Source organism: Patella vulgata, chromosome 6, assembly GCF_932274485.2.
Source record: "Patella vulgata chromosome 6, xgPatVulg1.2, whole genome shotgun sequence".
NCBI classification, from domain to species: domain Eukaryota; kingdom Metazoa; phylum Mollusca; class Gastropoda; family Patellidae; genus Patella; species Patella vulgata.
In genome coordinates, this window is record NC_065884.2 from 32,755,684 (window position 1) to 33,021,035 (window position 265,352).

The window sequence follows — 265,352 nt, forward strand, 5'->3', positions numbered from 1 at the left end:
AGAAATTCATATCCAGATTACACAGTTGTTCCTGATTTTGGTTGATGCTTTGGGACACGATAACTTTAGTTCTAATTAAGTGAGAGTGATGAAACTTGGTGTATAGTTTCATTACATCAATACCTTGACTTAAGTTCGATAATGAGCATTTTCTGCTCAGGGTAAGCAGAGAGATAAGCAATTTGATTGGTCGAGACTTTGGAACACAATAACTCATTCTAATTGAGTTAGAATGTTCACACTTGGCATAGGTGTCTATTAGGTGAATGCCTTGAAGGAGTTCGAAGATGAGAATTTTCTGCTCAGGTTAAGCAGAGATAAGCAGTTTGATTGGTTGATGCTTTGGGACACGATAACACTAGTTCTAATTAAGTGAGAGTGAGGACAATTGGTGTATAGCTTTATTACATCAACTAAGTTCGATAATGAACATTTTTTGCTGAGGGTAATCGGCAGTGATGGGATTTCAAAATTTTAGTTGTCAGACATTTTCTTCCCGAAAATAAAGGGACATAACTCTCATCGTTATTTAAGCAGGCGTTTTCAAACCACAATTAAGAATCACGTGTCAACAAAATATTCAAATTTATACCTAATAAAAAAAATAGGTGCACCTCATTATTTTTCATAATTAATTCCCGTACGGTATTCAAATTTATGTCAATAATATTCCTACAAAATTACATGACATCGTAATACCATAGAATGAAAGTGTGCCGACTACTGCCCCATCCGTACCGGTTTCAAATTCCCCCAAAATTACCGTATTTTTGGGGTCATACTTATGATTATTACTGACCATTTATAGGAATACCGACGTACGGTACAAATACTGACGGGTTTAAGCGACTACTGACAACACGTATATTTCTCACGAATTTCCATGAATAGTAACCACAATGAACCCTTTCTACTTCATATATAGATATATTCTAACTCATAGGCCAGTTAGTCAATACTTAGACATAGGTTCTACACACTATGCATGTTACCGTGACAGCATACAGGTCACTCCGATTTTTTGGGGAAAATGGAGATGATGAAGTTAGTTTATCAACCAAGGCAAATACATCGTCAGTCGTGTGGAATTACCTTTGGGTCAAAACTAACGATGAAAGGAACATGTCATGTTGCCGACTTTGTCATAAAGATGTTTGGACTCCGGGTGGTAATACATCCAATATGTGGCACCACTTGCGTGATAATCACCCAATGACTCATGTAGAAGCCAAAAAATTAAACCCCAAACAATTGTTAACACAGCTGCTTAGGGGTTTTTTTTGGCAATAGAAAACTGAATAGATTTATATAAACATGTACACCAAACATACAGTAATACTTAGAAAGAGTTACTGTAACATTTTGTTTATAAAAACTACTACTATAACTACTTATTTGGAATTGTTCAAAATTAAAGGTGAAAACAAATTGTGACTTTTATTTATTCATTTGTATTGAATGATTTTCTTCAACTTTTAGAATTAGAGAAATCACCTGCAAGCTGAAGAGAAATTACAGACGGTTACCAGTAATATGCATGACTGGACCTTAGATAACAAACCTTAATCTCTCAACCCTCCGTGTTTCGAGATAAGACATAATAATAATAATATCGTCATTTATAAAGCGCGTTAATACTGAGAAAAACAGTTTCTAAGGCGCTGTTGGTTTTTATATTCACTGATTATTTACAGATCAGGGTTTTGAAATAACGTTTTGAGTTGAGATTTGAAATGGCCCACAGAATGTGATTGTTTTATTGATTGTGGTAGTCTATTCCATAGAAAAGGACCAGCATAGGAAAAGGCACGTTTTCCAAGTTGTAAGTTAATGGCTGCGGATTTTAGAAGATGTTTTTTCTGAGAACGGAGATTTCTGCTGGTAGTATAGGGTTCGACAAGACTTTTTATATAAGATGGAGCTTCAAGACGAGTAACTTGAATTTAATTCTTTGCTGAATTGGGAGCCAATGTAAAGATAGCAATACAGTGAAGATGTGTTGACGTTTTCTAGTTTTAGTGAGGAGTCGAGCTGCTGAATTTTGAACATGTTGTAGTTTGTTAATCTGATAGTCTGGTAAGCCATATAGTAAACCATTGTGGTAATCTAGTTTGGTTGAGATAAATGCGTGAATGAGTTTTTCTTTATTTTCATAATTGAGATAGCGTTGGATCTTTCCAATTTGATGTATATGATAGAAGGCAGTGGAGCAAATACTTTGTATGTGATCTTTAAACGATAGGTTCGAGTCTAATATACCACCAATATTTCAAGCTTTATGGGTTGCTGAAATTATTTCTTTATCAAAATTAACTAACATTTGATCAATTTTTCAGAGTTGTTGCTTGGTTCCAATTACTAGCAGTTCTGTTTTATTTGGATTTAATTTCAAGAAATGTTCTGTCATCCACGCAAGAATTTCTGTTAGACACAGTTCTATATTTTGTAGTATCGTAGAATGTTGAGAGTTCCTATCAAATTCAATATAAAGTTGGGTGTCATCTGCGAACAAATGAATATTTAGCCCATAGCCTTCCGCAATCTTAGTGATAGGCTTTGTGAAAATAATAAAAAGTACAGGCCCGAGTACTGAACCCTGCGGTACCCCACAGAGCATTGTATCATCGTCGGATGTTAAATCTGTAATTCTGACGGCTTGGGTGCGATTGGTTAGATATGACTTAAACCAGCTAAAGACAGAACCACCCAAGCCAATTTCACACCATAATGCATCAAGTAGGTCCTCGGTATCGAGCGTATCAAATGCGGCTGATAGATCTAACATTACCAAGATAACGCATTTCTGTTGATCTATAGCTCGGTAGATATCATTGGTGATTTTGAGTAAAGCAGTCTCTGTGCTGTGGTATTGTTTGTAGGCAGATTGTAATGGATTCTCAAGGTTATTGGAATAGATATGATCATTTAATTGATGTAGAACACACTTTACCTTCAATGTAGCACATGCGGGAGCGATTCGCACCCGTCATTTGTAAACAAAATTGACAATATTTTTAATAAAAACAACGGTTGATTATTGTTATTTATAATATTTCTGCCAGACCCAACTACAATTAAGCATATAATCCTACCTGAAACGGGTACAAATTGTCGTTTTTAAAATCGAGGCATTAAGCCATTACTAAGACCGCCATCTTTTTAAACGACAGCTGTCTTCATGAAGGCGGGGCTAAATATATAACAGCCAATCAATAGGGCAATCTAAAGCTCTGTAACTATGAATGTATTTCGATGGCGGTGAATTCAGACAAAAACAACGCTTCATTAATTTAAATGCGAATATTTGGAGTTAGGCGACAGTTGTGCCACTACATTGGCCACTGTATGTTTAATTAAACTCATCTTATTTTAAAGATGTTACATGCATTAATAAAGAAATTGAGTTTGCCACTTGGAACTAAAGGCATCCAATCGTAGCTAAAAACAAACACACCAGTATATCTCAACGTTTTTAGCTACGTTCTCGTAGCTAGCCTAGACCTTAGCCCCCTAGTTCTGACTTCAGTAATAAGATACAATATATGTGCAACTAACCATTTTTTATTATGGTGTATTATCAGGAGCATTCCATCATCACGATTATTATATAAATTAAATTATCACGATAAAAGAGGATTATCGCGATAAAAGAGAATTATCGCGATAAAAGAGAATTATCATGATAAAATACATAATCGCAATACTGCTATTTATCGCGATAGTTCCAAAAGCTGGTATCGTGATTAATTGTAATAAAACAATTTGATATCGTTGCAACCTTAATTACATCAATACCTTGATTAAGTTTGATAATGAGCATTTTCTGCTCAAACTTGGTGTTGGTGTTTATTAGGTCAATGCCTTGATGGAGATCGATGATAAACATTGTATGCTTACACAAGCAGAGATAAGCAATCTGATTGGTTGATGCTTTGGTTATAATTAAGTGAGAGTGATGAAACTCAGAGCATAGATTCATTATATCATTACCGTGACAAAGTTTGATGATGAGAATTTTCTGCTTAGGCTAAAGAGTGATAAGCAATTTGATTGGTCAAGACTTTGGAACATAACAACTCTGCTTTTAATTGAGGTAGAATGTTTAAACTTGATGTAGATATTCATGACTGAGTTCAATGATTAATATTTTGAGCTAAAGCTAAGCAGAGGTAAGCAATTTCATTGGTTGATGCTTTGGGACAAGATAACTTTGATTCTATCTGGTAGAGAGTGATGAAACTTTGTGTATAGTTGATAATCAGTTTGATTGCTTGATACTTTTGAAAAAAAAACTAAATGTGCGATTAATTAATATGTGTCTTCTATTTATTTTGGGATTTCGACGGGGGACATCAGCATCACTGTTCGCTTGGGGTTTTTTTTGGTTTGGTTCTGTTTTCTTCTAGAAGAGTTGTTATAATCAGTAAAATTTCATTTCTCAAAAAAAAAGAGCAAATCACAGGCCTTCACGTAAAAGGAGCGCGATCGCTCTCGCTCTCCTGGACGCGCCTGGATGTCAGTCTAATTTGACTCCCCTCAAAGAAAATAATCAGGAAAAATATACTGGTAACGAAAATTACTGTCAATATCATATCGACAATCAACTTGCTTGTCGGCTACAATAAGTCATACCTTAGTGAGAATCGGCCATCCGGTTCATAATCCGAGTAATTAGTACATTTAACGGTAATTTTGATAATTCAGCAAAAAAAAACCCAAGCTTGCTGGTTATTCATCACAGGTCCAGTAAGTTTCCTTTGTAATAATAAACCATGTGGCGAAGGAAGACATCTCGCTCCGCATGGATTGTGAATCTCGTGCTTCGCGCCCCGTCTTCGACTCTCGATCCGTACAAATAATAATTGGATAATGCATTTTATGGTTTCACTGACCCGTTGTTAGTTAAATTTAAATATTCATTGAATAATCCCTGATAGAACACCGGATATCCTGAGAAACAGATGTTAGTAATATATTTTTCCGTCAAGATCTTCAATGCTTTCAGATTTCCGATAACTCGATAACTCGTGACATGCATTGGTTGGAATTAGGTCAATAAACCAGCATTGCTAGATTTAGTTTTAAATAGTGTTTTACTTTTATTAATTTTTATTTTATACACCTGCTGACAGGGACTTAATCTTAAAAATACTGCCCTTTTTATTTAAGGCCATGGCATAGTCGTACGGAATTTTATTTTATATAAAGCAGTTTCAATTATGGGAGTCACATGATCATTGTCGCTTGTCTTTCATCCCCGAATGAATAAAAACTTTGTAAGTTACGTGATAGACAAAAACATTAATTTGTGTTTTAAATATGAAGAAATGCCATGGTGTCGTATCAGCTTATTTTCGCCGTAGTAGATAAATCCTAATTTCGATCGACTGATGATATCCGTTTATCCATCAAATAAACGAAGACAGTAATCTATCGAATTACCCTATTTCTTACCGGGACCTCATTTGACCCAATTATGGCCGGTAGGTTTCAAAATGGATTAAAATCTCTGGACTTTATCACAAATGCTAACAAAGCTCTCCTCAAGAGAATCAGGAGAGCTTTCTCAGGAGAGCGATTTCCCCTTTTTCCAATTTCAGGAGAGCTTTTTTTGACTCCCCAGCAATTTATTCATGTGAAGGCCTGAAATCAGAACAGGCCTGACATATAGTTTGATTCTGTGGTTATATTATTTTTTTTAGCAACAAAAGGTTTTGTACCAAATTCTGTGTTATGACCATACTATAAAATAAGTACACCAATAGACAACAGTAGTGATAATATACTAGATGATACAGTAACAGAGGATAATACTATGTATTATCAGGTAGTAGTGATCTAGTTGATAGTGCCAATAGCTATGAATTTCATGAAGATTTAGGTAACTTATTTGAAGAAGATACTTCAGCAGATTTTGCAAAAATGCTTGTTATTGTAAAAAAATTTGTTAAAAAACTACTTTTAAATTTCAACAATTTCTGACAATTGTTATTGTAGAGTTATTGCCCTTGATTATGTCCTTGCATAAGGTTTTGCCTTGTGGACTACTCGGACACACTTAGCTTCTATGGGCATACATTATTTTTATACGCCCACATGGAAATGTGGACGTATATTGCCGTCACCCCTGTCCGTCCGTCTGTCGTCCACAATTTATTGTGAACACTCTAACTCCAAAAGTTATTATCCAATTGGTTTAAAATTGATATACATGTATGTGGTTTACATTAGTGAGATGAAGAAGCATGTTTAATTTCAATAATTTCTGTTCATTATGTCTAGAATTATGGCCCGTGTTTCACTTTGTTGAACCTTGTGAACGCTATTACGCCAAAAGTTATCATCCAATCTTTGTGAAATTTATATGCATTATTTAAATTAGTGAAACAAAGAAGCCTATTGAGTTTCAGCAATTTCCGTTAATTACGTCTAGATAGTTATGCCTTTTTTTACTTTATTGAACCATGTGAACGCCAAAAGTTATCATCTGATCTTTCTGAATTTTATATGCATTATTGTCCCCCGCCTTTCGAAGAAAGCAGGGGACTATTGAAATGGGTTCGTCTGTCTGTCCGTCCGTCCGTCCGTCCGTCCGTCACACTTTTTGGGACACAATAACTCTCCTTCTAATTGACCTAGAATCCTAGAATGTTCAAACTTGGTGTAGGTGTTTATTAGGTCAATGCCTTGATGGAGTTCGAAGATGAGCATTTTCCGCTTAGGGTAAGCAGAGATAAGCAATTTGATTGGTTGATGCTTTGGGACACGATAACTTTAGTTCTAATTAAGTGAGAGAGATGAAACTTGGTGTATAGTTTCATTACATCAATACCTTGACTTAAGTTCAATAATGAGCATTTTCTGCTCAGGGTAAGCAGAGCAATAAGCAATTTGATTGGTTGAGACTTTGGAACACAATAACTGTCCTTCTAATTGAGCTAAAATGTTCAAACTTGGTGTAGGTGTTTATTAGGTCAATGCCTTGATGGAATGTGAAGATGGGCATTTTCTGCTTAGGGTAAGCAGAGATAAGCAATTTGATTGGTTGATGCTTTGGGCACACGATAACTTTAGTTCCATTTAAGTGAGAGTGATGAAACTTGGTGTATAGTTTCATTACATCAATACCTTGACTAAGTTCGATATTGAGCGTTTTCTGCTAAGGGTAAGCAGAGCGATAAGCAATTTGATTGGCCGAGACTTTGGAACACAATAACTCTCCTTCTAATTGAGCTAGAATGTTCAAACTTGGTGTAGGTCTTTATGAGGTCAGTGCCTCTATAGAGTGCGAAGATGAGCATTTTCTGCTTATGTTAAGTAGAGATAAGCAATTTGATTGGTTGATTCTTTGGGACACGATAACTTTAGTTCTAATTAAGTGAGAGTGATGAAACTTGGTGTATAGTTTCATTACATCAATACCTTGACTAAGTTCGATGATGAGAATTGTCTGCTTAGGCTAAGGAGCAATAAGCATTTTGATTGGTCAAGACCTTGGAACATAATAACTCTGCTTCTAATTGAGGTAGACTGTTTAAACTTGATGTAGATGTTCGTCTTGACTTGAGTTCAATGATTAACATATCGAGCTAAAGCTAAGCAGAGATAAGCAATTTCTTTGGTCGATGCTTTGGGACAAGATAACTTTGATTCTATCTGATAGAGAGTGATGAAACTTAGTGTACAGTTGATAATCAGTTTGATTGCTCGATACTTTTGAAAAAAATAGATGTGCGATTAATTAATATGTGTCATCTATTTATTTGGGGATTTCGGCGGGGGACATCAGCCTCACTGTTGGCTTGTTTAAATTTGTGAAACGAAGAAGCCTATTGAATTTCAGCAATTTCCGTTTTTTTCCTGTAGAGTTATGGTCCTTGTTTCACTTTATTGAACCTTGTGAATGCTCTAAAGCCAAAAGTTACCACACGATCTTTGTGAAATTTATTTGCATGATTTAAATTGGTGAAACGAAGAACCCTATTGAATTTCAGCAATTTCCGTCAATTACTTCTTGTTTCACTTTGTTGCACCTTGGGAACGCTCTAACATCAAAAGTTATCTGCCGATCTCTATGAAATTTACATGCGTCATTTAAATTAGTAAAGAGAAGAATCCCATTGAATTTCAGCAATTTCCATTTATTACGTTTAGAATTATGGCTTGTTTCACTTTATTGAACCTTGTGAATGCTTTAACGTCAAATGTTATCATCCGATGTTTGTGAAATTTATATGCAATTTTTAAATTAGTGAAACCAAGATTAAGCCTATTGATTACTTTTAGCAATTTACAATAATTACTTTTAGAGTTCTGGCCCTTGTTTCACTTTGTTCAACCTTGTTAATGCTCGATTGATGAAAGTTATCATCTGATATGTATTAAATTTCATATGCATCATTTAAATTTCTGAAACAGAGGTCTATTGAATTTCAGCAATTTCCGTCGATGATTTCTAGAGTTATGGTCCTTGTTTTACTTTGTGAACATGGTGAACGTTTGAATGACAAAAGTGATCATACGATCCGTATGAAATTGATATGCATTATTTAAAATAGTAAAACGAAAAAGCCTGTCAAATTTCAACAATTTCTGTAGAGTACTTCCAGAGTTGAGGCCCTTGTTTCAGTTTGTAGAACCTTGTGAACCCTCAAACAGCAAAAATTATAATCTGGTCTGTATGGAACTGTCTTGTAAAGGCCCCCAATTACCTACAAAGGAATAAATATGAGACATCTCTTGTCGACTGCTCAGATGATTTAGCTGCTGTGAGCGTATGTTTCGTTGTCTGGCAAGGTATCTTTTTGGTTTGATTCTGTTTTCTTCTAGACGAGCTGTTATAATCAGTAGCATTTCATTCCTCAAAAAGAGAGCAAATCAAAGAAGGCCCAACATGTAGTTTGATTCTGTGGTTGTATTTTTTTTTTTTTTAGCAACAAAAGGTTTTGTACCAAATTTGGTGTTGCGACCATACTATAAAATAAGTACACCAATAGACAACAGTAGTGATAATATACTAGATGATACAGTAACAGAGGATAATACTAGTGTATTATCAGGTAGTAGTGATCTAGTTGATAGTGCCAATAGCTATGAATTTCAACAAGATTTAGGTGACTTATTTGAAGAAGATATTTCAGCAGATTGTGCAGAGAAAGAAATTTTTGAGGTAAATTCTTTGTTTTCTGAATTCTTATTTAGAAATTTGGGTTCTTTGATTGGGGTATTGTATGATGTCTTATACGCCCACATTTTCATGTGCACATATATTGTTGTCGACCCTGTCCGTCCGTCCACAATTGTTTGTGGACACTCTACAGGTCACAATTCTTATCCGATTTTGACAAAACTTGTAATATAGGTTTATCTCCAAAAGATCTTGGTTGCTTTCGATATTGGCATGTATCGGATCGAAACTTCATGGATTAAGGCACCTGTTTGTACGAAAAATCACGTTTTTAGCTTGTGGACCCTATAGAGGTCACAATTTTAATTCTATTTTGATGAAACTTGAAATGTAAGTTTATAACCCAGAGATCTCGGTTCCTTTCGATATTCGCACATATCGGACCGTAACTTTCTGAATTATGGCCCCTGATTGTACGGAAAATATGGTATATCAAGGTTGTTGACCCTATAGAGGTCATAATTTTAATCCTATTTTGATGAAACTTGAAATGTAATTTTATAATCCAAAGATCTTGGTTCCTTTCGATATTAGTGCATATCAGACCGTAACGTCCTGAATTATGGCCCCTGATTGTACGTAAAATCGCGTTTACAGCTTGTGGACCATATAGAGGTCATAATTTTTATTCGATTTGTAAAACCATATTGTTATATCACTGTTACACCAAGGACGGCTGAGTTCGAATTTCGTGAAAATCGGCACGAAACTGACAGATAAAATGGCCGCCCCTCGTTCTCATATAGCGTAAAAATGTGGTATATCAAGGTTGTGGACCCTATACAGGTCACAATTTTTATCCGATTTTGTTGAAACTTGACATGTAAATTTATAATCCAAAGATCTTGGTTCCTTTAGATATTCATGCATATCGGTCCTTAACTTCCTGAATTATGGCCCCTGATTTTACGAAAAAATCGCATTTTTAGCTTGTTTACCCTATAGAGGTCATAATTTTTATTTGATTTGTAAAACCATATTATTATATCACTGTTACACCCTAAGGACGGCTGAGTTCGAATTTCGTGAAAATCGGCCCGAAACTGAGAGATAAAATGGCCACCCCTCGTTCTCAAATAGCGTAAAAATGTGGTATATCAAGGTTGTGGACCCTATAGAGGTCACAATTATTATCCGATTTTGTTGAAACTTGAAATGTAAGTTTATAACCCAAAGATCTTGGTTCCTCTTGATATTAGTGCATATCGGACCGTAATGTCCTGAATTATGGCCCCTGATTGTACAAAAAATCGCGTTTTTAGCTTGAGGTCCCTCTAGAGGTCACAATTATTATCCAATTTAAAAAAATGTTCAAATATATCAGTGTTACACCGTAAGTTTGGTTGAGTTTGAATTTTGTGAAAATCGGACAAAATGGCCGCCTCTCATACACAATTAGCGTTAAATATGGTATATCAATGTTGTGCACCCTCTAGAGGTCACAATTTTCTTCTGATTTCGATGAAACTTGAAATGTAAGTTTATAACCCAAAGATCTTGTTTCCTTTCGATATCTGCGCATATCGGATCGTAACCTCCTGAATTATGGCCCTTGATTTCAGACCATAACTTTCTGGATTATTGCCCCTAATTGTACAAAAAATCCTGTTTGTTTTTAGCTTGTTCTCTATCCATCTCTTGCAAGATTTGGGCGTATCCTGCCTGGCAGCCGCTGGTCCCGCCGGTTGTCACAGAAATTGTGTTAACTTTTAAATCTGAAAAAATTTGATATCTATGCTTTTTATACCCCCGTCCATCCATTCCTTGTTTCTTTGTGAAAATCTACAGGCCTTTTCGTACTTTCGATTCACATTAAATTTATACACAGTGTCTATGGTCATGAGAAAAAGAAGTCTATTGATTTTCAGCAATTTTCCGATAATTACTGCCAGAGTTATGGCCCTTGATCACTTCAAAACATCTTGTGGACGCTCTAGAAGCTAAAGTTAATATCCAATTGACTTTAAATTTATACACGGTGTTTAAGGTCATGAGATGAAGAACCCTAAAATCTTGTGGACGCTCTAGTGGCCAAAGTTAATATCTGATTGACTTTAAATTTATACACAGTGTTTAAGGTCATGAGACGAAGAAGCCTGTTCAGTGATTTCCTATAATTACTGCCAGAATTATGGCCCTTGATCAATTTAAAATATCTTGTGGACGCTCTAGAGGCCAAAGTTAATATTCGATCGACGTTAAATTTATACACAGTATTTAAGGTTTTGAGACGAAGAATCCTATTGATTTTCAGCGATTTCTGAGAATTACTGCCAGAGTTATGGCCCTCGATCACTTCAAAAAATCTTGTGGATTCTCTAGAGGTCAAAGTTAATATTCGATTGACGTTAAATTTATACACAGTGTTTAAGGTCATGAGACTAAGAATCCTAGTGAGGTTGGATGGCCGAATGGTTAGCACGTGCTCGAGCTGTATCATATGGTCTGTCATTGAGTCAACTGGCGGGGTTTCGATTCCCCAGTTGTACGTGACAAGGAGTAGGGTCGCCTGTCCAGCCTTGGGGTTTTTTTCCGGGTCCTCTGGTTTCCTCCCACTGCTAAAGACCCCTACGTGCAAGCGAATTACTGAAATAAAAAAATTAATTAAACCATATATTAGTCCCGAAATGACCTAGTTTGTGTTGAGTGGCCGTTAAACCCCATTTCTCTCTCGAAGAAGAATCCTATTGATTTTCAGCGATTTCCGATAATTACTGCCAGATTTCTGGCCCTTGATTACTTCAAATATCTTGTGGACGCTCTAGAGGCCAAAGTTAATATCCGATTGACGTTAAATTTATACACAGTGTTTAAGGTCATGAAACGAAGAATCCTATTGATTTTCAGCGATTTCCGATAATTACTGCCAGAGTTATGGCCCTTGATCACTTCAAATATCTTGTGGACGCTCTAGAGGCCAAAGTTAATATCGGATTGACTTTAAATGTATACAGTGATTTTCAGTGATTTCGAATAATTACTGCCAGAGTTATGGCTCTTGATCATTTTAAAAAATCTTGTGGATGCTTTAGAGATCATAGTTTTCATCTGATTGATATTATATTTATACACCGTGTTCACGCCTATAATATATAATCGTTTCGATTGATACACAGAGTTTAAGGTCTTGAAACAAAGAAGTATGTTGATTTTCAATAATTTTTGATAACTTGAACAGTAAAATCCAAGATATTAAAAGTTTTGTATACTAAACTTTAGCATGGGCCAAACAAATTCTAATGATTTTCTGATAATTACTTAAAGTGCACATAAGATGGTCCCAGACGATTTGAGATACGTGTAGCCAATGGTTACTATATCCACTTTACGGCAAGTTCACGCCAATTTGGTTGAAATTAATTCAGTTATCGTCATTCAAAGTCGTAAAAATAGACCTTCCGTAAAAACGGCTTTGCCAATTATCGAAAACACTCAGACGCCAGTGACGTCACAGTGACCAAATGCATATTCGGAATGTTTATTCCTTAATTACCTATATACAGCCGGCGTGTGTATTCTTTAACGCCTGAAGGATTCCTTAATCCCCCTAATTAAATAAAACAATTGAATAGGAATAATTTGTTTTGTAATTCATTTTAATTTAAGATCCAATTTAGAGTGCCTACAACTTTTAAACTTTGAAGTCCTGAACTCTTAATTAATTTTTTACAATATGGAACTTATTGGACGAACACTTTTAATATGTAAAAAATATACGGGTCCAGTTATGTGGTTTTTACTGCGAGCACTTTGCTTTTCCACATAAAGTGTAGTGTCGTTAATATCTGTCATTAATTAATCAATCCGACTATAAAAGTTATACAGGCATGGGTCATAAATTAATTTCAAGTTGGTGTTAGCAGTGAGTGTTAGTTGGATTAAGAATGTTGATTAGGTAATTATCTTTTTTTACGCCGGCCAGATCAAAGACATCACTCTCAGTGGAACGTGTGCGTAATACCTCACGAACGAACTAATGGTAGAATCATACACACACATTAATTGTACAAAATAAATTAAGTTTTACTAATAAGTTGTTTAAAATTACTATATACCCAATAATTATTGCTCACCGGTGTTTTTGTAATCAAGTAGCCTCGTATTGTTTGTTGATTAGGGTTTAAACAACATTTAATTGATGGATGGATTAACGTTTTTGATACGATTAGGTTATAATGTCTAACATCGGTTATCTTCTTTATAATAAAAGTATTTTACAATTGCGTCTCCTATTTTAACTTTCATTATGACAAAGTGAGAAGATGACCCGCCCTCTCTTCCCACGACAACGATTTTCAAGCCATTTTTAAAACCGTGTTTTAAAGTGATTTTTAGATATACAAGAACTTTTAATTATTTTAAATCTGTTTTAAAGTGACGTTTAGATATACAAGAACTTTTTATTATTTAGTGTTTTTACCTAACTTCTATTTTTTATTTAAGTAAATAACTTAATCAAATCAACCTGTCCATAATATCATGCATTATGTATTGGACGTTAAATTTGTAATAAACAACAACAACAACAGCATTGACAGTTTAATCACTCACCAAACGGCACCAGGAACTCCACGAATGATCCCGTGCAATTTTCGCGGCGAAGTTTAACCTCATTTACTACACCCATAGTACATGGAACGGTACATGATAATAAGATACCAAGCGTTGATTGGCAGAGAAGTGAGTGCGATCTATTGTACACGTTATGCATAGTCATCGAAAAATTCCATATTCACTGTAGTTGTTCTTTATGTATAGAAATGGTTATTATTATTATATATAGCTAATAATGAATATATCGACAAATGACTGGCACCATTTGTATTTCTGTACTTAAGTTTGGGATATCAAGTATTACGGGGTTATCCAAATTACCGGTAAATGCGCTAATTTCTTGAGTCATCTTCATTTGACACGTGGCCTATTTAAACAAAGGCAGCTTAAATTGATCTACGGCATGATGTGGCATTTTAAATTCACTCTAAAATATTCCAATCACAAATGTCTAATCTATACCAATGAAAGACGATAATTCGGTGATTATGATTAGGACAGTCACATGGTAATTGGACCGTCAATAGACGCTTGCCCAGTTGCCGTGTGTATTGATAGTGCTATATTGTACATACGGTGAGATATTGTATAGATAATGTATATCCTATGTGTAGTGCCTGTGACGTCACCAGCTAATCAACCGGATTAAGGTCGTAATTGAAAAATCGAAAAGCGTTTTGGCGTGTCGGATACTTAAACGTTAACAGCGGACTTAATTTTAATCAGATTGGTGTGAACTTGCCGTAAAGTTGATATAGTAACCATGGGCTATACATACATGAAATTAAGATTTTTGATCTTAAGTGGTCTTGAATGAGTTGTTACTCTTAGCGTATTAAAAATGTTTTATTTACAAAATTAGAAATATGCGACAACTCTTGTTGACGGCTCGGATGATTTACCTGCTGTGGGTGTATGTTTCAGTCCTTTTTTTTATTTTTATCCTATTCCAATTATTTCAAGGTCTTATTGGAGAGCGTCATGCAGAAGACTACTGAAGGGCCCTCTCCTCTCACTACAGATTTTATTAGCCTTGTGATTGTCTATGATTGTATCTGGTTATATTTCTATTTCTCTTCTTTTGGCTAGGAATCACGTTGTGTATTTATTTTTATCTCAGCCGCTAAGACGTTTGTCTACCAGAAACAACAATGCAACAGTTTGTTTTAACATTTTATATCAAGCACTGGATACTTAGGTTACAAGCATAGATTACAATAAGTCGCCAAGTCATAACCATGTTTAGTTTCTATCTCTCTAATTTCAGTATTATAATTCAGAGTACAGTTTTCATTCACGAGGACCACATGAAGTATCGTTATATGAAGGTCAAGTTGTAGAAGTATTAGCTAAGCATGATCGAGATGGTAATACAGAATGGTGGTATGTAGACGCAGATGGCAACAAGGGTTATGCACCCAGTAATTACTTGAGACCTGTGTAATTTTTAAGTGGAGACGAATTTGTTATTAAAATCAATCGAGAAGCTTTTGAAATTTGAACTACTGTATTGTTCTTGTAGCATCTAGTAAACAGAACTTGAAGAACAAAATAGTGGCTTGAACAGTAATATTTTCTGGATGTCTTTTGTGCATTGTAATGTTGTGGCAATCATTTTGACCATCAGCAATCATTCTCACATGCCATGGTAGTCATCGTCCCTTGCTATAGCAATCATTCTCATTTGCTGTAACAATGATGTTATATGCTACATAAATAGTTTACTATAGCACTTATATTCTCCCCTGCTATATAGGAATAATTCTTACATGCTATGACAATCATTCTTATTTGCTATAGCTGTCATTTCTCTGTTTTGTAACCATCAAATGAACATTTATTTTAGTGTTATAAAGTATAATTTTGTCATTAACTAACTTATAATTACATTTATTAAAAAACAAATTTATAGTATTATTTTTTGTTGCATGAAATCATTTATCCACTGAACAGAACATGTATGTATATGCTGAGGTTTTCTATAAATCGATAATTGCACTTGTAGCCTACATTTTACAAAATATTTATTATATGCCCACACATAGTTTTATATACAGTATTACAGTTATAAATAGAATACAAACTGGCCTCCAAACCCATTAAATCGATTTGATATTTGTTGTTTATTTCTTGCAATGTATCTATAGTAAGTTTGTCTTGTCCCCAGGTTTGTCTTATCAGTTTTTTTTACAATTAGTGCATTCTCCTGCACTTACTAAGATACACAGGCATAGCATGAAAGGTTAGCTTATATAAATTTCACTAACATTTCAGTTACCTGTGTGAGTTTTTGTCCCAATTTCATGAAACTTGTCTGAAAAATATGTGAATGTGATAGAGGCTACAGATTTGTACAGATTCATTTCAAACTTGTGTGAGGAGTATTGTGGTCATGAGAGGGGGGTGAACCCTGTCAAGACCCCCCCCCCTCAAATACCACAGCACTTTTGATACGCCCATGGAGTGGCATTTAATATCTGGCTGTCCTTGTTTAGGAGACTGTCATGCTTTGCATATTGAAATACCGGAAGAGGAACCTCTGGCATATACTTATGTTCGAGGAAGTGTTCACTTAAGATCCTGACCCACCTTCCTATGTTCTTAGTTTTGGGATCCCATTTTTGTAATGAAGTTTTGACCTATATATGTGATCTTCTCCTTCAGTAGATTTCAATATGGAATGTATGTTGTCTCCTGATTTTCAACTTCCAAATGTTTCTATACACTGATCGGCTTCTAAATACAGATGGGAATAAGCACGGTCTAATTCCTAAAATAATTTTGACAAACACAACCTTTTTAGCACGTTCAAGTAACCAACCATGGAAGAAAAGGTGATAATCAGCTGTCATTTAAAGATAGTCGACAGTGGAGCGATGCACCCGTCGAACAATGCCATACTTAACATCTCTATATATGTGTACATATGCAATTCTAACATTCCATCTATTGTTAATTTGAAAGATATAATGGTAATCAGTTTTAGCATGTGTAGTTATGCTGATCATGTGTTTTTGGCTCAATGCCACTCGATCATCTACAATCCCCCGTCCTTAAAACCTGTTACACGTGCAAACATGTACATCCCTCAGAAACACTTCAATTTCTCCAACCCAGTGATTGGTTGTCCAGTTCTCAACGGAAAATTTTCAGCCAGGAGAACGTACTGGAGATGCTGCTACGAACCCCCTGCAGCTATTGACAACGTAGTGACCTTTAACCCGAGAGCTGAAATGTTTCATTTGATTACGATATCATATTCATATAAAATTGATTCTGTGTAAATATCATTGGACATTCGAAACTTGTCCCATGGTCAAGTCAAAAGCAGTCTAACACATGTGCTTTAGATCATAAGATATGTCATAGAGTTAAGTGGCATGGTTTCCATTACAAGCTTGTAGGTAACATGATCTAGTGTTGTCTGTCCAATCTCATGGATTCTCTGCTTTCACGCACGCAAATTACCTAGTTTGTGTTGAGTTTACCTTAATCCTCATTTCTCTCTCAAGTCAAAATCATCCTTGATGTCAACTGAATGGAATATATATAAACTTAGTAAAGATGACCAAACAAATGCATCCCCATATGTTCGTCCCAAAATGACCTAGTTTGCGTCCAATGGACGTTAAACCCATTTTTATACGCCCACATTTTCATGTGGACGTATTATTCCATCGCCTCTGTTTGTTCGTCCGTCCGTCCGTCCACAATTTGTGGACACTCTACAGGTCACTATGTTTATACACCCACATTTTCACGTGGACGTATATTGTCGTCGCCCCGGTCCGTCAGGACGTCTGTCCACAATTGTTTCTGGACACTCTACAGGTCACAATTCAACGAAACTTGAAATATGGCTTTATCTACCTAAGATCTCGATTCCTTTCGATATTGGCATGTATTGGACCGTAACTTTATGGATTATGGCCCCTGATTGTACGTAAAATCGTGTTTTTAGCTTAAGTGGACCCTCTAGAGGTCACAATTTTTATCCGATTTTGTTGAAACTTGAAATGTAAGTTTATAACCCAAAGATCTTGGTCCCTTTTGATATTCGTGCATATCGGATCGTAAATTCCTGAATTATGGCCCCTGTTACATAATGACAGATGTTATAGACGCTTCTACCATCTTGACACGTGAAAGGCATTTTAAACCTGTCTACTATCGACGCCCCTGGAGGTCTTGGTAGCATTCCTTATGTCATTATGTAACCTTAACTTGTTGTTGGCATGTTTTATTTAAACTTTCTTTGTCGGATAAGGATGTATTTGAATGTTAGACCTGATATGATACATACGCCAGGTGTCTAATAAGATCCTAAGCCTTGAAGGGTTTATAAACCCAGAATGGAAACGGCATAATTAGTGAGGTCCAGACGAGGTCAGAGCGGAGGCCATGGGCGCCTAGGCACGGGACGAGACGGAACGAGGGAGTTGGCACATTTGTGCCAAGCTAGGACATGGCTCCCTCAATACGAGTTAGTTCTGGGTGTCTTTAACATTACGATGTTTGTAACTGATATGTTAGAAGCAGAGAATAAAAGTATTATAAGATATTAAACTAGTCTTGTCATCTGAACCTGATATAAAGACCCAATACTGTAACACCCCTCGTTTTTAGCTTGTGGTCCTTGTAGAAGTCACAATTTTTATCCGATTTAAATGAAAAAACATGTGAATATATATCACCATTACACACTAACATCTTGGTTTCTTTTGATAATCACGCATATCTGAACGTAGCTTCCTGAATTATGGCTCCTGATTGTTCGAAAAATCACATATTTAGCTTGCACAATTTTTTTTTCCGATTTTAAAAAACGTTTAAATATATCACCATTCCACCATAAGGAAGGTTGACCTGGAATTTCGGGAAAATCGAAATGAAACTGACGCTCTTTGTACGCAAATTGTGTAAAAGTATGCAATATGAAGGTTGTGGACCCTCTAGAGGTCACAATTTTTATTATACGCCCACATTGTGGACGCTCTAGAGGCTAAAGTTAATATCCGATTGACTTTAAATTTATATACAGTGTTTAAGCTATTGATTTTCAGCAATTTCTGATAATTACTGCCAGAGTTATGGCCCTTGATCACTTCAAAAAATCTTGTGGCCACTCTAGAGGCCAAAGTTAATATCCGATTGACTTTCAATTTACACACAGTGTTTAAGGTCATGAGATGAAGAAGCCTATTGATTTTCAGCGATTTCTGATAATTACTGTCAGAGTTATGGCCCTTGATCACTTTGAAAAATCTTGTGGACGCTCTATAGAGGCTAAAGTTAATATCCGATTGACTTTAAATTTATACACAGCGTTTAAGGTCATGAGACAAAGAAGCCTATTGATTTTCAGCGATTTCTGATAATTACTGTCAGAGTTATGGCCCTTGATCACTTAAATCGGATAAAAATTATGACTTCTATAGGGTCCACAAGCTAAAAACGCGATTTTTTGTATAATCAGGGGCCATAATTCAGGAATTTATGGTTCGATATGCGCGAATATCGAAAGGAATCGAGGTCTTTGGGTTATAAACTTACATTTCAAGTTTCAACAAAATGGGATAAAAATTGTGACCTCTATAGGTTCCACAAGCTAAAAACGTGATTTTTCATACAAACAGGGACCATAATCCATGAAGTCTCCATCCGATACATGCCAATATCGAAAGCGCCTTAGAAACTGTTTTCTTCAGTATTAACGCGCTTTATAAATGACGATATTATTATTATTACGGACGGGCGGGTGGGCGACGACAATATACGACCACATTTCAATGTGGGCGTATAAAAATCGAGACCTCTATAGGGTCCACAACCTTGATATACCATATTTTTACACAATTTGAGAAAGAAGGGCAGCCATTTTGTCCGTCAGTGTTGGACCGATATTCACGAAATTTGAACTCAGCCGTCCTTTGGGTGTATTGGTGATATAACAATACGGTTTTTCAAATCGGATAAAAATAGTGACCTCTATAGGGTCCACAAGCTAAAAATGCGATTTTTCGCACAATCAGGGGCCATAATTCAGAAAGTTACGGTCCGATATGCGTGAATATCAAAAGGAACCAAGATCTTTGGGTTATAAACTTACATTTCAAGTTTCATCAAAAAAGGATTAAAATTGTGACCTCTATAGGGTCCACAAGCTAAAACCCTGATTTTTCGTACAATCAGGGGCCATAATTCAGGAAGTTACCTTCCGATATGTGCGAATATCGAAAGGAACCAAGATCTTTGGGTTATAAAGAGAGAGAGAGAAATGAGGTTTAACGTCCACTCGAGAAAACTAGGTCATTTAGGGACTAACATGGTTTAATTTTATTTCAATAATTCGCTTGCACATAGGGGTCTTTAGCAGTGGGAGGAAACCGGAGGACCCGGAGAAAACCCACGAGGTTGGACATGTGACCCTACTCCTTATCACGTACAACCGGGGATTCGAAACCATGCCAGTCAACTCAATGACAGACTTTATGATACAGCGCGCGCACGCTAACCATTCAGCCATCCAACCCCCACTTTGGGTTATAAACTTACATTTCAAGTTTCAACAAAATTGGATAACCACACATGGATAGAGAACAAGCTAACAAGAAAGTGATTTTTCCTACAATCAAGGGCCATAATTCAGGAAATTACAATTCGATATGCGTGAATATCGACAGAAACCGAGATCCTTAGGGTGTAACGGTGATATAATAAAACGTTTTTTTAAATCTGATAAAAATCATAACCTCTATAGGGTCCACAAGCTAAAAACGCGATTTTTCTTACAATCAGAGGCCATAATTCAGGAAGTTAAGGTCCAGTATGCGCGAATATTGAAAGGAACCAAAATCTTTGGGTTATAAACTTACATTTCAAGTTTCAACAAAATCGGATAAAAATTGTGACCTCTATAGGGTCCACAACCTTGATATACCATATTTTTATGCTATTTGAGAACGAACGGTGGCCATTTTGTCTGTCAATTTTGGGCCGATTTTCACGAAATTCGAACTCAGCCGTCCTTAGGGTGTAACGGTGATATAATAATACGTTTTTTTAAATCGGATAAAAATTATAACCTCTATAGGGTCCACAAGCTAAAAACGCGATTTTTCGTACAATCAAGGGCCATAATTGAGAACGAACGGTGGCCATTTTGTCTGTCAATTTTGGGCCGATTTTCACGAAATTCGAACTCAGCCGTCCTTAGGGTGTAACGGTGATATAATAATACGTTTTTTTAAATCGGATAAAAATTATAACCTCTATAGGGTCCACAAGCTAAAAACGCGATTTATCGTACAATCAAGGGCCATAATTCAGGAAGTTACGGTCCGATATGCGCAAATATTGAAAGGAACCAAGATCTTTGGGTTATAAACTTACATTTCAAGTTTCAACAAAATCGGATAAAAATTGTAACCTCTATAGTGTCCACAACCTTGATATACCATACTTTTACGCTATTTGAGAACAAACGGCGGCCATTTTGTCAATTTTGGGCCGATTTTCACGAAATTCGAACTCAGCCAGCCTTAGGGTGTAACGGTGATATAATAATTTACGTTTTTTTAAATCTGATAAAAATTATGACCTCTATAGGGTCCACAAGCTAAAAACGCGATTTTTGGTACAATCAGGGGCCATAATTCAGGAAGTTACGGTCCGATATGCGCGAATATCTAAAGGAACCGAGATCTTTGGATCATCAACATAGATTTCAAGTTTCAAGAAAATCGGATAAAAATTGTGACCTCTATAGTGTCCACAACCTTGATATACCATATTTTTACGCTATTTGAGAACGAATGGCGGCCATTTTGTCTGTCAATTTCAGGCCGATTTCCACAAAATGCAAACTCAGACGTCCTTGGGGAGTAACGGTGATATAATTGAACGTTTTTTTAAATCGGATAAAAATTATGACCTCTATCTAAAAACACGATTTTTGGTACAATCAGGGTCCATAATTCAGGAAGTTACGGTCCGATATGCACGAATATCGAAAGGAACCAAGATCTTTGGATTATCAACTTAGATTTCAAGATTCAACAAAATCGGATAAAAATTGTGACCTCTATAGTGTCCACAACATTGATATACCATATTTTTACGCTATTTGAGAATGAACGGCGGCCATTTTGTCTGTCAATTTCGGGCCGATTTTCACGAAATTCGAACTCAACCATCCTTAGGGAGTAACGGTGACATAATAGAACGGTTTTTTAAATCGGATAAAAATTATGACCTCTATAGGGTCTACAAGCTAAAAACACGATTTTTGGTACAATCAGGGGCCATAATTCAGGAAGTTACGTTCCGATATGCGCGAATATTGAAAGGAACCAAGATCTTTGGGTTATAAGCATACATTTCAAGTTTAAACCAAATCGGATAAAAATTGTGATCTCTACAGTGTTCACAAGCTAAAAACGTGATTTTTCGTACAATCAGGGGCCATAATCCATGAAGTTACAGTCCGATACATGCCAACATCGAAAGGAACCGAGATCTTAGGGCGATAAACCTATATTTTAAGTTTCATTGCAATCGGATAAAAATTGTAGGAGATAAACCTATATTTCAAGTTTCGTTGAAATCAGATAAAAATTGTCCGGACATCTAGACGGACAGGGGTGACAACAATATACATCTAGGCGTATAAAAATGTGGACGTATAAAAATGGATAATCGAGACTTTATTATCATAGCAATGGTACTTGACAATCAAGACTGTTTCAAAAATTCAAACACACATAGCTTTGCTCAGAATAAAGTAATTTTACTGAGATTTGCAATTTATCACCCAATAATACATTCTACAGTAGATATCACTTTTGTGATAAATTTCATAATCTACTGAGATATCCCTTTACATGAATTTGATTGTTCAATCAAAAAGGAACTACTTTTTTTTATTTTCAAAAAACAGTTCATTTTTTATTAAAAGTAACTATTTTTATTTAATTGGCCTTGATGGAGACACTGGGTCAATATAAAGGACTTTGCAATGGTTGAATTGCTGTCAAAAAATGATGTATCACTATGCCATAATGTAATCAGGTTCAGTAAAAGTGAAATCTATAGCAAAGAATTATATTTATTTATTTGTGCATATAAGAAGGCATTGGGTGATAAATAAAATAAATTTTTTTTTTTACTTTATCGACTTGTGTTGATATTTTTTGATATCAAAAAAAGACTCGTAGGAGATTCTCTATATATTGATTTTTCATTATCTAATTTTAAACTAATATAGCAAGAACGGTCAGCTCTTAATCTAAATCTTACATAATGACATAATCAAATAGTTATTCGAAAGAAATATCGCCACCGTAGATGGCCATTATCAACATAATGCTGAATCCAGAGAGCAGTCCTACATTTTGCAGTAGAAATATTTGAAAGGTTCCGTATCGTTGAGCTTCCTCCGACTCAGCTGCACTGTTCATTTCTGGCATCTAGGAAGAAAATAAGTATAAGATAGCCATACAAAGCGTGAATACGTCCCAAACAGCAGCTTAGTCTCAAACTGCAGCTTATCCGACAGGAAAACTTGGATGTTGAGCAAATTTGATAAGAATTTAGGATCTCTAGAGTTCATCCTCTTATGTCCCCATTGCTTCCAACCAAGTTTTAATTTAAACAAGCCAACAGTGAGGCTGATGTCCCCCGCCGAAATCCCCAAATAAATAGATGACACAAATTAATTAATCGCACATCTATTTTTTTCCAAAGTATCAAGCAATCAAACTGATTATCAACTATTTTTCCTGATAATTTTCTTTGAGGGGAGTCAAATTAGACATTGAGGAGAGCTATAAAAAGCGCACCTCGACTGACATCCAGGCGTGTCCAGGAGAGCGATCGCATTTCTTTTACGTGAAGGCCTGTGATTTGCTCTTTTTTTTTGAGAAATGAAATTTTACTGATTATAACAACTCTTCTAGAAGAAAACAGAACCAAACCAAAAATAACCCAAGCGAACAGTGATGCTGATGTCCCCGTCGAAATCCCAAAATAAATAGAAGACACATATTAATTAATCACACATTTAGGTTTTTTTTCAAAAGTATCAAGCAATCAAACTGATTATCAACTATACACAAAGTTTCATCACTCTCTGTCAGATAGAATCAAAGTTATCTTGTTCCAAAGCAGGAAATTGCTTATCTCTGCTTAGCTTTAGCTCAATATGTTAATCATTGAACTCAGTCAAGACGAACATCTACATCAAGTTTAAACATTCTACCTCAATTAGAAGCAGAGTTGTTATGTTCCAAAGTCTTGACCAATCAAAATGCTTATTGCTCGTTAGCCTAAGCAGAAAATTCTCATCATCGAACTTAGTCAAGGTATTGATGTAATGAAACTATACACCAAGTTTCATCACTCTCACTTAATTAGAACTAAAGTTATCGTGTTCCAAAGCATCAACCAATCAAATTACTTATCTCTGCTTACCCTAAGCAGAAAATGCTGATCTTCGCACTCCATCAAGGCATTGACCTAATAAACCCCTACACCAAGTTTGAACATTCAAGCTTAATTAAAAGGATAGTTATTGTGTTCCAAAGTCTCAGCCAATCAAATTGCTTATCGCTCTGCTTAGCCTGAGCAGAAAATGCTCATCATCGAACTTAGTCAAGGTATTGATGTAATGAAACTATACACCAAGTTTCATCTCTCTCACTTAATTAGAACTAATGTTATCATGTCCCAAAGCATCAACCGATCAAATTGCTTATCTCTGCTTACCCTAAGCCGAAAACGCTCATCTTCGAACTCCATCAAGGCATTGACCTAATAAACACCTACACCAAGTTTGAACATTCTAGGTCAATTAGAAGGAGAGTTATTGTGTCCCAAAAAGTGTGACGGACAGACAGACGGACGAACCCATTTTAATAGTCCCCTGCTTTCTTCGAAAGGCGGGGGACAAAAAAAAAATGTTAAAATCTATAGCCTATAATCGGGTTCACCGTTTCCGGCAAAGGAGGGATAACTTAGGAAAGGCAGGCTGTGGATTATGAATATGGATAGGGATCGATGACCCCAATGCTTCAAGCTAAATATGAAAAAGATCCATTACAAACTTTAGCCTTTATAGTCAAATTGATTTTTCGTACAATCAGGGGCCATAATTCAGGAAGTAACGGTCCGATATGCGCAAAGATAGAAAGGAACCGAGATCTTTGGGTTATAAACTTACATTTCAAGTTTCAACAAAATCGGATAAAAATTGTGACCTCTATAGGGTCCACAACCTTGATATACCATATTTTTAAGCTATACTATTCAAAATAGGTAGGGGATATTTGATTTTTAAGTGTTATTAAAGTCACCTAATGAAACTGACGAAGAAACAAATGACAAAATGAAATGAAGTTCACATTCATCGATTTATTCCAAATGATCGTTAGACTAAGTAAGGCACAGACTGACCATTATAAGGGTAAAATGATACACGGGGTGAAACAGCAAAGTTACCACAGCATCACAACCAAGTCAGTAACGGGTAAATCCTCCTCTGTTTGCCAAACAAGCATTGATCCGACGTGGCATACTCCTAATGAGACGTCTAAGGTCATTTTGGTCCAGATTGTCCCATTCCTGTTGCAACGCAGCAGCAAGTTCTTGGACATTGGCAGGACGTTGTTGACGTTGACGTAACCTCTGTCCAAGCATGTCCCAGACATGCTCGATGGGGGAGAGGTCGGGACTCAGTGCTGGCCAAGGTAATGTGGTGATGTTCTGTTGTTGGAGGTAACCTGTAACGATCCTGGCCATGTGACATCTTGCGTTGTCATCCTGGAAGATGAAACGGCGGCCATGACGTCGTGCGAACGGCACAACATGGACTGCCAAGATGTTGTCCCGGTAGTACTGGCCTGTAACACGCCCTGCAACAACATGTAAAGCCGTTCTTCCAGCAACAGTGATGCCTCCCCACACCATAACAGAACCACCCCCAAATCGATCATGTCTGATGACATTAACGTCTTGGAAGCGCTCGTTTCGACGACGCCACACCCTCCTACGTCTGTCCAAAAAATCAACAGTGAACCTTGACTCATCTGAAAACATCACATTGCTCCAGCGTCGATTATCCCAGTGTTGACGATCCCTACACCAATGACATCTTGCCTGAATGTGATGATCTCTCAAACAAGGGATCACGCGAGGACGCCGGGCGCGAAGGTGACCCCTATGCAGTCGATTCCGAATCGTCTGGCCACTCACTCTCACGCCAGTGTCTGTTTGAAGACGAGCGCTGATCTGATTTGCTGTGATGACACGATTTCTCAAGGCCAAGGTACGGATAAATCGATCCTGGGCTTGAGTTGTCGCCCTTGGTCGACCTGAGCGTGGTCTGTCCTGTACAGATTGTGTATCACGGTATCTGGACCATAGCCTGCTTATGACAGACTGAGAAACATTCATCGTCCGCGCCACAACCGCCTGTGTTGTGCCGATCTGTAGCATGCCAAGGGCACGTAACCTTTCATTTTGGGTAAGCCGACGCATATCAAAATTTGTTTTCTGGTCACTAAAACAATTAAACTGATGTTTCCACCCTGGAATTCAATGCCACAATGACTGTAACATTCAAAGTCAGAGTCGTGCAAATCTTGGGTTGGACCCCCATGATGATCCCAAGCATCACCTGCATTCCATGCGGTAGCTATTGGTGCGTTTGGGCGTCACATGTAACTGGAAATGTTTCTTCTGTTAGGTTCTATAGTGACTTTTTTCGTAGTCATTTGCATATTTTAGTATTATGCCCCCAAAATCAAATATCCCCTACTTTTTTTGAATAGTATATTTAAGAACGAAGGGCGGCCATTTTGTCTGTCAGTTTTGGGCAGATTTTCACGAAATTCGAACTCAGCCGTCCTTAGGGTGTAACGGTGATAAAATAATATGTTTTTTTTAAATCGGATAAAAATCATGACCTCTATGGGGCCCACAAGCTAAAATCGCAATTTTTTGTACAATCAGGGGCCATAACTCAGAAAGTTACGTTCCAATATGCGTGAATATCAGAAGGAACCAGGATCTTACATTTCAAGTTTCAACAAAATCAGATAACAAGCGGCTGCCATGCAAGATACGCCCACATTTTGCAAGAGATGGACAGAGAACAAGCTCAAAAAAAGAAGTGATTTTTCGTACAATCAAGGGCCATAATTCAGGAAGTTACAATCCGATATGCATGAATATTGAAAGGAGCCACCAAGATCTTAGGGTTATAAACATGTATTTCAAGTTTCATCAAAATCGGATCAAAATTGTGTGCTCTCTCTAGAGGGTCCAAAACCTTGATATACCAAATATTTACAATATTTGCGTACGAGGGGCAGCCATTTTGTCCGGCAGTTTTGGTCCGATTTGGACGAAATTCTGACTCAACCATCATAAGGGTATAATAGTGATATATTCAAACATTTTTTTAAATCGGATAAAAATTATGACCTCTATAGGGTCCACAAGCTAAAAATGCGATTTTTTGTACAATCAGGGGCCATAATTCAGGAAGTTACGGTCCGATATGTGTGAATATCGAAAGGAACCAAGATCTTTGGGTTATAAACTTACATTTCAAGTTTCAACAAAATCGGATAAAAATTGTGACCTCTATAAGGTCCACAACTTTGATATACCATATTTTTACGCTATTTGAGAACGAACGGCGGCCATTTTGTCTGTCAATTTTGGGCCGATTTTCACGAAATTCGAACTCAGTCGTCCTTAGGGTGTAACGGTGATATAATAATACGGTTTTTTAAATCGAATAAAAATTATAATACGGTTTTTTAAATCAGATAAAAATTATGACCTCTATAGGGTCCACAAGCTAAAAACGCGATTTTTCGTACAATCAGGGGCCATAATTCAGGAAGTTACAGTCCGATATGCGCGAATATCGAAAGGAAATGAGATCTTTGGGTTATAAACTTACATTTCAAGTTTCAACAAAATCGGATAAAAATTGTGACCTCTATAGGGTCGACAAGCTAAAAGCATGATTTTTTGTACAAACAGGGGCCATAATCCATGAAGTTTCGATCCGATACATGCCAATATTGACAGCAGCCGAGATCTTTTGGGGATAAACCTATATTTCAAGTTTCATCAAAATCGGACAAGAATTGTGACCTGTAGAGAGTCCACAAACAAATTGTGGACGGACGGACAGGGGCGACGACAATATACGTCCACATGAAAATGTGGGCATATAAAAAGCGAGTCTGAGATTTTGTGCGCCTTTTGTTGGGGCATTTATCTTGATCTATCATATTTGCAAAAATTAACATTTGCTAGTGAAAAGACGTTCCGACTCGACAAAATTGGAGTTTTTGGCAAAATTGCGTCACATCCGGTGCCGATAGAAAATTTTACCGGTAATAAAAAAGATAGGTTGCCAGGCAACAAAACATATACGCCCACAGCAGCTAAATCGTCCGAGCGGTCGACAAGAGTTGTCGTATATTTATTCTTTTGTAGGTAATTAGGGGGCATTTAATAGACATTTTCATACAGATGACATTATAATTTTCGTCGTTTGACGGTTCACAAGGTTCTAAAAACTAAAACATGGGCTGTAACTCTGGAAGTAATCTACAGAAATCGTTTTACTAATTCAAATAATGCAATTTCATACAGATGGGATGATCAGTTTTGTCGTTCGAACGTTCACAAGCTTCAACTAAGTAAAGCAAGGGCCATAACTCTAGAAGTAATTGACAGAAATTGCTGACATTCAATAGGCTTCTTCATTTCACTAATTTAAATGATGCATATGAATTTCATACAGATCGGGTGATAACTTTTGTCGTTCAAGCGTTAACAAGATTCAACAATGTGAAACAAGGGCCATAACTCTAGATGTAATTAATGGAAATTTACTGAAACTCAATAGGCTTGTTCGTTTTACTAATTTAATCAATACCTACAAATTTCATACAGATCGGATAATAACTTTTGTCGTTAAAGTATTCACAAGGTACAACAAAATGAAACAAGGGCCATAACTCACGGTGTAATTAACGGAAATTGCTGAAATTGAATAGGCATCTTCGTTGCACTAATTTAAATGATCCATATCAATTTCAAACAGATCCGATGATAACTGTTGTCATTAGAGCGTTCACAAGATTCAACAAAGTGAAACAAGGGCCATAACTCTAGATGTAATTAACAGAAATTGCTGAAATTCAATAAGCCTATTTGTTTTACTAATCTAAATGATGCATATAAATTTCATACAGATCGGATAATAACTTTTGTCGTTAGAGCATTCACAATGTACAACAAAGTGAAACAAGGGCCATAACCCATGGAGTAATTAATGGAAATTGTTGAAATTCAAGAGGCTTCTTCGTTTAAATAATTTAAATGATGCATATCAATTTCAAACAGATCGGATGATAACTGTTGTCATTAGAGCGTTCACAAGATTCAACAAAGTGAAACAAGGGCCATAACTCTAGATGTAATTAACGGAAATTGCTGAAATTCAACAGGCTTCTTCGTTTCACTAATTTAAATGATGCATATAAATTTCATACAGATCAGTTGATAACTGTTGTCATTAGAGCGTTCACAACGTGCAACAAAGAGAACCAAGGGCTATAACTCCAGAAGACATTAAAGGAAGTTATTGAAATTAAATAGGCTTCTTCGTCTCACTAATGCAAACAACAATCAGATGATAAATGTAGGCTGTAGAGTGTTCACAAGAAAATTGTGGACGACGGACGGACCGACAGACGGACGGGCGGGGGCGACGGCAATATACGACCACATTTCCATGTGGGCGTATAAAAATTGAGAATTTGCACCATGGAGCATATGAACTTTGTTTTATAAAAATCGGACAATAAATAATTAATCTAGAACCGATTAACTGAATTGGCCAATAGCGGCCAAGAAAAATTATCGAGACAAAAGATGTTCACATTTTTGATCAAATCAGATGACCCCTTAACACTGGTTAAAATGCCATAAAAAATTAATATTATTCATTAATAAAAAAAGTTTTTTGTCAAAATTTGGCACCTAATATCTCCGAAGATTCGTCGAAAATCAAAAATCTAAACTACCGTAGATATGTGCCCTGTCGCAAGCTATGTCAAAATGTATCCAATGTTAAAATCTGACGATTATTGTTAATATTACTGCAATATTTCAAAAAACGACAACTTTGGCGTATCGGACATTTCGCATAGTCACAGAACGTTCAAAATAGCTTTAATCTCTAAGTCACACCCACTTTCCCAGTAAAACCGAAGACATCGAAATGATCCGACAAGTAGTTTCTGAGATATGCTCAAGTGGAAAAAAAAATAATAATAAGAAGAATAATAATTTTAACAAAAACAATAGTGTTTCACGCAAGCTACGCAGAGTGAAACCCTAATAATTTTAACAAAAACAATAGTGTTTCACACAAGCTACGCAGTGTGAAATTCTAATAATAATCTTAACAGAAAAAATAGTGTTTCACACAAGCTACGCAGTGTGAAACCCTAATAATAATTTTAACGTGATACCTCCCGCAATTTGCGGGAGTCTCCCGATTTCACCCCTGATCTCCCGAGCGGCAGAAAAATACTCCCGCTTTTTCAATTCTTGCAATTTTATTTTTTGGGAGTCAAAATTGTAATCAAATAGCATCGAAATAAAACGAGACAGACTTTTTTTTTTGTTAATGACAACCGACAATCTCGTGTTGAATGTTGTTACTATAATTAGTAACACGACCTGAATACATTTCCGATGTTTTCGTATTTCGAACAATACCATTTAAATATATTGTTTTTATACAAAATTAATAAAGTTTAGCAATCAGTTGATTTTAATTAAGTTTTTATTGCTCATTTCAAATTATTTATAAGAATGAGAGGTCTTGAGTAGCGTGGGTCAGAGGTCATTTAAAGAATTAAAGATGGCGGTTGAGTCCAAAAAAGAAACCGTTAATCTCGTCGTCCAACTGTTTAATTGACAAGGTTAGCACAACAGTTGTTTGTCATTGGATTATAATGAGTAGGAAATAGGGATTAATGATATATATAAGATGCGATTACCGACGATTTACAAAGAAAATTTATGATCATGTTTGTCCCAGAAAAGTTATTATTAGGCCTAAAACAAGTGTCAAGATGTTGAAAAAGTTATAAAGACAGATTGATGGAGGACAAATAGTGTGTTTGTTTATGTAACTAGTGTGTTTGTTTATGTAACAAGTGTGTTTGTATATGTAAGAAGTGTGCTTTCAGTAAATATTTGAAAATTAATATAGAGACATGAGTATGACCAGTGCTTTATTGTGTGTTTTCATGTGTTTTGTTAAGTTTCTGTAATTAAAACAATCAAATGATATTAAAATATATAAAATATGTAAATTAATTTGTATTTTATTCATGGTTGGTGGGTAATTTCTCAACTGGCAATAGTGAATTATAGGATTATTCTTTAACAAGGTAGGACTGTTTATAGATACCATCTTTTTTAAGGCTTTATTTTAATGCATTTTAAAAATATAACTTAAAAATATGAAATTGCAACATTAACGCGAGATAAAGTCTCCCTCTTTTGACCTTAATTCTACTGACATTTTTACAAAAATCTCTTGACATTTTTACAAAAATCTCTTGACATTTTTATAAAAATCTCTTGACATTTTTACAAAAATCGCCTGACATTTTACTTGTGGCCAATCACACGTATGCAAAAACAATAGTGTTTCACACAAGCTACGCAGTGTGAAACCCTAACTAGATTTGCGACTGTCCCATGCAGATATGAAAGCTTTCATATTCATTGTCACGTGACATGGATTATATCAAGTATCTTAAAAGAAAAAAGAACAACAAAAAATAATTATCAAAATCGGTGAAAAAGTCGCGAAGTTACAAGTCTAAATATAGTGAGAAACATTGCACCCAGGCAACAAAATAATCTGAAAACTAAAGGGAAATAACTGAGACTTGGATTGCTGTAATCGGAATGACTTTCCATTCCATAAGTTTCAGAAAAATGGATCAAACCTTTTAAAAACGGGACAGATGAGATCATGAAACGAAAATTGGCGGGAAAGAACTAAAAAGGGGCAGGAAAATATCAAAAAAATAAATGAAATAACTTTGAACGGAATTACGGAACTAATATTTTTTGAATCAGATTGACTTTAGCTGTTCAAATATTTAGGTTAAATTTGTAAAATTTGAAAATTAAAGGCATAAATTGTCCTGCAAACAACTTTGTCGGCACGTAAAAGGTCAAAGGCGAAATATGCAATTCTGAAAACTTTCAAACATCAAAAAATCGATCTTGATCCCGAGCTATCCTGAAATGCATTAAATAAGAGACGCATTGAACATATTACGGCCTATTGTGTTTATTTTCACGTCTCTTCAAGTGGATTTTTCACTGTTCTTCATATTCAATTCCAAATAGAGACCATCAGTTGAGCGAAATCAAAATTCTGTTCTCAACGTTTTTTAGGCATTCCTTCAAGGATTTCAGTAAGTATCGCAAAATTTTTCTCCTTTAATATGTGATAGATATTATCGCGGGCGCAGGGGCATCCAACCGCTGGAAATTCCAGAGATTTTGACCACCGGAAGGATGCCTCAGCAGTCAAAAAAAGTCAAAATAGGCGATTTCAGTTTTTATACGACCACATTTCAATGTGGTCGTATATTGTTGTCACCTCCTTCTGTCCGTCCGGCGTCCACAATTGCTTGTGAACGCTCTAGAGGCTAAAGTTAATATCCGATTGACTTTAAATTTATATACAGTGTTTAAGGCCATGAGACGAAGAAGCCTACTGATTTTCAGCAATTTCCGATAATTACTGCCAAAGTTATGGCTCTTGATCACTTCGAAAAATCTTGTGGACGCTCTAGATGGTAAAGGTAATTTCGGATTGACTATAAATTTATACACAGTGTTTAAGGTCATGAGACAAAGAATCCTAATGATTTTCAGCGATTTCCGATAATTTTTGCCAGAGTTATGGCAATTGATCACTTTGAAAAATCTTGTGGACGCTCTAGAGGCTAAAGTTAATATCCGATTGACTTTAAATTTATACACAGTGTTTAAGGTCTTGAGACGAACAAGTATATTGATTTTCAATGAATCTTTATGACTTGAACAGCTAAATCCATGATGTTAAAAGTTTCGTATACTAAACGTTAGCATGGGACAGAACTTTATAAAAACCGAACAAATTCTAATGGTTTTCTGATAATTACTTAATTAGTTGTTACTCTTAATCAGATTTTAATGTATTATAAATGTATTATAAATGTAAAAATATGCGACAACTCTTGTTGACTGCCCGGACGATATAGCTGCTGTGGGGGTATGTTTCGTTGTGGTCATTTTAAAAAATTGTGTCAAGATCAAACGACCTGAATGACTGCAGGTATTGCCTTGAAATTTTCAGGGCACCTAGGTACCAACGTCAAAAGTTCCTAGCCGGAATTTGGTTCCAGCGTGGCGCATGCGCAAAGTCAAAAGAAGTTGCAGTGGATTTTGGGTGAATTTCGGAGTGGTTGGGTGGATCCGTGAGGTCGGGTGGACCTAAGATGGCGGCCATAATACATGAACAAGCGTTCATGAATTTTTGCGACCGGGGTTGATTTTCAATGCACAGGCATTGTTCCAGTGGTCCAATTACCTTCAAATTTGCACAGAATGTACCTTGGGATTCTAGCTATCACATATTAAAAATAGAAGAGGGTGGAATTCCGAGAACGTTGAAAATAAATTCGAAGCCCACCCCCACCCATCAATGGGTTTTTTTGCTTAAAAAATTGGCGTATTTTTGATTTCTTATTGTTCTTGATATCTGAGCATTTTATCCTTTTAATATGTGATAAATATCATCGCGGCACCACCAACCGCTAGAAATTCCAGAGATTTTGACCACTGGAAGGATGCCTCAGCAGTCAAAAAAGGACAAAATAGGCGATTTCGGATTTTAGTGTCGCAAACATCGTTGCGGTCATTTTAAAAAATTGTCTTTTAAGGATAATATGTGTAGTACTAATACCTATCACATACGAAAGAGGCGATAAAATCCCTTTGCATTTCCAATTTCAAAATTAATTAAAACTAATATTAAATTCCGAAAAATCATTTTTTTTTTTTGATAAAACTCTTTTTTTTTTTAATCAGATCAAAATGGGAGTAAAGTACAGAATCCGGGGTGGTAATAGGCGTCTTGTGTCCAAATTTCACGGTTGTCGGACAATCCGTTCTGGTGTCGTGGTGAAATCCCCCCTTTTTCCCCTTACGGAAGCCGTATCTGCACATAGAAAAAATGAGAACGGCAACTGAACTGAAGCCGTGCCAAGAACAAAGGACTTGAAGGAATGCAGGTATAGCCTTGAAATTTTCAGGGCACCTAGGTACTAACGTGAAAAGTTCCTAGCCGGAATTTGGTAGTCATGGTACCTTTGGTTCCAGGGTTGCGCATGCGTGAAGTCAAAAGAAGCTAAATATGTTGTTAAGAAGGGATTTTTTTACAAAATGAACCTATCTCTTCGAAACTTCTGCTACCCCCCCCCCCATTTCCGACCTCGGCGCATCCAAAAATTGTCTCCAAATTAAAATCGAACACCTAGTTCCATCTCTTTTTTTTTTTTTTTTTACTTTATGTACCCCCGGGAAAATGGCCCTAAAATTTCTTGTTTGGAATTGTGCTTAGGACCATAAGCCAGATACCCGGTGAGTTTCAAGTTGATGTGCACGATAATAGGGTTGTGAGGCGCATGCGCGGGCCTACACTCGAAAACAACCTTGTCGGCACAGAAAACATCAAAGGCGAAATTCAAATTTTTGAAATATTCAAATACCAAACATTCGACCATGAGCCAGGCTATCCTGAAATGTATTATTTTCGGTTATAGGAGACAGATTCTATAAGCCACGACCAATTGTGTATGTTTTCAAGCCCATTAATGTGGATTTTTCACTATTTATCATTTTCAATTCAAAATGGCGTCCATCATTTGCCAGAAATCAAAATTCTAATTCCTACAATTTATGGGCTTTCCTTCAAGGATTCGGAAAATATAATTCCCTTGTCTGTAAGTAAAATATCAAAAAAGCCTTAGCGATATTTCACGTTTCAAGATGGTGGCACTTCCGGAATGGGCTACTAACTCCATTTTCTGTGAACGAATCAGAAGTGTCGTAGCTAGTACAGAAAAAATGTTCAAGGCAATCTGACCTATATTTAGTCGATTTTTTGGAAAAATTTAATCCTTAATTTCTCCAAGGGGAGAAAAGTTAGGGCATCATTAATGGTATCGTTGAAGTTGGGTCAATGAGATCTACATATATTCCAAATTTCATGAAAATCGTACCAATATTAAAGAAGTTGTCAATTCTGTTTCGAAATTCGAAAATCAGAAATTGCGCATTTGAAGTAAATATTTCAAGGTACTCAAAGAAAAAGGAATTAGTAAAATAGGTCACAGAGTTATTGGTATGTAGGTCAATTTCTTCGTTCGAAAAATTCGGTGATTTCCGATTCGTAAAACGTTTTGAAAATATATTTAATCAAAAGCTGCCACCCATTTTTGGGGGTATAGGTCAAAGTTTCAGAAAGATCCTATGGTTAGATTCTGAGAAATCTCATAAAAAAATAATAATAATAATAATCTTAACAAAAACAATAAGCTTTTCATATGAAATCTTAATAAGAATAATAATTTGAACAAAAACAAGTGTTTCACACGAGCTACGCAGTGTGAAACCCTAATAATCTGAACAAAGATAGGTTGCCAGGCAACGAAACATACGCTCACAGCAGCTAAATCGTCCGAGCGGTCGTCAAGGGTTGTCGCATATTTATTCCTTTGTAGGTAATTGGGGGCCTTTACAAGACAGTTCCATACAAATAAGATTATAAATTTTGTCGTTTGAGGGTTTACAAGGTTCTACAAACTGAAACAAGGATCTCAACTCTGGAAGTAATCTACAGAAATTGTTGAAATTTGACAGGCTTTTTCGTTTTACTAATTTAAATAATGCTTATAAATTTCATACAGATCACATGATCACTTTTGTCATTCAAACGTTCACAATCGCCATAGAAATTATTGACAGAAATTGCTGAAATTCAATAGACCTGTTTCACAAATTTAAATGATGCATATAAATTTCATACATATCGGATGATAACTATCATCAATCGAGCATTAACAAGGTTTAACAAAGTGAAACAAGGGCAATAACTCTAGAAGTAATTATTGTAAATTGCTGAAATTCAATAGGCTTTTTCGTTTCACTAATTTAAATCATGCATATAAATTTCACAAAGATCGGGTGATAACTTTTTGCGTTAGAGCATTCACAAGGATCAATAAAGTGAAACAAGGGCCATAACTCTAGACGTAATAAACGGAAATTGCTGAAATTCAATAGGATTCTTCGTCTCACTAATTTAAATAATGCATACAATTTTCAGAAAGATCAAATGATAACTTTTGACGTTAGAGCGTTCACAAGGATCAATAAAGTGAAACAAGGGCCATAACTCTAGACGTAATAAACGGAAATTGACGAAAATCAATAGGATTCTTCGTTTCAGTAATTTAAATAATGCATGTAAATTTCAGAAAGATTGGATGATAACTTTTGGCGTTAGAGCGTTCACAAGATTCAATAACAAGGGCCATAACTCTAGACGTAATAAACAGAAATTGCTGAAATTCATTAGGCTTCTTCGTTTCACTAATTTAAATAATGCGTGTAAATTTCAGAACGATCGGATGATAACTTTTGAAGTTAGAGCGTTCACAAGGTTCAATAAAGTGAAACAAGGGCCACAACTCTAGACGTAATTAGCAGAATTTGCTGAAATTCAATAGGCTTCTTCGTTTCACTAACTTAAATATTGCATATAAATTTCACAAAGATCGTATGTTAACTATTGGCATTAGAGCGTTCACAAGGTTCAACAAAGTGAAACAAGGGCCATAACTCTAGACGTAATAAACGGAAATTATTGAAATTAAATAGGCTTCTTATATATATCAATTTTAAAACAACTGGATGATAACTTTTGGCGTTAGAACGTTCACAAGAAATTGTGGACGATGGACGGACGGACGGACGGGGGCGACGGCAATATACGTCCACATTTCAATGTGGGCGTATAAAAACAATAGTGTTTCACACAAGCTACACAGTGTGAAACCCTAATAATTCTGGTATTAAAAATAGACAAGGTTATCTATTGAAGCAAACAAGACGAGGATATCAACAAGGAGAACTTGTAATTAAAGCATAATGCTCCTGATAGGAGATTATGCATTGTGACTGTGATTAAAGAATATTTTAAAAGAACTGAGGAAGTTCATTCAGAGAAAAACTTTTCAAAGCTATTTTTAAGTTATGTTAAACCTTATAATCAAGTTCAATCTGGTTAAAACACAGATCCTATTTCGTTTTACTTGTCTTTACTACACTTGCATCTGGAAGAGTTGTTATTTAACTCGTGTTCTGAATGGTGTCAGGGATAAGCCAATGAAACAGTCTGTTACGGCGAGCTTTAGGCGTGTTTTTCACGGAACTGTGGGTAATCCACTAGTAACTTCAATGCTGATTGGTTAATCAAATGTCTGACGTCATAGAGTCGTAAGTCGGTCTTTTGACCCCTGACGTGACATATCGCTATAGCTTGTCAGATCTTCATGTAGTGTAGGCCATCGAAAGTATAAAAAAAACGAAACGAAATATAGATCTGTATTTTAATCAGATTGAATCAAGTTTAACAGGACGCAATCTCTAGGTGGCTGAAATATGTTCTTAAAATGTCCAGAATTGATATGAGCATTTTTTACCTGGCAGTAGCCAGTAAAGAGAAGGTTCCTAGTATTAGAATAATTTTAGATACAGCAGGTTGGTCAAATGAGTCAACATTTAGACAGTATTATGATAAACCTTTAATGGATGAGGGTGTGTTCTCAGAAACTATTTTGAACAGAGTTACTATTTAAGTGTTTAATTTGAACTAAACTGTATGTTATTGGATTTTCTTCGAAAAAATAGTAATTACTTGTCATTAAGCTTTCATATTTCATATGCAATGTTACTCACTATATACATGTATACGCATAAATATCAGCATTTTCCAGCGTCGTTTCCCCTTTCCAGTGGATGGACCGATCAACTGAGGACCCGTCTATAAATTGGGGTCCATGTTAAAGATCCCTTGGCAGTTGGAATTCGATATAAGAGTAGGCCAAAGTGCCGCTACCTGGGCAAAATATAACTCATAGCAACCTGTATAGCATATGCCTGTCTTAATTAGCACAGTAGAAGCAGGACGTTAAAGCCCATTTCATTTCATATTAATAACCGTCGCATTTAGGGTTGTATAATTCTCCAAATGATCATCCTACGACACAATGTACTTGTACGACATTTTCCACCATTTTTGAGTTATTTCCCGCCATTTTCATTTCCTTTTCTCATCTGTCCGGTTTTTCAACATCTAGATCCGTATTTTAAACTTCTCGAACGGGGAGTCAATTTCATTACAGCAATACAAGTCTCAGTTATTTCCCTTTATTTTCCAGTTTTGTTTTTTTTACCCTTGTGCAATGTTACTCACTATATATACGTATATAACTTCGAGTTTTGATTTTAATAACTTCTGTTCCTTGTTGAGATTCTTTATATAACCCATGATACACGACAGAAACTGACTGTGAATATGAAAGCTTTCATAACTGCCTAGCAGATCTAATTATAATTGTTGTTATTCATGGTTACAACTTTAAAAATCTTGGTTGGTCTCTAAGACCACATCATACAGCATGGTAGAATTTATAAATTAAACGAGACTTACTTGTAAGGTGAAGTTGGATTGTAATTCTACCATTGCTGTTGACGTATCCCTTCCCTTACTAAAGGACTGTTAATTTGGGTTGTGTTTTGGTACATTGACATGCATGTTTTTGTAACCATTCACACTTTGAAATATGACATCATCTGGTCTAAGAATGCACATCTCACTTGATCTCTATGATACGTCAAATGGGCACCAAATGCTGGGAAAATTTGGGCACACAATTGTACTTTGTAAAAGTTGTATAAAAAAATATTGTGTTCTTGAATGCGTCCAATTTAACAGCGAATTTAAATTCAGAGTGTCTTTAGTTAGGCAATTAAATAGAAATCTTAAGACTCGAACCCTCTATTGTTTGGAGTACAGTAAGCCACGAGTTACAGTTACATAAACAACTGTTTTTAGTTGTGTATATTACAAGTAAATAAAATTAAGTTCTCTTTTATTGATGATTTAGAAATTAAGAACTTATTCATCGCAAAAGAGATATTATGATTATTATGTAACATACTAAGAACCTAACTACATTTTTGGGGCACCAACCACCACCGCCCTCCCAGTCAAAATTTCCCCGTACGCCTATGCATATAGAATTACAATTTTTCGTTCAGTCCGGGGCCACATTCCAGGAAGTTACGGTCCGACATGCACGAATATTTAAAGGAACATAGATCTTTGGGATAAAACATGTATGTTAAGTTTCATTAAAAGCGGAAAAAATTGTTACCTCTAGAGGGTCCACAACCTTGGTAATTACATACTTTTACACTATTTGCATATGTTGGGCAGTTTAGGTCCGATTTCCACGACATTCAAACTCAACCGTCATTATGGTGTAACGGTGATATATTTGAATGGTTTTTAAAATCGAATACATCTTGTGACCTGTAAAGGGTCAATATGGTATAATATTGATATATTTAAAGCTTTTTTAAATCGAATAAAAATTGTGACCTCTAGAATGGCCACAATCTAAAAACAGGATTTTTCGTACAATCAGGGGTCATAATCCAGAAAGTTAAGGTCTGATATGTGCAAATATTGAAATGAATCGAGATCTTTAATATATAAACATAGGTTTTAAGTTTCATCAAAATTGGATAAAAAATGTGACCTCTAGAGTCTACAACCTTGGTATTAGTATTACATACTTTTACACTATTTGCGTATGGGGAGCAGTCATTTTGTCAAGCATTTTCAGTTTAAATTTCACGAAATTCAAACTCAACCGTCATTTAAAATCAAATAAAAATTGTAACATCTAAGGCGTTCATAAGCTAGAATCACCTTACTCCAGCTAGTGGCCATACTCCAGGAAGTTACGATCTGATATGAGAGAATATCTAACGGAACCTAGATCTTTGTGATATAAACACACCTTTTAAGTTTCATCAAAATCAGACTGTCAACTGTCAAATGTCCTTAACAGGAACCTGGCAAACCCCCTCCTGCAAATATTCCTGGATCCACCCCTGCACGAACCCAATGCTTCAAACCAAATTTGAAAAAAAAATTCACATGATTTTCGGCTAAATGGGGATAAGTCCAGAAAGGAAAGATGTAGAAAGCTGAAAATTGATATTCGTCGAAACTATAGCCTCTTTCGCATAAATAAGGTTTTCGGCAAAAGGGGGATAACTCCGGAACAGAAAGTAGTAGAACGCTGTATACCGATAGCGTTCGTCCTCTCATGACCTCCATGCTTCACACCAAATTCGAAAAGAATCCATCGAAAAATTCAGCCCCTATCGTATTCACAAGGTTTTCGGAAGGACGTTGATTATTCACATCAAATTTGAAAAGAATCCGCCAAAAACGGACAGGGTGACAACATAATACGCCCGTATTACAATGAAGGCGTATAAAATTAATATGTATTTGAGCTTCCGTACATGTATCATTAACAACATTATTTCCCTAGTTACATTTTAAAGTCTTAGCCAACATAAATCACATCAAATCCGAATATTTAAGACAATTCAAGTAAATTCTACCACTTTAACAGTTTATTTAATGTTATAATTCAACTACTTACCATGTCTACTAAAGAAATATAGAGAAACATTCCACCAGCTATAGCAAATACCCATTCATGTGCTGTAGTATTCTCCCCTAATAATACTCCAACAATTAAACCCAAATAACACATACAAGCTGATAGAAAGTTATATAGTAACGCTTTTCTTAAACTCATGCCAGAATTCAATAAAATAGCAAAGTCACCTGAAAGATAATAGTTTGAAACGAGAATTAAAATTTTCAAATGAGCGTGATATAGTGATGACTTTTAAAGAAGCACTTGAGATGTTTATGTTGCAGTTCCCAACCCCAACCCCACCATGCAAATCACAAGCTTTTCGGGACACACTATATATCTCTGGAACAGTAAGTCCTAGATTGCTGAAAATCAACCGAGTACATCCTTTCCGATTGCAATGGTTCACTCCAAATTGGTCAGGCAATAGGGTTAAGGAACCCACAATCCTAATAATTCACACTAAATTTGAGAAATAATCTGTTCAAAACTTTAGTTCACGTTCGCAAGATTTTCAGAACGAAGGAGGGGATAAGTCTGAAATACCAATATGATTGGTCCTTTCGTAACCCCAATACTTCACAACAAATTTGAAATAAATCTGCAAAAACAGAAAGGAAAAGCTATTGACGCAACAGTGGCTACGGTTTTTAAAAGATTTTTTGCAAATTTACTGTGGACCAGGGATCTTAATCGGCTGTTTTTTATCGGCTTTAGCCGCTTGAAGTTCAATCAAGCCAATTGGTAAAACAATAAACCGGCCACTATGCTATCATAAATCAATCTACTTTCGGCTAAATTACAACGGGTTAATTATTACTTGTTAATTAAGTAGTCCATCAACTTGCTTGTCGGCTACAACAACAGTCATACCATAATGAAAATCAGTCACGTAGTTCATAATCCCAGTAATTAGCATAAATAACCGTAATTTTGATAATCGGCATGTAAAAAGATAGGTTGGCAGGCAATAAAACATACGCCCACAGCAGCTGAATCGTCCGAGCAGTCAACAAGTGTTGTCGCATATTTTTACTTTTTACGGAAATGAAACATTTATAATACACTAAAATCTGATTAAGAGTAACAACTCATCAAGTAATTATCAGAAAACCATTAGAATTTGTTTGGTTTTTATAAAGTTCTGCCCCATGCCAACGCTTAGTATACAAAACTTTTAAATCATGGATTTAGCTGTTCAAGTCATAAAAATTTACTTGTTCGTATCAAGATCTTAAACTCTGTGTATCAATCTGAAGTCAATTGGATGATAACTTTAGCCTCTAGAGCGTCACGAGATTTTTCAAAGTGATCAAGGGCCATAACTCTGGCAGTAATTATAGGCTTCTTCGTCTCATGACCTTTAACACTGTGTATGAATTTAACTTTGGCCTCTAGAGCGTCCACAAGCACTTGTGAACGCCGGACGGACGGGGGCGACGACAATATACGACCACATATCAATGTGGGCGTATAAAAATTATGACCTCGAATGAAATTCGAACTCAGCCGTCCTTAGGGTGTAATGGTGATATAATAATACGTTTTTTTAAATTGGATAAAAATTATGACCTCTATAGGGTCCACAAGCTAAAAATGAGATTTTTCGTACAATCAGGGGCCATAATTCAGGAAGTTACAGTCTGATATGCGCGAATATCGAAAGGAACCGAGATCTTTGGGTTTTAAACTTACATTTCAAGTTTCAACAAAATCGGATTAAAATTGTGACCTCTATAGGGTCCACAACCTTGATATACCATATTTTTACGCTATTTGAAAACGAAGGGTGGCCATTTTGTCTGTCAGTTTTGGGCCGATTTTCACGAAATTCGAACTCGGCCGTCCTTAGGGTGTAACGGTGATATAATAATACGATTTTTTAAATTGGATAAAAATTATGACCTCCATAGGGTCCACAAGCTAAAAACGTGATTTTTTGTACAATCAGGGGCCATAATTCAGGAAGTTACGGTCCAATATGCGCAAATATCGAAACGAACCGAGATCTTTGGTTTATAAGCATACATTTCAAGTTTAAACCAAATCGGATAAAAATTGTGACCTCTACATTGTTCACACGCTAAAAACGTGATTTTTCTTACAATCAAGGGCCATAATCCATGAAGTTACAGTCCGATACATGCCAATATCGAAAGGAACCGAGATCTTTGGGTGATAAACCTATATTTTAAGTTTCATTGAAATCGGATAAAAATTGTGACCTGTAGACCGTTCACAAACAATTGTGGACGGACGGACGGACGGACAGGGGCGACGACAATATTAGTCCACATGAAAATGTGGGCGTATAAAAATGGAATTTTCTACTGTACACCTTCTTAAATACTATTATTAGCTTCTATTGCATTCACAAGTTTTTGGAAATGGGGGAATAACTCGAGAATGGAAAGTCGACAAATGCTGAATATTGATAGGAAATGAAATGAAATGACCAGAATGCTTTAAAATTATCTGTTAAAAAACAAAAGATTGGTTGCCAGGCAACGAAACATACGCCCACACCAGCTATATCGTCCGGGCAGTCAACAAGAGTTGCCCACAAGATTTTTTGAAGTGATCAAGGACCATAACTCTGGCAGTAATTATCTGAAATTGCTGAAAATCACTAGGCTTCTTTGTCTCATGGCCTTAAACACTGTGTATAAATGTTAAGTCAATCGGATATTAACTTTGGCCTCTAGAACGTCCACAAGATTTTTCAAAGTGATCAAGGGCCATAACCAGGGTTGTAAAAATCCACTAGCCCAACGCCCGGGCTACCAAAAATGACTTACGGGCTAGTGATCTATTTAGCGGTACTAGTCCTGGACTAGTGCCCTTTCACTGGTTTGTGAATTAAACTAGTGACGATATAGATAAATAAACTGTAAAATATCCCACATTTATTTCTCAAATTCCAAGGAAAACTCAATCCTAACAATAGATTTTCTGTAGTAAACATTAGAGCCGTATGGACATTTTTTGTATCCCTTCTATTCATTCATTCTTAACATTTCTTTTCTCCATCTTGCACGCTTTAACAGGTCAGGTATAAAACAGTTGAAATCACGTTGATTTAAAAACAAAAGACTCACTTATACTTTATATTAAATTAGTTCTGACATAAATATTTGAAAGCATACAAGATAATTTTGATTATTTATAATGTCGGGTATTTCCAAAAATTTACTACACGTGTTCATTACACACGCCACAATGAACGGTTCCAGAGGCCCGTGTGTCGGCAAACAGCATGGCACTTGAGTGATAATATAAACAATTTTACTATCCTGTCTATTTTAATATTATATCAGCATATCAAAGTGATGTGTTTCATTTTGAGACTCTTTATAGAGTGACCAGGTAAATAAATACGGTAAAACAATTGTCAATCAGTCAATGCTATCTCGTGCTTTGTAGTAAGTGCTAATAATAACTAACGTATACAAATCTTCCAGCGAGAATTAAAGGATGTTAATTTACTGTGATATATTACAAATGACATGTGCTATATATAGTATTTATATGGTCTTTAGTGAAAGAAAACATTGTTGTGGCTTCCATTCCTAGTTTTGAAGGTCAGATATGGTATGAAAACGAATATCGGTTTCTAGTTTTTTTAACCGTTTCACCAGTGCAACCGAACCGTGACCGATTAACCTTATACATCCTTAATTATTAGGCAATCAAGTCTACGATCTTTATTAAAAACGATAGGTTGGAAGGCAACAAAACATATGCCCAAATATTGAAGATTAAATCTTGTACCTTGTCTAACTATGGACTAGTGGATATTAATGCCAGGCCAGTGCCTGACAGTAGACTACTAGCCCTGGGCTAGTGAATTCAAAATTTTTTTTACACCCCTGTGTATAAATTTAAAGTCAATTGGGTATTAACTTTAGCCTCTAGAGTGTCCACAAGATTTTTCAAAGTGATCAAGGGCCATAAATAACTCTGGCAGTAATTCATGGCCTTAAACACTGTGTATAAATTTAAAGTCAATCGGATATTAAATTTAGCGGCTCTAGAGCGTCCACAAGATTTTAGCCTCTAGTCCACAAGATTTTTCAAAGTGATCAAGGGCTGTTACTCTGTCAGTAATTATCGGAAATCGCTGAAAATCAATAGGCTTCTACGCCTCATGACCCTAAACACTGTGTACAAATTTAAAGTCAATCGGATATTAATTAATTTTTAGCCTCTAGAGCGCCCACAAGATTTTTTGAAGTGATCAAGGGCCATAACTCTGGCAGTAATTATCGGAAATTGTTGAAAATCAATAGGCCTCTTCATCTCATGACTTTAAACACTGTGTATAAATTTAAAGTCAATCCGATATTAAGTTTAGCCTCTAGAGCGTCCACAAGATTTTTGAAGTGATCAAGGGTCATAACTCTGGCAGTAATTATAGGAAATCGCTGAAAATAAATAGGCGTCTTCGTCTCACGGCCTTAAACACTGTATATAAATTTAAAATTTAAAGTCAATTGTGGACGGACGGGGCGACGACAATATACAACCACATTTCAATGTGGGCGGATTAAAATGGTTCTACTACAAATAAATTCTGTCTTTGACTCCAGCCACAGAAGTGCGTGGTTCTAAGGCCTTCCTTTGAGCAGCTTTTGTAAACATTTGATTACACAAAAGTTAATGGTTCATACTTTACTGTTTGTGATAAAAGCATTTATTTCAATACAAATTATGACAATATGTGTTGAAAATTGTTTGTTTTAAGCTATTTTTACTTGCGCAAAGCACCCGTGAATATATCAATTGTAGCAGAGACATCAAAGTTACAATACTGCAGCTAACTCCACTAATAACAAAGTATCAAATGAATGAAAACAGTTCTAGATGTATTAATGATGCAAGTTTGATAGCCACGCAAAGGGTGAAGTAGGTACATGCAGCAGCTTTGTCTGAACAAAAGGAAAACTTGGATGTTGAACAAATTTGATAAAGATCTAGGGTCCTTGAAGAAATCTAATCTCTAGATTGCATCCTCTTATGACCCCATTGCTTCTTACCAAATTTGAAAAAAAATATGTTAAAACCTATTTAACATCTATCCCATTCACACTGTTTTCGGATATGGGGGAGGGGGGGAAAACTCAGGAACGGAATGGTTGAGGATTATGAATATCAATAGGGACTCCAATAATTCAAGTTAAATGTGAAAAAGATCCATTAATCAGCGGCTACCAGGCAGGATATGCCCACATTTTGCAAGAGATCGATAGAGAACAAGCTGAAAACAAACAGGAGTTTTTGTACAATCAGGGGCAATAATCCAAAAGTTATGGTCTGAAATGCGCAAATATCAAAGGAGACTTAGATCTTTGGGATATAAAGATATGTTTTAAGTTTCATCAGAATATGATGAAAATTGTGACCTCTAGAGGGTCCACAACCTTCATATTGCATACTTTTACACAATTTGCATACAAAGAGCGGCCATTTTGTCGGGCAATTTCATTTCGATTTTCCCGAATTTCGAATTTAACCTTTGGAAAAAAATTTGTGACCTCTAGAGAATCCACAAGCTAAAAATGCGATTTTTCGAACAATCAGGAGCCATAATCCAGGAAGTTACTTTCGGATATACGCGATTATCAAAAGGAACCAAGATCTTAGATTTTAATGGTGATATATTCACATGTTTTTTTTAAATTGGATAAAAGTTGTGACCTCTACATGGACGGCAGGCTAAAAACATGATTTTTTGTACGTTCAAGGGCCATAATTCAGGAAGTTACGATCTGATACGCCCGAATATCGAAAGGAATCAAGTTCTTTGGGTTATAAGCATGTATTTCAACTCTCACCAAAATCAGGTCAAAATTGTGACCTCTACAGGGTCCACAAGCTTGATATACAAGATGCTATACACTATTTGCGTACAGGGGGCGACCATTTTGTCCGGCAGTTTTGGCCCGATTTTCACAAAATTTAAACTCAACCAAAATAACAGTTTTACAGTGATATATTTGAACGTTTTTTTAAATCGGATAATAATTCTGACAACTAGGGGGACCTCAAGCTAAAAACACAATCAGGGGCCATAATTCAGGAAGTTACTATCCAATATGCGCGAATATCTAAAGGAACCAAGATCTATGGGTTATAAACTTACATTTCAAGTTTCATCAAAATCAGAAGAAAATTGTGACCTCTAGATTGAGTGGCCCACAGCTTCAATTATCTGTACTATATAAACTGACCTGTTTTAACAGCATATTGTCACGCGGATCAAAACTTCGTTTATGAGCAGCAGCAAACAGTTGCCCAAAATAGACATTCACGTGACAATATTCATTCACTTTTTTATCAATGAAGCCATGTAAAAAATTATTCTTTACTTGTTGGACTAGTTACGAACTAGATTAAAATTTTGGCTAAAAGTCGGCGATTTAATTTCTAAGTAAGTTGACATTAACCAATGACGTATTGTAACGGTTCTCGGTCAACTCATGTAGTTTCGCCCTTTTTCTATCTTTTAAATCCACTCTTGTGGCAACATACCGAAACTGCAAGACTGTGAAAGTTACTTTTATTTAACCGTAAAACTCTGTTGTTAGTGGGCGCTTTAGTTACTTTAGAAGTTACATTGTTGCTAGCTATAAATAAGCAGAAAAAATTTGAGACTGGAAATTAATTGAACAAAATTATTTTCCCTAGTCTCGATTACTCGATTAACCAGACGTGGATGATTAAAACAAGCCAACAGTGAGGCTGATGTCCCCTGCCGAAATCCCAAAATAAATAGATGACACACATTAATTAATCGCACATTTATTTTTTTTTCAAAAGTATCAAGCAATCAAACTATACACTAAGTTTCATCACTCTCTATCAGATAGAATCAAGATTATCTTGTCCCAAAGCATTGACCAATGAAATTGATTAGCTCTGCTTAGCTTCAGCTCGAAATGTTAATCATTGAACTCAGTCAAGACATTCACCTAATGAACATCTACATCAAGTCGAAACATTCTATCTCAATTAAAAGCAGAGTTGTTATGTTCCAAAGTCTTGACCAATCAAATTGCTTATCGCTCATTAGCCTAAGCAGAAAATTCTCACCATCAAAATTAGTCAAAGTACAATGTAATGATATAATGAATCTATATTTGGAGTTCCATCGCTCTCACTTCATTATAACCAAAGTAATCGTGCCTCAAAGCATCAACCAATCAGATTGCATATTTTCTGCTTACCTCAAGCAGACAATGGTCATCATAGAACTCCATCAAGGCATTCACCTAATGAACGCCTGCACCAAGTTTAAACATTCTACCTCAATTAGAAGGAGAGTTATTGTGTTCCAAGATCTCGACCAATCAAATTGCTTATGGCTCTGTTTACCCTAAGCAGAAAATGCTCATTATCGAACTTAGTCAAGGTATTGATGTAATGAAACTATACACCAAGTTTCATCACTCTCACTTAATTAGAACTAAAGCTATTGTGTCCAAAAGCATCAACCAATCAAATTGCTTATCTCTGCTTACCCTAAGCCGAAAATGCTCATCTTCGAATTCCATCAAGGCATTGACCTAATAAACACCAACACCAAGTTTGAACATTGTAGCTCAATTAGAAAGAGAGTTATTGTGTCCCCAAAAAGTGTGAAGGACTGACAGACGGACGAACCCATTTCAATAGTCCCCTGCTTTCTTCCAAAGGCGGGGGACAATAAAATCATAATTCCGGTCACAAGACTCGGATTCTAATCATTTTAGGGCGCTGCGAATTTGGCCTCCAGTTTTGTGTCAAATTTAATAGGAGGATGTGCCATTATGGCTATGCCATTATTCGTGTTTAGTATCCTTATGCTTTCGTGAGTAAAAACTGCATTTGCAATTTCTAACATGGTGGTTACAAAACGTTTCAGTTATTATAAATCCAGCAACAACCCATTTTTCTAGAACTGAAATCTAACTAAAAAGACACGCATTGACTGTTTCATAATTATTAAAAAATATCAAAACGCGACACGATGCGTAAATTGTGCGTCTTACTTTCAAGAACAATAGCTATAGAACAGAAATTTCCAGATTGATACATAATACGACACAACCAACCATAAGTGGTAATTCAAACACAAAGGATATATCTAAACTTAAATTTCTCTAACATTTCACTAAAAGATCCCTATTGTAGACCTTCCAACTTATTATGAAGTCATTGCCATGCCGGTTGTTTTTAATAACAGAATTTTCTCGCCATATAACAGATCGACTTCTATTTTTAGATTATCTGGCGCCAGAAATAGCCCAACCATATCAAAAAGCATGCAGTTCCACCTTGAAATGAGTTCAATTGATTTACAGTTTATTCGCAATGTGTAGGAGTCGCATTTTTGACTTCTAAATAGATTCTTATATGGAATTCCGGATGCAATGCTAGACATTTGGACCACAGCTGCCGAACCGATTAGAAAATGCTTAAGGTTTTTATATGCCCACATTTTGATGTGCGCGTATATTGTCGTCGCCCCTGTCCGGCCCTCCGTCCGTCCATCAACAATTGTTTGTGAACAGTCTATCCGATTTCAATGAAAGTTGAAATATAGGTTTATCACCCTAAGATCTCGGTTCCTTTCGATATTGGCATTTATTGGACTGTAACATCATGGATTATGGCCCCTGATTGTACGAAAAATTACGTTTTTTAGCTTGTGAACACTGTTGAGGTCACAATTTTTATCCGATTTGGTTTAAACTTGAAATGTATGCTTATGACCCAAAGATCTCGGTTCGTTACGATATTCGGAACAAAGCTGACAGACAAAATGGCCGCCCCTCGTACTCAAATAGCGTAAAAATATGGTATATCAATGTTGTTGACCCTCTAGAGGTCACAATTTTCTTCTGATTTTGATGAAACTTGAAATGTAAGTTTATAACCCATAGATCTTGGTTCCTTTCGATATTTATCCGATTTTAGTATATCACCGTTACGCCCTAAGGATGGATGAGTTCTAGACCAAAAATCAACAAAAATGGGCATGCAAAAGGGATGAAAAGAGACACAGAGAATTGCTATAAACAGACGAACTACAATTTGTGGGTACTGAGATGGTGAAATTTAATGGTGGTCTGCCTCCAAGTCACAGAAGGGTTTCTGAAAATGGGGCATAACTCTAGTATGAAAGGTCACAGAATGTTAAATATTGATAGTGTTCGACCTCTAATGACTAAAATGTTTCATATCAAAATTGAAAAGAATTCGTTGAAAACTACAGCCTCTATCGTGTTCACAAGGTTTTTGGAAAAGGGGGCATAACTTTGGCATGAAAAGTTGTGGAATTCTGAAAATTGACAGGATTCGTCCTTGCATGTCCACAATGCTTCACACTAAATTGAAAAGAATCCTTTAAAAACTCTAGCCTCTAACTCGTTCATAAGCCACTTGCTGACGGACAGACAAGTTGACGACATAATACGCCAACACTGAAATGTGGACAAATTAACATTTAATCTGATAAATTTTTACTTAGCAAAAGGCGCAGGTAACAATAAAAGGACGGACAAACAGAGCCTTTTTCAATATCCCGCCCTAACTGCTTTGCCGCCGGATAAAGGATATTAACTTTAGCCTTTAGAGCGTCCAGAAGATTTTTCAAAGTGATCAGAGGCCATAACTCGGGCAAAAATTATCGAAAATCGCTGAAAATCAATAGGCTTCTTCGTCTCATGACCTTAAACACTGTGTATAAATTTAAAGTCAATCGGATATTAACTTTAGCCTCTAGAACGTCCACAAGATTTTTTAAAGTGATCAAGGGCCATAACTTTGGCAGTATTTATCGCTAATCGCTGAAAATCAATAGGCTTCTTCGTCTCACGACCTTTAACACTGTGTATAAATTTAAAGTCAATCAGATATTAACTTTGGCCTCTAGAGCGTCCACAAGATTTTTTGAAGTGATCAAGGGCCATAACTCTGGCAGTAATTATCAGAAATTGCTGAAAATCAATAGGCTTCTTCGTCTCATGGCCTTAAACACTGTATATAAATTTAAAGTCAATCAGATATTAACTTTAGCCTCTACAGCTAAAGTTGCTTGTGGACGGACCGAACGGGGGCGACGACAATATACGACCACATTTCAATGTGGGCGTATAAAAATCAAAATAATGCTGAACTGTGGAATGTTTACTCAAATTTTGTATGGACAGTCTAATTATTATTTCATACTGAAAAAAAGAATCCACGTTTAAAAAATTCAGTCTCAAAATATACAAAATATTTTTGACTGACAAAATATCTATATAAATTATTAGCTAACCTAATTCATGGGGTAATTCTTCACATATACAAGCCATGGATACACTGACGCCGGACAATATACTATTTGTGAATGCAGCTCCTATAGACAACCCATCTATAAAATTATGTAAACCATCTCCAAATATAATCATGTAGGCAACAGTTGCTATGGGATGTTTATAGTCACCACGGTGATGTCGGTGTGTACCATTTGATTTACTCTGAAAAAGAAAATAACCAAAGATAGGTTGTCAGACAATGATGCATACGGCTACAGCAGATAAGCCGCCCCAAGGATTGTCACATATTTATTGTTTTGCAAGTAAAAACTGATTAACAGTAAGAACTTATTATAGATTGGAGATTTAAGTCCATAATTTTTTCTGATATTCCTATACCTATGCTAGAACAAAGGTTATTTGGTATAAGGCTAATAGCCAAGGCCCCAAAGGTTGCTTAAATGTCGAGATACCCCTAATGGAGGTAGAACAAAACATTTTGGCCATTTTCCAGGCTCGTAGCTGTACCCCTGGAAAAATTTGCCCTCCCCAATGGGTGTCAAAGGCGTCCTTTTCTCATTGGGGGGAAAATCGGCTCCCCTTTTGCCCATTGGGAAAAAATCGGCTCCCCGAATGGGCGCCAAATGCGGCCTGCCCTTTCCATTGGATGCAATACAAAGCCAACGACCAACGTGCCCATATCAGTATGGGCGCAACATAAAGCGGCTTGACATTGGCTGGACGCCCAAGACGAGATTGGCGAAGCGCCCATAAAACCAAGTGACATTGGTTGGCCGTTATGTATAAGGTGTCTCACCACATGATTAACACCACAACTTGATTGATGGGGTGCCCAAAACAGCTTGATTGTTGGGCTGCACATAATGCAATATGGGTGCCCATCCGGGAAGAGACAACGAGATCATGGGCACCCATAATATAATTGTTCGGGTGCCCACAATGCCGAGTGAGATTGGTTAGCCCCCATGAATGAATTGGGCATCCAATACAGTGTGATAATCTTCAAAATTCAAACAAATCGCACTCGAACCCGATTCTGAACTTTTAGTTTTTCTCATTAATTATTATTATAGGTACATTAAAGTCATATTCCTGACTTCAAATTTTTATAATGTTCATAAAAAAAATCAAAATATGCCAATAACGCAAATTTAGCCTCAAAATTTAATTTTCCGTCAGTTTCAGGTGCAAACCCTATTTTCATAGTTCATCTCCTCAGGTGCAAACCCTATTTTCACAAATTTTCTGGAGGGGAGCACCCTAGACCCGTCTCCGAAGGGAGGCGTGTCCATGGTACTGTTTGCTATCTATTACTTCATAAAATGTCCCTGGTGCACCCGGCCTAACATTGTTCTGTACATTGAAACTCGGCATAAAGACATTGACAGTATGCAGCTGAGTCGCACCACGTTCTGTGTATCTGTACAAAACAAGTGAGTCATTTCCGTAACTTCTGTTAACGCAGTTTCTTTCTCAAATAAAAGAGATATTACTGCTCAAATATCAATATTTAGATATTGTCTCTAGTGTTATCTTATTGTATTGTGCATCACTATATATAGACCTATTATGGTGGCTGAATTTGGGATCAATATTGCCTCAAAACTAACTTAAATTGAGCTTTTATGTGAGAACATCCTGTCATGAATGTACAATGACTAATCCTATACATGAAAATCAACCAGCTATTGACCCTGTTGTCTTGCAGGCCACCGTAGCTGCAGTAATGTCTGCCCTGAATTTAACCACCAATAATCCAGCTGAAAACAATAAGGACTGCCAACAAGACAAAACACCTCCGTGAAAGCCCCTGGTTACCTTGATGATTTCAGACTTGGTTATAACAATGGCAAAACTATGAAGTTGCTACTGGTCTCGATAATTACCCTCGATAGCTATGGAAACATGTCGTGCATCTGAAGTAACTAATTCCAAATCTGAAATGACCCACGAGGAAGGCATAGGTTTAGGAAAATATAAGCTGCTAAATCACATGAGCGCGTCCACAAGGTTCTTGTAATCAATCTAAGCATAGATTATTGAACAGACCATCACAGTAAAATGAATGTAATTTTTGTGGCTATAGACAGGTATTAGTTAAATCAAGGTGTCCTGCATGGGGAAAACATGTTCTGTCGGTAATGAAAAGAATAATTTTCGATCAAAATGTCAACAAACCCAAGTATATAAATGTGAAGAATCTCCTGATGATGATGACTCAGATTACATTTGGTATTCTATATATTAACTCTGTTGATAATAAGGTGACGAAAAACATACACGCCCACATGGAAGTTAGTAATAACCCATTCAAATTCAAAATTGATTATGGCGCGAGCGTAAATCTCCTACCATTAGGGCATACGTCTGGAGATCAACTGAAACCTACAAAGAATCAACTAATTATTGTTATGTCAGTGTGGGAAATACTTCACATGAGCCGTTTTCGTACTTCACTTCGTATCTCAAACTGATTCGTACCTTTTCCTATATTGTTGAAATCAGTTGAAAGAAACTGAAAATACCGAAGCTAATTCTCGTTCCGCAGCCATTTTTATAGATTTAGCACAGCCATTGTATTAGATCAAATTGTTCAATGTTTCACCTTTATTTCGATTTCTTTCAACTTATTTCAACCACATCACATGCATATTCTAATTCTGGTTCGGCAGTCATTTTTATAAATTTAGCATAGCTGTCAAACTTTCTAGGCCGAATTAGCTCTTTGAAATTAATGTCTCAGTTAGAAATTTTGGCAATAATTTTACAGATATATAAGGATATAGAATGGTTGACGCGTCACACAAAGGTATGTACGTGTGAATATCGGTGTCTATTCCGTGTTGATATTTGTTTATTAAATGGACACATATTTATTTTAAACATTACATCATAAAAACAGATGGACATCAAAAGGTAAGGCATATATAAATTCTTTTCCAATATATACTGAGCATCACTTTTTTTTCCCAAATATTTTATTACTAGGTGGTTTTGTATGTATAATATTATGCAATACTTTGAACTGTTGTTTCACACAATGCTCCCAAACACAAAAAATATCGGCCCATGTGCAAAAAAAAAAATTGCACGAGATGCACATGAAAAACCCAATATTCACGTGCAGCATTGTGTGTGAGCCCTTTAAAAGCATGTTTTCAACTTAATGTGCAGTACATGAACTGTGAAACGTCAATCTGTCGTAATTTGTTGTTGGACGTGTGAAGGAATCGAGCTAGAGATGCCGAGACTTACTGAAAATCAACGGAATGAAGCCATGGGAATGTCCAGGGCTGGCACGTCTACACGTGCTATTGCCAGACACTTCAATTGTCATCAGTCCACTATTGAAAGGTTGGTGGAATGTGTTCGAGTTACTGGATCAACACATGACCGTCAACGTCCTGGTCCACAACGTGTTACAACCCAGGCTCAAGATCGCTACATCCGGGTCACTCATCTCCATGACAGATTTCGCCCAGCGACTCGAACAGGAGCAGCAGTCGTCGGAAGACAAGGACCAGTAAGTGCCAACACCGGAGGACGTCGTCTAAGAGAAGTAGGACTCAGTGCACAACGACCTTATGTTGAAGCTATCCTCAGGGCTCATCATCGTCAGCGGCGTTTGATATTGGCTCAAGGACACCAGACATGGAGAAGAGTAGACTGGCAAAGTGTGCTCTTCAGTGATGGGAGTCGTTTTCATCTTTATCACGCCGATGGCCGTCAACGTGTGTGGAGACGTCTTGGGGAACATCTTGCAGACTGCTGCATCCTCGAAACGGATCGATGGGGTGGGGGAAGTGTAATGGTGTGGTGAGGCTTCACATTTCATCACCGGACCGCCCTACACATTTGCATGGGTCGCGTTAATGCTGTAGCCTACCGTGATGATGGCCCGTGGAGGACACACGGGCTACTGACATCTGTGTCGTACTTTTGGTTTTGACCCCTCTGACTTTGTACTCTTGATTACAGATTAAACATCCATACGTGTACAAATGTGTTGTTATTGATGTGTTCCCATTTGAATATTGTTCACAATAAGAAGCAAAATAAATAAGATATGTTTACAGGATCATTTTGTTATACGAAAAACTAAATGATGCGTTTTCAATGGCGCTCAGTATAAATATTACAAATATATATCATATGACATTAAATAGACGAATACTACAATGTAGCCTACATTGGAACAAACAGTATTTAACAAATTTCAAAACATGCATAACGTATTTCTTTTTTCTTAAATCTAGTGAATTTACGATTATCAGTTTCGCTTATCGGTAGGAATTGCAGACATGTGTTCAAAAATAGTCGACAAACCTTTAAAATATTATTCGACTTGTGAACAAAACATTCTGTCTTCTTTTGTACCAGGTCCCTTTTTTCTTTTGAAGTCTAAATAATGGAATGTTGATTGACAGTTTGGGATTTAAGCCAGACGCCCTGGCCCCATATTGTAAAATCAGCAAGTTCTATCTTCGTTTCTGAATTATTTTGCGTTGAAAGTTGAGTGTGTGTATGTGAATACTGGCTCCTATTCAATGTTGAACTTTTTAATAGCAATGCCAATTTATACATTGATGGTTTTAACCAATAGTATTTTTCGATATACTTTTCTCTGATATACTTATAAGATTGACAAACTAACTGAGCATGAAACTTGTCTTCAATTTCATCATAGTTACAAAATTTACATATTCTGTTACTTCTCCATTTGTGAATCGTGAGCACAAATTCTGTATTTACATATCAATGTTTTAGCGGCAAAATATGATATCGAAGTCTGTCGACATTGAGGGGGTTAGGCTGCATACAACTAAATATTTTGTTAAATTGTTTGCGTTTTTCTTTTTGCAATTCATGAAATAATGACTATATGAATATATGATGTACATTTTCTAATAACATACTGTCATCTTTTAATAGAATGTTAGTGTTAACAAAATGGGACGAGTATTATCAGGTTTTAAGCACAGTACAGTTTGTTGATCACAGCCAATAAAACACTGGCCTAGATATTACGTGGCGGTCTTGATTGGGCAATAAAACTTAATACAAGCGACATGTAATAGTTCAAGCAGAAAATAACTAAGAATGTTTTACAGTCAACAATGTTGATTGTTAGTTAGCCATTTTCTAACATTTCTATATGCTTCATTTTTACACATACAGACCATTGCATGACGCCTCAACTATTCTATATCCTTATGTTTTTGTAAAATTATTGTCACAGGAAAATGCCAAAATTTCTAACCAAGACATTAATTCCATAGAGCTATTTTGGCCTAGACTAGAAAGTCTGACAGTACGAACTCAGTAAAACTTAATGATTAGCGTCACCTTTCAGTTGTAGCTATTTCTGCCTAGAAAGTCATGACAGCACGAACTCTGTAAGAACAGTTCCTTTCGACTTATACATTCCACCTTACTTGTGGTTCTGTAACCTCTAATCTAAAATGCTCTTTCGATCTCATCTAATATAGTACATACCACAAAAACATCGAATTAACTTACTTATGATATCCCCATGCTTTATAAAAATTAAACTTAATATATACTATTCAAAAAAAGTAGGGGATATTTGATTTTTGGGGCATAATACTAAAATATGCAAATGACTACGAAAAAAGTCACTATAGAACCTAACAGAAGAAACATTTCCAGTTACATGTGATGCCCAAACGCACCAATAGCTACCGCATGGAATGCAGGTGATGCTTGGGATCATCATGGGGGTCCAACCCAAGATTTGCACGACTCTGACTTTGAATGTTATAGTCATTGTGGCATTGAATTCCAGGGTGGAAACATCAGTTTAATTGTTTTAGTGACCAGAAAACAAATTTTGATATGCGTCGGCTTACCCAAAATGAAAGGTTACGTGCCCTTGGCATGCTACAGATCGGCACAACACAGGCGGTTGTGGCGCGGACGATGAATGTTTCTCAGTCTGTCATAAGCAGGCTATGGTCCAGATACCGTGATACACAATCTGTACAGGACAGACCACGCTCAGGTCGACCAAGGGCGACAACTCAAGCCCAGGATCGATTTATCCGTACCTTGGCCTTGAGAAATCGTGTCATCACAGCAAATCAGATCAGCGCTCGTCTTCAAACAGACACTGGTGTGAGAGTGAGTGGCCAGACAATTCGGAATCGACTGCATAGGGGTCACCTTCGCGCCCGACGTCCTCGCGTGATCCCTTGTTTGAGAGATCATCACATTCAGGCAAGACGTCGTTGGTGTAGGGATCGTCAACACTGGGATAATCGACGCTGGAGCAATGTGATGTTTTCAGATGAGTCAAGGTTCACTGTTGATTTTTTGGACAGACGTAGGAGGGTGTGGCGTCGTCGAAACGAGCGCTTCCAAGACGTTAACGTCATCAGACATGATCGATTTGGGGGTGGTTCTGTTATGGTGTGGGGAGGCATCACTGTTGCTGGAAGAACGGCTTTACATGTTGTTGCAGGCCGTGTTACAGGCCAGTACTACCGGGACAACATCTTGGCAGTCCATGTTGTGCCGTTCGCACGACGTCATGGCCGCCGTTTCATCTTCCAGGATGACAACGCAAGATGTCACATGGCCAGGATCGTTACAGGTTACCTCCAACAACAGAACATCACCACATTACCTTGGCCAGCACTGAGTCCCGACCTCTCCCCCATCGAGCATGTCTGGGACATGCTTGGACAGAGGTTACGTCAACGTCAACAACGTCCTGCCAATGTCCAAGAACTTGCTGCTGCGTTGCAACAGGACCTTAGACGTCTCATTAGGAGTATGCCACGTCGGATCAATGCTTGTTTGGCAAACAGAGGAGGATTTACCCGTTACTGACTTGGTTGTGATGCTGTGGTAACTTTGCTGTTTAACCCCGGGTATCATTTTACCCTTATAATGGTCAGTCTGTGCCTTACTTAGTCTAACGATCATTTGGAATAAATCGATGAATGTGAACTTCATTTCATTTTGTCATTTGTTTCTTCGTCAGTTTCATTAGGTGACTTTAATAACACTTAAAAATCAACAAGCCAACAGTGAGGCTGATGTCCCCCGCCGAAATAGGAAAATAATTAGAGGACACATATAAAAATCAAATTGCGTATCGCTCTGCTTACCCTGAGCAGAAAATGCTCATTATCAAACTTAGTCAAGGTATTACTGTAATGAAACTATACACCAAGTTTCATCAATCTCACTTAATTAGAACTAAAGTTATCGTGTCCCAAAGCATCAACCAATCAAATTGCTTATCTCTGCTTACCCTAAGCGGAAAATGCTCATCTTCGAACTCCATCAAGGCATTGACCTAATCAACACATACACCAAGTTTGAACATTCTAGCTCAATTAGGAAGAGAGTTATCGTGCCCCAAAGTATCAACCAATCAAATTGCTTATCTCTGCTTACCCTAAGCGGAAAATGCTCATCTTCGAACTCCATCAAGGCATTGACCTAATAAACACATACACCAAGTTTGAACATTCTAGCTCAATTAAAAGTTATCGTGTCCCAAAGCATCAACCAATCAAATTGCTTATCTCTGCTTACCCTAAGCGGAAAATGCTCATCTTCGAACTCCATCAAGGCATTGACCTAATCAACACATACACCAAGTTTGAACATTCTAGCCCAATTAGGAAGAGAGTTATCGTGTCCCAAAGCATCAACCAATCAAATTGCTTATCTCTGCTTACCCTAAGCGGAAAATGCTCATCTTCGAACTCCATCAAGGCATTGACCTAATAAACACATACACCAAGTTTGAACATTCTAGCTCAATTAGGAAGAGAGTTATTGTGTCCCAAAAAGTGTGACGGACAGACAGACGGACGGACAGACGGACAGACAGACGGACGAACCCATTTTAATAGTCCCCTGCTTTCTTCGAAAGGCGGGGGACAAATATCCCCTACTTTTTTTGAATAGTATATGATCCAATTCCTTTTTGAATTGGTTTTCTCTGAAATAAAGTTTATTTAGTAGGTTTTATTTAGTTTTCAGCAAAAAAAGGGCTGTGCTATAATATTAAAAAGAAATAAAGAGATAGAATGATTAGTTTATTTTCACGTTTTGTCTTACACAATAGACATATATAGCTTCTGACACATGTGTATCAATTCTACAAGCGTTCTGTGTTTATTGCCCAAGATAATCGCACTACCCTTCAACCCAAAATGCTTTCTATAGATCCCGTATCACGTAATATATGACTGAGGCAATATTAGTACATCATCCAATTTTGCCGCCCAAAATTGCCGCCCACTTGGAAATATGCAAAATATGTGAACATTTTATACAATTGTAAACGGCAGAAATGGAATCTGCACCCCGAAAACATATATCCTGATGCCATAGACGACTACTTAATCAATATCAGCACACCATCCCATTTTCCTGCTAAAAATTGCTGCCAAATTGTTGTAACTGGCAGAAATGGAATCTGTGCCCCTGAAAACATATATGTGACTGGTCACAGCTAAATGAGTCGAAATGCGCACAGATCAATAATGAGATAACGACAAAATAAGTGAAAATATTGATTTGGATCAAAATTGAGATTTTCACAAAAATGAGTCTATAAATATACTATCTATCAACACGAAAAGATCAAAATAGCAATAAAACATTTTAAAACACCTGCATTTGAACATTTTGTAAGAGTACCGCATTCTTAAATCTGTCCTACTTCTTAATATTCTCGGCGAAATTAGTTATTTTTCTTCGCTCGCAGCAGGACGGTCATTCCTCTTGCATAATAACTGGCATCGTTGTAAAGTGGAGCATCTCTAGTTAACAAATATGATCAAAATATTGTCGATGAATTGATTTTGAACGGATACAATCGAGTTTTAAAACCCGTGAAAAATATAAACAAGCCAACAGTGAGGCTGATGTCCCCCACCGAAATCCCAAAATAAATAGATGACACACATTAATTAATCGCACATTTATATTTTTTTTCAAAAGTATCAAGCAATCAAACTATACACTAAGTTTCATCACTCTCTATCAGATAGTATCAAGATTATCTTGTCCCAAAGCATTGACCAATGAAATTGATTAGCTCTGCTTAGCTTCAGCTCAAAATGTTAATCATTGAACTCAGTCAAGACATTCACCTAATGAACATCTACATCAAGTCTAAACATTCTATTTCAATTAAAAGCAGAGTTGTTATGTTCCAAAGTCTTGAGCAATCAAATTGCTTATCGCTCATTAGCCTAAGCAGAAAATTCTCACCATCGAAATTAGTCAAAGTACAATGTAATGATATAATGAATCTATATTTGGAGTTCCATCGCTCTCACTTCATCACATATGCGTTGAAGTTCCGATAGGGTTAAAAAAAAGTTCCCCACTCGATTTCATTTTTATCGGAGACTTGGCAATTTATCTACCACCAAAATAGAAAAAATAAAATTTTTCATCGAGCCCTTTCTATAAAAACAGTAAATATTCATTTTTTCAATGTGACTTATCGAATCAATCCAATATTTCAGATATAACAATCCTTAGAGCAAGTCCTGTCAGTTCACAGTTTATGTATGCCTTGAACAATATGTTACAACACATTTTAACAGTTTTTTTTAGCGTATTCCGGATGTCTCATGTCGCGCTTATACCCCCCACTTTCCCACAATTTACTGAAATCGGAGTGAACAGACTCCGATGCCTGCTGACTATAAAATCCGAGCCTGCGATTGAAGGATTGCCTCTCCATAGCTAGTAATCGACTCTGGTTCTGATCATACAACTCCTTCTGTGTTTCCAGAAACTGTTCGACATGGTCGAAAACCGCATGGCATTTCGACGTTATCGGAATTCCGATATTTTTGTACGACTGTTCAAATGCTGAAATTGATTCCTTATAGTCAGCATGCAGTACTTTTCCGAAGCATTTCTTTCGGACATCATTGAAGGATTAAGTGCGAATATCACTCTATGCCCTTCTTCTCCCAGATTGTTCTCGGTCATAAGTTGTTCTAAGCAGGAAGTGTTATCTAACAGTTAAACGCATTGAACTCGCCGCCATGCATCTGCGGTCTGCAAAGTCTTAATTGATCCGACCAATCCTTTGCTATGCTAGTCCCTCGGGAACTCTCGAACTGGTCAACCTGGTTGTAGAGACGGTTGGTGATTCCTAACATAACGTGTAATTCCATCATTCACAGGCAGTATGTCCATGACAAGCACACCATTGGGTAAGCTTTTGGTCAACGGTGTATGCTCACAGCTTTTGAAAGCAGCGGATGAGAGGGCTCTCTTGCCCTTGTTGGCAACAGCAGCTGCCTGATATTCCAGTGTGTTTCTTCGAATTGCTCCTAAGGTTCTGAGGTTGTTTATACGATCATGTTTACCGAATTCTGATTTTGGTAATTCTCACCATGGGCACGGGCACGTGGACGAATGAGTCCCCAAACCTAGAAAAGCATTCGTCCGTTTGAGATCGAATGCTGCCACAAAATCCACTCTGTCCAGTTCGACAAGCTCCAGTACGGATGTAAGATTGTCGTAGCTTTCCTTCACGTGCTCTACAATTGCTATAATGATAAGCTTCTTTACACCACTATCAACGAAATTCTTGGCGAAAGCACCATCTTAGTATTTAGCCCGTTTACTCGGTAGAGATCTTTCACCTTCACAAGATATGTTCTTTAAATGGCATTTAGTAACAACAAAACACATACTTATGGAAAACAGCTACTAGTGTATTTAAGGCGACGTTTCGTAGAGTATTCTCTCAACATTATCAAGCTTCGCAAGGCATGACTTCAAAAATAAACTCCAAGTATTTCAAGTGAATATCCGCAAACAAAAAAAAAATAAGATCACAGTTATTCACTCGCAATATGAGGTCTGAGCCCGTACCTAGAAAAGGGCTTGATGAAAATTTTTAATTTTTCCTTTTTTGGCATACACCAAGGAACTTTTTTTTGAGCCTATCCGAACTTCAACGCATATGTGCATTATAACCTAAGTTATCGTGCCTCAAAGCATCAACCAATCAGATTGCTTATTTTCTGCTTACCTCAAGCAGACAATGTTCATCATAGAACTTCATCAAGGCATTCACCTAATGAACGCCTACACCAAGTTTAAACATTCTACCTCAATTAGAAGGAGAGTTATTGTGTTCCAAAGTCTCAACCAATCAAATTGCTTATCGCTCTGCTTACCCTCAGCAGAAAATATTCATAATCCAACTTAGTCAAGGTATTGATGTAATAAAGCTATACACCAAGTGTCCTCACCCTCACTTAATTAGAACTAAAGTTATTGTGTCTCATGTATATCAACCAACCAAATTGCTTATCTCTGCTTTCCCTAAGCCGAACATTCTCATCTTCGAACTCCATCAAGGCATTCATCTAATAGACACCTATGTCAAGTGTGAACATTCTACCTCAATTAGAAGGAGAGTTATTGTGTTCCAAAGTCTCAACCAATCAAATTGCTTATCGCTCTGCTTACCCTCAGCAGAAAATATTCATAATCCAACTTAGTCAAGGTATTGATGTAATAAAGCTATACACCAAGTTTCATCACTCTCACTTAATTAGAACTAAAGTTATCGTGTCCCAAAGCATCAACCAATTAAATTGCTTATCTCTGCTTACCCTAAGCCGAAAATGCTCATCTTCAAACTCCATCAAGGCATTGACCTAATAAACAGTGTAAACACCTACACCAAGTTTGAACATTGTACCTCAATTAGAAAGAGAGTTATTGTGTCGCAAAAAGTGTGACGGACAGACAGACGGACAAACCCATTTTAATGGTCCCCTGCTTTCTTCGAAAGGTGGGGGACAATAAACTCTGCTTGTTGCCATGCTGTCTACACAACTCGTTTGCTGATTGGCCCAGACACCGCGTGCAAGGCATTATCGATAAATATTTGGTTTTGGTGATAATGTTTTTGGATACCTACATGTGATTCACTCTGATAAGTTGCAGAAAAAAAATTAATTCTGATCGTATGTAGATTGCCCTTGAGTGTTAATCAAAACCATGTGGCTGATTATGTAAATTAATCGACAAGCTAGTGTGTGTCATTGAGTAATACTATTACTAATATCAACTGTCACGGGTCAATGATAAAGCCGTCCAGTCCATGCGAAAGCCGTCGGACCGTCGGTCATTACCGATAAAATAGCTCTCGGTCCGGTATTTTCATCATGAATACCGGCCCAGTTGTCCGGAAAGATTCTGGACCCGGTTTACCAGTCATGTAAAGCTGCATGTCTAGTACATGTATGCATAAGACTATACATGTTTAGAGTGCATAGTTAAGAATTACTCTCGAATCACGGCAAAGATAGACTTTAAAATTCCAAACTATAACGGTATTTAGGTTACCGGTCTTACAAATAGAAATAAGACAAATAGAACTTGCAACGGGAGTCGAAAGCGCTTTCAAATCAGACATAAGAAGCTCGTACTTACCGCAAAAATGAAATGAACGCGACACAAGTCTCCGATGTCAGAGAATATTAGTAAAGTATAACCGCTATCAAATCCACACAAAAATCCAAGGCACTCATTTTATTTTAGAAAAGAATAACTGCAGGCTCGATAGAAGAGCCTATTCTACATGAACCCCAAATCAATGGTAACTGTCAACTTGTATGTTGTCATTCTCGTGCAGATTTGTTTGAATAACAGAAATGTCCCGTGCATCAAAGAATAAAATCGCACGTAGCCACTCTTTGTTGTTTTTATGCGTATTCAATTTTTCTAAAAGGGGCTCCGGCGCAATTTAAGGAATTATTTTTGACCCAATATTAACCGCCGCCAATTTTTTAAATCATAGGATAAAGTCAATTAACAAACAATACGGGTCTACTTTATTACAAAAACATTGGTGAACTTACCATTTTGTCTAAAATCATAACGCTAATCAACAAACAATACTATTGTTCTTTATTACAAAAACATCGATGAACTATATTGTTTTTGTACATATTGTATTTATTTATTTGTTTGTACTATATGTTATATACCTGATGAGTCTTTGGCTTAAGCAGTGGACACATTAGCCAAATTGTTCGGCTGAACCAATCGGCGCCGAATTTTATTCGGCCGAATGGGTGGACACACTAGCCGAATGCTTCGCCCGATTCAACCTGTCAATTGCGTCACCTTTCACGTCACATGATTAAACATGGCGGCATCTATGTCTTCAATCTATCACGTGACTTCTCGATATGAGTGGTGATTGGCGAATGAATTCTATATTCGGCCGAATGCTTTGGCGAAGCGGACACACCAGACAAATATAATTCGGCCGAATATATCAAACCTGTTTGATTCGGGCGAATCATTCGGCCGAATAGAAATTCGGCCGAATGACAGTGGACACACTAGGCGAATTTCGACACCAATTGATTCGGCCGAATCATTCGGCTAGTGTGTCCACCGCTTTAAAGGAATAAAGAATTTGAACTCGAACTAATCGCTGTCGGGATGGCGAGCCAAGCTAGTTGATTATTAGGTAAATAAAACAATATAAACAACCAATGAGTAAAACTGATCTATTCTAATCAATTCAATAATATACAAGTCAAGTACCGGTATTACCCTAACCGTGGACGGGTTTGCTTGTGGACGGGTTAACGGACACTCAACATCCAAATATTAAATCATCGCCGTATTGGCACTGACTGACGGCACTTCGTGCACGGACTGTTGAATTCTCGTTTAATTTATTGTGTTAATTTCACTATTGTTTAAATTGTAAACAAAATCTTATCTCGAGTACGTAGTACCGTATATCGAGCTGGTCTAGTAAGTAGTAGGCTAGGTTAATCCAGACTAAAACGCAAAGTCCTTTTATTGTATTAATAACATTGGCTTCTGGTGGACTCGATTGTCATCTAAGGGATTATATTTTCTTTGCGCGGTCTATTTATAGAACAGTAAAACGATTGTAAATATTGGCGCGATAAAAATTTAAATATAAGTCCAGGCTATTGTTGATAGAAAATAATAATGATTTACGTGTATCATAGATAATATTAAGTAACAATAGAATGAAACTACGTAAAAAAAACAATAAAGTAATAAAGTAAATTTTCCCCCTTATATATACTGTTTGTTGTTTTTCGAGTTTTAGGCCATTATTACTTATTTTATGCATATTTTTGGTATGAACTTTTTTGGACCAGTAAAATCTCATTCGGTCCAGTAATAGTTGGAATAATACCTGCCCAAATGTCCATTTAAAAAAATATCATTTCGCATGGACTGAAGCCGTCGACAACTCATTATTTACTCTGAATATTTAATTCAAGTGGTGATTATTTGATATCTCATATCATCTTTAAAAAAAAAATCTATAGGCCTTAAATGGAAATAAACAAAATGGCCAATAATTTTCTTTTATTTATAGCTGAATTCGGTTTACTGTCGCTTCTTCATACGGCATGCAAAGTAAGAAATGCATCTTGGATATTACTGTCAAAAAAATGAGAACGACCAACGAGCCGAAATGTGACGATTCTCGAGTCTGCCATTGAGTGTCCTCTGAATAATGTTGATATTTACATCAAAGCCAAAATGCACGAAAGTGAACGTAAGCATTTCTATAGGAACTCATATTTTGATAACGTCGCGGTAGCTAAAAATAATAATAGACCTATCGTACACGCAAAATCTTATTTTAATTCATGTGTTAAATAAACACGCGTACAGCGGTGGCGGCTTCTTTGACAATTATCCAATCAACAATCTTAATACCTGACAACTAGCTGGCACTAAGGTGCTAATTAATTGATGAGATTAACTGTTATAATATACACAACAGAATACTAATGTATAGATTGTTCTTCAATATAACACTATCATGTGAATATTATGCCGTATGTGTTGTGGATGTTTCGTTACAAAAGGAGTGCATTTATTACGATTTTCGTCGTCAGCACCCTTGAAATCCTAAATAAAAAACATATTAAATAACAAAATAGCATTATATAAATTGCGGAAATAGTCGGATCAAATTTTTACTACGATTTTCGTCTTCAGCACCCCTGAAAACCCATGCAAAGATATATTCAACGACAAAACAGCAAATAAATGGCCTGGTTGCTAATGGGATTTTGTTTTGGAACATACCAAATCTTTGACTTGCTTTTTCTCAAAACTTACTTTTGTGAGTTGGGTAGCTTCTAATGGACACAGCCCAGTCAATTTTTGCCCAATTCAAACAAACTATTCATCAAATTGAAGGTTTATGAGTTGGAGAATGTGAAAATAACAATAACTCAATTTTCAAAATTTCCTCATTGTGACTCAGTATGCTATGGGGGGTCACATATATTGACACTAAAGACACCAGCACACCAACCCATTTTCCCGCCAAAGATGGCTGCCATCTTGGAAATATGCAAAATATGTGAACATGTGATCATTTTTCACAGTTGTAACTGTTAGAAATGGAATCTGTGCCCTTGAAAACATATATATACTATTCAAAAAAAGTAGGGGATATTTGATTTTGGGGGCATAATACTAAAATATGCAAATGACTACGAAAAAAGTCACTATAGAACCTAACAGAAGAAACATTTCCAGTTACATGTGACGCCCAAACGCACCAATAGCTACCGCATGGAATGCAGGTGATGCTTGGGATCATCATGGGGGTCCAACCCAAGATTTGCTCGACTCTGACTTGGAATGTTACAGTCATTGTGGCATTGAATTCCAGGGTGGAAACATCAGTTTAATTGTTTTAGTGACCAGAAAACAAATTTTGATATGCGTCGGCTTACCCAAAATGAAAGGTTACGTGCCCTTGGCATGCTACAGATCGGCACAACACAGGCGGTTGTGGCGCGGACGATGAATGTTTCTCAGTCTGTCATATGCAGGCTATGGTCCAGATACCGTGATACACAATCTGTACAGGACAGACCACGCTCAGGTCGACCAAGGGCGACAACTCAAGCCCAGGATCGATTTATCCGTACCTTGGCCTTGAGAAATCGTGTCATCACAGCAAATCAGATCAGCGCTCGTCTTCAAACAGACACTGGTGTGAGTGAGTGGCCAGACGATTCGGAATCGACTGCATAGGGGTCACCTTCGCGCCCGACGTCCTCGCGTGATCCCTTGTTTGAGAGATCATCATATTCAGGCAAGACGTCGTTGGTGTAGGGATCGTCAACACTGGGATAATCGACGCTGGAGCAATGTAATGTTTTCAGATGAGTCAAGGTTCACTGTTGATTTTTTGGACAGACGTAGGAGGGTGTGGCGTCGTCGAAACGAGCGCTTCCAAGATGTTAACTTCATCAGACATGATCGATTTGGGGGTGGTTCTGTTATGGTGTGCTGTTTGACCCCGGGTATCATTTTACCCTTATAATGGTCAGTCTGTGCCTTACTTAGTCTAACGATCATTTGGAATAAATCGATGAATGTGAACTTCATTTCATTTTGTCATTTGTTTCTTCGTCAGTTTCATTAGGTGACTTTAATAACACTTAAAAATCAAATATCCCCTACTTTTTTTGAATAGTATATATTGACACCAAACACTACTACTTAATCAAAATCAGCACATCGTCCAATTTTCCCGTCAAAAATGGTCGCCATCTTGGAAATATCTTCATGATATGACGGAAAAAAATCTGAAATATAGTCACGACCCCTACCAATATTAATACATTGCCAAATCACAGTTGATATGTCGATAACATTATAAATAGGGTGAAAATGAAAAAAAATAAGTTGGAATATTATCTCTAAATGGCTACCCTCAAATAATGGCCTCCCATACCATGAAGACCTACTCAGAAAAAATGTCAACATTACTTTTTTTCCATTAAACATCAAGACCTACAAAATAAAGCTAATTCCACGATTTCTACCCGAAAAACCAACGGATGGGAATTATATAACAAACAGAATCTGACTGTTATGTGTTGTAAAGCTGTCTTAAGACCAAATTTCACTGAAATAAAAATATATTTTGGTCTATTACTGAAATTGCACTGAAATTAAAAAGGTTTTTGGGGTCTACTGAAAATTCACTGAAATAAAAAATTATTTTGGTCTATTGGAATTTCACTGAAATTACAAAACATAAAGATAGGTTGCCAGGCAACAAAACATACGCCCACAGCAGCTAAATTGTCCAGGCAGTCAACAAGAGTTGTCGCATATTTTTACTTTTTTCGGTAATGAAACATTTATAATACAAAGTAAAATCTGATTAAGAGCAACAACTCAGAAAACCATTAGAATTTGTTTGGTTTTTGTAAACTTCTGCCCCATGGTAACGTTTTGTATACAAAACTTCTAATATCATGGATTTAGCTCTTCCAAGTCATAAAAATTCATTGAAAATCAATATAGTTGTTCGTCTCAAGATCTTAAACTCTGTGTATCAATCTTAAGTCAATAAGATGACAACTTTAGCCTTTAGAGCGTCACAAGATTTTGCAAAGTGATCAAGGGCCATAACTCTAGCAGTAATTATCGGAAATCGCTGAAAATCAATAGGCTTCTTCGTCTCAAGACCATAAACACTGTGTATAAATTTAAAGTCAATCGGATATTAACTTTAGCCTCTAGAGCGTCCACAATCCGGACCGACGGACAGGGGCGACGACAATATACGACCACATATAAATGTGGGCGTATAAAAATGACATTATTTTCATAGCAAATATTTTAATAACTGCATACATGAATTTTACAAAAAATAGTTTGTAAATTGTGAAAGAGAGCACTTTGAAATTATAATAGTGTCTGAAGATGAAATGTTTTTAATTTCCATGTTTTTTTTTTCTTTGTTTACATTTGAATTATCCCAAATTCTGAAATGGGAGAGAGAAAAAATTGAATTAATCATGTTATATTTCCAAAAGCAGATAATTTCATTGACGTTTTTTTCTATTCGTCGGTCACCATGCGTAATCCAAGAACACATGCTAAGTAATAATAACTACATGTTTAAAATGATGTCTAAACTTAAGAATAAATCATAAACCCTAATTTTAAAACTACAACAAAAAATATATCAGGGCTTCCACTTCAAAATTTTCACTGCCGGTCATTTTTGATAACCCGAGAAAACTTTTCAAAGTAAATTCATATTTCATGAATTTTATTCATGGTAGGGTGACCCACCATAAATAAATATCTTCAAATATCTCGACAATTACGCCACAATATTTATATATATACCAACCCTTAAATCAATTTAACCCAATTATAGTCACTAAATAAACGATCATAAGCTATGATCAATTAATCATCTATAACATCCAGACACTTTTGAGTAAAAGATAGGTTACGTGCCCTTGTTTTGAAATTAGTCTCGCTTAACAAGTGTACCGACCATTCTACGTCTGATTGACAGGTCGTGATAATCGAGACTACCTTTTTACGAAACATAACAGAAAGCTGGAACAAGAAATTGAATTTAGAAACACGCACGTAAAAGTAAAATGAAACTACTGCTGGTATCATGTTCCTGCTAACGAAAGTGATTCAGAGATATTATTTGTACTAAACCAAAAGATGCCGCTTTTAACTGCACAGTTAATGATAAAGCAATTTAAAAAAATAAAACAAACGTAATTTCTAAAGCTGCTGTAATAACCAAGAAGCTAAATTTTACTGCTATTCAAAATCGTCAACAATAGATTTTTTTACGGCTGTAATAGTTGATAGATATGTAGGGAACTTCACGTGCCATCACTATTTATAGTATCATACTCCACCGCTGGTAGTTCGAGACAACCACTGAAGCGTGCACGTTAGCCGTGTTGAGACCAACTTTCTGTAGAGTACACGGGTCACTCTATTCATTTTAGTACCACTTTGTCAGCATGTGGTACACAAAAAAATGAAATATTAGTAAGGCTTATGATAATTATTTATTAATTGAATATTCCGTTTTGAGATGTAAATATTGAGATGTAAAGCATCTTAAACTAACTGCTAGATTATTCCATAAAACAGGTGCTTGATAACTAAAAGAACGCTGACCATATAAGAGACTAGTTGAACAGTTTTGGGATTTAAAAGTAGTTTATCTGATGTACGTAATGTTCTGCCAGGTGTATAAAGTTCTAAAAGATCTAAGAGGTGACAGGAGCTAAATTATTTAAACATTTAAAAGTAAGTAATAAAATCTTAAAATCAAACCCTTGATGGACTATAAAGGTAGGCTATCTCTTCTCTCAACCCACTGTGTCTCACATCATAGCTGGACCCTTGAGTATTACTATATCCAGTCGAGAATTGTAAGCTTATATAAATCTAAATTTTTAAGAAAACGGTTGTCTAAAATCTGAATGGTGGTTTTTAGATTAAGCGATAAGGGGAGATAAACCTGTCTAGTTTAGAACTGAGAAATCACTCCAATGGAAGTGGACCTACTGTCTGAAACATCGTAAATTTTAAACGGATTTCGTCGACATATTCGTGATCAAGGCAATAAGGTACAATAAATAGACACGTTTGAGGTGTATAGGTCATTTAGAAGTTATTTTAAAATCAACGTGAAACGTCAACAATTTTGATAACAGCTATTAAAACTCCATCACCTCACAGATTTCAAGTGCGAATTAAAAATATAAGACCCCAAATACACAAGATGTGTATAATAGGGTAAATGAAGTTTCATTTTCAACCAGTTTCAAAATTTTAACCTCTGGCCCACAAGGTCAAAATTGAAGGAGAAAATGTGTAAATTTTCCGTGTGAATGAATTTCGAGGCTGAATATTTTGAAAAGTATACATTCAATCGACTCAGGATCTTTTGTAAATTAATAAAATACCAACTGACATTAACTATGCCAATTTTGGAGGTTATGTATACAACATATAGATTACATAGTTAGAGAGTTGTAGTCCATGTGACAGACCTCGGATTTCGGAGTATCATTACCAATTTGATGAATAAATTCAACCATGATTTTCAGTTAGCCTGGTGCCCGAAGTGTTCAAATTTGGCTGATGGACTTCCGGTTCACTTTGCTAAATGCCATTTTGGCGGCCATCTTTAAAAATGGCTGCCGTTTTTTAATTGCAATTGAGCGCGTCAAGGAAACCTTCATAACTCTTTCACAGATTGACCTATTGATATGGAATATGGCTCAAAATGTTCGCAATAACATTCTACAGCTGCTGTTATATGACACATGTTGGTGAATGAATCATATATTTTCCAAATCAACAGATTATTCTGAAAAAAGCAACGTTTTGGCATTTTTTTTCAAGATTTATTTTATAAGTTCACTACCAAATCATGTTCAGGGTAAATTTAGCCAAATTTTGTGTGTGGTCTTCTTAAGTTATTCATTTGGCATAAATAAATACGCTCAGTGACCCAGTCTGTACAGCTGCGGTGGTCGGAAACTCAACAAAAGTCTTGAGTAGACTGTCAATTTTAAAATGTTGAGCCTCGGCGAGTTAGGGTACTAACCATGTGAACGTTTATTTAGGGTTGTCGCAATCGCAACGATATTTGGGGACCGGTTGTTTCTGAAGAAAAATTTGTCACTGAAGACGATTTTGATATTATGTCACTTCTGTGACGTCATTTTCGGTTGAATCCGTCCGATTTCCAAAATGGCCGCCAAAATTTGACAAAAAATGAATTTCTTGTTAGGATGGATGAGTATCACGCAAAGCAAGACTTGTGATATATCATATATAGGGTTTCCGTAGTCATTGTACTTTGAATTGATCTATAAAATTAGTTTCCCAAAATCCAAGATGGCGAAAATTCAAAATGGCAGTCAAAATTTGATCGATGCCTCGGATAATCGTTATTTTACAGTTTGATATGCCCTGTAATATGCCGCTTAGGGGGTTTTCGATGTCACAGAACATAAATACAACCTCTAAAAAAAGGGTTTCCAAAATCCAAGATGGCTAAAATCCAAGATGGCGGCAAGATTTTCCCTAAAATGAATGATTTTTCAGATAATCGTCATTTTTCTGTTTTGTACGGCTTGTAATATGTCCTTTATGGGGTTTTCAGGATCACTAAACTTAAATATTACCTCAAAAATAGATTTTGGATAAGGTAGATGATTGCCCCAAAAATAGATTTTTAATATCGTAGATGATTGCTTAAGAACAAAACGGGACAATTGTCAGTCTTTCTATTGGCTTTGCTTATTATAAAATTGTGTAGTAGTTTTTTAGGGGAGGATGGAATTAATTATACTAGATCTCGTAAATCAGAAAACAAGATTTAATATTATTCCAGCAAAGCTGTATGGGATTTTAATATATCTTTGCAAATATATCTAGTTGTTAAGAATTACCTATTCTGTTTGTTCACAAATGGGCCGAAATAGTGGCTCAGTGGGTAAGGCTCAACAAGGTCCGGAATTCGATCCCTGTGTCTGGGCAAATTTTTCCTCATTTCACACTGTATGACAAATAGCCATCTTCATTGACCAAGTTAGAACAGTAGGACGTTAACCCACATTGCATTTCATTTCTGGTCCACAAATCGTAATGTGATAGATTTTTACTTTGGAGAGTCTGACAACCTTTTGTGGTATCATCTAGAATCTAGACAGATGGTATCATGGATTCATATTTGTAAATTGTGAAAGTGTAAAGTGTATTTCACAACAAGTTCTAAGTTTAAAAATGATAATTACAGAGATAAGTTGAAATACATTTACGACTAGGTATCCCAAAAGCCATGGCTCACGATTTCCTCTTTGTTAATGTCACAACCATCCACCTCATTGGAATTACTGTGACAATCGCAACTACTGTTTTTCTTCAGCAATGTACACTAGCCAAAGTACAAGTAGAAACAGGAGATCTCGGCAGCGACAATGATGATATCATTTTAATATCATAGGCCTGCCTAAAGCGAAAGAGGAAATTGGTCAACATTATTTTTGTTATGCCTAGTCGTAAATGCATTTCAAATTATCTTCGCAACGATTCTTTTTATACTCTCAACTTGTTGTGAAATGGATCTGTCGATACGATATCTAGACTATACCACAAAAGTCATAGAGTCTTTGATGAAAAACCGGTCCAGTTGTACCATATAACGAAAAAATGCGAAAAGTACCGAGATAAAAATCTGAAAAGTACCGAAAAATGCCGACAAAATACTGAAATAGTGATAAATACCGAAAAAACTTTTTGATACTAATTACCGAAAAAATTCGAAAAACCCAAAATATCGAAAAATCAATAAATAACGAAAAAACAACACTAATTACCGAAAAAAAAAACCTAAGCCACACATAAAAATTGCTAGGTGGGTCAGACTAGACCATGCATAAAAATGGGGGGAACTGTAGGTTACGCATTAAAATTATGGACACTCTTAGGTAGGTAATGGGTCAAGCAAGATCAGACATAAATATAGTGGTACACTTTCAGTCAGGGGCGGATTGGGGCCGGGAACAATATTCGTCATCGAACTCCATCAAGGCATTCACCTAATGAACGCCTACACCCAGTTTGAACATTCTACCCCAATTAGAATGAGAGTTATTGTGTTCTAAAGTCTCGGCCAATCAAATTGCTTATCGTTCTGCTTACCCTGAGCATAAAATGCTCATTATCGAACTTAGTCAAGGTATTGATGTAATGAAACTATACACCAATTTTTATCACTCTCACTTAATTAGAACTAAAGTACTATCGTGTCCCAAAACATCAACCAATCAAATTGCTTATCTCTGCTTACCCTAAGCAAAAAATTCTCATCTTCGAACTCCATCAATGCATTGGCCTAATAAACACCTACACCAAGTTTGAACATTCTAGCTCAATTAGAAAGAGAGTTATTGTGTCGCAAAAAGTGTGACGGATGGACAGACGAACCCATTTTAATAGTCCTCTGCTTTCTTCGAAAGGCGGGGGACAATAAAATGAAAAGAATATGGTTATATATATATATATATACAAGAGCAGTGTGGACCCTCCAATGGGATGCAAAATCAGCTAGTATGGGCAACTGTCCCAAGCCAACAAATGCACATATACAGGTATAAACTGTAATTGGTATAGATAAGCACAAGAATAAAAGATCAAACAATTATTTAAGCGGTATAATGAACCACGAGCAATAGGCCATAACAGTAAAAACATGATAACGACTTGTGAAATCTTGTTGAAACGTCGCAGTGAAATAAACTATAGTAATTGTTATCCATAAATAGTGTGTTATTTGCTTATAAAAGACATATTACAAGCTACATCAAACAGAAAATCGATCATTTTACGGAAATTCTGGCCGCCTTTTTGAATATTCAACAATCTGTGTTTTGGTTCATTTTAAGTTCAGTAATCCCATTCAATTGGATATTACATGTTATATCAAACTGAAATAACTATTATCTGACAAATTGGCCATTTGAGCAACTTTTGGCCGCCATTTTGAATTTCTGCCATCTTGGATTTGGGGCACTCATATTAGAGATTATTTTTTATGATCAATGTTTCTGATATCTAGTAAATCACTTTAGTTGACCAAATAGATAATTTGGCTTATATGGGTCTGAACAAGATTTTTTTTAGTAAACTTATGAACAGACATCATGAAAAAAACCCCAAAAATATTGCTGTTTTCAGATTAATCTTTTATTTTGAAACCGAAAGCATTGATTAAACAACATGAATCATATACCAGCAGATTTAGAATTGTATTATGAACATTTTGAGCCATATTACATATCCGTAGGTGAACCTGTTGAGGAGTTGTGGAGGTTTCCCTGACTTACACTATTTCAAATAAATAAATGGCGGCCATTTTTAAAGATGGCCACCAAACTCATATTTGGCAAAGTGGCCCGGATGTCCATCAACCAATTTTGGACACTTTAGACCTAAGGCTAACTGAAAATCATGGTTAAATTTATTCATCAAATTGGTAATGAAAATCTGTCTGTCACATGGACTATTGTACTCCAATTACAAATGTGAGTTTAAAGCAATTGAAAACCGAGAAAAACTTTTCAATTTATAGTCCGTTTTAGTACCCTAATTTCAAATGGCCATATCTCCGTGAATTTTTTATCTAGATTTGTTAGGTTAAGACTATATACTATAACATATATTTTTTATAATTTTTTTGGAAGGGGTCATGTTCCCAACTTTCCGAAATTTGGTCCAGTTGACATGGAATGACCAATACTATAATGATTCATTTTGGTTAAAATATAACCATATAGAACAAAAAATCATGAAAATGACATAAACATCTGATGCACTGATACCTTAAAAGATAGCGTGCCAAAAATTCCAACCAAAGTTTATCCTTAAAACACTGTAAATTAACAAAAAACACAGAGAGCACAAACACACAGCTGCCTCTTAAGCGCTTACATATACACAATTTATATGTTTTAAATCTGGACAAATAGTTTTAATAAATCAATTAAGGAAAATATGAAAATTTTATTGACAATATTTGTTTTTTATTTTTTTTAACATTAAAAATACCGCAATAATCCAATATATCGTTTGAATACAGATTAAATAGACAGTATCGAATAATGATTACTTTTGAAATTACAAACTAATTTTTTATTTAATTCTTATGCTATATTATTATCCCCGCGCCGAACGAAGTAAGGGTGAGATTGACATTAAAAATACCGCAATGATCCAATATATCGTTTGACTATAGATAAATCGAAAGTATCGAATAATGATTACCTCTGGAATTAGAAACTAATCTTTTATTTAATTTTTATCGCTTTTCTATCCCAAACAGAAGGAAGTAAGGGGAAGATCTTGAAACAGGCTCTGTCCATCCCAATTTTGTTTCTGGAGCATATCACAAGATATCTTTATGAAACTTTGTTATTTGTAAACACATCAACCTATTATAGTAGTTGTGCTTTTTGCTAATTAGAAATCTTTCGGATTTAATCATTTTTGGGTTTCCTTGGAGACAGAGAGTTGGGTTGTCGTGTGATCTAACATGTGCACTTTAGATCATAAGGTATGTCACTGAATCAGGTGGCGATGTTTCCATCTAAAGATTCTACGTGACAAGGAGTATGGTCACCTGCTCAACCTCGTGGGTTTTCTCCTGGTCCTCCAGTTTCCTCCCAGGAGCATAAATAAATGCTTTAGGAAAACGAAATTCAAACTTTGACTCCCCATTAAGACCAGAAAAAGAATAATCTTAATAAAAAATGGCTTAATCCAAATAATAATACGCAGTGTGAAATACTAATAATGAATTCTGACAGTTCTGCCTAAAATATATAGACAGTATAAGAGGCGGGAACTGTGTAACATACCGCAACACTTTATACCATACCGACGATATCTGAATAGAAAAACACCTAGGCCTGAGGCGGGAACTGTGTAAGATACCGCAACACTTTATACCATATCGGCGATATCTGAATAGAAAAACACCTAGGCTTACATGGCTAGGCCTACACTGTGTGTCTCAACACTGAGAATTTCTAAGAGGTGAATCTGTGCATGGCCCTTATAGAAAATTATATCTGGGGCGTAATCTGTAAGTCTATCAAAAGAAAATTAATTTCACGACTATTACTCGGTATTACCACGTTAAAATTGTAAATGCGGTGTGTTAATTAACAAGGGTGAAAAACTGTCTGAGAGGTGAACTGTCTGAGAGGTGAGTTAATTAACGCTAGGGGTGAAAAACTGTGCAACTGTGCGTTTTCTGTAGAGGTGTGTTAATTAACCGAACGGTAAAAAATGAATGTCAATGGTGTGTATTGTTTAATTGGCGTGTTTTCTCGCTAGTTGCGATAACTGCACCAAAAGGAGTATAATCAAGGACCAACAGGCTTTATCTGACACGTACGTGTTAAATCAAATTTTCAGAAGTAAAACTGTTTTACCGTGCGATTTATCATTCGACCGTGTGTTTTACACAGGTCTTTGTATAATTAAAGACAGGTCTTTAGATAGGCGTGTGTGCTCGCTATGATCTACGCTTTTCTTATGTGTCTTTTGATTTGCGTACCATATATATAAAGTTGCATTTAATGAAATAAAAATATGGATCATAATCTATCGTACGGAAAGGCGAATGTAATGTCATTTTTAAATACCCAACAGTCAGCTCCCAATTTGAATATCCACGGGAATATAGAGAGTAAATCCAGCAAAAACTATTTTTCTACAACCGAAATATATTACTGCTTTATTACTAAAACGCGCATTGACTGTTTCACATTTACTAAATTATAAAAGCATGCCACAATGCGTAAATTGTGCATCTTACCTTTAATAGCAATATCTATAAAACAAATCTCCATATTGATAAATAATACGGCACAACCAACTGAACAGTGGTAATTCAAACACAAATGATATATTTCAACTAAAATTACTTTAGCTTTTCACTAAATTTACATCGCGTACAATCCAACGATCCTCATTCCAGAACTTGTAACTTATAATAGGCATTTTTATGCAATTACAGAATTGTCCTGTGATATTACAGATCAAAGAAACACATACGCCCGAATTGACTATACAGTAGAATCTGTATGAGCAGCCACTTTCTGTTGTTTTATCTCTTTATTCAACGGTCACTCCTCTAACGCGGCCAGCGGTCACTATTTTACTAATAAATTCAACAAAACATCGCCCATTCAACGGCCATTGTTGAATGATACCGTCTTGTCGTTCTTTGTAACACCCCTGCTAATCCTGTGAGTAGTAGTTAATTAACTGGACCCCCACTGATCAGGTAAAAAGAAATGTAAAAATAACAATCAACCCGGGATTATCTGTTAATTAATCTTTTGTTTTATTAAACGACTAACCTGATCATTGTTTTCACGCATAACGACACATTATTTGATACTGATTGAATAAAATGAAAGTACCAAGTTAGTCACGATCATCTAGTATCTCTTTTCCATTGCCACTTTGTTGTTAAACATACGTTTTAGCGCTTCCTATAATATTACATACAGAGTTACACCCCCTGTAAATAGGTGATAAAATCAGCGACAGTTTTTTGTTCACATGCTTTTTTGATAAAATAAAATTAATTCATTGATTTTCTTCACAAAAATGGATAAATAATATCGAATGCATCACAATGGTAGACAGTAGTATCGAAGGTTGGTACAAAATGACAAGTTTACAGAAGTTATGTCCGAGATTTGAGTAAAGAATTTTCGTTAGGCGCAAGATTCAGCGACGGACAAATTTACCGATGCAAATATTGATGCCAGGCAGTATACGCCCACATTTTGCAAGAGACGGATAGAGAACAAGCTAAAAACAAACGGGATGTTTTGTACAATCAGGGGTAATAATCCAGAAAGTTATAGTCTGAAATGCGCAAATATCAAAAGGGACTGAGATCTTTGGGATATAAAGATATGTTTTAAGTTTCATCAAAATCTAATAAAAATTGTGACCTCTAGAGGGTCCACAACCTTCATATTGCATACTTTTACACAATTTGCGTACAAAGAGCAGACTTTTTGTCGGGCAGTTTCATTTCGATTTTCCTGAAATTCGAAATCTACACTAATTATGGTGGAACGGTGATATATTAAATGGTTTTTAAAATCCGAACTCAATCAAAATTATGGTGTAACGGTGATATATTCAAACGTTTTTTTAAATCGGGTAATAATTGTGACCTCTAGAGGGATCACAAGCTAAAAACGAGATTTTTCGTCCAAACAGGGGCCATACATCTAATTCAGGGAATTATGATCCGATATGTGCTAATATCCAAAGGAACAAATATCTTTGGGTTATAAATGTGTATTTCAAGTTTCATCAAAATCAGATCAAAATTGTGACCTCTAGAAGGTCCACAACTTTGATATACCAGATGTTATACACAATTTGCGTACGAGGGACGGCCATTTTGTCTGGCACGAAATTCGAACTTGGCCATAATAACGGTGTAATGGTGATATATTTGAACGTTTTTATAAAACGGATAATAATTCTGACCTCTAGAGGGACGTGAAGCTAAAAACGTGATTTTTAGTATAATCAGGGGCCATAATTCAGGAAGTTACGGTCCGATATGTGCGAATATCAAAAGGAACCATGATCTTTGGGTTATAAACTTACATTTCAAGTTTCATCAAAATCAGAAGAAAATTGTGACCTCTAGAGGGTCCATAACATTGATATACTATATTTTTTACGCTATTTGAGTACGAGGGACGGCCATCTGTCTGTCAGTTTTGGTCCGATTTTTATGAAATTCGAACTCAACCATCCTTAGGATGTAACGGTGATATATTCAAACATTTTTTTAAATCAGTTAAAAAATTATGACATCTATAGGGTCCACGAGCTAAAAATGCGATTTTTCGTACAATCAGAGGCCATAATTGAGGAAGTTACGGTCCGATATGCGCGAAAAATCGAAAGGGACCGAGATCTTTGGGTTATAAACTTACATTTCAAATTTCATTAAAATCAGAAGAAAATTGTGACCTCTAGAGGGTCCTTAACCTTGATATACCATATTTTTACGCTATTGTGTTCACAAGCTAAAAACATGATTTTTCGTACAATCAGGGGCCATAATTCAGGAAGTTACGGTCCGATATGCGCTAATATTGAAAGGAACTTAGATCTTTGGGTTATAAACTAACATTTCAAGTTTCATCAAAATCAGAAGAAAATTGTGATCTCTAGAGGATCCACAACATTCATATACCATATTTTTAGGCTATTTTGTCCGGCAGTTTTGGTCCGAGTTTCATAAAATTCGAACTCAACCAAAATTACCGTGTATCAGTGATATATTTGAACGTTTTTTTAAATTAAATAATAATTGTGACATCTAGAGGGACCTCAAGTTAAAAATTTGATTTTTCATACAATCAGGGGTCATAATTCAGGAAGTTACGGTCCAATATGCACGAATATTGAAAGGAACCAAGTTACATTTCAAATTTCAACAAAATCAGATAACCAGCGGCTGCCAGGCAGGATACACGTAATTCAGGAAGTTATGATCTGATATGCACTAATATCGAAAGGAAACAATATCTTTGGGTTATAAACATGTATTTCAAGTTTCATCACAATCAGATCAAAATTGTGCCCCTCTAGAAGGTCCACAACATTGATATACTCTGTTATACACAATTTGCGTATGGGGGGCGGCCATTTTGTCCAGCAGTTTTTGTCCGATTTTCACGAAATTTGAACTCAGCCAAAATTACGGTGTAACGGCGATATATACTATTCAAAAAAAGTAGGGGATATTTGATTTTTAAGTGTTATTAAAGTCACCTAATGAAACTGACGAAGAAACAAATGACAAAATGAAATGAAGTTCACATTCATCGATTTATTCCAAATGATCGTTAGACTAAGTAAGGCACAGACTGACCATTATAAGGGTAAAATGATACCCGGGGTCAAACAGCAAAGTTACCACAGCATCACAACCAAGTCAGTAACGGGTAAATCCTCCTCTGTTTGCCAAACAAGCATTGATCCGACGTGGCATACTCCTAATGAGACGTCTAAGGTCATTTTGGTCCAGATTGTCCCATTCCTGTTGCAACGCAGCAGCAAGTTCTTGGACATTGGCATGACGTTGTTGACGTTGACGTAACCTCTGTCCAAGCATGTCCCAGACATGCTCGATGGGGGAGAGGTCGGGACTCAGTGCTGGCCAAGGTAATGTGGTGATGTTCTGTTGTTGGAGGTAACCTGTAACGATCCTGGCCCTGTGACATCTTGCGTTGTCATCCTGGAAGATGAAACGGCGGCCATGACGTCGTGCGAACGGCACAACATGGACTGCCAAGATGTTGTCCCGGTAGTACTGGCCTGTAACACGCCCTGCAACAACATGTAAAGCCGTTCTTCCAGCAACAGTGATGCCTCCCCACACCATAACAGAACCACCCCCAAATCGATCATGTCTGATGACGTTAACGTCTCGGAAGCGCTCGTTTCGACGACGCCACACCCTCCTACGTCTGTCCAAAAAATCAACAGTGAACCTTGACTCATCTGAAACATCACATTGCTCCAGCGTCGATTATCCCAGTGTTGACGATCCCTACACCAACGACGTCTTGCCTGAATGTGATGATCTCTCAAACAAGGGATCACGCGAGGACGTCGGGCGCGAAGGTGACCCCTATGCAGTCGATTCCGAATCGTCTGGCCACTCACTCTCACACCAGTGTCTGTTTGAAGACATGCGCTGATCTGATTTGCTGTGATGACACGATTTCTCAAGGCCAAGGTACGGATAAATCGATCCTGGGCTTGAGTTGTCGCCCTTGGTCGACCTGAGCGTGGTCTGTCCTGTACAGATTGTGTATCACGGTATCTGGACCATAGCCTGCTTATGACAGACTGAGAAACATTCATCGTCCGCGCCACAACCGCCTGTGTTGTGCCGATCTGTAGCATGCCAAGGGCACGTAACCTTTCATTTTGGGTAAGCCGACGCATATCAAAATTTGTTTTCTGGTCACTAAAACAATTAAACTGATGTTTCCACCCTGGAATTCAATGCCACAATGACTGTAACATTCAAAGTCAGAGTCGTGCAAATCTTGGGTTGTACCCCCATGATGATCCCAAGCATCACCTGCATTCCATGCGGTAGCTATTGGTGCGTTTGGGCGTCACATGTAACTGGAAATGTTTCTTCTGTTAGGTTCTATAGTGACTTTTTTCGTAGTCATTTGCATATTTTGGTATTATGCCCCCAAAATCAAATATCCCCTACTTTTTTTGAATAGTATATTTGAACGTTTTTATAAATCGGATAATAATTCTGACCTCTAGAGGAAAGTGAAACTAAAAACGCGATTTTTCGTACAATCAGGGTCCATAATTCAGGAAGTTACGGTCCGATGTGTGTGAGTATCGAAAGGAACCAAGATCTTTGGTTCTGCCAGTTTTGGTCCGATTTTTGTGACATTCGAACTCAACCATCCTTAGGATGTAACGGTGATATATTCAAACATTTTTTTTAAATCGGATAAAAATTATGACCTCTATAGGGTCCACAAGCTAAAAATGCGATTTTTCGTACAATCAGAGGCCATAATTCAGGAAGTTACGGTCCGACGTGCAAAACGCATGATCGAATGAGAAATCAAACAGTAAAAATAGTTTTCCTATCCGTGTTTAGATTTGACATCCTAGCATCAGATAAAACCATTTGGTCATTGATGAAACCCTTTTGGTGGAGAAAACAGACCAATCAAAGAATTACACACGGTGTCATTCATTTTCAACCAGTCTTTATTAGCACACTCTCTACAGAAAACGCACTGTCGCACAGTTTTTCACCCGCAGTGTTAAACATACATTATGCAAAAGCTAAATCTGCCTAATGTAGGTATTTCTTTAGGCCTGAAATGTTACATAAACTATTGATTAGACATTAATTAACAAAACAAAACCATAATCAACTCTCAAGCTAGAATTATGTATACTGTAAACGTTCTGATCACACCTTTCCCAATTCTGAGTGTGTGGTCTCGAGAGTGTCCACAAGAATTTTGAAAGTCAAGGGCAATAACTCTGGCAATAATAATTGGAAATGGTTGAAAATGAATACAATTTTTTGTCTCTTGACCTTAAACACTGTATTAATTTAAACTCAATCGTGTGATAATTTTAGTTCCGAGAGTGTCCACAAGAATTTTGAAAGTGATCGAGAATGTCCACAAGAATTTTGAAAGTGATCTAGAGCCATTACTTTAGCAGTAATTATTCGAAAACATTGGAAATTAATAGGATTATTTATCTCATGTCCATAACACTGTGTATCAATTAAGAACATCCACCGGAATTTGTTGACGACGGACGGACAGGGTTGACGACAATATACAACCACATTTCAATGTGGGCATATAAAAATTAAATCAATTCAAATCAAAATATTTCATGAACAGATTTAAAAGATACTAACATGATTATTTATAGAAGAATCACCATTGCCATTTGCTACTTTAACAACATCCAGGCCTGCTAGATCGCCTTCACTGATATCATGATTTAATAAAGTGACCTGCGTGCAAGCAGAATTACTACTTGGTATATGCGCTGGGTCTTTCATCTCAGATTCAGATTTCAAGGGTGTTCTACATCGGACGGAACAGAATATATCTTTCTTATCTTCGTCTAAATCTTCTTTGGATCTTTTTTTAGACTGAAGAAAAATACAGAAACATTTCAAGGCTATTAGGAGAAATCCAAATATGAAAGAATTATCCCAGGAGGGCACCATTATGATATCAGATGATGTTAATTTATTCACCTTTGTAAACAAATTTCATTTAAACATAGTTCTTTAAATTGACATCAAGGATGCAGACATGTCCTACGCAAGCTAGACATGCCAACAGTGAGGCTGATGTCCACTGCCGAAATCCCAAAATAAATAGATGACACATATTAATTAATAGCAAATTTATATTTTTCAAAAGTATCGAGCAATCAAACTATACACTAAGTTTCGCACTCTATATCAAATAGAATCAAGATTATCTTGTCCAAAAGCATCGATCAATGAAATTGATTAGGACTGCTTAGCTTCAGCTCGAAATGTTAATCATTGAACTCAGTCCAGGCATTCACCTAATAAACATCTACATCAAGTTTAAACATTCTGCCTCAATAAAAGGAAAGTTGTTATGTTCCAAAGTCTTGACCAATCAAATTGCTTATCGCTCCTTAGCCTAAGCAGAAAATTCGATGGTGAGAATTGCTCTCACTTCATTATAACAAAAGTTATCATGCCCCAAAGCATCAACCAATCAGATTGCTTATCTCTGCTTACAGTAAACATACAATGTTAATCATCGAACTCCATCAAGGCATTCACCTAATGCTTACCCTAAGCAGAAAATGGTGATCTTCGCACTCCATCAAGGTATTGACCTAATAAACACCTACACCAAGTCTGAACATTCTAGCTCAATTAGAATGAGAGTTATTGTGTTCCAACATCTTGACCAATCAAATTGCTTATCGCTCTGCTTACCCTGAACAGAAAATGCTCATTATCAACCTTAGTCAAGGTATTGATGTAATGAAACTATACACAAAGTTTCATCACTCTCACTTAATTAGAACTAAAGTTATCGTATCCCAAAGCATCAACCAATCAAATTGCTTTTCTCTGCTTACCCTAAGCAGAAAATGCTCATCTTCGAACTCCATCAAGGCACTGACCTAATAAACACCTACACTAAGTTTCAACATTCTAGCTCAATTAGAAAGAGAGTTATTGTGTCCCAGAAAGTGTGACGGACAGACAGAGACGGTGATATAATAATACATTTTTTAAATTGGATAAAAATTATGACCTCTATAGGGTCCACAAGCTAAAAACATGATTTTTCGCACAATCAGGGGCCATAATTCAGGAAGTTACAGTCCAATATGCGCGAATATTGAAAGGAACCGAGATCTTTGGGTTATAAACTTACATTTCAAGTTTCAACAAAATCAGATAAAAATTGTGACCTCTATGGGGTCCACACCCTTGATATACCATATTTTTATGCTATTTAAGAACAAAGGGTGTCCATTTTGTCTGTCAGTTTTGGGCCGATTTTCACGAAATTCAAATTCAGCCGTCCTTATGGTGTAACGGTGATAAAATAATGCGTTTTTTTAAATCGGATAAAAATTATGACCTCTATGGGGTCTAGCTAGTCTGCTCTGTTTTTCCGTACCAGCAAGTTTCGGGTGAAAAAAAAAGTACATCATCTAATTCTTCTAGTATGACTTTGTATTGCCAAACAACTTTTCTGTTATCCAATCTTTGACGTTTGGCAGAAAACGTAAAATAAATACGGCCTTACTTATCAATGTGCGATGGTATTTGAATTTCGCGGTGATTTGGTTTTAACAGATCACATGACATAGCTCGCCAATCAGAACACACGACGTAAAGTAAAAGTTCAACAGGTCGTGTGGTGAAAGGTCACCTGCACTTTGTTTACGTTTTGTCAGTAACGGTACATGGCGGAAGGATAGCTAAAACTGCATACTTATTTTGTTAAAAACACTGAGCTAAAACCGTTCCCTGCGACAAGCTGGGAAGAATTTAAGGTATGTGCTAACCAGTGGATCAAATTAGATGGAAATGGCAGTCTTGTGCCGGAGACAAATGCTGATTTGCTGGACAGAAGAACTCCTGGAATGTGCAGACAAAACTCTCACTGGGGTATAGGCCTCAGCTACTAAATACAGACTTCTCACATTCCACGTTACCAACGTAAACAAAACTGTGTTAAATATTATCACGATTCCAAAATTGTTGAAGAAAGTGATGTTTAGGTCTGGTTAATTTGTTAAGGGGATCATATCTTAACATTTTCTCGCAAATGCAAGCTGATGAAGATATTCATTCTCCTAAAATGCATGACAACCCAGACCAAGGACTACTCGGCCCAAGACCACTCAGACCAATAGAAGTCCACTCGGTCAAAGACAGAGTACCACTAAAAACTGTGTCACCATTGAGGTGAAATAGGCCTACATTGTGCAGTACTCATACCCAAATAGAACCGAAATAGATGAGTTCGTACAAGTGCACAGTGCACTTTCTTTTTTGAGAAAAATATGTAGGCCTATGAATTATTTCTGCATGATTCTCCTGGCTGAAAATGTCGCTGCGGCCCTTGCATCCCCAGTCAAAATTTTTCAATGTGAATGTAAATCAAGCTGCATGTACTTGTTACAAGTGAAAACTTTCTAGTATGGATTTGTTTATATTGTTTGAATATAAAAGTGACAGCCAAACATATGCTGACAGTGACATTGATTTTAATAGTAATGATGAAATAATGAAATCATGTGATTTGTTTTATGAGTAGGCCTACACCTGTATACATGTATTTTTGTAAGCGGTTTTTAAATATTACATATTTTAAAAATGTTTTACTTAAATGTACTGTACATGTCAATAAATTTTCATATTATATTTTGTCACTTTATGCTTAGGCCAAAAAAAAAAAATGTTATGTTTCCGGTAACCCGACCGACCCATTACAAAACCTGCCTGTTGGGTAGTAAACTCATCTTTAATATTGGTTACGTTTAATCTTCTTCAAATATAATGTGGTACGAACTTGCTCAAAGGGAGCTAACTGTTACAACTTCCTGTAATGTTTTCTTTTTCCTTCATTAAAAGTGACAGATGTTTTTCCTGTCTTTATTTTTATGTTTAATCCCCATCAATCGCCAATAATATAATGGCAGAACATCCACCACCAACACAGAATCCAACAGGTTATGGGTCCAGGAGCAGAATTCCAGTGTTTGACGGTGATGAACGAAAATATGAGTTGTGGGAAGTCAAATTTCTCGGAGGTATGCGAGTCAGAAATCTCCAGAAAGTATTCTCGTCCCTTGAAGATAATACCAGGGTGATAGACAATAATCAAAATGAAGAAGCATTTGCTGAACTTGTGCAGGTACTAGATGATCGTTCCCTTTCATTAATTATCCGTGAGGCCCGAGATAATGGTAGAAAAGCACTTAGAATATTACGCCATCATTATCTACCCACAGGCAAACCTAGAATAATAACCCTGTACACTGAATTGACCTCATTAGTCAAGCAAGATTCTGAAACTGTTACAGATTATATTATTAGAGCGGAATCTGCTGCTTCAGCACTGCGAAATGGAGGAGAAACTATAAGTGACAGTTTACTTGTAGCTATGACAATGAAAGTTCTACCAAGTACTTACCAAGCCTTTACGACTGTGATTACCCAAAGAAGCATAGCTATAACACTCTCAGAGTTCAAAGTGGCCTTAAGAAACTTCGAAGATACAGAGAAAATCAATGCACAGTCATGTACCGGCACATCAATCATGAATTTAAGACAAGGCCAAAACAGATCTAACAATAAGTCAAGATGGTGTGAAAACTGTAAGTCTAGTACACATGACACAGCTTATTGCCGAAGAAATTCGTCCTAAACAACAAAACGTTGGTGTGAAATTTGTAGAAGTAACTCCCATGATACATCTTATTGTCGAAATAAAAGTCAAACAAGATGGTGCGAGATTTGCAAGTCTAACACACATCTCACTAAATCCTGTCGTAAGAAAAAGACAGACTTAAAAAGTGTGAAAACGAACAATGATGACGATTTTAATCACAGCTTTGCATTTGTTGTTGCATCCTCTACTCTTAAAAATAGCAAAGCTGACAATTTATAATTAGTAAAGACAATTTTACAAGTTTTCAGAAGAATTTCATTCCAGAGAAACATGTTATTGAATTAGCTAATGGTACTACAGCTGAAGGTGTAGCATTAGGACGAGGTAATGCCATGGTAACACTCCATGATGCCATGGGAAAAACCCATGAGGTAACCCTTACAAACGCCTTATATGTACCATCTTTTAGCCAAAATATATTTTCCGTCCGTGCTGCTACCCGAGAAGGTCCTGTTGATCCTGTAGCTAGAGACGACTTTAAATATGCGTTAGTTTGTGTGGATAGTTATTCTAACCTTTCTTCTGTTTGTTTTCTTAAGCAGAAAAGTGATTCTGTAAATGCCTTTAAGAAATATCTTGCAGATATTGCACCTGTAGGTAAAATTAAATCTGTGAGAAGTGATCAAGGTGGAGAATTTATATCAAAAGAATTTAGCTCTCTACTCATTGAGAATAAGATAAAACATGAGAAAACTGCCCCTTTTAGCCCACATCAAAATGGGAAAGCTGAACGCATGTGGAGAACACTATTTGAAATGGCAAGGTGTTTACTTTTGCAATCTAGTCTCCCTAAAACCTTGTGGACATATGCCGTTATGGCATCCTCCTATATTAGAAATAGGTGTTATAATAAAAAATTATGTATAACTCCGTTTGAGGCTGTTACTAATAAGAAACCAGATTTGGAAAATGTGCACATATTTGGTCAAACTTGGTTTGCCTTAATACAAAATCCAAAGAAGTTGGATGATAGGTCAGATATAGGTATTTTTGTTGGGTATGACAGGGATAGTCCTGCTTATTTAGTATATTTTCCTAATACTGGTTCAATTAAGAAAATTAGAGTTGTAAAGTTTCACAATGATGATCTAGATGTCCATGATAAACCTAGTGAAATTGAAAATGATAGTGATGAGGAAGATTTTGTCATTCCGAAAGAAAAACAAAATATTCCAATTAATGATGATGCTGAAATTGAAATCCCTTCTGTTTCTAATCAAAGTTCAAAAACTAGAACTAGAATAAGATTTAAACCTAAACATCTTGATGATTATTACATTGACAAGGAAATTGATGATCATTTAAATATATCTGTCCATCATTGTTATACGGTAAATTTAAATATTCCTAAAACATACAATGAAGCAATTTCTAGCAAAGATTCAGAAAAATGGGAAATTGCTATGGATAAGGAAATGCAAGCTCTTAGAGAGAATGAAACCTTTGAACTTTCTACTTTACCACCAGGTAGAGAAGCTGTTGGTGGAAGATGGGTTTATACCATTAAACATGGTTTAAATGATGAGAAAGAACATAAAGCTAGATTTGTTGCTAAGGGATACTCTCAAATTCCTGAAATTGACTATCAGGAAACTTTCTCTCCAACAGCTCGCATGAATTCACTTAGAATTTTAATACATTTAGCAGTACAAAATGATATGATTATACATCAAATGGATGTTAAGGCTGCATATTTGAATGCTCCAATTGATAAAGAAATTTATGTTGAACAGCCTAATGGCTATGAAATTTCAGGTAAAACTGATGAAAAATTGTATCTCAAATTAAAGAAATCTTTATATGGTTTGAAGCAAAGTGGTCGGAACTGGAATCAAACTCTGCATGAATATTTGATTAATTTAGGTTTTTCTCAATCAAAAAATGATACATGTGTTTATGTTAAGTATTCACATAATAAGCCTTCGGTAATTCTTTTAGTATGGGTTGATGATTTGTTAATAGCATCTCAATGCGAAGAAGAAACAAACATGATAAAATTGAGTCTCAATGAAACTTTTAAAATGAAAGATCTTGGTAATGTGTCATATTTTCTTGGTATTCAGTTTCAAATTCTTAATGGAACAATTATTATGTCACAAACAAAATACACTGAGAGTCTTTTACAAGCTTTTGATATGCAAGATTGTAAACCAAGATATACCCCTAGTGAAATGAAAGTTAACAAAATAAATGATGATATTTTGCTAGATGAAAATAATTCTAAAATGTATAAACAGATAATTGGAAGCTTAATTTATATCATGACAAGTACAAGGCCAGACCTTGCTTACATTGTGACTTATTTATCTCAATATATGTCTAAACCAAATGCATATCACATGAGTATGGCTAAGCATGTACTAAGATATCTTAAAGGTACTATTGATCAAAAATTAATCTTCAGTAAATCTGAAAACTCCCTGAATATAATTGGTTATTGTGATGCTGATTGGGCAAACGCAGATGATAGAAAAAGCATCACTGGTTTTGGTTTTGGATTATCAAAGGATGGTCCTTTAATTTCTTGGAAATCAAGAAAACAACCGACAATAGCTTTATCAACATGTGAAGCAGAATATATGGCTCTTGTTTCAAGCATGCAAGAAGGCATATACTTGCTCTCGTTCATTAGTGAATTAACAGGTCAAAATTTTATCAAATTTTTACTTTATTGTGACAATCAGGGTGCAATAGCACTAGCTAAAAATCCAGTCCAACACCAAAGAACCAAACATATTGATATTAAGTATCATTTTATCAGAAATGTAATCCAAAATGGTACAGTTGAAGTTTCATATATTACATCTGATCAAAATATTGCTGATGTATTCACAAAACCTGTTAATAGAGTAAAAAATAGCAAATTTATGTCCTTTATGATGGGAAATTTATATGAATAATCACACATGTTAATTTTGTTTATAACTTAGCATAATCTGAATGTTTTATTGTTAACAATTATTTTCTTTTGTTTTTAAGACAATATGACTTTAATATGCTGAGTTTAAGAGGGGGTGTTGGGTAGTAAACTCATCTTTAATATTGGTTACGTTTAATCTTCTTCAAATATAATGTGGTACGAACTTGCTCAAAGGGAGCTAACTGTTACAACTTCCTGTAATGTTTTCTTTTTCCTTCATTAAAAGTGACAGATGTTTTTCCTGTCTTTATTTTTATGTTTAATCCCCATCAATCGCCAATAATATAATGGCAGAACATCCACCACCAACACAGAATCCAACACTGCCGACTCAATTTTTTAGTGTCAATGGAAATAAAAAACTTTTTTGTTCAACGAGCGACCGTTCAAAATACTCTAAGCCTTCCGGATTCGTGAAAATGGCTTTATTATTTGTTGCTATAAATGGATATAAATGTCATCGTTCTTTGAATCTGCATTTACCGATCGGTATAGGCAGGTACTGTACAGCGAACGATTATTAAGATCTGTCATACTGTTGAAGCGAGATTTCTAACTGACGTGAAAATCGAGACTACGGGTTTCGTATAGATTTAACATTGCACATCCCGAAAAGCCATAATCCTCACAACCTTTGTTCTGATAAGTAACGGCATGCAATTTGACAAAAACAAGGTATTACAAACAGGTGGATAGGATCTGCTCGATTGGTATTTAAAACAAGACAAATAAATTTATTACGGACCTATTTCATGCGATGGCACGATATGATTTTTTAAGTTTTCATCGCGAGTTCTTTCCCTTGAACAAAATGGCCTCCCTGCGCTATTGTTTTTAGCATAGAAAGATTAAAAAATCCATTTGCCCCCTAAAAGAATATTTAAATCATTATCTAGACTCTGATACATTTTAAACAATTATCCAACAATTCCATCCACCAATCTATTCATGCTTCATGTTCCTCGGTGCCGTCTCAACCTAACATAAAATTACCGACCCTATTTTCCATCCGTTACAGGAAACATAACCCTTTTTTTTTTTGGCCTTACTATATGTTTTTATTTTACTTTTTTATTCTAATTCATTTCCAGTGGTTTCCCCTTGTCAGTGGTGCAGGTGGAGGGGCTGACAAGGCACAAGGACATCAGTCTAGTCGTGGTCCCGTGTATACATTGGTGTGCACGTAAAAGATCCCTTGGCAGTTGGAATTTGATATAAGCGTAGGCCATAGTGCTGTGCCCGGGCAAAATTTCCGTCATAGCACGCTGTATGGCGTATGCTTATCTTTATTAGCCCAGTACATGTATAAGAGCAGAACAGTAGGACGTTAAACCCCATTTCACTTCTAATTCATTTTACTAGAACCATTTTACTTAGGTAAATGTAACTGTTTGTTTTTCTCTTATATGTACTTTTATTTACTGGTTGGTATATATCTTTTAATTTTGTACAGTGTATATGGGCACAAGACCTGATCTGTGTGTAAATACATGTATTCTGTGAATATAAGAACCTGAAAAGCACACTAGAAACCGTTTTCCAGTATTAAGAGTGTATCCGCGAGAAGACCATGCAAAAAGTGCTAAGATGGGGGGTCAGAAGTTTTTGATCAAACTTATGGTATGACACCCCCTAGGGGCAAGAGGTAACATGCTGAAGTGGTTACAGTCTGATGTCGCAATAAAAGGACTGTACAGGAATTATTTATTTTATGGGTAAAATTGCGGTTTTCACATGTGTATTTATCACCTTTTTTAAGCACAGACTGCATTCTATGGTGGAATAGCAACCTTCTAATTTTGACCCTGTCTGATAAAGCGGGTGGTCAACTTCTACCCCAGCACTAATTTGAAAAAAAAAAATCAGTACATACTAATTTTGTGTGGACTTGTTTTAGGGTACCATATTCACATTGTCCTTATAGTGCAGAAAAAGATACACTGTAACTTTTTCTTTCATGGTCGCAAGTAGAATTTCTTTGGATGGTTTTGAAGTGCTAAGCACATAGTATCTATAGGTGTAAAAAAAATGACCGGAATGCAACATACTTAAAATATACAGCTTTTGTGATACATTTTTTTGCAAATTTAATTAGAGAAATAACATTTTTGACTTTTATACGTTTTCATCATATCCATAGCCATTAGTTGTACCATGTTGTACTCTATATAAGTGTGTATTTGTATTTATTGTATATTTGGTATTGTCGTATTGTCCCTTTAACATATTTGTTGTATTGTCTCTTTAAGATTTCATTTTCAAACAAGTTACCGAAAATGGCTACAAAATGTTTAATTTCAGAGCATGTTTCCACTATTCCTTTTGGGACACATCCACTGATTTCTACAATACAGAAATGTGGAAGCTTAAATATTAACGGCAGGGGCGTGCTGGCAGGGAGTTTAGGAGGACGGTGTCCTCCCAGGCCCCCATTAAACAATAAGTCCACCCGTATAAGCGGGCCCCCCTGAGAGCTCTAATTTTCACGCGGAATCCCCTCAAAAAATTGAGAGTGCACACGCAAAAAATCATACATACACAACGATTAGTAATATATATTATGCTGACGTGCAAATGTCTGTCACCTTAAGGTGAAATGGTCTTTGATACATGTATTCATGCCTCGATATGTATAAGATGCAATTTATTCTTTGGATAGAAATACATTGTATTAGCATTATATTAAGCAGACCTGTCATGAGTGTCTTGTGTAGTACAGTAGTATGTCTTATAGTCAAAATAGCAGCATAAATTTGGAAAATATGATACCTAGATTTCACCCAGAAGTGCTTGCAAAACACATTTCCCGTTGTCAAATTTTAAAAATTTTAAGGGGGAGAACCCCCCCAGCCCCCCCTACAATTGGGGCGTGGGTCGCCTTGGGCCAGCACGCCCCTGATTAACGGCAACGAATACTAAATGAAAGAAGTAGCTATAGGGCGTAAAACTTTGGGTGACGAAAAATGGGGAATTTAGACAAGCTTTGATATCCAGTCCGTATACAGATCTTGTTCGCCAGAATCGTCTGTGTGAGTTTGGTCTTTCTGCTACGTATAGTAAAGGTGTAAGGACTTGCCAAAGTTGGTATTTGAGAAAAGGCAGATTTTGGCAATTTCACCATATGAAAAATGTTTTTTCAATTTTCTCATACAGGAATTGAAAGATTTATCTAATATTGCACATTTATGTGTTTTGGGACTATCCCAACTTATAAACCAAATTTGGTCATAATCTGTGATTGAAGCCTTAGCACTTTCTGCATGGTTTACTCGCGGACACGCTCTTAAATACACTTTATAAATGATGATATTATTATTATTATATACATTTTTCATTAATACTAGTGGTGTATGGTATTGTTGTGTACGAGGAAATTCATATAATTGCATTTGTTTATTTTTCTTTTTAAATAAATGTACATATCTTATACTCTCTTATAGGGGGGTTGGGTACCCAAATGGGTACCATGTGTCATTGAGTCCACTGGCGTGGTTTAGATTCCATGGTTGTATGTGACAAGGAGAAGGGTCGCCTGTCCAACCTCATGGGTTTTCTCCGGGTCCTCCTGTTTCCTCCCACAGCTAAAGACCACTACACGCAAGCGAATTATTGGAACAAAATTGACCATGTGTTAGTTCCGAAATTACCTAGGTTGTGTTGAGTGGAATATAAACTCCATTTCTCTCTCTACATGTATATACTCTTATAATAAGTCTATTGTTTTCTTTTTTAAAAAAACCCAGTATAATTGATGGACGGTGAATTATTATTAATTGTATCATTCAGATCACATGGTATTATTTTTGTTTTTTCTTAACATTATATATATACTATTCAAAAAAAGTAGGGGATATGTTATTAAAGTCACCTAATGAAACTGACGAAGAAACAAATGACAAAATGAAATGAAGTTCACATTCATCGATTTATTCCAAATGATCGTTAGACTAAGTAAGGCACAGACTGACCATTATAAGGGTAAAATGATACCCGGGGTCAAACAGCAAAGTTACCACAGCATCACAACCAAGTCAGTAACGGGTAAATCCTCCTCTGTTTGCCAAACAAGCATTGATCCGACGTGGCATACTCCTAATGAGACGTCTAAGGTCATTTTGGTCCAGATTGTCCCATTCCTGTTGCAACGCAGCAGCAAGTTCTTGGACATTGGCAGGACGTTGTTGACGTTGACGTAACCTCTGTCCAAGCATGTCCCAGACATGCTCGATGGGGGAGAGGTCGGGACTCAGTGCTGGCCAAGGTAATGTGGTGATGTTCTGTTGTTGGAGGTAACCTGTAACGATCCTGGCCCTGTGACATCTTGCGTTGTCATCCAGGAAGATGAAACGGCGGCCATGACGTCGTGCGAACGGCACAACATGGACTGCCAAGATGTTGTCCCGGTAGTACTGGCCTGTAACACGCCCTGCAACAACATGTAAAGCCGTTCTTTCAGCAACAGTGATGCCTCCCCACACCATAACAGAACCACCCTCAAATCGATCATGTCTGATGACGTTAACGTCTTGGAAGCGCTCGTTTCGACGACGCCACACCCTCCTACGTCTGTCCAAAAAATCAACAGTGAACCTTGACTCATCTGAAAACATCACATTGCTCCAGCGTCGATTATCCCAGTGTTGACGATCCCTACACCAACGACGTCTTGCCTGAATGTGATGATCTCTCAAACAAGGGATCACGCGAGGACGTCGGGCGCGAAGGTGACCCCTATGCAGTCGATTCCGAATCGTCTGGCCACTCACTCTCACACCAGTGTCTGTTTGAAGACGAGCGCTGATCTGATTTGCTGTGATGACACGATTTCTCAAGGCCAAGGTACGGATAAATCGATCCTGGGCTTGAGTTGTCGCCCTTGGTCGACCTGAGCGTGGTCTGTCCTGTACAGATTGTGTATCACGGTATCTGGACCATAGCCTGCTTATGACAGACTGAGAAACATTCATCGTCCGCGCCACAACCGCCTGTGTTGTGCCGATCTGTAGCATGCCAAGGGCACGTAACCTTTCATTTTGGGTAAGCCGACGCATATCAAAATTTGTTTTCTGGTCACTAAAACAATTAAACTGATGTTTCCACCCTGGAATTCAATGCCACAATGACTGTAACATTCAAAGTCAGAGTCGTGCAAATCTTGGGTTGGACCCCCATGATGATCCCAAGCATCACCTGCATAGCTATTGGTGCGTTTGGGCGTCACATGTAACTGGAAATGTTTCTTCTGTTAGGTTCTATAGTGACTTTTTTCGTAGTCATTTGCATATTTTAGTATTATGCCCCCAAAATCAAATATCCCCTACTTTTTTTGAATAGTATATATATAATTATAAGACCGAACCAGTATTTCAATCATGCCAAAATCGTTTTCATCTGTATTAAGTATATATTTCTCTTGGATATTGTTTCACTGAAATAGTTTTGAAAAAATATTTGTTTCCAGAAAATAACAGATTCATTCAATCATTGGTGCTATTTCCCTATTATTGGCCACATTTATGCCACAGATCAGGGGTTAGTCGTCTTCACCGTGTCAATGCAACATTTAACAGGTGGTATTATCCAGCAATCCCGGCACATTTGCAGAGCAATTCTCTCTGACAAATGTAAACAAGCCAACGTGTTGCTCCTCGTAAAAGTTATTCCCTGGTCTTTTTATGGCTATTGACCCGTGACCCTATGATGATCGAGTGCAAGATGTATTGTGCAATGCATCGGAAAAGAAATGTATGCGACAGTGACGGCCTACTTATGTAACAAAGCTTCACATTTTCACCCGGAAATTGCTGGGACGAATTGAAGCTATTTTCGGGACTAAATCACAGCCTACAAGCTAAAATTGCAATTTTTCGTACAATCAGGGGCCATAATTCCGGAAATTACGTTCTGATGTGCGCGAATATCTAAAGAAACCAAGATCTTTGGATTATAATCATACATTTCAAGTTTAAACTAAATCGGATAAAAATTGTGACCTCTACAGTGTTCACAATCTAAAAATGTGATTTTTCGTACAATCAGGGGCCATAATCCATGAAGTTACAGTCCGATACATGCCAATATCGAAAGGAACTGAGATATTTGGGTGATAAACCTATATTTCAAGTTTCATTGAAATTGGATAAAAATTGTGACCTGTAGACTGTTCACAAACAATTGTGGACGGACGAACAGGGGCGACAACAATATATGTCCACATGAAAATGTGGGCGTATAAAAACGTGATTTTTCGTACAAACAGGGGCCATAATCCATGAAGTTTCAATCCAATACCAATATCGAAAGCAACCGAGATCTTTTGGAGATAAACCGATATTTCAAGTTTCGTCAAAATCGGATAAGAATTGTGACCTGTGGGTGTCGAAAAACAAATCGTGGACGGACGAGTGACGACAATATACATCCTCATGAAAATGTGGGCATGTAAAAAATCGTAAAAAGTGATCTTAACAAAATTGGTTATTTCTCGGCAGGGGAAGATGTTATAAACAATTTTTTGTTATCAATATGATCGTATTGATTTATACTATTTGTCTATTGGAATCAAATATCGTAATTTTAAACGAAGAATAAATAAATTGTTTTCGAGGCTAAAATTAATTTTATAAAATCGTAAATGACAAAAGGCATCACATGGTGATAATTTTATGATAATCAGATAATAATTGACAGTTTTATGGACCAAAAACCATGAAAAGTGACTTGTTTTTCTCCGCAACCGAACAAGTTAGACATCATATTGTCATATTGGAATTCTATTAACATGTTGATTTAAACCAAAAGTTGAAATTTTTAATACATATCAAATAATTCTTAGTTGAAAGAAATATTAATTTTAAAGGTTAAAAATACAATTTTTGACAAAATGGCGTCACTTCTGGTGACAGTGAAAATGTTAAATTGGTTTGACCTAATGAAAAGTGACATTAGGCATCAAATGGTGTCACTTTTATGAAAATCCAATAATAGACTATTTTACAGGCAAAATAACGAAAACAGTGCCTTATGCAAAATTGCCTATTTCTAGGCAACTGCTTATATTACACAAACTAATTTTAACATACTTTTAACATAAATTTACATAATTTTAACATAATATTTGCTTTCGAAAAGTGATACCGAACCTTCAAAATTGCAGTTTTGGGAAAAATTCAAAGTGATCAAAGGCCATAACTCTGGCAGTAGTTATTGAAAATCAATAGGATTCTTTGTCTCATGATCTTAAACACTGTGTATCAATTTAAAGTCAATCGGATATTATCTTTGGCCTATAGAGCATCCACAAGATGTTTTGAAGTGATCAAGGGCCATAACTCTGGCAGTAATTATCAGAAATTGCTGAAAATCAATAGGCTTCATTGTCTCATGACTTTAAACAATGTGTATAAATGTCAAGTCAATCAAATATTAACTTTTTTGGAAAACTTCACAGTGATCAAAGGCCATAACTCTGGCAGTGATTATTGGCAATCGTTGAAAATCAATAGGCTTCTTTGTCTCATGATCTTAAACACTGTGTATCAATTTAAAGTCAATCGGTTATTATCTTTGGCCTCTAGAGCGTCCACAAGATTTTTTGAAGTGATCAAGGGCCATAACTCTGGCATTAAGTATCAGAAATTGCTGAAAATCAATAGGTTTCTTTGTCTCATGACCTTAAACACTGTGTATGAATTTAAAGTCAATCGGATATTAACTTTGGCCTCTAGAACATCCACAAGCAATAAATAGTTGCTAACCTTACAGTAAAATAAGGAATAAATATGCCAAGTTCATTTAGAATTCCAGCCTGTAGACAAAAGAACAAAAATTGGGCGTGGCTCTGCCCCTGGGGGTTGGACATGGACCAATATAGGTACAACTCTATACTGAATCATTCCAAATTGGATCCAAATCTGTTAAAAATTGAAACCTGTATATCATTTACAGACAAAATATCAACAAAACGTGGGTGTAGCAACACCGAAAGGGCATGGGTGGGAGATGAGGGGTGGAGGAGGGGGTCATGCACCAAAATCAATAGTTGACGCCCTTAGGCTGTAAGATGGGATTTCAAAATTTTTCTTGGCGGACATTTTTACCGGAAATAAAGGGACATAACTCTTATCGTTATTTAAGATGGCAGTTTTTAGACCACACACAAAAATCACGTGTAAACAAAATATTCAAATTCGTCCGTAATATTCCTACAAAATTCGTCATAAGTCGCTACATTTTTCAGCAGAAGTCCGGCATTCGTCTTATACTCCGTTACGACTTATGTACAGAGGGTAAGAAAATGATATCCCTAAAATTTTTGGGCAATAAACGTTGCTCTACCGCAACCAGCGAATGACACCATCCACTAAATAATCGCACTGTACTCTAGCACGCGCTATTGTCTAAAACAAGTAAGTACTTACACTATTCCAATCGACATATTCATCAACATTGCCTAGATTATTTATTTCTTTATGTAAAAACATAAACCCCATTCAAAATATGATCATAAATCCGAGAATATGCCATCAAAATAGAATCTTTTCTTCGACATTAAAAGCGTGTATTTAGTCACGTGTTCATTTCATAATTTCACGCGTCTCGCGAGATTTCTAATACCGGTTCAGTTGTCGTACTTTAACCGTCTGAAGCTGTTTTTCTTTCAAGTTTAATCAGATTTTCTTCAAACAAGGACAACTTTGCTCTGAAAATTCTAAACACGCTTCGAACAACGCAATTTTGATAACTTCTTTCTAAAACCGGCAAATTCGTAGGTACATATCACTTACCGTCATACAGCCGAAGCTACATGTAGAGTAACGGAATCTGCCGAGGTTTTCCGAGTGCAGTTACCGCGTGCGAGCAATAATGTCTAATATTTTTCGGATTTGTGTGTGTGTGAAATAGCTTTATTTAACACTCGCTTCCACCGAAGTGATATCGCAGACGAATTACAATGATTGTCTATTGATCTGGGCGATATATACTCTTACAATATGTGACTTCTGTGACTAGATTATACATATTGTCGGCTCACATCAATGCGATTAAAATGGCCGACAATGCAGAAACCACGAGGTTAACACGAATATTAAGATAGGTTGCCAGGCAACAAAACATACGCCCACAGCAGCTAAATCGTCCGAGCTGTCGTCAAGGGTTGTCGCATATTTATTCCTTTGTAGGTAATTGGGGGCCTTTACAAGACAGTTCCATACAGATCAGATTATAAATTTTGTCATTTGAGGGTTTACAAGGATCTACAAATTGAAACAAGGGTCTCAACTCTGAAAGAAATCTACAGAAATTGTTGAAATTTGACAGGCTTTTTCGTTTACTAATTTAAATAATGCATATAAATTTCATACAGATCACATGATCACTTTTGTCATTCAAATGTTCACAATCGCCATAACTCTAGAAATTATTGATGGAAATTGCTGAAATTCAATAGACCTGTTTCACAAATTTAAATGATGCATATAAATTTCATACATATCGGATGATAACTATCATCAATTGAGCATTAACAAGGTTTAACAATGTGAAACAAGAGCAATAACTCTAGAAGTAATTATTGTAAATTGCTGAAATTCAATAGGCTTTTTTGTTTCACTAATTTAAATCATGCATATAAATTTCACAAAGATTGGTTGATAACTTTTAGCGTTAGAGCTAGCGTTCACAAGGATCAATAAAGTGAAACAAGGGCCATAAATAACTCTAGACGTAATAAACGGGAATTGCTGAAATTCAATAGGCTTCTTCGTTTCAGCAATCTAAATAAGGCATATAAATTTCAGAAATATCGGATGATAACTTTTGATGTGAGAGCGTTCACAAGGATCAATAAAGTGAAACAAGGACCATAACTCTAGACGTAATAAATGAAAATTACCGAAATTCAATAGGCATCTTTGTTTCAGTAATCTAAATAATGCATATAAATTTCAGAAAGATCGGGTGATAACTTTTTGCGTTAGAGCGTTCACAAGGATCAATAAAGTGAAACAAGGGGCATAACTCTAGACGTAATAAACGGGAATTGCTGAAATTTAATAGGCTTCTTCGTTTCAGTAATCTAAATAATGCATATAAATTTCAGAAAGATCGGGTGATAACTTTTTGCGTTAGAGTGTTCACAAGGTTCAATAAAGTGAAACAAGGGCCATAACTCTAGACGTAATAAACAGAAATTGTTGAAATTCAATAGGTTTCTTCGTTTCACTAACTTAAATATTGGATATAAATTTCACAAAGATTGTATGTTAACTTTTGGCATTAGAGCGTTCACAAGGTTCAACAAGGGCCATAACTCTAGACGTAATAAACGGAAATTATTGAAATTAAATAGGATTCTTCATCTCACTAATGTAAACAACATATATCAATTTTAAAACAAGCGTTAGAGCGTTCACAAGAAATTGTGGACGACGGACGGACCGACGGACGAACCGACAGATGGACGGACGGGGTGACGGCAATATACGTCCACATTTCAATGTGGGTGTATAAAAATTATAATGGATTGATGAATAGTCCGACAAAGGGGAAACAAAGGATTAAGTCAGTCAATCAAGGAGGATTAAGTAGATAATCAAGGTAGGTTTGTAGATGGTATAACACGATAAATATGTTGATCACTTAATTACCTAATCAATCCAGCCTATTATCAACGATAATCGGGTTGAGTGGTAATTATACAATCAGTAAACTATATTAATTTTGGAATTTTGAATATTGTTCACCATGTCTTGATGTCCGATTGGGCATATTCCCGGTCGGACAATTTTGGGCGTTTGGAAAAAAGATTCGGACAAGTTCGGAATATACGGGCAAAATCCCATCACTGCCAAGTACAAAGCTGATCCATTCAGAATTGCGGCTTGTAAACGATAAGCACAAAAGTTGGGCGTGACTCTGCTCCTAGGGGTTGGGACATGCAGTTGTCGTCCTTAGGCTATAAGGAATACATATCCCAAGTTCAAAGACGATCCATTAAGAATCATGGCCTGTAGGCAACACACAAAAACACAAAGAAAAGATAGGTTGCCAGGCAACATAACATACGTCCACAGCAGCTATATCGTCCGGGCAGTCAACAAAAGTTGTTGCATATTTTTACTTTTTTCGAAGAGTAACAACTCATTAAGTAATTATCAGAAAACCATTAGAATTTGTTCTGTTTTTATAAAGTTCTGCCCCATGCTAACGTTTAGTATACAAAATTTTTAAAGGATTCTTTGTCTCATGACCTTAAACACTGTGTATAAATTTAAAGTCAATCGGATATTAACTTTACCCTCTAGAGCATCCACAAGATTTTTCAAAGTGATCAAGGGCCATAACTCTGGCAGTAATTATCGGAAATCGCTGAAAATCAATAGGCTTCTTCGTCTCATGACTTTAAACACTGTGTATAAATTTAAAGTCAATCTGATATTAACTTTAGCCTCTAGAGCGTCCACAAGATTTTTCAAAGTGATCAAGGGCCATAACTCTGGCAGTAATTATCGGAAATCGCTGAAAATCAATAGGCTTCTTCGTTTCATGACCTTAAACACTGTGTATAAATTTAAAGTCAATCTGATATTAACTTTAGCCTCTAGAGCGTCCACAAGATTTTTTGAAGTGATCAAGGGCCATAACTCTGGCAGTAATTATCGGAAATCGCTGAAAATCAATAGGCTTCTTCGTCTCATGGCCTTAAACACTGTATATAAATTTAAAGTCAATCAGTTATTAACTTGAGCCTCTAGAGCGTCCACAATTGCTTGTGGACGCTCTAGAGGCTAAAGTTAATATCCGATTAACGGACGGACGGACGGACGGGGGTGACAACAATATACGATCACATTTCAATGTGGGCGTATAAAAATGGGTATGGCTCTGCCCCTGGGGGTTGGGTTATCACCAAACCAGCGGCTTCCAGGCAGGATATGCCCACATTTTCGAGAGATGGAGCTAAAAAGAAAGTGATTTTTCCTACAATCAAGGGCCATAATTCAGGGAATTACAATTCGATATGCGGAAATATCGAAAGGAACCGAGATCTTTGTGTTATGAACTTACATTTCAAGTGTCAACAAAATTGGGTAAAAATTGTGACCTCTTTAGGGTCCACAACCTTGATATACCATATTTTTAGGCTATTTGAGAATGAAGGGCAGACATTTTGTCTGTCAGTTGTGGGCCGATTTTCACGAAATTCAAACTCAGCCGTCCTTAGGGTGTAACGGTGATATAATAATACATTTTTTTAAATCGGATAAAAATTATGACCTCTATAGAGTCCACAAGCTAAAAATGCGATTTTCTGTACAATCATGGGTCATAATTCAGGAAGTTATGGTCTGGGATATGCACAAATATCGAAAGGAACCAAGATCTTTGGGTTACTTATAAACTTACATTTCAAGTTTCAACAAAATCGGATAAAAATTGTGACCTCTATAGGGTCCACAACCTTGATATACCATATTTTTACGCTATTTGAGAACGAACAGCGGCCATTTTGCCTGTCAATATTGGGCCGATTTTCACGAAATTCGAACTCAGCCGTCCTTAGGGTGTAACGATGATATAATAATACGTTTTTTTTTAAATCGGATAAAATTTATGACATCTATAGGGTCCACAAGCTAACCAGCGGATGCCAGGCAGGATACGCCCACATTTTCGAGAGATGGATTGAGACCAAGCTAACAAGAAAGTGATTTTTCATACAATCAAGGGTCATAATTCAGGAAATTTCAATTCGATATGCGCGAATATCGACAGGAACTGAGATCTTTGGGTTATAAACTTACATTTCAAGTTTCAACAAAATCGGATATAAATTGTGACCTCTATAGGGTCCACAACCTTGATATACCATATTTTTACGCTATTTGAGAACGAGGGGCGGTCAGTTTTGGGCTGATTTTCATGAAATTCGAACTCAGCCGTCTTTGGGGTGTAACAGTGATATATTAATAAGTTTTTAAAATCAGATGAAAATTATGACCTCTATAGGGTCCACAAGCTAAAAACGCAATTTTTTCGTACAATCAGGGACCATAATTCAGGAAGTTACGGTCTGATATGCGCGAATATCGAAAGGAACCAAGATCTTTGTGTTATAAACTTACATTTCAAGTTTCAACAAAATCGGATAAAAATTGTGACCTTTATAGGGTCCACAACCTTGATATATGATATTTTTACGCTATTTGAGAACGAACGGAGGCAATTTTGTCTGTCAGTTTTGGGCCGATTTTCACAAAATTCGAACTTAACTGTCCTTAGGGTTTAACGGTGATATAATAATACGTTTTTTTAAATCAGATAAAAATTATGACCTCTATAGGGTCCACAAGCTAAAAACGTGATTTTTCTTACAATCAGGGGCCATAATTCAGGAAGTTACGTTCCGATATGCGCAAATATCGAAAGGAACCAAGAACTTTGAGTTATAATCATACATTTCGAGTTTAATCCAAATGGGATAAAAATTGTGACCTCTACAGTGTTCACAAGCTAAAAACGTGATTTTTCGTACAATCAGGGGCCATAATCCATGAAGTTACAGTCCGAAATACGCCAATATCGAAAGCAATCGAGATCTTGTGGAGATAAACCTATATTTCAAGTTTCGTTGAAATCGGATAAGAATTGTGACCTGTAGAGTGTTCACAAACAATTTGTGAGTGTTCACAAACAACTTTGAGTTATAATCATACATTTCGAGTTTAATCCAAATGGGATAAAAATTGTGACCTCTACAGTGTTCACAAGCTAAAAACGTGATTTTTCGTACAATCAGGGGCCATAATCCATGAAGTTACAGTCCGAAATACGCCAATATCGAAAGCAATCGAGATCTTGTGGAGATAAACCTATATTTCAAGTTTCGTTGAATCGGATAAGAATTGTGACCTGTAGAGTGTTCACAAACAATTGTGGACGGACGGACAGGGGCGACGACAATATACATCCACATGAAAATGTGGGCGTATAAAAATGTGACTGATATTTCAAGATTTCGATTGGCAAGTTATAAGGTGCCAGTGAAACCTGGCATAGTTTTAGTTTGAACATATTTTATTACCAAACATCAAACTATAAATCACATCAAAGTAGCTCTGAATAAAAAGAGGAAAAGAATCAACAACATCACTTCCAAACATTATGTTCAATATGATTAGTCATGTTTAATTTGAGTGGAATATGATTGAACTGTGTTATGCATGGTTGCTTCACAGGTCTGGTTCTAAAATTTAGAATCTAAATTAATATTTTTATTATTCGTTATATTTACAACATTTATAAAGCGCACGTCCCTCACACAAATGTTTAGAGGTGCAATAGGATACAATAGGATATCACATCAAAATAATCAAGTATATAAATATATATAGAACTTGAAACATAAATCTCTAAAACATTTGTAATATAATTGTAAAAAGTCATAATAAATATTAGCTAAAACACTAATAAAGATATAGATGTATTTAGAAGTTTAATCTGTCTTTCTTTGTGTTTTCTAGCCCAAACACTAAGGTGTGGGGGAATGATTGGTCCTTGGGTACTTACTAAAACTGGAGACCAAAAGGTTGATGAACACAACAAGTCTAAACATTGTAAATGTTTGGCAAGGCTTACCTCTCTCCATTGCATCAACATTTTCATGATTCTTTCTGTGAGGTAGAATAGATAGATACCACCTATTACAGTAGTGGATTTTAAAATATAACTTGTATCACCTTCTGCTGCTAAACCAAATGCCTACAAAACAAAAATCAGGTTCAGCATGTACTATACTATTCAAAAAAAGTAGGGGATACTAAAATATGCAAATGACTACGAAAAAAGTCACTATAGAACCTAACAGAAGAAACATTTCCAGTTACATGTGACGCCCAAACGCACCAATAGCTACCGCATGGAATGCAGGTGATGCTTGGGATCATCATGGGGGTCCAACCCAAGATTTGCACGACTCTGACTTTGAATGTTACAGTCATTGTGGCATTGAATTCCAGGGTGGAAACATCAGTTTAATTGTTTTAGTGACCAGAAAACAAATTTTGATATGCGTCGGCTTACCCAAAATGAAAGGTTACGTGCCCTTGGCATGCTACAGATCGGCACAACACAGGCGGTTGTGGCGCGGACGATGAATGTTTCTCAGTCTGTCATAAGCAGGCTATGGTCCAGATACCGTGATACACAATCTGTACAGGACAGACCACGCTCAAGTCGACCAAGGGCGACAACTCAAGCCCAGGATCGATTTATCCGTACCTTGGCCTTGAGAAATCGTGTCATCACAGCAAATCAGATCAGCGCTCGTCTTCAAACAGACACTGGTGTGAGAGTGAGTGGCCAGACGATTCGGAATCGACTGCATAGGGGTCACCTTCGCGCCCGACGTCCTCGCGTGATCCCTTGTTTGAGAGATCATCACATTCAGGCAAGACGTCGTTGGTGTAGGGATCGTCAACACTGGGATAATCGACGCTGGAGCAATGTGATGTTTTCAGATGAGTCAAGGTTCACTGTTGATTTTTTGGACAGACGTAGGAGGGTGTGGCGTCGTCGAAACGAGCGCTTCCAAGACGTTAACGTCATCAGACATGATCGATTTGGGGGTGGTTCTGTTATGGTGTGGGGAGGCATCACTGTTGCTGGAAGAACGGCTTTACATGTTGTTGCAGGGCGTGTTACAGGTCAGTACTACCGGGACAACATCTTGGCAGTCCATGTTGTGCCGTTCGCACGACGTCATGGCCGCCGTTTCATCTTCCAGGATGACAACGCAAGATGTCACAGGGCCAGGATCGTTACAGGTTACCTCCAACAACAGAACATCACCACATTACCTTGGCCAGCACTGAGTCCCGACCTCTCCCCCATCGAGCATGTCTGGGACATGCTTGGACAGAGGTTACGTCAACGTCAACAACGTCCTGCCAATGTCCAAGAACTTGCTGCTGCGTTGCAACAGGAATGGGACAATCTGGACCAAAATGACCTTAGACGTCTCATTAGGAGTATGCCACGTCGGATCAATGCTTGTTTGGCAAACAGAGGAGGATTTACCCGTTACTGACTTGGTTGTGATGCTGTGGTAACTTTGCTGTTTGACCCCGGGTATCATTTTACCCTTATAATGGTCAGTCTGTGCCTTACTTAGTCTAACGATCATTTGGAATAAATCGATGAATGTGAACTTCATTTAATTTTGTCATTTGTTTCTTCGTCAGTTTCATTAGGTGACTTTAATAACACTTAAAAATCAAATACCCCTACTTTTTTTGAATAGTATATTTCCACAATTCTTAATACCAGCACTATATGCCCCAACTAAAATAAATTAATTGCACTTTTATCTTTTTGTATATCATCAAGTTATCAATTGCAACCTGCTTATCTATATTTAGCCTACGCAGAAAATGCTCATGATCAAACTTTACATCATACACCAAGTTTCATCACTATCCATTAATGAAAATCAAAGTTATTGCAGCCTGAAGCATTGACAAATCAAATTGCTTATCTCTGCTTAGCCTTATCGGAAAAAGTAAATCATCAAACTAAGTCAAGACATTCACTGTGTGTAGTTAAACACTTGTTTTGGTGTAAAGTTTGGCCTTTAAAGTGTGAGGTCACCACACATACACTGGCAATGGTGTAACTGATAACATTCATGGTGTAATCCCACACTTTCTCTAAGGATACACTTTTCGAGAAATAAATTTATCTCCGAAGGTGTAACGTTCCACTCACAAAGAGAATCCTTATTCGTAGAAAGTGTAGCATTATACAGCAGCTATATTTGTCTTCACTAAGTGTAATGTTTGCTATCATAATTTCATAAAGATAAACCTTTCTCTTAGATTGTGTTACATCACCGGAAAATTGTATTTTAATTTATGAAGTGTAATGGTTGCAATCATAAATAGAAACATTTCCCTTAGAAAGTGTTACGTCATTGCAAAAAAGGAAACATTTCCCTTAAAAGGCGTAACTTTTCACTCACAAAGGGAATGCTTACTCGTAGAAAGTGTAGCAATATCCGACAGCTATATTTGTCTTCACTAAGTCTAATGTTTGCTGTCATAAAAAGAAACCTTTCTCTAAGATTGTGTTACGTCACCAGAAAATTATATTTCTCTTTATTAAGTGTATTGTTTGCAATCATAAAGAGAAACATTTTCCTTAGTTATCCGAAAATGCGGTTCATAGGCATACAGGCTCGATGAATGTTAGGGGGGCAGAACCTGAAATTCCCGAAAAAATTTCAAGTTACAGACGTCCTAACCCCACCCCCACCCCAAAGAAAATTGACGGCCGCACACACGTTTTCTTGCTATTCCAGTCTCTGAATACAGCAAGTGGTCAGATATAGCCTAACTTAGGTGGCTGACTCGAATTCAAATCAACCACTCAATCGTTTATAGTCCACGAAGACGGGACCGTCGGGAGCAAATTTTGAAAATTTAACAGCCCAAATCGTGTTTTCCTGCTATTCCAACCCGTGAATACCGCAACTTAAATGTGGTCCAATATAGCCTACCTTAGGTGGCTTCCCTGAATCCCAAACAACCAATCAATCGTCGCTGGGTATGGGGGCCTCGGGCTCCCTGAGAAAATTTTGAAAATTTAACCGCCACATATGCTTGTTACTGCTATTATAGCCCATGAGTTAAGCAACTTTGAAGTTTCCAATCGTTTTGTAACCGAAATCCCACTCAATGACGACCCGGATTCCAAAGTTTCCAATCAATTTGTAACCGAAATCCCACTCAATGACGACCCGGATTCCAACCATCCAATTGGACTGTTGCAGCTGCAATCACGAATAATAATCGATGCCCGAAAAATGTGGCACAAAGTAGAGTGGCTCCAGACAAAATGTTTTAATCCATAGTCAATTCAGAACAAATTCACGGTATTCAACTAAAAGAAAAGTAAAATTAGTGTTTTGTTAGATTTCGGGCACTTTATTTTGCCAACTAGATGAAATAATAATTTCCACTTTACCTGTCTGCCCGAAAAGTCAGATTGCCTGAATGTGTGGGTCATTTAGATCTAATTTTTTAGATGCATATCTTAAACATATTAAAAATGTACATATGGCAGATCCAAACTTTGACTTCAATTGTGGTATAAAAGGTTGCCAAAAAGTATTTAAACATTTCCTGCCTATAAAATTCATGTCTATAGATATCACTATAAATTTGAAAATAAATCTTCTGATGATGTACAGCTAAGTAGCAATTCGGGTTCAATATTGGGTTGTATGTTGTGTAACAAAGAAAACATTAAAAGTGCTAAAGATTTGACAGTGCATTTGAACGAACATGTAAAGAATGGAAGTCCCGTTGACTGCCCTGTTAAAGGGTGTACATACTCTTACGGTGTTGCATCTTCTTTCACATCACATATCAGTCGCTCTCATAGACTCATAAATTTAAATGTCTTGAAATATGAATATTATTCTCAACATGATAATCCTACTATCGGTAGTAGTGTAGTAGGGCATATCAAATAATACATATCAATTTCATACAGATCGGATGATAACTTTTGTCGTCTGAACGTTTGCTGAAACTCAATAGGCTTGTTTGTTTTACTAATTTAAACGATACCTATAAATTTCATACAGATCGGATAATAACTTTTGTCGTTAAAGCATTCACAAGGTACAACAAAGTGAAAAAAGGGCCATTACTCATGGTGTAATTAACGGAAATTGTTGATCGGTTGATAACTGTTGTCATTAGTGCGTTCAAAAGATTCAACAAAGTGAAACAAGGGCCATAACTCTAGATGTAATTAACGGAAATTGCTGAAATTCAATAAGCTTCTTTGTTTTACTAATCTAAATAATGCATATAAATTTCATACAGATCGGATAATAACTTTTGTCGTTAGAGCATTCACAAGGTACAACAAAGCAGTGTTTAAAATTTACGTTGGTCCATCGGCCCGGCGCCGATAAATAACTGGACGGGCCGACATCAGTTTATTTTGAAGATGGCCGGTCAGCCCTGTGAGCCGACTGTTTTTGTCATGGATATTTTCTCCATGGTTCTATCAAATTCTCCTTGAAAATATTTATATTGCCCCTATTTATATCCGAAATATATTTCATCCAGATATTTAACAGTATTTCATTACCGGAAATGAAAATAAAATTGTCCACCGAAAGAAATTATCGTTGTAGGAGTGAGGTTGTGCTTGCAAATATCAGCACGCTCCAAGAGTTCGGGAAGATATTATTTAACCATTTTGATCAAGTGTGGAACAGATGAGTGTGTGTTCCGATGGTATGCCTTACTTATACTGTCTTATTTGTCTTTATCCGATATTGAATACACATGCATAATCCGGCATATTATATTCCTTCAATGGAGAGATCGAAACACGTATGCTACTAAACTAGGTCAGTCCATCTACTGTACTGTCATGAATCGAAGAATAAATATTCACGTGATATAAAACCTTTGTCTTGTAAAAATAAAATTGAAAAACCAGAGCTGAAAATTCCCTGAAAGCCTAAATACGGGTAACAATATAATTCCAGCGAGGTAAAACGAGTGGCCTTTCCCGCCATTATTTCCAACTCTCGTGATTTAATAGCAGACTTGATTATCAAGTCTATTTCTTTAATGAAGATTTCACTACCGTACTGCAGACCCAAGTCTTCGAAATAAGGCATGTGCAATATGTCATATAGGAAGAATAACAAAGAGTTTATCGTTCCATAAATATAGGCAATCCCAACGTGTGACATCAGGTCAGTTTTAATAATGATAAAAAAATGACATGTCGTCTGCCAAACTGCACTGATAGTTTACTTTCATGTTGAAAGAGGTCACGGTCTTTCATTACACAGTTCAACACGTCATGATGAATGAAACAAATCAAATGATTATTGCTATCGGACAGCAAATTTAATTCATTGAAATGTAAGACATATTAATCTGTTTTGTAAGACCTTAAAAGCCAGTTTCATTTCATTTCATTTATATGCATAATATTTTCTGTTAATTTTTGGAGAATGTGAAGGGCCATTTTAATCTTCAGATTTCTATGTGAATGGAATTTCGAGATATGTTGTCAGTACTATAAAGTAGACCTACATATACTCACCAAGATTATTACAAGTGAATATTTATTTATTACAGAAAAAATAAATATCAAGCCTGGGGTGGAATGATTTTTTTCTTTCTATACACGAAGTATAAGCATTAAATCTTTCAAAAGTTAAAATTGTAATATAAACAGTTAATCAATATTGAATACATATTTTAACTTTTTTTTAAACCTGTCCCAAATGGCTGTAGAAGACACCTACGGAACTTAGAAGTTCAAGGAATTTGGGGTGGGAGAGTGTACTGTGTTTTGTTAATATTTATTGGGCCCACCAGTTAATGTTAGGACCTACAACTTTCATGAATGGCATCTACCAGCGGGTCATGTTGGCTTACAACTTTTTTTGTCGAATTTTAAACACTGCAACAAAGTGAAACAAGGGCCATAACTCACGGCGTAATTAAAGGAAATTGCTGAAATTCAATAGGATTCTTCGTTTCACTAATTTACAGACCCGTCAACCCCTCAGAGCTGAAAAGCAGTAGGGTAGTCTAAAAAAGGCAGTAGAAAGCATGATTTGGCAGTAGATTTCCAAAAACGCGTAAATTCGCACTTCCAAGGGTAATTAATTTAGAAATGATACACTGAACTGCAGGGCAGTGCAGGCCAAACAATACAAAAATTGCATTAAATGGGTAATAGATAAAATATAAGCAATGGTAACCATCATATCTTAATGTATTTATGTAATTAAACCAAAATTGAATATGTAGCCTACAGAAAGAAATAATTAGTAACGTAAAAAAAAATAATTAAAATTAGCAGTTCAGTAGTACTGGAAGTACCACTTTTCTTTTGTTTTAACTTAGCATGATTTTAAAATATCCTTGTTTGTGACGTGTGTTCCCTATTCCGAGAGTTTTTGTCAATATTGTTTCATGTAAGATAATTGGTGTGCTTATTAGATTCTATAGAATTTCTGCATTAGGAATAGAGGAGCGGAGGGGGCGTAAAAAATTAGTTTTGCATAACGACTAACGACAAAATATTGGTATTGATTTAATCATCCCCCCCTCCCCCATGGCGATTATCCTCTCAATGTACGGGATTTTTTCTCCCGTGATTCCGTAAAACTGCTTTTACATTTATTCGAGAGAGCGTTCCATGTAAGTCCGAATCGGCGAGACGTATTCCCATACTGAAATTAAAGTTTCAGGTTGTGTGGCATTCGATGTATTGTATTAGATGCTGTACGTACGCGCGCAAACGAAATTGTCGCTATTTGTTTAGTTTATCGCTACACGTGCTAATAATTATATCCGCTTTATTAACTCTAAAATAGATTGAAAAGAATTTGAGAACAAATCTCTTAGCTAAATTACACCTTACAATATCCCAAATCGATGTTGATAACTGAAAGTCGCGATCTTTATTGTTTACATGCAAAGAGTTACTTCCCTTAGTTCCATAGTTTTGGCGATAAAATTAAAAAACTCTTTGTTTGAAAATGCGGTAGAAAGCTATTATCATCTGGTTTTATCATCTGTGTTGCGTTTCATCAGAGTAGACGTGAAAGTAAAGGTGGCCGACTGATCAAAGAAGTCAGGTGAATGTGTTGCAAGTCCTGATATCTCCCGATATTCATCGATCCTCCGATTACCTTACTGAATCAGACGCATCATCAGTATCACCCAAAAGAAGTTGCCTCCTCTGCAAATGATACCCCATTTCCTGATACCTGCCGTTCTACATTACGATAATTATTTGACATTAACAGACTACTTTGTGTATAAACCACAGATTCTTGGCATTTCACGGACGCGTATGTAAACGTTTCAGGTGCGTATCTAGGTGAACAAAGATTAGAAGTGTTGGGATCGACCTCTCGTGAATACAATGATTTATTTGTATATCCACCCCCACAAACGTGTAGTTCTTGTTCATTAGTCTCAGTCCCCCAGTCCCTAGTAGACGTTTCCTTAAACATGTTTAAATTTCTAGCAAGTAATTCACTTTAATTCGCCTAGATGTAGAACCGTATCAAATTTTATAATATCGGAAATCGCTTGCTCACGACATTTACCGACACAACTGCATCCTGGTAAGCTCGCCAAAAGTGTAGTAGGACAGGGTTCAGATACTGGATGCAGCGGCAGCTCTCACTATAATAGTTAAAAACTAGATAGTGTAAAGGTAATTTGCTGAAAATTTCAGTCAAATTGATACACTATGAGCTGAGAAAGAAGCCGTTGAAATTTTTGCATAGTCTCGGTTATCATTACTAAAATCATTAATATAAACAGCATAGTCTCGATTATCCACTTTTTCTGATTTAATTATCTTTGGCCGTTAGCGGCATATAGGAATCTAATCCAGCCTACATCGAAGGCTAGCCTTGACATCGAGAGTTTATTATGGTCTGGATAAGTTAATTAATGTCTAATTGATAATTTAGATAACATTTCAGGCCTAAAGAAAGACTTGTAATAAGCAGATTTTGCTCTTGCATAATGCATGTTTAAACAACAATGGATTATGGAAATGTGACGTGTGCCTTTAATGTTTCAAATGATTGATTTGCCCGAAATACTAAACAGAAATCATGAACTTTATACGCCAACGTCTATTTTTCAAACAACAGAATGAATTAACTCACTGTGGTGAATCGATTCATCGATCCTGTACAGCCTGTTAACCCACTATTAAAATCGATATCACTGAATTCTTCCACACGAATCAAGTGAAAAGGCTGCAATGCCTATATCCCAGTGTCTGGCAGTAGAACGCAATGTCTAAACTACTAGAACACCATTAAAAACAAAATCACCGAATTCACTCACGATTTCAAGTGACCAAATTCCAATATGGTTTAGTACGTGGATCGATTCAGCGATCCCCACAGCGAAGCGACAAGTAGATCCAAATTATACTATTGTCCCCCAAATCAGAGCTATTATCTAAGTGTAAGAAATGTGCTCAAACAATCTAGCCCAAATATAAAAGAAATGAAAATCAACACAATCTGGTTGATATGAGGCGATTATCGACTCTGACAACTGGTCTGTGTCTTACATATGATATGGTTACCTTACCTCAGGAGTTACTAACTGAAACTCCCCCGATGAATAATACGCACCCAGTTTTATAGTCGAAGCATGCACGTGCGCGATAGTTGATTGGCTCGCTTACGCCAAGCTAGTAGACAAATCGATGAGTTTGGGCGACTGGTTTGAAATTCTTTATGCACTTCGGGCGACACTACCACAGTAGTAATACATATATGGATGACGAAAATGACACACTAGTAGACTATCCGTGCAAATGGTTTCATTTGCTCTTTCACTTTTAAAGCTTCAAGAGATGAGTTTACTTGCCCGTTTCTACCATGGACACAATATTATCTGAAATAACATCTATAACAGAACTTCCTTTAGAATCTAATTGATATATTATTCCAAAATGATATTAATGTAAATGTTTTAGATCAAGTCAAAAGTATTTTCGAAGAGAATGTTCTTCAACGGTCAATCCAGTCTATGAAAACAGATTATTTGGATTATTTGAGAAACAGACATTGGAAAGAACAACTAAGATTTATAAAACCTATCCACATTAATCTTGAAAAAAATAGTTTTCATCAGAATCAATATTTTGAGAATATTCCAATTTTAGAGAGTTTGAAATCACTTTTGTCAAATGTACAAGTTTTACATGATGTTCTCAATCCTCTATCATGTCCAAGACAAGGTGTTTTAGTAGATTTTAATCATGGTAATCATTTTAAACAGAATGAATTGTTTTCTACTTGCATTCATGCATTACAAGTTATTCTTTATTTTGATGAATTTGAGGTGGTCAATCCTCTTGGTTCTAAGAGAGGAATACATAATATTGCAACAATTTATTTTAATTTAGCTAACATTCATCCATGGCACAGGTCTGAATTGAAAACAGTTCAATTATGTTTACTACATATGTCCCAATAAAATATTGAAATTTGTTGGGTTTGGAAAAGTTTTAGAACCCCTTATCTATGATTTGAAGGTATTGGAGAATGAAGGCATAATTATTTCAAACTTGACAGAAAAATTATATGGTACAGTGGCATTTGTTAGTGCCGACAATTTGGGTAGCCACCAAATTGGAGGGTTCACAGAAAGCTTTGGAAGTAATATTCATAGAATATGTAGATTTTGCATGGCAAGCCCAGAACAAATACAGACCAATCACGATCCTAACCAGTTTGAATTGACAGATGAAATTAATTACGAAGCTCATGTAGAGCTAGTTGCATGTCAACCTATATCTGCCAATTTTATGCATGGCATCAAATGTGATTCCCCACCGAATAACCTTAAGTATTTCCATGTAACATGGTCTTCCTCCAGACTGCATGCATGACATCTTGGAAGGGTGTTGTCGGTATGGAATTCGATTAATACCTCAAAAGTTAGAAAAAGGAAAACATTTTTCAAAAAACGATGTTATGAGAACTTTACAAACATGGAAGTATGGGAAAAATGATATATTATAAGCCTCCTGTACCAAAGAGTCTCGCTTCAATACATGCTAGTGCATCGCAAATGTGGACACTATTGCAATTACTACCACTCATTAATACTTCAAAAGCTAGAAAAAGGAAAACATTTTCCAAAAAATGATGTTATGAGAATTTTACAAACATGGAAATATGGGGAAAATGATATATTAACTAAACCTTCTGTACCAAAGAGTCTCGCTTCAATACCTGCTAGCGCATCACAAATGTGGACACCATTGCGATTATTACCACTCATATTAGGAAAATACATCCCTCGTGGACACAGAACGTTTGAAATTTTGTTGATACTAAAGGATATTTCACTTTCAGAGATTGTATTTGCTCCAAAAATAAATGTAAACCAATTGGCATATCTTCAGTCCTTGATTTCTGATGATGCAGATTTATTCATTGAGGAGTTCCCTAAACAAGTCATGAAATACAGGAGGCTTTGATCGAGTGTGATATAAAGGACTTAGAAATTACTCAAATCAGCAAAATGATAAAAAGTGGAGTAGTATATAAAGCAGGAATGTACATGGTAACTAACTACAGCATTGTTAATGATGTAGAGTTTTCACAAATTCTTGGTGTATATAGAAGACAGAAAGTTGAATCTGCTTCAAATGCAGACTTATTTTTTGTAATAGAGAGACAAAAATCAGTTTATGATGAACACCTTAGGGCTTATGGGCTGATGAACACTGGAAACCTCAGTGTGTGTTTCCCTTGTGATCTTCTAGACAGTTACCATTTAGATGAATATGTATGTTACACTACGCTATGCACTGGGCAAGTACTGGTCTAGGGGAACTGGCATAGGTAGGGTAGCAAGGCCAAGTGTACAAACACATGTACATCATACTTGTGACGTGACTGTCGGTTCTCCAACCATGGGGTTAACCTGTGGAGGCAAAAAAATAACATTGTTTAGGAATACACACTTTATTGCGGTGTTTGACTCGACATGGTTAACATCATTTCCGGTTTTATGATGTTTCACAATGTTAATATTAATGTAAGAACATAACATGCACATATTGTCATTTGAGAATGAATATATCTAAAAATGGCGGCAACGGGAACCATGCCGTCTTAGTTGAATGAGAAAATCACTACTAGGCAAAATTCTACCTACATCAACAATAATAATACACATCACATTGATAACCAATATGTTACTGCACGAATTTAAACATATTTTACATATAATAACTGTCTAATTACCTGTGGAGGCAAAAAATAACATCGTTTAGGAATACACACTTTATTGCGGGGTTTGACTCGACGTGGTTAACATCATTTCCGGTTTTATGACGTAATCAGGAGTGGTGTCAAAACAGTTGTTATCTCCCCTTAACTGTAAACGCAAAAACGGTAACCCCCATATTCCTAGCGTCACATCCTCCCCCACAAAATAAAATGTTGTCCCGACATTAACAAATTGTGAACAACCGAAAAATAAATTGAACTCCTTTAAAATACATTTTAGAGGCTTATACCTTAAAAACAGATTGCTTAACAACAATGATATTCTTTGGCACTTTAAGATACCTATTATATAGTTTGAACTCAGGTGATCAGTCTGGTAAACCATATGTTTAGATTACATCTAAAATAGAAATATCTTGTTAAACACAGTATTATACAATACTGCACATTCTTAATACTTATTAACATAATACAGTAACTAACGACGAAGTAATACAAATAATACAGTGGTATCCGAAACCATACCTAAAAATAGTATTCACTTTCATGTGAAATAAACCAAACGTGACTAGATGGTTGTCCAAGAGTATTGTAAGTTCAGCGCTTCGGTGGACGGACTCAACGTTGATTTCGGATTACACTGTGAGACTCATCTCCGTCACTAACAGGCGGACTGGTTGATATGCAAGGTGATTCCAATGTGGCTTCAGATGGTACTGTTCTGGCGTCAGGAGTCTCAATGGGATCATCTGTAATACTTTTAGTAGAATTTTTGCTCGAGAAATAACATATTCGCATAATATGTGATATGTACTTAAAATACTTAAATCAACTTAGTCTGTAATTGACAGTTGACACATAAAAAAGAGCTATTTATCGAAAACATATGTCACTCATTTAACACCAGAATTACACGTGAGTGGAATTATTCTAATTGCATCATTTAGCTTAAAGTAACCAATCATATCGTTAATTACACAAGTTCAGGGCCATGATCACGCGTTATTGTGCATGATATTCATTTACCTTTAAAAGAAACCGGGGAACCCTGTAAGTCAGACTTGAATTAGATTCCAGAGATCGAGGGTACATCTGAGTTCCTAGACAGCCGAGAGGCTGGATAGGGTGGAGAAGTGGTTTTAGCTATATAGTATTGTAATTTGTGCTATGCTTGTATACCTGTATTCAGTTATATGCTATATAAAATGTAGAAGCGAACTATGCATTATTATTCCTGGTAAGACAAACGTCTTAAGAAACTGGAAGAAGTAAATACACAACGTGAAGCAGAAGTAAAGACAGCTAGAGACAAATTCTAGACGATCACAAGGCTACAGAAATATGTAGTAAGAATAGATGCATGGGTTGTATGTAGGATGTGGCGACCGGTTTTCTCGCCCGCTCTCCACGTCAGACAGAAAGACCCATGGTGCTACATATTCTATTTGATGCCGTAACGTAGTTTCGACCTTTGGGGTAAGAAGTCACTTTAGAAGAAGAATACATATTTGAAGACGTTAAGAAGAAAACCTGAACAATCCAGCAACAGAAAAATTCTGGTGGAAAAAAAGAAATCTGGTGGAGATATTCGAAAAATTGGGTAAATACATTTTGTTTGGAAAATTAAATGTGTTAAATTTGTTTAAAGACCAACTAATATTAATTTAAAGTTAAAATCTAATTAGAAACTAAGTATTTAAAATTTAACTGTATAGAGAATAAATTACAGTCATTCATAAGTTGAGATTGATAGGTATATTAAACAATATAATATGACTGGCTATAGGTATCTATATTGTCAGGTTAACATGACCTGTAGTAAATTTGAGTAATAAAATTTAAGTTAAAGAGAAAGTTTAGGGAGTAGGTTTTAAAAAAAATAATGATAAGGAAACGGAATAGGGAATAAAGTAGGGAACTAATGTTGTCTCCGGATCGCAGTGAGAACGACGGCAGAGCTAAGGATGAAGTTTGTGAGTGATTAACTCTAGTTTCCTAGTTGGCCGTGGTTTCTACTGTGATTCGTTAATTTGTGTTTTTTGTTGTTTCGTATACTATATAATTTTGAGGCCCTTAGTCCAGGCCTTAGAGTTGTTGTAATTTAACTTTTGATTAAAAAGTTGGGTTATGTTAAAAATCCCATATGGTTAATCTAGGGATGTATGTTATAGTTTTCCTGGGAAAAAACTAAAATTATAGGCTCGTTAAATTGTGAGATTATCGCAAAGTCATTAATACGAATTTAATAGGAGGTTTAATTAAGAATACGACACTTTTTAGAAAAGTGGAGTATACGGTAAATTTTGTCCGTATATAATTTTATGTAATTAAATTTTTGCTTTAGAAACGTAATATTAACGTTTAATATATACTGCTAATTGCTTTAAGCTGTCGACACGAGAGGATTAGAATGTGTAATTTGACATGAGGTCGAATTATTATAAACAATAGGTTCTAACACTGTGTTAAATTTGATGTGTGTAAAAGTCCCGTGACTTCAGTGGTTAGTGAATGAAATTATATGTGTGATTAAAAGCTAGGTATATTCTGATTGTCATGATTATATAAATATGGACTGTGTTCTGATTGAATGGAGCGTACGGCCATTTTCTCTCAACATAGTTGTAGATAAATTAAATAAAATGGGCTTTAACGTCCTACTGTAGGATAAAATGGGATGTCATTCAGATAGTGGCCATATCTGTGTGTCATCCTGGCTAATGTAATAATAGAGGGAATGTTTTTGTAATAGTGGATAGTGTTTATAAAAAAACGAAATACTAAATTGTAAATGATTAGGTCAAAAAGGTCACATTACTGACGGTGAAATATAAAATAATAATGTAGGAATTCTAAAACAGAAACGGAAATTAACACATCAAAGTTTATTAATACTTAAATAAAGTTAATTTTAATTAAGAGTAAGATTTACAAATAATTTTTCGAAATAATAATATTAGACTAATATCAAAATAAATTTTTTTTTTAAAAATAGGTATAGTTAGTTCTTGGTCTGATGGCAATGACATGTTTGATTGATGGATAAAATTGTACAAACCAATCATACTTAGAAGAAAAAAAGAAAGTTTCAACTTGACACTATGGTAGCTGAAACAGACCAATACAAATCCAAGAAGAAGAAATGGTTTACCAGTTTACCAAATTGACATTTCCTGAGACAGAATTTAAAGTGAAATCTGAACTTTATAAATATTACGAGATGTGTTATAGTGTTTTGAAATAAGGACACTTGAAGATTTAAAAAAAGACAATTTGTGTTTTCTGTGTTTGGGCTTAGTGAATTTTCATAGGATTTTACAGTGATGAACTTTTTGGAGAACTTTTGCATGCAACTTTTAACTTTTGATTTTTGATTATATGTGTGTTTGTGTTTTCACAGTTTTGTTATATAGTATAGTATCATTGATATTTGCCTGTTGCATGAATAATTATAGGGTTTAGCACATAGAAGTTTTAAGAGTCTCCTACCTGTTCATTTAGCATAAATCTTGCAAGTGGGGGAGGTGATATATGTTGATTTTCTAGATTTCTGCTACATTTATGAATAGTTATATAATTCTACAGATGTTGGTATGGTTATTGTAAAGGATTCAAGGGATCTTTTACCCAATACCGAGCAAAAAGTCTTAAAGAAAGGGACGAATGTAATACTTTTAGTAGAATTTTTGCTCGAGAAATAACATATTCGCATAATATGTGATATGTACTTAAAATACTTAAATCAACTTAGTCTGTAATTGACAGTTGACACATAAAAAAGAGCTATTTATCGAAAACATATGTCACTCATTTAACACCAGAATTACACGTGAGTGGAATTATTCTAATTGCATCATTTAGCTTAAAGTAACCAATCATATCGTTAATTACACAAGTTCAGGGCCATGATCACGCGTTATTGTGCATGATATTCATTTACCTTTAAAAGAAACCGGGGTACCCTGTAAGTCAGACTTGAATTAGATTCCAGAGATCGAGGGTACATCTGAGTTCCTAGACAGCCGAGAGGCTGGATAGGGTGGAGAAGTGGTTTTAGCTATATAGTATTGTAATTTGTGCTATGCTTGTATACCTGTATTCAGTTATATGCTATATAAAATGTAGAAGCGAACTATGCATTATTATTCCTGGTAAGACAAACGTCTTAAGAAACTGGAAGAAGTAAATACACAACGTGAAGCAGAAGTAAAGACTGCTAGAGACAAATTCTAGACGATCACAAGGCTACAGAAATATGTAGTAAGAATAGATGCGTGGGTTGTATGTAGGATGTGGCAACCGGTTTTCTCGCCCGCTCTCCACGTCAGACAGAAAGACCCATGGTGCTCCACATCAGATACCATGGGAACAAACGGCTCCGCTTCTGGATTTAAGGGCTGATGATCAGATTCTCGACAGATCACAATACCTTCGCTAGACGATCTGGATTCACTTGATAAACTGTACAATTGTTTTGATTCAACCTTGGGTGCAGAAGATTTACGTGCTGGTTGTACTGAAACGTCAGATTTATCGACTGGCAAGTCATTGCATTGAAGAAGCAAATTCCTGTGTAATCTTCTTGACTTTCCTTTAAAACTTCACTTCTAACCTCATAGACGGGTGAATTATCATCTATACGTTTGACTACGATGTGAATATGCTTTTCCAAGTAATTGCGTAGCTTTCCTGGCCAACCTCTTTCACCAAGATTCCTGACCAAAACACGATCTCCAAGGACAAGAACGACATTCTGTGGTTTTGCATCTCTCCTAGTCTTAGACCGAGCACTAGCCTTACGAGCACTACTGGAAGCTTTATCATAGGCTTCACGCATACAACATTCTGACCATCTATCAACGTAATCTTTATATCCTGAGTGCTTTCTTGGTTCGTCTAAACAGAAAATAAGATCAACTGGGAGACGAGGCTGTCTTCCGTATAATAGAAAATGTGGTGAGTAACCTGTGGTCTCATTCTTAGTACAGTTATAAAAATGTACCATCTTTGAAACATGGTTTTTCCAGTCGGACTTGAAATCTTCTGGAAGTGTCCGGAGCATACTTAATAGGGTACGATTTAGCCTTTCTACTTGACCATTTCCTTCAGGGTGGTATGGAGTTGTTCTCGAATGTTTGATTCCGCAATACTTCTGAAGTCTGCTGAAGAAATCGTTTTCGAATTCCCTACCCTGGTCGTGGTGAAGTTTTTCAGGAAATCCAAACTTTAAAAAATAATCATTAAAGATCTTGTCGGCAGCAGTACGACCAGATTTGTTGGTTGTTGGGTAGGCGACAGCAAATCTTGTGTAGTGGTCAACAACAAGTAAAATATACTTGTATCCGCCTTTGCAGGTTTCTAAATGAAGGAAGTCAATTGATACCATCTGAAATGGGTGCGTTGTTTCAATGGAGCTACAGTCTTCTTGGTTGGGGCATCGACTTGACACAAGAACATAACCGTGTTATATAATGATCAATATCAGACGCCATCTTGGGCCAAAAGAATCTACTTTGAACCAGCGACATAACCTTCTCGGTGCCTAGATGTCCCATGTTGTTGTGTAACTGCTGTCGTACAAATTTGCGATATTTCATAGGCAATACCAATTGAGATAATTTCTTTAAATCAGAAGTAGACTTGACTCGTTTCAACAATCTATCTCTGTCAATTACCAATGATGAGTATTCTCGAAGGAGTCTAGTTGATTCTTCAGGACAGGCTTTTCGATCAGCCCTGGTTAGTTTATTACCGCTAGATACTAACTTCTTCACAAAGGCAATACTGGAATCCTTATCCTGTTCTGAACAAATCTCTTCTTTACTGATTAAGTTTAACTCTTCACAAACATCCTTCACATCATCTACTCTGGAACACCATACAAAATTTCTATCATCTTGAGTTTTTACTGACAGACGGACCGACAGATGGATGAATGGACGGACGGGGGCGACGGCAATATACGACCACATTTCCATGTGGGTGTATAAAAATGAATATTATGATATATAATAGTATTTGTGTTGATGACTTTATTGTTTCAATACCCAGTACTATAGCTGGTGATCGGATAGTTTTATTGCTACCACTTCCTCCCATGTTCCTCTATTCTTGGTGCCAATCATTCGGACATTCCTCCTGCCTAGCGGTCAACATATTTTGCTAAAGCCACTCGTATAGTACTAATCAGTATACGCATTCAAATTTTTTTATACAGAGTTGTATATCCGTATCAGAAGAAAGAAATTTTCGAAACCTTTTTCTACAGTGTATATTTGCAGTATCGGTACTTTTGTTTTACGTCCAGTATCATCTGAAAGAAAGAAATTTTGCAGAGACTTGTCTTGCCGTAGACAACATGAGACTAGAAAGAAACTTGCAATATAGGCCTGCAGCCAAAATTTCTAGCGTGAAGCAGACGTGTTAACCCCAGGTATGAAAAAACAGGAGACCAGCAATGAAAAAACAGGAGAATCCAGGAGATTTTTTTTTTCATCAAATAACTTCATTTTTATTGATCATAGACTAATACTAAATGTCTTTTTACACTGTGCACTCGTTTTTTGCTGCATACAACAATGAACAAATGAAAATTAGATCACGGGACAATTCTGTAATTGCATAAAAACGGCTATTATAAATTACAACTTCTGGAATGAGGATCGTTGGCAGTTGGAATTCGATATAAGAGTAGGCGATAGTGCCGCTGCCCGGGCAAAATTTCCCTCATAGCACACTGTATGGCGTATGCCCGTCTTCATTAGCCCAGTAAAGGAGCAGAACAGTAGGACGTTAAACCCCATTTCATTTCATTTGGGTATTTATAAATGACGACATTACATTCGCCTTTCCGTATACGATAGATTAAGGTCCATATTTTTATTTCATTAAATGCAACTTTATATATATGGTACGCAATACAAAAGACACATAAGAGAAATGTAGATCGTAGCGAGCACACACACCTATCTAAAGACCTGTCTTTAATTATACAAAGACCTGCGTAAAACACACGGTCAAATGATAAATCACACGGTAAAACGTTTTACTTCCCAAATTTTTATTTAACACGTACGTGTCAGATAAACCTGTTGGTCCTTGATTATACTCCTTTTGGTGCAGTTATCGCAACTAGAGAGAAAATACGCCAATTAAACAATACACAACATTAACACACCTCTACAGAAAACGCACCGTCGCACAGTTATTCACCCCTAGCGTTAATTAACTCACCTCTCAGACAGTTTTTCACCCTTGTTAATTAACACACCTTATTTACAATTTTAACGCACTAATACCGAGTAATAATCGGAAAATTAATTTTCTTTCGACACACGTACAAATAACAAACGCGACAAAGAATTCTATCAGGGCTGTGCACAGATTGACACCTTAGCAGTTCTCGGTGCTAGTTCCTCAGGCTTGGTGCCTGTTTATTTAGGTCAAAGTACATCCCACCCGCACTTTTATTACGCTTTCCCTTGTATCACTACACAAAATTTTTTCATTAATTCTGTCTACTCTTGGCTATAGTCGCGATTTTTATAGATATTTACGTCACTTAAAAGTTTGTTTGGTCAAGGGTAACAGGTATTAAGTGGCCGTACTCCAAATCTAGTTGTGGGCCTCCATTCCATAACCATTGCGTGTTTGGGCTGCTTACATTGGTATATTGAATCTTGTCTGCTGTGCTCTATTGCTATATTGAATTTTGCCTGCTGTGCTATTGCATATTGCTTCTATTTATTTAAATATTGAAGCAGGGAAATGCCTGGTTATATTGCTATATTGAATCTTGCCTGCTGTGCCATCAACCTCCACATTAACTATCTCCCCAAAACAAAAGACTAAAACCCTTTCCCTTGACCTCTGGCAAAAAGCTTTCTCAATATTTAGGGACGTTTATATCCAAAAACAACCAGAAGCCGCAAGTCATTTACTGTTGTATAATAGCTTGGTCACAGACCTGGCTAGTGTTTATGGCCTTGCGGCTTTCGATTTTTATGATGCCCAATTTCGTCTGTTACGACAATCCAGCTCTCTTCCGTGGGGTCAAATTCACGCGAACCTTTGGCTTCAGGCCTCTACGCTCCATAGCCAGCATGTACATAATCAGTTTACACCCAGACCAAATACATCAAACATACAAAGAGATTGCTTAAAATTCAACAGTCATTCTGGCTGCCAGTTACCCCGTTGCACCTATTCACACATATGTTCCCTGTGCAGCTATAGTCACCCTGCTCACAACTGCTACACACGTCGAACATCCAGAAACCCATCCTTTCTACCGCTCCTGTCCCTCACCCGGAACACTCCCTCCAGTTTCGCAAGCCACCCCGTGTATGCGCCCTCCTCCTGCAATGCTCAAACCTTTCGTCTCACGTTATTCCTTTCGTCGCAGAAAAACCAACAACATCCTACAACCCAGATATTCCTTTTGCCAGCCAAGTACATCCTTCCATAAAGGTCCCAACCCCAATACGGTTACATAGACTTGAAGATATTCTGCAAGATTATAATCCAACGCAAGTCGAATATTTAATCACAGATTTCTCTTTCGCTTTTCATATACCATTTTCAGGTTCAAGAATTGCCTCTATCGCCAATAATCACCCATCTTGTGCACAGCACATGGATGTTTTAGTTAATAATATCAACCATGAGCTACATGCTAGCCGTGTCATGGGTCCTTTTCTTAGTCCCCGATTCCCAAATTTAACTTGCTCCCCTCTTGGGATTGTTACTAAACATGAACCAGACTCTTTCCGTCTGATCCATGACCTCTCCTTTCCTAGGCACCACTCCATAAATTCTGGTATTGACCCTATTTTCATTGCTGTTTCCTATGGTCCAGGGGCTCTCATGGCCAAAGCTGACATCGAAAGTGCTTTCCGGCTGATTCACATCCACCCTACAGACTATGAGTTGCTAGGGTTTTCTGTTTGTCTGGGAGAGCAGCGCTATTATTTCACAGACATGTGTCTACCCTTTGGTCTCAGCAGGAGCTGCAAAACATTTGAGCGTTTCAGTACAGCTCTTCATTGGATCTTAGAAAAAAAGTACCAATGCTCAGTTAGCCACATGATCGACGACTTTTTCTTTATTGGTCCTGCAAATTCTATGAAGTGCCAACACTCACTCACGACCGACCTTCCTGAACCTCGCCTTATTCCTTGGTATACCTATACACAGCCAAATTAAAAACTTGACACTCGGGATTTTTGGGACTAGATTTTTAATATTTGGTTTAAGGCAACTATTTTAGTGTTATGTTGTGCACAGACGACCTTGACATCAACAGAAAGCAAGAATACGTCTCGCTGAAAGTCCTTGACATTGATAACGTTCGTGATGTCACAGTACCCCCCAAAATGAAATTCACAGACTTGGAGAACAATCGGAATAAAGTGTTTAGTAACGGTTGTGGCCTCCTCTAGCGTCTCGTACTGCCACACAACGTCTTCTCATGGATCTCAGAACATTAGTAAACACTACCCGAGGAAGACGTCGCCTCTGCTCAGCAAGAGCATGTTGAAGGTCCTGCAACGTCAGTGGTGGATTCACTTGCTGATGAACATGTCGACTCAGTTCGTCCCAGATGTGTTCAATAGGATTATGGTCGGGGCTAAGCGACGGCCAATCCAGGACTTGGACACCGGCATTTCTTAAAAAATTCTGGGTAGCAATTGCTGTATGGGGTCGAGCATTGTCTTGTTGAAACGTTAGTCCAGGCCCATGTCTCTGCATAAACGGAAGAAGAACAGGTTGCAAAATCTGATCCCTGTACTGGACAGCATTTAAGTTCCCTTGGACAACAACACGAGGAGAACGTCCATGTGCACAAAAAGAACCCCAAACCATGACGCTGCTGCCACCAAATCGGTCAACTTCTCTGACGCATACTTGAGCGTAACGTTCACCTCGTTGCAGTACACTCAGACCTTGCCATCGGCAATCTCAAAGTGAATCGAGATTCGTCACTAAAGACAACCAAATTCCACTGTGTTTGAGTAAATCTTATGTGTCTTGTGGTCCACACAAGTCGGTTACGGCGATGAAGAGGTGTCAATATTGGTCCATTATAGGGCAGCCTGCAAGCGATTTCGAACAGTTTGTGCAGTTTCCTTCCACCAAACATGTCTCTACTTGTGGAGGTTGCAGTGACAAATCTGTTTCTAAGATGATGTAATCGTATTGCTTGATCTTCCTGGAGGGCGGTTGGCAATAGTTCCAGTTTGAAGCACTCTTCAATGCTCAAAAGTCACGTGATCCATGTGACTTTAAAATTTTATGAAGTTAAAGGCTTCTTACTACTTACTATCGTTAGAAACACTTTAAAATTTATTTGACTTACCAGAAAAAAAATTTGTTGAAATTCATCAGTGTCAAGTTTTTAATTTGGCTGAGTGTATAAAAGATTCCAAAACAGTAACTTCCACAACAGTTATAAATATATATGGCATTGAGGTGGATTCTAATAAGGTGTACAAAATCTGCTCCGCCCTTTTGTGGTCTCTTTCCCGGAAGAAAGTATCTCTTTGTGAACTACAATCCCTCCTGGGTTTGTTTAACTTTGCCACCTTAGTTGTCGTCCCTGGTCGTACCTTCCTTCGTTGTCTATATGACCTGACCTGCAATGTTTTTAAATCTTTTCATAAAATTCGTTTAACGAATTCGGCTAGAGCTGACCTTAAGATGTGGTCCATTTTCATGGAATCTTTCAATGGCCGCTGTATGTTCTTAAATGATGCTTGGTTTGCGTCTGATCATCTTAGGCTTTTTTCCGATGCAGCTACTACTTTAGGCTACGCTGCGGTTTTCGGTTCACAGTGGTTTGTGGGTGCCTGGCCAGAACCTATGCAGTCCCTTAACATTAATGTTATGGAGCTCTTCCCTATTACTCTTGCGATTGAACATTGGGGGCATTTACTGTGCAACCGCAAAGTCCTTTTCCTGACGGACAAGGCATGTGTGGTCTATGTTCTCAACAAAATGACTTCTAAATGCCCTCATTTAAGGACCTTATTACGCCGTATTGTCCTTGTCTGCATTTCAAATAATATCTTACTCCGTGCTAAACATATTGCTGGCAAATCAAACCCAGTTGCTGATCACTTATCTCGCTTTCAAATTCAGCACGCCAGAATAGCGGCTCCATGGCTGGATCCAGCACCACAGTCAATCCCTTCAGACTTGATCAAACTTTAAGTGACACTGCTGCCTACCTTATGGATGCTAGTTTATCAACAGCCTCCCAATCTTCTTACCGCCGTGCCTGGACCAGATTTTTAGACTTTTGCACAGACCAACACTTGGCCCCATCCTTTCCCATTCCAACCATTGTAAGCACTAATTTTTGTGCCCACTAGTTTGATTTAGGTTTCTGCCCATCAACTATAAGTTCCCATGCCTCTGCTCTAGCATTTGTCCAGTAATCCTTGGGCTATACAGACACTATTAATTCCTTTTCTCTGCTTAACCTCCTACGTGGAGCACGTCGATTTCATCCCGGAAAAGCGTTTTCCAATTGAACTATCATTATTAAAACGCCCCTTGCATGCCCTTCCACTGGTCATCCCACTCCAGGTACATCGCATTCTTTTACGAGTCATTTTCTCCCTCGCTTTTGCAGGGTTCTTTCGCCTTGGTGAATTAGGGTTTAAATCACCTTTACACATGCAGAATATTCTTTGCGTTTACATTCAGTTTACATTTCATGCTTCCTCAGTCTCCGCCATTGAGATAGCGATGCATCATTATAAACATAAAACCACATCGTCACCAACTCGATTATTTCTTAATTGCTCATGCACTTCCGAAAGTAACATTACTTGTGCCCCCTGCAATCTTTGGTCATATTTACAAGCTATACCACACTCCTCCGGGCCATTATTTCTATTTGCAGATGGCTCACCCGTACGTTATAATTTTGTCAATGCTAGCTTACACAAATTGGCGACTTTCCTTGGCTTAAATTCGGATCAATTCAAGCTTCACTCCTTTCGTAGTGGAGCTGCTACAACAGCATTTATGGCCGGTCTGTCTGAAGACCAAATTTGGGTTTTAGGTAGCTGGAAGAGCTCAGCTGTCCAATCTTATATTAGATTACCTTCTTTATCCGCTTCTATCTAACTTCCCCTGATCAGGGTCGGTTATGCGAGTTGACCTTTAGATTATTGGATTGTTCTTGAAGCTTGGATGTTAGCCTCAACCTGGCGTCAGTGTAGGCTGCCCAGGGTATGTTATCCAGTTGGTTTGTTGGGTTCACTGTTGGTTCCCCGTGGGGTCACTACTTTCTCCCTTGTGTTGGGCACGACATCTCCCCATAGGAGACGTGTTTGGCCATTTCATGATCATTTTAAGCCCAACACTCATTCAGTATTATTTCCCATAATGTTTTGCTATTTTCCATTAATTTTGGAATTTCACTTGTATCATCCAGATTTTTGTAATTTAATAAATAACCGTCATTTTATCATATGACATTTTCACAAACAGCAGTGTTTTTGTTGCTTTTCTGATCTGGAAAAAGACACAAATGAATATTATGATATATAATAGTATTTGTGTTGATTACTTTATTGTTTGAATACCCAGTGCTGTAGCTGGTAATCGGATACTTTTATTGCTGCCACTTCCTCCCATGATCCTCTATTCTTGGTGCCAATCATTCGGACAATCCTCCTGCCTAATGGTCGACATATTTTGCTAAAGCCACTCGTATAGTACTAATCAGTTTACTGACTCCATTAATTTTGGAATTTCACTTGTATCATCCTAATTTTTGTTATTTAATAAATGATCATCATTTTATCAAATGACATTTTCACAATTTAAGGCTTGGCCCCGATCATCATTACTAAAGTCAATACAAAACCAGCGGCTGCCAGGCAGGATACGCCCACATTTTGCAAGAGATGGATAGAGAACAAGCTAAAAACAAACGGGATTTTTTGTACAATCAGGGGCAATAATCCAGAAAGTTATGGTCTTAAATGCGCAAATATCAAGAGGGACTGAGATCTTTGGGATATAAAGATATGATTTAAGTTTCATCAGAATCGGACAAAAATTGTGACCTCTAAGAGGGTCGACAACCTTCGTATTGCATACTTTTACACAATTTGCGCACAAAGAGCAGCCATTTTGTTGGGCAGTTTCATTTAAATTTTCCTGAAATTCGAATTCAACCTTCATTATGGTGGAATGGTGAAATATTTAAACATTTTTAAATTCGCAAAAAAATATTGTGACCTCTAGAGAATCCGCAAGCTAAAAATGCCATTTTTCGAACAAGCAGGGGCCATAATCCAGGAAGTTATGTTCGGGTATCTGCTATTAGCAAAAGGATCCATTATCTTAGTGTGTGTCCTCTACAAGGACCACAAGCTAAAAACTTGATTTTTCGTACAATCAAGGGCCATAATTCAGGAAATTACTATCCGATGTGCCGAATATCGAAAGGAACCAAGATCTTTGGGTTATTAACTTACATTTCAAGTTTCATCAAAATCAAAAGAAAATTGTGACCTTTAGAGGGTCCACAACATTGATTGATATACCATATTTTTTACACTATTTCAGTACAAGGGGCGTCCATTTTTTCTATCAGTTTTGGTTCGATATTTACGAAATTCAAACTCAACTATCCTTAGGGTGTAATGGTGATATATTCAAACGTTTTTTTTAAATCGGATAAAAATTATGACCTCTATAGGGTCGACAAGCTAAAAAAGTGATTTTTAGCACAATCAGGGGCATAATTCAGGATGTTACGGTCCGATATGCACGAATTTCGAAGAAACCGTGTTTTTTGGGTTATAAATCTACATTTCAAGTTTTAACAAAATTGGATAAAAATTGTGACCTTTATAGGGTCCACAACCTTGATATACCATATTTTTACGCTATTTGAGAACGAAGGGCGGCCATTTTGTCTGTCAGTTTTGGGCCGATTTTCACAAAATTTGAACTCAGCCGTCCTTAGGGTGTAATGGTGATATAATCAGATAAAAATTATGACCTTTATAGGGTCCACAAGCTAAAAACGCGATTTTTCGTACAATCAGGGGCCAGAATTCAGGAAGTTACGTCCGATATGCACGAATATCAAAAGGAACCGAGATCTTTGGGTTATAAACTTACATTTCAAGTTTCAACAAAATCGGATAATAATTGTGACCACTATAGGGTCCACAAGCTAAAAACGTGATTTTTCGTACAATCAAGGGTCATAATCCATGAAGTTACAGTCCGATACATGCCAATATCAAAAGGAACCGAGATCTTGGGGTGATAAACCTATATTTCAAGTTTCACTGAAATCTGATAAAAATTGTGACCTGTAGAGTGTTCACAAACAATTGTGGACGGACAGACAGGGGCAACAACAATATACGTCCACATAAAAATGTGGGCGTAAAAAACAATCTCGATTATCCAGTTTTGTTCGTCCACGTTTGTTTGTGTGCGTGTGTGTGTCGCCTACAGGCCACAATTCTTAAGTGATCATCTTGAAACTTTACATAGTTTATTCCTTATACCCTAAGGATGATCCCTATTGTTTTTGGTGCATGCCCGACACCCAGGGGCAGAGCCATGCCCATTTCTTGTATTTGTTTGTTTGTCGTCTACAGGCCGCATTTCTTAACTTTGCATACTTATTATTTGCATGCCCGACCTGCAGTGGCAGAGCCAAGCCCATTTCTTGTACTTATATGTTTGTACTTTGCATACTTATTCCTTCTATCCTAAGTAAGGAACATCCCTATTGTTTGTGGAGAATGCCCAATCCCCAGGGGCAGAGCCACACCCATTTTCTTTTTGTGTGTCACTTACAGCCCGCAATTCTTAATCGATCGTCTTTAAAACTTTTTTTTATACTTATTCCTTATACACTAAGGCTGACCTCTATTATTTTTGGTGCATGCCCCACTCCCTGAAACAGAGCCACGCCCAAAGTTTGTGTGTCTTGTGTTTCGCCTACAGGCCGCAATTCTTAACAGATCCTTTTGAAACTTTGCACACCTATTTCTTATACCCTAAGGATGACCCCTATTTTTGGGTGATTGCCCCACCCCCAGGGACAGAGCCACACCCATTTTTCTTTGTGTCTCTGAGTGTTGCCTACAGGCCACGATTCTTAATGGATCGTCTTTGAACTTAGGATATGTCGTGTATTTGTTTTTGTGTGAATTTTGTGTGGTGCAGTCCCCCTGCACTTACTATTATAGCCTAAGGATGACAACTGCATGTCCCAACCCCCAGGGCCAGAGCCACGCCCAATTTTTGTGTTTATCGTTTACAGGCCACAATTCTGAATGGATCAACTTGGTACTTGGCATATGTATTCCTTATACCCTAAGGGTGTCAACTATTGATTTTGGTGAATACCCCGACCCCTAGGGGCTTTATCCACGCCCAATTTTTGTGTTTATCGTTTACAGGCCACAATTCTGAATGGATCAACTTGATACTTGGCATATGTATTCCTTATACCCTAAGGGTGTCAACTATTGATTTTGGTGAATACCCCGACCCCTAGGGGCTTTATCCACGCCCAATTTTTGCCTTTAGTGCCCGAAGGCCACAATTCTGAATTGATTATCTTGGAACTTGGTATACTTATTCCTTATACCCTAAGGACGACAGCTATTGATGATATACTGGTTGCAATTATTAACAGATTTGGATCCAATTCAGAATGATCCAGCATAGGGTTGTAACTATATATATTGGTCCATGTCCAACCCCCAGGGGCAGAGTCATGCCCAATTTTTGTGTTTATCGTCTACAGGCTGCAATTCTGAATGGTTCATCTTGGAACTTGGCATATTTATTCCTTATATCGTAAAGACAGCAACTATTTATTTTGGTGTATGTCCCGATCCCCTGGAGCAGTGTTACACCCACTTTTTTGTTATACATTTTTTTCTGTAAATTTGGCAAAACTAACCCAACGCCTAATCTTCTTTGCCTCTTGTCATATTACAGCCATTTCATATTTCATTCTCTTCAATTTAAAAAGTACCACATCAATCAAAGCAGGAATGTGGACGTATATTGCAGCGTTAGCGATGCTCTTGTTGGATTTAATCATCAATGAGCGTTGAGCAGCAGATCTGATTCAAATCCAGTAAATATTGCAGGCTAACAATATTAATGACATCGAGAGTGGAGTATGGTCTGGATAAGGTAATTAATGTCTAATTAATAATTTAGATAACAGTTCAGGCCTAAAGAAAGACCTGCAATAGGCAGATTTAGCTCCTGCATAATGTATGTTTAAAATGTTTAACTGTAAAATAACATTTACTTTCAAGATTTGGTCCTTTAAGGATAAATAGGTACAGCCAACAAAACAAGATTTTATGTACCGTTACATGTACAAAAAGAGACCAATCACTGATATAAATACATTATAAATAGTATTACTCTTGGTATAATTGTTAACTCAGTTATCAACTCTCAAGTTTTTTTCTCAATGAATTAGTGGTCTTTATATTTATTACTGATCTTTCTTTTTGTAAATATTTTTTAACAAATTTAGACACAGCATTTCTTTGAACAGTAACGAAAATATCTATGATGTCATCTAATAAGCATCTGTAATCCTGATCTATGTCTACAATTTTATCCTAATAAAATTATACCATAAAATTCGAAATTATACAATCATTAAGATTAGGTAAGAAAAGAGTAAATGTGTTTAAATTATTTAAGTCTACATGTTTTCTAAGTTCAGTGTCAATATTTCTTATGAGTAAAAAAGTCATCTGATGGAGTCTTAAGTCCTCCTCAGTCAATCATTTCACTCGGACTGTAACTTCATGGATTATGGCCCTAGCTTGTGAACACTGTAGAGGTCACAATTTTTATCCGATTTGGTTTAAACTTGAAATGTATGTTTATAACCCACAGATCTCGGTTCCTATGGATGATTGAGTTCAAATTTCGTAAAAATCGGACCAAAACTTACGGACGAAATGGCCGTTCTCGTTCGCAAATAGTGTCACAATATTGTGTATCAAGGTTGTGGACCCTTTGGAGGTCACAATTTTCATCTGATTTTGATGAAACTTGAAATGAATGTTTATAACTCAAATATCTTGGTTCCTTTCTGTCTTCGTACATATCGAATCATAACTTCCTGAATTATGTCCCCTGATTGTACGAAAAATTGCGTTTTTAATTTGAGGTCACAATTATTATCCGATTTTAAAGAACGTTCGAATATATCACCCTTAAACACTAAGGATGGTTAAGTTCAAATTTCATGAAAATCAGACCAAAACTGCTGGACAAAATGGCCATCCATCGTATGCAAATAGTGTAAACATCTGGTATATCAAAGTTGTGGACCACAATTTTGATCCGATTTTGATGAAACATGAAATGCAAGTTTATAACCCAAAGATCTTGGTTCCTTTCAATATTCGCGCATATTGGATCGTAACTTCTTGAATTATGGCCTCTGATTGTACGCAAAATCGCTGTGTTAGGTTGTGGTCCCTCTAGAGGTCAAAATTATTATTCGATTTAAAAAAACGTTCGAATATATCACCGTTACACAGTAATGTTTGTTGAGTTCGAATTTCGTGAAAATCGGACCAAAACTGCAGGACAAAATGGCCGCCCCTCGTACGCAAATAGTATAAACATCTCTGGTAAATCAAGGTTGTGTATCCTAGAGGTCACAATTTTGATCCGATTTCAATGAAACTTGAAATACATGTTTATAATCCAAAGATATTGGTTCCTTTTGATATTCGCTCATATGGGATTGTAACTTCCTGAATTATGGCAATTGATTGAACTAAAAATCACTTTTTTGGTTGTTTTAAAAAAAAAAAACGACCTGTGAATATATCGCCATTACACACTAAGATCTTGGTTCCTTTTGATAATCGCGGATACCCGAACTTAACATCCTGGATTATGGCCCCTGATTGTTCGAAAAATCGCATTTTTAGCTTGCAGATTCTATAGAGGTCACAATTCTTTTCTGATTTTAAAAAACGTTTAAATACATCCCCATTCCACCATAATGAAAGTTGAATTCGTATTTAGGGAAATCGAAATGAAACTGCCCGATAAAATGGCTGCTCTTTGTACGCAAATTGTGTAGAAGTGTGTAATACGAAGGTTGTGGACCCTCTAGAGGTCACAATTTTTATCTGATTTTGATAAAACTTAAAACATATCTTTATATCCGATTCTGATGAAACTTAAATACATCACCATTCCACAATAATGAAAGTTAAATTCGTATTTCGGGAAAATCGAAATGAAACTGCCGAACAAAATGGCTGCAAATTGTGTAGAAGTGTGTAATACGAAGGTTGTGGACCCCCTAGAGGTCACAATTTTTATCTGATTTTGATGAAACTTAAAACATCTTTACATCCGATTCTGATGAAACTTAAAACATATCTTTATATCCCAAAGATCTCTGTCCCTTTTGATATTTGCACATTTCAGGCCATAACTTTCTGGATTATTGCCCCTGATTGCACAAAAAATCATGTTTGTTTTTAGCTTGTTCTCTATCCATCTCTTGCAAAATGTGGGCAGCCGCTGGTTAAAATCGGATAAAAAATTGTGAACTCCACAAGCTAAAAAACACAATTTTTCGTACAATCAGGGGCCATTCGTACAAGGTGACTTCTAGAAGGTCCACAATCTTGGTATGACATACTTTTACACTATTTGCGTACAAGGAGCCACCATTTTGTCAGGCAGTTTTGGAACTCAACCGTCCTTAGTGTGTAAGAGTGATAAATTGAAACGTTTTTTTAAAATTGGATAAAAACTGTGACCTCTAGAGGGTACACAAGCTAAAAACGTGATTTTTCATACAAAGAGGGACCATAATCCAGGAAGTTATGGTCTGATATGCGCAAATATCAAAAGGAACCACAGTCTTTGGATTATAATCATATATTTCAAATTTCATCAAAATCGGATAGAAATTGTGACTTCTAAAGTGTCCACATCCTTGGTATTACATACTTTTACACTATTTGCGAACAAGGAGCAGCCATTTTGTCTGGCAGTTTTGGTCACAAAATTCTCACTTAACCTTCATTGATGTGTAACGGTGATATAAACGTTTTTTACAAATGAAAACAAATTGTGACTTCTAGCGTGTCCACAAGCTAAAAATGCAATTTTTGACTAATCAGGGGCCATATTTCAGGAAGTTACGATCCAATATGTGCGAATATCAAAAGGAACTAAGATCTTTCGGTTATAAACATGTATTTCAAGTTTCATCTATATCGGATCAAAATTGGGACCTCTAGAGGGTCCACAACCTTGATATACCATATGCCTGTTTACACTATTTATGTACAAGGGGCGGCCATTTTGTCTGGTAGTTTTGGTCCGATTTTCATGAAATTCGAACTCAACCATCATCAAGGTGTAACGATGATATATTCACAAGATTTATTTAATCAGATAACCAGCGGCTGCCAGGCAGGATACGCCCACATTTTGCAAGAGATGGATAGACAAGCTAAAAACAAAAACGATTTTTTTGTACAATCAGGGGCCATAATGCAGTTCAAAGTTATGGTCCGAAATGCGCAAATATCAAAAGGGACTGAGATTTTTGGAGTATAAAGATATGTTTTAAGTTTCATCAAATTTGGATAAAAATTGTGACCTCTAGAGGGTTATAACCTTTGTATTACATACTTATAAACAATTTGCATGCAAAGAGTGGCCATTTTGTCTGGCAGTTTCATTTCGATTTTTCCCGAAATTCCAATCCAACCTTCATTATGGTGGAATTGTGACCTCTAATGAATCCACAAGCTAAAAATGCGATGTTTCGAGCAACCTGGGGCCATAATTCAGGAAGTTATGTTTGGATATGTGTAATTATCAAAAGGAACCAAGATCTTTATAGAGTGTCATCTGTCAATAGCTATCGTTTTAAAAAAATTCTATAATATGGGTTTAGTTGTAAAGTCACACATAAGTAAAATGTGAATTTATATGGATAAAATACCGCCTTCCCGCTTCTAGAATGTGCCAGTTTTTATAAACGAGTCGTCGCAAGTTTGAATTACTTTCTGTTCGCGCCATGAAGTTTATCAACCACTATTTACACCTTATGCATATCATTAACACAAACAACCAATCAAAAACACTCTAGATAATATTACGCGCCAATTTGACCTCAAGTTCACAGGTCAAAAGGTTGAGTCTGAGTTAGTGTGTTTACTTTGAGACGATGAAGTGCCTTATTCACCTCGTAGACAAAGATTGTGGAAAGCTGATTAAATTTACAGATACCAGTTGGAATAAGGTTGTTTTAAGTTTTAAAGAATGGACTAATCTTGATGGAAACGAGCTAAAATTGTGCCAACAATATAAAGATGTATTTGAGGGTAAGTTTATCAACTAAATCATACTAAAATTGAAGTAGAGTCGCCATTTTATTTTTTCGCGAAACACAAAATTTTTTGTTGTTTACATTTTAAATTAAATTCTTAATGATAGGCGGATTAAATTTTATAGACACCTGTACTCATCACAAATGCTCGGGACGGTACAACGCAACGGGAGCTTACGTCCGTATATAATATTTCTTGTTTGTTGTCATTGCTGTGTGCAAGTTACGATAAATAATAATAATGTTTGTTGACATTCACATTGTATAGTCTCGTTATATAGTTCATAGATCGGTTTGTTTTAAAATCGATAGCATTCACGCTAGCCTTTGGTTTTATTTTATTAACCCCAGATTGTCTAAGTGTCTTTTCACAAATCAAGTGCAAACAGGTGGCAGTGTCTTATTATTTCTCATAAAAGAAAAGTAATTGTTATTATGGATATTTGTTGCACCTAAATTCTTCTCTCAGGTTCTAATTTGCTTATTTTGTTTATGTGTGCAATAATATTAGGAGTATGTTTGTATTTATAGGGAATAAAGATGATGCACTACCGGTTTATGGCTATCATTCCAAGTGTTATTCGAGATTCACAGACAGAACAAAGATTGAACGAGCTACTAAAAGAGTTGCATTACAGTCTGGTGAGAAGCAAACGAGTGATAGAGTCAATCCACGTCTAGACAAGGTTTGCGATCAGCCGCCACTAAATCATCAACCACCCAAGCTGTCCACCTGCGATAATAATATTTGAAAACAGAAGAGTAATATTTACAAAAGAATATTAACAAAATCATAATTGAGGACATGTCTTGCCTCCTGTATGCACTATCTGCAAAAAAGTACCTTTGGTCTACAGGTGTCAGAATAAGCTGGTTTTAGCAGAAACTAAAGATGGGGGTAAGTTTTTATTATTTGTTCAACCATTGTGATTTAATATTGTCTACCCCCCACCCTCCTTTCCTGGCTATGCCCAGTGTTAGGTAGTGGCATAGGTCCATCGCCCCTCCTCAGCGTGTCGAAAAAGGCCTTTATTGGGGAGAGTGGTCGGGTGGCCGATAGGTGTTATCTATCAGTCTGTCATCATATCCATGATATTTACAATTTTTCATATCTTTTTAGAGTGACTTCGAGAAGCAGCAATTAAGAAAGAAGATGAAACCATTCTCAGGCACATCAGAGATAAAGACTGTGTACCATCTACAATGCTACAAGGATTATGTTCGATTCCTAACAAGAAAACCCACAGTTCAGTCTTCAGGGTAAGTTTCATACTTGTAGTAGTTGTTGTGTCCTTGTGGCTTGTTATATTTATTTTATATCATAGGCCTACATAGGCAACTAGTGGGTGGGAAGGGATTTATATAGGCAAGTGGTTACAAAAAGGTCTGTCATCAATGGATTTGAGTTCGAATCCCATTATCAGCGACCTCAATGACAAGGTGTGGGAGTAGGCGATTTACTCTATAGTATAAGTAGTGCTGGTATCTTTGATGGCAAGTGAATTGGCACAAAATGACCAGATTGTGGTGTCCAAATGCACTAAAACAAAGTACATCCGTTCTAAGAATGTGTGAACATTTTTTACTAGCACTTTTGTACTGTCAAGACTTGTTTGTGATATGATAAGTTTAAAGTGTATTAATATGTTTGTTTTTCTTAATCGACCATCGGCCAATACATGCGATTGATCGTTAAATCTTAAATGGAAATACCACCTAGGATGGGATTTCCTTGTACGTGTAGTAACTATGAACTTAATTTTTCAGGTCTTTAGAGGTGTCTGCATATGAGACAACCTTTGATATATTTTGTGAAGATGTGATTAGAAAAAGAATTATTTTCAACAAAGAAATTCTGCGAATGGCCAAGTTATTAGATATGTTTATTAAGATGGCAAAGGACATTGAACAAGTCGACATTTCAAACTACCGGTAATAATTTGTTATTTCTGTACAATGGTTTTGTCCTTTGGGGGTGGGGGCGATTTAGCCAATTGGTCCGTCATTAATGGGCTCAACGGTTTGAATCCTCTTCTCAATGACAAGGTGTGGGAGTATGCAGGGGTATTCCGGTTTGGCCTACTGTACTACTAATATGTAGGCGAATCATCTGCCATTGCAAGTGGATTGGTGCAAAATGACCAGATAGCAGTGTCAACGTGCAATAAAACAACATTCAGTGGATATGATTTATGTGAATTAATTTTTGAAATGTTGTTTTTAATTACAATACACAGGCATAATTTATATCTTTAAAAAATAACCAAACAATATATCTAAAGATAAATAAATGTGTAAATACTTTTCCATTTGTTGATTTTAGTACTTTGTTTAACTGTTTGTTTTATATGTTTTTAAATTTTACATTCTCACTATTTAAGCATTAATTATTGCACAACTGTTACAGCAAGATTTAAATAAATTATTGATATAACAGTTATTAAAAATTAAAAAAAAGTTTTCTGTATTTTAAAAAAAATATTGATATTGAAATGTAATTGTAAATTGCAATACACACGCCTAATTTATATCTATTTAAACCTTTAATACTAGTCATTAAATAAAAGATTAATGTTTTAAATTTGTTTTCATTCTTTGTTTGGTGATAGGGTGGGTTGCCAAGGGGGAAATTTGGTCTTTGTTCAATATTTATAGGACATTTATGATACGAGTTATCTCCCCTTATACCTTTTTACCTGGAACCCCTATTTGAAATATCACGTTTATGCATTGTTTTTTTGGTTGAAATCAAATATGTCTATGCAATTATCAAATTTATGTATGATTTCTGATAATAAATTAAATTCAATATCAATACAATGACGCTGTATTTTCATAAATAGACAAAAACATGCTACGATGTGCAACATTACTGCTTTGTGGGCGTTTATTATTGGTCCTGTGCAAATACAAATTGAGATATTTCCATAATTTTTTTTTTCAAATGTTGCTATGCATTTTGGCAGTACACACGAAAAAAATCATTCACCTGCAGTAATTTTATCATCCAAAGTCATGTTAGACAAGCATGATAAATTGACCGAGACCCTGGGTAAATGGGTAATATTTTAAAAACTGGCAATATCTGAAGATGGGAATATGGATTTTCTATCACTAGAAACCTTGTATTATAAGAAAATGGCAACATTTTTTAGACCCAGGGGGGGTGCAACAAAAATCGATTTCTAAGCACATATATTTAAAGTTTCATCCAAATCGGATAAAAACTGTGGCCTCTAGAGGGTCCACAACCTTGATAAACTATATTTTTACACTATTTTCACGAAATTCGAATTCAACCATCATTAGTGTATAACTGTGATATATTCACATGTTTATTTTTAAATTGAATAAAAATTGTGACCTCTATAGGGACCACAATCAAGGGCCATAATTCAGTAAGTTACGATCCAATCTGCATGAATATCGACAGGAACCAAGAACATTGGGTTATAAACTTACATTTCAAGTTTCATCAAAATCAGAAGAAAATTGTGACCTCTAGAGGGTCCACAACCTTGATATACCATATTTTTACACTATTTTGAGTACGAGGGGCAGCCATTTAGTCTGTCAGTTTTGGTCCAATTTTTACGAAAGTCTAATTCAAACGGTTTTTTAAATCAGATAAAAATTATGACCTCTATAGGTTCCACAAGCTAAAAACAAAATTTTTCGTACAATAATTCAATAAGTTACAGTCCGAAATGTGCAAATATCGACAGGAACCAAGATCTTTTGGTTATAAACTTACATTTCAAGTTTCAACAAAATCGGATAAAAAAATGTGACCTCTATACGGTCCACAAGCTAAAAACATGATTTTTCGTAAAATCAGGGGTCACAATCCATGAAGTTACGATACATGCCAATATCGAAAGGAACCGAGATCTTAGGGAGATAAACCTATATTCCAAGTTTCGTTGAAATCGGATAAAAATTGTGACCTGTAGAGTGTCCACAAACAAATTGTGGACGGATGTCCTGACGGACGGACAAACAGGGGCGATGGCATAATACGTTCACATGAAAATTCAAGAACCCAATTGAATAATAATATCTTAAGACTCACCGTGATTTTAAAAAATCTTTGTTGGGAAAATTGATGGGATGGTGCGCAAGGGACTCGGTCCATTTCTGGCGGCAAAATGATAAGAACACGGCAGGGTATTATTCGTCAACTCGGTTCATTTCTGTTGGCAAAATGATCAGAACAAAGCAGGGTATTATTTGTCAGCTCGGTTCATTTCTGTTGGCAAAATGATCAGAACACAGCAGGGTATTATTCGTCAGCTTCAAGTCGGAAGGGATCAGGCGACATCTTTTAATTCAGGTTCATTGAACCTCTCGTTTACCGGTAATCTGTGCAGCAAAATTATCTTTCAATCCACCGATTTTCCTCAAAAATTACTGCAAATGCAGTGCTGAAATACTTTCGAGATTTTGGAAGCATAACACTTCAGATTTGGAACTTGTGAGACTGACAGACATGATTGAACTTGTTTTTATGGTTGCTAGCTTGGCGATAGTCCACAGAAGTAGCGACTCGCCGATCAGCATGCACACAATACCAATATATATTTTCATTCAAGGGGAGGTAACTTAATTATTGGAAAGGGCTATACATATATGACAAATTAATTAAATTTTGTAACTGTGTGCTACTGATTTATATGTCGACTAGGGTTGATTATTGTTTATTTACCTCTGGTATAAGGAATAAAAGACCACTTCCTGCCAGACTTCCTACAGCTAGTGCCACCATAAATATTAAGAGTATCTTGTAAATAACCATCTTCATAAAGGGTAACACAATAATACCAACTAGTGAACACAGATTGATTAAAGTAACACACAAAAAACTGTAGCCCCATACTGAAATATAATATAATAACACATTGATTTAATATGTAAACCCACACACTTTAATCAAATTCAATTTCATTTAAAGAGAAGTTCTGTTGGTCATAAAACAAATCTTATCTGGAAGTATGATATTTCTAATAACACGAAAAATAAATAGGCTCAAACTGCATTCTATACATGAACCAATGAGCGGATTTAATAAATATTTATATCGTTAGATAGAGGAACTCAAGGGAAAACGATTGGCTAATAGAGTAATTTGAATTTCGAAATTTCGTAGCAGACTTATTTTCGCCGAAGTTTGATACATTTTAAAATGTTGGAATTACGACTTGAAATTCTGCATGCATTTAAGTTGGGCCAATGCGATCACATCAACAGTTTTACAATTTCGTACGTTCAACTGTTTTTCTGTAATCAAGCTTTAAAGTTTTAGAAATACCTCACTAATTCGGTCAAAAAAGGTCACAGGGTCAAATTATGGAAGCCTTATATTTCTGAAACTAGCCAGAAGAATTGTTCAAGACTCTGGGGAGTGGTTGCTGTGATGATCTTCTATTGCATAAGCTATATTTATTCTGAATAGATGAAAAAGTGCTGTATCTCTGCAACTGATTTTATAATTTTTATACGCCCAGATTGTAATGGGGTTGTATATTGTCGTCACTCCCAGCAGTCTGGCGTCCATAATTTCTTGTGGGCGCTCTAGAGGCTAAAGTTAATATCCGATTGACTTAAGATTTATACTCAGTGTTTAAGGTCATGAGACGAAGAAGCATATTGATTTTTAATGATTTCTGATAATTACTGCCAGAGTTATAGCCTTTGATCACTTTGAAAAATCTTGTTGATGCTCTAGAGGCTCAAGTTAATATCCGATTGACTTTAAATTTATACACAGTGTTTAAGGTCATCAGACGAAAAAGCCTATTGATTTTCAGCGATTTCCGATAATTACTGCCTGAGTTATGGCCAGGGTTGTAAAAATCCACTAGCCCGACACCCAGGGCTACAAAAATCTTGTGGATGCTCTAGAGGCTAAAGTTAATATCCAATTGACTTTAAATTTATACACAGTGTTTAAGGTTGTCAGATGAAGAAACCTATTGATTTTCAAGATTTCCGATAATTACTGCTTGAGTTATGGCCAGGGTTGTAAAAATCCACTAGTCCGACACCTGGGGCTACCAAAAATAAGTTACAGGCTAGCGATCTATTTAGCCGTACTAGTCCTGGACTACTGCCCTTTCACTGGTTTGTGAATTAAACTACTGATATAGATAAATAAATAAATTGTAAAACATCCCACATTTATTTCTCCAATTCCAAGGAAAATTCAATCATAACAAAAGATTTTCTGTAGTAAAACCTAGAGCCATATGGACATTTTTTGTACCTCTACTATTCATTCATTCTTGACATTTCATTTCTCCATCTTGCATGCTTTGACAGGTCAGGCATACACCAGTTGAAATCAGGTTGATTTTAAACAAGCCAACAGTGAGGCTGATGTACCCCACCGAAAGGACAAAATAAATAGATGACACATATTAATTAATCGCACATTTTTTTTTTCAAAAGTATCGAGCAATCAAACTGATTATCAACTATACACTAAGTTTCATCACTCTCTATCAGATAGAATCAAAGTTATCTTGTCCCAAAGCATCGACCAATGAAATTGCTTAGCTCTGCTTAGCTTTAGCTCGAAATGTTAATCATTGAACTCGGTCAAGACATTCACCTAATGAACATCTACATCAAGTTTAAACATTCTACTTCAATTAAAAGCAGAGTTATGTCTTTACCAATCAATTAAATTGCTTATTGCTCCTTAGCCTAAGCAGAAAATTCTCACCATCGAACTTAGTCAAGGTAATGATATGACGAATCTATATTCAGACTTTCATCGCTGTCACTTCATTATAACCAAAGTTATTGTGCCCAAAGCATCAACCAATCAGATTGCTTATCTCTGCTTACCCTAAGCAGACAATGTTTCATCATCGAACTCCATCAAGACATTCACCTAATGACCGCCTATGCCAAGTTTGAACATTCTACCTATTGTGTTCCAAAGTCTCGACCAATTAAATTGCTTGTCGCTCTGCTTACCCTTTGCAGAAAATGTTCATTATCGAACTTAGTCAAGGTATTGACGTAATAAAACTATACACCAAGTGTCCTCACTCTCATTTGTTCATTTGTTTGTGATTTCTGCATATTGTGTCTTGTCCATAGATTTGTTTACTAATAGACAAGGAATGAAGAAATATGAAACAATATTGTTATCTTTACAAATTATTGATTTTAAAATACAGAAAGTATGCTGGTTATTTTGATACTTTAACGGAAATGAAATGGGGTTTAACGTCCTACTATTCTGCTCCGAACTGGGCTAATGAAGGCATACAGTGTGCTATGAGGGAAATTTTGCCAGGACAGCGGCACTACAGCCAGGGATCGTTTACGTGCACATCAATGTGTACACGGGACCATGTTTTTTTTATCCCATCCAAACGACTAGACAGCTGTCAATCCTGCATCACTGACAAGCAGGAACCACGCCAGAAATTCTGGATGAACTTTCTCGGCCAATGCAGGGATCAAACACCTGACCTCCAGGCTAGTGAGCCAGCATCTTACCCACTTTGCCACCGTGACCCCCTGAACACTTATAATGTTTCTCACTATACTTTAAGGGAGGCATAGATTAATGATATCCAGGGTATGGTACATATCTATTCCATATTTGGAATTTAGCTGTCCATGTAGTGCAGTGATGGGATATCAACATTTTTCTTGTCGGACATTTTTACCGAAAATAAAGGGACATAACTCTTATCGTTATTTAAGATGGCAGTTTTTAGACCACACACAAAAATCACGTGTAAACAAAATATTCAAATTTGTCCGTGCACCTCATTATTTTTCATATTTAATTCCCGTACGGTATTCAAATTTTTGTCAGTAACATTCCTACAAAATTCGTAATACGATAGAATGAAAGCGTGCCGACTACTGCCGATCTGTACTGTTTCAAATTCCTCCAAAATTACCGTATTTTTCGGGTCATAAGTCGCTACATTTTTCAGCAGAAGTCTGGCATTCGTCTTATACTCCGTTACGACTAATGTACAGAGGGTAAGAAAATGATATCCCGAAATTTTTTGGGCAATAAACGTCGCTCTACCACAACGAGCGAATGACACCATCCGCTAAATAATCGGATTGTACTCTAGCACGCGCTATCGTCTAAAACAATTAAGTACTTACACTGTACCAATCGACATATTCGTCAATTAACATTACCTAGACTACTTATTTCTTTATTTAAAAACATAAAACCCATTCAAAATATGATCATAAATCTGAGAATATGCCATCAAAATAGAATCTATTCTTCGACATTAGAAGCGTCTATTTTGTCACATATTCATTTCATAATTCCACGCGTCTCGCGAGATTTCTAATACTGGTTAAGTTATCGTACTTTAACCGTCTGAAGCTGTTTTTCTTTCAAGTTTAATCAGATTTTCTTCAAACAAGGACAACTTTGCTCTGAAAATTCTAAACACACTTTGAACGACGTAATTTTGATAACTTCTTTCTAAAACCGGCAAGTTTGTAGGTACATATTACTTACCGTCATACAGCCGAAGCTAGATGTAGAGTAACAGAATCCGCATGCTAGCAATGTCTAGTATTTTTCGGATATGTGTGTGTGTGTGTGAAATAGCTTTATTTAACGCTCGCTTCAACCGAAGTGATATTGCAGACGAATTATAATGACTGTCTATTGATCTGGCTGTTATATACTCTTACAATATGTGACTTCTATGACTAGTTTATACATATTGTCGGCTCACATCAATGCGATTAAAATGTCTGACAATGCAGAAACCACGAGGTTAACACGAATATTAAAATTATAATGGATTGATGAATAGTCCGACAAAGGGGAAACAATGGCTTGTGTTTAAGATTAGATTGATGAATTGTCCGACAAAGGATTAAGTCAGTCAATCAAGGCAGATTAAGTGAGTTAATCAAGGTATAACACGATAAATACGTTGATCACTTAATTACCTAATCAATCCAGCGTATTATCGACGATAATCTGGTTGAGTGGTAGTTATACACTCAGTAAACTATATTAATTTCGGAATTTTGGGCGTTTGGAAAAAAGATTCGGACAAGTCCGGAATATACGGGCAAAATCCCATCACTGATGTAGTGGTTTCCTGAGTCTAGCCACGCTGGTTAGACTATTACAAGAGTTGGTGCTGAGACAAAGAGATGTTAATTTTAAATATTGTAATGTAGACTATTGTGTAACTGTTGTGGCATAAAAACGTATAGAAAAAACATATCGTTGTTCTAATTAAATATTTGATTTCGGTCTCATAAGAAAACACAATGGTGAAGTCCTCAAGAATAGAGATACAACAGTAGCCAGTCCAGAATCAAATAAACCAACACTAGACGATCAGGCTAAAACAAAGATGCGTAGTCGGGTAGTGCTACATCCGATTTGGCGCCAGACCAGAATAAACTTGGGATGAACACAGTGACCAATGGAAAATTGGTTGAAATGGGTAAATACATTTTTTTTTCTGAAAAAGTGAATGTGTAACTATTTAACAAATCAAATAATGTCTATGTTTAGTTAATTAATTTAAGATTAAAATTAAATAAGACGGTAATTTTTAGAAGTTAGAATGTAGTAAATAAAATATATTCAAAGTTAAGGTTAACATGACCATTAAAATGTTAAATTAATTTAAAGTGGGCCTATAGAAATTAGGTAAAAAAATAAGTATAAATTTAAGTATAATAATGAAACGGATAGGGAACAAAATAAAAAATTGATGGTGTCTCCAGCTCTAGTAGGGAGCCAAAGATTGGAATTTGTGTGTGATTAACTTAGAATTTGAGTAGAAGTCTAAATTATGATGTAAGCCAAGTAAAGGCTAAAAAGAATTATTTAATCTTTTAGTATAAGGTTAAATTATAGCAAGAATTGCTAGCATATCTGTAGAGCCCTTGTGTAAATCGCAAATAGCGTTTAGGGTTTTGGTAGGGATACGTGTGCCCAGAGTAATGAAAAATAAAAGGAGCTGTGATGACCTTTGAGTATTAGGCTTAAAGTTTTGGCAGAAGAAGTGCCAGTATATTATATGTATTGTGCCTATAAATTGCGAGAATGCGTGTAGGTCATTTTGATATAGTTTTCTCGGAGGAATGAAGATAATTGACTCGTTGAATTTGCGAGATTATCGAGCGAGTCAGGGATTTTGTATATTACGATTTCATATATTGTTGCTTTAAAATGTATAATCCTATACATCTACACATGTCATGGATGTTGTTAAAAATGTGTAATCGATATTATGTCGTCTGCTCTCCCGTGTGCAAGTCATGTGGTGAGTTTATAGATAAGAAATTTATTAATGATTAAAATAATATACCCGTAGTTGTCAAAACAAAAGGTTGAGTTTAGATAAAATTAGAATTGCACCGGCTTGTTTCAAATTCTCATGAGACCAAGAATCCTATATTGAGTTTCAATGATTAATTACCGATAATTATATGGAAGGATAACGTTGCCAATATTATTTCAATGTTCATTATACAAACTGCATATGTCAGTAGTTCAAAATATGTATTTTAGTTTTACAATTTGCAATTTCGATTGCTCCACTATACCATTGTAGTGTTAAAATACAGAATAGACTTTTCAATAATACAAAATACAGTGTAATAGTTATTTTGCACATTATACTTCTCCATTCTGCATTTTGCATTATAGACAAATGCATAATAGAACTTCGAATATTAGAACATATACCTATATGGGATCTACGACGAAGCTCATTTGCATACGGAAAAAAGTCTGGACTAGGACAGAAATTAATAATTTACATGATCAATCTACAAGGTCATTGGGCAGAGATCAAGCTGGCTTACAATAAGTTGGCTTACCATGCAATAGTGGATCAAGCTACCATGCAATTAGGAATTCGCTTGATGACCATGACTTCTGTGATATCATATTCTCGGTATGGCTAATCCGAGCCTTCGATAAGCCCCACATTTTAATTCATAACCCCACACCCCCCTTCACTTAAACTATAATCTTTTTACCTTTATTTTTTTATGAAAGTAGGGAGCCACATTGGCTAAGTGTGTAAGGCGCTGGCTCGCTAGCTTGGAGGTCGCGTGTTCAAGCCCTGCATTGGCCGAGAAAGTTCATCCAGATTTTCTGACGTGGTTTCACCTTGTTAGTGGTGAATAAAGGAAGGCCTGATTTTCCCGAAATTCGAATTCAACCTTCATTATGGTGGAATGGTAAAATATTTAAATGGTTTTTAAAATCAAAAAAATAAAATTGTGATCTCTAGAGAATCCGCAAGCTAAAAATGCCATTTTTCGAACAATCAGGGGCCATAATCCTGGAAGTTAAGTTCAGGTATCCGCGATTATTCACACATTTTTTTTTTAAATCAGATAAAAATTGTGACCTCTAGAGGGACCTCAAGCTAAAAACGCGATTTTTCGTACAAACATGGGCCATAATTCTGGAAGTTACTATCCGATATGCGTGAATATCGAAAGGAACCAAGATCTTTGGGTTATAAACTTACATTTCAAGTTTTATTTTAACGCTATTTGACTACGAGGCGTGGCCATTTTGTCCGTCAGTTTTGGTTCGATTTTTACGAAATTCTAACTCAACCATCCTTAGGGTGTAATGGTGATGCATTCAAACGTTTTTTTAAATGGGATAAAAATTATGACCACAACAAAGGGTCCACAACATTGATATATACCATATTTTTATGCTATTTGACTACGAGGGTCGGCCATTTTGTCTGTCAGTTTTGGGCGGATCTTCATGAAAATCAAACTCAACCATCCTTAGGGTATAACGGTGACATACTAAAGTGTTTTTTTTTAAATTGGATAAAAATTATGACCTCTATAGGGTCCACAAGCTAAAAACGTGATTTTATGTACAATCAGGGGCCATAATTCAGGAAGTTATGGTCCGATATGCACAAAATATCGAAAGGAACCCGAGATCTCTGGGTTATAAACTTACATTTCAAGTTTCATCAAAATCGGATAAAAATTGTGACCTCCATAGGGTCCACAACTTTGATATACCATATTTTTACGCTATTTGAGAACGAGGGGTGGCCATTTTGTCTGTTAGTTTTGGGCCGATTTTCACGAAATTCGAACTCGGCCATCCTTAGGGTGTAACGGTGATATACTAGTACGTTTTTTTAAATCGGATATAAATCATTACATCTATAGGGTGCACAAACTAAAAACGTGATTTTACGTACAATCAGGGGCCATAATTCAGGAAGTTATGGTCCGATATGCACAAATATCGGAAGGAACCCGAGATCTCTGGGTTATAAACTTACATTTCAAGTTTCATCAAAATCGGATAAAAATTGTGACCTCCATAGGGTCCACAACCTTAATATACCATATTTTTACGCTATTTGAGAACGAGGGGCGGCCATTTTGTCTGTTAGTTTTGGGCCGATGTAACGGTGATATACTAGTACGTTTTTTTAAATCGGATATAAATCATTACATCTATAGGGTGCACAAACTAAAAACGTGATTTTTCGTAAAATCAGGGGCCATAATTCAGGAAGTTTCAGTCCGATATGCGCGAATATCGAAAGTAACCGAAATATTTGGGTTATAAACTTACATTTCAAGTTTCATCAAAATCAGATAAAAATTGTGACCTCTAGAATGTCCATAAGCTAAAAACGTGATTTTCCGTACAATCAAGGGCCATAATCCATGATGTTACGGTCGGATACATGCCAATATTGAAAGGAACCGAGATCTTAGGGAGATAAACCTATATTCCAACTTTCGTTGAAATCGGATAAAAATTGTGACCTGTAGAGTGTCCACAAACAAATTGTGGACGGATGTCCGGACGGACGGACAAACAGGGGCGACGACAATATACGTCCACATGAAAATGTGGGCGTATAAAAAGAGGATACTTGTTGAAACGTCGTGCGTTTAGAATAAAACTAGTGATTGTATCCCATAAAAATTGTGTTCTATTAATATGAAAATATAAATGTGCCAGAAAATTATTTAAATATTTGAAAAGAGTGATGAATGTGCTTTTCAGTAACTTGATATTTGGAATTTGTTTTAAGGTTTACTATAGATACCCCCACCCCCGTCATTTAATAGAGATTGAATACATTGTATGTCAGTGATGCAGGACGGAGGACCTGACAAGGGCAATTGTCTAATTGTTTGGATGGGACGAAAAAACGAGGTCCCACTGTGTACACATAAGCGTGCATGTAAAAGATTCCGTGGTAGTTTGAATTTGATACATTAGTAGGCCGTTTATAGCACCGCTGTCCAGGCAAATTTTACCTCATGACATAGGACACTGCATGACTTATGCCCATTTTCATTAGCCCAGTCGGAGCAGAACAGTAGGATGTTAAACCCCATTTCATTTCTTTTGTGAAGATCTGTAAATACCACTCCCTTCTACTGAAATTGACCTTGTAGATTGATTGCGTAAATTATTCATTTCCATCCTAGTTCAGACTTTTTTCCATGTGCAAATGAGCTTCGCTGTAGATCCCATATAAGGTATATGTTATAGTATGTAAAGTTCTATTATACATTTGTCTATTATGCAAAATGCTAAATGAAGAAGTGTAATGTGCAAAATAACTATTATACTGTATTTTGTATTATACTATTCAAAAAAAGTAGGGGATATTTGATTTTGGGGGCATAATACTAAAATATGCAAATGACTACGAAAAAAGTCACTATAGAACCTAACAGAAGAGACATTTCCAGTTACATGTGACGCCCAAACGCACCAATAGCTACCGCATGGAATGCAGGTGATGCTTGGGATCATCATGGGGGTCCAACCCAAGATTTGCACGACTCTGACTTTGAATGTTACAGTCATTGTGGCATTGAATTCCAGGGTGGAAACATCAGTTTAATTGTTTTAGTGACCAGAAAACAAATTTTGATATGCGTCGGCTTACCCAAAATGAAAGGTTACGTGCCCTTGGCATGCTACAGATCGGCACAACACAGGCGGTTGTGGCGCGGACGATGAATGTTTCTCAGTCTGTCATAAGCAGGCTATGGTCCAGATACCGTGATACACAATCTGTACAGGACAGACCACGCTCAGGTCGACCAAGGGCGACAACTCAAGCCCAGGATCGATTTATCCGTACCTTGGCCTTGAGAAATCGTGTCATCACAGCAAATCAGATCAGCGCTCGTCTTCAAACAGACACTGGTGTGAGAGTGAGTGGCCAGACGATTCGGAATCGACTGCATAGGGGTCACCTTCGCGCCCGACGTCCTCGCGTGATCCCTTATTTGAGAGATCATCACATTCAGGCAAGACGTCGTTGGTGTAGGGATCGTCAACACTGGGATAATGTGATGTTTTCAGATGAGTCAAGGTTCACTGTTGATTTTTTGGACAGACGTAGGAGGGTGTGGCGTCGTCGAAACGAGCGCTTCCAAGACGTTAACGTCATCAGACATGATCGATTTGGGGGTGGTTCTGTTATGGTGTGGGGAGGCATCACTGTTGCTGGAAGAACGGCTTTACATGTTGTTGCAGGGCGTGTTACAGGCCAGTACTACCGGGACAACATCTTGGCAGTCCATGTTGTGCCGTTCGCACGACGTCATGGCCGCCGTTTCATCTTCCAGGATGACAACGCAAGATGTCACAGGGCCAGGATCGTTACAGGTTACCTCCAACAACAGAACATCACCACATTACCTTGGCCAGCACTGAGTCCCGACCTCTTCCCCATCGAGCATGTCTGGGACATGCTTGGACAGAGGTTACGTCAACGTCAACAACGTCCTGCCAATGTCCAAGAACTTGCTGCTGCGTTGCAACAGGAATGGGACAATCTGGACCAAAATGACCTTAGACGTCTCATTAGGAGTATGCCACGTCGGATCAATGCTTGTTTGGCAAACAGAGGAGGATTTACCCGTTACTGACTTGGTTGTGATGCTGTGGTAACTTTGCTGTTTGACCCCGGGTATCATTTTACCCTTATAATGGTCAGTCTGTGCCTTACTTAGTCTAACGATCATTTGGAATAAATCGATGAATGTGAACTTCATTTCATTTTGTCATTTGTTTCTTCGTCAGTTTCATTAGGTGACTTTAATAACACTTAAAAATCAAATATCCCCTACTTTTTTTGAATAGTATATTAAAAAATGTATTCTGTATTTTAACACTGTGACATTGGTATTGTGGAGCAATGGAAATTGCAAATTGTAAAACTAAAATATTATTTTGAAGTGCTGACATGCATTTTGCACTGTGAGCATTGAAATAATATTGGCAACATTATCTTTCCATAGATAATTACTGCCCTTGATAACCTTGAAAAATTTGGTGGAGGCTAAAGTTTTCAGCCCATTGACTTTAAATTAATACACATTGAAGAGTAGAGTCTAGGGTATTGTGTAGTGATTGTTCATGAAATGAATGGGGTTTGATTGTTGACTAGATGAGTACTTGTAACAATTGCCATTAAAACCTAAAGTTTTAGTAAAAATAATGTACTGTCTGTTCTGTAATTAAGTAATGAAAAAATTAAAGCTGTTGAATTTGCATGACGAATGATAAGCGAATGACGAATGACAAAGAATTTCTAAGCAATAACTGCACCATTTAGGCTAATATAATTCAACTACAGTATTGGGTTTAATAACTATAAACTTAATTTGTCTTTTTTAGAGTAATTAAGAATGAGTTCGCGAGAGAATCATGCAAAATTTAAAAAAAACGGCACAAGCGGTGTCGGGCGATTTTGACCAAACTTTGCAGATTTGGTCATTGGGTACCCCGTATACCCCACACGAAATATGAGGGTCACCAACCTTGTAGTTACGGAGAACCAGCTATGGCCATTTTAGGGTTAAAAAATAACCCCTAAATTCAAATATTTCCCATAAATTGTCTATTGATTTTTTTATTTTTTTTAATTATTTTTTATGAATGATCATGTCTACTACTTCAATATATATGACTATTAAATTTTTCCGAAACCATTTGAGGCTATGAGGAATTTATTTTGAGACATAGTTTTTGCTATATGCTAAGACATATAAATTTCATGATGCTATATCTCACCCACTGCGGGACTGAGGACAATTCTATTAATAATGGAAGTTGAGGACTACTAAAATTAACATTTGGTTTTGACAAAATGACTGGCACGGATTTCTTTCATATTAAATTTGATGGTCGAACTTGAAGAAAATGACTTCATTTTTTACATCATTTTTCCAATAAAATCATTCATTGCCTGTATCATTAGGCCTGATAATGCCCCATGCAACCGCCTTCAAGCAACCCTCTATAGGGCCGGTACAGAAGGTTCGGGAGTTCCACAAGGATCAGTCCTTGGACCTGTCCTTTCTGTAATGTGTACTAAGAATTTGGACAACTAATCGATAATCATGGTTTCTAGGACGACATTCTTATGCAGATGATACACAGGTGATCGCAAGTTATTCCCTTTCAAAAACTGTTTCATTCCCTAATCATTCTGACATCAAATTGTGTACACATGGCATTACAGATAGGATGAAAAGAAATATGTTGAAATTAAATTTAATTGAATTAAGTAAATCAGAATGACGTGGTCAAAATACAGATCTGAAAAATACAAGTTCAAATGATGTGGTTGTATGAGATACAATATTTGTACCATGAGACACTGTGAAAAGGTTAGGTTTCCTCTTGGGGTCCAATTTGAGCATGGACAGTCACATTAGTGAAATTTGTCGAAACTGTTATCTTTGGTCCAGGAACATTGGCCATATAAACACTTTATTAGCCAGGAAGCAGCTGCTACACTTATATGTTCTTTGGTATTCCCAAGGATTGACTACTGTAAATTATTAGTAGAAACATCTAGTGCCAATATTAAAAAAATCAACTTGTTGAAAATACCGCAGCTCCAATTCTTACCAGATCATCAAAACACTCTCATATTACTCCTGTTCTGAAATCAATCTATTGGCTGCCAATCATCTTCAAAAGTCTGTCTTTGACGTATCAGTGTGTGAATGGCTTAGCTCAAATAAACTTATCTAACTTTATGCACATACAAGTTCCCTCGAGTAACCTCCAGCCCAACACACATTCATCAGTTTTGTTGCTCAAAGTGAAAATTAATATCATTTGGATACGGATCGTGCTCAGTGAATGCGTCTAAACTGCGTAACAATCTTCCAGAGATCATTAAATCATCTCAAACCCTTTCTTGTTTTACATCAAGACTTATCAAGATTAATTAAATTAATTTAATTGTATGCGCAGTGGACATGCTTCTGTACATGGAGTACGTGCGCTATATAAATGTACATATTAATATTATTATTATTATTCGTCAGACCGAAGTTAGATTTGCACTCCATTGCACAAATAAAATGCAGTTTAGTAGCCAGTTATCCGAAAGAAACTACATTAGCATATCTCTGAAGCAATAGCCAGAGAAATGCCGCTCTGGCCATTGCTGGATTGACCTCTGATACTTACATTTTTGAAGGAGTGTGTCTATTCTTCCCGTTTAATCAAATCGCTCCTAATTAAAGTCTTTCGTTTAATCTGGGGTTTTCCCTAAAACTTTGGACAGTGATTTAAGGTATTAAAAACAGTGAAAGTATTGTTCGTCTCCTAACAGTATTGTTTACATTGTAGCCATGTTGATAGCCTCGTGTGTCACGCAATTAGTTTTTCTGCAATATTCTGCTATGCACTGGTTAATTGGGCGTAATAAATTTCGTGAATCATGACGTAACGTTATGTTAACATATTTGAAACTCTGTTTAAACCAGAATGATATTGTTACGCAGTTAGGTATTGGTTGTTAATCGGACTATTGACCAATCATAATTTGGAACAGAAATTTGCTTTCACTACGGCAGTGTTGAGTGGGATTAGGTCTAATCAAACGAAACACTGTGGGGAGTATGCTAAAATAGTGACCTTACGCTCATATACAATTTGTTTTTTGTCTTTTTGAAATATTGCTTGATTCGTTTGTCAAGTATAGACAGGTGTATATGACTAGTACACTATTTAGTTTTTACGATTGCTGTTCAAAAATTCATCATCCTTCTAGTAGACCATGAGGTTATATTGCCGAATTAATAAAGTGTTCAAAAATAGTCTAGAGAGATTAATTGTATTTACCAAGAACAGCTCTTTTGGCATTTACAGTAAATTAAGTTTTTCAAACTTCATCGTTTGAAAACTTTAACGGTGTAATTGTGAGCTCAGGTTTCGTGATTAGATACTTATTGGATAGATAGATAGATAGTGCTAGATAGATAGATAGATAGATAGAAATAAGTAATTGTAGTTTTGATAATGGAACATTTTTTAAACTTGAATTTTTTGATGAAAGTATATAATCTGCGTTTATATTTATTTTATTATTTCTATTTTTCATAGTAGAAAAATCCCCGGTAACAAACTTGACAAGACTGTGTGGATATAAAAAGATTTTATCCAGGACGCGTTTCGGGCAATCGCCCTTTATCAACTGGTTACACAAATCATCCCGTTACCGGGTATATATAGACAATAGAATTATTGCGCATGCGCATAACGTTGAGGATTAATAAAATTAATCCCTATACTGGGATTATAAAAATAATAATGATAATGATTTAAGATCATTAATGTACATAAAAAATCTAATAAAAAATGATAAATATGAATAAAATTGATGTACAAACAAAATTTAATTACTTAAAAAACAAAACAATCAAATATATATAAACGGCGACTATCATCAAAGGACTGTAGTCAGGTAACATCAATGGCGGTAGTTTCCTTAGAGATGAATAGGTATAGTCTCGGTCATCCGGAACCTCCTAGTCTTCAAACGTGCAGAGGTAGAATGGGCCTATAAACTACAGAATATATTTTTATTCATAGAGGTGACCAACAACCTTCCTATTTACTCGTAATACGATCTACCGCCCATCAGCATCACCGATTTCCCGATCCAGAGTTGAACGACTAGCTACGAAACTACTCCTTTGAATTCATAACCGATCGCAGTAAAACTCCATACGTATAGGCCCATTCTACCTCTGCACGTTTGTCATTCGTGTTGTAAACCACTGTCATTCTATGTCATTGGTGTGGTTAACCTGTGTCATTCTGTTTGCCATTCGTCTGATTAAGCTCTGGCATTCTTTGTCATCGTCTGGCGTATCTCTGTCATTCTGTTTGTCATTCGTGTTTCGAACCTCTGTCGTTCTGATTGTCATTCGTGTGGTGAACCTCTATCATTCTGTTTGTTATTCGTGTGGTGAACCTCTATCATTCTGTTTGTCATTCGTGTGGTGAACCTATGCCATTCTGTCTGTCATTCGTCTGGTGTACGTCTGTCATTCGTGTACCGAACCTTTGTCATTCGTGTGATGAACCTCTGTCATTTTGTTTGTCATTCGTTTGGTGAACCTCTGGTATACCTCTGTCATTGGTGTGGTGAAACTATGTCATTCTATTTGTCATTCGTCTGGTGAGCCTATGTCATTTTGTTTGTCATTCGTGTGGTGAACCTATGTCATTCTGTTTGTCATTCGTCTGATGTACATTCTCTGTCATTCGTGTGCGAACCTGTGCCATTTTATCATAAAAGAGCTACACCAGATGAATGACAAAGTGAATGACAGAAATCACCAGACGAATGAACTAGCAAATGACAAACTAAATGGCACCGGTTCACCAGCCAACTGAAGTGAATGACAGATGAATGAAAAGTGGTCCACCAGACGAATAACAGCAGGGGTTCACCAAGGAAACGACAAAGTGACTGTCAGGGATTCGCCAGGCCGCCTATCAAGATGAATGACAAAGAGAATGGCAGGTTAACAGGACGAATGACAAAGTGAATGGCAGAGCTTCAACAGACGAATGACATGGGTTCACCAAAAGAATGACGAATGACGGGTTGGTTGACCAGACGAATGACAAAGTGACTGTCAGGGATTCACCAGGTTGCCAATCAAGGCGAATAACAAAGAGAATGGCAGGTTAACAGGACGAATGACAAAGTGAATGGCAGAGCTTCACCAGATGAATGACACGGGTTCACCAAAAGAATGACGAATGACGGGTTGGTTGACCAGACGAATGACAGGAGGATAACCGGACGGTTAAGAAAGTAAATAACAGATTAATTGGACGAATGACAGTGAATGACATAATTCCTCGGACGGGCAAATAACAAATTGAGTGAAATAGAGACTGGCACAGGTTCACCAAACGAATGACAAAGTGAATGACATATTCACCGGACGAATAACATAGGTAACTAGACTTGCTTGCAAGACTGAAGGCTTTCACCCTAGCCAAGGCGTCACACGGTCGCTAGATCCATGACAAAGACTATCCCCGCACCCCCCAAATAAAAACACAAATATGCATAACTCAGATATTGACAAGTTCTTTGCATGCGCATTACGATAGAGAAGGGAATTGGAAAATATAGCTGAACAATTCACATCATGATAATCCTAGATCGGTAGAATCGAACAGATGCCGACAATCCAAATATGTAATCGAAAACTCAAAATTCCAAGAAATAACAATATTAGTAAATTTTCAAAATTTCAAGAAAAAATGAAAACGACCCGATATCTCACTTCAGCCGTTATCGCATCCGCAATATCCCCAACTGTACAAAAATATAACTTTTTAAAAAATCGGTTGGTCAGTTAGGGCCGATTTTCAATTTTCGTGCAAGTTAAAGATTTACTTCACTTCGGTTCTGTTCATAACTTTCACGATAGTTATTATTATTATTATTATTATTATTACAGCATATTTATAGTGCACCCTTTCATGTAACATGTTCAGGGGCACTTTACAAAGTGACAATGTAAATCACACATAAACAACAAGATTATGGGCATGTTAACGATTGTATACAGAGTCAGTTAAAAGCCTGATTAAATAAATGTGTTTTAAGTTGTTTTTTTAAAAGAATATAGAGATGTACAACATCTTAAACTAAATGGTAGATTATTCCATAAAACAGGTGTTTGATAACTAAAAGAGCGCTGACCATAAGAGACTAGTTGAACAATTTTGGGCTTTAAAAGTAGTTTATCTGATGTACGTAATGTTCGACCAGGTGTATAAAGTTCTAAAAGATCTGACAGGTAAACAGGAGCTAAATTATTTAAACATTTAAAAGTACATGTAAGTAATAAAATCTTAAAATCAATTCGATATTTAACAGGTAACCAGTGTAAATTATATAAAACAGGAGTTATGTGGTCACATTTCTTAGTTAAAGTAACAAGTCGCAGTATTCTGTACTTTTTGTAATTTATCTATAAGCTTTAAAGGTAAACCAACTAAAAGTGAATTAAAGTTATCTAATCGAGAAATGACCAGAGAATTAACAAGTGACTTAGTGGCCTCTACAGTTAAACATTTACGTATTTTACCTATATTTCTAATATTAAAATAGCACAATTTACAAATATTATGTACTTGAGCTGCCATAAGCATAAAACTATCAAAGATAGCGCCAATATTACGAGCAGAATAAGATGAAAATATATCACAATTACCAATTACAACAGGGGGGTTATCTTGTGCAGATTTACTTAATTGATGCCTTGAGCCTAATAACAAATATTAGGTTTTATCATCATTCAATTTTAGAAAGTTCTTTGACATCCATTTTCGAATTTCACTAATACAGTTCTCAAGTTGCAATTTTGATAAATTGAAAGAAGATGGACAATTAGGTGTAAATGAAATATATAATTGAGTATCATCGGCATACAAATGAAAGCTGAGACCATATTTTCTGACAATATTTCCTAATGGTGACGTATAGAGGGTAAATAAAATCGGACAAAGAACAGAACCTTGGGGAACCCAGATGACAAAACAGATTCAGACGACGATTTGCAATTAACTAAAATACACTGTTTTCCACCCACAAGATAGCTCTCTAAAAGATTTAATGCAGAGCCACAAATACCGAATTTAAATTGAAGTCTACGTAGAAGAATGGAAGGGTCCACCGTGTCGAAAGCAGCAGATAAATCTAATAAAATTAAAAATGTACATTTTCTATTATCAATTTCCATTAAAATATCATTTGAAACCCGGGTTAAAGCTGTTTCGGTACTGTGAAATTGTTTAAAAGCACTTTGAAACGGTTCTTACAAACAGATATCATCCAGATGGGCCTTTTTCTGAGAAGCAATACATTTCTCCAATATTTTAGAAATAAAACTTAAGTTAGAGAAATGAAATGAAATGAAATGGGGTTTAACGGGCTACTGTTCTGCTCCTATGCTGGGTTAATGAAGACGGGCATACGCCATACAGTGTGCTATGAGGGAAATTTTGCCCGGGCAGCGGCACTATCGCCTACTCTTATATCGAATTCCAACTGCCAGGGGATCTTTTACGTGCATTCCAATGTATACACGGGACCTCGGTTTTTCGTCTCATCCGAAGGACTACTTAAGTTAGAGACTGGCCTGTAATTTTTAAAAACATTAGGATCTAGTGTAGACTTTTTAATTAAAGGGGTAACATAAGCTCGTTTGAAAACGTTGGGAATAGTAGCGGATGATATACAAGAATTAATAATATTGGTAAAAACTGGAATAACTTCGTCTAGACAGTCCTTAAGAACAGAAGTCGGAACAGGATCTAATGAACAAGATTTAGGAGCAGACAATTTAATTAGCTTTAAAACAAAAGATTCACTAACCAAGTTAAAATTTTCTAAATAAACAAAATCAAGAGCGTTAAAGTCAATAGTTTTATTTAAATCATCAAGTTTAGTTCGTATTTTCTGTATTTTTATTTGAAAGAAATCAGAGAATAAATTTGCAAGTTCATTGTCATTATCATTGTCCGGGAGGATAGTACGCTCAGCATTATGGTCCAAAAGGGAATTCACAACTTTATACAGGTCTTTTTGTCTGTTTTCGCCATTTTCTATTTTATCAGAGTAAAATTTAATTTTAGCATCTTCGATTAATTTATTCACATTGTTTTTTAAAGATTTATAAATCTGTTTATGGACATGTAGATTTGTTTTCCGCCACAGATGTTCAGCCTTATTACGGTCCCTTTTGGCTTCTAAAATAGAATCATTAAACCACTGCGTATTGGGACGAATAGTAAATGTTTTCGTTTGAAGAGGAACAAGCGAGTCCAAAATTTCAGCAAGCTTTGAGTGATATTGGGTTGCCTTCTCTTGTATATCTTGAATACGTTGAATGCCATTGATATTCGAGTTCACTATTTCCGCTTTAAATTTATTTATGTCAAATGATTTAAACCTTCGATATGTTAAAGTCTTTCTTGTTGTGGTTTCTGGATCATAAGATTAAAAGTTGCCGGGAAATGATCAGATATTAATTTGTCCGAGACAGAGAGATTATCCAGTTTAATATCACGTGGATTAGTTATCACCAGATCGAGAATATGTCCACCGTTATGAGTAGAAGAAGAAACATGTTGTGTGAGAGATCTATTATTCAGCATATCACAAAAATCAACCGCGGTCTAGAGTCGTTGGTATCATCAATATGAAAATTGAAATCTCCCCCAATAATAGTGCAACACTTAGTCATCATCAACTGGTCCAGAAATAATCCAAATTCTTCCATAAACTTTTGACACAATTTGCTATTGGGCGGGCGGTAAATTGTAATAATCCTAGTTTCCTTGAAAGAAAACTGTAGAGAACAATCCAAAATTTCAAAAGAATCAAACGGTCATGACAGATTTTCTTACACTTAATAGATGACTTAAATATAAGTGCTACACCTCCTCCACGTGAACCGCGAGGGCAATGTTGTATAGAATATCCATCAGGTACTAAAGCTGCGATTGTCGATGAGTCCGAACAGTCATTATTCAGCCACGTTTCAGTTATTCCACAAATATCAATAGAATTTTCAAAAATATAATCAGATAAAATTGTTGTTTTATTTCTTACGGATCTGGCATTAATTAATCCAAACGAAGTTGTTAAAACTGACGCTTCATTTTCGACCGCCTTTCTAATTTGTATAAGATTGTTGTTTATCTTCTGTTTTGTTCTAAAGTTTTTGATCTGTTTGTGATTTTTGATAGAGTTTGAGGTGAGCTGGATGAGATTGCTATGATTAATGTTAATATTCAGTGGATTAGTGTTTAGAGGTTCATATGGTCTGTTGGTGGTGATAACTTTTAAATGTCTTTGATTTCTCCCAATTACTTCATTGTTGTCGTATATATAATCACTCTTTATAAGTACTAACAGTTTAAAACATATGAAAATCAATATTCAGAACTCTACCTGTCACAGTTTCAAAGATCTACACGAATTAGAAAATTTTGAAAATTTTCCATTTTTTACCAAAAAAATGATAGCGACAAAGTTTCTAAATTCCAAAGTTTTGAACTGCTATCTGCTCAGTAAAGTTTCCAGCTATTCAAAAATGTAAATATCTGAAGAATCCATTTAGAATTAAGAGAACAATGGCCGATTTTCAATTTTCGTGCACGTTAAAGATTTCACGCATTTCCGCTATGTGCACAAATTTTGTTTTACATTTAAGCACTAACTACCACCCAGTTTCCCAAGAGAAAAAATCAGATTTCAGACCTCTATCTCTTACAGTTGCTGAGAAATCGGCAAAACGGAAAAAAAAAAAATAATAATATTAATCTTAGTAATAACAATAGTCTTTCACTGAAGGTGAAAGCCTAACAAGCCAACAGTGAGGCTGATGTCCCCCGCCGAAATCCCAAAATAAATAGATGACACATATTAATTAATTGCACATTTATTTTTTTCAAAAGTATCGAGCAATCAAACTACACACTAAGTTTCATCACTCTCTATCAGATAGAATGAAATTGATTAACTCTGCTTAGCTTTAGCTTGAAATGTTAATCATTGAAATCAGTCAAGACATTCACCTAATGAACATCTACATCAGTTTTAAACATTCTACCTCAATTAAAAGCAGAGTTTTTATGTTCCAAAGTCTTGACCAATCAAATTGCTCATCGCTCCTTAGCCCAGGCAGAAAATTTGAACAATCGAACTTAGTCAAGGTAATAATATAATGAATCTATATTCAGAGTTTCATCGCTCTCACTTCATTATAACCAAAGTTATCGTGCCCCTAAATCATCAACCAATCAGATTGCTTATCTCTGCCTACTACACTGAGATCATTGCTACGATAGATGCGTAATCAATGTTTCAACAATCGGAAGTGACGAACGCAAAAGGAAAACACGATTTATCCCTCTATATAACTGACTGGAGTGACAAGTGATAACAGATGCATGGGCGATATTGATACACTATATATTATTATAGTGTGCCCTTCCATGTTTAATTGTTTAGGGACACTTTACAAAGTGACAATTAAATCATATTAAAAAAAAAAATCAAGATTATGGACATGTAGTGTCTATTAAAAGCCTGTTTAAATAACAGTGTTTTAAATAGTTTGTTTTAAAGAATATAGATATGTACATCTTAAACTAAATGGTTGGTTATTCCATAAAACAGATACGCCTGTATCAAGAGATAGTTTGTTACTGGTTGCAGTAAATTTTACTATACACGTTTCTATGTATTCATTCTATTTACATGCCATAAAAAAGTTTTAAACATAAATTACCTTATTTTTCATATTGCACAATTTTTTAAGTGTGCGACAACCATAATTCAGACAGCAACTTCTAATACACATTTTGGTTGAAATAAATGATCCATGTAGCTTGTTAATTAGTTTATTACTTTATGACCCCAATCAAGTATCAATACCATACGGGACAGATACAATACCATGCTGATTTTTATTTCGGCGCCAATGGCTTGGCCTTCAATGCATACTATCAATCAAAGGTCAATATTTGAACTTACGCGTTTAATCAAATGAAACAATGTCTAAAATGAGATCCCCTTCAATAACCAATTGTCATCGTGTAGTCTTGTATAGAGAGTATAATTTATATTGTACATATTTCATCTTTTTTTAGCAATTCAAATCACTCTTATTTACCAAATTTGATGTCGAATTACGCGATAATCATACATACTCCCTCAATGTATATAAATCTACATTTCATAAACTTTTTATGTAATTTACAACCACTTTTTATATATTTTTCATCCACTTTTATAATGTATTTATTTTGCTGACCGTTATGTATAATTTACATGCTTCCCAAAAGGGTGTTTTATGTAATAAAATCTATCTATCACGGTTGACCTCAATACTGATATGCAAATACATGTAGTTGATGTTTTTCGGCACCATAAATAATTTAGAAACTAATCGTTAATTTATTTTCGCTACTAAAAACTCCAAATATTTGAAACATTGACGTGTATTTATTAGGGCTGTGTCGATACAGTTCATTTTCGATATGATACGGCAAACCGATACGCGATACGTATCGCGATATGATGACAACACGAATTATGCCCAAAATAATCTGAAACTACATTCTGTTTCAAGATGTTTGAGATGGGTAAGCATCAGGGTCCTTAATTCATTTTGAAACGAACTGGCCAGAATGGGTCAATATTGAGGTCCCGTAGGATATGGGTTAATTATAAGCTCCATTCCCTTTAATATAACTATACTTCAACAAAAATAATTCTTGGTAATTTGCTGTGGAGAATGTTGTATTTTAATGTATGTGATTACCACACAAATAACGACAGGTACACCTTTTGAAAATTTTCCATTAATTCACGTACCGTCTTGAAGTTCACGTCCGTAATATTCCAGAATAAATTAATTACTGTCTTTGTATATTTAATTCGATGAAACGTTTGCGTTTCATAAGTAGATGATCTAAAATATTAGCATTTTTCAACTTTTGCCAGTATCAGAAAATGCCGTAGTCAAAATAAGCTGACACGGCACCATGGCATTTCTTCATAACACAATTTGTAGTCTTTGTCGATCAGGTAACTAGTTACGTAACTTGGCAAAAGTTTTTATTCATTCGTCAATTGATAGACACACTGCACAATTGTCACGTGACAACCATACTTGAAATTGCTTTAAAATAAATAGCCTTCAATAAAAACAATAGTTTTAAAATTAAGCCTTTGTCAGAATGTGTATAAAATAAAAAAAAAATCATAACGGTAAGCGCTATTTAGAACTGGTTTATTGACCTAATTCCAAGCGATATGCCACATGTCATTGGAATTCTACCAGGAAAATATATTATTAAATGAATGTTTTTCGGTGTATTCGGTGTTCTATCAGGGGATTATATTCAATGAAGATTTAAATTTACCTAACAACTGGTCAGTGAATCCATCAATGTATGATCCAGTTATTATTCTAATATCTGCCGATACCTGGAATTCATACCGAGCGTGGAAGACGCTCAATTGGCAAACCATGCCGAGATCGTCTTCTTTCGCCACGTGGGTTTTGTGGTCTTTCTTAACTGAAGAATTTTTTCAACGATACGGCTATATTACGTATCAATATAAATGTTGCTGGAACGTATTGATACATATCCCTGTATCGATATATATCGACACAGCCCTAGTATTTATCAGTTACATGTTGTTAGAGAAATGCGTGGTCTAACATGTAAACGATAGATCAAGGTCCATATTTTTATTTCATTAAATGCAACTTTATATATATGGTACGCAATACAAAAGACACGTAAGAGAAACGTAGATCATAGCGAGCACACACGCCTATCTAAAGACCTGTCTTTAACTATACAAAGACCTGCGTTAAACACACGGTCGAATGAAATCGTACGGTAAAACAGTTTTACTTTCAAAATTTTGATTTAACACGTACAGCCTATTGGTCCTTGATTATACTCCCTTTGGTGCAGTTATCGCAACGAGCGAGAAAACACGCCAATTAAACAATACACACCAATGACATTCATTTTTTACCGGTCGGGTAATAAACACACCTCTACAGAAAGATAGGTTGTCAGGCAACAAAACATACGCCCACAGCAGCTAAATCGTCCGAGCGGTCGTCAAGGGTTGTCGCATATTTATTCCTTTGTAGGTAATTGGGGGCCTTTACAAGACAGTTCCATACAGATCAGATTATAAATTTTGTCGTTTGAGGGTTTACAAGGATCTACAAACTGAAACAAGGGTCTCAACTCTGGAAGTAATCTACAGAAATTGTTGAAATTTGACAGGCTTTTTCGTTTTACTAATTTAAATAATTCATATAAATTTCATACAGATCACATGATGACTTTTGTCATTCAAACGTTCACAATCGCCATAACTAGAAATTATTGACGGAAATTGCTGAAATTCAATAGACCTGTTTCACAAATTTAAATGATGCATATAAATTTCATACATATCAGATGATAACTATCATCAATCGAGCATTAACAAGGTTTAACAAAGTGAAACAAGGGCAATAACTATAGAAAAAATTATTGTAAATTGCTGAAATTCAATAGGCTTTTTCGTTTCACTAATTTAAATCATGCATATAAATTTCACAAAGATCGGGTGATAACTTTTTGCATTAGAGCGTTCACAAGGATCAATAAAGTGAAACAAGGGCCATAACTCTAGACGTAATAAACAGAAATTGCTGAAATTCAATAGGCTTCTCCGTTTCACTAATCTAAATAATGCATATAAATTTCACAAAGATCGAATGATAACTTTTGGAGTTGGAGCATTCACAAGGTTCAATAACGTGAAGCAAGGGCCATAACTCTAGACGTAATAAACAGAAATTGCTGAAATTCAATAGGCTTCTTCGTTTCACCAATTTAAATAATGCATGTAAATTTCAGAAAGATCGGATGATAACTTTTGGAGTTAGAGCGTTCACAAGGTTCAATAAAGTGAAACAAGGGCCATAACTCTAGACGTAATAAACGGGAATTGCTGAAATTCAATAGGCTTCTTCGTTTCAGCAATCTAAATAATGCATATAAATTTCAGAAAGATCGGATGATAACTTTTGACGTGAGAGCGTTCACAAGGATCAATAAAGTGAAACAAGGGCCATAACTCTAGACATAATAAACGGAAATTGCCGAAATTCAATAAGCTTCTTCGTTTCAGTAATCTTAATAATGCATATAAATTTCTGAAAGATCGGATTATAACTTTTGGCATTAGAGCGTTCACAAGGTTCAACAAAGTGAAACAAGGGCCATAACTCTAGACGTAATAAATGGAAATTATTGAAATTAAATAGGCTTCTTCATCTCACTAATATAAACAACATATATCAATTTTAAAACAATTGGATGATAACTTTTGGCGTTAGAGCGTTCACAAGAAATTGTGGACGACGGACGGACGGGGGCGACGGCAATATACGTCCACATTGAAGTGGGCGTATAAAAAGCACTGTCGCACAGTTTTTCACCCCTAGCGTTAATGAACTCACCTCTCAGACAGTTTTTCACCCTTGTTAATTAACGCACCTTATTTACAATTTTAACGCGGCAATACCGAGTAATAGTCGGGAAATTGATTTTCTTTCGATAGACGTACAAATAACAAGCCAAACAGAGATTTATATAAGGGCTGCATACAGATCAACCACTTAGTAGTTCTCAGTGCTATAAGCAGACAATGTTCATCATCAAAATTTATCAAGGGAACATTCTACTTCAATTAGAAGTAGAGTTATAGTGATCCGAAGTCTCGACCAATCAAATTGCTTATCGCTCTGGTTATTCACAAAGTGTCCTCACTCTCACTTAATTAGAACTAAAGTTATCGTGTCCCAAAGCATCAACCAATCAAATTGCTGATCTCTGCTTACCCTAAGCAGAAAATGCTCATCTTCGAACTCCATCAAGACAGTGACCCAGAGTAAACACCTACACCAAGTTTGAACATTCTTGCTCAATTAGAAAGAGAGTTATTGTGTCCCAAAAAGTGTGACGGACAGACAGACGGACGAACCCATTTTAATAGTCCCCTGCTTTCTTCGAAAGGCAGAGGGACAACAAAAGAAATTGCTGATCTCTGCTTACCCTAAGCAGAAAATGCTCATCTTCGAACTCCATCAAGACATTGACCCAGAGTAAACACCTACACCAAGTTTGAACATTCTAGCTCAATTAGAAGGCGAGTTATTGTGTTCCAAAATCTTGGCCAATCAAATTGCTTATCGCTCTGCTTACCCTGAGCAGAAAATGCTCATTATCGAAGGTATTGATGTAATGAAACTTTACAACAAGTTTCATCACTCTCACTTAATTAGAACTAAAGTTGTAATTTGTAATCTTGTAAAATACCTTTCCTACATCATCGCACATGCTATTTTTTTCGCACATGGTTATTTTGTTCTGTGGCTGACAAATTGTGAATGTAAAACGTATTCCAGTAAATGCAGCATACCCCATTCACACCAAATAATTATTATATTATTTATTGTCCTGTTGTGGATTATAAAGATAGGTTGCCAGACAACGAAACATATGCCCACAGCAGCTTAGTCGTCCGGGCAGTCAATAAGGGTGTCGTATATTTTTTCTTTTGTGGGGAAGGAGAGAGAAATGGGGTTTAATGTCCACTCGACACAAAAGAGGTAAATTCGGGACTAACATGGTTCAATTTTATTTCAATAATTCGTTTGGGTGTAGGGGTCTTTAGCAGTGGGAGGAAACCGGAGGACCCTGAGAAAACCCACGAGGTTGGACAGGCTACCCTACATCTTGTCACGTACTACCGGGGAATCGAAACCACGCCAGTTGACTCAACGCCAGACCTTATGATAAAATGCGCATGCGCTCACCATTCGGCCATCAAACCCCCCTTGTCGGTAAGGAAAACATTTACAACACATTAAAATATAAGTACGAATAACAACCCATTAAGTAATTGTTTGGCTTCTAATTCTGCCCTATACTGACGTTGAGTACTCAAAACATTAAATATCAAGGGCCACAAATCTGGAAGTCATTATCGGAAATCATTGAAAATCAATAGGATTCTTCGTCTCATGACCATAATTGTTCAGCCTCCAGGGCGTGGACACCGGACGGGAGCGAAATAAATATACGATATGTTGACGTATAAAAAGTGCCGAAAACCTGAAATCAGCAAATAGGCTTAAAATACATTTATCCATATGCCAATCCAAATTCCTTAAAGTTGTATTTAAAAAACCTGACATTGGAATGACCTGATTTGTATGCATCGTAAATAAACAGGTATACACTGGCTATATTCAGGTTATGCCCCCCCCCCTCAATCTGCTGATAAATGACAATACGTGACAGTCAAAATAATATATTGATACCTGTTATAGACGAATTGGTAAAATTATTTTGTGTGATAAAGGGCCTCATCTTCTTACAAAAACAAAGAATCCAGTGTGTAAGTGAGTTATCGACCTTCGACCCTCGGGGTCAAGTTAGATGAACACCCGAGCTCGCGCAATAAAACACTTCGAACGTACAACCTTGCACGAGCTCGGGTGTTTATCTAACTTGAACCCCTCTGTCTCAGTCGATAACCCTTACTTATAATCTTGTTTAATAACAACAAATGTATTTGTGAATTTACAAATTATTGTGTGCAGTTCTCATTTCGGTTACAAATGAAACATCATTTTCGCCATTTATCTAGGTGTCTTGGGGGACTATTTTCGCCAACATTTATTTTCGTATTCCCATCCCTTGGGAATGTTGAAGAAATACAGAAGGAGGGGAAAAGTTAACAATTGTAGGTACAGTTTCCCCCCATTGACATGGACAAGGACCGCAAATCGTAACCAGTTTAGTCTTGTCACAATAAAATCGAGTATTTCTAACCAAAAAACAAAAGCAAAACAAGCAGGGTCATTATAATATATAATATCCAAATACATGGAAAGTTCCTCTACAAACTTTATACACATATATTGCACACAAAACACTTATCAGTTTACACAGTAACATTTGGAATACCTCACATTCAAGTCTAAAACCTAATCCGTGTATTGTTTACAAACACAAAATATCAAAACATATTTACACAAAAGTTGAAAATTTAATCACATGTCACTGTCAGCGATGTCAGATTATATTCTTTGAATGACCGGCTGCTATTGTTTTATAAATCAAAAATTCCAGCCACCTGTCTCGGTTCCATCTGAAACCATAGCCTATACCGTCGGTTGGAATATACAGTCATATATGGTCGTCATTACAATTTAGATTACATTCTTTGAATGACCATCTGCTATTGTTATATAAATCACGAATTCCAGCTACCTGTCTCGGTTCCGTCTGAAACCATATCGCTCTCAGACGTGTAATTACACCACCATCGCATGGAATATACAACAGTTATAAATGTCTGACGTTAGATTCTTTGAATGGCCGCTACCTATTGTTTAAGGAATCCCCTAATCCAGACACATGTTTTTGCGGGTAGACTAATCACCAGAATTCACGGGAATTCATTTACAATCACCGGAATTCACTTCGAAAATCTCTGATTCCTCCGACAAAACTAATTTATTTTAAATGTATAATACATTATAATATATAGATAGGGTGGCCCATGTACTCACAGAAATACAGTCCACCGCTGATAGTTCGAGACTAAAACTGAAGGGTGCACATTCGCCGTGCCGAGACCAACTTTCTGACAGTATGATACTATAAATAGCCATGGCACGTGCAATTCTCTACAAATCTATCAACTATTACAGTCATAAAAAATTTATTGTTGACGATTTTGAATAGCAGTAAAATTAAGCTTCTTGGTTATTACAGCAGATTTAGAAATTACGTTCGTTTCATTTTTTATATCGATTTATCATTAACTGTACCGTTAAGATCGGCATCTTTTGGTTTAGTACAAATAATATCTCTGAAACACTCAGGTTAGGCAAGAACATGATACTAGCAGTAGTTTCATTTTACTTTTACAAGCTTCTTAAAACGATTGTTGAGCTACCTAACGTGCTTATTTCTAAATTCAATTTCTTGTTCTAGTTTTCTGTTATGTTTCGTAAAAAAGTAGTCTTGATTATACCGACCTGTCAATCAGACGTAGAATGGTCGATAGACTGGTTAAGCGAGACTAATTTCAAAACAAGGGCACGTAACCTATCTTTTACTCAAAAGTGTCTGGATGTTATGGACGACTCTTGGAACCAGTTTTCAGTCTATTATTTATACGTGATTAATGGCCATAGCTTATTAAGTACAACATGATCGTTTATTTAGTGACTATAATTGTGTGGAACTGATTTGAGGCTTGGCATATATATAAGTATTGTGGCGTAATTGTCGAGATATATGGAGATATTTATTTATGGTGGGTCACCCTAATATAGAATAACTATTTTGATCTCTCCAAAATTACCCAATAGGCCTAACTCCAAAATAACACAAAATAACCATTTGCGTTGAATTACCCAATAACTCCAAAATAACACCCAATTACTCCAAAGATAGGTTGCCAGGCAACGAAACATACGTTCACAGCAGCTAAATCGTCCAGGCAGTCAACAAGTGTTGTCGCATATTTTTACTTTTTTCGGTAATGAAACATTTATAATACACTAAAATCTGATTAAGAGTAACAACTCATGAAGTAATTATCAGAAAACCATTAAAATTTGTTTGGTATTTATAAAGTTCTGCCCCATGCTAATGCTTAGTGTACGAAACTTTTAATATCATGGATTTAGCTGTTCAAGTCATAAAAATTCATTGAAAATCAATATATTTGTTCGTCTCAAGATCTTAAACTCTGTGTATCAATCTGAATTCAATTGGATGATAACTTCAGCCTCTAGAGCGTCACATGTTTTTCAAAGTGATCAAGGGCCATAACTTTGGCAGTAATTATCGGAAATCATTGAAAATCAATAGGATTCTTCGTCTCATGACCTCAAACACTGTTTAGAAATTTAAAGTCAATCGGATATTAATCTTAGCCTCTAGATCGTCCACAAGATTTTATTGTAATTAGAAATTGATTAATAGTTTATTAAAACAGTAATTATATGCATGAAACATATTATGGTATATAGCTATGATTCTAGAGACAATCAACAATAGGTCCCTGTCAACAAACAGGTAAAACATAAATCTGAACTTCATATCCACTGCAAATTAATTCTTAAAATAACTACTAAACACGTCAGTGTTCATTTAAGGAATAATCAGTAAGGATTAAGCCGAAATTGTATGACCTCTGTGTTTTTGTGTCTCGTTAGTGGCACAAGACAACTCACAATTACACTTTACACTTTATTTAATCTGGACTGCTTCATGCTACAACGGATTATCTATGAAAACATCCAAACCATTATTGATGACACTTTATTTGATTGGCCCATTATTACCAAGTTAATTTTCAAATAAACTTTGGGGGTGGCCTAGAGGTCTAGAGTGACGCGCTTCAACCTCTAGCTGCATCGGTTAATTAGTACTCGTACTGATAACACCTAGTGCACCAGAGCTCCAAAGCTATTGCTGAGTTTATCATAGATAAAGTAGCCTAGCCAGACTCCAAAAGACTCCTCAAACCCAGGACTACTAGATTCTGCAAAGATCCTCCAGTCCATAAGTAATTTTAAGGTTGTCTTTATTTTTATACCTTCACAAGGTATAAGCTGTTCTCATTTTTTTCTTTTCTATCTACCTTATTTTATTTTATTTTGTTCTTCCATTTTTTTTTTGCTTCTTTTCTCTTTGATTCATTGTTAGGATACTATTTTTCCTTTTTTATATCAGATATAAGCTTATTTCCTTAATTCCTCCTTCTATTTTATTTTCTACATTTTTAATCTACTTTATTTAGTTACCTTCCCCTCACCCTTTTTTACTTTTTGTTATTTGTTTTTTCATTCTCCCTATATACCAACTTCTTAACTCCATTTATTTATTTATTTTTATTTATTTTTCTTTCTCATCCTTTCCTTATTTCCATTATTTTCCTTATCAGACTCTTCATTTATTTAACTATTCTACTCTTCTTTTTCTATCATCTAATAACCAAGAAGCTTAGTGTACAAGCCAATGAACTGATTGAACTCGTCACAAACCTCTTAAAACAACACCAACAAGCTAAATCTCTTTTATAAATACCAAACCTGATAACTGTTAAGTAAACTCATACAAGCAATAGGAACCCATAGTTAATTAGTACTAATAACACTGATTGACTAGCGGCTTTTTTGTGGAAAGGGTTAACAACAGTTATACCAGCTTAAAACAACACTAACAATCTAAATTATTATTATAGTTACCAAGCCTCATAACTGTTAAGTAAACTCATACAAGCAATAGGAACCCATAGTTAATTAGTATTAATAACACTGATTGACTAGCGGCTCTTTGTGGATAGAGTTAACAACAGTTATATCAGCTTACGCCATTAATTAACAACAGCATACAACCTTAATCAACACTGTTCAGTCCCTCCTTTTGTTTTCGATTTTACTTTTCGGCAGCATAAAAACGATGGCGACAGAGGCTAGCTCACCCATGTCAATGGCTGACGCTTTTAAAAGCAGCCCTGCACCAAAGTTCTTTCCTGCGACAAAAAGGAGAGAAGAACAGACCCACGTCGTACTTGTGAGGCCACTGGAAGGTAAGTCCTTCCAAGGAGCCAAACTTACGGCCGTGGGCAAGGAATTGAAGAGTAAGTGGGGTATTATCAACATACCCGACATAACGATCACAGTGCCGGGACATATAAGACTTGCCCTAAAAAGTAGGTCTGACATGGACCTAGCGCTGGCCCAGAACCTACTTCTCGGTATGACCGTGACGGTGTCCGAACCATCCACCTTGTCAATAGATACCAGCCGAATATACCGGGGACGAAATTCTGGAGGATCTAATAGAGAGGGGGTACCAAGCAACCGAGGTATATCAGTTTAAAGTGGCCGAGGAGAAGGACCAGGGAAGCGTCGCCCTAACCTTCAAGAAATGTACAGCGCCCGAGGCACTTAAAATCGTCTACCTCAACCGACGTACTCACCCCTATGTACAGAGGGTAAGGCAGTGCGCCAACTGTCAGAAGCTGGGGCACACAGTCAAGTACTGCAAAGGAAAGATTGTGTGCGCCCAGTGTGGGGGGAGTCATGCGGCGACCGACTGCAGGGCGGGCATTCATCAGGCCCATGTTTTTGTAGCGAAGTATATTCGTATTGTTATTTCATTTTCGTTATGATTTTAGATTTTTAGATTACTTCACCGTTGTTTTTGTAATAAAGTATAATCGTATTGTTTGTTAATTGGCGTTAGGATTTTAATGTTTAGACAACATTTAACTGACTTGATATGAAATCTGAAAATGAATTATCAGATGGATAAATAAAATGTATTTTACAATTACATATTTGACAGCTTAATCACTCGGCAAAATACAATTGGATTGATATTATTTCGGCAACATAATTTATTTTAAAACTAATCGTTGATTTAATTTCCGCACACGAAATGGAACTAAATATAAGAATTCTATAAGAATCAATTTAGAATACCAAAATGCGAATTGAAACACATTGTGGTCTAAACTGTGTAATAAATTATAAAATATATCATAAATGAATGGAACCTGTTGTAAGGAGGACACTGCATGCTTTCTTTTAACTTTGGGTTATTTGAGATGCCAGGTAGTCTGAACAACTGAAGATAACACGTGTCGAAAAAGTGACTGTGCAATTTTATTCTTTGATCTGTTATATCACCAAGCAATACTGTTATAGTGAAACCAACATGCAGGAAATTGACTCTATTAGAAGTTGCAAGTTTTGCATTGAGGATCGCACGATTGCAAGCGATGTAATTTTAGTGAAATTGGTGTCAAGAATTGGCGGGTATTCGGAAAATAAGCTAAAGCGTATGCAAAGGAAGAAGTTGGACACTATTCACAATAAAATATTTATAAGATAGGTTGCCAGGCAACGAAACATACGCCCACAGCAACTAAATCGTCCGGGCAGTCAACAAGGGTTGTCGTATATTTTTACTTTTTTCGGTAATGAAACATTTATAATACACTAAAAGCTGATTAAGAGCAACAACTCACGAAGTAATTATCAGAAAACTATTAGAATTTGTTTGTTTTTTATAAAGTTCTGCCCCATGCTAATGTTTTGTATGCAAAGCTTTTAATATCATAGATTTAACTGTTCAAGTCATAAAAATTCATTGAAAATCAATATAATTGTTCGTCTCAAGATCTTAAACTCTGTGTATCAATCTGAAGTCAATCAGATGATAACTTAAGGGCCATAACTTTGGCAGTAATTATCGGAAATAGTTGAAAATCAATAGGCTTCTTCGTCTCATGACCTTAAACACTGTGTATAAATTTAAACTCAATCGGATATTAACTTGAGCCTTAAGAGCATCCACAAGATTTTTTGAGGTGATCAAGGGCCATAACTCTGGCAGTAATTATCGGAAATCGCTGAAAATCAATAGGCTTCTTCATCTCATGACCTTAAACACTGTGTATAAATTGAAAGTCAATCGGATATTAACTTTGGCCTCTAGAGCATCCACAAGATTTTTTGAAGTGATCAAGGGCCATAACTCTGGCAGCAAATAGTGGAAATCGCTGAAAATCAATAGGCTTCTTCGTCTCATGACCTTAAACACTGTGTATAAATTTAAGGTCAATTGGATATTAACTTTGGCCTCAAGGGCCATAACTCTGACAGTAATTATTGGAAATCGTTGAAAATCAATAGGCTTCTTCATCTCATGACCTCAAACACTATGTATAAATTTAAGGTCAATTGGATATTAACTTTGGCCTCTAGAGCGTCCACAAGATTTTTCAAAGTGATCAAGGGCCATAACTCTGGCAGTAATTATTGGAAATCGCTGAAAATCAATAGGCTTCTTCGTCTCAAGACCTTAAACACTGTGTATAAATTTAAAGTCAATCAGATATTAACTTTAGCGTCTAGAGCGTCCACAAGCAATTGTGGACGCCGGACCGCCGGCCGGACGGGGGCGACGACAATATACGACGACATTTCAATGTGGGCGTATAAAAATGGGAATTATATGAACTGGGGAAGAAAAGTGTATAGGGACTATAGAGGTGAGTCATTTAGTGGCTGTGTAGTGAATTATCTATTAATGAAATTGTTATTGAATAAAGTGATTTATTTTGTTGTTTGTTATTAATTGTGGAAGCGGGTAAATAACCCAGAAAACAAGATTATAAGTAAAGATTGTAACTAAATACATCCATTGTTTCGTTAATTTCTAATAAATAAAATGTGAGTTTTATCTACGCCGGGAAAATTGTCAATTCATTGTAAATCGATGTTTCCGAACGGACGTCGGCAATAACGAAGAACTGGACGATATTCAACAACTATGCAATTCATTCGAGAATTTTAGACACTATACTCAAGATTCTAAATCTGAACATAGTTTCTAAAATTGGGAGATAGAAATTAAATATTTCACACAAAAACAAACGCCGTAAGTTGTCTAAATGACACTCGGCAAACTAATTAAAAGACATGAAAAGTAAACGACATTGCATTACTACTCACCCGTAAGTTTCTAGACGGTACTCGGTAAATTGGTAATTTGGCGTAAAATCTAAACACCTTAAGTATTTAAACACTCTGTTCATTTCTCGACAACGTCCGGAAAAATAAAGGCCTTGTCTAAAAACTAAACCCCTTTCAAATCTAAATGGTAGTGTTCATTTCGAAAAACATCCCGAAAAACTTGACGGTCGTAATGTAGATGTTGGATGTCAAAACTAAACGGTGTTTCTTAATCTACATGGTAGCACAAACTAAGCCGTTTTTGATGAATCTTGACGGAATTTAACACATTCTTGACAGCAATCTATTAACTGGATATGTGTATTAGATTCTAGATGGTAAGGGTAGTTTCTTTCCTTTTTTTGTAAAATCTGGATGATACCCGGTCCCTAGTGGTATTAGGGTGGGGATTTAACACGTGCTATTGATGTTATAGAGATCTTTGCCGGGGGAGAATTAAAAACCTGCTATAGACGTTAGCGGTAACGTTTTAGGGTGGGGATTTAACACATGCTGTTAATGTTATAGAGAACATTTCAGGGGGAGAATTGAAAACCTGCTATAGACGTTTTAGGATGGGGATTTAACACAACAAAACTTTCCTGGCTTACCTCAGATAAACATTCAAAACTAACGTCAAATAACAAAATAACTAATGTTTTGAAAACGTTAACCTTAATGTTCAGTTAACGTTGACCTTACGACAAAAAAAACTTTCCTGGGTTACGTCTGATTAACTTTCAAAACTAACGTCAAATAACAAAATAACTAATGTTTTGAAAACGTTAACATTAATGTTTTGAAAACGTTAACATTAATGTTCAGTTAACGTATCCTGTAACGTTTGTAAATAACGTTAACGTTACAACAACAAAGCTTTCCTGCATCACGTGACACGAACATTCTCAACGACTGTTATCAGCCAGCTTATTGTGTGCCAGCTTAAGTGAGGGAGCGGTTGTTATTTCTTGATCAAATGGTTAGGCGGTTTGGGGAACATTGAGGAGTGTCAACGTACCAAAGACTCTGAATTAAAAGGAGTTGACAGAAATAATTAAGAATTTACTTAGGCCTCAATAGGTATGGTAAATATACAGTAAGTAATGATAAATACATTCTGAAAAATGGACCCTCCCACAATGAAGCTAAGTTGACAGACATTGGTCTTACAACAGCTATAGGTATCGCCGGCGAATACAAATTTTTGAGAGGGAATTGAAGCAAATTTTTGATGGATTGGTTACTTTGAATACGTTTTTAGTCCAAATATATCATCAAATCACAAAGTTTGTGCGCGGGAATGTATCTTAAAGTCTTCCATTGATATATGTAGATACAGTATACTGTAGTTGCATTTCTATTAATTGTGTTTATGTTTAAACATAAATCGGATAAAGAGTATAATCTTGATAATGTAGAGCTTATTATTGTTCTAATGATATAAAGATAGGTTGCCAGGCAACAAAACATACGCACACAGCAGCTAATCGACCGGGCAGTCAACAAGTGCTGTTGCATATTTTTACTTTTGTCGGTAATGAAACATTTATAATACACTCAAATCTGATTATCAGAAAATTATTAGAATGTGTTTGGCCCATGTTAACGTTTAGTATACAAAATATTAATATCATGGATTTAGCTGCTGAATTTATCAAATATAGTTTTGCCAGGCAACGAAACATACGCCCACAGCAGCTAAATTGTCCAGACAGTCAACAAGAGTTGTCACAATCTTACTTTTTTCGGTAATGAAACATTTATAATACACTAAAATCTGATTAAGAGTAACCACTCATTAAGTAATTATCAGGAATTCATTAGAATTTGTTTAGTTTTTACAAAGTTCTGCCCCATGCTAACGTTTAGTATACGAAACATTTAATATCATGGATTTCGCTATTCAAGTTATCAAAATTCATTGAAAATCAATATACTTGTTCGTCTCAAGCTCTTAAACTCTGTGTATTAATCTGAAGTCAATCGGATGATAACTTTAGCCTCTAGAGCGTCACAAGATATTTCAAAGTGATCAAGGGCCATAACTTTGGCAGTAATTATCGGAAATCGTTGAAAACCAATAGGATTCTTTGTCACATGACCTCAAACACTTCGTATAAATTTAAAGTCAATCAGATATTAGCTTTAGCCTCTAGAGCGTCAACAAGATATTTTGAAGTGATCAAGGGGCATAACTCTGGCAGTAAGTATTCGCAATCGCTGAAAATCAATAGGATTCTTCATCTCATAACTTTGGCCGTAATTATCGGAAATCGTTGAAAATCAATTGGATTCTTCGTCTCATGACCTCAAACACTGCATATAAATTTAAAGTCAATCAGATATTAGCTTTAGCCTCTAGAGTGTCCACAAGATTTTTTGAAGTGATCAAGGGCCATAACTCTGGCAGTAATTATCCGAAATCGCTGAAAATCAATAGGCTTCATCGGGGTGTTCCCACTTAGCCGGCAGGCTTTGATGTCAAATTTTGCCGCTAATCCAGAGTTAATCCTTGAACAATGGTGTTATAAACTATAGTCCATATCTTTTTTAAGACTAAAACTGTATTGATTTTAACAAATTTAACTTTTATTAAATAACATTAAATAGCTTACACATATTAAAATATATTGATTTTAACAAATTTAATATTTATTAAATAACATTAAATGACTTTATACTGAACTTGTAATCATTGTGTATTAAATATCGGCCACCTCGATTATTGGAGATAAAGCGAATATTAACCTGAACGTTTGCCATTTTAAAATAAATATAATTTCGACACAGATGATCCGTTAAGAAATGCGTCCTGTCATAGGCGTACAGGGAAATTTTTGACTGGGGGGGGGGGGGGGGTGGTTGATACCCAAAAAATGTAGTTAGGTTCTTAGTATGTTACATAATAATAATAATAATAATAATAACTAGAACTGCGAAGCAGTAATGACGGGTTTCATTGGTGCCACGTTACCCTTGAACTTATGTGACTTCCAGTGCCACGTTAAACTTGAACTTATCACTTCCGGTACCAATGGAACCGATAAACAGATTTCCACATAAACATTGCAGACATGTTATAAAATGGACGCAGAATAAACCAAATCCAGCAATATCAATTCTAGTTATACATTTGTTACTAAAAATACAGTTTTTGCCCAAATGACATTACTTCCGGTGATAATGAAAATGTTAAATTAGTTCTATGAAATCAGAAATGGCATAAGGCATCACATGGTGAAAATTTTATGAACACTTAAAATTTGCACTTTTATAGATCAAAAACCTTGAAAAATGACTTGAAGAAAATCGTCTATTTCCCTGCAACCGTACAAGTTAGAAACGTTTTTGTGGTATCTGTATGATCGTATGGGTTAATTCTATTTGTTGATTGGAATCAAATATCATAATGTTAAAAACATTACAGATCAGACTCATTTGAATAAAATATCTGTTTTGAAGGCTAAAAATACAGTTTTCAGGTGATAGTAAAAATGTTAAGTTGGCTTGACCTAGTCCAAATTGGCATTAGGCATCAAATGGTAAAAACAAATTGAAAATTGAATGATAATTGACATTTTTACAGGCAAAATAATGTGAAAAATGACGCATGCAAACTTGCCTAATTCTCGGCAACTGCACATATTACAAATTAATTTTCACATACATTCTCTTCGTATGGATTATTGCTACGAGATTAAGAAAGTTACGAAGAAATATTCTAAAAAATGAAGACGCTAAATGGGTAGTAAATAGTTTAATTTTACACCTTTTTTCACCTTTTAATCGAAATAGCCCAAAAACGAAATCGAAATTAAAAAAGCCGAGTCCGATGATTTGTGCGCCTTTGCATGGCATATACTTTTGGTAATATAAAATTTTGAAAAAAGTGGTACCGAACTGTCAAAATTGTAGTTTTTGGTAAAACTATGTCACTCCCGTTGCCGACATTTATAAAAACGACAACTTCGGTGATTTCGGACATTTCGCATTGTCACAGAATGTTCGAAATAGGTTTAATCTCTAAGTCATGCTGACTTTCCTGAAAAACCAAAGATATCGTACAGATCCGCCAAGTAGTTTCTGAGATATGCCAAAGTGGAAAATAAAACGGTCAACGTGTTGGATGATTGTTTTTTTGGTAAAAACAATCGTCACTAGAACTGCGATGCAGTCATGGCGGGTTTCACCGGTGCCACTTTACCCTTGAACTTATGTCACTTCCGGTGCCAGTTACCCGGCAATATCAATTTCATTTATACATTTGTTACCATGTGTTACATATGTCAGAAAAGTGATCCTGGCAAAATTTGTTACTAACTTACCGCTAAGTTACTTGACTTTTTAATGGCAAATTTCTCAACAAGGGAAGATGCCAGAAGCAATTTTTGGACATCTATATGATCGTATTGATCCAATCTATATGTCCATTGGAATCAAATATCATAATGTTAAACGAATGATAAATATAACTCACTTCAAAAACAATAGGCTATTAATACAGTTTTTACCAAACTTACATTACATCCGGTGATAATAAAAATGTTAAATTAATTCTATGAAATTATAAATGGCGTAAGGCATCACATGGTGAAAATTTTAAGATAATCGAATAATAATTGACACTTTTATAGACCAAAACCTTGAAAAGTGACTTGTAGAATTTCGTCTATTTCCCTGCAACAGAACAAGTTAGAAACCATTTGGTGATATCTGTATGGTTGTATGGGTTCATTCTATTTGTTGATTGGAATCAAATATCATAATTTTAAAAACATTACAAATCAGACTCATTTGAATAAAATATCTGTTTTGGGGGCTAAAAATACAGTTTTTGCCCAAATGACGTCATTTTCAGTGACAGTGAAAATGTTAAATTGGATTGACCTTGTCAAAGGTGGCATGAGGCATCACATGGTAACAAAAATTGAAAATCGAACAATAATTGACTCTTTTACATGCAAAATAACGTGAAAATTGACGCATGCAAAATTTCCTATTTCCCGGCAACAGTAAAGGTGTTAAAATGGTTCAATCTAGTCAAACGCGGCATTAGGCATCAAATGGTGAAAGAAAATTGAATAATACTTGATTCTTGTACAGGCAAAATAACACGAAATGTGACTCATGCAAAATTGCCTATTTCTCGGCAACTGCTGATATTACAAACTAATTTTGACATACATTTTCTTTGTATGGGTTATTGCTACAAGGTTATGAAAGTTACGATGAAATATTTTGAAATATTAAGACGGTGGATGGGTTGTAAATAGCTTATTTTTACATCTTTTTTCGCCTTTTAATCTAAATTGCCCGAAAACGAAATTGAAATTAAAAAACTGAGCCCGATGTGTTGTGCGCCTTTACAGGGCGCACCCTTTCAGTTAAATCAGATTTGAAATAAATGATATTTGCTTTCAAAAAGTTGTACCGAACTGTCAAAATCTGTCAAAATTGTAGTTTTTGCTGATTTTACGTCAGTTTCGGTGCCGACAGGAATCTTTACCGGTAACAAAAAAAATGACATTTTGGACCACGCAGCATATGAACTTTCTTTTGTACAAATCGAATAATAAATAATTAATGCGGCATTTCTTAAGAGTCTTTATTGTCATTTCAGCGCAAGATTTAGCTGTGGGGATGTCCAAATTATGTTTTTGTAAGTACTTACTAAGGGCGTCAACATTTGATTGAATTACTTTGAGAATATGCAAGGCTAGTATAAAATCTAAATCACTTATCACTATCAGTAGCGATTTGGATCCGGCTGCCGTTTTGGAATCTTTGTCATTGGATAATTTTATAAGCAATTTTACAATGCGTTCCATCTGCTCCATGACAGCACGAACTGCACTCCACCGACAAGACCATCTTGTCTCAGAAAGAGATTTCAAGGAGAGATTGTGATGGTCTTCTGTCACATCAATGTCTTTAAAAACAGCATGGTGTTACGGACTTGCCTCAGTGTAGTTGTACAGGGCCTGGACAGTTCCCAAGGCATTTCGCACACACGGTATCTCAACATCGCAGCTTGAAGAGCTAAATTTAATAAGTGGCCATGACTATGAACATAGAATAGATGCTCATAGGTGAAATTTCCTTCATACGAGTGGCCAAACGTTTCACCTTTCCATTCATACTTGAAAGGCCATCAAAACATTCTGCGACAATGTTCTTAGGGTCAAGATGCAGATCAGACATGGTTTTTGTCACTAACCGATACAGTGTCTCTCCGTCGGTCGTCTTTGTATCGTAGAACCCAATGAACGATTCTTTCTTCTCCCCGATTTGGTCTAGAAAACTGACACAAATGGAAACCTGCTCTGTATGCGAAATATCTGAGGTTTCATCAACAATTATACCGAAACAAGCAGATTCCTGGACAGCTGTGCAAATAGCTTGCAAAACCAGATTGGCCATAATGTCTAACAGTTCATTCTGAATTGTGGGTGCAAGCCCCATCTTGTGTTTGTTATTATTCGACCGCAATTTTTCCTTGAGCCATGGTAAATCACGGGAACGAAGATGGATGAGTTCAAGAAAGTTTCCTCTGTTAATGTCAGATATGTCCTCTAAATCTTGGCGTGATTCATTATGACTGCGTTGAGCAATGTTTTGAGAAGCTGTAGACATTTTATGATCACTCTCAAATATTGTCTGTTCCGTTGCACGAACTCCATATGATCATCATCCATTAACCCTTTCGTTACGTAAGCGCCCGAAACCGCCTGTAACGTCTTGTACAGGATCGCCTGATGTCGCCCGAAATGACTGTCGGTAAAACTCGGTAATTTTCCACTCGTAACAAAACTCTCACGTGACATACGACAACTAGAGTGTACTGTAAACATAGCAGTATTCAAAATGGCGGCCTCCGTGAAAAAAATTTTATCGGAGAGTTTTGCGTAAAAATGAAGGTTTTTTGATGAATTTTTGAATGGCATCATCAGATTCAGACTGTGATTTTGATGGATTCGATTCTTATGACGTTGCATGTGCCGAATTGAAGCAAAAAGAGGTGATAAATGGCCGTGAATTAGATGATAATTTTGACGATGAAAGTGACATTGAAATTGAACAAGATCTGGAATACGATTCTTCTGAAGGTTGTAGCAGCAAAAATGATGAATTTGCGGACGTTTTAAATAGGGAAGATCTAGAATGGAGTCAAATAACTCGCAAGGTAATTACTAAACGTTTTTCAGCAAAACAAGGACCGACAAATTTTCCAAATGTATCTCGGATTGACATAGTTGATGGCGCCGGGGATGGTTCCATGTTGCCTCCAGCTTCCGCATATTTCGATCAGTTGATCCCTAATACTTTTTGGGAGACATTGAAATTAGAAACAAACCTTTTTTCATCCCAAAATAGACGTAGTGTAAATATATCAGAGGATGAACTGAAAACTTTTATAGGTATTACAATGTTGATGGGGTTGATTGTTTTGCCGTCCCTCAAACAATATTGGTCGTCAGACCCTTCGTTGAATAGTGAGTTCATTAGGAAGTGCATGTCTCGTGACAGATATTTTGCTATTCAAAGAGATTTGCATCTCACTGATTCTTCTAAACAGCCAGCTAAGGGAGAAGATGGTTTTGATCGTTTATATAAAGTACGACCATTGATAGACATGTGCAAAAAGTCTTTTAGAGAACAATATGATCCTCCACAAAATATAAGCATTGATGAGGGCATGGTAAAGTATAAGGGACGCCTCGGATTTGTACAGTATATGCCGATGAAGCCCACGAAAAAAAGGTATAAAAGTTTGGATCACTGTTGCGTCGGATACCGGTTATGTTCATGCCTTCAATGTTTACACTGGCAAAAGCCTTGATGGAGTGCAAGAAAAAAATCTTGGACACAAAGTTGTTATGAACCTTATGGAAACCATGTTATATGAGTATCGACATGTTTATTTTGATTATTTTTTCACTAGTGTTGATTTAACAATCAAACTCTTGAATAAAAAGACGTACTGCTGTGGTACTATTCGGTCCAATAGGAAATACTATCCGCTATCAAATGTTCATAAACTTGCTAAAGGCAGTACCAAATTCATGCAAAGTAACAACTTGGTCGCGACAGCATGGCAGGATAAAAAGACTGTGCACATTCTGTCTACTAACTGTGATGCTGAAATATCTGTAGTACAACGCAAAACAAGAGCTGGAACTATTGAAAATGTTTCAAAACCGCTCTGCATAATTAATTATAATAAATGTATGGGTGGAGTAGACTTGGGTGACCAGCTCCGCCAAAACTATTCTTTTGGTCGTACTAGTGTCAAATGGTAGCGCTATTTGTTTTACTTTTTACTGAATGTGGCCTGTGTAAATAGCTTTTTAATTTATAAGCTTCACATGAAAACATTAGGTAAAACCCCCATGACTCAATTAGAATTTCGTCATTCTCTGGCTAAATGTTTGATTGGTGGAGCCATTTCCAAAAGCTTCAGACGTACACCAAAACGTAAATTGGAAAAGGTGTTCGATGAAGACAATCTATCTGGTCATTCGCTTGTTCATTTTTCTGGGCGCAAACGTGTGTGTGTTTTTTGCAGTGCCTCAGGAAAACGCGCACCAAGTGGTAGAGGAATCCAATCATCCTTCGGATGCAATATCTGTTCAGTGAATTTGTGCAAAACATGCTTTCCACTGTACCATGCATCTCAGTCAAAATAAACATTTGCAACAGTGAACTCGCACCAAAGATTTGTTGATAAATTTGTTGCTGATTTTAAAATAGACTATGTTTTAATTTTTAATTTTTATTTATTTCAGAGTTCAGAGTTATGTTACATAGGTTACATTTATGATGTTTGAGTTCAGAAGTGTGAGTTACAAAGTATGAAAGATATACATGTACATGTATAAAGATGGTTTTATAAACTCTATGGTGTTTCTCATTTTTTCCCCGGAATGTTTCTGGATATCTTCCTTAGCAGATACATGTATACATGTATGCCACAGACTTACCTAGTAGAAATAACATGGATCCAATCCATTGAAGTCGCCGCCCGAATTTGATGATGGCACTCAGAAACTCAACAAAAAATTGTTTATTTTTGTATATTTTGCGCTTTTTCAGTTGTGTGGAATACATGTTAACACCAATAAGCCCTTAAAAACTACAGCTTCGACATTAATATTAAGTTAAACAAGTCAATGTAAGCAAAATATGTTGACACCCTAAATCTTATATCATATAGACACTCCGAGTATACACGTTTGTACAATCCATTAAATCTTACATAATACTATGTCAACTCCCCACACCTGATATAGATTAAAACTTACAATTAATCTGTCACTTAATATATGTCCAAAATGAGTTACAAATAAAATATGAATTCAGAATACAATATTGAAATTTAGATCCCAAATGATATTGTATTACATTTAGTTATTGCTTGAGCTATTGGTTCTATCAGCTTTAAAGTGTTTGTTAACCTTGTCCAAAATATATCGTTATCAAGTAATATCTTTCGGATATCAGCTTCAATACTGATAGATTCCATTATGGCTAATTCTTGCAGGGATTCTTTTCCATCTAAAAGACTTTTATACATTATGACTAGTTTTAATAGTTTATATAGATGAAAGTAAAGGAGAAAAAGGAAATTCCAGTAAATAATTATAATTATAATAGTTTATATAGATGAAAGTAAAAGAGAAAAAGGAAATTTCAGTAAATAATTATAATTTTAGTATTTTTCAGTTCTACAAATAGATTTGAAAATTCTCGAAAATTCCCAACACTGAAAATTCCCGGAAAGTTTCCCTGGAAACTTTCCAAAATTCCCTAGTGGGCATATAGAAATAGTAAAATTTTCATCAGTTGTGTACGAGTTAATATTTAGATTACTCGATGTATTAAATAAAATGGTAGTTCCAGCTGAGTTATTCTTTCCGTGTGAAAATATTATGCGCTTCCCCATTCCCGTTGCCAGGGGATTTCATCTGAGTTTGTGCTATGTGTTTCTTGCAGAAATATAACTTTTGCTTTTTGTTCCTTTAACCATACAAATATTTTATTATGTTTGAGTTTATTACGCATACCCCACGTATTTAAAGATATATTTTTTAAAGATACTTTCCCAGAAAAGTATTTATCGGGCGGTTATTTCCAATAAAAGTATGTCAAATTTGGTATATATGGAAAGTATAGACACCCAATCTTACTAGAAAAATACTGGATTACCCGAAAAACACCCATGGGGCAAGCACTGGGCAAAATTGTCAGGGTATCACTAACTGGCAACCCGACTGTTATCTGCCAGCTTAAGTGAGGGAGCGGTTGTTATTTCTTGATTAAATGGTTAGGTGGTTTTGGGAACATTGAGGGGTGTCAACGTACAAAAGACTCTGCAATTAAACGGCAGAAAATGAAGTTGGCAGAAATAATTAAGAATTTCCTTAGGCCTCAATATGTATGGTAAATGTACAGTAAGTAGTGATAAATACATTCTGAAAAATGGAACCTCCCACAATGAAGCTAATTTGACAGACATTGCGTCTAACAACAGCTTACTTATAGCTATAGGTATCCCCAGCGAATACAAAGTTTTGAGAGGGAATTGAAGCAAAATTTTGATAGATTGGTTACTTTGAATATGTTTTTAGTCCAAATATATCATCAAATCACAAAGTTTGTACGCGGGAATGTACCTTTAAACACTGTATATAAATTTACTGTCAATCAGATATTAACTTTGGCCTCTAGAGCGTCCACAAGATTTTTTGAAGTGATCAAGGGCCATAACTCTGGCAGTAATTATCCGAAATCGCTGAAAATCAATAGAGTTCTTCGTCTCATGACCTTAAACACTGTGTATAAATTTAAAGCCAATCGGATATTAACTTAGCCTCTAGAGCGTTCACAAGGAATTGTGGACGCAGAATGGCCGGCCGGACGTGGTCGACGACAATATACGACCACATTTCAATGTAGGTGTTAAACAGATTTCCTCCTCATGGGCATTGGACACGTGTTATAAAATGGATGCAGAATTAACAAATAAATCCAGTAATATTAGTTCCATTTATACAACAATTTCTTGTCACGTTGCCATCACTTCCATTATCAGCAAAAATAACCACTTCGATTGTCCTTTGCATGACAGAACATGATTAAAATTTGAAGAGAATTTACCTTTATAAAGCCTTATTAAAATGCAAAAAATCTTAGAAAGTGATACTGACGAAAATGGTTATTTCTTGGCACGAGAAGACATTAGAAACACTTTTTTGATATCTATATGATCGTATTGATTCATTCAATTTGTTGAATGGAAGCAAATACCTTAATTATAAACAAATAAAATATTTGTCTTGAAGGCTAGAAATAAATTTTTTGCCGAAATGACGCCATTTTCGGTGACATTGAAAATATGAAATTGGTTCCGCTCAGTCAAAAGTGACATTAAACAACATTTTACCAGAGATGGATAGAGAACAGGCTAAACAAAAAGCAATTTTTCGTACAATCAAGGGCCATAATTCAGGAAGTTATGCGTGGATATCGAAAGGAACCAAGATCTTTAGGTTATAAACATTTATCTAAAGTTTCATCGAAATTGGATCAATATTGTGGCCTCTAGCGGGTCTACAACCTTGATATACCAAATATTTACACTATTTGCATACAAGAGGCGGCATTTTGCCCAGCAGTTTTAGTTTGATTTTTACGAAATTCGAACTCAGTCGTCATTAGGGTGCAACGGTGGTATATTCAAATGCTTTTTTAAATCAGATGAAAATTGAGACCTCTCCAGGGACCACAATCTAAAAAAGATTTATTTCTTTATTTTGTTTGTCATTCGTGTGGTGAACCTGTCATTCACTTTGTCATTCGTGTGGTGAACCTCTGTAACTGAGTTCGTCATTCGTCTAATAAACCTGTCATTCTGTTTGTCATTCGTGTGGTGAACCTCTGTAACTGAGTTCGTCATTCGTGTGGTGAAACTCTGTCATTCGTCTGGTGTACCTCCGTCATTCGTCTGGTAAACCTGTCATTCTGTTTGTTATTCATCTGGTGGACCTCTGTCATTTTGTTTGTCATTCGTGTGTCGAACCTCTGTCATTCTGTTTGTCATTCGTGTGGTGAACCTCTGTCATTTTGTTTGTCATTCGTGTGGTGAAACTCTGTCGTTCGTCTGGTGTACCTCCGTCATTCGTCTGGTAAACCTGTCATTCTGTTTGTTATTCATCTGGTGGACCTCTGTCATTTTGTTTGTCATTCGTGTGTCGAACCTCTGTCATTCTGTTTGTCATTCATCTGGTGAACCTCTGTCATTCTCTTTGTCATTCATGTGGTGAACCTCTGTCATTCTCTTTGTCATTCGTGTGGTGAACCTCTGTTATTATGTTTGTCATTCGTGTGGTGAATCTATGTCATTCACTTTGTCATTCGTGTGGTGAACCTGTAATTCTGATTGTCATTCGTGTGGTGAACATGTCATTCTGTCTGTCATTTGTCAGGTGTACCTGTCATTCTCTGTCATTTGTGTGGTGAACCTCTGTCATTCTGATTGTCATTCGTGTAGTGAACCTCTGACATTCTCTGTCATTGGTGTGGTTAACCTCTGTCATTCTGATTGTCATTCGTGTAGTGAACCTCTGACATTCTCTGTCATTGGTTTTGTGAACCTATGTCATTCGTCTGGTGAAACTGTCATTCTGTTTGTCATTCGCCTGTTGAACCTGTCATTCTGTTTGTCATTCGTCTGGTGTACGTCTGTCATTGGTGTGATAAAGCTCTGTCATTCTTTGTCATTCGTCTGGTGTACCTCTGTCATTCGTCTGGTGAACCTGTCATTCTATTTGTCATTCGTCTGGTGATTCTGTCATTCGTATGTTGATCCTGTATCATTCTGTTTTTCATTCGTCTGGTGAACATCGGTCATTTTGTTTGTCATTCGTGTTGTGAACCTCTGTCATTTTGTATTTCATTCGTGTGGTGAACCTGTCATTCTGTTTGTCATTCGTCTGGTGTGTCTCTGTATTTCGTCTGGTGAACCTGTCATTCTGTTTGTCATTCGTGGGGTGAACCTCTGTCATTTTGTTTGTCATTCGTGTGGTGAACCTGTGTCATTTGGTTTGTCATTCGTGTGGTGAACCTCTGTCATTCGGTTTGTCATTCGTGTGGTGAACCTGTCATTCTTTTTGTCATTCGTCCGGTCAACCCCTATGAGTCACTGTCATTCGTCTTGTGAATTTCTGTTGGGATGAGGAGGTGGGCAGTAGGGGGGTTGGTGGGGGGCTTAGCAACATACGTTTACTAGGCGAATGACAAAGTGACTTTAAGGGATTCATAAGGCCGTCTGTCAAGGTGAATGATAAAGAGAATGGCATGTTAACCAGACGAATGACTAACTGAATGACACTGGTTCACTAGCCGACTGAAATGAATGACAGACGAATTAAGAGTGGTCCACTAGACGAAGAATGACGGCAGGGGTTCACCAGTCGAACGACAAAGTGACTGTCTGGGATTCATCAGGCTGCCTATCAAGGCGAATGACAAAGAGAATGGCAGGCTAACAGGACGAATGACAAAGTGAAGGGCAGGGCTTCACCAGACAAATGACACAGGTTCATCAAAAGAATGACCAGACGAATGGCAAGATGATAACAAAGTGAATGACAGAGCTTTACCAGACGAATGACAAAGTGAATGACAGAAATCATAAGGCGAATGATAGACAATGACACAGATTAACTGGACTAATGACAAAGTGAATGACATATTCACCGGACAATTGACAAAGGTAATAACATATAATTCACTGGAAGGACAAATGACAAAATGTGTGACATGGAGAATGACACAGCTTCACTGGACGAATGGCAGAGGTTGGTCAGACGAATGACAAAGTCAATGGCAGTGGTTCAGCAGACAAATGACAGGGAATGACAAACGTTCACAAGACGAATGACAAAGAGAATGACACAAGTTTACCGGACGAATGTCACAGCTTCACCAGACGAATGACAGAGAATCTAATAGATTCGCAGGATGAATGACAGAATTCAACGGATGGACGATTGCAGTGCTCACCCCAGGTTTAATTTTTTTCCGCCAAATTTTCATTTTAATTAATTAGCCATATATTTTCTCCGCCAAAATAAAGAACAAATATCTATTAGATTTTTTCGGTATTTTCTTTTTACATAAGTACATACATATGATATTACAATTTACAATATTATTCTCTACTTTGCAGAAGCCCATTTTTGGAAAGCTTTTTCAACATCTTGGTTAACCACTTTTTCATTAGTTAGTAACATTAAATTACACAGTGTATTTGTTTTTAATGAATATCTGTATACCTGAAAATTTCCATTCATCCTTAAAAGATCTACCTTTTCAGAATGTGCTTAAACAAAAATGGATAATCAAGACTATGTTTTTTATTGTACCGACTTTAGTAATGATGATCGAGTCTAGGCCTAAAATTCAAAAGCTAATATCGCGGTTTAGAGTGGAGAAATATTACTGAAATTTCCAGCATATTCTATTCATGTTATCTATTTTTAACTATTATAGTGAGAACTGTCATTTCTTTATCTAATCTCCCATAATGCCCCTTTAAGATTTTTCTTTTTCAACATTTTTCTCTGTCGTGAACTTTTTTCGCTTACGACCCATGGCATGTGATTTGATGATAACTGACTTTCGACAACCCAAAGAATATATACGCAATTATAAATTGTAACAACAAACCTGGCTTCATTTATTATTGATACGGGCAACAGGAGTAAGAAAAAGATAAAACAGACGTCAGAAATCAATAATCCCAAACAAATCGAACGTGTATTATTTACAGTGTCCGCCATTTTGAATATATAGAAACCGTCAAAAAAGTCACCGATTCGTATTTGAAGACAAATAATTAAATCTTTTGTCTCTTAATTTGTTTATTACTACTCTTACTGTAAATACTAATCAACACTAATCTGAGATTGATCAAGAGACAAAAGATATCTCTATTATTGGCACTTAATTGATTGATAACTGACTCAGCCAAGCGCAATAGACTGTAACGTGTATATATGCACGGCGTGGAAATTAAAGCTTTGTGGCAAGAAAAATTGATCATCACGGTTAAAAAAGAATCGCCATACAGGAAAAAGTTATCGCCAAAAATTTCGCCAGATTGAATATTTAATCGCCAAAATTATATTTTTATCGCAATTGGCGGCAATGTCGATCGACAGCGTCCGTGAGCGCTGGATGAATGACAAAGTGTGTGATACAGAAAATAACACAGGTTCACCAGACGAATGACACAGAATGACAGAGGGCCATCCAATGAGTGACACAGAATGACAAAGTGAATAACAGAAATTATCTCAGACGAATGACAAAATGTATGTCACAATTTACTGGACGAGCGTACACTAAATAGGAAATAATTTTTACCTACAAATACTTCAAACGTCTTTATTTATTTTTCTAATACATAAAAAGATAGGTTGCCAGGCAACAAAACCTACGCCCACAGCAGCTAAATCGTCCGAGCTGTCAACAAGGGTTGTCACATATTTATTCTTTTGTAAGTAATTAGGGGCAATTGAGGGTTCACAAGGTTCTAAAAACTAAAACAAGGGCCCCAACTCAGGAAGTAATCTACAGAAATTGTTGAAATCCAACTGGCTTTTTATGTTTTACTAATTCAAATAATGTTTATAAATTTCATACAGATCGGATGATAACTTTTGTTGTTCGAACGTTCACAAGGTTCAACAAAGTAAAACAAGGGCTATAACTCTAAAAGTAATTGACGGAAATGCTGAAATTCAACAGGCTTCTTCATTTCACTAATTTAAATGATGTATATGAATTTCATACATATTGGGTGATAACTTTTGTCGTTTGAGTCTTCACAAGATTCAACAAAGTGAAACAATGGCCATAACTCTAGATGTAATTAACTGAAATTTGCTGAAACTCAATAGGCTTGTTCATTTTACCAATTTAAACGAAACATATTAATTTCATACAGATCGGTTGATATCTTTTGTTGTTAGAGCATTCACAAGGTACAACAAAGTGAAACAAAGGCCATAACTCAGGCTTTTTCCTTTCACTAATCTAAATGATGCATATAAATTTCATACTGAAGTAATTGACGGAAATGCTGAGATTCAACAGGCTTCTTCATTTCACTAATTTAAATGATGTATATGAATTTCATACATATTGGGTGATAACTTTTGTCGTTTGAGTCTTCACAAGATTCAACAAAGTGAAACAATGGCCATAACTCTAGATGTAATTAACTGAAATTTGCTGAAACTCAATAGGCTTGTTCATTTTACCAATTTAAACGAAACATATTAATTTCATACAGATCGGTTGATATCTTTTGTTGTTAGAGCATTCACAAGGTACAACAAAGTGAAACAAAGGCCATAACTCAGGCTTTTTCCTTTCACTAATCTAAATGATGCATATAAATTTCATACAGATCGGATGATAACGGTTGTCATTAGAGCATTCGCAAGATTCAACAAAGTGAAACAAGGGCCATAACTCTAGATGTAATTAACGGAAATTGCTGAAATTCAATAGGCTTCCTTGTTTTACTAAATTAAATGATGCATATAAATTTCATACAGATCGGTTGATAACTTTTGTCGTTAGAGCATTCACAAGGTACAACAAAGTGAAACAAGGGCCATAACTTGTGATGTAATTAACAGAAATTGCTGAAATTCAATAGGATTCTTCGTTTCACTAATGTAAATGATGCATATAAATGTCATACAGATCAGATGATAACTGTTGTCATTAGAGTGTTCACAAGATTCAACAAAGTGAAACAAGGGCCATAACTCTAGATGTAATTAACAGAAATTGCTGAAATTCAATAGGCTTCTTTGTTTTACTAATTTAAATGATGCATATAAATTCCATACAGATCGGTTGATAACTTATGTCGTTAGAGCGTTCACAAGGTGCAACAAAGTGAAACAAGGTCCATAACTCCAGAAGAAATTAACGAAAGTTATTGAAATTAAATAGGCTTCTTCATCTCACTAATGCAAACAACATATATCAATTTCAAAACAATCAGATGATAAATGTAGTCTGTAGAGTATTCACAAGATATTGTGGACGGACAGATGGACGGGAACGACGGCAAGTCGATGATGATGCAAAAGGATTTGACCTTAGTAAGGTCGATGGCAGCGTAACCCAAGAGCAGACAGGCGCCTTCGGACTGTTTGAGGGCTGATCTGACGTTGCCGTGTTCCAACAGTTCCACTGGCAGTAGCAGTAGCTGACTGGAACCTGTTGCGCAGATGCTGCAGTCGGATGTGGCGATCTTGAGCAGTGGTTGTTACAGGTGGCGCTCCAGGTCGGGTCGATCGGCAACTCTTCCAGTGGCGTGGAAGTGTTGTCTGAGGCAGTGTTCGATGGGTGGATATTAAAATATCTGGCGACTGCTCCCTGTGAAGCCGCCTGATCCAGCATGCCAATAGCTCTGTTCCTGTTTTCTTGTGCAAGGCGTGGCATTTTTCCAAAGTGATGAATGTTGAAATTTTGATCTGTATTTAAAGGGCCAGAGTGCAGGGAATGCACGTACAAAACATATGACATGGGACTGCTTTTAAACCAGCGGCTGCCAGGCAGGATACGCCCACATTTTCGAGATATGGATAGAAAACAAGCTAAAACGAAAGTGATTTTTCCTACAATCAAGGGCCATAATTCAGGAAATTACAATTTGATATGTGCAAATATCGAAAGGAACCGAGATCTTAATTGGGTTATAAACTTACATTTCAAGTTTCAACAAAAACCGGATAAAAATTGTGACGAAATTCGAACTCAGTCGTCCTTAGGGTGTAACGGTGATATAATAATACGTTTTTTTAAATCGAATAAAAATTATAACCTCAGCTAAAAACGCGATTTTTCGAACAATCAGGGGCCATAATTCAGGAAGTTACGGTCTGATATGCGAGAATATCGAAAGGAACCGAGATCTTTGGGTTATAAACTTACATTTTAAGTTTCAACAAAATCGGATTGAAATTGTGACCTCTATAGGGTTCACAACCTTGATATACCATATTTGAGAACGAAGGGTGGCCATTTTGTCTGTCAGTTTTGGGCCGATTTTCACGAAATTCTAACTCAGCCATCCTTAGGGTGTAACTGTGATATAATAATACGTTTTTTTAAATCAGATAAAAATTATGACCTCTATAGGGTCCACAAGCTAAAAACGCGATTTTTCGTTCAATCAGGGGCCATAATTCAGGAAGTTACATTCCGATATGCACGAATATCGAAAGGAACCGAGATCTTTGGGTTATAAGCAAACATTTCAAGTTTAAACCAAATCAGATAAAAATTGTGACCTCTACAGTGTTCACAAGCTAAAAACGTGATTTTTGGTACAATCAGGGGCCATAATCCATGAAATTACAGTCCGACACATGCCAATATCAAAAGGAACCGAGATCTTAGGGTGATAAACCTATATTTCAAGTTTCATTGAAATCGAATAAAAATTTTGACCTGTAGACTGTTCACAAACAATTGTGGACGGACGGACAGGGGCGACGACAATATATTATTATTATTATAGCATATTTATAGTGCACCCTTTCATATAACATGTTCAGGGGCACTTTACAAAGTGACAATGTAAATCACACATAAACAACAAGATTATGGGCATGTTAACGATTGTATACAGAGTCAGTTAAAAGCCTGATTAAATAAATGTGTTTTAAGTTGTTTTTTAAAAGAATACAGAGATGTACAACATCTTAAACTAAATGGTAGATTATTCCATAAAACATGTGCTTGATAACTAAAAGAGCGCTGACCATAGGAGACTAGTTGAACAGTTTTGGGCTTTAAAAGTAGTTTATCTGATGTACGTAATGTTCGGCCAGGTGTATAAAGTTCTAAAAGATCTGAGAGGTAAACAGGAGCTAAATTATTTAAACATTTAAAAGTAAGTAATAAAATCTTAAAATCAATTCGATATTTAACAGGTAACCAGTGTAAATTATATAAAACAGGAGTTATGTGGTCACATTTCTTAGTTAAAGTAACAAGTCTAGCCGCAGTATTCTGTACTTTTTGTAATTTATCTATAAGCTTTAAAGGTAAACCAACTAAAAGTGAATTAAAGTTATCTAATCGAGAAGTGACCAGAGAATTAACAAGTGACTTAGTGGCCTCTACAGTTACACATTTACGTATTTTACCTATATTTCTAATATTAAAATAGCTCAATTTACAAATATTATTTACTTGAGCTCCCATAAGCATAAAACTATCAAAGATAGCGCCAATATTACGAGCAGAAAAAGATGAAAATATATCACAATTACCAATTACAACAGGGGGGTTATCTTGTGCAGATTTACTTAATTGATGCCTTGAGCCTAATAACAAATATTCGGTTTTATCATCATTCAATTTTAGAAAGTTCTTTGACATCCATTTTCTAATTTCACTAATACAGTTCTCAAGATGCAATTTTGATAAATTGAAAGAAGATGGACAATTAGGTGTAAATGAAATATATAATTGAGTATCTAGATGGGCCTTTATCTGAGAAGCAATACATTTCTCCAATATTTTAGAAATAAAACTTAAGTTAGAGACTGGCCTGTAATTTTTAAAAACATTAGGATCCAGTGTAGACTTTTTAATTAAAGGGGTAACATAAGCTCATTTGAAAACGTTGGGAATAGTAGCGGATGATATACAAGAATTAATAATATTGGTAAAAACTGGAATAACTTCGTCTAGACAGTCCTTAAGAACAGAAGTCGGAACAGGATCTAATGAACAAGATTTAGGAGCAGACGATTTAATTAGCTTTAAAACAAAAGATTCACTAACCAAGTTAAAATTTTCTAAATAAACAGAATTTTCTAACTTATCAAAATCATGAGCGTTAAAGTCAATAGTTTTATTTAAATCATCAAGTTCAGTTCGTATTTTCTGTATTTTTATTTGAAAGAAATCAGAGAATAAATTTGCAAGTTCAGTGTCATTATCATTGTCCGGGAGGATAGTACGCTCAGCATTATGGTCCAAAAGGGAATTCACAACTTTATACAGGTCTTTTTGTCTGTTTTCGCCATTTTCTATTTTATCAGAGTAAAATTTAATTTTAGCATCTTCGATTAATTTATTCACATTGTTTTTTAAAGATTTATAAATCTGTTTATGGACATGTAGATTTGTTTTCTGCCACAGATGTTCAGCCTTATTACGGTCCCTTTTGGCTTCTAAAATAGAATCATTAAACCACTGCGTATTGGGACGAATAGTAAATGTTTTCGTTTGAAGAGGAACAAGCGAGTCTAAAATTTCAGCAATCTTTGAGTGATATTGGGTTGCCTTCTCTTGTATATCTTGAATACGTTGAATGCCATTGAAATTCGAGTTCCGCTTTAAATTTATTTATGTCAAATGATTTAAACCTTCGATATGTTCAAGTCTTTCTTGTTGGTTGTGGTTTCTGGATCATAAGATTAAAAGTTGCCGGGAAATGATCAGATATTAATTTGTCCGAGACAGAGAGATTATCCAGTTTAATATCACGTGGATTAGTTATCACCAGATCGAAAATATGTCCACCGTTATGAGTAGAAGAAGAAACATGTTGTGTAAGAGATCTATTATTCAGCATATCACAAAAATCAACCGCGGTAGAGTCGTTGGAATCATCACCATGAAAATTAAAATCTCCCCAAATAATAGTGCAACACTTAGTCATCATCAACTGGTCCAGAAATAATCCAAATTCTTCCATAAACTTTTGACACAATTTGCTATTGGGCGGGCGGTAAATTGTAATAATCCTAGTTTCCTTGAAAGAAAACTGTAGAGAACAATCCAAAATTTCAAAAGAATCAAAACGGTCATGACGGATTTTCTTACACTTAATAGATGACTTAAATATAAGTGCTACGCCTCCTCCACGTGAACCGCGAGGGCAATGTTGTATAGAATATCCATCAGGTACTAAAGCTGCGATTGTCGATGAGTCCGAACAGTCATTATTCAGCCACGTTTCAGTTATTCCACAAATATCAATAGAATTTTCAAAAATATAATCAGATAAAATTGTTGTTTTATTTCTTACGGATCTGGCATTAATTAATCCAAACGAAGTTGTTAATACTGACGCTTCATTTTCGACCGCCTTTCTAATTTGTATAAGATTGTTGTTTATCTTCTGTTTTGTTCTAAAGTTTTTGATCTGTTTGTGATTTTTGATAGAGTTTGAGGTAAGCTGGATGAGATTGCTATGATTAATGTTAATATTCAGTGGATTAGTGTTTAGAGGTTCATATGTAATTCTGTTGGTGGTGATAACTTTTAAATGTCTTTGATTTCTCCCAATTACTTCCATTGTTGTCGTATATATAATCATTCAAAGCGACTGTTTTATTTTCGACGGGCCATGCATTAAGACACAATTGTGTATTGTCTGGGCGTTGATCGATTTGTTCAGAAATTATTGGAATAGTAACAAGATTGCCCCTGTTTACTGTTCTGTGTCTTTTTACTGTATCATTTCTAATAGTAGTAGTTGGATTTAAAACATCAATCATTTTAACCCACTGCTTTCCACTCCTCACGCCTCTATTATTATTAATATTATTATTATTATTACTAAAACAATGAGATTTGGCTTGAATGTTATTGTTGTAAGAGTTCAGTTGTGATTGATAGTAGGTGAGTTGATTCAGATAGCTCACTAGCCACAACAGATACAAATTATTATGAAACATTTTGATAAAATACTGCATTCAGATGTTACTATTTTAAACAAAAACACACGCAGGACAAATACACAGCTGCCTCCTAGGCGCTTACATAATGTTTTCAATCTAGGCTTCCTAAAATTAGGCCTAAATTTTAATGAAAAGGCGATAAATAAATGTTTCTTCGCAATAGTTACATTTAAACAGCAAACACTACTTCGCATAAAAATGTTCCACATGCACGACAATAGAACTGAAATCTGTCGCAAATTTATCAACAAATTATAACTTATCAAAAACTGTTATACAATTATTTGAAAGTAACGGCTTTACCACGCCTGCGCATTAATAATATATATTTGTATGTCGAAATCCACATTAATCCACAATAAATCACAGGGACGAAAAACACAAGAGCACAACAAGGCACAGTCAACCACTATGGCGTTTACAATAAAAGTTGCAGAGATCAAACTATTTGTCAATAAAGGTTGCTAACGGCAAGCCCATCGGGGCGGCCATTTTGAATTTTTGACAGTTGACAGCTGATCGACACAATGTAAACATTCTCCATGACAGATAGCTCAAAATACAAAAGCAATACATATATTTCACATCAAAATGGTCCTGGTGATTACGCACAAACATTAAATCAAAAAATCTATCACATCCATTATTGATAAATATATAATTATCGAAAAACACTCACAGTACCGTTTGAAGGTACCAGCGAACCCGCGCATGCGCATGAAAATGTGGGCGTATAAAAATGGGCCCTTTTTTGTATATAGACATATCTTTAGATGTGCAAAACACCTACGAGTCAAATTTCAGAGTTTCCCTTTTCATGAGGTAGGTTGCCAGGCAACGAAACATACTCCCACAGCAGCTAAATCGTTCGAGCGGTCGACAAGGGTTGTCACATATTTATTCCTTTGTGGGTAATGGGGGGGCCTTTACAAGACAGTTCCATACAGATCAGATTATAATTTTTGTCAATTCAGGGTTCACAAGCTTCTACAAACTTCTAAATAATTAAATCTTTTGTCTCTTAATTTGTTTATTACTACTCTTACTGTAAATACTAATCAACACTAATCTGAGATTGATCAAGAGACAAAAGATATCTCTATTATTGGCACTTAATTGATTGATAACTGACTCAGCCAAGCGCAATAGACTGTAACGTGTATATATGCACGGCGTGGAAATCAAAGCTTTGTGGCAAGAAAAATTGATCATCACGGTTAAAAAAGAATCGCCATACAGGAAAAAGTTATCGCCAAAAATTTCGCCAGATTGAATATTTAATCGCCAAAATTATATTTTTATCGCAATTGGCGGCAATGTCGATCGACAGCGTCCGTGAGCGCTGGATGAATGACAAAGTGTGTGATACAGAAAATAACACAGGTTCACCAGACGAATGACACAGAATGACAGAGGTCCATCCAATGAGTGACACAGAATGACAAAGTGAATAACAGAAATTATCTCAGACGAATGACAAAATGTATGTCACAATTTACTGGACGAGCGTACACTAAATAGGAAATAATTTTTACCTACAAATACTTCAAACGTCTTTATTTATTTTTCTAATACATAAAAAGATAGGTTGCCAGGCAACAAAACCTACGCCCACAGCAGCTAAATCGTCCGAGCTGTCAACAAGGGTTGTCACATATTTATTCTTTTGTAAGTAATTAGGGGCAATTGAGGGTTCACAAGGTTCTAAAAACTAAAACAAGGGCCCCAACTCAGGAAGTAATCTACAGAAATTGTTGAAATCCAACTGGCTTTTTCGTTTTACTAATTTAAATAATACATATAAATTTCATACAGATCGGATGATCACTTTTGTCATTCAAACGTTCAAAAGTAAAACAAGGGTCATAACTCTAGCAATTACTGACAGAAATTGCTGAAATTTAATAGACCCGTTTCACAAATTTAAATGATACAGATGAATTTCATACATATCGGATGATAACATTCATCAATCAAGCATTAACAAGGTTGAACAATGTGAAACAAAAGCCATAACTTTAGAAGTAATTATTGTAAATTGCTGAAATTCAATAGGCTTTGTGGTTTCACTAATTTAAATAATGCATATAAATAAAGTAAAAAGAGCCATAATTCTGGATGTAATAAATGTAAATTGCTGAAATTCAATAGTATTCTTTTTTTTTACTAACTTAAATGGTGCATATAAATTTGATACAGATCAGCTGATAACTTTAGAGGTTAGAGCGTTCACAAAATGAAACAAAGTGAAACAAGGGCCATAACTCTATAAGTAATAAACGGATATTGCTGAAATTTAAAAGGATTCTTCTCTTTACTAATTTAAATGACGCATATAAATTTCATGATCGACAGAAATTCAATAGGCTTCTTAGTTTCACTATTTTAAATCATGTATATAAATATCACAAAGATCGGGTGATAACTTTTGGTGCTAGCGTGTTCACAAGGTTCAATAAAGTGAAACAAGGGCCATAACTGTAGATGTAATAAACAGAAATTGCTGAAATTCAATGGGCTTCTTCGTGTCACTAATTTAAATAGTGCATATAAATGTCAGAAAGATTAGATGATAACTTTTGGCATTAGAGTGTTCACAAGGTTCAACAAAGTGAAACAAGGACCATAACTCTAGACGTAATGAACAGAAATTATTGAAATTAAATAGGCTTCATCATGTCACTAATGTAAACCACATATATCAATTTTAAAACAATCGGACAATAACGGACGGAGAGGGGCGACGGCAATATGGTAAACCATTTTATTAAAAAATATGTTCCTCGACTTAATAGTAAATAAGTAGGAATTGGCCATTAATTTCATTAATTAATTTTTCTAATCTATCCCTTTATTATCGTCCATTCATTGTTCCTAAATTGTACCAATATACATGTTTTCTGTTAATTACCTATATACTATGTAGCTAGCTATAGCCAATTAAAACCACAGTGTTACTATGCAAATATGTATAAATATATACTAAGCAGCAAAAGAAATATCAGGTTGGTATGTTACTCTGAATAGACGTATTGCATAAAACTTGCCAAATGTTTTTATTGTATATTTGTGATCACAGCTTCAACTTTACTTGAGCAATAAGACTCCTTCCCAAACACAGAATTGAACCCAGGAAATGTTCTCAAAAACACAACCTGATTTCTGAGATGGTAATGTGTTTTCCATGATTTTCCTGTACCTCATGCTGCACGTGATGTTCACCGGGACCAGCCCTATAAAATGCACCCCCATACCTGGATTAATCATTCACACTACTCATGACAGCTCAGAGGAACCAGGTGCTTGGAAGACTAGACGCAGGCCACACAGCCCAAGCCAATGCCAATCGCTTCCAGGTAAATTCAAGTATTACACACTTATACACAATTTGCGTACAAAGAGCGGCCATTTTGTCATGCAGTTTCATTCAATTTTCCCGAAATTTGAATTCAATCTTCATTATGGTGGAATGGTGATATATCCAAACGGTTTTTAAAATTGGAAAAAAATTTGCAACCTCTACAGAATTTGCAAGCTAAAAATGCGATTTTTCGACCAATCAGGGGTCATTATCCATGAAGTTACGTTCGGATATGTGTGATTATCAAAATGAACCAAGATCTTTATGATAAAAAGATATATTTAAAGTTTCATCCAAATCGGATAAAAACTGTGGCCTCTAAAGGGTCAACATCTTTGATATACCATATTTTTACACTATTTGCGCACAGTTTTAGTCCAATTTTCACTAAATTCGAACTCAACCATCATTAGTGTATAACTTTGATGTATTCACACGGTTTATTTTAAATCAGATAAAAATTGTGACCTCTATAGGGACCACTGAAAATGCGATTTTTCGTACAATCAAGAGCCATAATTCAGGAAAATATGATTCGATATGAGCGAATATTGACAGGAACCAAGATCTTTAGGTTATTAACATGCATTCCAAGTTTCATCAAAATCAGAAGAAAATTGTGACCTCTAGAGGGTCCACAACCTTGATATACCATATTTTTACACAATTTGCGTACAAGCCACCGCTATTTTTTCCGGCAGTTTTGGTCCGATTTTCACGAAATTCGAACTCAACCATCATTTGGGTGTAACAGTATTATACTAAAATGTTTTTTTAAATCGGATAATAATTGTGACCTCTAGAGGGACCACAAGCTAAAAACACGATTTTTCGTACAATCAGGGGCCATAATTCAGGAAGTTACGATCCGATATGCGCGAATATCGAAAGGAACCAAGATCTTTGGGTTATAAACATGCTTTTCAGGTTTCATCAAAATCGGATCAAAATTGTGACCTGTAGAGTGTACCCCAAGCTAAAAACGTGATTTTTCGTACAATCGTACAATTATGGTCCGATACTTGCCAATATCGAAAGAAACTGAAATCTTTGGGAGATAGACCTATATTTCAAGTTTCGTCAAAATCGGATAAAAATTGTGACGGTCTGGGGCAACAACAATATATGTACACAAGAAAACTTGGGCGTATAAAAAATTGTTGTTCATCCAAATTTTAATGGCTGCAATACAAGTTTCAATATTCAGCTTAGAAATGTCGAAGTCACTTTTAATAGATTTGAACGAAATGTACAATTGTGTATCATCCACATATAAATGAGATAATAATTCATGATGCCTTACTATGAGGCCAAGTGGTTAAGTGCATAAACTTTGGATTTTCCTGTTCTATATTTGGAGAACCCTTGGAAAAAATCTTGGTACTGTTACTGTGTACATCTCTCTATTTTACAGAGAAACATTGGATTTTCCTCTTCTATATGTTGAGACCCTTGGAAATACCAAGTACATTTTTTTCTGCACAGCCAGATTAATGACAATGACTTGCCGCCAATCTGCCAAAATTCAGTTTTCTTGGAATAATTCAAGAGTTGACAGTATTGATTTAAATGGAACATGTATTTATCATGTTTAGAAAAAACTAACAGGCTTTAAACATGGTTCAACGCCATAAACTATCATTTTCAGCCAAAAAATACACTATTTAGGCCAATTGGTGGCCATTTTGAAATTATAATTTTTATAAACACAAATATAAGTCTGTGAATACAAGTGTATTTCCTAAATAACTTAATATGAATTAACAACCTAGACTGTATTAAACAAGAAGCTGAGATTTGATGCACAGCAAAATCGAACTCATTCAAGATCTTTTCATCTTAATATATTTGTTAAGTTTCATCAGAGGGTCTGGCGGGTCTACAAACATCATATATATTTCACTTGCTCTAGAACGAAAGGTCCAATGAACACCAAAATCAAACTCATCCAAGATCTTTCGATCCTTAATATATATGTTAAAATTTTTCTGAATCAGACAAAAATTGTGACCTTGGGACATTCCACAAACTATCGCGTTCACAATATTTTCAGAAAAGGGGGCATAATTCAGCTGGTAAGAAAGGTTGTGGAACGCTCAATATCTATGGGGTTTGTCCCCTCATGACCACAATGCTTCACACCAAGTTTGAAAAGAATCTGTCAAAAACTGCAGCCTCTATAACCAAGGGAAAGGGCGACAACAAAATATACTGAAATGTGGGCGTAAAAAAATACAGATGGTCTTTCTGTCTTTGCTAGCCTACCTCAGCAAGAGAAACGTGTTCAACTCCCAGCTGAATTTGGAACTAAAATATAGAATACTTTTATTTCAATATTAAGAAATCTAAAACAATGTACATACCTGCAGTTGAGGTAGGATGTGAAAGATGTAAATGAGACCTGTAAGACAAACAGCGTTTTTGTTGTATAGATAATAATACACCAATCGATATATCAGTTAGATTATCTATAGATAACTTGTTGGTTGTAGGTAAAGAATATACCTCATATAGATCATAGGGACTGATACACTGAAATATAAAATATATTAAGAAATAACTATACACATGTACATTCATATTAAATTGTTTGTCAAACTTGAGAGAAACAAGCCACTTTCAAGAGCCTTACCCATTTTTACAAACTTTCATTGTTATGGTAACTAAGCTTGTTTATAATACTGGTACATGTACTTTACTCTAGTCTAAGTAGATTTGGGCCTGTATTCAAAGGTTTTCTTATAGGGGTCATTGCATGTCAAGTGGACCAGGGGTGGGAAATCGACCCCCTCAAAAAATTATGGAAAAAATATGTTATTGTACATGTAAAAACAAGCCAACAGTGAGGCTGATGTCCCCCGCCGAAATAAATAGATCACACATAATAATTAATTGCGCATTTATTTTTCTCAAAAGTATCAAGCAATCAAACTGATTATCAACTATACACTACGTTTCACCACTCTCTATCACATAGAATCAAAGTTATCTTGTCCCAAAGTAATAACTGGGTTGGCACATGCCGGTTCCTATGCAAATATAACTATGGCACATGTCGGTTCTTCATACTTTCATTCAACATAAAACACGCGGTCCCTTGCCGCTGGTATAATACACATATATACTAAACAATGTCTAAATACGAAAAACAATAAACCTGGAAGTAACAAGGGAGATAAATCATGTTATCACAAAGCATCAACCAATGAAATTGCTTAGCTCTGTTTAGCTTTAGCTCAAAACGTTAATAATTGAACTCTGTCAAGACATTCACCTAATGAACATCTACATCAAGTTTAAACATTCTACCTCAATTAAAAGCAGGGTTATTGTATTCCAAAGTCTTGACCAATCAAATTGCTCATCGCTCCTTAGCCTAGGCAGAAAATTCTCATCATCGAACTTAGTCATGGTTATGATATAATGAATCTATACCCCAAGTTTCATCACTCTCACTTAATTAAAACCAAAAATATCGTGCCCCAAAGCATCAACCAATCAGATTGCTTATCTCTGCTTACCGTAAGCAGACAATGTTTATCATCGAATTCCATCAAGGCATTTACCAAATGAATGCCTACACCAAGTTCGAACATTCTACCTCAATTAGAAGGAGAGTTATTGTGTTCCAAAGTCTCGACCAATCAAATTGCTTATCGCTCTCCTTTACCCTGAGCAGAAAATGCTCATTATCGAACTTAGTCAAGGTATTGATGTGATAAAACTATACACCAAGTGTCCTCGCTCGAACTCATGACGTCAACTGGCAGACTATCGACATTGAGCAGACGACCACTGTAAAGATCAGTCGCATTATTCACTAGCGACCGGGTATCTTTCAGATTTGATGAGATAGGTTGCCAGGCAACAAAACATACGCCCACTGCAGCTAAATCGTCCAAGCGGTCGACAAGGGTTGTCACATATTTATTCCTTTGTAGGTAATTGGGGGCCTTTACAAGATCAGATTATAAATTTTGTCGTCTGAGGATTTACAAGGTTCTACAAACTGAAACAAGGGTCTCAACTCTGGAAGTAATCTACAGAAATTGTTGAAATTTGACAGGCTTTTTCATTTTACTAATTTAAATAATGCATATAAATTTCATACAGATCACATGATCACTTTTGGCATTTAAACGTTCACAATCGCCATAACTCTAGAAATTATTGACTAAATTGCTGAAATTCAATAGGCCTGTTTCACAAATTTAAATGATGCATATAAATTTCATACATATCGGATGATAACTTTCATAAATCGAGCATTAACAAGGTTTAACAAAGTGAAACAAGGACAATAACTCTAGAAGTAATTATTGTAAATTGATGAAATTGATTAGGCTTTTTCGTTTCGCTAATTTAAATCGTGCATATAAATTTCACAAAGATCGGGTAATAACTTTTGGCATTAGAGCGTTCACAAGGATCAATAAAGTGAAACAAGGGCCATAACTCCATGAGAACAATAGCAGGGGGCACAGTGAGATGTCCCCTTATCACTAGAGACATTAACATAAATAAACAATAATGGATTAAATACTTAACTAATTAGCTTAGTTATCCTGATTTATATTAACCATGAGAATTCAAATACTATCTAAAACTGACTGGTCATTATGCTTGGTCATACATGCACAATATTAACAAAGAAATAATCAAAGGAAAGGCTCAACAAGGCAATGCATTTGTCAAGGAAAGAGCACATATTTACATGATATCAACCGAAAGAGAAGCTAGTCTACATTATGCATTATTCAAAGAATGGGTACAAATTAAATACATAAGGCGATAACAATCAACAGAAAGGGTACATATACTCAGCCAAATTAAAAACTTGACACTGATGAATTTCAACAATTTTTTTTTTCTGGTAAGTCAAATAAATTTTAAAGTGATTCTAACGATAATAAGTAGTAAGAAGCCTTTAATTTCATAAAATTGTAAAGTGACTTTTGAGCATATAAAGGTGAAAAACCTGAAAAACACATTCAAACGCAAACTCGTGAGGTCAATCGATGCAAGTTTGCTTAAACTGAACATGCACATAACTTGAACTGGAAAAACAAATTAAAATTGTTATTTTCATCTTTGTTAGAAAATGCCGCGCCTTTCAAATGTAGAACGTCTACATGCTATAGGTAGGCTCTATGCTGGTCAGTCTGTGGTCACTGTTGCAAGAGCCTTTAATTGTTCACGCCAGACAATAATTAATCTTAGAATGAGAGTGCTTCAAACTGGAACTATTGCCGACCGCCCAAGGGCGGGAGCGCCACGTATGACGTCACTCCAGGAAGATCAAGCAATACGATTACGTCATCTTAGAAACAGATTTGTTACTGCAACCTCCACAAGTAGAGAGATGTTTGGTGGAAGGGTAACTGCACAAACTGTTCGAAATCGCTTGCAGGCTGCTGGTCTTCGAGCTCGGAGGCCCTATAATGGATCAATATTGACACCTCTTCATCGCCGTAACCGACTTGTGTGGGCCACAAGACACATAAGATTTACTCAAAGACAGTGGAATTTGGTTGTCTTTAGTGACAAATCTCGATTCACTTTGAGATTTGCCGATGGCAGGGTCCGAGTGTACCGCAGATGAGGTGAACGTTACGCTCAAGTATGCGTCAGAGAAGTTGACCGATTTGGCGACGGCAGCATCATGGTTTGGGGTTCTTTTTGTGCACATGGACGTTCTCCTCTTGTTGTTGTCCAAGGGAACTTAAATGCTGTCCAGTACAGGGATCAGATTTTGCAACCTGTTCTGCTTCCGTTTATGCAGAGACATGGGCCTGGACTATCGTTTCAACAAGGCAATGCTCGACCCCATACAGCAATTGCTACCCAGAATTTTTTAAGAAATGCTGGTGTCCAAGTCCTGAATTGGCAGTCGCTTAGCCCCGACCCTAATCCTATTGAACACATCTGGGACGAACTGGGTCAACGTGTTCGTCAACAAGTGAATCCACCACTGACGTTGCAGGACCTTCAACATGCTCTTGCTGAGCAGTGGCGACGTCTTCCTCGGGTATTGTTTACTAATGTTCTGAGATCCACGAGAAGATGTTGTGTGGCAGTACGAGATGCTAGAGGAGGCCACAACCGTTACTAAACACTTTATTCCGATTGTTCTCCAAATCTGTGAATTTCATTTTGGGGGGTACTGTGACATCACGAACGTTATCAATGTCAAGGCCTTTCGGCAAGACGTATTATTGCTTTCTGTTGATGTCAAGGTGGTCTGTGCACAACATAACACTAAAATAGTTGCCTTAAACCAAATATTAAAAATCTAGTCCCAAAAATCCTGAGTGTCAAGTTTTTAATTTGGCTGAGTATATTTAAATTAAATAGTATTTGGAAGAATAGGCACATACTTATCAATTAACATAACCATCCAAAGAAATGGTAACCCACCCTTACATTTTTCAAAAATGAGCACATGAGATATAGCACTTCAAAACAATTATTAGAGTTTACTACCAGTACATGTAATATGAAAGGAAAGAATACATCCCCGCCCCTGCTGGGGATGTACTAAAATTAAGATCTGATGCCAGAGATTTATCAATGTGATTTTACCAGCCGTTCACATATCGAATACCAATATCTTACATAACTAAGGGGGGGGAATTTTATTATGCTCTAACCGCATTGCTCTTCCATCTGCCCAAGATTCTAATAGCATCCTGAGAGTAACCTTTCATGTAACTTAATTTTTGAACTATCTAAACCCAAGAAGGACACCAGTACTAGTATTCACAAAGGCATATGGGACAGGGGATCCTTCGATAAATTGAAATAATGGACCTGATGGATGGGGACAACTCTTTAAATAATCAAACAATAAACATACTGGACAAAATTTGGAGTTAACAATATTGCACCGACAGTGCAAAATTAATTTAACAGGTGATGATGATGACTTATGTTTAAAATTCAGCATGGTTTTCTCTATATAAGATAAAACAATATGATTAGTAAAGAAAAACTTTACGTTAGGAGTTTGAATGACATTACCAGCACATAATTTTGATTTTAAAACCAATTCTCCAATCCTGAAGAATCCTGCAAATGCCAAGGAAAATATCGCTTTTAAGAGAGAGAGTGGTGTGCTTTTACAGAAATTGCCACATGAATAGACTCAAGTAGCTGGCACAGGATATTTACTGTTATTGATAAGCGAGATGGAACCGAGGATCTGGAACGGCGAGCACCTTTCACTAAATTCTTAACCAGAAAGGTATTTATAGAATCTGAAAAACCTAACGTTTTTTGCACAAAAGTAAAAACAGAAGCATGAGAAGCAACGGAACTAGGCGAGTATCCCGACTCAAACAGATGAGCAAGAAAATTAACAATGAACACATTTGGGAGAGGAAAAGTTGGGGACAAATTATTGCTAATACAAAAGGAAATAACCTTTGTCCAGGCCCTTAAATAAAATTCCTTCGATGAATTTGCCAAAGACGCATTCAGCAGCTGCAGAGCTGATGGAGTTAGGTTCACAAGTACATTGGGTTCACCGTCTGAGGGGTTGAATCCAACCATGGAGCCCATTCTCGTGCTTGCTGAAATTTGAAACGAGAAAGACAATCAGCAACCTTGTTAGATTTGCCAGCTATGTGCTCCGCCCTAATTAACACATTATACTTAATGGAAGCAGTTACTAAACGACGAACCAAGGACATTAGATTAGGACATTTGGACGTGGACTTGTTGATAACATATACAATGGCCTCATTATCAGTAAGCAATAAGACTTTGTGATTAGTCAACAAATGACCCCAGTGCTCCAATGCTAACACAATGGGAAAAAGTTCCAGGACACTTATATTTTAAAGTTGCATGCCTTGGGGCCAAGACCCAGAAAACCATTTAGATCCAAATACTGCAGCATAACCCAAAGATTAGGCTGCATCTGAAAACAATTTGATAGTATCGGAGCAAACCCAAGTATCATTCAAAAACATGCATCGACCATTAAACCCCTGCATAAACTGACTCCAGACTTTCAAATCAAGACGGGCAGCATTAGTTATTCTAATCAAGTGATAAGATTTCTTGACACCCATTGTCAGGTCAAATAACCGACGTAGAAAGGTTCTCCCTGGTACCACGACTAGTGTCGCAAAACTAAGTAAACCCAACAATGATTGTAACTCTTTTAACGACAGTTTTTTCTTTATCAAGGTATTATCTAGGGCCAAACTAATTCTGGAGACTTTATCATCTGGTAAACGGTACACCATGGAGACCAAGTCCACCTCTATACCATAAATTGTAATGTTTGTAGTGGGATGAACAGTTTTAGAATGTTTAATGGGTACAGACAAGTAATTGGCAAGGTCAAGAAAAGACTGTAACGATGTTGCACACTGAAGTGAATTGGTGAGTCCAATAAAAAAGAAATCGTCTATCATGTGACTAACACTCGCAAAAAATTTATTTTCCATAACCCATTGTAAGGCGGAGCTAAACTGCTCAAAGGTTTGACAGCTCATACTAAGCCCCATTGGTAAGCACATATCGACAAAGTAATGTAATGTCCCTTCATAGGAAATAGTGAATCCTAGCAAGTTATAATCATCTGGATGAATTGGAAGGAGGCGATAAGCGTTTTGGATGTCAGCCTTTGCCATTAATGCCCCCCTACCAATTTGCCTAACCAAAGAAACTACATTAACTATAGAATCATACGAAACCTGTGTAAAGAACGGATCAATACCGGAATTAATTGAATTACCTACAGGACATGATAAATCATGAATCAAACGATAAGACCCCACCTCAAATTTTCTAATGCTGGTGAAAGGAAGGGACCCATAACTCTCCCTGCTGATAATTCCTCATTCACCTTTGTAAAAAGAACATCAAGGTTTTGAAAACAAGAGGAATGGTTCCTGGCTAAGTGAGATATACGAGGACCCTTGAAAGGGATGCGAAAACCTTGTGAAAACCCCTTACACAAAAATTGTTGTTCTGTGATATCATAGTCTTCCAATACCTTTTGTAGCCTACTAGGAATTACTGGGGTTGGGACCTTTGCTGGCAGGTAAACTATTTTTGCGAAATGAATACCGGTTAGCCTGGACTGGAGGGGTGAAAGTTTTTGACGCATGCCTAAAAGGTTGAGGATGGGAGCTAACTGTTTGAGCAGGAAGGTGTAAGGGGGGCTTACCTACATTATGAATTTGAGCTGATGTCACAGTTGCTGAAAAGGAACGAGGTGGTAAGATGTTTTGACCCAAACTGGGTGTTGCAGCAAAAGAACTATGAGAGAGATTTTTTGGTACAGGGTCAAAGTTGCGATTCCCTGCATAACACTGCATCTGGGGATGGGCAGCTCCACATTTCATGCATTTGTGGGGATAGATACAGTTGCGATAACGACAACCCAAAGGCCTATTAAAAGACCAACAAATTCCCTCTCGGAATCCTGAAGTGACCTGACGTATTGTAGGAACTTGTGGTCCATGCAGGGTAGTTGCCCTAAGCCAAAGATCACCGTTGATTTGATCCCAAGCACATGGAAAAGACTGGCAAAGACGCCTAAATTGGGTATCATAAAAATTAAAAGATTTTGTGCCATAGGTCTGTGCCAGCTCTGTCATCAAGGACAAATACGTTAATAATACAGAGGTAGAGTCTGGTACCCTCTGAATGTAAATATCCATAAATATGGAAAAAGCCCGCTGCCAATGCGAGAAGGTCAGAGTTTTGGACCTTGGCGTTGACAATATCTTCAAAACCGGCTCATCCTCTGTGTCCTGTATGTCTAGCGATAAACGATCTGGCAAGGAATCTGGCAGCAATTGACAGAAATCAACATAAGTATTAGACCAAATCATGGCCTTCAGTTTGTCGGGAACGTGTCGAGAAATATGACTGACAGGATGTCTACCTGTGTCCCTGGCAAGCTGAGTTCCAAACAAATTAGCAGCCATCACTGAGGACACATCCAATCCAGGGGTGGTTGTTGCATGGGCCGAAATACTTGCTGAGGTAGTAGTAGTCGAGGTCAATTCTGTGGTAGTAGCTGCAGTGAAAGGGACTGCAGGGGCAGTGGCGGCGCCAGCCTTCGGTGATTGGAGGAGCAAAGCTGGGGCAAATAACAAGGTTAAGGGGGCAAAGGCACGAGCTTCAAATAGCGGTAGGGGGGTTCCCCCAGAAAATTTTGAAAAACAGATTGCCGGAAATGCAACCTGGAAGTATTTCAGGCACTGATCAATGAGGTAAAGTGTCAAACGAACGGACTTGCGAATCACGACAAAGCCCACTCACGAGCGTCAAAGTAGGGAGTCCTCCCCCAGAAAATTTTGAAAAATAGACTGCCGGATATGCTGTCTTACAGTATTCTGTCAGGCACCAATCGTCGAGATAAATAGATCTGCCCAGATACCCTTCATCGCCTGATCACTAATTTATCCGACTAGAGAACAAAATGTCAAACAAACGGACATGCGAACCTCAAAGAATTCCCCTTGTGAGCGACAAAGTAGCAAGTCCATTGGGGACCTCGCCAAGAAAATTTTGAAAAATAGACTGTCGTAAATGCTCTACAACATGCAAGTTTATGACTGAGTGGGGATGTGGGATTTATTCACCGTAGAAGGTATTGATTACCGAAACGTATCACAGGGGACTGCGGCAATGGAGACAATGTCTGCAGCAGAGGTGCATCAGTTGGACCAGCTGGTAGATTTGAAAGATGAACGGTACCAGTAGGCGACGGGGCTTTGTGAACCAAGCCCCTGTCGATCATTTTCTGCAAGATGATTTCGGTCAGTCTGTCTTCTGCTGAAGAAGTCGGCCGGATGTTAGTATTAGGAGATACCTCCTCTTCATTGGAGCTTTGAGTATCTTGGACCGGTAACTTTCGCTTTGGCATGATGCAATCTCTGGAAAAAAAGGGGGGTGTTATACAATTATCCGAACAGGGAAAAAACTAGATATCCAAACATGGATTGAAATAGATCCAAACCTGGAAGAGATTAAACCCTAAACCTGGATAAGATGAAATATCTAAACCTGGATGGGGCTAGATATTCACACATGTATGGGGCTAAAATTCCAAAACATGGATGAAAAATTAAACCAAGCGTGGCTCACCTGGACCTGATGGTGAAAAAAGTATCCAACCATGGGTGATAATAGATAACCAATATAATAAAATCCCCACATGGATGATTAAAATTTCAAAATATGGATGAAAAGAAATATCCAAGCATGGATGAAAATAAATATCCAAACATGGATAACCAACATAATAAATATCCAAACATGGATGAAAAATAAGATCCAAACATGGATAAAAATAAATACCACATAATAAATATCCAAACATGGATGAAAAATTAAAAAATCAAACATGGATGCTAACAATATCCGAACATGCTCATCGACAATTTTTCCCATTTTTCAAAATCTGTGTTTTATTGGAAAAATATTGAGAAGGCATGGGACAAAAATGGTTTTAGCATATGTTAGGGACAATAGTACATACTATAATTCCACAAAGTTACAGATTTGTAAGTGCTCATCTACCCGGTTCTGTCGGCTTGAAAATATGATAATTGACATGGATTGACCCAAAACACAGATTTTGAAAAAAATCGAAAAAATATCGCGATTGCACGGGACAAGAATGTCTTAAACATATGTTGGAGACAATAGTACAAAGTATAATCACACCAAGTTTCAGATTTTTAGGTGCTCATCTACTGGGTTCCATCACAGGGTTCTTAATCCATTTTGAAACGAACCGGCCAGAATTGGGTCAAATGAGGTCCCGGTGGGAAATCGGTTAATTATAAGCTTCCATTCCCGTTAATATAAAGAGAATTCCACAGAAATAATTCTTGGCGAGAGAACCCATGCAATATTTAAAAAAAAAAGAAAACGGCACAAGTGGTGTCGGGCGATTTTGACCAAAATTTGCAGATTTGGTCATTGGGTACCCCGTATACCCCACATGAAATATGAGGGTGAAAAAAAAAAAATCCCTAAATTCAAATATTTCTCATAAAATGCCTATTGATTTCTTATTTTTTTAAATTATTTTTTATGAATGATCTTGTCTACTACTTCGATATATATATGACTATTAAATTTTTACGAAAACATTTGAGGCTATGAGGAATTTATTTTGAGATATAGTTTTTGTTATATGCTATGAAACATAAATTTCATGATGCTATATCTCACCCACTGCGGGGCTGAGGACAATTCTGTTAATAATAGAAGTTGAGGACTACTAATATTTGGTGTTGACAAAATGACTGGCACAGATTTCTTTCATATTAAATTTGATAGTTTAAGTTGAAGAAAATGACTTCATTTTTGACATCATTTTTCCAATAAAATCAATCATTGCCTGGATTATTAGGCCTGATAATGCCCCATGCAACCGCCTTCCAGCAACCCTATGATTTAGGAATTCCACAAGGATCAGTCCTTGGACCTGTCCTTTCTGTAATGTATACTAAGAATTTAGGACAACTAATTGATAATCATGGTTTCTAGGTCGAAATTCTTATGCAGATGATATACAGCTGATTGCAAATCACTCCGTTTCAAAAACTGTTCCACCCCCTAATTATTCTGACATCAAATTGTGTACACATGACATTAAAGATAGGATATGACAAGAAATATGTTGAAATTAAATGTAATTGAATTAAGTAAATCCGAATGTATTTTATTTGATCCAAATACACATCTGAAAAATACAAGTTCAAATGATGTGGTTGTACGAGATGCAAGACTTGTACCATGAGACACTGTGAAGAACTTTAGGTCGAATTTAAGCATGGACAGTCACATTAGTGAAATTTGTCGAAAATGTTATCTTCAGTCCAGGAACATTGGCCATATAAGACACTTGATTAGCCAGGAAGCAGCTGCTACACGTGTATGTTCTTTTGTATTCTCAAGGACTGGCTACTGTAACAGCTTGTTAGTAGAAACATCTAGTGTCAATATTAAAAAAAATCAACTTGTACAAAATACCGCAGCTGGAATTGTTACCAGATCATCAAAATACTCTCATATTACTCCCGTTCTGAAATCACTCCATTGGCTGCCAATAAATAAAAGAATCATCTTCAAAAGTCTGTCTTTGACATATCAGTGTGTGAATGGCTTAGCTCAAATATACTTATCTAACCCTGTGCAAATACAAGTTCTCTCGTGTAACCTCCGTCCAAACACACCTTCATCAGTTGTGTTGCTCAAGGTGGAAATTAAAATCATTTGGATACGGATCGGATTGTTCTCGGTGAATGCGCCTAAACTGTGGAACAATCTTCCAGAGATCATTAAATCATCTCAAACTCTTTCTTGTTTTAAATCAAGACTTAAAATCCATCTTGTTATCAGGATTAATTAAATTAATTTAATTGAATGCGCAGTGAACATGCCTCTGTACTAAGGCAGGTTGATTTTCCCTTTTTTTTAAATACAACATTTGGAATAGTCAAGATATTTAGAACTTGGTATTATAGCTACAAGAAAAATTATCACATCTCTGGCTTCAATTGCTTTTTGAGGAAACCTTTTTTTGTAACATAGTAATAAATTTCATATAAAAAACTCCCTTTTTTCACCACTTTTTAAGAACAAAATCATTATAGTATTCTTTGAAATCCCAAGTTTTTGTATGAAAACACATGTAGGGAGTCAAAGATCAAGCTCAGATCAAATGTTCATCATAGGTTTCACTTTAATGACCTTTAGAAGCAAATAAAGGTCTCATTTTGCGACTTAGAACTTTAGTCACGATATGTTTGTGCCTTGCTTCTCGTTCGTATACCAGTTACATCCAGCTTGGTACCATTCAGCAATGCCCTATGTGAGAGCAGGTTCACGAATGCCACTTTGAGGAAGGTGGATTAGTTCTGACCAATCTGTAGCTTTAATGTTAATAGTGGTGATTTTCTTTAACCATTTCTTCGCTGACTTCCCCTTGCTGATCACCAGAACTTTCCTCGGAGCAGTTTCTCTCACTTCCAATTCATCAGACTTAATCATAGAGTATAGCATGTTCTCTGGAGGTAGACCCAAAGCAAGCGTCTAGTTTAAGTTGCTGAAAGCAACGCTGCGAATATCTTCAGATTGCAGTTTGATTCTCTCAATCATGTCAATGATGTACTTCTGCTGGTTGTGAAACTTCTCGTCCTTATCAATCTCAAACCAGGCAACTGCATATACCTCCAGTACACACTTAACAGTCTTTTAAAATTCCATCATGTAGCTCTGGAGGGTAAGTCTTATCTCCAAAGTCAACCACCTTGCATGGTTTAGTGGACCAATTTATCTCAACCCTTGATATCGCTAACACATACTCCAAAAGAAATATTTGGTCATTACTCAGCTATGTGATAGTCTTCCATGTCCGGCTTACTTTTTTGTATAAAATAACTATACTGAATAACTTGGCGGTTAGTTGGACATGGACCGGTCCATGGTTGGAGGTTCTGTTTTGTCGAGTGTTGACACCCCTGGTTTGTGGAACCTTTCGGTTTTACCCATTTTATGCTAGGTTAGGCTAGGCTTATGAAATGATATGAAATAAAATGGGGTTTAACATCCTATTTGCTAGGCTTATGTAAACTCTGAAACCATATGAAAGTAAATCATCGATCCGATTTTAATATATCGGTACTTGAAATAATTGAAAATAATTAAAATTAAATGAAAGCGGCATACTCTTTTACAGGTGTTAGGTAACCTGAAGTGATTGAGTTTATTTTTCATTAAAAAAAAAAGATCACCATTATAAATATATTTTGTCGAAAATGGTCACCTTTCAAAAAAAAAAGAAATAAAAAAAATAAAATAATGAAATTAACTCCAAAAATTAATCTTATACTTGTAGTAATGTATCTAGACTAGTCCAAGTTCACATTTCCAATATCATCCCACCTTACTCTGTACATGTGCTATATAAATGTACATATTATTATTATTAATATTTGTCAGGCCGAAGTTAGATTTGTACTCCAGCATCCAAGATGGCGGCTGAAATCAGCTGTTCATTTTCCCATCTTTTCCACAAATAAAATGCAGTTTAGTAGCCAATTATCCGAAAGAAACTACAATAGCATATTCCTGAAGTAATGGCCCGAGAAATACCTCTCTGGCCACTGCTGGATTGACTTCTGATACTTGAGTGTCTATTCTTCCCGTTCAATCAAATCTCTCCTAAGTACAGCAACATGACAGGCCTTCGTTTAATCTGGGGTCTTCCCTAAAACTTTGGACAGTTTTAAAAACAGTATTGTTTACATCATGCAATTAGTTTTTCTGCAATATTCTGCTATGCACTGGTTAATTGGGCGTAATAAATTTTGTGAATCATGACATGACATTACGTAAACATATTTGGAGCTCTGTTTAAACCCGAATGATATTGTTACGCAGTTAGGTATACCATATTTTTCGGAGTATTAGGCGCATGCATAGATAAGACGCAGGGCGAGTTGGCAGAGGTGTTTGAGGAAAAAATAAAAGTGCATGGTTTAGGCACACCCTTCTCCAGCACCTTGTGGAACACATGCCATACCATACTTGACTCAAATACACATGCGATCTCCAGTAACTGGGCCAAACTCTACTGTTTACAATTATAATAATTACCAATATTTAGCCATATCAAGCTTTAATTTCTTTATAAAATAAAAAAACTCTATGTACATTTTTTGAATTGCATAAGACTTTATATTATTAATTATAACTTTCAATTGCATTGTTTCATAACTTAAATGTTAATTCTGGCGCTCGTACGGTAGTCAAATTGTCGTTATAGTCCCACCCATAACAAACATCGCCATCTATTACATCCTGTTAATTTCATGAGCAATTTGCTGTGATAAATGAATAGGTATTGATGATAAACAAATGAAATAATAACGTGTTAGAACTGCTGGTAATGGCCAAGAGTATACGGAATAGCAGAAATATATGTTGTAGAAATAGCAAGAAATTTTAACGATACGTTTGCTATTTTTTTTAAATACCGTGAAAGTTGAACAGCTATCAGCTGATGATGTTTGCATTGCCGGTTGTGACAAACGGTATACCGTACACGGAATAGCAGAAAATGACGACATCTTTTTTAGGCACGAAATAACAGAAATACAGGCAATAATTAATGACATTTTTTAACCATATCTAAAAGGTTATTGACAAATATGGACGCATTGTAAACAAATCTAAAACATTATTGACAAATATAAATGGACACGAAAGGGAACAGTATTGTATTTAATTTGAGTGATAATATATCATAAGCTTTTAAGGTAGCGGTCACCCGGTCGACATATGTTGATTCTAGGGCAATTATTTCTTGAACTTCCGACTTCGGTGTCGACACGGGAAAAGACTGGATTTGCTTAACGTTATGTATTAGGCGCACCCCTTCCATAAAATAAAATATTTGGTAAAAAAAAGTGCACCTAATACACCGAAAAATATGGTAGGTTGTTAATCAGACTATTGACCAGTCATAATTTGGAACAGAAATTTGCTTTCATTACGGCAATGTTGAGTGGGATTAGTATGCTAAAATAGTGACCTTACACACATATACTATTTGATTTGGTCTTTTTGAAATATCACTGACAGACAGACAGATAGATAGATGATTAGATAGTAGATTGTAAAGTATAGCGATAGATACATGTAGATGATTAGATAGTAGATTGTAAAGTATAGCGATATTTTTATACGCCCAAATTTTCATGTGTACCTATATTGTTGTCGCCCCTGTCCGTCCGGACGTCCGCAATTGTTTGTGGACACTGTTTGTGAACAGTCTACAGGTCACAATTTTTATTCGATTTCAACGAAACTTGAAATACAGGTTTATCTGACTAATGGACCTCGGTTCCTTTCGATATTGGCGTGTATCGGACCGAAACTTCATGGATTATGACCCAGTGATGGGATTTCAAAATTTTTCTTGTCGGACATTTTTACCGGAAATAAAGGGACATAACTCTTATCATTATTTAAGATGGCAGTTTTTAGACCACACACAAAAATCATGTGTAAACAAAATATTCAAATTCGTCCGTAATAAAAAAAATAGGTGCACCTCGTTATTTTTCATATTTAATTCCCGTACGGTATTCAAATTTATGTCAGTAATATTCCTACAAAATTCGTAATACGATAGAATGAAAGCGTGCCGACTACTGCCGATCTGTACTGTTTCAAATTCCTCCACAATGACAGTATTTTCGGGTCATAAGTTGCAACATTTTTCAGCAGAAGTTCGGCACTCGTCTTATACTCCGTTACGACTTATGTACAGAGGGTAAGAATATGATATCCCGAAATTTTTTGGGCAATAAACGTCGCTCTACCACAACGAGCGAATGACCCCATCCGCTAAATAGTCGCATTCTACTCTAGCACGCGCTATCGTCTAAAACAATTAAGTACTTACACTATTCCAATCGACATATTCGTCAACATTGCCTAGATTACTTATTTCTTTATTTAAAAAAATAAACCCCATTCAAAATATGATCATAAATCCGAGAATATGCCATCAAAATATAATCTTTTCTTCGACATTATAAGCATGTATTTTGTTACGTATACATTTCATAATTTCACGTGTCTGGCGAGATTTCTAATACTGGTTCAGTTATCGTACTTTAACCGCCTGAAGCTGTTTTTCTTTCAAGTTTAATCAGATTTTCTTCAAACAAGGACAACTTTGCTCTGAAAATTCTAAACAGGCTTCGAACGGTGCAATTTTGATAACTTCTTTCTAAAACTGGGAAGTTCGTAGGTACATATCACTTACTGTCATACAGCCGAAGCTAGATGTAGAGTAATGGAATCTGCCGAGGTTTCCCGAGTGCTGTAACCGAGTGCTGTAACCGGGTGCTAGCAATGTCTAGTATTTTTCGGATATGTGTGTGTGTGTGTGTGTGTGAAATAGCTTTATTTAACGCTCGCTTCCACACAGACGATTATAATGACTGTCTATTGATCTGGGCGTTATATACTCTTACAATATGTGACTTCTATGACTAGTTTATACCTATTGTCGGCTCACATCAATGCGATTAAAATGTCCGACAATGCAGAAACCACGAGGTTAACACGAAGATTAAAATTATAATGGATTGATGAATAGTCCGACAAAGGGGAAACAATGGCTTCTGTTTAAGATTAGATTGATGAATTGTCCGACAAAGGATTAAGTCAGTCAATTAAGGCAGATTAAGTAGTTAATCAAGGTAGGTTTATAGACCGTATAACATGATACATACGTTGATCACTTAATTACCTAATCAATCCAGCGTATTATCGATGATAATCTGGTTGAGTGGTAGTTATACACTCAGTAAACTATATTAATTTCGGAATTTTGAATATTTTTCACCATGTCTTGATGTCCGATTGGGAATATTCCCAGTCAGACAATTTTGGGCGTTTTGAAAAAAGATTCAGCCGTCCTTAGGGTTTAACGGTGATATAATAATACGTTTTTTTAAATCGGATAAAAATTATGACCTTTATAGGATCTACAAACTAAAAACGCGATTTTTCGTACAATCAGGGGCCATAATTCAGGAAGTTACGTTCCGATATGTGCAAATACCGAAATGAACTGAGATCTTTGGGTTATAAGCATACATTTCAAGTTTAAACCAAATTGGATAAAAATTGTGACCTCTACAGTGTTCACAAGCTAAAAGCGTTATTTTTCGTACAATCAGGGAACATAATCTATGAATTTACAGTCCGATACATGCCAATATCGAAAGGAAGCGAGATCTTAGGGTGAATAACCTATATTTCAAGTTTCATTGAAATCGGATAAAAATTGTGACCTGTAGACTGTTCACAAACAATTGTGGACGGACGGACGGACAGGGGCGACAACAATATACGTCCACATGAAAATGTGGGTGTATAAAAACGTGTGAATATATCACTGTTACACACTAAGATCTTGGTTCCTTTTGATAATCACTCATATCCAAACGTAACTTCCTGGTTTATGGCCCCTGATTGTTCGTAAAATCACATTTTTAGCTTGCGGATTCTGTAGATGTCACAATATTTTTTCCCGATTTTAAAAACCATTTAAATATATCAAAATTCCACCAAAATGAAGGTTAAAATCGAATTTCGGGAAAATTGAAATGAAACTGCCCAACAAAATGGCCGCTCTTTGTACGCAAATTGTGTAAAAGTATGTAATACGAAGGTTGTGGACCCTCTAGAGGTCACAATTTTTATATGATTTTGATGAAACTTGAAATGTATGTTCATATTAATCATAACCCAAAGATCTCGGTTCCTTTCGATATTTGAGCATTTCGGACCATATCTTCCTGGATTATGGCCCCTGATTTTTAGCTCGTTCTCTGTCCATCTCTTGCAAAATGTGGGCATATCTTGCATGGCAACCGCTTGTTTAATTTGAAATACTTATTGGTAATAAGTATTTGTAGTTTTGATAATGAAACATTTTTTATATGTGAATTATTTGATGAAAGTATATAATGCGTTTATATTTATTTGTTTATTTCTATTATGGCTTGTTCTTAAAGGCTCAATAATACTATTGTTGTAACTGAATAATATGTCCCAATCTTTATTCTGGTCAACAAATTGTACTATTTTACACTATACCAATTAATTGATGATACAAATTTCATCTTAACACACCTAATTTAAAAAACTGGAAAAATTCAACTAAATGATTTGAAAAGCCTGACATAACTTGGATTTAAAAATATTTTTGAACCCTTTGGACAAGTAAAATAGGATTCAATGGATAATTTACACAACAGGTAGGACACTAACACATCTAGTACTTAGAATAAGGCTATTTTTTATTTTCTGGAGCTGTCAAGCCAGCAAGGGTGTTATTGTACCTTTAATAGAACTGGAACCCACGTTAATTTATGGTTTCCAGTCCTCTGTTACACTTTTCAGTGTGTAAATTAAGCTTCTTTTTTTTTTTGTCATTTTTGTTGAAAATCGTTATTTTTTGACAAAAATAGAGATCATTTACTACTTAATACAATAGATCATTGCCTTTTCAGTCAGCATTCCCAAAAAATTCTTATACCCTGCACTGGGTGAAATATAGATATAATAAAATGACATACCTAAATTGAGCTATTTTGGTACCTTGCAGCACCAAGTCCCTATACCATATCTGCTACCCTATAAAGTTTCATTAATCTACTCGCTGTAGTTTAGTTGTACCCCATAATTGAAAAATGGCCCGAAAATGATGATTTTTTGGGCTTTTTTCGGTCTTAAAATTTCAAATTGTTTTCTACACTCTAAAACTGGATCAATTGATCTAAAATTGTGGCAGTGGGGTTTGGAGGGGTTACTCATCCTACATAATGGTGAAAATCGGTCACCCACCATGTGCCGGTACCTGCATGGTTCTCTCACAAATGCATTCTTATTAATGACCACCCAATGAGTTAAACCATACCCCCTTCGATTTTGATGAAATTTGGTTTACCGACAATGGCTAACAGTACCGGTACACAATAAACGGAGCAGAAATATATGTCATCAAATACGCAGGAAAAATAGAAATATTAACGAGAATTTTGCAGATATTGTTAGCCTATGGTATAATGAGCATGTGCTCAATAGATATTACCTTTCTAAAAACCAATGAAAAGGCTTGTCTGTCATAAGTCCCGCCTTTTCGTCAACTTGACTGACAACACCATTGACGAGACACTGTTTGGATTGCCGATAATGGCTAACAGTACCTCTACACATTAATCGGAATAGCAGAAATATATGTCATCAAATACGTAGGAATAATAGAAATATTAACGATAATTATGTAGATATTCTAAATACTGCTAACACTAAACCGCTATCGGCCCATATTGTTAGCAATGTCGTTTATGACTAACGGTATACAGAATACCGGTAGCGGTAGGTGAAATAGCCGCCATCTTTATTGCACGAAAAATATCGACATCATAAACTCCAGACTTCGATGTTGACACGGGAAAAGTCTAGATTTGCTTAATACTATGTATTAGGTGCACCCCTTCTGTAAATAAAAATATCTGGTAAAAAAAGTGCGCCTAATACACCGAAAAATACGGTATATTGAAAATTTCACTCAAATTACTTTATTCTGACCAAAGTTATCACCATTGTAATTTTTGACTAGAAATAGGAGTCAAATCCCTCTTCACCGTCTTAGAGAATGCAGGCCATTTGATTGACAGGTATTAACTCCACCTACATAATCTCGATTATCAAGTAACGTTTTCTATTCGTATCACATTTATTTTTACTACAAATTAAAAATAGGACTTTTATTATATAGATAAGAAGCGAAAGTTTTAAAGGAATGGACCAAATCAATGAGGCATAATTATAGCCGACTTCTTCAATCTTGTTAGCCTGTGTGTACTCCCGAAGCAGACAAATTGAAATAGGAAACATTGATCCAATGGGGCTGCATGGGCTGCAATTCAACTGGGGTGATGTTAGCTGCGATGTTTATCAATTTCCATAATTTTTCTGTAAACACAAGTGACAAAAGAGCGTATAATACCGACATCCAAACTCTCATTTTAACCACAAATAAACATAATATCAAGACCGTATATATTGAACTTTCAATCAAATTGACCGACATATGCGGCCTCGCTCAACAGCGGCCTCGCTTCGTACACTCTATCATAAAGCCTCGATCTAAAATTTCCCGGAGTATGACGTCAACGTAACGGTTAATCTCCGCTTTGAAATTTTGTATAGTGGAGGCGTTTTGCGTATCGTAAGAAAGGCTGTTCCAAAGGTCAACTGTTGAAGGCAAAAATTAGTTTTTATAATAATTAGTGTTAGAAGATATATTTTTCAATGCATTTTTTATTCGTCTCAGCGTATCTCAACATTAAATACCCTTCCATTTAAATCCATTCATACAAAAGCGTTCCTATATGGCGATCCCAACGAAAGTGATTTTTAGTAAAGTTCACAAGTATTTAAAACTAACCAAGCGCTTTGAATAGTTAAGGTAACTGGCAGGCGACGATGATTGATGTTAAATAGTGATGATGATGATGACGATGACGATGACCATGAAGATGACTTATTAGGGTTTCACACTGCGTAGCTTGTGTGAAACACTATTGTTTTTGTTAAGATTATTCTTATTTTTTTTTTTCCCACTTGAGCACATCTCAGAAACTACTTGTCGGATCAATTCGATGTCTTCGGTTTTACTGGGAAAGTGGGTGTGATTTAGAGATTAAAGCTATTTCGAACGTTCTGCGACAATGCGATATGTCCGAAACGCCAAAGTTGTCGTTTTTTGAAATATTGCAGTTATATTAACAATAATCGTCGGATTTTAACATTGGATACATTTTGACTTAGCCTGAGACAGGGCACATAGCTACGGTAGTTTAGATTTTTGATTTTCGATGAATCTTCGGAGATATTAGCCGCCAAATTTTGAAAATTTAAATTTTGACAAAAAACTTTTTTATTAATGAATAATTTTTTATGGCATTTTATCCAGGGTTAAGGGGTCGTCTGATTTGAGCAAAAATGTGAACATTTTTTGTCTCGATAATTTTTCTTGCCCTCTCTTTGCTAATTCAGTTTATCGGTTCTAGGTTAATTATTTATTGCCCGATTTTTATAAAACAAAGTTCATATGCTCCATGGTGCAAATTCTCAATTTTTTATTACCGGTAAAGTTTTCTATCGGCATCGGATGTGACGCAATTTTGCTAAAAACTCCAATTTTGTCGAGTTGGAACGTCTTTTCACTAGCAAATGTTAATTTTTGCAAATCTGATAGATCAAGATAAATGCCCCTACAAAAGGCGCAAAAAATCTCGGACTCGCTTTTTTAAATTTTGGTTTTGTATTTGCGCCATTTCGATTTAAAGGTGAAAAAAGGTGTAAAAATGAGCTATTTACAACCCATTCAGGCTTTTCATATGCCATTTACGATTTCATACAAGTAATTTAGTATTTTCATTATCACCGGAAGTACTGTCACTTTGCAAAAACTGTATTTTTAGCCTCTAAAACAAGTAATTGTTTGAAGTAAGCAATATTCATTATTGGTGTAAAATTATGATATTTGATTCCTATGGACAAATAGTATCAATCAATATGATCATATTGATATCACAAAATTGTTTCTAACATCTTCCCTTGCAGAGAAATAACCAATTTTGTCAGGATCACTTTTTAAGATTTTTCGCATTTTAATTTCAGTGTATGGGTTCTGGGTTAATTATTTATTGCCTGATTTGTGTAAAAGAAAAGCCCACCTGGTGCAAATTCTCAACTTACTTCTACCTATAAAAGTTTCTGTCGGCACTGGAAGTGATGTAATTTTGCCTAAAACTTCAATTTTGACGTGTCGAAAGGTCTTTTAAAAAGCAAATATTAATGTTTACAAATCTAATAGATCAAGATGAATGCTCATAAAAAGACACAAAATATGTCTTGCTTTGATTTTTTTATTTATTTCGGTATTGCATTTGCATCATTTTGATTTAATGCTGCAAAAAAGGTGTAAAAATGAGCTATTTACAATGCATTCAGGCTTTTCATATTTTAAAATATTTCTTGACAACTTTCACGAACCTGTAGCATTAATCCATACAATGACAATGTATGTCAAAATTAGATTGTAATATTAGCAGTTGCCGAGAAATAGGCAATTTTGCATGAGTCACTTTTCACGTTATTTTGCCTGTAAAAGAATTAATTATAATCTGATTTTCTATTTTTTTTTCACCATATTATGATGCCTAATGCCATTTTTGACTGGGCGGATACAATTTTACATTTTCACTGTCACCGGAAATGGCGTCATATGGGCAAAAACTGTATTTATAGCCTTCAAAACAGATATTTTATTCAAATGAGTCTGATTTGTAATGTTTTTAAAATTATGACATTTGATTGCCACAAACAAATAGAATGAACCAATATGATCATACAGATACCACAAAATGGTTCCTAACTTTTACGGTTGCAGAGAAATAGACGATTTTCTACAAGTCACTTTTCAACGTTTTTTGTCTATAAAAGTGTCAATTATTATTTGATTTTCATAAACTTTTCACCATGTGATGCCTGATGCCATTTATGATTTCATGGAACTAATTTAACATTTTCATTATCACCAGAAGTAATGTCGTTTTGGCAAAAACTGTATTTTTAGCCTTCAAAACAAATATTTTTTGAAGTGAGTTATATTTATTATCCGTTTAACATTATGATATTTGATTCCAATGGAGATATAGATTGGATCAATATGATCATATAATGTCCAAAAATTGCTTCTACCATCTTTCTTTGTCGAGAAAAAAACAATTTTGTCAGGATCTCTTTTTAAGACTTTTTCACATTTTAAGTTCCATTAGATAGTCAGCTAACGTAGTGGTAAGTTAGTAATAAATTTTGTCAGGATCACTTTTTGACATACTAGTCTGATATCAAGTAAAATTTTACGCATCGATGCATCAGACGCAAACATCGATACTCGCATCGATGCATCGGGAATTTTTTGTCGCCATTTTGATATTCAAAATTTACAGAAATAATATTAGTATTTCCGAAAGAAACACAGATTTCCCTAACATTATCATTATTATAGAAATATCGATTTATTAGAATAAATATATTTCCACAATATTCTTCTGTTATTTATTATGACATTAATATCGTCCGATTCACTTCAATTTTCAATTGACACTCGTTAGCTGAAGGCGTGAGGGGTGTTGGCTATACGGTCACGGATCGTATAAACGCCCTATTATAGGGATTTATGAAGCCCGTGAAAGAAAATAAGACTAAATCATTTTAATACTATATAAGCGTTAAAAACCAACCGGGGAAATATTATCCTCCTGACATCATCGTTCGTTTAGCCATGGACTGTATATTAGATTTGGGATTTAAATGAACCGTGAAATTGACCTTAGGGTTGAAGTTCATGATTGTCAGGGGAAGTAACCAAAAAAGACAGTCTTTGTAGTCACTGGAAAATGGTGACAAACATAACGGAAGCGAGCGTAAAGAGGTCAAGCTTGGCTAGCCTTATACAACGTGTGGGATTCATTGATTTGTTCCATTACATGTCTATTGTTCTATATTGAATTATAAAAAAAAACCACAGAAAAACGTGTTGTTTTCTAGTGGACGAACTTGTGAACTCCTCGGAATCCTCGGACACAAAAAGGTACTTAGAATTTTTTGCTGATGGATCGATAACACAAAGAGGGCCAAGAATCGCATCGGTGGCAGCTGAATCGATGCATCGCCGATGCATCGACACTTGATATCAGCACTATATCTAACGCATGGTAACAAAATGTATAAATGGAATTGATATTGCTGGATTTGGTTGATTCTGCGTCCATTTCATAACACGTGTGCAATGCTTTTGAGGAAATCTGTTTAACGGTTTCATTGGTACCGAATGTAACATAAGTTCAAGGGTAATGAGGCACTGGAAGTGACATAAGTTCAAGGGTAACGTGGCACCAGTGAAACCCGTCATTACTGCATCACAGTTCTAGTTAGGCTTTCACCTTTGGTGAAAGCCTATTGTTATTACTAAGATTAATATTATTATTATTATTTTTTTTTTATTGGGGGAAGCTAGATCTCAGCAACTATAAGAGATAGAGGTTTGAAGTTTGATTTTCTATCAGAAAAGTGGTGTGCAGCTACTGCTTAAAGCTATTTCGAAATTTGTGAGCATAGCGGAAATGTGTCAAATCTTTAACGTGCACGAAAATTGAAAATCGGCCATTATTCTCTTAATTCTCAATGGATTCTTTAGATATTTACCTTTATGGATAGTTGGAGACATTTCTGAGCAAATAGCAGTTCAAAACTGTGGAATTTAGAAACTTTGTCGCTCTCATTTTTTTGGTGAAAAATGGAAAATTTTCAAAATTTTCTAAAAATTTTATTTTTTGGAATTTTGAAATTTCAGTTATATTTTTGGATAGCTGACATCAGTCCGATTCCAACAATATAAGTTTTGTTGTGAAATGTTAACTTTGATTTTTCACTTTTTTTCGCATTTTGGTCAAATCGTAGAGTTCTTATTTTTTTTAAAACGGCCACAACGATTTTTCTGAAACTTCAGAAATATGAAGTCAAAGGACCAAACCAGTGCATGAACTATAAATGAAAATCCTCTAATCACCGGAAGTAGTCAAGAAAAGTACCCAAACTTTGACAAAATTGTGAAAAATGGGTGCCTGTGCGGAAATTATTTATTGTTCGATTTGTATAAAAAAAAAGTTCATATGCTCTGTTGTCTCAATTGTCATTTTTTTTTGTTACCGATAGTGTTATCTGTCGGCACCGGAAGTGGCATAATTTTACCAAAAATTACAATTTTGACAGTTACGTACCATTTTTCAAAAGCAAATATTATTTTTTTTAAAACTCATATAACTAAAAGAGTGTGCCCTTTAAAGGCGCAAAAAACGCTGAGCTTAGTTTTTTTAATTTCGATTTCATTTTTGAGCAAAATCGATTTAAAAGGGTCTAAAATTAACCTCTTTACAACCCATTCAGGCTTTCCAAATATCTACGTAACTTTTATAACCTTGTAGCTATAATCCATATGAATAAAATGTACGTTAAAATTAGTTTGTAATATAAGCAGTTGCCTAGAAATGGGCAATTTTGTTGAAGTCCCGTTTTCGTTATTTTGCCTGTAAATAGTCAATTATTATTGGATTTTTATAAAAAAGACATAAAGGATTTTTCTGAAACTTCAGGAATATGAATTCGAAGGATGAAACTAATCATTAAAGTAAAAATGAAAATTTTCTATTCACCGGAAGTGTTAAAAAAAAGTGCCCAAACTTGGACAAAATTCAGAAAATTGGGTGCCTGTGCAGAAAATGTGATGTATCAATTGTGTTCTTGTTGTTTAGTTAAAGTTTTATATCGTTTAATAGCCAATCGAATCGTCTATCAGATGGTACTTCAGCGACAAGTTTCTATCAAAAAATAAAAAAGTTATGTGACTTTGAAAAGTAAGGTATTTTGCGATTTCGAGCAACTTTAGACGCATGTTTCTCGGAAACGCCCCCCAATTTTTTTTAAAACTTTCTCAATCGAGAGACTAATGGGTACTCTGTTGTTTGAAACCCCTGTATCATTTTTTGAAATATCAGGGGTAGCCGAAAAAAGAGATCGAAAATCGAAAACATCGTATTTTTACGATTTGGAGCATTTTTAGAGGTCTATTTCTCGAAAAGTCAACATATTTTTTGGGAACTTCTTCTACAGAGAGGCCTATCAGTAGTGTTATACATAAAGCGATTGTACAACAGTCCCAAATATCAGGAGTAGGAGAACAGAGGGATCGAATACTGAAATGTTGCCTCTTTGTCAAAATTATCTTATACCGGTAATCATCTGGACAGAAATCGACGGCTCGCGCTGTTTATAAGAAAGTCAAATTTATGAAACTGTTGCAGTAGTATCGGACAATATTATCGAATATTGCACCTATAATAAAAGGCATGACGTTGTTTGAGCATGGACTCTATCTGTAATTAATATTAAATTTTTATTAGTGGCGTCAAATCTTTAACGTGCACGAAACCAGAAAATTGGCGATATTTCATTGAATATTCAATCAATTTTTGAACCAGTTACATATTTACATGTTTATAAATGACAATGTCCTACGCTAACAAATAATGAAATATGATAGTATCATAAAATATAAAAAAACAAAGTAGTCGCGAACATCCTGGCTCTTGACTGCTTCAGTTGTTTGATCCTGGACTCTGTCTGTAATTAATAGTAAACTTTTACATGTTAGTGACGTCAAATCTTTAACGTGCACGAAAACAGAAAATTGGCGATATTTAATTTTTGAACCAGTTACATATTTCAGTAGCTGACATGAACGCAATTCCGAAGTCCCGCATACACATTGGTGTGACTGTAAAAGACCCCTTGGCAGTTGGAATTGTATATAAGAGTAGGCTAGCGTCGCTGTACGTTCGAAACATTCCTCATGGTCCATTCCGAGCAGAATGGTGTTAAACCCCATTTCATTTTACTTTGATATTAATATCTATTGCGACATTGGTTTTCGTCCATTTCGCGAAACTGTTCTTTTAACATTTCGAGTAGATCAGCTTTATTTTTCGATTCCCTTCTATCGTAATACGCATGCAAAGAACATGTCAATACTGAGTTATGCAAATGTGTGTTTTTATTTGGGGGGTGGGTGAGTGTGTGTTTGTTTAGGGGGTGAGAGGATTGCTGGCGTCTGTTCGATTCTACCGATCTAGGATTATCATGATGTGAATTGTTCAACTCTATTTTTCAATTCCCTTCTCTATCGTAATGCGCATGCAAAGAACGTGTCAATATCTGAGTTATGCATATTTGTGTTTTTATTTGGGGGGTGCGGGGGGATAGTCTTTTGTCATGCATCTGTCGATCGTGTGACGCCTTGGCACGGTGAAAGCCTTCAGTCTTGCAAGCAAGTCTAGTGATGATTGTTTTTACCAAAAAAACAATCATCCAACACATTGGCCGTTTTATTTTCCACTTGAGTATATCTCAGTAACTACTTGTCGGATCAATCCGATATCTTTGGTTTTACAGGAAAGATGGCATGACTTAGCGATTAAATCTATTTCAAACATTCTGCGACAATGCGAAATGTCCGAAATCACCGAAGTTGTTTTTTTTCTTAATATTGCTGTAATATTAACAATAATTGCCGGATTTTAACATTTCATACATTTTGACATAGCCAGAGAGACAAGGCACATAGCTACAGATATTTAGATTTTTGATTTTCGATGAATCTTCTGAGATATTAGGCGCCAAATTTTGAAACTTTAAATTTTTACAAATTTTTTTTTTATTAATGAATATTTCTTTATGGTATTTTATCCAGAGCTAAAGGGTCATCTGATTTGAGCAAAAATGTGAAAAAAATTTGTCTCGCGTTAGCCGCCATTGGCTAATTCAGTTTTACCGTCCTAGATTGATTATTTATTTTTCGATTTGTTTAAAACAAAGTTCATATGCTTCTTTTTTTCAAAATGCCATTTTTTTGTTACCGATAGAGTTATCTGTCGGCATCGGAAGTGACATAATTTTAACAAAAACTATAATTTTGACAGTTCGGTACCACTTTTTGAAAACAAATATTATTTTTTCAAAATTTGATATTACCAAAAGGATGCGCCATGCAAATGTGCACAAAACATCGGACTCAGTTTTCTTAATTTCGATTTCGTTTTCGGGTTATTCGATTAAAAGGTGAAAAACGGTGTAAAATTAAGCTATTTACAACCCATTCAGCGTCTTCATATTTTAAAATATTTCTTCGTAACTTTCATAAACTCGTAGCAATAATCCATACGAAGAGAATGTATGTGAAAATTCGTTTGTAATATGAACAGTTGCCGAGAAATAGGCAATTTTTGCATGCGTCACTGACTTTGCAGGTTATTTTGCCTGTAAAGGAGTCAATTATTATTCGATTTTTATATTTTTTTACCATTTGATGCCTTATGCTAATTTTGACTAGGTCAAACCAATTTAACTTTTTCACTGTCGGCAGAAATGACATCATTTGAGCAAAAACTGTATTTTTAGCCTTTAAAGGAGATATTTTATTCAAATGCTTCTTATTTATAATCATTTTAAAATCATATTTGATTCAAATCAACAAATAGAATAAACCCATACGATCATACAGATACCACAAAATAGTTCCTAACTTGTACGGTTGCAGAGAAATAGACGATTTTCTACAAGTCACTTTTCATGGTTTTTGGTCCATAAAAGTGTCAATTATTATCCGATTTCCATAAAAATTTTCACCATGTGATACCTTATACCATTTATGATTTCATAGAACTAATTTAACATTTTCATTATCACCAGAAGTAATGTCATTCGGGCAAAAACTGTAATTTTAGTTTTCAAAACAATTTTTTTTTAAAAGATACATTATGGGAGATTTGATAACGAGTTGGCAGTTCTCACTATAATAATTAAAAACTAGATAACGTAAAGGCAATTTGCTGAAAATTTCATTCAAATTGATCCACTATGAACCGAGAACTAAGCGAATGAAATTTCTGCCTAGCCTTGGTCATCATTACAAAAATCAGTACAATAAACAGCATAGTCTTGATTATCCATTTAATCGTTTAATCGAGAAGGAAAGTTATGCAATAAATCGGCTCACAATCCACTTAAGATCGCAGGCTAGTGATGCCATCTAGAGTTGATTATGGTCTGGATAGGTTAATTAATGTCTAATTAATAATTTAGATAACATTTTAGGCCTAAAGAAAGACCTGCAATAAGCAGATTTAGCTCTTGCATAATGTATGTTTAAGTGAGTAATATTTATTATTCGTTAAACATTATGATATTTGATTCCAGTGGACATATAGATTGGATCAATACGATCATATAGATGTCGAGAAATAACAAATTTTGTCAGGATGACTTTTAGAGATTTTTTTCCCATTTCAATTTCCCATTAGAAAGTTAGCCAACTTATCGGTAAGTTAGTAACAAATTTCGTCAGGATCACTTTTTTGACATATGTAACACATGTATCAATGGAATTGATATTGCCGGGTTTGATTGATTCTGCGTCCATTTTATAACACATCTGCAATGTTTATGTGGAAATCCGTTTATCGGTTCCATTGGTATTGGAAGTCATATGAGTTCAAGGGTAAAGTGGCATCGTAAGTGACACAAGTTCAAGGGTAATGTGGCACTGGTGAAACCCGTCATTACTGCTTCGCAGTTCTAGTTTATTTATATATTTATTTATTTGTAAAAATGTAAGATATAATACCTTTGAAATTTGTACATTTTAGCAATGTTATTGAAATTTACAATTTACATGGAGATGAATTTATATAAGCTATGGCTAGTTTTCAGACCACAATATCAGTATTGTAAATAATCGTGATACAATAGAAATAAAATATTGTTTAAACCAAGTAATTGAGACCAGACCCTGTCCATAGTTTTGTAATTTGCACTGAAACCATGTGATATAAACCCACACCCACATACCCTTTCAATTAGCGCATGACTATTACGCTGTGTTTTGCCGCCATCTTTTCTGCTTAGTCGCCCATCCAATTTCTCTTGATGACTATATGTTGATTTCTATAGTTCAGAGATAAAAGCCTTCAGGTACATAGAAATATATTGTTATATTAATATTCAGTGAATCATATTGTAGTATAAATTATGTATTTTGTCAATTATCTGTCGCTTATTTGTTATGAAAAGTGAGTTAGATGACGAGGTATTATATTTCACTGTTTAAACTTTAAGAGTCACCTTTAATTCATACAACTCTACCTTATATATTAGGAATCAACTTTGTAATATTAGTGTTAGTTCATATACTATATATTCTTGTCGATTTTGATAGTCTCATAAGCAAGTTAGTTATGAATATGTAGATGTATGTTATAAAACCTAAAATCACCGCTGAATATTTATAATGAGTCATTAGTTGAACAGGAGTTATCTCCCGTCAATCATCATTGAGATGATTATCAGTGTTTACCTTTTTCTGGATGAGTTTCATTTGGCTTATGATTGTTAATTTTATTCTTTCAGAATGCTAGTTATATCCAGTTTGTAATTAGTTTCTTGGAACCCTATGTGAATACATATGTAAGATAGAATTTAGTGTACAGTTCCTATTTGATATCAACATAAACAGTTAGAACTATTATTTTGTGTTGTTGTCAAGAGTATAACAGACGTAACATGTATTACTGAAATTTATCACCTGAACTTTTCCCCCCCCCCTTGGATAAATTTGAATCATTTCTTCAACAAGGAGACAAGTCTTTGGAACAAATGCTCATTATCGAACTTAGTCAAGGTATTGATGTAATGAAACTATACACCAAGTTTCATCACTCTCACTTAATTAGAACAAGCCAACAGTGAGGCTGATGTCCCCCGCCAAAATACCAAAATAAATAGGTGACACATTAATTTAACGCAAATTTATTTTTTTCAAAAGTATCAAGCAATCAATCAGATTATCAACTATACACTAAGTTTCATCACTCTCTATCAGATAGAATCAAAGTTATCTTGTCCTAAAGCATTGACCAATGAAATTGCTTAGCTCTGCTTAGCTTTCGCTCGAAATGTTAATCACTGAACTCAATCAAGACATTCACCTAAAGAACATCTACATCAAGTTTAAACATTCTACATCAATGAAACGCAGAGTTGTTATTTTCCAAAGTCTTGACCAATCAAATTGCTTATCGCTCCTTAACTAGAGCAGAAAATTCTCGTCATCGAACTTAGTCATGGTAATCATGTTATGAATCTATACTCAGAGTTTCATCACTTTCAATTACTGTAATTAAAACCAAAGTTACTGTGCCCCAAAGCATCAACCAATCAGATTGCTTATCTCTGCTTACCGTAAGCAGACAATGTTTATCATCAAACTAGATCAAGGCATTCACCTAATGAACGCCTACGACAAGTTTGAACATTCTACCACAATTAGAAGAAGAGTTATTTTGTTCCAAAGTGTTGACCAATCAAATTGCTTATCGCTCTGCTTACCCTGAGCAGAAAGTGCTCATTATTGAACTTAGTCAAAGTATTGATGTGATAAAACTATACACCAAGTGTTCTCACTCTCACTTAATTAGAACTAAAGTTATTGTATCCCAAAGCATCAACTAATCAAATTGCTTATCTCTGCTTACCCTGAGCAGAAAATTCTCATCTTCGAACTACATTCAGGCATCCCCCTAATAAATATCTACGCCAAGTGTAAAGATTCTAGCCCAATTAGAATGGGAGTTATTGTGTTCCAAAGTCTCAAACTATCAAATTGCTTATTGCTCTGTTTACCCTCAACAGAAAATGCTCATTATCGAACTTAGTCAAGGTACTGATGGAATAAAACTATACACCAAATTTCATCACTCTCACTTAATTAGAACTAAAGTTATCGTGTCCCAAAGCATCAACCAATCAAATTGCTTACCTCTGCTTACCATAAGCAGACAATGTTCATCATCAAACTAGATCAAGGCATTCACCCAATGAACACCTACACCAAGTTTGAACATTCTATCTCAATTCGAAGGAGAGTTATTGTGTTCCAAAGTCTCGGCCAATCAAATTGCTTAATGCTCTGCTTACCATGAGCAGAAATTGCTCATTATCGAACTTACTCAAGGTACTCATGTAATGAAACTATACACCAAGTTTCATCACTCACATTTAATTAGAACTAATGTTATCGTGTCCCAAAGCATCAACCAATCAAATTGCTTATCTCTGCTTACCCTAAGCAGAAGATGCTCATCTTCGAACTCCATCAAGCCAACAAACAGTTGGCAGATTTTTAATTTTTTTTTATCAAAGTGTAATGTTGTTTACTTGTCTCTGAATTCTAGTTAAGTGAACATAAATTCTTAGATTGGTGTATGCCTATGACTGGGCTCAATTTTTTCAAATTGCTGTCTGGCTGTGTGAGTGAGAGAGAGAGAGAGATGGGGTTTAAATGGTTAGTGTGGAGTGGATGTTAAACCCCATTTCTCTTTCCCGATCAATTATGGATATCGAGTAGGATTAGGCAGATTATCATCATTTGTTCGTTTGTGGGATTTTACGTCGGCTTCCGCCTTGGGTGTTATTACAAATAATCAGATTATCATCGCGGTAATCCATTAAATACCTTGGACAGAGTTAACTCGGTGTGTGCAGATAAGGCAACGGAATTTAGGCAGAGATTTGAGTGAGCGCGGCGGTAACCTGTCCGCGAGGGGCAATCTGCGCTCAACATATACATCATCTTTTTTATGTTTATATACGCCCACATTTTCATGTGGACGTATATTGTCGTCGCCCCCGTCCACAATTGTTTGTGAACACTGTAGAGGTCACAATTTTTATTCGATTTCAACGAAACTTGAAATATAGGTTTATCACCCTAAGATCTCGGTTCCTTTCGATATTGGCATGTATCTGACTGTAACTTCATGGATTATGGCCATTGATTGTACGAAAAATCACGTTTTTAGCTTGTGAACACTGTAGAGGTCACAATTTTTATCCTATTTGGTTTAAACTTGAAATATATGTTTATAACCAACAGATCTCGGTTGCTTTTGATATTAGTGCATATCGGACCATAACTTCCTGAATTATGGCCCCAGATTGTACGAAAAATCGCATTTTTAGCTTGTGGACCCTATACAGGTCATAATTTTTAACCGATTTAAAAAAACGTTTTAGTATATCACCATTACACCCTAAGAATGGCTGAGTAAAAATTTGGTGAAAATCGGACCAAAACTGACTGACAAAATGGCCGCCCATCGTTCTCAACTAGCGTAAAAATATGGTATATCAAGGTTGTGGACCCTATAAAGATCACAATTTTTATCCGATTTTGTTGAAATTTGAAATGAAAGATTATAACCCAGAGATCTCAGTTCCTTTCGATAGTCGCTCATATCGGACCATACGTTCCTGAATTATGGCCCCTGATTGTACGAAAAATCGTGTTTTTAGCTTGTGGTCCCTATAGAGGTCATAATTTTTATCCGATTTAAAAAAACATTTTAGTATATCACTGTTACATCCTAAGGATGGCTTAGTTTGAATTTCGTGAAAATTGAACCAAAACTGACTGACAAAATGGCCGCCCCTCGTTCTCAAATAGCGTAAAAATATGGTATATCAAGGTTGTGGACCCTATAGAGGTCACAATTTTTATCCGATTTTGTTGAAACTTGAAATGAAAGATTATAACCCAGAGATCTCAGTTCCTTTCGATATTCACGCATGTATCACAGTTACACCGTAACCAAAACTGCCAGACAAAATGGCCGCCCCTTATATACAAATAGTGTAAATATCTGGTATATTAAGGTTGTGGACCCTCTGGAGGTCACAATTTTGTGCCGATTTTGATGAAACTTGAAATGCATGTTTATAACATAACCCAAAGATCTTGGTTTCTTTCGCAACTTCCTGAATTATGGCCCCTGATTGTACGAAAAATCGTGTTTTTAGCTTGTGGTCCCTCTAGAGGTCATAATTATTAACCGTTTTAAAAAACATTCAAATATATCACCGTTACACCATTATGATGGCTGAGTTTGAATTTCGTGGAAATCGGACCAAAACTGCGAAACAAAATGGCCGCCTGTTGCATGCAAATAGTGTAAATATATGGTATATCAAGGTTTTGATTTTGATCCGATTTTGATGAAACTTGAAATACATATTTATAACCCAAAGATCTTAGTTCCTTTTGATATTCGTGCATATTGGATCGTTACTTCCTGAATTATGGCCCTTGATTGTACGAAAAGCCGCGTTTTTAGGATGTGATCCCTCTAGATGTCACGATTTTTATCCGATTTAAAAAACGTTTGAATATATCACTGTTACACCCTTATGATGGTTGAGTCCGAATTTCGTACAAATCGGACCAAAACTGCCGGACAAAATGGCTGCCCCTCGTAAGCAAATATTGTAAATATATGGTATATCGGATTTTGGACCCTCTAGAAAGAAGACACAATTTTGATCCGATGAAACTTGAAATACATGTTTATACCCCAAAGATCTTGGTTCCTTTCAATATTCATGCATATTGGATCGTAACTTCCTGAATTATGGCCCTTGATTGTACGAAAAATCACTTCTTTTTTTGAGCTTGTTCTCTGTCCATCTCTTGCAAAATGTGGACGTATCTTGCATGGCAAACGCTTGTTTTTTTTTAATAAAGGACAACTCTCACAATGCCCCTACATAACTCAAACAGTATCACCAACCATTTCCCCAAATCAATACTCCACATGATGACCCCTGACTTCTGTCTATTACAAACAATATCCGTATAACGTCGGCGAGAAGAAATTATTTCAAATTTTTATGTGAATGTTTTTTAAGTGCTAGATTGATTCCTATGATTGTGGGGTGATGGACGGCCGAGTGGTTAGCACATGCGCGCTATATCATAAGGCCTGCCATTGAGTCAACTGGCGTGGTTTTGAATCCCCGGCTGTACGTGACAAGGAGTAGGGTCGCCTGTCCAGAGAGAGAGAGATGGGGTTTAATGTCATTTCGGGACTAACATATGGTTTAATTTTATTTCAATAATTCGCTTGCGCATAGGGGTCTTTAGCAGTGGGAAGAAACCAGAGGACACTGAGAAAACCCACGAGGTTGGACAGGTGACCCTACTCCTTGTCACGTACAACCGAGGATTCGAAACCACACCAGTCGACTCAATGACAGACTTTATGATACAGCGCGCGCACGCTAACCATTCAGCCATCCAACCCCCCGTCGCCTGACCAACCTCGTGGGGTTTCTCGGGGTCCTTGGGTGAATTCCGGTGAATAGTCGGGACTGTGATTTGACAACCTAAGTAGGCTAATAGATATAGATGTTTAGCGCAGATTTACCCTCCTCGGACAGATTACCCCAGGGCATGCACGAATCTCCGTCTAATTTCCGATGAGTAATCTGCGCGCGAAGTGAACTTTGTCCAGACTATTTAATGGACTACCGCGATTATAATCCGCCACTCGGCATTCACCATAGATCTGTGCGTTAGTATTAGTCATTTTACTGGTACAAGTACAAGCAAAGCGATACGGAAAGAAAAGTATGACTGCATATAGTTGTCTACCTGAAAAGAAAAAGTAGTAGAAGGGCTTTGAGTTATAAAGCAGTTTCAACCTACAAGTAAAAGAAAAGGTAAGATAGTAGATATCTAAATAGTAGATATTCCAGTATTTTCATTCATTCACTCCAGGGAAACTGATTAGTGATATGGCATTAATTTCTAGTACCCAGTACAAGTGGGGTTTTGAGATTTGCGATTTTTCCGTAGACAGTTTCGGCCATTAATATGGGTGAGCTCTCTTGTCTTGCAACAGATTTTTATTCATTTTGATACAATAAAAGGACCCAGATCTTGTGTCATCTAACACTAGTCTAGGCTATAGTAATCCATTTTTTCTTGCTCTAATAATTATAGTAATTACTTATTAGAAACTACTCATAAGGAATAGCCAAAAATTGCATTTTAATCTCATACTCATAATAGCAAATTAGGGCTTGCTTATGTTATTATTGGCATGTTAAATCACCTGAATAAAACCAATCAGACTGAAAGATCAAAAGATTAACTTTTAAATCACCTGGCTAAAATATGTCTGACATTAGTGACAACGAATAGACTATTAGGTCCTTTTTTTTTATCTTCACATTCATATTAGTCTAGTAGTAGGCCTATTTATATGAGCCTTTTTAACTTTGCAAAATCATTGTATTTTTAGAATGAGGGGATAGTGTGCTCATATGTTGGAAATAATAATAATGATTGAAATGGAAGATAGCAGGATAGAAAAATGTCCCTTCTCAACCATCATTGATGAGTTTACCACAGCAGCGAAAATTTAACCAGACCCTGTCCTGTTTCACAGATTCTAATTTCAAGACCTGGGAATGTAAACAGAAAAAGAAAGCCTGTAATGGCTAATTTTAACAACAACAGGTAAGTGTTCAGATGACATGTATGGGCAACCACCACATAAGAAAATGTTCTTAGGGAGTGATGTAATTATTGTGACCGTCCAGTTAAAAATATGATCCAAAAAGTATGGTAAAATACAAGTAGTGTTACATGCAATTTCTTTAAATACTGGTATGCTTGCTTTGTAGCTTAATACTTTCTTTTTTTAGAAAAATTCAAGTATCAGATGACAATATACTACTTCAAACCTTGAAGGACAGTCCAATCTCATACTTGGTGAGCAGCCCTCAACTTATTGGATCCCCACTTGCATATCATGTACGTAATAATGTATCTATATTGATTTGGGCCAGTTTAGGTTTTTCAGCAAAACCGCAGATGCAAAACCGTAATAAAAACAATATCTTTATTTATCCCCCTGTATTTTTAGTAATAAAGACATAATGCAGTATTTTATATTCTATTTTTATTTCGCAATAAGGAATCGCATAAAATTTGTTAAAATGCAACAGATGAGTCAGCCATAATCAGTTTTAAATTGTTCTGCCATATTTTCAATGATAATATTTCTGTGTGGCCATATAACAAAGAGAGCGAAGTCTATAAAACATATAATTGATCCAATTAGTAAATAAGAAATTCCAAACATACTTGATAATACATGCGTTTAAAATCAAAGTCCTGCCTTAATTTTATTAGCACTAATAGAACTAGAGAAACACTAAGCTGCTTCTATTCTTAGAAAATTCAAATGGTAACTTATAAAAAACAGTCATAAGGAAAGCAGCAACTTGACTGCATTTAAGATTTTCATTTTCCACAATTAATTCTGCATATTCTTCGTTCATTTTCATATTTTCTGCAGCAAGGGCCAAGATGTCCATCGGTTGAAATCCTGAAAAATATATACAGTAAATAGATTACAATATGTATTTCAAGCACCCCTTATGCAAGTGACAACTCAACCGAAAACAGAGAACTCTGATAAATGTGGTGAAATAGTTTTTCCAAAACCAGTTGATAATCATTTAGATTTAAATCAGATAGAAAAGATGAAAGTTGAGTGGAAATAAATAGATGTAAAGCAAGATGAAGCCATAAAAATAGAGAGATCCACAAGAAATAATAATAAGACCTGGATGAATGAAAGAAAGTGTGGTGTTACTGCCTCAAATTTTGGAGCTGTTATGAAAAGAAAGAAAGAATAAACAATTCATTTTTAAAAAACACATTTGACAAAAGTAATTTTTATTCTGTTCCCACTTCTTATGAGCAAGCAAACGAAACCATTGCTAAACAAATGTATATCAAACAGACTGGGAATCATATTCCATGACATTGGACTTATAATAAATCCAGCTTTTTCATTTTTAGGTGCTACACCAGATGCAATTGTTTGTGATAAAGGTGAGACTGTGCTCATTTAAATTAATTGTCCTTTTTCAGTTCAAGATATGATACTTACAGATTTCTTTTTAATTCAAAATGATGATGAATATAAATTGTCTAGAAACCATATTCACTGGTTTCAGATTCAGGGACAACTTCTCATAACTGGGGCACAATTTTGCAACTTTGTCACTTTTACAAAACAGCATTCTGCACAGAGAGAATATATCCAGAAAAAGAAACCATGCAACAAATGGTTTCAAAATAATCATGTTTTTATGTTGAACATTTACAGCCATATCTTATAAAAAATTCTACATGTCTATAAAATGAGTTTAACTAACCTGCGACAGCATCAACTATATTCTCTGTCTGTACCAATTTATTAATCAAAGCATTTTCTTCACAGTTTGTATACTCAATTTGATTTGACTTTACAGAAACTCTGTAAAAAAATTCATAATTATATAAAGTTTGTACATAAATAATTATATTCAAAATTTTTATACCAGAGACTAATTTTGTAAATACGTTAGTAAAATATTTTAATTGTTTGCTGCTAACACCTGGCGTCTAATTTTAATAAATGTAATAATTAGACTAGCCATTAGAGTAAACAATAAAGTGGGGGACCCCTCGGGACTACATCTTATCGTTAATGCCATCCGGTGCGAATGTACTTAAAGTGTTAATCAATTTGAATTCATTGGCTTTCCTTACGGCATCGTTTTTTGCCGTTTTCTGGGTCAGTCTTAAAAAGCTCTATAATTTTAAGCATAATATTTCTACTCGTATGTCTATCTAAGTTGAAGTGTAAGGCGACCGGCTTTGGCCTGTTGTGTCTAATAGCTGCATAGTGTTCCTTTATTCGTTTTGAAAAGACATGTTTGCTTTCTCCTACGTACGTATTGTTTTTTGGAGGAGCATGTTAATAGGTAGACTATATTTCTACTTAAACGATTATAGCCCATGCGTCAGGAATATTTCTTGCCAGTTTTACCACTAATAAAGTAGTTATTTTGGTCTAATTTGTAGCAGATATCACAGTCCTTCTTGATACATTTTTCGAATAGATTTTGAAACATGACTCCGCTGGTTTGCGGGTTCCGTGGTGGATAGATGAATCTTGCTTTCATCAGCGTATCCTTCAAATTAGGATTCCTCCTAAATGCTGTGATTGGTTTGATGTTTGAAATGGAACAGCACATGTCCGATCCGGTTAATAGATGCCATTTCTCTTTTATGAGCATGATAACTTGAACAGCAGTTGAATTATAATCCGTGATAAAAACGAGCAACTTTCGTTTTTTCAAAATGGTAGCCGTAGAGATCAAAAGGGTTAGGAGCCTTGAGTCAATGCAAATAAGCATAATCATGACGGCAAATTCTTAGCCGAATAACGCAAAAATAACCTTGTGAGCTCCTTGTTGAATTCAAGAAATATTTTCCTAGAGCCACTTTTCAAAGTATGCGAAATAGTCGCATAATTCTTAGCCTAACTCAAGGCCGAATATGAAAAACAAGGACGAGTTCACAATTAATTTAGCCGTGGTACCCCTACGGCGAAAGCTAATAAAAAATTAGTGCATACACGCCCATAACCTAATTGAGTTATTTTTAAGCCCTCGTTAGTTTAGGAAACTTTAAACTTAGAGATCAAAAGGGTTAGGAGCCTTGAGTCAATGCAAATAAGTATAATCATGACGGCAAATTCTTAGCCGAATATCTTTGCACACTTTTCGGAATAATCGACTCCAGTGCCATAGATCGACTCCAGTGCCATAGATCGACTCCGGTCCATCTGTGACATCACATGTGCTCCGGTGCCCACCGACACTATATATAGAGGGCCACCACACATCCTCATTTAAGCCTGAAGAGTTTGAATAAGAACGAAACTAGTAGCTGAGAGAAATCTGGGAAGGCTCTTCGCCTATTTGCAGATTTTTTACTAGACTAGCCATTAATAAAAAAATACAGCATTAACACAATTTTCTCAATTTTAATTTCTTGCTATTACCATAACTTACAGTTACAGATGCATAAAGAATGTGTGTACTTTATAGCAAGATCTAAATGGAATATATCTAAAATGATATAAAACAGTTTGTAGCATCAACACAAACTAGATAGGTCATTTTTGGACTGACAAATTGTCCAATTTTATTTCAATAATTCCTGTCTGCGTTGTAGGACCCGGAGGAAACCCACGGGGTTGGACAGACGAGCCTTGCCACAGTATTGGTTCAAATAGTTTGAAACCACCTCACTTGATCTAAAATGCATGTGCGTTAACCATTCGACAACCCAAACCCCCAGTATAGGACAGAAGACACCATCTACAAGACAGTGATTCTAAGTCTCTGTATGACTAATACTGTGAGCACATGTGACAGGATATAATCATTCTAAAGCTGATAAACCCATTGTTACCTTAAAACCTTTGATTCGACTACTGCAGGTTTCTCAAAAAAATTACTTGAACTGGGTTTAGGTGGTGGTCTTGGTTGAGCAATATGATCATAATGCAGTGCAGCGATGGGATATGGCTGAAAAATGAAAAAAATAATAAGAATATTATTATTATTATGATACATAATATAAGTAAGTTTACATGACCATTTCATTCTCGTAGATAATTACTATCAAGTTCTTAATTGGCAACTTGATTTGCTTTGTCTGCCTTCTCTTTTTTGTTTTGTTAACTTCTTAATCAAACTTGAAATTAAGGCCCATGCCCGAAATGAAATGGGGTTTAACGTCCTACTGTTCTGCTCCGAACTGGGCTAATGAAGACGGACATATACCATACAGTGTGCTATGAGGGAAATTTTGCCCGGACAGTGGCACTATGGCCTACTCTTATATCGATTTCCAACTGTCAAGGGATCTTTTACGTGCATACCAATGGGTACATATACATGGGACCTCAGTTTTTCGTCCCATCCAAACAACTAGACAGCTGTCCTTGTCAGGTCCTGCGCCCATTCCCGAACTATTTAGTCTGCAGACCTGTTCTGTAGTATACATGTAGTCCTATATATCAGTTACAGTCAAATAAGATAAACTATATTAATTATATTATGAAAAAGATTGTTTCTACTGGCTGTCACTTCTTCCCTGGTGCAATAACCGAATAAATTTATAAAATGTCTGATTGGAAATACTGACATTTTAATGTCACATTGTAAAAACAGCCACATTTATTAGCCTTTAAGATAAGGCCTACCGGTACATAAGAAAAATAATGATGAAAATATTCTTGTAATTTGTTTCAAAAGAAGAGTAGGCAAAAAAGTCTATAAAACTATAAATAATAACCTGTATAAAACTATAAATAATAACCTGTACTAAGCCTATCTCTTCGTTTAACTGGTCGTCCGCATCAACCTATCCATCGTCTGGTATCACGTGTTCTTCCAAGCTTTGGGAAAGGAATAAAGGTTACCCTCCTGTCAGTCTCTCCGGACTGTCCGAATTACACGTACGACAAGCACATCTCTTTACCATTATGACAGGTTGGTGGTTAAAGTCTGTTGGAAATACCTTTATTTTCGTCAGACCATAGATCTGATTGGTTGATTTATTATTTTGATTGACAGCTGCGATCGGTCTAGTTACTTTAGTAACAAAGTCTTAGAGACCCCCCAGTGCTCTCTCTTCATCTCTAACACTTCATTACTAAAGTAACTACGATCGGTCAAACTATTACACTACCTACAGAAAATATTTTTGACATTCAGTCATGTGGTCAGCACTGATTATGAAATACTGTTGACTAGAATTAAAAATCTTATTTTCTAAGCACACACGCTAATTATGCAGTGATTTTGAAAATTATTTCACTACAAAGACCATAGGAGGCAGCTAGGTCAAATATGATATAATATATAGTTGTGTCTGACAAACTACAAGTTAACATCTCTAAAAACATCCAGGGGTAATCAGCGCAAAGTTGGCAATCTGCGTGCCAGATTCATAAGCGCAGATTGCAATCTGCACAGTACGACAGCGCAGATTGCAATCTGCGCGAGGGGTGAAGATTGCGCCTAACATAGACAACTATCTTTTGACTTTCTTAGAAATTATGCAATTATAGCTTTAAAAATTCGTAGGGACTTTAATTATAACTGTGCATGTCGTGTAAATATTTTCTTTTGTGTTTTGAGAAAGTTATTTTCAAATAAATTCACCAAACATCATGCATACCCCTGGCAAATGTGAGAGCAAACTTACCGATTTTCCAATTTTCGATAATAAACACTGGGAAATATCAGCTTCGTCTATTTTGTCTAAACAATCAGTTAAATTTTTGCTTTCCACAGAAAAATCAACTGAGATTTCATGACCGACAAGATCGCTGTAAAATTGAGAAAATTCCGAGAAATCTAATGATTTCGAGTTATTAGTCCTGTACTTTTCAGTAAGCTGTTTAATAAATACTTCATTTACAAGAAAACTGTTGGTTTCGTTAAACTGCCAAGAATGATCCAAAAGAGATATTAATAACAGAATTGAAATCAAAAAAGATTTTGAGGTCACTGACACAATTCTGAAAAATATTCGAAACGGTGCCGAAGGAGCCATGGGTGGAATTTAATGATGAAGAAATCTAGTCTGTTGAGCGAGATCGCAAGAAATGGTGTTGACAAGGCTACACGGAGAGTAGAGTCTGTGAATGTTTCATAAACCAGCAAGTTATTAAACTACATGTATCACCGATGTCGCAATTTTCACACTGCACCACGTTGCCTTTTCTGTTGTTTACCACTTTACCCGGAAATAAACACGCTACGGGGATGCTCGATTGTCACCGAACCGAGGAGTGTTGTTGGGGTCGGGTTATGGACATAACGGCCAAAAGCAAAAACGGCCAAAACATATTTAGTTATAACGGCCAAAATTTGGGCATAACGGCCAAAATTTGGGCATAACAGCTAAAATTTGGTCATAACGGCCAAAATAAATTTTGGTCACAACTCCCAAATTTTTTCCTACCTGCCCTTCATAGCCAAGTTTACAGAGTTTTAGATTAAAAAAAAAAAATTAAAATTTTGTTAATGGTTGTCAAAACATCCTTTATAACTTTTTCAATCTTGCAATTTATAAAGTTTTAAAGTTCTTTTGTCTTATGTGAATGTCACAACATTATCCCAAATTAACCATCTAGTACAATTCGAGCCTTTTCTCACAATGATGAGACATTCTTGTCTCAATGATTATCAAAACATCCTTTATAACTTTTTCAACTTTTAAAAGACACCATTGTTTAAAGCTTTTTTTATGTAATTGGTTGATGGCAATGGATACACATATGTGATAAAGGTAAATAAGCGATCAATCCATGGTACCATGATTTCCTTTTTATCGTGATCAATTCCTGGTTTCTCATTTGTATGTTCTTGATGTCTACCCAGACGAGATGTAAAAAGTAGTCTCAACAAATTTGTCACCATGTTTATCATGGTGATTAATTGAAAATGTATTAATGTCTTTCAGGGTTCTAATTCGGGTAATGTATACTGGAGATGTAACAAAAGAACGGATAAGATAAAGTGTAATGCATCAGTTAAAGAAAATCTGGAGAACAGAACCGTTGAATATGGAAAGAATGCGTACAGTCATCCCACGCAACCTGGAAAGCTACAAGAAGTTAAAGTCCGTAGAGAAGTAGGTATTTCCAACACTCATTCAATAAATTAGCCTAGAGTTTTACTTAGGTAAATACTAGGTGTTTAACTGAGATGTCCAGTTACATGTATATTGGTTAAATATGGTGTTTAATATTCTCTAGGTCAAAGATTCTGCATTAGGCAATATTTTTATGTCAGCTAGAGCCATAGTTGAAGAAGTGTTACTACTACTGGGGTAGCTCGGACCGGGGAGTAACATAGGCCAGGTGGCGTTAGTCTAACACTTCCGGTTTCGGAGTTATGACCCCCGAGCGAAGCCGGTCTTTTCGGGGTTGGCGGCTACACTAGGTCTGCCCCGAGTCTGAAAATTGGTTTATAGGGGTAGCTCGGACCGGGGAGTAACATAGGCCAGGTGGCGTTAGTCTACCACTTCCGGTTTCGGAGTTATGACCCCCGGGCGAATTCTGTCTGTTCGGGTTGGCGGCTACACTAGGTCTGCCCCGAGTCTGAAATTTGGGGTATAGGGGTAGCTCGGACCGGGGAGTAACATAGGCCAGGTGGCGTCAGTCTACCACTTCCGGTTTCGGAGTTATGACCCCCGAGCGAAGCTGGTCTGTTCGGGGTTGGCGGCTACACTAGGTCTGCCCCGAGTCTGAAATTTGGGGTATAGGGGTAGCTCGGACCGGGGAGTAACATAGGCCATGTTCTTGATGTCTACCCAGACGAGATGTAAAAAGTAGTCTCAACAAATTTGTCACCATGTTTATCATGGTGATTAATTGAAAATGTATTAATGTCTTTCAGGGTTCTAATTCGGGTAATGTATACTGGAGATGTAACAAAAGAACGGATAAGATAAAGTGTAATGCATCAGTTAAAGAAAATCTGGAGAACAGAACCGTTGAATATGGAAAGAATGCGTACAGTCATCCCACGCAACCTGGAAAGCTACAAGAAGTTAAAGTCCGTAGAGAAGTAGGTATTTCCAACACTCATTCAATAAATTAGCCTAGAGTTTTACTTAGGTAAATACTAGGTGTTTAACTGAGATGTCCAGTTACATGTATATTGGTTAAATATGGTGTTTAATATTCTCTAGGTCAAAGATTCTGCATTAGGCAATATTTTTATGTCAGCTAGAGCCATAGTTGAAGAAGTGTTACTACTACTGGGGTAGCTCGGACCGGGGAGTAACATAGGCCAGGTGGCGTTAGTCTAAAACTTCCGGTTTCGGAGTTATGACCCCCGAGCGAAGCCGGTCTTTTCGGGGTTGGCGGCTACACTAGGTCTGCCCCGAGTCTGAAAATTGGTTTATAGGGGTAGCTCGGACCGGGGAGTAACATAGGCCAGGTGGCGTTAGTCTACCACTTCCGGTTTCGGAGTTATGACCCCCGGGCGAATTCTGTCTGTTCGGGTTGGCGGCTACACTAGGTCTGCCCCGAGTCTGAAATTTGGGGTATAGGGGTAGCTCGGACCGGGGAGTAACATAGGCCAGGTGGCGTTAGTCTACCACTTCCGGTTTCGGAGTTATGACCCCCGAGCGAAGCCGGTCTGTTCGGGGTTGGCGGCTACACTAGGTCTGCCCCGAGTCTGAAATTTGGGGTATAGGGGTAGCTCGGACCGGGGAGTAACATAGGCCAGGTGGAGTTAGTCTACCACTTCCGGTTTCGGAGTTATGGCCCCCGAGCGAAGCCGGGTATCCTGCTAGTTATTATATTATTATTATTATTTATATATATATTTGTGAATGTCGTTTGTCTGTCTGTCCGTCTGTCTGTTCGGGGTTGGCGGCTACACTAGGTCTGCCCCGAGTCTGAAATTTGGGGTATAGGAGTAGCTCGGACCGGGAAGTAACATAGGCCAGGTGGCGTTAGTCTACCACTTCCGGTTTCGGAGTTATGACCCCCGAGCGAAGCCGGTCTGTTCGGGGTTGGCGGCTACACTAGGTGTGCCCCGAGTCTGAAATTTGGGGTATATGGGTAGCTGGGACCGGGGAGTAACATAGGCCAGGTGGCATTAGTCTACCACTTCCGGTTTCGGAGTTATGACCCCCGAGCGAAGCCGGGTATCCTGCTAGTATAATATATTCTGACCAAAATTAAATATACATAATATAAAACAGGAATATGTTTTAATAGCATCAATGTTTATTAAACATGCATTATTCAAAAAGTAAATGTGCCTATTGCAGGTCTTTCTTTAGGTCTGAAATGTTATATAAACTACATGTATTAATTAGACATTTATGATAATCAACTCTTGATGTAATCTAAGGTGTCCGATTTTCATTGGATTTGAATCTGATCTGCTGTTCACCGTCTGTTGATTAAAGGGGGGTTGGATGGCTGAATGGTTAGCGTGCGCGCGCTGTATCATAAAGTCTGTCATTGAGTCGACTGGCGTGGTTTCGAATCCCCGGTTGTACGTGACAAGGAGTAGGGTCGCCTGTCCAACCTCGTGGGTTTTCTCCGGGTCCTCCGGTTTCCTCCCACTGCTAAAGACCCCTACGCGCAAGCGAATTATTGAAATAAAATTAAACCATATGTTAGTCCCGAAATGACCTAGTTTGTGTCGAGTGGACGTTAAACCCAATTTCTCTCTCTCTCTCTCTGTTGATTAAACGCAACAATGGATAATCAAGACTTTGTTTATTATCGTGACAGCAGTAACAATGACAATTGAGGCTACAGTTAGAGTGGTTCATACTCAATTTTTTTTAACAACAAACACACACTATTTCGGGATTATTTTAACATTATATAAGACTTAACATAAAAACTTCATTTATCAACAATGGAAGTCTGACAACATTTGATTTTTGAGGATATAACCATTTGCAAATATGTTATAAATGCCTCAAAATCTACCCGTCTTCCATAATCAAGGCAGATAACTCTTAGTGAGAATAAGAGTTATGTCCCTTGGTCGCGGTAAAAATGGTACGGAAGCCCCTGAAACGAAATTTCATTATCGCAGTCGGAAAACATCGTTTATATCCTTGCTGCGAAGTAACGGAATACACTCTATGAGACGATTGAATTCAACATGTGGACGCATGCGCAAACGATTCGTTGTTTTAACAATATATCCACGCCTTCACATGTCTTAATATTAACTGTTTATAATGCTACAGTGAAAATTAAAATACACGTTTAGCTGGATATGAAACGATCGACGTTTGACATGAATTGTTTAAAGATTAGCCAAACATATGTATTAAAAAGAACAGTGCTTTCATTTCTGTATACCCACAGACACCGGGTCTGTTTAAAATGGCATGTTATATACAGACGGAGCGAGAGAGAGACGTCTATAAATCTAATAATATAACACTTTAATGTTAATCCCAAAGATAAATAAATATATTGGGCAGCATGATATTTGTTATGAAAAATAAATTGTCGGATAAAGTACGAGTAAAATATAATGGCATGTAATACGGAGAGTGAGGGATAAAGACCTCTATAAATAAAAAAAAAAATTTAACACTTTATTTTTTGTCCCACAGATAAATAAATATATTGTGCCGTATGATGTTTGTTATGAAAAAAAAACCACATTGCCGGATAAAGTATGGCGACTATATTCTATAAGTATTACAAATACAATAAAGAACGAGATTCAGGGAGATTTGAATTCGAATTTGGTATAGTGGGGAGGGGTAAATGCAACATAAAAGATAATATATTAACAACAAATTCAAAATTAGGACCACGTTCTCTCGTGTGGTATGCTAGCATTTACACACGAATATTTATGCTGTTATCTGTTCTATTTCGTACAAAGCGCTCAATAACATTTACCAAAACACATTTCTTCGTGACCAACGCCCCCTGAATGAATATGTCTGTATGTTAGAGCTGCATTTGCTACCGAATGTTGTCTTTTGCAACATCATTAAATCATATTCTTTAAATGGCATTTAGTAATTGGAACATAATCAAAAACACACTTTTATGGATAACAATTACTATGGTTTATTTCACTGCGACGTTTCAACAAGGTTTCGCAAGTCGTTATCAAGCATATACACAAATAGATAAAAATGAGAAAGATATGAATATATATACAAACATCAGTGCGAACTATCCAATGGAATGCAAGGTGAGTGAGCATGATTAGCTATAACAAGCTATTGATGTAACAAAGGTGCATAATCATATATATTAGAGTTAGCTTATTGTACAATTAAAACATGAAAGAGGGGATTAACCGAGATTAACAAATATTGAAACCATACACATTGTACCATAACTGAAACCAGTATATACTAAGAAAACATTCAAGAAGATCAAACTGAGGGTTTATAGAACTATATCGAAACCATAATCTTTACATTAATTATAACAGTTAAGAAATATAGAATTTTATGGTTGTGTTTTATAGTTAAGTAATGAGTTGCATATATGTATTTACAAGGTAAATATATATCAAAGTGTTGAGTAAAATATAAATAAATAACGATAAATTAAGCCGAATGCCCTATGATGAAACCTTTTATAATTATAAATATGAGTGGTAAGATATTGTAATTTGGTTGCATAGACATAAAATACTGTGATTAGCTAAATAAATTGTAGAAAATAATTGAAACATACAAATTTTACATATTGATAACAGAGGATTATAAAATGTGAGGGTTGTGGGTATGGAATATACAATCGATTCAGTATTGGGAAATGCCAGTAGTTACATATGGTTTTGCATGGGGAATTACTTAGGGGGACTGTGTTTACAATTTAATAATGCGGTCATATGCTCTGGGGATATAGACGCCTGGGTCTCGATTCAGTTTCGGTTCATGTCTTCTAATGTTGATCGCCTCATGTATCCTTCTGTTTCTTTTGTTGTGGTGGTTCACAGCCAACGTTTTAACTTTGGTCCAATCGACCCGGTGCCGTGGGTTGTCATTCAGATGTTCAGCAACTGCAGATTGATTGGTGGGGGCTTTTGACATGTGTTCTTTCAGTCGGATATCTAATGGTCTTTTAGATTCTCCAATGTAACTTTCCTGGCACTGCAGTTAATTTTGTAGACACAGCCTTTTGATGAGAAGGGTTTAGTGGGGTTCAACTTTCCATTCGCTTTTGCCAAGTCTTTGGTTGTTGCGCCCTTCAAGAAAGTGGTTTCAATATGTGCTTCCCTTTTCAATAATCTTCTGATTTGGTGGGAGATGTTGCCGTGGAAGGGTATGAAGATTCTAATTGGAGGTTTATCGTTTTTTGGGTTTATCAGGTTTTGGTAGGTCGGATAGTGTGGCATTGATGAGCTTGTTGACCATTTGTTCTGGGTATCCGTTGTGCTTGGTGAATACTTCTTTTAAGTGTTGAATTTCTTCGGGAAGGGATTCAGGGTCACAAATATTCTTGGCTCTTTTGGTTAAAGTGGTGATAATGCCTGCTAATCACAGTATTTTATGTCTATGCAACCAAATTACAATATCTTACCACTCATATTTATAATTATAAAAGGTTTCATCATAGGGCATTCGGCTTAATTTATCGTTATTTATTTATATTTTACTCAACACTTTGATATATATTTACCTTGTAAATACATATATGCAACTTATTACTTAACTATAAAACACAACCATAAAATTCTATATTTCTTAACTGTTATAATTAATGTAAAGATTATGGTTTCGATATAGTTCTATAAACCCTCAGTTTGATCTTCTTGAATGTTTTCTTAGTATATACTGGTTTCAGTTATGGTACAATGTGTATGGTTTCAATATTTGTTAATCTCGGTTAATCCCCTCTTTCATGTTTTAATTGTACAATAAGCTAACTCTAATATATATGATTATGCACCTTTGTTACATCAATAGCTTGTTATAGCTAATCATGCTCACTCACCTTGCATTCCATTGGATAGTTCGCACTGATGTTTGTATATATATTCATATCTTTCTCATTTCTATCTATTTGTGTATATGCTTGATAACGACTTGTGAAACCTTGTTGAAACGTCGCAGTGAAATAAACCATAGTAATTGTTATCCATAAAAGTGTGTTTTTGATCATTAAATCATATACATGTACTTATACAGTATAACCATATATCTGTCTGTTCAGATATTTTTTATAACAATCAACGTTATCATGTCAGCTAATATTCCACAGAAATACAAGTTTCCCAAAGATGATTTAAGTTGAAATTAAATTAATCTATTAATTGTATAATCGCCTGTACACACAACCTATTTAAATTGAACTTTCTAAATCTGTTACCTAATCGTCACCCGATACCGATCTATATTTAAATGTAATACATAAGTTGATAATATCCTCTTCTTTGTCAAACAATAAATTGTAAAATTTAATTAACAAATATTATTCTTGACTATATAGTTCCTGGAACAAAAGGATTTACTACAAACCAATAAATAAAAAAGATGATCGTTCAAAACGCCAGTTGATAATATCCTCTTCTTTATCAAACAATAAAATGTAAAATTAAATTAACAAACATTGTTTACAATATTTCCTGGAACAAAAGGATTTACAACAAACTAATAAATATGCACAGTTAAAATGAACCAGAAAACAACCGAAACTCTAAATAGAGGGTATTAAATGATTAAAACGTATTCACTTTGTCAGAATGTCTGTCTGCTGGGACATCTGGAATGAAGAATAAAATGGACATAGAAATAAAAAAAAATCAATTAACTGCATTTCATAACCGCTAAGAAAGAGGCATTGTAAACTTCTTCCGATTAAGTAGGGTGAGCCATACAAATATTTTTTTCTAAATTTGCCTTTAAATTTGGGACAGAACGTTCCTTACCCGCCGAAGAAAAACAAAAAAGTGATTTATCAGAAACTGGCTGATTCATGACGTATCTACGAAATCGGGGCTGTGCATTCAATGCCTCTTTGTTTCCCCGAGTGACGAAAACTTTGAAAGCCCATCATCCATTCCTTCTTTATTTATCCAAAGTCCCATCCCGGCAATTTCTGCTGTTAGGCGCTCTTTTTTCCTAATCTCAAGTTGTCCCCACCAATCAATCTGCAGTTGCTGAACATCTGAATGACAACCCACGGCACCGGGTCGATTGGACCAAAGTTAAAACGTTGGCTGTGAACCACCACAACAAAAGAAACAGAAGGATACATGAGGCGATCAACATTAGAAGACATGAACCGAAACTGAATCGAGACCCAGGCGTCTATATCCCCAGAGCATATGACCGCATTATTAAATTGTAAACACAGTTCCCCTAAGTAATTCCCCATGCAAAACCATATGTAACTACTGGCATTTCCCAATACTGAATCGATTGTATATTCCATACCCACAACCCTCACATTTTATAATCCTCTGTTATCAATATGTAAAATTTGTATGTTTCAATTATTTTCTACAATTTATTTAGCTAATCACAGTATTTTATGTCTATGCAACCAAATTACAATATCTTACCACTCATATTTATAATTATAAAAGGTTTCATCATATGGCATTCGGCTTAATTTATCGTTATTTATTTATATTTTACTCAACACTTTGATATATATTTACCTTGTAAATACATATATGCAACTTATTACTTAACTATAAAACACAACCATAAAATTCTATATTTCTTAACTGTTATAATTAATGTAAAGATTATGGTTTCGATATAGTTCTATAAACCCTCAGTTTAATCTTCTTGAATGTTTTCTTAGTATATACTGGTTTCAGTTATGGTACAATGTGTATGGTTTCAATATTTGTTAATCTCGGTTAATCCCCTCTTTCATGTTTTAATTGTACAATAAGCTAACTCTAATATATATGATTATGCACCTTTGTTACATCAATAGCTTGTTATAGCTAATCATGCTCACTCACCTTGCATTCCATTGGATAGTTCGCACTGATGTTTGTATATATATTCATATCTTTCTCATTTCTATCTATTTGTGTATATGCTTGATAACGACTTGTGAAACCTTGTTGAAACGTCGCAGTGAAATAAACCATAGTAATTGTTATCCATAAAAGTGTGTTTTTGATCATTAAATCATATACATGTACTTATACAGTATAACCATATATCTGTCTGTTCAGATATTTTTTATAACAATCAACGTTATCATGTCAGCTAATATTCCACAGAAATACAAGTTTCCCAAAGATGATTTAAGTTGAAATTAAATTAATCTATTAATTGTATAATCGCCTGTACACACAACCTATTTAAATTGAACTTTCTAAATCTGTTACCTAATCGTCACCCGATACCGATCTATATTTAAATGTAATACATAAGTTGATAATATCCTCTTCTTTGTCAAACAATAAATTGTAAAATTTAATTAACAAATATTATTCTTGACTATATAGTTCCTGGAACAAAAGGATTTACTACAAACCAATAAATAAAAAAGATGATCGTTCAAAACGCCAGTTGATAATATCCTCTTCTTTATCAAACAATAAAATGTAAAATTAAATTAACAAACATTGTTTACAATATTTCCTGGAACAAAAGGATTTACAACAAACTAATAAATATGCACAGTTAAAATGAACCAGAAAACAACCGAAACTCTAAATAGAGGGTATTAAATGATTAAAACGTATTCACTTTGTCAGAATGTCTGTCTGCTGGGACATCTGGAATGAAGAATAAAATGGACATAGAAATAAAAAAAAATCAATTAACTGCATTTCATAACCGCTAAGAAAGAGGCATTGTAAACTTCTTCCGATTAAGTAGGGTGAGCCATACAAATATTTTTTTCTAAATTTGCCTTTAAATTTGGGACAGAACGTTCCTTACCCGCCGAAGAAAAACAAAAAAGTGATTTATCAGAAACTGGCTGATTCATGACGTATCTACGAAATCGGGGCTGTGCTTTCAATGCCTCTTTGTTTCCCCGAGTGACGAAAACTTTGAAAGCCCATCATCCATTCCTTCTTTATTTATCCAAAGTCCCATCCCGGCAATTTCTGCTGTTAGGCGCTCTTTTTTCCTAATCTCAAGTTGTCCCCTTTCTTTTAATTTATCCCTTTTCGCCAAAAGAACCTCTAACCGTTTTCTCTCAATCTCTTCGTGCCTTTGTCTAAATTTGGAAAGTTGGTTTTTCGTTATAATTCGAGCATCCATTATGACCAAATTACGTCTATCAGGAGAAAGAGTTTTAAGCCATTCGTTAGATTTATTCATTTTATATAAAATGGATGCTTCCTTGCAAAAAGTATTAGACGAGGGCGCGATCCTCATTAATCTATCGAGATGACTGAACACGGTTTCCGGCAATTTGTTGTGAGGCATGGCAGAACCCGAACATGAAGGATTAAAGTCATCTCGATACTCAAGTAAAATATTTGAAATGTACTTTTTAAACTCGACAAAGAGGATTTTAAAAAAATGGATGAGGGTTGAATTAATATCGGAATTAAAATCTAATTTTTTTAAGTGATCAAGGACCGGATCGTTTTCAATTTTAATCAGAGATTCAAACGGGTGTGATTTACCTTCTGCAAAGTCATGTAAATTTGCTGTTTCAAAAAAATCATGTAATTTTTTATAAATATGTTTCATATCAAGAGCATTAATACCGCTTTCTAATATGCGCCACAGTGGAGCAGTCATTAGTTTATTTATGGCTACAGAATAATTAAATAAGATACTATGATTATGAAAGTAATTTACACCAAGTTACCGAAAAGTGTCTGGAGAATAAAGACTACCACTAAAAAGTTTGTTTCGGTTATTTTCCGGTCTCAAATAGTTCTGCGTATTTAGAGCTAGCAAATATTTATTTCCTAAAGTAAATAGAGCGCCACGTAAACGAAGGTTGTAACGACCAAATAAAAGAAAATCCCAAAATGCTGTAATGAGTTTATCTTGCCACGCTCATGGATTAATAAGTTAGAAATGAAACGAAGCTATTACAGCTAGCTCTGTACCGAAATCGCCAAAAAACCAAAAATCAAAAATTAAACCAAAGAGTTGTAATCGAAATTTTTGCTCACGTTCGTTATTAAATAAACACGAAAGTCGAAACGCGTAATGAGTGTATTTTTACTTGGCTTCATATACCAATACATGTTTGTATAATACCACGTGGAAAGCTATTTGTGGCGTATATTTGCTGCGACCTCCAAAATCACGTGCGCGGGACTAAACATTGCTCACTTCAGAAAATATCCCCGATGATGCAGTCAAGCAGAGACCTGTGCATGTTTATATAAGGACAAATAAGTGACCATTGAACCACTCTACTACAGTCATTTTTACAATAAAGTTTTCTCGGCTAATAGTGAAGCAATTTGACTGAAATTCCCAGCATATTCCATTTACATCATCTAGTTTTAACTATTACAGTGAGAACTGCCAGATCTTGATCTAATCCACCATAATGTATCTTTAACTAATAGAAAAAAATGTTTTGTTTGATAATTTGGGTAGGTCTTTTGAACAGTGCTCCTTCTTTCATGGTTATGCCCATTTGTCAGGATACCTCCTCTTTACTTTGCAGACTATACAGTTCGATATTACTTATCTGATTATCTCTTCCATGTCGACTGTGCCTCCAAAACTGACGGTAGACAGCAAGGCGAAACCCTTTCTGTTCATCATCATCTGGCACCCTAACAAAATGTCGTCTCTTGTTTGTAATGCGATCTAAACGCCCTCATCTAATTTCCTGAAAGTAAATGTTAAAATATGTAAAAATGTATTATGGTTTTATATAACTATTAGTTGTTTAATGTCAAATATTTTTTTTTATATTTTGTAAACAGAGTTTGTCCTGAATGTAAATATTAAGAGTCTCTGAGTAAAACAGTTGTTGATGTGATAATTATTTGGTTGTCATCAAATCACAAGCTACCATAAAGAAATAGTGAAATTACCGATATTCCAACTATAAAAGTTAACACTGCATGAAGTTTTAGATTTTATACTTGACATCTACTTACCGGTCTTAGAGATAAGCAATTTTGAGGCAAAAGTTTATAGCATAATTTTTTGTCGGTGGTGGTGGAGACGTGACTGGTGTGTCTCTAGCTGCAATAGTCAAACTGTTGCAAATTTCAAGCCTGGTTGTCTTTCTATTATGACAACCAGCAATTCCGTTCTTTTTTTTTATCATCCAGCTGTGATATTAACATCTGTAAATATTAAATGTAATCTTGATGTAATGAAATATTTTTTTTGTAATTATATAATAAATTAGCTCACATGACAGCCAAAGAATTGAAAAGATTTGGTTTTTATACATATTTGCATGCCATACAAAATGTTAATGATATGACTTGTCAGTTATCTGTTTGTCGTCATTGGCACTTTAAACAAAACCATTCTGGGTTTGTAACAGGAGCTACACAACCCCTCCAATCTGTTTCACAGAGAATTACGAGTCTAGTGATATATCTCTGTCAAAGATGACTGCCTTAACACGTGCTGTCACAGCACGCAGCGTCAATCATTGGCTGAATGGCGCGTGCATTGTTTACATAAGACGTTACTGCTTCGGAGAGAATGCTGCATTTTAGTCATTTTAATACCCATTTACACTAAATAGGAAATAATTTTTACCTACAAATACGTCAAACGCCTTTATTTATTTTTCCAATACATAAAAAAAATGTTTTAGAATTTAATTTGTCGCAGGAAAAAAGTTAATATTTCTGGCTCATTAAGCCGCATCGATGTCATCCTTATTAGTGATTGTAGCGGCCTAGCAAATATTCACTGCGGATCAGTGTGAACCCCCTCATCTACAGTAAGCATAATACAGCATAAGGTTGTAGTAAAGAAATTACTGTTATTTATACCTTCAATCCATCAATTCTCTGTGATCTCAACCTTGCCACCTTTTTTTCTGTGGTCCCTGTGACATCTCTTGGATGCCTTGAGACAACTCGTCTGTGCACAATTTTCCTACGCTTTGATGGAGAGGAAGGGTCTGTAAGATGGGTCAGTCGTAGCCTTTTCTGGTGTTGGCAAATCCGGCAAACTTTTAATATTATCAGAACTTGATAGTGGTGTACGAATAGTGGTGCGTGGATCACTTGATGTGTCACCTACTCGGCATAAAAATCATAAAATATCGATAGATTTTCCCACTCTTACTGCCTCTACATAGCTTTTTCTAGAAAATTCTGAAGAAAACAAAACATTCAAAACTTGTGAAAATATCAACAAAAATCATTCCAAGGATATTGTCATTTGGTTTATAAATTTCATTGAGTTTAAAACAAATATACACATTGCAATACATAATTACTTAATAGTCTTTATTATTTGGTAGTTTTTAGTTTGGTCACAAAATTTCATAAAGAATGAAGACATACTTGTATCACAAGTCCTGCGTGTCCACTGATCACACTTGCTACATGCCATTGCCTGTTCTTCACTGCGGGAGCAGGTCGTTTCATCCCATGACCGGTTCACCCCGGGCTGTTTCATCCCACAAATCAATAAACAGGTTTTACGTATTTTTAATATTTTATTCATACATTTATAACAATTACAACATGTCATGGCACTTTTAGTAATATCATTTGTATCATTTCATACATAAATCATTTCATACATAAATCATAATACATAAATCAATTACTTGATTTCATTAAATTATCTATTTACGGCTTTTATAAATAAATGTATTTGTTAAATTATTTTATAAAGAAATGTATTTGTTAAATTATTTTTATAAAGAAATGTATTTGTTAAATTAAATTATTTTTATAAAGAAATGTATTTGTTTAACTATTTCATTAAATTATCTATTATCATTTGTACATAAAACTGAGACCCGCTCCCACACACCTTGACTTAAGACGCCTGTGCCATCCTGAAATACATAAATCTCATATTAAAGAATGTCAACATGTAATAAGAATATTCAATTAAACTACTAATTACTATTGAATGTAAATACTATTGAATGTAAATACTATTGAATGTAAATACTATTGAATGTAAATACTATTGAATGTAAATACTATTGAATGTAAGTAATTAAATTAATTCACCTTCACAATCATTATTTGTTCGGAAAGCCATCATGAAGATGCTGATGTTATTTAAAGAATAGACAGGACTCGAACCAGGTTTGTCGGATATACGAAACGAGTTCCCGTAAAGGGTCCATGTTTGCCATCAGACACAACTTGTCGAAGGCAGCTCGCATGTGGTCGGCGGGTAGAAAAGGTAGCGCCATCAAACTACGGACGTAATTATAGATGTAGATGGTCTTCCTTTCGTAGTAAGTACCCGTCAACCCAACACCATGAATCTTCCTCCAAACGCATTGTATCCAATGAAAAACACAGCCCTTTAAACACTTTTCTGATAGCTGACCAGCAACCTGGTTCAAAGTCCAACATGCCATATTCTACTGCAGGTTGATATCTTTCCTTTATATGTAATAGTACCTACAATAACAAAAGATTACAATATGTAAATGTAAAGATTGCAATATGTAAATGTAAAGATTGCAATATGTAAATGTAAATTGTATTCATTTATTAAGAGATTAAAATATGTATAGATAAATTGTTACCATGTATACTATTTATTTATTTATTAACCCACCTCTTCATAGTCTTCGGACGTCCTTCCTTTCATCCGGACGAAACATAGCGGCACCTGCTTCATACTGTCCCCTTTTTTCAAAAAAACATGTATGGACCACAACTGGGAAAACGGCTCTTTAACTACTTTAAATGTCCCATCCATGAACCATCTTTTACACGTTTTCAAAAGCTCTATCTGTGTCTGTGTGGCAAACATTAGAGTGACAATTGTTGTTTTATGATCAGTAGCTAGTTGAGCAGTAATCAGTTAATTAAATGATATTTTCTCAAATGATATTTGATCTCTGGAATACACAATTAACATGGTTAAAAAGGGGCGCGTCGAATTACCCAATAACACCCAATAACTGCCCAATAACACCCAATAACTCCAAAATAACACCCAATAACGGCCCAGTAACTCCAAAATAACAACCAATAACTACAAAATGTTTGGAAACACAAAATAACAATTTAGTTGAATTTAAGAAGCATCGCTGCTTTGTGTCCAAATCGGAGTTCCACGCTCACTCGCCTGAAGGGAGATAACTCGTATATGTGATTTTTGTTGACAAGAAATTAATAACACCCAATAACTGCTCAATAACTGCCCAATAACACCAAATTGTTGACAATATAACAATTTAGTTGAATTTAAAACCCTCGCAACGCTGAGCCCAAATCAGAATTTTACGCTCACTCGCCTGAAGGGAGATAACTCGTGTATGTGATTTTTATTTACAAGAAATTAATGTATGCTTTGGTTTGGAAAGGAATTAAAATTAAACGCCAAGTATCTCGTTACCTCGTCAGGTAGCGCCTTTGTGCGTAGAATGTTTGGCAGTTAATTAGAATTTCTTTACAGGCTAATTATTTTATTATCTTTATAATATTTTCATATGAAACATTTTTAAATATGTGTATGGTTTTTTTTTATAAAACATTGGTTTGTAAAGGAATTAAAATTAAACGCCAAGTATCTCGTTACCTCGTCAGGTAGTTTTAATAAAATATTTCATATGAAACAGGTTTAAATGTTTTAATAAAATATTGGTTTGGAAAGGAATTAAAATTAACCGCCAGGTATCTCGTTACCTCGTCAGGTAGCGCCTTTGTGCGTAGAATTCCTTTACAGACTAATTATTTTGTTATCTTTATATTTTCATAGGAAACATTTGTAAATATGTGTATGTTTTTAATAAAATATTGTTTTATAAAGGAATTAAAATTAACAGCCAAGTATCTCGTTACCTCGTCAGGTAACGTCTGTGTGCGTAGAATGTTTGGCAGTTAATTAGAATTTCTTTACAGACTAATCGTTAATGTCGTCGGGTAGCGCATTTTTGAATTATTGGAAGTTAATTTGAATTTCATGAAAAACTATAGCGAGGACATCTGTAATAACGTTTTGTTATTGCAACCACCTGACGATACCCATGGAGGGGTTGAAATAGTTATTCCATATTTGACGCCCATGTATAATTAAAACGAATTGCAACGAAAGCATACATTAATTTCTTGTAAACAAAAATCACATACACGAGTTATCTCCCTTCAGGCGAGTGAGCGTAGAACTCTTCTGATTTGGGCTCAACGTTGCGAGGGTTTTAAATTCAACTAAATTGTTATTTTGTGTTTCCAAAGTCAACAATTTGGTGTTATTAGGCAGTTATTGGGTGTTATTAATTTCCTGTCAACAAAAATCACATATACGAGTTATCTCCCTTCAGGCGAGTGAGCGTGAAACTCTGATTTGGACACAAAGCAGCGATGCTTCTTAAATTCAACTAAATTGTTATTTTGTGTTTCCAAAGTCAACATTTTGTAGTTATTGGTTGTTATTTTGGAGTTATTGGATGTTATTGGGCAGTTATTGGGTGTTATTGGGTAATTCGACGCGCCGGTTAAAAAGAGTGACAATTGTTGTTTTGTGATCAGTAGCTAGTTAATTAAATGATATTTACTCAATCAATTATATGAAACTCACCTTTACTGTGAAGGAAAATCCATCGGAGGTCACCAATTTCGCTTTTCCTCTTTCTCCAATCTTCAGCTATTTCATATGTCACTTCGTGATCAGCTATTACTGACGTGTCGAGTTGGTCTTCCGGTAAAGATCTGAAATATATTCCAAGTAAATAAAGTATTTCCGGTAAATAAAAAAATATATTTTTAAGTATTTCAGGTAAGATAGTATTTCAGGTAAATAAAAAAATCTTAAATTATCACATTTAATTTACTCACATGTCAGCGACCTCTCTGGTTTGGTTGATGCTTCCGCGGTCCGTGATGTCGAATGACACCTCAAGCTCGTTTGTTGTCGATTCCTCGCCATTGGTTTCACCATTTGTTGTCAATGCTTCGTCGGTATTGGTAGTTGTTGATAGGACGTTGGAAACATCAAGAGTAAAATATGGAACCATTGAAGCAGTTGACGTTGAGTTCCAGGGTTCGGCAAAGTGGTGTTCCTCTTCTTCGTCGGCATTTGTGGTCGGTGGTATACCAGCTACTTCTCTCGTAACACAATCTGCACACGCGAAATGTAGTTCAATCTTACATTTCCTAGCAGCAAGATAATCCTTGTTTGAAATGCCTAAAATAAATAAATAAATAAATATATTCGATTTACTATCAATAAATTAAAATTCGATTTACTATCAATAAATTAAACATGCATTATGCAAGAGCAAAATCTGCTTATTATACGTCTTTCTTTAGGCCTGAAATGTTATCTAACTTATCAATTAGACATTAATTAACTTATCCAGACCATAATAAACTCTGGATGTCAAGGCTAGCTTTCGATGTTGGCTGGATTAGATTCCTATATCCCGCTAACGGCCGTTGATAATTAAATCAGAAAAAGTGGATAATCGAGACTATACTGTTTATATTAATGATTTTAGTAATGATGACCGAGACTATGCAAAAATTTCACCCGCGTCTTTCTAGGCTCATAGTGGATCAATTTGACTGAAATTTTCAGCAAATTACCTTTACACTATCTAGTTTTTAACTATTATAGCGAGAACTGCCATCTCTTTATCTTATCTCCCATAAAAAATTAATATATATTCGATTTACTATCAATAAATTAAGAAAAATAAATAAATATATTCGATTTACTATCAATAATATTTAAAGTCAAGTCACCTGTATTGCATGTTCGATGCTGCCAACGATCGCAAATGTCACAGCATGTTGACGGGGTCTAACTACGGTAGAGCAACGAATACAAAGATCAGCCATGGTGTAAATCCAAAAGATGAATGATAATCTTTCGTTCGTTCGTTCGTTTCTGGAGTTTTACGTCCACTTCCACATTCGTTCGTTAGTTTCTGGTGTTTTACGTCCACTTCCACCTAAGGTGATATCGTACACAAGTTCCACATTCGTTCGTTCGTTCGTTTCTGGGGTTTTACGTCCACTTCCACCTAAGGTGATATCGTAGACAATTTTCCACATTCACTTTCGGATCATATTTATAGTTAGATAACGCTTTAGATCAAAGTAATTAATTTTAATTGTTTATTTATCTGGCTTCTTACATAAATGTGTAAATACAACTCAAACTCTCGCGTCATGTTTTTATTACTAATCCATAACAATTAATTGCGTGTTTATTTAATAATAAACAATAAAGTACATGTTTATTTGACAACAAGTAAGTGTTTAACAGTTTATTCGACAATAAGTACAACTCAGTTAATTAACTGCTATTTTAATAACAAGGGGGATGAAACAGCCCGGGGTTTGTCTGCGATATCACTTATGTGGAAGCAGACGTTAAACACCAAGAACTACTACTACTACAGCCCGGGGTGAAACAGCCCGGGGTGAAACAGCCCGATAGAAAATTAGGTTGGGATGAAACAGCCCCCGGTGAACCGGTTATGGGATGAACTGACCCGCACCCCTTCACTGCCCTACTAGACTTTAGAGTTGACACACTTCTCAACCATTTTGAATGACATTTTTTCAATTGACAAAAATTACCAGCCATTCCTTTTATAAATACGGGACTACCTGCTATCACTATAAGCCATTCTATCTTCCAAATTACAAAGAATCCATTCTATATTTTAGTATACAATGTATCATTTGCAGGTGAAAAGTCGGCTCTATTTCAGTATCGCACCTCTACCAGTTCCCATGATCATAGGGGTATTCATGGGGTTTAGCCATGACCTCACACCAAATTTCAGCCGAATCTGTCAATAACTTTTTATTTTACTGTAGTTTAGCTTATACGAGAGAAAGTTTATCCGATTTTGACGCCATTTTGTTTGTTGGCTATTTAGACTCGAATAACAAGACAGGGTTAGGGTTAGGGCTAGTCCTGTCTACATCTTGAGACTATGACGAAATCTACAGGTCCTAGCCCTTACCCTAACCCTTATCCTAACCCACAATCCACATATGACGTCATTCGAGCCTAAATAGTCAACAAACAAAATGGCGTCAAAATCGGATAAACTTATCTCTTATAGAAGCTAAACTGAGGTCATTGCTAGCCCACCTGAACATCCCCTGAAAATTTCAAGTCTCTACGACCCCGGGAACTGGTAGAGGTGCGATACTGAAATAGAGCCGAAAAGTCTACCGGCGATATTGCACTTTCGTACCTCTACCAGTTCCCGTGGTCGTAGACACTTGAAATTTTCAGAGGATGTTAAGGGGGACCAGCAATGACCACACATCAAATTTCAGCCGAATCGATCAATAACTTTTTTATTTTACCGACCTTTTAATTTCTAACGAGAGAGAACTTCATCCGTTTGACGCCATTTGCTTTGTTTACTATAAGAAGACTCGAATAACAGTTCATAAAAATTAATATAATTTTCGTATACTTTAATTTTTGCGCGAAGCCACCATTTTCTATAAAATACTATTTGGTATTGATCAGTGGATTGGCCCTTAGGTGTGAATATTGCCGTGACCTTGATTTTGACCTGGAGTCCAAACTTCCCATCCATATCGGGGCCTTTGCGTTGATGCTTGCCGTGGCCTTATTTCTTACTGTATTATCAAAGTTAATGTTCGAGGTGAAAGCAGAGACGACGTCCTTCAGAAAAGATAATTGGGTCAAAGTCGTAGGTCAAGGTCATCTTATCTTACAGGAAACTAAACTCAAACTTTTCAAAGTCATTTTTGGGACATTTGACCTTGACCTCGTAACCATTTTCGAAGGCTATCACCTTGGCTTGAATCATGGACGTTTACCTTGGTCCTGTCGCACACTGCTCGGTCAGACAACGGTCAGACGCAGAGGGCCCGTGTCCGAAAGGTAGTCAATGGGCGTGGTCAATGTGAAAGGTCGTGGTGACCTCCACTAGTCACCGTTAACCAACCGTGACCTTGACTCTGACCTTGAGTCCAAACTTACCATCCATCTCGGGCCCTTTGCGTTTATGCTTGCCGTGGCCTTATTTCTTACTGTATTATCAAAGTTAATGTTCGAGGTGAAAGCAGACGTCCTTCAGAAAAGATAATTGGGTCAAAGTCGTAGGTCAAGGTCATCTTACAGAAAACTAAACTCAAACTTTTCAAAGTCATTTTTGGGACATTTGACCTTGACTTACGACCTTGACCCCGTAACCATTTTCGAAGGCTATCACCTTGGCTTGAATCATGGACGTTTACCTTGGTCCTGTCGCACACTGCTCGGTCAGACAACGGTCAAACGCAGAGGGCCCGTGTCCGAAAGGAAGTCAATGGGCGTGGTCAATGTGAAAGGTCGTGGTGACCTCCACTAGTCACCGTTAACCATCCGTGACCTTGACTCTGACCTTGAGCCCAAACTCACCATCCATCTCGGGCCCTTTGCGTTTATGCTTGCCGTGGCCTTATTTCTAACTGTATTATCAAAGTTACTGTTCGAGGTGAAAGCAGAGACGATGTTTTTCAGAAAAGATAATTGGGTCAAAGTCGTAGGTCAAGGTCATCTTACAGAAAACTAAACTCAAACTTTTCAAAGTCAGTTTTGGGACATTTGACCTTGACTTACGACCTTGACCCCGTAACCATTTTCGAAGGCTATCACCTTGGCTTGAACCATCGACGTTTACTTTGGTCCTGTCGCACACTGTTCTGTCAGAAAAGGGTCAAACGCAAAGGGCCCGTGTCCGAAAGGAAGTCAATGGACGTGGTCAATGTGAAAGGTCGTGGTGACCTTCACTAGTCACCTTTAACCATCTGTGACCTTGACTTTGACCTTGAATCCTAACTTCCCATCCATCTCGGGCCCTTTGCGTTTATGCTTGCCGTGACCCTATTTCTTACTGTATTATCAAAATTAATGCTTGAGGTGAAAGCAGAGACAACGTCCTTCAGAAAAGTTAAATGGGTCAAAGTCGTAGGTCAAGGTCATCTTACAGAAAACTAAACTCAAACTTTTCTAAGTCAGTTTTGGGACATTTGACCTTGACTTACGACCTTGACCCGTAATCATTTTCGAAGGCTATCACCTTGGCTTGAATCATGGACGTTTACGGTCAAACGCAGAGGGGCCCGTGTCGGAAAGGAAGTCAATGGGCGTGGTCAATGTGAAAGGTCGTGGTGACCTCCACTAGTTACCTTTAACCATCCGTGACCTTGACTTCGACCTTGAGTCCAAACTTCCCATCCATCTCGGGCCCTTTTCATTTATGCTTGCCGTGACCCTATTTCTTACTATATTATCAAAGTTACTGTTCGAGGTGAAAGCAGAGACGACGTTCTCCAGAAAAGATAATTGGGTCAAAGTCGTAGGTCAAGGTCATCTTCACCTCGAACATTAACTTTGATAATACAATAAGAAATAAGGCCACGGCAAGCATAAACGCAAAGGCCCCGATATGGATGGGAAGTTTGGACTCAAGGTCAAAATCATGGTCACGGCAATGTTCACGCCTAAAGGCCAATCCACTGATCAACACCAAATAGTATTTTATAGAAAATGGTGGCTTCGCGCAAAAATAAAGTATACGGAATAAAATAAAACCAAGTACGAACAATCCAAACCATAAGACAGAATTCGAAGTCCTAAAAAACGTTATAGGCAAAATAGTGTATTCAAGCAAAATAGTGTAATCAGCAAATGGACTGCTCCTCCTGTACAAAATACACGACAAACAGTGGTAACAGGTGTCCGGAAGAGTAAGCTTACCCTGCCTGGAATTATATTAATTTTTATGAACTGCAGTGTTAGGCAGCTAGTGCAGTGTGTCGGTTTCCGTCTTAGTGTCTTGTTATTCGAGTCTAAATAGTAAACAAAGCAAATGGCGTCAAACGGATGAAGTTCTCTCTCGTTAGAAATTAAAAGGTCGGTAAAATAAAAAAGTTATTGATCGATTCGGCTGAAATTTGATGTGTGGTCATTGCTGGTACCCCTTAACATCCTCTGAAAATTTCAAGTGTCTACGACCACGGGAACTGGTAGAGGTACGAAAGTGCAATAGCGCACGAAAATATAAAAACAACAACCCATCCTATAATTCCACGG

At 36.1% G+C, this 265,352-nt stretch overlaps 1 protein-coding gene and 1 long non-coding RNA gene across 4 annotated transcripts; both read right to left on the bottom strand.

The window, feature by feature from the left end:
• Window positions 1–22,427: 22,427 nt before the first annotated feature.
• On the bottom strand, window positions 22,428–243,532 carry LOC126825398 (metal cation symporter ZIP14). Of its 2 annotated transcripts, XM_056101585.1 has the most exons (9): window positions 242,940–243,532; window positions 202,087–202,255; window positions 140,787–140,956; window positions 104,481–104,603; window positions 82,867–83,106; window positions 50,966–51,167; window positions 40,663–40,850; window positions 39,355–39,512; window positions 23,076–23,208 (listed from the first exon to the last, which is right to left on the bottom strand). In XM_056101585.1, exons 1-8 carry the CDS (start codon window positions 243,288–243,290, stop codon window positions 39,489–39,491), a joined length of 1,467 nt encoding a protein of 488 aa, XP_055957560.1. In that variant the 5' UTR covers window positions 243,291–243,532; the 3' UTR covers window positions 23,076–23,208; window positions 39,355–39,488. The 2 variants fall into 2 exon arrangements, with proteins under 2 accessions (XP_050411006.1, XP_055957560.1); XM_050555049.2 differs by lacking the exon at window positions 39,355–39,512 and having other exon boundaries at window positions 22,428–23,208; window positions 242,940–243,528.
• Window positions 243,533–250,006: 6,474 nt separating this feature from the next.
• LOC126825448 (uncharacterized) lies at window positions 250,007–262,565 on the bottom strand. Of its 2 annotated transcripts, none has more exons than XR_007681964.2 (8): window positions 261,020–262,565; window positions 260,111–260,459; window positions 259,854–259,984; window positions 257,886–258,068; window positions 257,324–257,725; window positions 256,121–257,142; window positions 255,263–255,454; window positions 250,007–254,988 (listed from the first exon to the last, which is right to left on the bottom strand). It is a non-coding gene; the product is annotated as an uncharacterized LOC126825448 (long non-coding RNA). The 2 variants fall into 2 exon arrangements; XR_007681963.2 differs by having other exon boundaries at window positions 257,886–258,171.
• Window positions 262,566–265,352: the final 2,787 nt, after the last annotated feature.

Coding starts and splice junctions, on each gene's coding strand:
- LOC126825398 (XM_050555049.2), bottom strand. CDS start 243,290: ATGGCTCCTTCGGCACCGTTTCGAATATTTTTCAGAATTGTGTCAGTG. Junction 202,256..242,939: donor TATCGAAAATTGGAAAATCG/GTAAGTTTGCTC, acceptor TTTATATTTCAG/TGTATCAGTCCCTATGATCT. Junction 23,209..40,662: donor ATATTTCTTTAGTAGACATG/GTAAGTAGTTGA, acceptor TTTTCTTCCTAG/ATGCCAGAAATGAACAGTGC.